Below are 288,358 nucleotides of genomic sequence, written 5' to 3' on the forward strand. Positions count from 1 at the left end.
TAATTGTCTTAATTCCTATGAATTACTTAGAACACTTAAATAGTATGTAGGCAGTAAAGGTGTTCTGCTATCACAGGTACTGTTTTTTTGAGACTTACCTATAAGCTGGGTAACTTTAATAGTCACTTTGCATAGATTTCCTATTTTCATCCTTTCAGTAACTTTGAATGGAGAAGGAAATGGCAACTCACTCCAGTATTCTTGGTTAGAGAATTCTGTGGACAGAGGGGCCTGGTGGGCTGCTGTCCATAGGGTCACATAGAGTTAGACACAACTGAAGCGACTTAGCATGCATGCATGCATTGGAGAAGGAAATGGCAACCCACTCCAGTGTTCTTGCCTGGAGAATCCCAGGGATGGAGGAGCCTGATGGGCTGCTGTCTATGGGGACTCCACAGAGTCAGACATGACTGAAGTGACTTAGCAGCAGCAGCAGCAACAGCAATAACTTTGAAAAGGCTAACATTATTTTCTCCTATTCATCAAGAAGAGACAGAAAATTAGAACTTCAATAGTCATGAAATCACACACATAGTAAGTTTTAGAAGCAATATTTTAATGTAGTTCTATTCATACCTAAAATGTTGTGTCTTATAATCCAGAGAAGGCTTTCCTGGTGGTTCAGGTGGTAAAGGATCTGCCTACAATACAGAAAACCCAGGTTCAATCCCTGGGTTCAGAAGATACCTTGGAGAAGGAAATGGCAACCCACTCCAGTAATTCTCACCTGGAGAATTTCATTGACAGAGAAATCTGTGGGTTACAGTCCATGGAGTCACAAAGAGTCAGACACAACTGAACAACTAACACTTTCACTTTCATAGTTCAGATGATCCACTAAAATTTTTGATTAAATTGTAATACATATGTATATTCCTTGTTCACAATTTCATGATTTTGCTGTATCATTCAATTTTTAGACAAATTCTACCACTTTACTAAACAATTGTTGTTTTATATGCTTAAGGCAAGTAACTATCAAATATATTGATAATTATAATGAAATAATTACTATAATTTATCCCTTTAAAATAATTAATGCTTTTCTTCATTTATGAAAAATAACTATTAAGGTGCACTGAAAGCCCCCAGGTAGAAAAATAGCTTGAAAAATAATCAGTTTGAGAGAGTGAGACCTGTTTGCATAATTTGATATTTCTGTTAACTGGATTATCATTGAAATATTATTTTAAAACTCTGAAGGCTTATTAAACTGAACACACAGAACTCCAGTTTCTATTTCTAGACTTAGATACCCCTCAACTGCTGTCATCATGCTGTTAATTGAATGTTTGTGTGAAGATGATAGCATTTCTAACAGCAAGAGCAAAAACATTGTTCTGAACTCTTTGATTTTGGTCTCTTCTTTTTTTTTTTTTTTTGGTTACATCTAAAGCTGGTTATAACTTTGTTTCTCAGTCTCTGCTTAATCTTGGCTTTTGACTTCCTATCTGACAACTTCACTTTGGTGTGTCACTGCTTGTCACTCTGCTTTAATATGTTTTTCTTCAATAACTTCAAACACTGCAGCGGGCTTTCTGGCATCATGAATAAGAGAATGCTTTTAAAATCTAAAGAAAGATGAACAGGGAAAATTAACTCTGAAGAACAGAATCCTCTTGATGTATATTCATCATTTCAAAATGCTGATACCATGCCAGAAAATAACTACAGTATAACAGGCAGAGTCAAATCTGTAAGACGTGAAAAGACTTAAGTGTAAATAATAAATAGAGGATTCTGAAAAAGGAGCAGAAAAGGAAACAGCAAGAATACTTCTCTCCACCTAGATGACAATACATCTGATGTAATTATATCAGAATTTGGAGTCTATAGATGGCATGAAGCTTCCAAAGGAGGCTTGGTCTTAAGTTCAATTAATTTCAGTCAGTTTTTTGACTGAACCTCTCAGAACACCTTGGACATCCAGACTCAGGTGCATTGACTTGGTTGGCATTACTTCACATGTTGTTGTTGTTTAGTTGCTAAGTCGTGTCTGACTCTTGAGGCCCATGGATTGTGGCCCAATAGACTCCTATGTCCATGGAGTTTCCCAGGCAAGAGTACTAGATTGGGGTGCCATTTCCTTCTCCAAGGGATCTTCATGATCGAGGGGATCAAATCCACATCTCTTGCATTGGCAGGTGGATTTCTTTACTGCTGAGCCACCAAGGAAGTCTACTTCATACATAGATGCTAGGAAAATTGAGCAATCTTTGTGAGTCTACTGAGAGAGAACACTGAAAGTTTGCCCCTGATTTCTGCTGGACTTCACACCAAGTACCTTTTCTTTTTGCTGGTTTTACTCTATGTTCTTTCATTGAAATAAACCATAAACATGATTACAACAACTTTTTTGAGTCTTATCAAGTTTATGGCTGATCTTAGGACTAGCAGGATTTGCATATTAACAAACTTTTTCTATAGCAGTATTAAAGTAACATAGACTCCCTATTCCATTTTAAATGCATAATTTTCCTCATGTGATTTCTCTCCTTCCTTTGTATTTTCCTTTATTTTTTTTTAAACTCATACAGTAAGTGAATCTAGAAAAATCTGACTAGTCTCATATTTTCCCCTTCTCCTTGATGTATCTGGGTAGGAGAGTTGATCTGGATCTGTTTTGTCACAAAGATAAATTTCCTTTTGTTGATAAACTTATCCCTTATAATTATATTTTGTATTGTGTAGGTAAAGAATCCACCACAATGCTGGAGCGGCAGGAGACTCAGGTTCAGTTTCTGGGTGAGGAAGTCCCCTGGAGGAGGGCATGATAACTCACTCCAGTATTCTTGCTTGGAGAATCCCATGGAGAGAGGAGCCTGGCAGGCTATCATCCATAGGGGTGCAAAGAGTCAGACATGATTGAAGCAACGGAGCATGAATGCATCCACACACATATGTAGACAAAAGTTTTACCTGAGCTTAAAGCATAAGCCATACACACCAGTCAGGTTTTTAATGGAGCTGTGTACTGAAATATATAGGTTCTTGGAAAGGAACTAGAAAAGTGGTATTTGGATTCCTTTCTACTATTTTCTATACTAGTATACCATATGTACAGCTCATTGGTAACCCCAAGAAAAGGAAGAATAATTTGCAGCAGAATATTTTGTCATGAGTTTCCTGGAAGCTATAACTTCTAACAATACTAAACACTACTTTTCTAACTGACAGGGATTCAAAAAAAGCTTTAAAGTTTGCAAAGTAGAATAGCGCTAATTAGTGCTAGTTAGTTGCAATAGATATGTTATATAGGAAAAGCACTCAGTAGTTTTCTTTTAATTTATTGATTGCAAGAAGCAGTGAGTTGGGTGAGCTTTCCTCTCTAGCTTGTGGCTTCATGTGTCATTAGACGATTAACCTCTTTGTACTGCAATTTTTCCATCTCCTTGGTAATAATGTTCACATCAGAGGAATACTATGACAAATAGTTTCATATTTGGGGAAATTATGCCTTCCTGTTGGTCTGGACTTAACTGTTGCTTCCTAGTCTGGTGATAAATTTCCTTAAAGGAAATAGGTAACAAAATCCAGAAGTAACAGGTATTAGTACACTTATTGGGGGGGCTATTGTAATGTTGTTTTCTAGGTCCTTATGTTGAGTAACAGGCTGAAATGGTCATATTTGTAGCAACAAACATAGTGGTTCATAAGTGGCAGTGCAGATATGACTGTTTCTTTCATGTGATGCCATACTCAGTCTGGAAGGGACTTGTCTCCAAGCAATGATCATCACAGTGATAACAGTGATAACTTGCTGTTGCTGGTGTTAAGTCGCCAAGTCATGTATGACTCTTTTGTGACCACATGGACTGTAGCCTGCCAGGCCTCTCTCTCCAAAGGAATCTTCCCAACACAGGGATTGAATCCATGTCCAACACTAAGCCACTAGGGAAGCTCAACGCTAATGCTACTTTTTTAATAATAAGAAATTATATCCAGAAAAACAAAGCTATTGTCACTATCCCTCAATAACTAAACTTGACAAACTCTAACCCACAACAATGTTTCCTACAAACTCTAAATCACCACCATGGTAATATAAACTTCTCCTAAATTCACAAATCCCAACCAACTATCTGTACCTATTTGTAGGGTTTACAGTCAGTTCATTATTAGTTTCTTTACTGTCACTTTGATTAAGTTACTGAATTATTCACCAGATGATTTTCCTAGTTTGCTTATTTTCAGACGTATGATGGATGATTCAAATTCACAGAATATATTCTATAGTAGTATTAAGCTTGCTGTACATTTTCATTTCCCCAAATTTCACCTTAGTCACATTTAACAAATTATGAAACAGCATGTTCTAATAAAAAATCATTCTTTTATATAACCATTTTGTAAGGATATACACTGAAGCCAAGTGGAATTTTATAAATATTATGTTAGTAGATAACACTAATGGCATTATATTCAAATCACATACTTAATATTATCAAATCAGTAAATTTGATAAAGTTATCAAATATTACAAGTAATATTATCAAATCAGAAAAATGTATTACTTTTTTTAAACAATCAATATCCAAGCAACAGTTAGAATTGGACATGGAACAACAAACTGGCTCCAAATAGGAAAAGGAGTACATCAAGGCTGTATATTGTCACTGTACTTATTTAAATTATATGCAGCGTACATCATGAGAAACACTGGGCTCAAGGAAGCACAAGCTGGCATCAAGATTGCTGGGAGAAATATAAATAACCTCAGATATGCAGATGATACCACCCTTATGGCAGAAAGTGAAGAAGAACTAAAGAGCTTGTTGATGAAAGTGAAAGAGGAGAGTGAAAAAGTTGGCTTAAAGCTCAACATTGAGAAAGTGAAGATCATGGCATCCGGTCCCATCACTTCATGGGAAATAGATGGGAAAACAGCAGAAACAGTGTCAGGCTTTATTTTGGGGGGCTCCAAAATCACTGCAGATGATGATTACAGCAATGAAATTAAAAGATACTACTTCTTGGAAGGAAAGTAATGAACAACCTAGACAGCATATTGAAAAGCAGAGACATTACTTTGCCAACAAAGGTCCCTCTAGTCAAGGCTATGGTTTTTCCAGTAGTCATGTATGGATGTGAGAGTTGGACTATAAAGAAAGCTGAGCGCCAAAGAATTGATGCTTTTGAACTGTGCAGTTGGAGAAGACTCTTGAGAGTCCCTTGGACTGCAAAGAGATCCAACCAGTCCATTCTAAAGGAGATCAGTCCTGGGTGTTCATTGGAAGGAGTGATGTTGAAGCTGAAACTCCAATACTTTGGCCACCTCATGCGACAAGTTGACTCATTGGAAAAGACCCTGATGCTGGGAAAGTTTGAGGGCAGGAAGAGAAGGGAACAACAGAGGCTGAGATGGTTGGATGGCCTCATCAACAAGATGGACATGGGTTTGGTGATGGACAGGGAGGCCTGGCGTGCTGTGGTTCATGGGGTTGCAAAGAGTTGGACACGAGTGAGCAACTGAAATTAACTGATCCAAACAAACATATCCATTATTCCAAATCATACCTCCTACTCTGTGTTTTTTGTTTTGTTTTCTCTTGTTTTCTTTTTGTGGTGAGAACTCATGAGAACAGAATTATTTTATCATCATTGCTTTGCATGCTCAGGCACTTCAGTCATGTCCGTCTCTTTGCGACCCTATGAACCATAAAACTCCAGGCTCCTCTTTCCTTGGGATTCTCCAGGAAAAAGTACTGGAGTGTGTTTCCCTGCCCTCCTCCAGGTAATCTTCTTTATGGTCCAACTCTTACATCCATATATGACTACTGGAAAAACCATAGCTTTGTCTATATAGACCTTTGTTGTTAAAGTAATGTCTCTGCTTTTTAATATGCTAAGTTTCTCATAACTTTTCTTCCAAGGAGCAAGCATCTTTTAACTTCATGGCTGCAGTCACCATCTGCAGTGATTTCAAAGCTCAAGAAAATAGTCTGTCACTGTTTCCATTGTTTCCCCATCTATTTGCCATGAAGTGATGGGACTAGATGCCATAATCTTTGCTTTTTGAATGTTGAGTTTAAGCCAGCTTTTTCACTCTCCTCTTTCACTTTCATCAAGAGGCCCTTTAGTTCCAGTTTCCTTTCTGCCATAAGGGTGGTGTCATCTGTGTATCTAAGATTATTGAAATTTCTCCCAGCAATTTTGATTCCAGCTTGTGCTTCATCCAGTCTGGTATTTGGCATGATGTACCCTGTACATAAGTTAAATAAGCAGGGTGACAATATACAGCTTTGATGTACTCCATTCCCAATTTTGAACGGCCCATTTTTCCATGTCTGGTTCTAACTGTTGCTTCTTGAATTGCATACCGATTTCTTGGGAGACAGGTCAGGTGGTCTGGTATTGCCATTTCTTTAAGAATTTTCCACAGTTTTCTGTGATACACACAATCAAAGGCTTTAGAGTAGTCAATGAAGTAGAAGTAGATGTTATTCTGTAATCCTCTTGCTTTTTCTATGATCCAACAGATGCTGGCAATTAGATCACTGGTTCCTCTGCCGTTTCTAAATCCAGCTTGAACATTTGGAAGTTCTCAGTTCACATAATGTTGAAGCCTGGCTTGGAGAATTTTGAGCATCACTTTACTAGTATGTTGCATGAGTGCAATTTTGTGGCAGTTTGAAAATTCTTTGGCATTGCCTTTCTTTAGGATTGGAATGAAAACTGACCTTTTCCAATCCTGTGGCCACTGCTAAGATTTCCAAATTTCCTGTATTGACAGGCAGGTTCTTTACCACTAGTGCCACCTGTGTTCAGTTCAGTTCAGTTCAGTCGCTCAGTCGTGTCCGACTCTTTGCGACCCCATGAATCGCAGTACGCCAGGCCTCCCAGTCCATCACCAACTCCCGGAGTTCACTCAAACTCGCGTCCATCGAGTCGGTGATGCCATCCGGCCATCTCATCCTTGGTCGTCCCCTTCTCCTCCTACCCTCAATCTCTCCCAGCATCAGAGTCTTTTCCAATGAGTTAACGCTTTGCATGAGGTGGCCAAAGTACTGGAGTTTCAGCTTCAGCATCATTTCTTCCAAAGAAATCCCAGGGCTTATCTCCTTCAGAATGGACTGGTTGGATCTCCTTGCAGTTCAAGGGACTCTCAAGAATCTTCTCCAAAACTACAGTTAAAAAGCAACAATTCTTTGGCACTCAGCTTTCTTCACAGTCCAACTCTCACATGCATACATGACCACTGGAAAAAATATAGCCTTGACTAGATGGACCTTTGTTGGCAAAGTAATGTCTCTGCTTTTGAATATGCTATTAGGTTGGTCATAAATTTTCTTCCAAGGAGTGAGCGCCTTTTAATTTCATGGCTACACCATCTGCAGTGATTTTGGAGCCCCCCAAAATAAAGTCTGACACCATTCCCACTGTTTCCCCATCTATTTCCCATGAAGTGATGGGACCGGATGCCATGATCTTCGTTTTCTGAATGTTGAGCTTTAAGCCAATTTTTTCACTCTCCACTTTCAATTTCATCAAGAGGCTTTTAGTTCCTCTTCACTTTCTGCCATAAGGGTGGTGTCATCTGCTTATCTGAGGTAATCGATATTTCTCCCGGCAATCTTGATTCCAGCCTGTGATTCTTCCAGTCCAGAGTTTCTCATGATGTACTCTGCATATAAGTTAAATAAGCAGGGTGAAAATATACAGTCCTGATGTACTCCTTTTCCTATTTGGACCCAGTCTGTTGCTCCATGTCCAGTTCTAACTGTTGCTTCCTGACCTGCTGTAGGTTTCTCAAGAAGCAGGTCAGGTGCTCTGGTATTCCCATCTCTCTCAGAATTTTCCACAGTGTATTGTGATCCACACAGTCAAAGGCTTTGGTATAGTCAACAAAGCAGAAATAGATATTTTCTGGAACTTTCTTGCTTTGTCCATGATCCAGCGGATCTAGGCAATTTGATCTCTGGTTCCTCTGCCTTTTCTAAAACCAGCTTAAAGATCTGGAAGTTCACAGTTCACATATTGCTAAAGCCTGGATTGGAGAATTTTGAGCATTACTTTACTAGCATGTGAGGTGAGTGCAATTGTGTGGTAGTTGAGCATTCTTTGGCATTGCCTTTCTTTGGGATTGGAATGAAAACTGACCTTTCCCAGTCCTGTGGCCACACTGAGTTTTATGAATTTGCTGGCATATTGAGAGCAGCACTTTCACAGCATCATGTCTCAGGATTTGAAATAGCTCAACTGGAATTCCATCACCTCCACTAGCTTTGTTTGTAGTGATTATTTCTAAGGCCCACTTGACTTCACATTCCAGGATGTCTGGATCTAGGTGAGTGATCACACCTTCGTGATTATCCGCATCGTGAAGATCTCTTTTGTACAATTCTTCTGTGTATTCTTGCCATCTCTTCTTAATATCTTCTGCTTCTGATAGATCAATACCATTTCTGTCCTTTATTGAGCCCATCTTTGCATGATGTCTCTAATTTTCTTGAAGAGATTTCCAGTCTTTCCCATTCTGTTGTTTGCCTATATTTCTTTGCATTGATCGCTGAGGAAGGCTTTCTTATCTCTTCTTGCCATTCTATGGAACTCTGCATTCAGATGCTTATATCTTTCCTTTTCTCCTTTGTTTTGGCTTCTCTTCTTTTCACAGCTATTTGTAAGGCCTCCTCAGGCAGCCATTTTCCTTTTTTGCATTTCTTTTCCATGGGGATGGTCTTGATCCCTGTCTCCTGTACAATGTCACGAACCTCTGACCATACTTCATCAGGCACTCTATCTATCAGATCTAGTCCCTTAAATCTATTTCTCACTTCCACTGTACAATCATAAGGGATTTGATTTAGGTCATACCTGAATGGTCTAGTGGTTTTCGCTACTTTCTTCAATTTCAGTCTGAATTTGGCAAGAAGGAGTTCATGATCTGAGCCACAGTCAGCTCCTGGTCTTGTTTTTGCTGACTCTATAGATCTTCTCCATCTTTGGCTGCAAAGAATATAATCAATCTGATTTTGGTGTTGACCATCTGGTGATGTCCATGTGTAGAGTCTTTTCTTGTGTTGTTGGAAGAGGGTGTTTGCCCTGACCAGTGCATTTTCTTGGCAAAACTCTATAAGTCTTTGCCCTCCTTCATTCTGTATTCCAAGGCCTAATTTACCTGTTACTCCAGGTGTTTCTTGACTTCCTACTTTTGCATTCCAGTCCCCTATAATGAAAAGGATATCTTTTTTGGGTGTTAGTTCTAAAAGGTCTTGTAGGTCTTCATAGAACCGTTCAACTTCAGCTTCTTCAGCATTACTGGTCAGGGCATAGACTTGGATTACTGTGATATTGAGTGGTTTTCCTTGGAAACGAACAGAGATCATTCTGTCATTTTTGAGACTGCATCCAAGTAATGCATTTCAGACTCTTGTTGACCATGATGGCTACTGCATTTCTTCTAAGGGATTCCTGCCCTCAGTAGTAGATATAATGGTCATCTGAGTTAAATTCACCCATTCCATTCCATTTTAGTTTGCTGATTCCTAGAATGTCAACATTCACTCTTGCCATCTCATGTTTGACCATTTCCAATTTGCCTTGATTCATGGACCTGACATTCCAGGTTCCTATGCAGTATTGCTGCTTACAGCATCAGACCTTGCTTCTATCACCAGTCACACCCACAGCTAGGTATTGTTTTTGCTTTGGCTCCATCCCTTCATTCTTTCTGGAGTTATTTCTCCACTGATCTCCAGTAGAATACTGGGCACCTACTGACCTGGGGAGTTCCTCTTTCAGTATCCTATCATTTTGCCTTTTCATACTGTTCATGGGGTTCTCAAGGCAAGAATACTGAAGTGGTTTGCCATTCCCTTCTCCAGTGGACCACATTGTGTCAGACCTCTCCACCATGACCTTGAGTAGCTCCAGTGATTTCTTTAGCTATTTATATTAAGTAGATTAACTCTAGAATTTGAAAGACTCTTCAACTAAGAAATCAAACCCATTATATGTTGTTGGTCTATTGTGGTGATGCCCAGCTTGTGGTTTTTATCATTAGTATATCAATCAAAGTAGTAACAGTGAGCATTTATTTTGACCTAGTGTAAAAACATACTTTCTTAACAAAAACATATTAAATAGTAACTCCGGTTATTCAGAGTTCACAGGTCATTAAACAGAGGTCAAGAGCATATAGTTAGCAAGTGACAGAAGTGAGATACTTACCTGAAGTACTCAATTCCTGAAGTAGCACTCTGAACCACTTTCACATGCTATCTTCTGTTTATTGACAATTCTATACCTCCTTCCTGGAGAAGGCAATGGCACCCCACTCCAGTACTCTTGCCTGGAAAATCCCATGAATGGAGGAGCCTGGTAGGCTGCAGTCCATGGGGTCTCTAAGTTGGACTCAACTGAGCGACTTCACTTTCAATTTTCACTTTCATACATTGCAGAAGGAAATCGCAACCCACTCCAGTGTTCTTGCCTGGAGAATCCCAGGGACAGTGGAGCCTGGTGGGCTGTCATCTTTGTTCGCACAGAGTCGAACATGACTGAAATGACTTAGCAGTAGCATACCTCCTTCCTGTTCACTACCAAATAAACAGTAGGCTTCATAAGAATGGTATTAAAAATAGAATATTCGAAGTAGTTTTAGATTAAAACAATACTTATTCATATTTTATAAGATATTAATGCTACTATTCAAATTCACTGGCTATACAGTTATTATTTTTATACCTAACATAGAATGGGTATCCAATACTAAGCAAAAACCTAACCTTGTGTATCTGTCCCTTATTTAACAAAATGAAGGGGAAAGTTTTGAATTCGGCAGAGTCTACCTTTTGTAGCTTACTTAGTTAAAAAACAAATAAACCTTGAAGATATAATATTCAGCATAAGGAATATGGTTAATAATATTGTAATAATTTAGTATGGCAATCCACTCCAGTGTTCTTACCTGGAGAATTCCATGGACAGAGAAGCCTGGCGTGCTACAGTCTGTGGGATCTCAAAGAGTTGGACACGACTGAGTGACTAACACACAGTATGAAGACAACTGGTTATTAAACATTGTAGTGATCATTTTTTAATAATGTAAATGTCAAATCACTATGTAATACACTTGAAACTAACATAATATCCTATATCAACTACATTTCAACTTTTTAAAAAGATCAAGGTACTAGTAAAAAAGAGCTGAATAAAACAAGCACATATTGAAAATAAATTTCAAAACATTTTGCTTGAAAGATAAAGTACACAGTAATAGGATAAAATGCTTTTAGATTTTTAAAGAAATTCTTCTGGTATCTTTTGGAAAATGTTCATTTTTTTTTAAATTTCTTAATGCTTTATTTCAAAGTGATTACTCCTTTGGTCTAATAACTCATTGAAAAAAATAAAGTTTTGTTTTCATGAAATGATATATGAAGACGATTTTCAAAATAATTTAGCATACAAATTTCTTTTGAAATGCCTAATATGCATGAATAATTATCAAAATCTTTATATGAAAGGCATCTAGGAGTCTTTTCATGTCTTGTATTATTTCTCAAAATTTTAATTATAACTCTCATGTAAAAGTATCATAGTTATGGGCATCAACTTTCTTACTACTCTTACAACTCTTCAATTTTGTAATGGATGTATTAAATTTTAATACTTAAATTTGGGCATAACGGAACTTATTATCTAACACTGACAATTGATTTGCCAATTGTGTTACCTCTGTGTATTTTATTTGATACCAGTGAGGAACAGAAGCTAAGTAATAAAGATATTTCAAAGGAGTTTATATTTCAATTAAGTACTTATTGTCTGTCAGAGAATAGGATATGATTTAAAATTTTGATCTCTTATTTGCATGATAAAGAAAGTAAAAATAAGTTCTTATTAGTTCTTTCATATTTCAGTGATTTTTTCCTTTACCCAGATTTTTGATGAAGAAATCTGTAATTATGAATGTTCTGGAGTGTCTTTTAAATGGCACAGCTGTATAAGACTTCATACTCATGTTTACAACTAAAGCTGTCTTGCTTTATTATAGAAATTAAAAAATGTTCCATAAATATAACACAATTATACATTAGCTAAGAAAAATACAATTTCTAATTTTTATTCAGGTAATAATATAAAAACAAAACTGATGAATTTTATGTTGTTTATGCTATTTCAAATTGTAAAGATAAGAAGTTGGTAAGTCCACAGAGTTGGGGCTTATTGAATATTTGTGTGCTAAAGAAACACACACACACACTGCTATAGGTTTATTTAAACACACACCCAAGTTCAAATGTACACATTCATCGTTTTACATATACATAGAAAATTTTAATCTATAAATTTGCTAACTCTCATGGCGTGTGATAGGAGGTATAGTGAACAAAGGAGCATATTCTATATTTTATTTGAGGAATGTTCATAAAGAAAACTGCACCGATAAATGGAAAACTGCAAATCTAGTAACTGTTTTAGTCTCAGTGGTAGGTGCAATCATAGATTCAGATTAAAAGCTTTCTTGGAAAAAGTGACATTTGAAGCTGAGACATTAAGGTAAGTGAAGAGGAAGAAGAGTTCTCCATGCAGAGTAAGCCCAATAATATCCAATGGTTAAGTACTTAGGACTATATTATAAGAAAAATAGTAAACCACTGAAGTACTGTTATAGTGACAAGATAAGAAAATTAATTTCTACTATGAAATGGGTATGAGCTGCAGGCAGGAGGTATGTTTTCCAGTGTCTCTTAATCAGTTGCAGTCGTTTAAAAGAATGATGAGGATAATTCTGATGAAAATAATGTTAGTGGATAAGGATGAAAATGGAAGATCCGAGAGTTATCAAAAAGAAAATTGTCAGAGATGGGTCAGAAATTTGTCCCTCTCATACAAGGAGAGTAAAGAATGATACCCAGTTTTTAGACAGAAGAAATAGATAACTAAGGTGCCGATTCCTAGTAGAAAGAACATGAGAAGACAAGGTAGGATGAATGGATGGAAAATTGTGTGTTAAGTTGAAGTAGCCATCCATGCAAGGACTATTAAAGTAGCTGGAAGCTGATATATATGGAAATCTCTGGATCAATTTAGTACCTTAGTAAAGTAATGATAAATTATTAACTTCTCCAAATAATATGCATTTACTTTGAAGCAATATGCTGCAAATCAAATCAATCAAATCAGCTTTTTAGTTATATTTATAAAATCCTCTACACAGAGGGTAAATAGAAGTATATTGTAACTAATGATAACAATGTTTAGATGTACTATTAGCAACAGTAAAATATACCAATTTTAAAAATAACAGGTATAAATATTTTATAAAATAAAAATAGGAAACAAAATCATCTAATTTTCATAACATTTTTATGAAATCTGCAAAGTTGATTGTATATTAAATCAGTGGGTAACATAAATGAAGATTGATACATTTTGCTGAAGCTAAGCTTCCCTTTGGAGTAAAGTTAATTTGTGATTATAAGTTGCTCTGAATGTTTCTAGTAAATGATACCTACCTAAAATATACTTAATTTTCTGAAGCACCATTTGATGTATTATTGCTATTCAGTCTTTAAGTCATGTCCAGCTCTTTGTGTCCCCATGGACTGCAGCAGGTGTACTCAAACTCATGTCCATTGAGTTGGTGATGGTATCTAATAATCTCATCCTCTGCCGCCCTCTTCTCCTTTTGCTTTCCATCTTTTCCAGCTTTGGGGCCATTTCCAATAAGTAGGCTCTTTGCATCAGGTATCAAAAGTATTGAAGAATCATCTTCAGCAGCAGTTCTCTGATGAATATTCAGGGTGGTTCCTTCAGGATTGATGGGTTTGATCTTGCTCTCCAAGGGAATTTCAAGAGTCTTCTCCAGCACCACAATTTGAAAGCATCAATTCTTCAGTGCTCAGCTTTCTTTTTGGACCAACTCTCACATCTGTACATGGCTACTGGAAAAACCATAGCTTTGACTATGTAGATCTTTGTCAGCAAAATGATGTCTCTGCTTTTTAATATGCTTTCTAGGTTTGCCATAGCTTTCCTTCCCAGGAGCATGGATCTTTTAATTTCATGGCTGCAGTCGTTATCCACACTTGATTTTGGAGCCCAGGAAAATAAAATCTGTCACTGCTTCTGCTTTTTTTCCCTTTTTATTTGCCATTAAGTAATGGGTCTGTGGAAACCCAGTCCAGTGTTCTTGCCTGGAGAATCCCAGGGATGGGGGAGCTTGGTGGGCTGCCATCTGGGGGGTTGCACAGAGTCAGACACGACTGAAGCGACTTAGCAGCAGTAACAGCAATGGAGCTGGATGCCATGATCTTAGTGTTTTAATGTTGAATTTCAAGCCAGTCTTTTCACTCTCCTCTTTTACCCTCCTCAAGAGGCTCTTTAGCTTCTCTTCACTCTTTGTCATTAGAGTGGTATCATTTGCATATTGAGGCTGTTGATATTTCTACCTGTAGTCTTGATTCCAGCTTGATTTGATATATATGTGTGATTTTCAAAGGGGCTTCTCTAGTGGCTCAGCAGTAAAGAATCCAGCTGCAACACAGGAGGTGTGGGTACAATCCCCGTGTTGGGAAAATCTAGAGGATAATATGGCAACCCACTCTAGGATTCTTACCTGGATAATCCCATTGATAGAGGAGCCTGGTGGGCTACAGTCAATAGGGTCACAAAGAATTGGATGTGACTGAAGCAACTGAGCATGCATGCCTTCATGTAATGTTAATAAATATTTGGAAACATTATGTTCTTTTATCATTTTATTGAATCTTCAGAGAAATTTTATTTGAAAATTTATGATAGATTATTTTCTGAACTGTGGCTCATGAACTTTATCATGGTGGTATTCATTTGTTTAATTTGAATATCTCAATTAATATTTTCCCCAGAGAATCACCCTTATTTGCTCTTTCCTTTTCTTGCCTCTCCTTTTCCGAAAGATCACCCTTAGTCTGCCAAAACTCCCCAAGCCTCTCCCATTATTTCATGTTTCTCATTCATCCCCATTTCCCAGATGGAACAGTGTATCATCTACCAGTTGGTTGAACAAGATTATAGGCAAAGGAAGCAGTGAAATACAGAAAGAGTAATCCTTCAGTAAACCTTTATTATACATTTATTTCAGTACTGTAAAAGTTCTGAAATAGAAATCATATATTCTGACACCAATATCAATAAGTCAATTATTCAATTTTTGCTGAAAATGCTTACCGAACAGATTTTTTTCTACACCTAGATGGCCTTATGCTATTTCAAATTTTTAAAAAACTTTATTTTATGTATGTATAATTCTCAAGATGGGAAAGAAAACAATAAACCAAAGCTTCTATTTCAATAATTCTCAGTATAGTTCAAAGACTATCTAAGATGGTGGAATATGAATATAATGATATTGAAATCAGTGATTTTTGCAATGAAATCACCACCTAAATAAAAGAATGTAAGAAGATAAAAACAGAGAAAATTTTTCTTTGAAACTAAAACTTTGAGTATCAAAAATATTGCAGTTGCTGCAAAAAATAAAATAAAATTAAGCAAGCAATTCCTCAAAAAAAAAAATCTCAAAGTATAAATTAAAGAAGTTTCTTTGAAGATAGGGTGAGATAAAAATATATGGGAAACCATAAAAAAAAAAGACTATATAATGGGAGAAAATAATTTGCAATGATGCAACTGACAAGGAATTAATCTCTAAAATATACAAACAGCTCACACAGCTCAATATAAAAAAAAGTAAAAAGTGGACAGAAGACCTAAATATCTTATTTCTCCAAAGAAGATATACAATGGCCAAAAAGCACATGAAAAATGCTCAACTTCACTAAATACTAGAGAAATAAAAATCAAAATTACAAGAAGATATTACCTCATATCAGTCAGAATGAACGTAATCAAAAAGTCTGCAAATAATAAATGCTAGAGAGGGTGTGGAAAAAGAAGCCTCCCACACAGTTGGTGGGAATATAAATTGATACAGCCACTCTGGAGAACAGGGAGGTTCCTTAAAATACTAAAAATAGGGCTACCATATGATCTCACTCAGAGAAGGCAATGGCAACCCACTCCAGTACTCTTGCCTGGAAAATCCCATGGATGGAGCAGCCTGGTAGGCTGCAGTCCATGGGGTCACCAAGTTGGACATGAGGAGCGACTTCACTTTTACTTTTCGCTTTCACGCATTGGAAAAGGAAATGGCAATCCACTCCAGTGTTCTTGCCTGGAGAATCCCCGGGACGGGGGAGCCTGGTGGGCTGCCATCTATGGGGTCACACAGAGTCGGACATGACTGAAGTGACTTAGCAACTTAGCAAGCAATGATCTCACAGTCTTTCTCCTTGGCATACATCTGGAAGAAACAATAATTCTAAAAGATACATGCACCTCAATGCTCATTATAGCATTATTTATAATAGCTAAGATATGGAGACAAACTAAATGTTCATTGACAGATGAATGGATAAATAAAATGGGTTATATATTCATAGAATATGAATATTACTCAGCCCTAAAAAGAATAAAACAATGCCATTTGCAGCAAGATGGATGGACTTAGACATTATCTTACTAAGTGAAGTAAGTCAGACAAAGAGAATTACCATATGATATAATTTGCATGTGGAATATAAAAAATTATACAAATGGAGTTATTTACAAAACAGAAATAAGCTCACAGACATAGAAAACAAACTTATGGCTATCAGAGTTTAGAGGGTGGAGGGAAGGGATAAATCAGAAATTTGGAAGTAACAGATATATACTACTATATATAAAACAGATTAACAGCAAGGACTTACTCTACACCACAGGGAACTATACTCAATCTTTGAACTAGCCTATATGAAAAAATCATCTGATTATATATACATATATATATGTGTGTGTGTATATATATATATATATATATATATATATACATATATATATAAATCACTTTGCTGTACACCTGAAAGTAACACAATGTCATTGTCAACTATACTTCAAAAAAAAAATTTAATTTAAAAACCCTGGTATAGTTTGTAGCTATCTCCTAACAAATCTTGAGAGTAATATTGAATCAAAGACTTTTCAACACAAAGCAAGGGAGGAAATACTTACAGATAATATACCTGATAAGAAATTTTTATTGTTGATATATAAAAAACTTACAGCTGATTAATAAAAAGACAAATATCCAAATTTAAAAATAGGCAGAGACTCTGAATAGACATTTCTTCAAAGTAGAATTAGAATGGCAAAGAAACACATGATAAGACAGTCAATATGATTAGCTATCAGAGAATTTAAAATTAAAATCACAATAAATCACATTTTATACCCTCTAGAATGGCTATAGTAAAAAAGCCAGACAGTAAAAAGACTTTTTGGGCACACAGAGAAACTGGAACACTTGTACATTGCTAGAATATAATATGCTGCAGTCACTCTGGTAAAAACTTCAATTTTTGAAGTGGTGACTTTTATGTGGTGACTATAGTCACCACATAAACCAGTAATTTCATTTCTATGCATAGTTGAAGAATTAAAAAGTCATGTTCAGGCCAAACGTTATCCATGAATATTCACCACACAATTACTTATAATAGCCCAAAGTGGAAAAAACTCATATATTCATCAGAGAATGGATTAATATTTGATATAGCCATACAAACATGAAAAAAACATGAAAACATAATACTAAGGGTAAGCAGTCAGTTACAACTATATGCTGCTGCTGCTAAGTCACTTCAGTTGTGTCCAGCTCTGTGCAACCCCATAGATGGCAGCCCACTAGGCTCCCCTGTCCCTGGGATTCTCCAGGCAAGAACACTGGAGTGGGTTGCCATTTCCTTCTCCAATGCATGAAAGTGAAAAGTGAAAGTGAAGTCGCTCAGAAGTGTCCGACTAGTGCAAGCAAATCAGTTATATACCAACATATATTGCCTGATTACATTGATATGAGATGTCCATAACAGACATATTTCTAGAGACAGAAAATAAATTAATGGTTGCCATAGACTAGTGATTCCCTGGTGGCTCAGATGGTAAAGAATCATAATAGCCCATTCTGCTTCATTGACTATCCTAAAACCTTTGACTGTGTGGATCACAGCAAACAGTGGAAAATTCTTAAAGAGATGGGAACAAAGACCACCTGACCCAGATCCTGAGAAATCTGTACACAAGTCAAAATAACAATTTAAACCAGACATGGAACAACAGATTGGTCCAAAACAGGGCAAGGAGTATGACAAGGCTGTATAATGTCACCCTGCTTTTTAACTTATATGCAGATTATATTATGCAGAATGCCTGGCTAGATGAATCACAAGCTGGAATCAAGATTGTGAGGAGAATTATCAACAACCTCAGATATGCAGATAATACCACTCTAATGGCAGAAAGTGAAGAACCTCTTAATAAGAGAGAAAGAGGAGAGTGAAAAAGCTGTCTTAAATCTTAACATTCAAAAAACAAATATCATGGCATCCAGTCCCATCACTTCATGGCAAATAGAACAGGAAAAGTAGAAGCAGTAATAGATCTTATTTTCTTGGGCTCCAAAATCACTAAACAGTGTGACTGCTGCCATGAAATTACAAGACACTTTGCTGCTTGGAAGGAAAGCTATCAGAAACCTGGAGAATGTATGAAAAAGCAAAGACATCACTTTGATGACAAAGGTCCATATAGTCAGAGCTATAGTTTTTCCAGTAGTCATGTACAGATGAGAGAGTTAGACCATTAAGAAGGCCGGACACTGAAGAATTGATGCTTTTGAATTGTGGGGCTGGAAAAGACTCTTGAGAATCCCTTGGACAGCAAGGAGATCAAATCTGTCAATCCTGAAGGAAATCGACCCTGAATATTCACTGGAAAGACTGATGCTGAAGCTGAAGCTCAAGCTCCAATACTTTAGCTAGCTGATTCAAAGAGCTGACTCACTGGAAAAGACTCTGATACTGGGAAAGACTGTGGACAGGAGAAGGAAGTGACAAAGGATGAAATGGTTGGATAGCATCAGCCACTTAATGGACAGGAATTTGAGCAAATTCCTGGAGATAGTGAAGGACAGGGAAGCTTGGTGTGCTGCAATCCATGGGGTTGCAATGAGTCAGACATGACTTAGCAACTGAACAACAGCAACAGCTCAGGGTCAAAATATATGAGTGTTTCTGTTGTATTTTTACTTATTATTTCACTTTTGTTTTCTCTCTGTTATTTTTTTCCCAATATAATTATATTTTTTTCAACACTGAAGCTGGATATTTAAAAACAGTACTTTAACAGTGCCATCTAACACCATTGTTTGGAAGTGTGACACATTAATGTGATTTTTTTTTTCAGTTTAGTCACATTAATTATATGCTGTGAAGACTAAAGTGGAGTGAGATTTCATACGGTATAATACACAGCATTAGAATGAAAATATCTGTCTGTCATGTTACTTGAAGATAAAAATGATTGACTGCAAGTTGTTTGTGTTTTATGTTACCTAATGATATTAATTTATAAAACTGTTAAAGTATCTTAAAAATAATCCTACCTCAAATTAATTGCTCAAAACATGTACATCTTGATCACTTTGTGAAAATTTCTATGTTAAATATATTTTGTTCAGGCACTTTTTAAAAAATCTTTGTTCCTCATACACTTCCCTTGACTTCCTGACCAAGGGTGTGCAGAATGATGGCTTGTCTCTCAACTTGCATTCCACTTTGAAGATGAAGGAAAGCAGACAATTCTTACTTCCCACACATCCTTGTTACTAGGGTTCTGGAAGTGAACTCTTTCGTATCTTTCAGGTACTTGCATGAGATTATGAAGACTCTATCTTAGATATATTAGCAGATTCTGGCAGAACAGAATGCTAGCAGTGGCTGACTTCTTGCTCTCTAGCTTTGTGTGAATGGTACCATGTGATTGCTTAATGATGATGGCCAAAGCCCTAAATCTGTATTTCAGCTGCAGTGGTGTTCCTGTTGTCCCATTTCTTTCTTGTTCCCCAGCAATACAATTCTAGAGATTGGATTTCCTACAAAGAATGCATAGGATGACTGAAGAAGCAAAGGAGCTATAAGACAATAAGGGGAGTATTGGAAGCCAGACATTTGTCAATGGCAATTCCAAGTGCTGATAACTAATTCTGGCAAACAGAGGAAGCAATATTAAATACAATAAATATTTTTTCCAGGATACACAGAATTAATTAATATTTTAAAATAGTTCCTCAAATTTAAACTCTTTATTCATAAATTGATTATGCATTTTCTCATCTAACAGACCTTTTCTTTCTTATTTTACAATGATTAGCCTTTATTTTTTTCTATGCATGTGTGTATTACTCACTCTTTGTGTCTGACTCTTTGCGATCCCATGAACTGTGGCCCAACAGGCTCCTCTGTCCACAGAATTCTCCAGGCAAAAATACTGGAGGGGTTGCCATGCCCTTCTCCAGGGGAATCTTCTTGACTGAAGGGATCAAACCCAAGTCTCCTGCATTAGCACGCAGATTCTTTACCATCTGAGACACGGGGGAAGCTGTGGCAATATGAAAATTTTATTAAAGTCTGGGCATTTTTGATAACCATTCAGTGCTCATGAGATGAACTGCATCTCTTAGAATATTAAAACTTTCTAAGTATAAGTCAGTAAGCTCAAGGAATTCCTTGGCAATTGAGTGGTTAGGACTCTGTGTTTACATTGCATGCAGAACAGGTTTGATTCCAGGTCAAGGAACTAAGATCCTGCATACCAAGTGGTACAGCCAGAAAAAAAAAAAAATGATAAGCTAAAATTGATGATAGAAGTCATTTTTTTGGCTTGCTGACCTTCTTACTTAACTTATATGCAGAGTACATCATGAGAAATGCTGGGCTGGAGGAAGTATAAGCTGGAATCAAGATTGCCAGGAAAAATATCAATAACCTCAGATATGCAGATGACACCACCCTTATGGCAGAAAGTGAAGAAGAACTAAAGAGCCTCTTGATGAAAGTGAAAGAGGAGAGTGAAAAAGTTGGCTTAAACCTCAAAATTCAGAAAACTAAGATCATGGCATCTGGTCCCATTGCTTCATGGGAAATAGATGGGGAGACAGTGGAAACAGTGACAGACTTTATTTTTTGGGGCTCCAAAATCACTGCAGATGGTGATTGTAGCCATGAAGTTAAAAGACACTTACTCTTTGGAAGGAAAGTTGTGACCAACCTGGATAGCATATTAAAAAGCAGAGACACTACTTTGCCAACAAAGGTCCGTCCAGTCAAGGATATGGTTTTTCCAGTGGTCATGTATGGATGTCAGAGTTAAACTATAAAGAAAGCTGAGCACCAAAGACTTGATCCTTTGAAATGTAGTGTTGAAGAAGACTCTTGAGAGTCCCTTGGATTGCAAGGAGATCCAACCAGTCCATCCTAAAGGAGATGAGTCCTGGGTGTTCATTGGAAAGACTGATGCTGATTCTGAAACTCCAATACTTTGGAAACCTCATGAGAAGAGTTGACTCATTGGAAAAGACCCTGATGCTGGGAGGGATTGGGGGCAGGAGGAGAAGTGGATGACAGAGGATGAAATGGCTGGATGGCATCACCAATTCGATGGACATGAGTTTGGGTAAACTCCGGGAGTTGGTGATGGACAGGTAGGCCTGGCGTTCTGTGATTCTTGTGGTCAAAAAGAGTTGGACATGACTAAGCAACTGAACTGAACTGAACTGAACATTGTTTTCTGATATTTTTACCTAAAATTTTACAAATGTAGAGTAGATGACAGCAGAATATTTAAACTAGGAATAGCTTTAAAAATCTGGGAGTAGGAGAAAAAGTTTTTGCCTTATCATATTTTATCCATACTCTTCATTTTTAGTTAGGGTACAGATGGTGTATATCCTGTTCCCTTAATTCCTGCAGGTCTCATGGTATCAATCACAACTTCTATGAATGTGTGAACCATTGTGTTTCCTAATCTTGATTACCTTAAGTCACCATAGGATGTGACAGCTACTAAATGAGAGTTAGGAAGAGGGTTGCCCAAGTAACTATTAGTGGAACCATACATGCTAATGTATATAAATACTCTGCATTCTTCAAATAATATATTCAAATCATCATTTTCAATTAAGTCATTAAGAGCCATACAAATATTCCAGTCTCCTAGAAAATCTAAAGAATTTAATAATGCAAAGACTGAAGTAAAATGAAGCAAGCCTAAATTTCCATGTGTGCCCCTTTACATAAGCATTGCATTGAAATTATCAGCATAGAAACAAGCTGTATTAGTTTGCGGTCTCCAGAAAAACAGAACCAGTAGGAGATCTCTATGTATCTATCCATCTATCTATTAAGGATGCTGAGAAATCTCACAACCTGTAGTTGGTAGGTATAGTTTCAGTTCAAGTTCAAAGACCTGAAAGCTGTTTCACCAAGTGCCAGGATAATTCTGAATCCAAAGGCAGGAGAAGTCCAAGCTTGATGGCCAAGCTTGAAGACAGGAAGAAAGTAAAATTTCCCATACTCAACTGTTTTTGTTCTATACAGGCCTCCAATAGATAGGATGAGGTCCTTACATTAGGGAAGGCAACCTGCTTTACTCAGTCTTCTGAATCAAATGTTAAACTCATCTAGAAACAGTCATATAGCCACAGTCAGAATCACCTTTGGCCAAGTATCAGGACACACTGTGATCCAGTCAAATTGACAGATACAATTAACATGTCCTAATAATACCTCTAACAGTTAATTAAGCATTTTGTTACTAACTTATCACTATCCATTTTGTAGGCTTCCCTGGTGGCTCAGTGGTAACGAATCGGCCTGCAGTGCAAGAGATGTAGGAGACGTGGGTTTTTTCCTTGGGTCCAGAATATCCCCTGGAGGAGGGCCTGACAACCCACTCCAGTATTCTTGCCTGAGAATTTTATGGACAGAGGAGCCCAATAGGGTCACACAGAGTCAGAAACAACTGAAGCAATTTAGCATCCACACACACACATCCATTTCACAGATTATAACTCTATTGATATCAATGTAATTCTACTCTGTCTCGATTCCTTTCCTTTATTGATGGGTAAATATCCCCTTCCAACAGCAGATTTTACAGTCAGAAATTTAAGCAAAAAAAGGGGAAATCTATCATGATTTAGCTCCTTTCTCCCTTTATATTCCCATTTTAAAGCTTAAGTGAACTCCAGATGGGGAATGCCTTTCATTGCATTCAAATAGACTTGCATTGGGTTTGTACTCTGTATGGTCCCTTGTATCTAAAAGAGGTGAACGAAGCCTAGGACTGCTATGAAAGTATTGTCTTTGATGTTCCAAAAAGAAGAGCCCTGGTCAAGCCTGGCAAACAGGCAACATTTATCTTGGAGGCACTGATCATTCTGTCATCCAAAATAGAGCCATGGAGACAGTATATACATTTTAAAGCCAAAAGACTTGGCTTCAGATGATAGTTTTTTTCAATTTTTAGCTTGCTCAAGTAACATAACCTCTCTGAACTGCATTTTTTTTCCTTCTAAAAACACTTGCACGATTATTGTGAAATTAAGTGTGTGAAATGCCAAGTTATCCCAACCTCATTCTCAAACAGAATCAAGTTGAATGTTCATGAAACATATATTTAGAGAGAACAGTGTTGAACTGACTAAGATGAGAAGATTTGCAATTGGTTTCCTCTACTCTTTCCTTTTTGCCTTCCCAGAATTAATCTCTCTAATGGTTTTCCCTCCTTAATTTTCCAATGTAAGATTTTTTGATACTGTTTTCTGGAATTCAGAGAATGACCTCACATCTCTATGATTATACACAGAGTAAATAAGTTACTAAACACAGGAAACAGAGAAAAAAATATTTTGAATAAAACTCTGAAAATACAAATTTTAAAGTATTTCTATCTTCCAACTTACAAGAAAATATTTATTTTCATAATGTTGAGAGAGTCAAACCAGGAAACTATTTAGAAATAATGCAATTCATAATATACAGCATTGTTATTATAATAGGATGTCAGAAATGTGGAGTTTTAGACCACACCCCAGCTTTCTGAATCAGAATCTTTGTTTTAATAAGATCCTCTAAGTGATTAATATTCACATAGTGTGAGAAGCCCTGCAGTAGAAGATTTTATAAAATGTGAAGATGCTTATGTTGAAATGTGGAAATTTCTTTCCCTGAGAATACTTTGTCCTGAGATGTGGCATTGCTTACCCCTCTAGTCTCTAACATTATGAATTCAACAGAATATGTGGTGATTCTTTAGTAGGCTGATTTCTGTTATAACCACTTAAACACAGAGTTTTCTGAAGTAGTTACAGCTATAACATAGAAATGAAGGGGTCCTGGGGTAATGGCTCCACCAAGACAAGATGACTTTCTTTGACCTGTTAACAATTTTCTCTTTCACATCCACCATATGTTAGAACATAACATACTAATAATGTTCTAATTTATGCTACTATTTCTGATACTTTATCTCTTACTGAATACTTGTAATAAGTAAATTTAAGTTATGGGATATTCTTATTTCATTGTTATAATTATAGTTGGGTAAAATGATTCTTCATGCAAAAAGGCAAATTGGTTGCCTAAGGAGGCCTTACAAAGCTGAGGAAAGAAGAGAAGTGAAAGGCAAAGGAAAGATATACCCATCTGAATGCAGAGTTCCAAAGAATAGCAAGGAGAGGTAAAAAAGTTCAGTGCAAAGAAATAGAGGAAAACAATAGAATGAGAAAGAGACCTCTTCAAGAAAATTAGAGATACCAAGGGAACATTTCATGCAAAGATGAACACAATAAGGGACAGAAATGCTATGGACCTAAGAAGCAGAAGATCAGCAAATCTGTAAAACTCAGCAGTGGCCACAGGACTGGAAAGGTGAGTTTTCATTCCAATCCCAAAGAAAGGCAATGCCAAAGAATGTTCAAACTACTGCATGATTGCACTCATCTCACAAACTAGCAAAGTAATGCTCAAAATTCTGTAAATGATGCTTCAACAGTATGTGAACCGAGAACTTCCAAATATTCAAGCTGGGTTAAGAATAGACAGAGGAAGCAGAGATCAAATTGCCAGAATCCATTGGATCATAGAAAAAGCAAGTCTGAAAGTGAGAGTCACTCAGTCGTGTCTAACTCTTTGTCACCCCATGGATTATACAGTCCATGGAATTCTCCAGGCGAGAATTCTGGAGTTGATAGCCTTTCCCTTCTCCAGTGGATCTTCCCATACCAGGATTAAACCCAGGTCTCTGGCATTGAGGCAGATTCTTTACCAGCTGAGCCACAAGGGAAGCCCAGAAAAAGCATGAGAATTGCAGAAAAATATTTACTTCTGCTTCACTGACTATGCCAAAGCCTTGACTGTGTGGATCACAACAAACTGTGAAAAATTCTTTTCTTTTTTTTTTTTTTTATGTTATAGACTTTTTTTTATTTATTTAAAACTTTTTAAAAAAAATTGCAGCTGTATGTTAATGTCTCATCTTGAAGAACCAAAAGTAACAGAGATGAAGAACAAAGTGATGGGAATACCAGACTACCTAATCTGCCCCCTGAGAAATCTGTATGCAGGTCAAGAAGCAACAGTTAGAACTGGACATGAAACAATGACTGGTTCCAATTTGGGAAAGGAGTATGTCAAGATTTATATTGTCACCCTTTTAACTTTTATGTAGAGTACATCATATGAAATGCTGGGCTGGATGAAGTACAAGCTGCAATCAAGATTATTAGGAGATATAAATAACCTCAGTTATGCAGATAACACCACCCTTATGGCAGAAAGCAAAGAGGAACTGAAGAGCCTCTTGATGAAATTGAAAGAGGAGGGTGAAAAAGCTAGTTTAAAACTCAACATTCAAAAATTGAAGATCATGGCATATGGTCCCATCACTTCATAGAAAATAGATGGGGAAACAATGGAAATGGTGACAGACTTTATTTTCTTGGGCTTCAAAATCACTGCAGATGGTGACTGCAACCATGAAATTACAAGACCTTTGCTGCTGCTGCTGTTGCTGCTGCTGCTGCTAAGTCACTTCAATTGTGTCTGACTCTGTGCAATCCCATAGACAACAGTCCACCAGGCTCTCCCGTCCTTGGGATTCTCCAGGCAAGAACACTGGAATGGGTTGCCATTTCCTTCTCCACTGCATGAAAGTGACAAGTGAAAGTGAAGTCGCTCAGTCATGTCCGACTCATAGCGACCCCAAGGACTGCAGCCTACCAGGCTCCTCCGTCCATTGGATTTTCCAGGCAAGAGTACTGGAGTGGGGTGCCATTGCCTTCTACCTGGAAGAAGAGCTATGATCAACCTAGACAGCATATTAAAAAGCACAGACATTACTTTGCTGACAAAGTTCTGACTAGTCAAAGCTATGATGTTTCCAGTAGTCATGTATGGATGTGAGAGTTGGACCATAAAGAAAGCTGAGTGCTGAAGAATTTGTGCTTTTGAACTGTGGTGTTGCAGAAGACTCGAGAGCCCCCTGGGCAGCAAGGACATTGAATCTGTCCATCCTAAAGGAAATCAGTCCTGAATATTCATTGGAAGGACTGATGCTAAAGCTCAAATACTTTGGCCAACTGATGTGAAGAGCTGACTCATTAGAAGAATACCATTTAGCTGAGAAAGATTGAAGGCAGGAGAAGAAGGGGACAATAGAGGACAAGATGGTTGGATGGCATCACCAACTCAATGGATATGAGTTTGAGGAAGCTCCAGGAGATGGTGAAAGAAGCCTGGTGTGCTGCAGCCCATTGGTTTGCAAAGAGTTAGACATGCCTGAGCTATTGAACAAAAACAATAATGATTCTTCATTAAAATAATACCATAAACAAGCAAGCAAATTTGGGAAATATTTGAGAATTAGTCATATATTTGTATATCTAAAAAGATATCACATAAATTCTGTCAACTGTACATTCAAACATACAATGAAAAATAACTTTATGTTCTTAGTTTCATGGTCAAGTACAAAGTTATTTTATATATATATATATATATATTTAACCTTATTCTTGACTCTGCTTCTAGAACTAATTTTCACTGAAAGAAATTATCTGAGTGATGAGTAGAGGTTAAACAGAGCACTCTGGATGAATACTGATTACTGTTTAGAACTGAAGATGTCAGGATGTGGTGCCTATATTTTTTCTCTAGCTATCATTTTAAAATAATTGAAGAATGACAAAAAGCAAATTAAAATATTTGGAGTACTACACGGTATGAGAAATAAATAAGGATGCCTGAAATGACTTTAATAATATGTAACTTCTGATATTCTTACTAGTTTAATTGGGTTCTTTTGTAATTTTCTATAAGATTATAGCTATCTATCAATTTTAATTTTCATTTTAAAAATTATATATATTTAACCTTAACTAGTAAAGCTAGAACATAAGAGGAAAATTATAAAATAAATTTGTGCATATTTTTTTCAAGTGAATGTTTTTTAATTGATACATTTTTTGGAAAATTACCAAAGTATGAGCATTTTTTCCTTCCCACTGGGAAAATGTTCATATTAAAACACATTCTATTTTATCCCATATATACATCACATATGAAATTTAACAAGAGAAGATGAAAGGTCACTTAGAGATATTCATGACACATCAATTAGAGTATTAATATTCAAAGAAGCTTTCCATTTTAGAAATCTGAAGAAACTTCTGATCAATGTTTGAATATTATAGGTCTTATTTAGCCCATTATATCAAAAAGACTCTGGTACACTGGGTTATCAGAATTACTTATACTAGTGAATAGTTCACTGGTAAAATAAACTAAAATGCAGTATTTAAAGTGAATTTTTTCTTTCAAAAAATAACTTGAATAGTATAATAAAAGTCTACAGAAGAATAAAATTACCAATTTCAAATTGAAATTAAAGGTGAATCTGATAATTCTCACCATGTTATTATATATCCTTTTTTAAATCTATCCATTTACATATCAATAAGGAGAAATACATATAAAGAGTTATAGCTTTTAAACAATTTACACAAATGCTATAAAATGTCTGTATTGTTTTATATTTTATCATTATTATGTAATTAATTCCTGTATGTGCACACACACACACACACACAAGTAACCCTAAACAGATTGGAAATTTGGAGTATGTGTTAGTTTAAAACTTGTCAACAAAAAAAAAACAAACGTTAACATACTAAGTCTGAGTCATTCCTAAGTGTATATTTATATTACATATATTTAGAAAAAAGAAAATATTTTGGTTCAAAGAAATAAGGAATCATATATTCAATAATTTAATACAAAGTCAATTAAATATTTTGTTTTTAATATGTTATTTTCCATTTTATGCTGTCAGATAATGTTTTATTAATGGGCTATTTGAAGGACCATTGTTTGCCCAAGGAAAATTAAATATAAAGTAGTATTCTTGATTTTTATTTTCCTTCACCATGTAATACTATCCAACATAATTATGTTACTGTCTATTCTGTATATACATATCTTCCCTCCCCTTAGGACTTATGCCATAATTTATAGGATTTAATTTTATTTTATTTTACTCTTATGGAACCCAGCAGGAACTCTTGGGTTATTTTAATAGATTAATAAAAGAATTCTTCATCAACCTATCATCTGTTAGCTTGTCAATTTCATCTTACCTACGCACAGTGAAGTACTACAGGGCTTATAAAATCTTCTTAACAGCAGAGTCAATTTTGGCACACAATAATCATGATTCTTTTCTTCCTTTTTCTAATCATTGTCTACAGAAGTGATAAAATTCCCTCCTAGGGACCTGAAAATAAAACACACTGAAGCATGAGTGTTGACAGACCACAACCACAGAAAAATCCCCCTTCTTTTATGTGATCTAGAAGAACTGTATATATATAGAGAGATCTTTAAAATAGACTAATTCTGTATGGTATTTTAAGTTTCATAAGCAAATCTGGTTGCTCCTCTAATAATCTGAAAAATCTACATTGTAAAAATTCTTTAACATGGTTAACATTTCTGTTAACAAATGTTTTATTTGACTGACAGCCATTTTGCTTTAAATATGTGTGAATATTGATAAATAAGTATAACATAGTTTATCAGTTCTTTCTCCATACAAATAGGACTTATAAAATAATCATTAGCAAATTACAAAAATAAACAAACTTATTGAAAAAATCATATAATGGAGATTTTGTGTTATTGATTTAATATCTTTATTTTTGCTTATTTTTATGTCTTGTTCTAAGATATATATAGATTTTATTTTTTCTTTTTGAATAACAACATTTTCTAAGTAAGATATTATTTTTGAGAAAAATGATGTTAGTTGTCTACATCAAGGCAGAAGTACAAATATTTTCCAAATTAGACAGAAAAAAGAAGTCAGACATGCAAAAATACATGTAAAAAGTTGCTATATTCATACACAAAATTGTATTTACACACTAATATTTTAGCCTATTCATAAAATTTATAATTATGTTATATAGAATGTTTCTTATAGTAACTTTAGCTTTAAATTTAAAAACAGATATACTGGGTTTGTCAAAAAATTCTTTCTTGTTTTCCATAACATCTAATTGAAAAATCCAAACAAACTATTTGGCCAAGAAATACAAAGTAGTTTCTACTCATTATTCAAAAATTAAATAAAAATCATTAAAATCTGAAATTGTATTATGTGTCTGTTTTCTATTATATCTTTGGCACTATTTTGACAGAATACATTTAGATCATATCTCTGTTTTTATAGAAATAAATTTTTAATCAAAATATTTATGAATTTTATTAAAATTTGTGATATATCTATTGTATGTGTGATGAAAAATAAGTAAGGCTTAAAACCTGAAATAATACTTATTTGTCAAAAAAAGTCTATAACTCCATCACAAAGCAATAAATAGCTATACTTAAAATGTAAAATGCTTCTACATATATATGGGATTCAAAAGGGAATGTTTATGAAATAGTTTGGTGATACACTTGAAAATAAATGTTATTTTTTAACTAGTGTTTTGATCAGTTGTTATCAAATATATTCTCTTATTATTTCAAGTAAAAAATAAGTAGATAACATCTAATTGACCTTTTACTACAACAGCCTTTATTCTTTGTAAAGATAGTCTTTTTGAATACTTCCCACTTGAAACAAGTACCTATTTCAACAGCTCAGTTCAGTTCAGTTCAGTCGCTCAGTCCTGCCCAACTCTTTGTGACCCCATGAATCACAGCATACCAGGCCTCCCTGTCCATCACCAACTCCTGGAGTTCACTCAGACTCGCGTCCATCGAGTCAGTGATGCCATCCAACCATCTCATCCTCCGTCATCCCCTTCTCCTCCTGCCCCCAATCCCTCCCAGCATCAGAGTCTTTTCCAATGAGTCAACTCTTTGCATGAGGTGCCCAAAGTACTGGAGTTTCAGCTTCAGCATCATTCCCTCCAAAGAAATCCCAGGGCTGATTTCCTTCAGAATGGACTAGTCGGATCTCCTTGCAGACCAAGGGGCTCTCGAGAGTCTTCTCCAACACCACAGTTCAAACGCATCAGTTCTTCAGTGCTCAGCTTTCTTCACAGTCCACTCTCACATCCATACATGAACACTGGAAAAACCATAGCCTTGACTAGACGGACTTTTGTTGGCAAGTAATGTCTCTGCTTTTAATATGCTATTTAGGTTGGTCATAAGTTTTCTTCCAAGGAGTAACCGTCTTTTAATTTCAAGGCTGCAGTCACCATCTGCAGTGATTTTGGAGCCCAAAAAAACAAAGTCTGACACTGTTTCCACTGTTTTCCCATCTATTTCCCATGAAGTGATGGGACCGGATGCCATGATCTTCGTTTCTGAATGTTGAGCTTTAAGTCAGCTTTTTCACTCTCCTCTTTTACCTTCATCAAGAGGCTTTTTAGTTCCTCTTCACTTTCTGCCATACAGGTGGTATCATATGCATATCTGAGTTTATTGATATTTCTCCCAGCAATCTTGATTCCAGCTTGTGCTTCTTGCAGCCCAGCGTTTCTCATGATGTACTCTGCAGATAAGTTAAATAAGCAGGGTGACAATATACAGCCTTTACATACTCCTTTTCCTATTTGGAACCAGTCTGTTGTTCCATGCCCAGTTCTAACTGTTGCTTCCTGACCTGCATGTAGGTTTCTCAAGAGGCAGGTCAGGTGGTCAGGTATTCCCATCTCTTTCAGAATTGTCCACAGTTTATAGTGAGTCACACAGTCAAAGGCTTTGGCATAGTCAATTAAGCAGAAATAGATGTTTTTCTGGAACTCTCTTGCTTTTTCCATGATCCAGTGGATGTTGGCAATTTGATCTTTGGTTCCTTTTATATCTACATTGAGATATCTTCTGTATATCTTAAATTTTTTTCCAAATAAATCACAAACCTGTTCTAGGAAGTCACTGATATTGTGAACATGTATTCTAAGAAAGTGGTATAGTGTTGTGTGGCAATGTTATTGTTCCTTTTATTTTCATTGCAAATAGTGGTCAGATAACAGATCACCTAGGATATCGGGAGGCACTCCAACTTTCAAAATGCCATCCAATCCCACAGGAAAAGAGGGTAAAACATAATGAGCCCTGTTCATCTGGATGCCATCTTCAATATTAAATTGAAGTACTTTGATTTAGAGGTGGATAAGGATCTGATTGCTTCCCTGGTGGCTCAGAGGTTAAAGCGTCTGCCTGCAAGGCATGAGACTCCAGTTCAATTGCTAGGTCGGGAAGATCCCCTGGAGAAGGAAATGGCACCCCACTCCAGTATTCTTGCCTGGAGAATCCCATGGATGGAGGAGCCTGGTAGGTTACAGTCCGTGGGGTCACAAAGAGTCGGACATGACTGAACGACTTCACTTTCACTTCACAAGGATCTGATTATGCAGGTGAAGGTCAAGGAGTTTACTTCTCTTTTCCTATACACCTGCTGAGTGGTAGTGGGATATTATAGTTATTTTAATAGGTATTTTAGTATCATGAGTTTAGGATTAAAATCTAAATTTGGCTTTAAATCATGATTCTCTAATCATTAACTGTGTGATATTACTGCTCTAATTTTCATGTTTCTTCTTTTGAAAATAGCACACATTTTTGTGTGCTGCAAATCAGATGGTATATGTGAAGCCATCTAATAGAAAATGCATTGAGTTCACTACTTATGCTACATTTTCCTAAACTGATTTTTTGTAGATCGCAGCAAACATATACTGGAATTTGTATCACAAATGTTTCACCAGCAGTTTGATATTTTTCTACATACTCATTTTACTCTGTAATATATATGATTGAGTTAATATTTAAATGAAGTTCCAACTTCTCTCCTTGGAGTATGACAATTTCTTCTGGAATATGTATACATCCTTGGTGATTACCATAAAATGTCTCATTTAATTTACTCAATGTAAGCTAAGTGTGTGTGTGTGTGTGTTTCTTTTTTCTTTTTCTGGATTTTCTTATGAGGAAGCTGACAGTAGAGATGAAATAATGTGCCCAAGTTCACACAGAGAATAAGTGATGGAGACCAGATCTGAAGAGAGGTGGAACACAAAAAACATCCTTACAGTTATTGTGGAATTACAAAATATCATGAGGATTTTCTGTCTATGCCTCCCAGAAAAATTTACTTCCTTTTGACCAGTTTCCATCTGCCAATTATAGTCACTCATTCTAGTATTGTTCCTAGTTAAGTGATGGCCATACTAGTCTTTGAGCCAGGGAAAACCACATCTGCTACTGATGTTCTCCTAGGCAAGAATAGATGGAATTCCATCTACTATGAATTCTTCATTTTTACTGGAGACTTTGGTGTCGACCCTGCTTTGTCCACCTGCCCCTGCTATTACTCTCTAGTTAATTCTTTTTTAGTTTTAATTATGAATATTCTACATGCTTTTGTCCTATGCGTACAACTCACAAGTTAAACTGATCTGATGAATATAAAATAAAAATGAAAATCTATGGCTCACCACCTCCCATTTCATTTCCCAGAAATAACTGCTGCTGTATCTGTTGTTTATAGTGATTACAGCCACTCTTTCCATGGGTAATGCATTTCTCTCCTTGCTGATAATTTAAAAATGGAATATAAAGTGTATGAAACACCCTGCAGACAACTCTCATATATTTCATATGGCCATTTTCAGTGACACCCCTATCCTCTAGTGTCAGAATCCCTCAAAAGTCATCAAACTGCAAAAGAAAAGAACTCTCCTGTCTCGTTTCTCACTCCCTCTCTCTCTCTCCATCTTACAGCATGCTGAGACTAGAAGGGATTAGCTTGATACATGGAGTTTTGAGGAACAGTGTTCAAGAAGCAAGGAAAGAGATCAATGTCAATAGCTCAACAATTGGTGTCAAAATGTACCAGACCAAAGGAACAATGTAGACAAATATTAGAGGAAAAATTAAGATGAATGGCCAGACAAATGATCAGAATTCAAGCTCTCTTTTAGAATTATAAACTAATAATTTTTAAAGTATGTGTCCATAAATTAAAAAAAGATAAATGGAGTACTGTCTAATCCCCCTTATTGAGTTTGTTGATGTAGAATTGCCATGAAAAAAACAGGATGACAGTGGAGTCAGGAAGAGGAAGAAGGGAAAAGATAGCTGAGCAATACAGCTGGGTGGCAAACAAGAGATCAGCCTAGTTTCCCACTGAAATGAGTTTGATATGGTAGTGTATCAAGGCAGATAGATACACAAGACAAACTGATACAGAGGCAGATTTCCACGCTTCATGAGGTACTAAGATATCTTGTCTGCTGATGACTTGTGGCTTCTATTCTCCTTTCTATAACAGACTTACTCCAGTGTTTTGTTGTTTGCCCCTCTGATTCTCCCACAGGTTAAGATTTGAAGAGGAAAAGTAGACACATTAGGTAGATCTACTATTTTGATGAGCTTGCTTACTTCCTTAGTCGTTCAGTCGCGTCGGACTCTGTGCGACATTTTGGACTGTCGCTCACCAGGCTCCTTTGTCCATGGGATTTTTTCAATCAAGAAGACTGGAGTGGGTTGCAATTTCCTCCTCCAGAAGATCTTTTCAACCCAGGGCTCCAACCCGCCTCTTCTGTGTCTCCTGCATTGCAGGGAGATTCTTTACTTGCTGATCCATCAGGGAAGCCCATCTTGATGAGAGACCCTGGTTTCTGGTTATTTCCTTGTGCTTTAATCATACACCTAGTGTTGTTATATAACGTTCTTTTTTTGTGTCTTTGTTTTCCTACTAGTTGCTGAAATATCAGAATTATTCTTTGACCAGTTTAATATGTTTATAATTATTTGCTATTATTCTACTTCTTTCTTAACCCTAACTTCTCATTTCTTCCATGGTCCAAATTGTTGAATTTCTTGGATTTCTGTCAAGGAGGTCTCTCATTTATTCTGATGACATATCTTACTGTTACTGTTAAAACAATGCTAAATCTCATAATCCAAGGGTGGACAAATAGCACAACAAAAGGAGAAACATAATCATCTGTGAGATGAAAATAATTACTGCTCCAAATTAAAATTTCTCATATTATGGAGATATTTTTAATTAATATATAGTTTTAGTAATTTTCCAGTAATAGGGAGTTTATTAACTGCCTGGTCACATGATCAACTGTAATGCAGTCATTCCGTAATTGAAGAAAATTATTACAGAGCATGACATACATGAATCACTTTCTTACAATAAGACTTGGAATGTAGCCTATAGTTGAAGACACACTCAGACTTATTTTTAAAATCATAAATTGAAATCACATTAATAAGTGGCTTCTTAAACCATTTAGCAGTGACCTGATCAGAATAAATAGGTCACTTTCTGGGAAATAATATTACATTGTTCATTGAACACATTCTAAACTTCATTGGATTAAATGAAACAATACCAACATTTCACTCCTTAATGTATCTGTAATTAAAATTATATATTCAAAACATACTACATAATAAATATTTTATTCTGAATCCACCAGTATGGGCCAAGCCCTACTCTAGGTACTAGCTTTGATACAATGAAGGATAAAATACCGCCTTGTCCGCCATGAAAGGGACTTAGTCTTGTAGGAGATAAACACACATAAGTGATCACAATATAACAGGTCATGATAAATAGTGCAATCAGTTCAGTTCAGTTCAGTCTCTCAGTCATGTCTGACTCTTTGAGACCCCATGAATCGCAGCATGCCAGGCCTCCCTGTCCATCACCAATAGACTCCATTATAAGAAATGAGATTTTTTTTTTCACTAAAACACATAGCAAACAAGGAAGGGAAATTTATTTCAACCTGACATGAGATCCAAATTGTACCCAGAAACAAACAAACAAAAAAACAAAAACAAAAACAAAAAAATAGTCTAGAAATATAACTCAGGGAATACCTAAAGAGCATGTAATAGTTAACATTTTTCTGAATGTAAGTAACAAAGTTAGTTGGGCTACTCTCAGTTTAAAAAATAATTTGTTGTAACATACAGGGGGATCTCACAGAGCTCAATGACAGGAGTCATGCTAGATCTCAGAAAAAGTTGGAGTCAGGGGTTCATATGTCAACAGATTTCTCATCTCCTCCCTGGTTTCTGCTTGCATTTGTGAGAATGCTCAATTCCATTCTCTTTTAAAACCTTAAGTTTTCTTTTCTGTTTCACTTGGTCTAATCTGGTCTATCTGTCTATATATATACTGACAGTTTCTTATTTTTGTATGTAGGGTTTTAGCTACCATGAGAGATACTGGACTTATTTTCTAGTTCTATTTTCCAACGTTTCCAGGAAAACACTAATTTGCACAACCTGGCTATCTCAGGTCCTGTGAACTGGAGCAAGGTTTTAGGTATTACTCCAATGTATTAATAGAAATGAATGAAATCAAGTAGGCAAAAAGAAGATGGGCACTTGCTAGAGCTGGAACACTTAAGGCATTCCTGTAGGTGTCCATGAGAAAATAGATAAGTCTGATTAATACATCTGGAAATGCTTTAGCTCTGAGATTTTAATCCAATCATTATTCAGGAGTCGGTTATTATTAGACAGATTCACAGCCTATGAATATTAATATCCATGAATTTTTGCTAGTTTGTGGGACTAAGCCTAATGTTCAGTGATGATAGACTTAGCCAAAATAAATGAACATAACGGGATCCGAACACTGTATAATATTCAAAGCCACATTCAACCACTGGAGTAGGAAATAGGGAACCAGGCAAAGGATGACTCCCAAGCTTTTGGCTTGAAGAAGTGAAGAAATGGTGGTACTAATTTCAGAACAAGGAACACTGGCAGATTAATAAGCATAGGTGGAGGAAATAATTTGTTCCACTGAGGTTATGTTCAATTTTAAATGACAAATAGACATAAAATAAGCATTTAGAAGAGTTTTAAAGTCTGGATGGCAAGAGGACTGTTTGGACTTTAAGGAGAGCTGAAATAATCCTCCCATTTAACAGGAAGGACATAACTACAGACAGACGCTGTCTCTGAGATTTAGATTAAAAAATTTGAGAGAGTTCCTCCCAAATTCTTTTATTTTCTCAAGCAATCTGAGATGAAGCCTTTAGGTAAGGAGAGGAGGTATAGCCACTGGATATTGAAGAAAGAGCTAAAGATATAAAGCAATCTCAGGAGTGGAAAATGATTATACTAGAGAAATATAAGATTTCTCTGCAGCATCAAGTTCCTATTTGAGATCTACAGTCATGAATTTTAAGCTAAACCAATATGGAATAAAATCAAACTTTGCCGTGGGTTTGAATTTTCTCTATTAGAGACTAGTTTTTTTTTTTTTTTTTTTAATACAGTCCTAGGAAAGAGGCAAAATAGTCTCTATTCAGATGAGAACCTACACAAGTCTGATGAACTAATTTGCAGATTAACTGAGAAAATTCCCATACCAAATATTTTATACTCAAGTGAAAAAAACAGATACAATTTCTCATGACAGATGAAGATTCTGTTCCACGGTCACCACAATCTCATGGTTAAACATTATACTCTGAAGCTATTAAGCATGAATTCTACACTTAAAATTGTGCTTTGGAACCTTGAATTGTAGACTTTAATTTCTTTGATTTAAATTTGGAAATATAAGTTACAGCTCTATTTGATGAGGAGCCTGGAGAGGAATATAATCTTGTTAGTATAATTATCCTGGTGTTATTACAAAATTGTTCTTCTCAGCATTGTAAAGAAGAGAAGGTTATAAAAAGTTTACAATTTCAATAATAGTATAAGTGATCATCAGAGTGCCCTAATGTCTTTTTTTAAGCTTAATTCATGCTCTATTTCATGGACTGCTAGGGTCAATTTTGTCAAGATGGAAACTACGTTTCTCAGATTTTCTCCACCTCTATGATTCCAAGTTACAAATGATCATAAAAAGTCTTTGCATGAGATTTGGAAGGCAAAACTGAAGTTGTATCCATTTTTTCTACCAAGGTCACTGTACTCAGATATGGTGACTGGCACAAAGCTGGACCTCAGCCATCCTCTATTCTGCATTCAGACTGTCTTACCAACTTCTGGTCCTGTTAACCAATAAGACCTAAGTCACCCCAAATGCTTGGCTGTGGAGCTGCAGGGGTGTTAGCTGCACAGAGTCCCTCTTCTTGAGCTTACCCCTTGTGAGGAAGATGGACACGTATTATTTTCTCCATTATCTCCTCAAATGTCCATGTAACCACTTTTCAGTCATTCAAGCATAATCTTTAGTGGCTCTGATTCACCCTTTCTGATTGCCCCTTCCACCTACATATAATCACTTCCACTTCCCAGCACCTCCATTTTTGTATAAGGTTACATTCTTTTACCAAACTCTTAATACTGAAGTACTCATCATGATAATGGTTTTCTCACTAAACCAGACCATTGCATTATTTCTGATTACTGTGTTTCTCTTTAATATTCAAGGTTAAATTTCTATGTTATAGATGTTAAATATTGACATATGTTGTAAATTATATGCCAAGAAGCTACCTTTAAGAGTTGAGATTGATATTGTACCCAGAAGAAAAAAATGCTTGGTTTGTATGTAGCAGCTCTTTGGTGGAGGCGGATATTTGATTTTAAAAAAAGATACATTAAAACAATTTTTGACTAAGACTTAATTCAAATCAGGCACGTGAAGAATTTATGGTCACCTGTATGAAAAATACACTTATTTACCTGTACTTCAGATTTCAATATCATTTTGAATGTTCTATGAGGGGCAACCACTAGTTTTATGGGTTTAATGCCTTTTTTTTTTTTTTTGGGGGGGGAGATCAAAGTTTTATTTTATTTTTTTTTAATTTTAAAATCTTTAATTCTTACATGCGTTCCCAAACATGAACCCCCCCTCCCACCTCCCTCCCCATAACATCTCTCTGGGTCATCCCCATGCACCAGCCCCAAGCATGCTGTATCCTGCATCAGACATAGACTGGCGATTTGATTCTTACATGATTGTATACATGTTACAATGCCATTCTCCCAAATCATCCCACCCTCTCCCTCTCCCTCTGAGTCCAAAAGTCCATTATACACATCTGTGTCTTTTTTCCTGTCTTGCATACAGGGTCGTCATTGCTATCTTTCTAAATTCCATATATATGTGTTAGTATACTGTACTCGTGTTTTTCTTTCTGGCTTACTTCACTCTGTATAATCGGCTCCAGTTTCATCCATCTCATCAGAACTGATTCAAATGTATTCTTTTTAACGGCTGAGTAATACTCCATTGTGTACATGTACCACTGCTTTCTTATCCATTCATCTGCTGATGGACATCTAGGTTGTTTCCATGTCCTGGCTATTATAAACAGTGCTGCGATGAACATTGGGGTACATGTGTCTCTTTCAATTCTGGTTTCCTCGGTATGTATGCCCAGCAGTGGGATTGCTGGGTCATCAGGTAGTTCTATTTGCAATTTTTTAAGGAATCTCCACACTGTTCTCCATACTGGCTGTACTAGTTTGCATTCCCACCAACAGTGTAGGAGGGTTCCCTTTTCTCCACACCCTCTCCAGCATTTATTGCTTGAAGATTTTTGGATCGCAGCCATTCTGACTGGTGTGAAGTGGTACCTCATTGTGGTTTTGATTTGCATTTCTCTAATAATGAGTGATGTTGAGCATCTTTTCATGAGTTTGTTAGCCATCCGTATGTCTTCTTTGGAGAAATGTCTATTTAGTTCTTTGGCCCATTTTTTGATTGGGTCGTTTATTTTTCTGGAATTGAGCTGCATAAGTTGCTTGTATATTTTTGAGATTAGTTGTTTGTCAGTTGCTTCATTTGCTATTATTTTCTCCCATTCCGAAGGCTGTCTTTTCACCTTGCTTATATTTTCCTTTGTTGTGCAGAAGCTTTTAATTTTAATTAGATCCCATTTGTTTATTTTTGCTTTTATTTCCAGAATTCTGGGGGGTGGATCATAGAGGATCCTGCTGTGGTTTATGTTGGAGAGTGTTTTGCCTATGTTCTCCTCTAGGAGTTTTATAGTTTCTGGTCTTACATTTAGATCTTTAATCCATTTTGAGTTTATTTTCATGTGCGGTGTTAGAAAGTGATCTAGTTTCATTCTTTTACAAGTGGTTGACCAGTTTTCCCAGCACCACTTGTTAAAGAGATTGTCTTTCCTCCATTGTGTATTCTTGCCTCCTTTGTCAAAACTAAGGTGATATTAGGTACAAGTTGGTAACCCTTGGATAGCTGCTTCATATTTTCTTCCTAAACTCATTTTAAACTGTTTCAAGTTTCAAAAATGAACTGACTTAGGATGGCCACAGCTAATTATTTTAACTATTGTGCCTTGTCTTTGGAATTCTGATCATACCCTTGACCCTAGTGCTACTACTTGACATATTTCTGTATTTTTCATTGTACATATTTTAAACAATGTTTGTAAGATAACTGGAAACCCTTCTGATATCAAACAGTGGACAACTGATGGTATCAGTGAAAAGAAAAAGATGATTGAAGTAAACAGTCAGTGTTTTTCACTTTTTTTTTATTTTCCTTCTGGAGTCTGATAGCAATGTACATTTTTTAAAAAGAGGTTTTCATTCAGCAGGCCAAAAATAAACAATAAAAAATGGAAAAAAAATACATAAATAAAGGAGGGAAGATAGGAGAATAAAATGGGTTCTTAGAGGAAAATCTAGTATTACATGAAAGAAAAATAGAATCAAGTATCTATCTAAGTAGGGTAATTCTAGGGAATTAGTTTTCATTAATTGTTACTGGAATGAGAAAGGATCTTGGCTCTAAAAACTGAAGTAGAGAATTATCAGAAAGTTAATGGGTTTGTCCTGCCTAGGTGTAGCCAAGGTATACAAAATAGATGCTTCCTAAAACTACAGACATGAGTAAAATAATCTGCATAATTGGGTAATCATAACTTGAGAAACCAGTATGCAGTTCAGGAAGCAACAGTTAGAACTGGGCATGGAACAACAGACTGGTTCCAAATAGGAAAAGGAATAAGTTAAGGGTGTATTGTCACCCTGCTTATTTAACTTATATGCAAAGTACATCGTGAAAAACATTGGGTTGGAGGAAACACAATGTGGAATCAAGATTGCTGGGGAAAATATCAATAATCTCAGATGTGCAGATGACATCAACTTTATGACAGAAAGTGAAGAACTAAAAAGCCTCTTGATGAAAGTGAAAGAGGAGAGTGAAAAAGTTGGCTTAAAACTCAACATTCAGAAAACGAATATCATGGCATCTGGTCCCATCACTTCATGGGAAATAGATGGGGAAACAGTGGAAACAGTGGCTGACTTTATTTTTCTGGGCTCCAAAATCACTGCAGATGGTGATTGCAGCCATGAAATTAAAAGACGGTTACTCCTTGGAAGAAAAGTTATGACCAACCTAGACAGCATATTCAAAAGCAGAGACATTACTTTGTCAACAAAGGACCGTCTAGTCAAGACTATGGTTTTTCCAGTAGTCATGTATGGATGTGAGAGTTGGACTATAAACAAAGCTGAGTGCAAAAGAACTGATGCTTTTGAACTGTGGTGTTAGAGAAGACTCTTGAGAGTTCCTTGGACTGCAAGGAGGTCCAACCAGTCCATCCTAAAAGAGATCGGTCCTAGGTATTCATTGGAAGGACTGATGTTGAAGCTGAAACTCCAATACTTTGGCCACCTGATGTGAAGAGCTGACTCGTTCGAAAAGACCCTGATGCTGGGAAAGATTGAGGGCAGGAGGAGAAGGGGACGACAGAGGATGAGATGGTTGGAAGGCATCACCGACTCAATGGGCATGGGTTTGTATGGACTCCAGGAGTTAGTGATGGACAAGGAGGCTTGGCTTGCTGTGGTTCATGGGGTTGCAAAGAGTTGGACACGACTGAACTGAACTGAACTGAGAGATTCCAAAAAACAGAGAACTAAGTCAAAAAGAAGTATGGCCACTATGTACAGAACATATATAAGGTGAGCGGGGAATAGTGATACCCAGTAAGGTCAGGGAGAGATTCTAGTTGCTTGTAAAAAATACAGATATGACCCATCACAAGATATATGTGAATACCTAGAAAGCAAGGTGAGGAATAAAAGGTGAAGATACATCTCTAAGAATAACTAATACATAAGCAGCATGTGATTGCATAGATAAAAAGTACTAGCAGAGACAAATGGTGATATTGAGAAGGAACCATCACAGAAAGTAGAACCAGAGGCTAAAGATATCAAGTATCAGTTCAATTCAGTTCAGTCGCTCAGCCGTGTCCGACTCTTTGCAACTCCATGAATTGCAGCACGCTAGGCCTCCCTGTCCATCACCACTCCTGGAGTTCACTCAGACTCACATCCATCCAGTCAGTGATGCCATCCAGCCATCTCATCCTCTGTCATCCCCTTCTCCTCCTGCCCTCAATCCCTCCCAGGATCAGAGTCTTTTCCTATGAGTCAACACTTTGTGTGAGGTGGCCAAAGTACTGGAGTTTCAGCTTCAGCATCATTCCCTCCAAAGAAATCCCAGGGCTGATCTCCTTCAGAATGGACTGGTTGGACCTCCTTGCAGTCAAAGGGACTCTCAAGAGTCTTCTCCAACACCACAGTTCAAAAGCGTTAATTCTTTGACACTCAGTTTTCTTCACAGTCCAACTCTCACATCCATACATGATCACTGGAAAAACCATAGCCTTGACTAGACGGACCTTTGTTGGCAAAGTAATGTCTCTGCTTTTGAATATGCTGTCTAGGTTGGTCATAACTTTTCTTCCAAGGAGTAAGCGTCTTTTAATTTCATGGCTGCAATCACCATCTGCAGTGATTTTGGAGTCCAAAAGAATAAAGTCTGACACTGTTTCCACTCTTTTCCCATTTATTTCCCACGAAGTGATGGGACTGGATTCTATGCTCTTCGTTTTCTGAATGTTGAGCTTTAAGCCAATTTTTTTTCACTCTCCACTTTCAATTTCATCAAGAGGAATGAGTATTGTGACATTTTACAGGGGACAGGGATCAAAACCATCCCCATGGAAAAGAAATGCAAAAAAGCAAAATGGTTGTCTGGAGAGGCCTTACAAATAGCTGTGAAAAGAAGAGAAGCAAAAAGCAAAGGAGAAAAGGAATGATATAAGCATCTGAATGCAGAGTTCCAGAGAATAGCAAGAAGAGATAGGAAAGCCTTCTTCAGCAATCAATGCAAAGATATAGAGGAAAAGAAAAGAATGGGAAAGACTAGAGATCTTGTCAACAAAATTGGAGATACCAAGGGAACATTTCATGCAAAGATGGGCTCGATAAAGGAGAGAAATGGTATGAATCTAACAGAAGCAGAAGATATTAAGAAGAGGTGGCAAACATACACAGAAGAACTGTACAAAAAAATCATCATGACCCAGATAATCACGATGGAGTGATCACTCCTCTAGAGCCAGACATCCTGGAATGTGAAGTCAAGTGGGCCTTAGAAAGCATCACTATGAACAAAGCTAGTGGAGGTGATGGAATTCCAGTGGAGCTATTTCAAATCCTGAAAGATGATGTTGTGAAAATGCTGCACTCAATATGCCAGAAAATTTGGAAAACTTAGCAGTGACCACAGGACTGGAAAAGGTCAGTTTTCATTCCAATCCCAAGGAAAGGCAATGCCAAAGAATGCTCAAACTACCACACAATTGCACTTATCTCACATGCTAGTAAAGTAATGCTCAAAATTGTCCAAGCCAGGCTTCAGCAATACGTAAACCATGAACTTCCTGATGTTCAAGCTGGTTTTAGAAAAGGCAGAGGAACCAAAGATCAAATTGCCAACATCCGCTGGATCATGGAAAAAGCAAGAGAGTTCCAGAAAAACATCTATTTCTGCTTTATTGAATATACCAAAGCCTTTGACTTTGTGGATCACAGTAAACTGTGGAAAATTCTGAGAGAGATGGGAATACCAGACCACCTGACCTGCCTCTTGAGAAATCTGTATGGAGGTCAGGAAGCAACAGTCAGAACTGGACATGGAACAACAGACCGGTTCCAAATAGGAAAAGGAATACGTCAAGGCTATATATTGTCACCCTGCTTATTTAACTTATATGCAGAGTACACCATGAGAAACGCTGGATTGGAAGAAACACAAGCTGGAATCAAGATTGCTGGAAGAAATATCAATAACCTCAGATATCAAGCATAAAGAAGCATTATATAAAGTGTATTATGAAGCTACCTCAGCAAAGAGATAGGGTATGATCAATTCAGCAAAGGTTAGCTGAATTTGGCAATTAGAAAATTACTGATACTTTGTATAAAGAATTCTGAATTTGCAGTAAAGAAAAAGTAAGTTGTTTGTCACAGTGAACTACCTCAGGGCTTTCCATATGCCAGGACCCTTATCTTCCCTTGCTGGGTCAGGTATGGTGGCTGTGAAAATCCTAAACCCCAAGGCCGAGGTGGCCTGAGCCCAGGCAGCATTAGTGGTCAATATCAGTGCAGTGCAGGGGTTCAAGGGATGTAGGACGTGCTGAGGACCAACTTGGAACCTAAGGGCACCGTGAAAATGCTTACTTCTGGTGCTGGAGACATCAAGCCACTAAAGATGGAAATATGCTTCTTCATAAATTACAAATTCAATACCTGACAACCTCCTTAACAGCCAAAGTAGCAACATCCCAGGATGACAAAACTGTAGATGGTATACTTCCAGTGTCCTAATCATTAGAGAGCTCCTAAAGCACATGGCAGAAAGTGAAGAAGAACTAAAAAGCCTCTTGTTGAAAGTGAAAGAGGAGAGTGAAAAAGTTGGCTTAAACCTCAACATTCAGAAAACTAAGATCATGGCATCTGGTCCCATCACTTCATGGCAAATAGATGGGGAAACAGGAGAAACAGTGTCAGACTTTATTTCTTGGGGCTCCAAAATCACTACAGATGGTGATGGCAGCCATGAAATTAAAAGACACTTACTCCTTGGAAGGAAAGTTACGACCAACCTAGATAGCATATTCAAAAGCAGAGATATTACTTTGACAACAAAGATCCATCTAGTCAAGGCTGTGGTTTTTCCAGTGGTCATGTATGGATGTGAGAGTTGCAATGTGAAGAAAGCTGAGCACTGAAGAATTGATGCTTTTGAACTGTGGTGTTGGAGAAGACTCTTGAGAGTTCCTTGGACTACAAGGAGATCCAACCAGTCTATTCTAAAGGAGATCAGTCCTGGGTGTTTATTGGAAAGACTGATGTTGAAGCTGAAACTCCAGTACTTTGGCCACTTCATGCGAAGAGTTGACTCATTGGAAAAAACCCTGATGCTGGGAGGGATTGGGGGCAGGAGGAGAAGGGGATGACAGAGGATGAGATGGCTGGATGGCATCACCAACTCGATGGACATGAGTTTGAGTGAACTGCAGGAGTTGGTGATAGACAGGCAGGCCTTGCATGCTGCGATTCATGGGGTCACAGAGATGGACATGACTGATTGAACTGAACTGATGGCTACTATAAATGGATTCAATTTATAGAAGAATTTGAAGGGGAGCAGTGGGGCCTGAGACTCATGTCATCCTGGTTCACACTGAGGCAATCCAGGTGGTATTGTCAGCTTCACTCTGCCCCAGCTTCAGAATGGGGCTTGGGACTTTTTGACAAAAATTTTCCAAAATTTTGGTCCACTGAGGGATAAAACCTGGGCGGGAACCCATTTGCCAGGGTCTGAGGGAATTACTACTTATGGGGACCTCCTCTGATATCCATTTACTTGTACAAATTTCCTTAAGAAAATCTCTTACAAGATTTTGGTAGCACTCTTTTCAGTCACAAGCTTGCATTTGTTGCTTTTTTTTTTTTTTTTTTTAGCTATACCATTGCAGAGCTTGTGGGATCCTAGTCAATCCTCATTCTTCAACTAAGGATGGAACCTGGGCACTTAGCAGTGAAAGGATGTAGTCCTAACCTCTGGACTCACAGGGAATTCCTTGTTGCTATCATTATTAAATTAAAAATTTTCTGTGCCAATAAGTTTCATGATGGCAAGGATGATACATCTTCTGTCTTATTTCTTTGTCATCTAGTTCAGACTAACTCATTTTGAAATAACAAATCCAAATATCATTAGCTTATAAGAATCAAAAATGTATTTTTCATTTATGTTAATGTCTTTTATTGGTCAAGTGTGGCTGTGTTCCAAGTCTTTGTCATTTCTAAATCCAAGCTAAAGAAACAGCCTCAGCCTATAAATATTCAGACTCCTAACAAACAGGAAAATAGAGACAGCAGAATCTTGTGATGGCTCTTAAAGCTCTTGTCCAGAAGTAGCACATGTCATCCACACTCACATTTCATTGGTAAAAGCAAATAGCACAACCAGTCTGAGTTCCAGGGAAATGCAATCCTCCCACAAAAACAGGGGTGATACGAAGGCAAATCTTTGTTGATAACATCTAAAAGAACCTGTCTTCTTAGTCAAATAGTTTCCCTCCTCTAAGCACACAGAGAAATACTCATCCTACCTCTAGGCAAACCACTTAAAAGGCCCATTCATTCATGGCAAAGAGCCAAAGTTCAGGATCTTGTGATGGTCCTTATATCTGATTTGAATGTGATTCCTCTTGATTAAGATTTATTTATATTCTTACCTATATTTATATCTCAATATGTTTGGTTTGTAGTAGTTGCACGATAAATGCTAAGTGACTAAACAATTCACCAAACAAGGCAGAGTATAAAGTGTTATATAAGCATTATAGAAACTCAAATGATGGGATCAGTTAGGATTGTTATTTCAGGGCAGCTTGGAGTAGTAGGGTATGAGATGGAAAGAAGGTGGCATTTCCAGAAAATGATAAAGATGAGGAAAGCCATCAAAGAATGTAATATGTATGACCCAAGCTTGATGAGAAATCTGAAGGAAAATGATGCCTTTGTACAAAAACATCTACGATTTATAATGGTAGATATGTTAAATTATACATACGAAAATCTATTTCTAAGTATTCTAAAAAGTAAATTGAAATATTCTTTATCTAATACATATGATTTTTTGTATAAAATAATTTAGTTAAAACTAAGGTTTCTCATATTTCCCTCAGAATTTTTGTTTTCATATCAGACACACTGATGAACCTTCTCATTAAAAATGACACTGGCAACAGCAAACTCACAAACAAAATGTTCTGGCTTCACCCTCCTCACCATGATTTATGATCATGTACATAAAGTGTCTACCCAAAGCATTAACATGATTAAGGGTTCCAAGATCACAAAACAACGCCAGGGAGAAGTTAAAGGAATGATGGGAGAATTGTAAGAGGGAAATAACAGAATTTTATGATGACACTGACCTTCTCTAAATTTCTGCTCAATTCTTTCTCATCAGTTCTGATACATTTGTCACATACCTAAATTAAACACCTGTCTGTTAACTACATTCATTCCCATACGAGGAGGAAAAAAAAAAAAAAAAACAACTGTTGAGTTCACCATATGCGAATTTGTTCACAAGCTTTTAAACTTTAACTCTCGATGCCTCTCCTGTGAACAGTAATTAAGCAGACATGATGAAGCAACTTCAGTAAGTACTTAAATGACATATCTTGGGTGTATTTCCTCCATCTCTTTCAACATTCAGCAAATGTATATTAGGCATCAGCTATGAGTAATTCCCTGAGCCGGCTGCTGAGATTTTTTTATTGAGGAATATGAAAATGGAATAAAATCCATTCATGCAGTGCTCTGCTTCTGCCATGTAGCAGACATGAAACCTTGTGCAAGTTGTTTAACCATTTCTGTGCTTCAGTTTCCTTATTTGTAATACCAGGATGTTAACAAACCTCTCTCTCAAAGTTATTATTAAGAAAAATTAATAAATAAATGTTTGCCTGGAATAGCATCCAAACATTAGTTTTTAATAATTTTATCAGAAAAATTAAAATCACAATGTGATAAACAGATATAATATTGATAGATAGCAATCCCTGTAGACTCTGAAGGAGAGATTACCTCTCATTTAGTACAAGGTTGCCTGGGAAAAATAATTCTTGCACTGACTATTGAGGTCAAAATAAGAATTAACCTGATTGGAATAGAAGAAGAAGGGCAGTCCAGGAAGAGGACAGTGCATGCTACAAAATAAATGTGCAAGAGCATAACAGCTTTTGAAAAATTGCAAATCATTGTGCATAGCTGGAACCAAAGTTTCTAAAGGAAAGCTTCTGTAAATGGTGTTAGAAAATATTTCTCAAGGCTAGATCACAAAAAGAACTATTTCAGGTTATGCTTTCTATCACAGTTTTTGTTATCTTACCTATAAATACACAATATCATATCACTAGTGTAAAAAGTTGTGTATGAAATGCGGAAAGTGCATATCAAGGATAAAAGTATTGTTAATGATTTAGAATGTTATTATAAGATTCATATACAATGATTATGTGGAAAAGCATACTGGTAAAAAAGGTTTCAGAAATAGGATGATTAGCAGGAGGGATTATGGAGCAAAACACTAGCTTATCAAGAAATGGTAGAAGAGCAGTCTTTTTGTTTGTTTTGTACAATCTCCAGAACAAGCAAAGAAGCAAGAAAGGAATGAGAAAAGAGTGGCATCATGCAAACCATGGACAGTAGAGAGTATCAAGAAGGAGTTATTAACTGTGCAAAGTTCTACTGTGTATCAGAAAAAAAAAAAAAAAAAACAAAAAAACGGATAAAGCCAAGTGACTCTGGTCCATATAATCTTGAAAGTGTGACAATGTTAACAACCTCTGTTAGGGCATTCCAGTGTGATCATAACCAAAATGATATTTTGTTATTCTGAAGTATGAATAAGAGATAACATTAAACACAAAAGCAAACAACAAAAATGCAGCTACTTAGAGCAAGAAAGAGAGAAATTGGAGCCAATAAGTATTTTAAATAAGTATTTAAACAAAATATTCCTATATTCTTCCTCAGTCATTAATAGAGTGATACCTCAAAGCTATAAAAAGAAATGTGATGCTGCAGAATAAAGATGAGAAGGAATATACATATATAGGTGAGTGTGGGGCAAGGAATGTGATTATATCTGTTTCTCTATTTTTTTCTTTTTAAATATGAAGAAAATATAATGAGCAGAAAGTCATAGAGGGAGATTAGTGACCCAGGGAAGGTTTCAGAACTTTAAGGTGGTAGAAATGTTTGGAAATAGCTTAACTTTAGTTAATCTAAGTCAACACTTATCAGGAAAAAATGATATATTCAGTTGGCACTTAAAATTTCAGAGATTCCTCAAAACCACAAAATCGAGCTGGTTCAAGGAGTTGGTTTACTGATTGTTTAATTCATCTTTTCAGGCAATAATCTGTTGGGTAGAGTAAGTATAGAGGTGGAAAAGGAATATAAATTATATTGATTAACAACTGGAATTTTTAGGTCCCAAATACTGGAAAGAAATAAGAGGTTGACAATATTTTCAAGAACATCATGAGGCCTTGAAATGGGAGTGATGGCAAGAGGAAATTGATAGCCTAGCATAAAAATAACAAAGTTAAAGATCTCAGTGAGGATAAGGATCAACTTGACATCATAAATAATACAGGTTTTATTCAGAAGTTCAGAAGGTGGGATATTTGAGTTTACACTTTCAGAAGTGGATCAGTCTGACCAGATCTATCAAAAACATTCATGGGAATAGGTGAGTGCAATGAAAATGAAGGTGAAAGCTACTGTCACAGCATGGTGAATTAACTATATCTTCAGTCTTCTCATTTTAACCAAAGAGGATGAGATGGTTGGCTGGCATCATCGACTCAATGGACACGAATTTGAGCAAACTCTGGGAGATAGTGAAGGAGAGGGAAGTGTGGCATGCTGCAGTTGATGGGGTTGCAAAGAGTCAGACATGCCTGAGTGACTAAACAACAGCAACTTTCAGTAAATATCAGGTCACATGATCTTCTGTTGCAAAATCCTCCCAGAACTAGGACAAGTGTAAATAATAGTCTAACTTTAAAATTGGAATCAATTTAGAATAATGAGCATATGAAATCTGACTCAACATATTAACTATGGATGGAGGAAATGCTAGGCTATCAATTTTCTCTTGCCATCACTCCCATTTCAAGGCCTCATGACATTCTTGAAAATATCGTCAACCTCTTATTTCTTTTTGGTATTTGGGACCTAAAAATTGCAGTTGCTAATCAGTATTATGAGAATCCCAAGCACAGAGAAGCCTGGTAGAATCAGTCCACAGGGTCGCAAAAGTCGGAAACAACTGAAGCGACTTAGAGTGCATACAAGCAGTGAGTCATTAACTTCTCTTACCCTTGATTTCTCTAATTGTAAAATTGTAGTAATAAATATTTTATCAAATTAAGTTTTATAAGAGTAAAGTTATATAACATGTCAAAACACTGTATCCTATATGAATGCTCATAAATATTACTTAAAAGTGTGATTTTACTTATTATCATCATCAGTATTACTCAAATTTGAATTATCTGTACAAAATAAACACAGATGTTCAAAATACAGACCGAGTCTAATCAGCTATGATTGATCTCTTCTCCACCCAGGAAATATGAATTTGCCAAAAGTTGTTGACATAATTTTGGGATAAAACTTGAATGGCTTCCTTTTGAAAGCAACCCTGCATGCTAAGGAATGCTGACTTTTTCCTTATAAAAGACCAAAATGAATACATGTAAAATTTTATTCCTTCTAGTGAATAATAATTGACTGTTGGTCTTATTCTTGACAAGTACAGTAAAAACCAGTTCATTACCACAATTTAGAACAGTTTGAGATTGTGTTTAACTTCAGTTATACAATGTGACTACCAGTGACTCCTTACATTAGGAAATGTGCAAAGGCAGGCAGCCCAGGGTTGGAACAGAGCCTCTAGTGTACCAGGAATGTTCCAGGCTCCTCATTTCTACTTCACCATCTTTAGCAAACGGCATCTATTTTCATAGTCGTATATGGTTGCAAGGTAGTGCTTTACCTACGGTTTCACTTGTGAAATCCATGTCAGAATAAATATAGTAATAAATAAACAACAACAAAAATAAGTGATGCTTGTATCAAGAAAGCAAATTTTCCCAGAAACCCCAGCAGAAGATTCATTGGCAGTAACTGTGTCTCAAGACAGGACTAAATTGCAAAGGGGGTTGGGAAATGTAATTTTCTCAACTGGGCACTTTGAAACTTTAAACAAATTGGGGATTTTGGTAATAAGGATGTAAAAAAGACTAGGCATTAAGTAGACAACCAACAGTCAGCCACATGAATATGCATGCATTATGAATTCCTGATTAAGAGCCTTCAATTATTAATTAACTGCCTCTCTATTATGTATTCCTAATTAAGGTCCTACAAATATTATCCCAAGAGTGTGTGTTACTATTAATTCACACACACACACACACACACCCTCTATACTGGGGTAAATTTCAGACATAACCAATAAATGCATTTGATCACAAAGGTTAACATGACCATTGCACTGCACAGCAACTAGAGAAGGGGTAGAGGATTTCACAAATGTTTAAAGGGGATCTGTAGCACTAGCTAAAGGCCATGGCAGATGAAGTGAGCTGAAGAATGCCTGAAAATGAAAGCCATAACACATTGAGAATGAACAAGCTATGGGACAGCTCAGACCAACCACTTTGCCTGAGACCACTCAGCATCCCAAGATTTCACTGTGACTGAGAATCCTGTCACCTCTCAAGTCTTTGAATTTTAAAGTATTTTGTTTGCTGCTTGCAATCTAAAGTACTGTGAACTGGCAATTAGATGCCTCCCTAATCCTCTTTCAGGGCTTCCCTGCTAGCTCAGCTGGTAAAGAATCTGCCTGCAATGCAGGACACCCTAGTGCAATTCCTGGCTCAGGAAGATCCACTTGAGAAGGGATAGGCTACCCATTCCAGTATCCTTGCCTGAAGAATTCCATGGACAGAGGAGCCTGACAGGATACAGTCCATGGGGTTGAAAAAGTCTGACATGACTGAACAGCTTTCACTTCACTTCAATTCTCTTTCAAGCTTTACGCTGTTTATCCGATATGCTTCATAATTTGTGGTTTTCTCTCATGAACATTTTCATGTTTCATGTGTGATTTCTAGGCTTTCAATTCCATTGTGTTCTGCAACACACATTTAGGAGTATAATAAAGCATGTTTGTTAAAAATTTTACTGACTTTCTCATTTTGAATTGTTTAGTCAATATAGTTTCTCTATATTCATACCTGCATGTTAAAATGTTCCTATTTGGAACTTGCTATAGCAATAAATTTGAACTTGGCAGTACTAGTATTTAAATATACCACAAACCATGAGAAAAAACAAGCAATATATAAATTTTACGTGACTATTTCAGTTGTTTTACCATATGCGTCCTCAATAAAAATATAATTGGTTGCCTAGAAAATTACTTATGGTATGCCATAAACTGACACTATAAAAACTATTTTCACTCAGTTAAAAGCTTGCTGTGTGTTGCATTGTAATTTTCACGGACAATGAGAAATCAACATATTTTATAATAATTACTTACTTCATTAAAATTCAAATCAAAACATTTAGCATACTTAAATCAGATTGTTGCAGCTACCATCTCCAATGAGCTCGAATTAGGGTTAAGATATTAAAAATAAAATCTCTAAAAATACCTAACATTTTTTAATATTCAAAGTGTTTATAAACTCTCAGAATGATAATAATGTTACTTATCAGGTATTTTACCTTATATATTTTCTACCTTGTATATTATATTATACTCTACCTTATATATATATCATATATTATATCCTCTAGCTGTTAAAATATTTCTTTGGATCAAAATTATAGAAACAAACATTTTTAAAATATATTACTCAAATTGATGCCCACCTCGCTAGCAGGTGATAGCTCTTCCTTAGATACTGTTTCACTGTGGCCTCATTACTAACCCAGTTAGTTGACTGAAACTCAAGTCCTACTCAGTTGACTCAAGGTAACAAGACAGATGCTTAGGAGTTTTATTCTGTAATTATTTGTTTATATTTGGTCATTTGACTTTATTCCCTTAGGATACACACTTCACCAGAATAGTTTAGGAGGGGCACAGTCAGTTATCTTAAATTGTAACCAGTGGTTGTAGTAGAAGCAGTGTGCTCTTCTGCTCTCAGACTAGCTAAATAGCATCTCTTTCTAGATAAATAGCTCAATACTTTCTTGCTTCAGATGGATTGCTTCCCTGAGCCCAGAATCTACCCTTGTGATGTGACTCAAAAGCGTATCCTCTACATGTGCCTGCCTGAAATTCTTTTCCATATATGAATACTAGTAGAAAGAGTAAAGATGCTATTAGGATTTACCCTTCATCCAAAGATCTCTCGAAAACAGAATGAATTCTTCACCTATCTACCAGGAAACTCCGTAACTTCTTATTTTGGAAATGTTTTAAATTTATCAGTTTGCCTCAGATGGTAAAGTATCTGCCTGTATTGCAGGGGACCTGGGTTCAATTCCTAGGTCGGGAAGATCTCCTGAAAAAGGGAATGGCTACTCATTACAGTATTCTTGTCAGGAAAATTCCAAGGACAGAGGAACCTGGTAGGCTATAGTCCACGGGGTCACAAGGAGTTGGCCATTACTGATCACCTAATACTACTTTCAATACCAGGGATTGTATGTTATGCCAAGAAACTAAATGAGACTGCCCTTCCCACTCAGCCATTAAAAAGAATACATTTGAATCAGTTCTAATGAGGTGGATGAAACTGGAGCCTATTATACCGAGTGAAGTAAGCCAGAAAGAAAAACACCAATACAGTATACTAATGCATATATATGGAATTTAAAAAGATGGTACCAATAACTCTATATGTGAGACAGCAAAAGAGACACTGATGTATAGAACAGTCTTTTGGACTCTGTCAGAGGGCAACAGTGGGATGATTTGGGAGAATGGCATTGAAACATGTAATATTATTGTATGTGAAACAAATCACCAGTCCAAGTTCGATGCATGAGACAGGGTGCTCAGGGCTGGTGCACTGGAAAGACCCAGAAGGATGGGATGGGGAGGGAGGTGGGAGGGGGGTTCAGGATGGGGAACATATGTACACCCGTGGCAGATTCATGTCAATGTATGGCAAAACAAACACAATATTGTAAAGTAATTAGCCTCCAATTAAAATAAATAAATTTATATTAAAAAATATTTTAAAAGTGTTATTTTTGGAGTTCAACAACATGACTCAGTGACTAAACAACAACAACAGACAAGGAACCAGCAAAGATTTCTCCAAGATTTCAGAACATGTCACCCTGTCACATGCATCCTTATTACCAGAGACAGGGAATTTAGGGCTAAGAAGGCGATATAAACAAATATTTCTACTTCTTCACTAACTTACTCCCCTAAGCCCAAACCCCTTTGTCTTGTTAATTTTGCACAAATGTATTGCTTTTTTGTCCAAAAGATATAAAGACCTCCTGCTTTGGTCACTTTCTTGAGTCTCATATTTTATAGGAATCCTCTCCGCATGAAATTATTTTTCCCCTGTAATCTGTTTATGTCAATTTACCTATTAGACAAATCAATGAACCAGTAGTGAAAAATGGAAATTTTTTTCTGCCTATGCTTCAATAGAGAATAGTGCATATTCGATATGCAGGTATAAGAAACTACTGTAGAAATAAAAGATCCTATTGTCTGGTACAATCAAGAAAGTATTCATAGACATGAGCACCTAAAGTTAGATGCTCCTGAAGTAATACAATATGCTAGTAAAAAGAATACATGGAGCATGGAATGCACAGCCAATTAGAGGAAAAACATTCACAAAATTATATTGCTGTGCAAAGGCAATATTGATGGCATAGAACATGTCAGAGTATCTGAGCAAGTTTCAGTAGCAGGTGAAACTTAGAAAAACTGGTTGAGAGGGAAGAGCATATTTTTGTCTTCTTACCATGATAAATGATTGTCATACTTGTAGAATAGAATATGATATTTCTCTTTTCCATTTCAAGCAGAAATCCTATTTTCCTAAATTGTGATCTAGGAAAACTCCTCTTTCTTCTCTGACATCATACAACCTGTGTAGTTTAGAAAAGAATATTTTATTCAGCAGCAATTTTATTTTTAGGAAAGTGTCTTTGGGTTCTAGCTTACAACTTTTGGAGAGAAGCTTGCGGGGTTTCTTTCTTTATGGAGGTGAACCAGTGAACCAGTGAAGTTGTTCAGTCGTGTCTGACTCTTTGAGATTCCAGGACTGTAGCCTACCAGGCTCCTAAATCTAAGGAATTTTCCAGGCAAGAGTACTGGAGTGGGTTGCCATTTCCTTCTCCAGGGGATCTTCCCAACCCAGGGACTGAACCCAGGTCTCCTGCATTGCAGGCAGGTGCTTTACTGTCTAAGCCACCTGGGAAGCCCTCTATGGATGTAGGTCAACTTAAATATCTAGTTTGCTCTAGGCTGCGGCATCAGGTATCCTACAAAGTGTTGCCCTGTCACTCTCTTATTCTACTTCTTCTGAGGATGGATAAATATATGTACCACAACTATTTCCATTTTATTTCTTCTTGTTGCAAGTTTATTTATATACATTGTTAGAATAGGCCAAGTTACATGACCAATGTTTCACCAAAATTTATCAAAAAATTCACTAAAGCCACAGAAGAATCTGAAGTTATTAACTGAAGAAAAAAATGGAAGCTGACATTTTAGCTGGGACATTGATTATCTGTTTAATGTTGGGCAAAACCCCTAGAGTTTCTGAGGCAGTTTATCTTCATCTGAAATGGTGGATAGTGATATCTGCTGTACAAGATTGCTCTCAAGAACTTAATCAGATTATGTAGTTGGAAATTAGGCTATGCATAAATGCTGTAGATGATGGAAAAAATCCCATGCTTAGTGCTAACAACTGTGGAAAAAATTCAATTTAAACAAACTTACTTAAATAGAATAAGAAATTGTGATTAAATACCTTGCCACGGTGACTAAGAATTTGGCACATGGGTCAGAACATATTGTCAATATGATTGCAGAGGATGATGCTATTGGTGGGACTTTGCAAAATTTTGCTCATCCATCAAAGCCACAATGTCATCATTTATATAAAGTGGATATCAAGAGGATTTATTTCATAGCTTTTCTTTGGGGTAAATAACAATATATGTAAAGCATGTATTTAGAATCTGTTAGTGTCTGATATACAATAATGTTAGCTATTAATGAGAATGTGGATGGGGTAGTTATTTCAAAACATTTGTTCACTTAAAGAGGTTTATTTGTGAAATGAGATAACAAGTTTAGTATATGACAGTACATAAGTCAAGGATGCAGAAATGTTGGTGAGAGACCATATATAAAGTTTTTGAGAGCTGAGTTTTTTTATGTTCTCCTTTTCATCCATAATACCTTTTCATTAATCAAAGCACATAGTAGGCTATTTTTGTTTAAATGGTTCATCTTACATGGATGGAAACAAACTGAGGTGACCTAACAATCAATTCCTTTGCAAAGCAGAATCATTCATTGTGATAAAGTCTCACTCACATCCAAACCAAACTAGTCACCTTCCAAACTGAGCGATGTTCAAGGAGAAAAGAACAGAAGTGTAAGATGATAAAAAATAAATGTGGTGATAAGTGAAAACAATAGGCAGCTTTTCTTGTGATTCATGCTTCTACGGCTGCACACATATGCTTAAGGATGTGAGGCAGGAACCTGGATTATATATAAAAAATAAACTTTTACATAATTAATATACTAGGTACTATCACGGAATCAAATTCATAATTGTCTCTCTTTCCTTCTCTGCGAAAGTGTTTTTGACATACAGTAAAAACAAGGGTGATTCGTAGCACTAACCTTGCACATATATAAATAACTTGCAAGTATGATTTATTACAGACTAAACTCTAAATGAACTATTTGCTTTAATTGCAAAAGGGTCAGTCTTACTGATTACACAAACCGAGTTCAACCCAAGATTTATGAATAATGAATGAGCCCCCAAAGGGTCATTTACAAAATCTTTGAAAAATTACATTTCTAAAATCAAAATGATTATATCAAATTCGTTTGAAGATATGAAAACTTATTTTCAAAAACTGAGCTTTTAGAAATAGATAGATAACATTTTAAGGGAAAGATATTAAGTTCATTATTAGGTCATTTCATAACTGTGTTAATGTTTTAAAACTGCATTGATAATATTACATGAAAAGGCATGAAACAATATATTTATTTGTGATTACCACACATAGCATATATGAAGTAAAATTGCTGAATAAAATACACAATTATTTTTAGAAGATTAAATTTAGCGCAGTATTAGTGGTAATGCTTACTGTGGTAAGCATTGTTGTGGGAAATGGAAGAAAACATGGTGCTGTAAAGGACTAGAGCTCTCATGTACTCAAAACACATGCTATATTCTTCTTTATATGTGTGTGTGTGTATATATATATATGTATGTATATACATGCTGTGCTGTGCTTAATGACTCAGTCATGTCTAAGTCTGTGGACCCATAGGCTGTAGACCTCTAGTCAAGAATACTGGAATGAGTTAACATGTTCTCCTTCAGGGGATCTTCCCAACCCAGGGATCAAACCCAGGTCACCCACATTGTAGGTGGATTCTTTACTCTCTGAGCCACCATGGAAGCCCAAGAATATTGGAGTGGGTAGTCTATCCCTTCTCCAGGGATATAGAGCCAGACATCCTGCAATGTAAAGTCAAGTGGGCCTTATGAAGCATCACTATGAACAAAGCTTGTGGAGGTGATGAAATTCCAGTTGAGCTATTTCAAATCCTAAAAGATGATGCTGTGAAAGTGCTGCTTTCAATATGCCAGCAAATTTGGAAAACTCCGCAGTGGCCACAGGACTGGAAAAGTTCAGTTTTCATTCCAATTCAAAAGAAAGGCAATGCCAAAGAATGCTCAGATTACTGCATAATTGCACTCATCTCACAGGCTAGCAAAGTAATGCTCAAAATTCTCCAAGCCAGGCTTCAACAATACATGAACCATGAACTTCCAGCTGGTTTTAGAAAAGTCAGAGGAACCAGAGATCAAATTGTCAACCTCTGTTGGATCACCGAAAAAGCAAGAGAGTTTCAGAAAAACATCTACTTCTGCTTAATTGACTATGACTTAATTGCCTTTGACTGTGTGGACCACAACAAACTCTGGAAAATTCTTCAGGAGATGAAAATACCAGACCACCTATCTGCCTCCTGAGAAATCTGTATGCAGTTCAGGAAGCAACAGACCTGGCCATGGAACGACAGACTGGTTCCAAATAGGGAAAGGAGTACATCAAGGCTGTATAATGTCACCCTGTTTATTTAACTTATATGCAGAGTACATCATGAAAACCATTGGGCTGGAGGAAGCACAAGCTGGAATCAAGATTGCCGGGAGAAATATCAATAACCCCAGATATGCAGATGACCCCACTCTTACGGCAGAAAGTGAAGAACTAAAGATCCTCTTGATGAAAGTGAAAGAGGAGAGTGAAAAAGTTGACTTAAAACTCAACATTCAGAAAACTAAGATCATGGCATCTGGTCCCATCACTTCATGGCAAATAGATGGGGAAATAGTGGAAACAGTGGCAGACTTCATTTTTGGGGCTCCAAAATCACTGAAGATGGTGATTGCAGCCATGAAAAGATGCTTGCTCCTTGGAAGAAAAGTTATGACCAACTTAGATAGCATATTAAAAAGCAAAGACATTATTGCCAGAAAAGGTCCATCTAGTCAAAGCTGTGGTTTTTCCAATAGTGATGTATGGATGTGAGAGTTGGACTATAAAGATAGCTGAGCACTGACAAATTGATGCTTTTGAACTGCGGCGTTGGAGGAGACTCTTGAGAGTCCCTTGCACTGCAAGGGGATCCAACCAATCCATCCTAAGGGAAATAAGTCCTGAATATTCATTGGAAGGACTGATGCTGAAGCTTCAATACTTTGGTCACATGATGCCAAGGGCTGACTTATTAGAAAAGACCTTGATGCTGGGAAAGACTGAAGGCAGGAGGAAAAGGGTATGACAGAATGAAATGGTTTGATGGCATCACCGACTTGATGGACATGAGTTTGAGCAAGCTCTGGGAGTTGGTGAAGGACAGTGAAGCCTGGTGTGCTGCAGTCCATGAGGATGCAAAGAGTCAGATACGACTGAGCAACTGAACTATATATATATATATATATATATATATATATATATATGCTGCTACTGCTAAGTCACTTCAGTCGTGTCCGACTCTGTGAGACCCCATAGATGGCAGTCCACCAGGCTCCCCCATCTCTGGGATTCTCCAGGCAAGAACACTGGAGTGGGTTGACATTTCCTTCTCCAATGCATGAAAGTGAAAAGTGAAAGTGAAGTTGCTCAGTCATGTCTGACTCTTAGCGACCCCGTGGACTGCAGCCTACCGGGCTCCTCCATCCATGGGATTTTCCAGGCAAGAGTACTGGAGTGGGTTGCCATTGCCTTCTCCAATATATATATGTGTATAATTTTATGTCTATTTGGTTTATTTGGTTATAATTCTGTTCTTCTTAAACTGAAAAGCAGGAAATACAACTTTATTAGCTAAAGTAATAATTAAAATGAATACACTAAAAATTTGTATTATTCATTATAAGAAAGTGAACAATGTTGTAAAAGATTAATCTTTAAATGGTAAATATTATTTGGGGATATAGATAAATAGAAGATATGCAACAGTATGTGTAATTTATTATCCTACATTTTAGCTTAGAAAAAATGTGGATCTAGAAATGTAATTTAACTTTCTATAAAAATTCTCCACAGAAAGTAATTGCTTAAAGAAGAAAAATCATCTGAATGTAAATCTAAAATTCTAGGGATTTAAAACTTATCTCATGCCTTTCAAAAAGCAAACACACAGCTGAATGCATTTGGTATTAAACTTGCACTCTAAATACAACCAATTGAAACAAGTTGTAATATAAAGCTAGTCTGATATTGAACTGTTCAAAATAGTCTCTCTGTAAGTGAGGAAGTTAAGTATTTCTTGAATTAACATATGTTGGAATATAGGAAACTGTAAGACAGAACAAGAGAAAAGAATGTGATATTAGAAAAGAATTAGGCCCTGGTGCTAGATTCTGAGTCTGAGAACCAGTAGTTAAAATTTCACCTTTCAGTGAAGGTGAAGTTCAAAGACAGTGATCTCCCATGGTATTCTATCACAGAAGTGTGTTAATGATTATGGAATAGAATATACTCTACTCTGTTCCTTTCTAAAAAGGATGTCTCTGAAAATTTTCATTTCAAGAAATTTACAGAATTTTACTCCAGTGGTTGCCAAAGTGAACTGCCTGTAGACAAAAAGTATATAAGAATACTGATACTGGTAGGTTAAAAAAACAAAACAAAACTATTCAACTTCTATTTATATGCAACTTTATCAAAAATGATATACATATTTATTCTCCCTTGCTAAGGGCCAACTCCAATAAGTGCAGTATCCTGAGGGATTAAGGGAAGTTTTGCAATATACAGAGACTGAAGACAGTGCCATTAACATCTATTCATTCTCAGTGGATTGTACTATGTAAAGAGCATTGCTGAATCAAAGCTTTGGAAAAGTTGACATACTTGTATGATTTTGTTACAGATTGCCTGTACAAGCTCTCACATTAATTACCTGCATGAAAAATTTAGAAACTTTTTTCTTGTTTCAAATTTTTGAAATGAAAGTTTCCATTGGTTTAAACCATAACATAATTTTTAAATGGCATCTTCCAATTAGTTTTAAAAGGAATAGATATCCACAGGGAACTATATTCAATACCTTATAGTAAACAATAGTCAAACAGGATATGAAAAATAATATACATGTATATATGCTCATTTATAAGTTGCTTAGTCTCTAAGTCATGTGCAACTCTTTTTTGATCTCATGGACTATAGCCTGCCAGCTCCTTCTGTTCATGAGATTTCATGGGCAAGAATACTAGAGTGTGTTACCATTTCCTTCTCCAGGGGATCTTCCTGATCCAGGGATCAAAACTGCATCTGATGCATTGGCAGCAGGATTCTTTACCATGAACCTCCAGGAAAATGTATGTATGTGTGTGTGTGTGTGTGTGTGTGTATATATATATATATATATAGGAATCACTTTACTGTCACCAGAAACTAACAAAACATTGTAAATCAACTAGAGTTCAATAGATATAAAATAAAGCAAAAGAATAGCTATCAAGCAGGATGACAATTTTCCTTCCAGAGTTCATGCAACTTGTCTTATTTTTCTTTCTTTTTTTTCTGCTGAAAAATGATTTTACTGGAGTTATTTCTAATTATTTTTAGTGGATGACAAAGTTCTGACCATATTTAGAGTGATAATCAAAAATAAAGATGAAAAAACTTTGGCATAAATGTTAATTATTTTCATATTTTTATCACTGTAACAGCATAATTGGGTCAAATATTCAGGTACTATTTAAAATACAAACACACAAGGTATTTCAAATCCCTCTCCTTAATGTCTTCTTTAAGTATGCTGTTCATTACCTGAGTCTCTTAGGGAAATATATTTTCTGATATAAATTTATTGATTTTTTTTCTTTTCCTCATTAGTGACAACAACTTTAAGCTATGATGGTCAAACCAGAAACAGTGCAGTGTTTAGACAAGAGTCATTTAGTGCTCCTTTCTCATTTCCTTCTGTCTACTACTGCAGACTGAGGCAAAATATTTTCCAAGACTAATGTGTAGCTTAGGGTTGACTTGTGACCCATTTCTAGGCATTGAAATACAAGCAGTGGTTGTGTTAGAGAAGAAGCTTATAACATGCCTGTTCGTTCTTTTGACTCTTATGCCCCATAGTCTAATTTCACGTCTTACCTGAATAACAAATATAATGAGAAAGATACAGCAGCCATTGTGTGAACATGAAGATGAAAGTCATATAATAGAAAAGACTGAATTGGAAGACAGAGGGATGGTAATCACTCAAAATACTTTGAACAGATTCAATACCTGCAGATTTGGTATTTTTTTAATTCTCAAAGGAATTCCTATTGTTTAACTCATTTTAAAAATCTTATTCCTTAAAAATCTAACATATTTCTTAAAGATATTTTTAGCACTGATGGGCTTCAAAATCACTGCAGATGATGATTTCAGCCATGAAATTAAAAGACACTTACTCCTTGGAAGGAAAGTTATGACCAACCTATATACCATATTAAAAAGCAGAGACATTACTTTGCCAACAAAGATCTGTCTAGTCAAGGCTATGGTTTTCCAGTGGTGATGTATGGATGTGAGAGTTGGACTATAAAGAAAGCTGAGTGCAGAAGAATTGGTGCTTTTGAACTGTGGTGTTGGAGAAAACTCTTGAGAGTCCCTTGGACTCCAAGGAGATCCAACCAGTCCATTCTGAAGGAGATCAGTCCTGAGTGTTCACTGGAAGGACTGATGCTAAAGCTGAAACTCCAATACTTTGGCCACTTCATGTGAAGAGCTGACTCATTGGAAAAGACTCTGTTGCTGGGAGGGATTGGGGGTAGGAGGAGAAGGGGATGACAGAGGATGAGATGGCTGGATGGCATCACCAACTCGATGGACATGAGTTTGGGTAAACTCCGGGAGTTGGTGATGGACAGGGAGGCCTGGTGTGCTGTGATTCATGGGGTCACAAAGAGTCAGAAAAGACTGAGTGACTGAACTGAACTGATGCTAAAATAATAGCTAGAGTTTTAAATTGATATTAAATATTTATAAAATATTATGTAAATGTTATTTTATTAACTAATGCCTAATTTATATTGTAATTAACTTCACTTATTTTTCACTCCTTTTTATATTTGGCATATTTTAAAGCCACTGGATATATTAGTATAGGTCAGTTCATTTCAGTCACTCAGTCATGTCTGATTCTTCGCGACCCCATGAATCACAGCACGTCAGGCCTCCCTGTCCATCACCAACACCCAGAGTTCACCCAAACTCATGTCCATAGAGTCGGTGATGCCATCCAGCCATCTCATCCTCTGTTGTCCCCTTCTCCTTCTGCCCCCAATCCCTCCTAGCATCAGTCTTTTTCAATGAGTCAACTCTTTGCATGAGGTGTCCAAATTATTGGAGTTTCAGCCTCAGCAGTAGGAAACATAATTTAAACTATATATATTCAAAAATAATTATCAGAATGTAAAAGTTTGTACGGTAATAATCTAGGGCATTTTTTCAACTATTTTTTTCAATTTATTATCTATTGAGAACTTGTTGTATGCTAGGCCCTATGGTGTGTGTTAGCAACGTAATTTAGTCAAGTAGTTAAAATTTGATATGTTATTGGTTGAAAGGTGACAGGGGCAGTTATAAGACTAGTATTGTAAAAGTGCTTTCATCTTTCCTTTTCTAAACATGTAAAATATTATACATAGTACAATACTGTGGGACATATTTGGCTTCCTAGCATATAAAGACACAAAATTATGTTTACCCTTAAAATTTTACAAAGCAAGGATACTGTATACAGTTCATTGCCTTTCATCATAATTACTTTACTTTAAAGGTATGTCTTCCTTACTATTATTTGAATTCTTCAGAACAATGAGTAACACTATCCACTCACCATGAGTACTTGGCTCTATTACTATGCCTGGTATGCAATAGATATTTTTTAAAAAATCTGATGTGTGGCTGAATACATTAATTCATTTGTTTGTATAAAAGGTAATTACTGAAAACACTTTATGACAGAATGAATTTCAGTGCAATTGGGGTAGCAAAGATGAGAAGAAAGAGTCCTAGCTTCTGAAAGAATACAGTTTAGTTAGAGGAATAAATCAATGCATGATGTCTTAAGTAACATACAGATAATGTTGACAAGTAAATTATAAGTAAAAATGAAGGAACTCTCATACCTTTTTGAGAGGGTCAGTAAAGATTGAATTTGGACTGAACTTGATGAAGAGTGGGAATTTGCCAAGTGGGCAAGATGAAACAGTATGTCCCAGGAAGGGAGAACAGCCTGTGAAAATACAGAGGGCTTGAGCCCTTGCAAGTACTTAATAAAGACTGTTGCACTGAACTGAATGAGTGATTCCTACCAGAATAGATTTGCTGGTCTCAGGTTAATTCTTGGATCAGGAAGCAAGATATATATTTGTATCTTGCAAAGTATAAATCCAAAATAACATTGCTCCTATGTCAAGGTTTTAGGTTTGGGGATAGGTTTTTCAAAACAGTTTACAGGAGTTTTGATACTTTTGCTAATATAGTTGAATTGCTCTTGGTGCTAGAGTACAAATATTAGATTGGTGAGAAAGTAATTGCCATTTTGTATTGTTAATTGCAATGTGGTTACATTGTACATCATTTTAATGTGCATTTCTTGCTTTATGTTTTTCTTTGGCTAATGATATTACTTGCTGTTTATTCTATATTTATTTTTGACTAGGGAAATGATATTTGTTAGACAAAAGGAAAATTCAAGTGATTTTCTTATTTGAGTTCAAAATGCATCATAAGGCAGCAAGATAAGTTGCAACATCAACAACTCATTTGGCTTACAAATTTCTAATGAACATACATAAGCAGAGGTGGTTCAAGAAGTTTTGCAGAGATGAGTTTTGAAGATGAGGAATTATGGCTGGCTATCAAAAGTTGTTGTTCAGTCGCTAAGTCATGTCCGACTCTTTGCAACACCATGGACCACAGCACACCAGGCTTCCCTGTTTTTCACTGTCTCTTGGAGTTTGCTCAAACTCATGTCCATTGAGTTGGTGATTGGAAGTTGATAATGACCAACTGAGAGGATCATTAAAGCTGATCCTCTTACAACTACATGAGAAGGTGCAGAAGAACTCAGCGTCGATCATTCTATAATCATTCAGCATCTGACGTAATTGGAGAGGTGAAAAAGCTAGGTAAGTTGGTGCCTCATTAGCTGACCACAAAAAAAAAAAAAATCGTCATTTTGGAGTGTCATCTTCTCTTATTCTATGCAACAACAACGAACCATTTCTCGATCGGATTGTGACATGTGACAAAAAGTGGATTTTATACAACTGGTGATGACCAGCTCAGCAGTTGGATGGAGAAGAAGCTTCAAAGCACTTCCCAAAGCCAAATCTGCACCCCAAAACAAGGTCATGGTCACTGTTTGGTGGTGTGCTGCTGGTCTGCTCTATAACAGCTTTCTGAATCCTGGCAAAATAATTGCATTTGAGAAGTAATGCTCAGCAAATTGATGAAATGCCCTGAAAACTACAATACATGCAGCTGGCATTGGTTAACAAAATGGGCCTAATTCTTCTGCAAGACAACTCCCAACCACATGTTGCACAGCCAACATTTTAAAAATTGAACGAACTGGGCTATGAAGTTTTGCCTCATCTGTCATATTCACCTGACCTCTTGCCAACTGACTACCACTTCTTCAAGCATCTCAGTAACTTTTTACAGGGGAAGCACTTCCACAACCAGGAGGCAGAAAATCTTTTCCAAGATTTGTCAAATCTCAAGGCAATGATTTTTATGCTACAGGAATGAACAAACATTTCTCATTGGCAAAAATGTGTTGATAGTAATGGTTCCTATTTTGATTAATAAAGATATGTTTGAGCCTAGGTATAATGCCTTAAACAGCACGGTCCAAAACCACAATTACTTCTGTACCAACCTAATATAACCAAAGTTAAATTAAATGTAAAGACAAGGAGCTTCATGATAAAAATGTTAGATCATTTTGTATAGTGCCTCAGGTCCCTGAGTTTCTATTCATAATTTTTTTCCTGTCTTTTTTTTTTCTCTTTCATTCAGATTGTGATATTTCTATTGTTCCATTTAAAATTCCCTGATAATTTTCTCTCTTTTGTTCTGCTACTGATCCCATTCACAGAGGTTTCTGTTGTTTTGTTTTAATTTTGGCTATTGTATTATTTTCCATTTATTTCATCTCTGCATCTTCTATTTCTTAGTCTGGTCTTTTATTTTTACATTTGCTTCAAGTGCATTCATAATTGCTTATTGAAGCACTTTTGTCATGGATGCTTTGAAATATGTATCACATAATTCCAACGTTCTGCTAGCTCAGTAAATCTCAGTAATGACATCTATTGACTTTATATATATATACAGTTTTTCATTTAGTTTGAGAATTTCCTTATTCCTGGTATGACAAAGAGTTATTGATTGCAACCTGAATATTTTTGTGTTGTAATATTTTTCTGTTTTGATATAACAAGGGGTTATTGATTGACATAGGAATATTTTTTGGTGTTATGTGAGTCTCAGGATCTTATTTAAACTTTTTGCTTTAACTTACTTTCTCTGGCAAAGGAAGGCATGGCACCCTGTCTCATTACTAATAGGTGGAGGTAAAGATCCAGGTGCCTCACTTGGGGAAGCCAAGATGGGAACCCCCATTTACACCCCAGATAGGGATTGCTCCTGTTTAATGCTAGCAGGGGTGGGCACTCTCGCTTTCCATGCATTTTCCAGTGACACTGCAGATGCGGTGACCTTTCTATCACTGGGTATGGTAATGGTCCTGATTCACCATCTCTGACACCACCTCAGTGTGGAGGAAAGGCATGTCTGTTGCTGCCAGTGAAGGGTGATCCAATCTTCCTATATGAGGTCTCCCCTATCACCACAGTGTCAAGGATGAAATGCCACTTGAGATGCCACTTGCTTCCTTGGCCATCGCCCTGGTAGGATGTTGGGAGACCTTGTCACAGCCTAGGAGGTCTACATCTCCATTCAAACTTTGCTGGTATAGCTGGACAATGAGACACAATATTGACTTGATTTTTGTTCTTATTTTTACCAAGGCTTTTGGCTGTAAAGAATAGTTACTTCCTAAAGGTTTTCTATTTTGCTAGATTGCTCTTTATCCTGGTCTTCTGTCTGGAGATAGCAGGCATTATTGGGGCTTTTATTGTGTCTGCACATTGGCATTTCTGGGTCATTTATTTCTTCAGCTCCATGTCTAGAATGAAGTAAAAGAAGTCAGAGAAAGACAACACACACAATTTGTTGCACCAAGGAAAATACTTTTTCTCTTAGGAAAGGAGAGGGAGGGAATCATTTAATTCCCTGGATTTTGAGGTCCCCAAATACTTTACTTTTCTCCCTCTACTTTTCAGAATCTTATGTTTTACATATAATTTCCAAGGATTTTAGTTAACACTTAGTGTAACAATAGAGAAAAAGACATCTATATTCTCTAACACATGAATGATATTTAAGTCTTAAGGATAGGTTTCTTTTCACTTAGCATAATTTTAAAAATGCATGTGTGTGTGTGCTCAGTCACTTTAGTAGTGTCTTTACTATCAGCACCAGGCTCCCCTGTCTATGGGATTCTCCAGGCAAGAATACTGGAATGGGTTGCCGTGCCTTTCTCCAGGGGATCTTCCTGACCCAGTGATTGAACCTGAGCCTCCTGCAATGGCAGGCAGATTCTTTACCATTGAGCCACCAGGGAAGACCAATAGTACTTGTTCAGTTCAGTTCAGTTTAGTCGCTCAGTCATGTCCGACTCTTTGCGACCCCATGACCCCAGCCCCCGAGGCCTCCCTGTCCATCACCAACGTCCGGAGTCCATCCAAACCCATGTCCATTGAGTCGGTGATGCCATCCAACCATCTCATCCTCTGTCATCCCCTTCTCCTCCCGCCCTCAACCTTTCCCAGCATCAGGGTCTTTTCAAATGAGTCAGCTGTTTGCATCAGGTGGACAAAGTATTGGAGGTTCAGCTTTAGCATCAGTCCTTCCAATGAACAACCAGGACTGATCTCCTTTAGGATGGACTGGTTGGACCTCCTTACAGTCCAAGGGACTCTCAAGAGTCTTCTCCAACACCACAGTTCAAAAGAATCATTTCTTCAGCGTTCAGCTTTCTTTATAGTCTAACTCTCACATCCATACATGACCACTGGAAAAACCATAGCCTTGACTAAAAGGACCTTTGCTGGCAAAGTAATGTCTCTGCTTTTTAATGTGCTGTCTAGGTTGGTCATAACTTTCCTTCCAAGGAGTAAATGTCTTTTAATTTTGTGGCTGCAATCACCATTTGCAGTGATTTTGGAGCCCAGAAAAATAAAGTCAGACATTGTTTCCACTATTTCCCCATCTATTTGCCATGAAGTGATGGGGCTGGATGCCATGATCTTAGTTTTCTGAATGTTGAGATTTAAAGCCAACTTTTTCACTCTCCTCTTTCACTTTCATCAAGAGGCTCTTTAGTAAATATTATCAAATACAGTTTCTATATTTAATAAATCAAACAGCCCTCTGGCTTTATTAGTTAGCTCTGGAAAACTTTTGAGATGATGTCAAATTCAATTTCTACAATGGTTAAATTGTAATTAATACTACTTACAATATATTCCAATCATTTACATTTGATTTTTAGTAGCCTTATGAAGAATGAAGGTCAAAAAACTATTCCCTAAATGAAATGTATGTAAAATAGTGCTAGATAAATAGTGTTTATTGCTGAGATTTGTTAAATGTAATTTACTAATATAAATGTTTTGTATTCAATGAAATACTGTTGTAGTAGTTCACCATTAAAAATGAATACAACTGTCAACTTTCTTCCTCAAAAAATTAGAAAATACAAGTGTTCCGCATCCTGAACCCTCCTCCCTCCTTCCTCCCCAGACTCATGCTGATATATGGCAAAACCAATATAATATTGTAAAATAATTAACCTCCAATTAAAATAAATAAATTTATATTTTAAAAAATTAGAAAATAAATAAAAGGAAGATTACTTATTATTATTTTACTATTCTTGTACTTTTTAATATAGTTTCAGATCAGTCTTGAATACTTTGGCTCCACTGCAGTGACACTTCAATTGCCTATCACTTTTCTAGAACTTGAAGAGGAAAGTTAATTGTAAAATTTATTTTACATAAAGGCATGATTCAAAATTGTGACTTTATTTAATCAGGAGTATATCCAGAGATTTATATATATATATATATATATATATATATATATATATATATGAAATGCAAGAAACACAACTAACATTCTGAAGGGAAAAAAAAAAAAAAACAACATTTTTTTCCCCCTGAGGAAAGGAAGATGTTTTCATTCTTCATGTTTTTTTTTTTTTTGGGGGGGGGGCATTTTAATTGCTTTAATGGAAGGATTTAAGTTGCTTGACTATAAAGAAACTTTTATTTTCATCCAAAGCCAAAGTTACCTGATGTATATTTTTAGATATTGTAAATTTATATTTGCCATTGATTTTGGGGAGTTTTTTGTTATTTATTTATTCATTTTTATTTATTTATTTATCTCAGTTTTATTGATTTATTTACTTTACAATATTATATTGGTTTTGCCATACATTGACATTCTTAATTCAAAATTGTTACTTTATTTAATTGGCAGCATATCCAGAGATTTATAGTGTTTTTTTTTTTAATAGCAGAAATAAGAGAAATGCAACATACATAACTGACACACTGAGGGAAAAAAAATTCTCCCTTAAGGAAAGTAAGATATTTTCATTCTTTTAATTCCTAAATAATTAAGCATTTATTATCTAAGTAGATTGATAGACATATAAAAATGGTTTGTCATGACAGAAACTCGAGCAGCAAGCACATTAACTTGAAAGGTCTTTGCATCCATCACCTACTTTTATGTCAGGGCTTCAGAAGCATTGAAATAGAGGAAGGGAATTGCCTTCCAGGGTTGTCTTTACAGTTGTCAAGCCTGGAAATAATATGTTAGGTATTAGAGTACTCTCAGACATTGTGATTAATTGAAGGTTGGCTTACTGACAAAAGACTTCACAGAGTCATGTGCTGGGAATTCATGAAATAGCTTAGCTTCTCCTGTCTTTTGTAAAAACTGCTAGCACATTTCAAATGTTCCGCAAAAGACAGAATAGAATGAAAGAGAAACTCAGTCCTCAGCATAAAATGTATTTTACAGTTTTATAAACCATATATATATATATATATGTATATAGTTACATAGCATATATTTAGCTATATATATGTGTGTGTGTGCACTCAGGCATACGCACACACATACATACTCAACCTTTAATAATAGTTTCCCATGGTTAGGGTTCCAAAGAAAATCAAGCTTTCTTGTACCTCCAGAGAGCTTAATGATGTCCAAGTTGTAATTAATTAAGCCAACAAACCTAAGAGATATTTGCTGCGATAAAGGTTGTAAGAGAATGGAGTTGAAATAGCTGCCTTCCAACTGTTTCTAAATGGAGTTTAATCATGCAGAAGTATTAGATGAGCAAAAAGAAATTCATTTCTTTTAGAAACTTCTCCATTAGCCTCTGAAATACCATCATATTGACAGTAAAAATGACAAATGACAATATGAAAGGAATGGGACGCAAATACTATTTATGAAATGGAAGGAAATTCTGTGTATCAACTACAGAAATGAAGCTGCTTGAAGTAGGTCAACAGGGTCTCTCCTGCTTCAGTTCAGTTCAGTTGCTCAGTCGTGTCTGACTCTTTGCCACCCCATAAATCGCAGCACGCCAAGCCTCCCTGTCCATCACCAACTCCTAGAGTTCACTCAGACTCATATCCATCGAGTTGGTGATGCCATCCAGCCATCTCATCCTCTGTCGTCCCCTTCTCCTCCTGCCCCCAATCCCTCCCAGCATCAGGGTCTTTTCCAATGAGTCAGCTCTTCGCATGAGGTGGCAAAAGTATTGGAGTTTCAGCTTCAGCATCAGTCCTTCCAGTGAACACCCAGGACTGATCTCCTTTAGGATGGACTGGTTGGATCTCCTTGCAGTCCAAGGGACTCTCAAGGGTCTTCTCCAACACCACAGTTCAAAAGCATCAATTCTTCGGTGCTCAGCTTTCTTCACAGTCCAGAGGAGCTACCCCATGCCCGAGGTCAGGGCAGTGGTCGAGAAGAGCTGCCACATGCAGGAGGTCAAGAAGGGCAGCCCTGAGGAAATATCACTCGTCCAAGGTAAGGAGCAGTGGCTGCACTTTGCTGGAGCAGCCATGAAGAGATACCCCATGTCCAAGGTAAGAGAAACCCAAGTAAGATGGTAGGTGTTGCGAGAGGGCATCAGAGGGCAGACACACTGAAATCATAATCACAGAAAACTAGCAATCTGATCACATGGACCACAGCCTCTCCTGCTTACTACTTCCCTTAACCAAACACCAAAAGTGTCAGTGAATTGTATTTATTTAAAATAAACCCTGTCTTTTGTGAAATATTTACATCTGACAGAGTGCTTTTAATGTGTATATGTTAGTATATTAAAGTACATCAAGAATAATTATTAATTTTGAGTACATATGGATAGCCTAGATCATCTCAAACTCCCATCCCAATGTCACAAGACTGAAGTTAGGACTGAATTTCTTTATTTAAAAATATGTTTTATCCATATGTATAATTTGCATTAAGGTAGGCTTCCCAGGTAGAGAAGGCAATGGCACCCCACTCCAGTACTCTTGCCTGGAAAATCCCATGGATGGAGGAGCCTGGTAGACTACAGTCCATGGGGTCGCTAAGAGTCGGACATGACTGAGCGACTTCACTCACTTTTCACTTTCATGCATTGGAGAAGGAAATGGCAACCCACTCCACTGTTCTTGCCTGGAGAATCCCAGGGACGGGGGAGCCTGGTGGGCTGCTGTCTATGGAGTCGCACAAAGTTGGACATGACTGAAGGGGACATAGCAGCAGCAGCGGCAGCAGCAGGCTTCCCAGAAGGTACTAATGGTCAAGAACTTGCCTGCCAATGCAGCAGACATAAAAAACGTGTTTGATCCCTGGGTGGAGAAGATCCCCTGGAAGAGAGCATGGCAACCCACTCCACTATTCTTGCTTGGAGAATCCCATGGACAGAGGAGCCTGGCGGGCTACAGTCCATAGGGTAGCAAAGAGTCAGACACAACAAAACTGAAGTGACTTAGCACACACACACGCACACACACAGAAATTTCTTAAATACATCAAATGTAATTTATGTTTGTTAATAATTTTTTGACTGTAGAGAAACACACAACCTAAAAGTTGGAGTTATGTTTTATTTGTGGATTTTACTGAAAACTATAGCCTGGGAGACAGTCTCTCTGAAATCTCTGAGGAACTGTCCCAAAGAGGTAAGGGAGGAGATAAATAAATATAAAGGATATAAAGGAATTTTTTGCCAAAAAGAAAAAAATATGTAGTAGTTGAACACCAAGTGATTACTGCTAAGCACAAAAACAGACATCTCCAGTTAATGATATTAACTACTTTTCTACATATGGGAAGACTCAACAGTCTGGAATTATTGAGTCCAGATTATTCCTTAGATACATACTTTAGCTTCTAGGGCCAGTATTCTGTTTTCCTTTATCCGTAATTGTCCTCTTGGGCACACATTCTGGGGTATGGCAATAGCTGATGGCTTAATGGCAGACAACATTTGTTGTTTATTGGAATGGCACGTGACATTCTATGCTTACTCAAATGTTCAGTTCAGTGTTTCAGTTCAGTCACTCAGTCATGTCCAACTCTTTGCAAACCCACAGACTGCAGCATGTCAGGCTTCCCTGTCCATCACCAACCCCGGGAGCTTGCTCAACCTCATGTTCATCGAGTAGGTGATGTCATCCAACCATTTCATCCTCTGTCGTCCCCTACTCCTTCTGCTTTCACTCTTTCCCAGCATCAGGGTCTTTTTCAATGAGTCAGTTCTTATCAGGTGGCTGAAGTATCGGAGTTTCAGCTTCAGCATCAGTCCTTCCAACGAATATTCAGGACTGATTGATTTCCTTTAGGGTTGACTGGTTTGATCTCCTTGCAGTCCAAGGGACTCTCAAGAGTCTTCTCCAGCACCACAGTTCAAAAGTATCAGTTCTTCAGTGCTCAGCTTTCTTTATGGTTCAACTTTCACATACATACATGGCAGCAGTGGTAGTTTAGTCGCTAAGTTGTGTCCAGTTCTTTGTGACCCCATGGACTGTACCCTGCCATGTTCCTCTGTCCATGGGATTTTCCAGGCAAGATTTTTGGAGTGGGTCACCATTTCCTTCTCCAAGGGATTTTTCCAACACAGTAATTGAATCCAGGTCTCCTGCATTGCAGGCAGATTCTTATTTGAGCTTTGATGGAAGCCCACATCCATACATAACTACTGGAAAAACCATAGTTTTGACTAGATGGACCTTTATTGGCAAAGTAATGTCTCTGCTTTTTAATGTCCTGTCTAGGGTGGTCAGAGCTTTTCTTCCAGGGAGCAAACGTCTTTTAATTTCATGGCTGCAGTCATCATCTTCAGTGATTTTTGGAACCCAAGAAAATAAAGCCTTGCACAATTTCCATCAGTTCCCCCTCTACGTGCCACGAAGGGATGGGACCGAATGCCATGATCTTAGTTTTTTAAATGTTGAGTTTTAAGATAACTTTTCACTCTCCTCTTTCACTTTCATCAAGAGGATTTTATTTATTTTTAAATTTATTTAATGGAATAGTTTTGTCCACAGAGGCATGACTCCATCAGTGCATTAGGACAGGAAAGGGAGAGACACTGGAAACAAATATCCCATCACCGACTTTTTGAGTACTCCTCTTGATCTTTACTGTTAGGGTCTCTGGTCAATATTGACTCTCTTCTGTATCACACATATTCTTAATATGCTGAAAGTAATTTAGAATGTGTGTGTGTGTGTTTTTCTTAAAATTACATGGCACCTCAATCACATACTATGGAAGATCTCACTGTTGCTCAATTTCTCAAACACTCCATCCCAGTGTTATGATCTTGCCCCTTAAAACAGTCCTCATTTTCCCATTGTATGTTTTCATTGGTGTTCTTTCATCAGTTCCCTTCCCTGGACTCTTGGGGAAAACACATGTGTTAAATTTAAATATACACATGCTATTTTAAGTTTTTAATATGCTGATGGCTTTACTAAACATTTATTAAAAGAAAACTTTCTAATTTAAAGCTAAGACGTGGTACCAAAAAAAAAAAGAAGAATGTGAAAGGAGGTTTAGATTGGTGATGAAAAGGAATTTCAAAGAAATGCTTTTATATTTAATATTTTAAATTTAATATCTAAAATGACCATTTTTACCATCTAGCATAATATTCCCTTCTTTACATTAAATAATTTGCCTACTCATGGTATTTATGAAAATTACCTCATCAATGCAAGTTTCTCATTTCATTTTTACATAATAAATTGTATTTTCCATTTTTTTTGGTTCCAAAAACACTGTACAGAAGTCCATAACTCTTTTCAATTAAGATTGGTATCTTAGCAATTGTTTTAAAAATAAAAAGAAAATTTTGATATACGATATGTTAACTTTACTCTATGACTGGCACTTTTAAGGACAATGTTCCCCATACATCGCAACAATCTAATGTAGTTATGATTGCTTTAGAATACATATTAATAGAATATCTTGATCCTGATTTTTTGCCCAGACTAATTTTAATTGTAACAATCTATGAAAAATATTATGAGAGAAACCTTATAAAGACTAAGTATTTTCAAGTTGTTTTTCTATTATTCTGTGAGGGTGTTGTAATTATAAGTGGGATATTTTACAACCCCAAATTGCAAACAATTAGAAAATTACATGTGGCAGTGCGTCTGAAGCAAAACATGCATGTCCAGGTCTCTGACATTACACTGCATTCTCAAGGTGACTAAAGGGAAATGTGACTACAGGACGGCTATTTGAGTCATGCCAAATACAGCATATTGTCTAGCCTTCTTTTTTTTCTGTTTATCTTCTGTGGGTGCTCCAGAAACAAAGTTTTGGGTTGAAGGATTAGCCTCAGCAGATTCACTTATTTGATTAGTGTCCTGCCTCCTCTGCTTTTACTCAGGTTCATTGATCAAGATGATTGCATTTTCTGTCCTTTGCTGGACAAGTCAGGCAGAGGAAAGGGATCATTTGCTGAAATGTGAGTCCTTAGGGCAGGTCTATGTCTTTGAACACACAGTCAACTGGCTACTTCACTATGGTGTTCAGTAATAAAAATAATAAAACGAGTCAAATGGCCCCTCTGTTATAAGGAAATTCCACTCTACTCTGATTTTCAGTCAGGAAAGTTGGACTTTGACATAGCTAGTGAACTGTATTAGATGGTAGAATAGTCTCCCCAAAGAGGAGATAGATGATCCATAGCTTGGAGGATTTTAAAGAGAAAAGCACACAGCCTGACAAAGGACAAAAAAAGAAAAACTCGTGCTGTCAAAGGATAGCCAAATGTGAGTTTTTTCACTTGGCTTTTACTGTCTCTAAATTAACTCTGTTGTATTTAAACTCTAAAGGGAAAACAGTTTTGTACTTTTTCAGGATTTTGGAAGAAACATATGAGCTTCAATTACAGTAGAGTCATATAGGAAAATTTACATATTGCACACTGAAATATTAATATATTAGTCAAATTCTCATCAGGTTTAAATATGTTGTTAAAATAAGAACTCAGCACATTTGATAGAGAATGTTGAAATAAGAGAGACATTTTCCCAATGGAAACTAAAGGCATATTCAAAGCTTGTGGAGACATGTCAGTGCCTAAGGCACAGAGTAGGCAAGACTTTTTTGGCAGAGATTTTGTGAGAGTTTTCAGTATAACAAAATGAATAAGTCACTAATTCATTTTGGTTGCTATAAGTGAAAATTTGCATTTAATTGACCAGCTAATGAAATCAGTAAAATTAAATTAAGGCATACTATATGCTAACAAGAATAATAATTAGCTCTATTACAATTTATTAACTTTTCTTTTCCACATTTTTGTAGTAAAATGTATCATCCTAAAAATATTCCTGAACCTGTAGCATTAACATTTCCCTAGGAGGCCTGATTTAAAACACTCTTAATGTGCCTGCCTCAATCTTCTACTTTATATGGTAAAACTAATATATAATTAGAGCCACAAATGTGTAATTCATGGTAATGTAATGAAATTTATGTTTCAGTATATAAATGCTTCCCTAGCACATTAATGGTATAAATGACAATTATATGAGATCTGATTTGAAAGAAAGCAGTATTTTTGAGGTCTTTATTACATATGAACAAAATGTATTTTAACTACAAATATTCCTTTGTCTATTAATTCCAGCAGGATCTCTACTTGATTGCATCTTATTTACCAAATAGTTTTTCAGGACAAAAATAAACTACATTTATTTTTTAAATAAAATTCCTTCATATTCTCTTATTTAAAACTGATCTCCCCCTCAACCTTGAATTCATTCACATTGGTCATATTGTATGTGTATGTGACTATTTCTTCTCTAAGAACATGATACTCTTCAAAAACATGAATGTAACTATTGTATATTTTATTATTATACCCTATCAATGATACAGAAAGTCTTTAGAATTATCAATATGCTTTGGAATCTGCCTGTTTTCATTGGACATATGAAATTAATAGATTTTCGTATATGGAAGTTTTCTAATATTTGTAGGCATATTTTCCCAAGTCATTCTCATGTTTTTTCAGTTTCCTACTAATTCCCCAAACCTCAGCTTCCTCCCTGTTACAGAGAGCCTACTTGAGCCAACCTCTTTCTAAAAATGGATATGACTAAAATACTTATTCTTTTTTTAAGATTTTTATTTTATGTTGGAGAATTTAATTCACTTAGATTTTATCTAAAGTACTAAATAAGACACAGAGTAAAATGTTTTCTTATAGAGTAATTTTAGGTTCCTGAAAAACTGAGAGGAAGGTACAGAGATTTCCCATATACTCCCTGTTCCTGAACATACATAGCTTCCTCTCTCATTATTAACACCTCCCACTGGAATGATACATATATTATACTTGATGACCCTGCATTAACATATCATAATCATTCAGAGTTCATAGTTTACATTAGGGTTCACTCTTGGTGCTGTACAGTCTATTGGTTTGGGCAAACATATAATGATATGAACCCACCATTGTGGTATCATATAGGGTAATTTTGTTTCCCTAAAAAAATTCTCCTTACTCCACTTAGCTATCCTGCAATTTAATTAACCCCTGGAAACCACTGATCTTTTTGCTGTCTCTATGGTTTTGCCTTCTTCAGAATATCATACAATGGGAATCATACAGTATGTTGCCTTTTCAGATTGACTTCTTTTATTCAATATTATGTATTTAAGTTTCCTCTGTATTATTTCATGGCTTGATAGCTCATTTGTTTTTATCACTGCATGGATGTGAGAGTTGGACTGTGAAGAAGGCTGAGCGCCGAAGAATTGATGGTTTTGAGCTGTGGTGGTGGAGAAGACTCTTGAGAGTCCCTTGGACTGCAAGAAGATCCAACCAGTCCATTCTGAAGGAGATCAGCCCTGGGATTTCTTTGGAAGGAATGATGCTAAAGCTGAAACTCCAGTACTTTGGCCACCTCATGCGAAGAGTTGACTCATTGGAAAAGACTCTGATGCTGGCAGGGATTGGGGGCAGGAGGAGAAGGGGATGACAGAGGATGAGATGGCTGGATGGCATCACTGACTCGATGGATGTGGCAGGTCTGAGTGAACTCCGGGAGTTGGTGATGGACAGAGAGGCCTGGCGTGCTGCAGTTCATGGGGTAGCAAAGAGTCGGACACAACTGAGTGACTGAACTGAACTGATAAGATACACCACAGCTTATTTACTCATTCAGCTACTAAAGAAGACCTTAGTTTCTTCTAAGATTTGGCAGTAAAGTTTCTATTAATATCCATGATTTATTTTTTGTGTGTATGGTCATAAGTTTTCTACTCCTTTAAGCAAATACCAAGGAGCACAATGCTGGATCATACAGTTATACCACAAATAGTTTTGTAATAAACAATCTTCCAAAATGATTGTATAATTTTCCATTTTCACTGCTGGTGGAATTATTTTTAATATCTTCTTTGATTAAGTGCTTTATGGCCTATTTTAATTGTACCTGTGATTTCATTGTCTTATATAAGAAGCCATTACTGAATGCAATATATTTCTATGTTTTCTTCTAAGAGTTTTATAGTTTGACTTCTTATATTTAGGCCTGTGATCCCTTCTGAATTATTTATGTACTTATTTGTTTGTTTTTGTATAAGGTAGAAGGTAGGGGATCTATCTCATTTCTTGTATGGATATCTAATTTTTTCCATATCATTTTATTGAAATAACTATGTTTCTTCTTTCAGTTGTCTTAGAAACTTTGTCAAAATTAATTGATCATGAAGAGATTATTTCTGAACTACCAATTTTATTCTGTTGATCTATATGCCAATTTGTATGTTAGCACCACACTGTCTTGATTACTATTGCTTTGTAGTAAGCTTTGAAGTCAGGAAATGTAAGTCTCACAGTTTTATCCTTTTTTTGAATATTGTTTTGGCTATTCTGGATCCTTTGGTTTTCCACGTGAACTTCAACTTCCATTTAGAAATTTATGTGGGATTATGATAGGGACTGCATTGAATCCATAGATTAATTTGAGTAGTGTGTCACTGTAACAATATTAAATATTTCAGTCTATGACTTTGTCTTAACATTGATTTAGTTCTTTTCTATTTTTGTTCAAATATGCTTTGAAATTTTTGTTGTATAAATGGAAGGGAAGTGAAATTGTCATCCCCAAATGTCTCTTTTAGCATGTTGATTATTTCAAGCTAAAAAGAATCAAGGGCCAAAAGCCCGGAAAGAAATTTGACCTTCTTTCTAACTACCTAAGGAGCTTCCCTGATAGCTCAGTTGGTAAAGAATCCACCTTCAATGCAGTAGACCCCTGTTCGATTCCTGGGTTGGGAAGATCCAATGGAGAAGGAAAAGGCTACCCGCTCCAGTATTCTTAGGCTTTCCTTGTGGCTCAGCTGATAAAGAATCTGCCTGCAATGCAGGAGACCTGTGTTTGATCCCTGAGTTGGGAAGATCCCCTGGAGAAGGGAAAGGGTACCCACTCCAGTATTCTGGCCTGGATTCCAAGAACTGTATGGGATCACAAAGAGTTGGACACAACTGAGCAACTTTCACTTTCACCCACTCCAGTGTTCTTGGGCTTCCTTTCTGGCTCAGCTGGTAAAGAATCTGCCTGCAATGCAGGAGACCTGGGTTCATTCCCTGGGTTGGGAAGATCCACTGAAGAAGCAAAAGGCTTCCCACTCCAGTATTCTGTCCTGGGGAATTCCATGAACTGTATGGGGTCACAAAGAGTTGGACACAACTGAGAGACTTTCACTTTTACTACCTACCTAAAATAATTTATATAGAGAGCCTATTCCTCAAATAGAGCTCTCACAAGAGATATCTGCAAAGAATACAAGCTAGATGTGGTGGGGATAAGAAGACCTAGAGATCAGAGTCCATTCTGTGTCCCATTGTCTCTGTATGGCCCAGCAAACTTTTTTTTTCCTCCCACAAAATATGTGCTTGTCCATCTCCTTGTGAGCTTTCTTCCTTTTCTTTGAAGTCCCAAAAAACTACCCCATCATCCACTTTTGCTTTTAGCCAAAGATGTTATTTAAGCTATGGTCATCAGCCACTTTGGTGAGTTACTCAGTTTTCCTAGGTCTCCCCCAGGGATACACGTTATTAAGCTTTTGTTTGACTCTAATCTGTGTCATGTCAATTTAATCCTAGACAAATCAGAAGAAGCTAGAAGGGTAAAGGATAATTTCTTCCTCTCCAAAAGTTTCTCATACATTTTTTGTCAAATTGGTTAAGTACTTTTTAGTTTTTGATGCTTGTAATTTGAATTGTTGTCTTTAGTTCAGTTTCAGGTTGTTTACTATTACTATACAGAAATGTACTTCCGCTCTTTGAATGAATCTTTTATCTAGGAATTAACCCATATTATAAGTTCTAAGAATTATTTTGTGGATTTTGTAGGATTTTCTATATTTCAGATTCTATCATCTACAAATACAGAGTTTCACTTTTTTATTTACAATCTGGATGCCCCTAATTTATTAATCTTGCCTAATTATTCAGGATAGAACTTTCAGAAAAATGATTAATAAAAGTAGTAAGGATGGATATTTTTGTCTTTCTGATTTGAGGAAAAATCTTTCAGTCTTTCACCATTAAATATGATGTTAGCTACAGGTTTTTGTACTGATGGATGCTCTTTTTTAGTTTGAGCAAATGTCATTCTATTCCTTGTTTGTTGAGTTTTCTTTACCACAAAATTTACTGGACTTTGCTAAGTACATATTCTATGTTTATTGAGATGACTATATGAATTTTGCTCTCTACTGTCTATTCTGTTAATATGATGTGTTCTATCCATTCATAAATTATGATCACTGAGTGGTTTTTCTTTCTGACACTCTGTGCTGACTGGATTGTGCTATAGACCAAGATCAAGTTTAGAGGTGACTGATTCTATTCATCACCTCTACAGTCTTCATATGCTGCCCACAGAGTCTACACTTTGCTGTTCTTTAGTTGGTAAGTAATTTCTGACTCTTTGTGACCCCAGGGACTGTAGCCCTTCCAGGCTCCTCTGTCCACTGGATTTCTCAGGCAAGAATATTGACCAGGGTTACCATTTCCTTCTGCAGAGGATCTTTCTAACCCAGGAATTGAACCTGCATCTTCTATGCTGACAGGCAGATTCTTTACCACTGAGTCACCAGGGAAATCCAATGTCTACACTTACAGGGATGTAATATCAGTAAATTTGCATATTTGGCCTCAGGTTCAATCCATGGTCTCAAACTTTCATTTACTGGTAATAAAGAGGGTATTTGTAGCTCTTGCTGACTATTCTATTCCTTTTTTGCTTAAAATTTGAGGTAAAAAATGTGACTAATTGGTAATTCTTAAAAACTGTAAATCAGATTTTTTAGTGGCTACTAAACTAGAATTTAGGTATAACTTTTTTTTTTTTCCATTTTCACCAATAATTGCATTAACCTACCATTTGGGTAAAAATATTGCCACAACTTAAATATATTCCTTGCTGCTGCTACTAAGTTGCTTCAGTGGTATCCGATTCTATGCAACCCCATAGACGGCAGCCCACCAGGCTCCTCTGTCCCTGGGATTGTCCAGGCAAGAATACTGGAGTGGGTTGCCATTTTCTTCTCCAATGCATACATGCATGCATGCAAAGTTGCTTCAGTTGTTTCTGACTCTGTGCGACCCTATGGACAGCAGCCCACCATGCTCCTCTCTCCACAGGATTCTCTTGAGAAGAATACTGGAGTGGGTTGCCATTTCCCTCTCCCAAATATATCCTTTAAATATGCCTATTTAAATTTGGCATTCAAGTAAGGTTCACACAGACATAAATTTGATTAAGATGAAGAACTGCTTATCCTGATTTAGCCAAAAACAAATCTTGAAGTTATTCCACACATTACAGTTTTTAGAGAGCAAACATTTTCTGTTAGTAAAATCAAAGTTAAAACCCTTTAACGCAGAGCATGGGACTATATTAAATGTAATTTTACTCCTATTAATTTTATATTTTTTATTAAATACAATTTATAAACTTGTATTCATTTTATAATTTCATTATATGTTTATGTATAAGGTATTTTAAAGTGATGTCCTATAACTATAAATATTAGGTAATATTAGTAATCCAATTTGGAATAAAATAATATGGAAACTGTATAAGATTTATTTTTCTGTTTATGCTAGTTTTTTACATTAGTCAAATTTGAGAGTCTTTACTTTGAGTAATCTAAATTGCTTGCAAATCCCTGGTCTGATCTGACCCTTAGTTAGTGTTTTTTTTACTCTCCCTGTTATCCCTTTCTGATTCCTTCCTGGTGAATTCCTCGTTCTCATTTTGGGTACAGAACAAAAGCAACAGTATTTCTCCAACTCCCTGTTAATCATTCACCAGCTATGTCTGTCCCTGTGCATGTATGTATACATATGCACACAGCGTGCACAAGCGCACACACACACACACACACTTTTATTTTCTACTCTGTATTCCTAGAGTGTTTTACTTCTGTATCATTTTGCTATCTTATTTACTCTGTTAACTTACCTCTCTTCTTATGTTAAAATTTCCTTGAGAAAAAGATCTATTTTTTACTCTGCTCTATGTCTTCTCTTTCCAGCATTCTACTTAGTTCACAGTACCTTTCATTGATTCTGAGTTGAATTGAGTAAACACATAACCTGTATGTGTTAGAAGCTGCCTGCAATGCAAAAGACCCAGGTTCAGTCTGTGGGTTTGAAAGATCCCCTGGAGAAGGAAATGACTACCCACAGAGACTTCCATGGACAGAGGAGCCTGATAGGCTACAGTTCATGGAGTCACTAAGAGTCACACAAGACTAAGTGACTAACACACACACATAACCTGTATTATAATATTTTAAAAAGAAGTGATGGATAATAACCTGAATTTATGCTTTTCATATGTTAAAATGTTTAAAAACTCCTCTTTTAAAAACATATGAAAAGTATATCCCATTTTTAGGATATTAACACATTTTATATTAAATACTTAGGTTTCTAAGAAAAAGTTAATGCCTTTTGATGTTAGAAAATGCAATGAGAAAGAAATATGTATTTAAACTCTTTATAGTATGCATTTTAATTTTGGAATGGTTTGCTATTAATACCCACTGTAATAATAGTAAATCCAATTTCTATTTTACTGGTGACTTAGTGATTTCAGCTTTCTCATTGCAATTTAGCTTATTTCCCAAGTGACAGTACAATATTTTAAAGTAAATTACTATTCCCACTAATCATGACAACTCTATTCACACAATAATGCAATCAATAAATACATGTTGATCTCCTACTAAGTGTCAAGCAATCAGATGACTACCAGATACAGAAATTAAAGTTATATTTTTGTGTCTCATAAAGAAAAAATAAACAAATATTGAAATACAGGGTTATCATGTGCAAGAACATGTCCAGGGATCAAGAACCATAGCTGAGTCCTGGCATGGCTTGAGTAAGGAGGATTTTATTGTTGTTTTGGCTTGGTTTTTGTTTATTTTAACCTAAAATAGAATATGAAGGAATCAAGTAAATCATATTAAATAAAATGCACTAGATAAAGACAAATATCATGTGACATCACTTATATGTAGAAACTTTAAAAAAAGGTAAAAAAAAAGGCACAAATGAACTTATTTCCTAAACAGAGATAAAGTCACAGACAGAGAGAAAAAAAAAAAAAAAGTATTGTTACCAAAGGTGAAGGGTGGGTGGAAGGAGGTTGGGATTAATATGTATGCACTACAGTGTATAAAATAGATAACCAACAAGGACCTACTGTATACCTCAGGGAACTATACTCAATAAAATTTAATAACGTATAAGGGAAAATAATCTGAAAAAGAATATGTGTGTATGTTAGTAGCTTAGTTGCCCGGGTCCAGCCCCGGTGGATCCACAGTGATTCAAAGGGGAGATGGAGTAGGCGAGGAAAAAACTTATTTATAAATATAAAATTAGATTAGCAAGAAATAGTGTAGTAGGAAAATTAAATGGAGAAAAGAAGCTGAATACCTTGGTTTACGTGGAAAGCCAATAAATTTCCAGACAAGGAGCTTGCACCATCTATGTTAGGCCACCAGCGTCCATTTGAATATCGGAGAGTGCCCCGCCTTGGACTCTCTCTCTTAGGGATCTTAGAAGCCGGGACAAGTAAGTAGACATGGCGAGCCTCCATGCCCCAGATGGGAATACAGCCTGAGTAAAGAGGAGACACTGGGGAAACCAGTCCTTCCAATGACTAGCCCGGCCTCTATTGTCTAGAAAGGCCTTTTATACCTTTTTGATTGTACATAGAGATCAATGGGTAATACAAAGTTATGCGGCTTTAGCAGCCCAGACTCTTATCAAAACCAGGCTTTCTCTCTGCATACCTAATTGTATACACAAGCCTTAGGTGATTTACATAATCTTCCGGCCAGAGGGCCAATTAACATTTTACAGCCTTTTTTATGATAAGGTTTGTCAACCAGAAGACTAATTTGTGTTGATCTTCCCAAAGTCTGGTGCCACCCTCAGAAAACACTAAATAAAGTTACATTCTTACATAGCAAGGACACAAGAGGAGTGCAGTGATATATAACAAAAGAAAAGTAATTAACTCAAAAGTCTAGTGTTGCTAACATCAAAATTACTATATACCCTAAATTTTGCATAATGGAAGATACAGAGTCATGCAGGGGCAGCAGTCCTGACCCTTTCTGTTTATCTTTTTGTATACAAAAGGTCTCAGGTGATTTATATTATCTTCTGGCCAGGAGGCTTGCTAACACTTTTTGGCTGCCTTCCTTAATGAATGTTAATCTCATTTCCCCTGAAGTGTTTTTCTTTAATCTGCATCTCCTTAAAGCACTAAAGTTACATCTCTATAGAACAAAGGTGCAGTGGGTTATAACAAAGAAGGTACTTAACTCAAAGATCTAATGTTGCTACTTGTTTTTTCTATATACCAACTATATCAACAAATAAAAGATATGAAAATTTGGCAGCAAGTATTGGCTCAACAATAAAACGCTTAATCAGTTTTATTCTAATGATCTTGACACCTCGGAAGCTCCTGCAACCCTAGGATGTTTTAAGCTTCCTGTGCCTCTCGAGGTTGGGAGACTGTAAACAATTCACAAGCTGTAAAAAGTCCGGGGGAATCTGTTAGGCAAGTTAGAGAGCTATCAGAGGGGGTTTTAAGCCGAGACATTCTTTTGCAGGAGACTGAAGCCCTGAATTAACTTTTTCCAGAGAGTGTCAGAAAAGTAGAAAAATACAATAAGGCAGGCATATTTTTTTTTTTTTTCTTTTTGGAGTACATGGTCAGGAAATACCAGGGGGAAAACTGATTTGCCTTGCCCATCCAGCTTCTTGCCACATGACCTTGCCATGGGTGGGATTTCTCACGCTGGCTCCCAGCACTTAGTCTTGTCCAACTCTTTGTGACCCCACGGATTGCAGTCCACCAAGTTCCTCTGTCCATGTAATTCTCCAGGTAAGAATACTGGAGTGGGTTGTCATCTCATTCTCCAGGGGATTTTCTAGACCCAGGGATTGAACCTGGATCTTCTTTACCAACTGAGCCACCAGAATATAGATGTATAACTGAATCGCTGTGGTATGCACTTGAAAATTACATGATAATGTACATCAAATATACTTCCATAAAAATTCTTCAACTTAAAAAAAAAAAAAAAAGAGTCTGAAGGAAGTGCATTGAAGACACAAGGTAGAGAAAGTAGAAAGGAACTGAAAGGGAAAAATTACAAAGGAAAAACTGTAAGTGGTTTTCTCTTCATAGCTGAGCTGTAAAGCACTCTTGGTGAGAAAGCAAACACTAAAAAAGGAGAGTTAGTACAGTAGGTTCAATAACGACTACCCCAAAATACAGGGCTTCCCAAATGGCACCTGTGGTAAGGAACTCACCTGCCAATGCTGGAGACATAAAAGAGGCAGGTTCAATCCCTAGGTCAGAAATATCCTCTGGAGGAGGCATGGCAACCCATTCCAGTATTCTTGCCTGGAGAATACCATGGACAGAGGAGCCTGGTGGGCTACAGTACATTGGGTCAGAAAGAATCTGAAACAATTGAAGTGACTTAGTATGCACACAAACCCCTCAAAATATGCATGCCCTAGTCCTTGTAAACAGTTAATGTTTTTGCACAAAAGATTAAGTTAGTAATCTTTAGATGGGAAGATTTTAATAGATTAGGTGCAATCATATATATCCTTATATTATAAGAGAATTGTGTGAGTCGCTCAGTCGTGTCTGACTCTTTTGTGACTCCATGGACCATAACCCACCAGGCTCCTCTGTCCATGAAATTCTCCAGGCATGAATACTGGAGTGGGTTGCCAATTCCTTCTCCAAGAGAAAGGCACAGGGAAATTTGACATACAAAGAGAAGAGGAGAGAGACTGAAGTGACGCACTGATGAAAGACTGAGATGATGAAACCAAAGAATGGCAGTAGCTACCAGGAGCTGAAAGAGGCATGGAATAGATTCTGTAGAGCTTTGGGAGGGAATCCAGCCCTGCAGCCACCCTGATTTTAGCAACAAGTGCTGCTGATTTTGAATTTCTTGCTTCTAGGACTGTAAGTGGGGCTTAGGAAGCATCACTATGAACAAAGCTAGTGGAGGAGATAGAATTCAGCTGAGCTATTTCAAGTCCTAAAATGTTTCATTGTTAAAGTGCTGCACTCAATATGCCAGCAAATTTGGAACACTCAGCAGTGGTCACAGGACTGAAAGTCAGTTTTCATTCCAATGCCAAAGAAGGGCAATGCTAAAGAATGTTCAAGCTACTGCACAGTTGCACCCATCTCACAAGCTAGCAAAGTAATGCTCAAAATTCTCCAAGCAAGTCTTCAACTATGCATAAACTGAGAACTTTCACATGTTCAAGCTGGATTTAGAAAAGGCAAAGAAACCAGAGGTCAAATTGCCAACATCTGGTGGATCATAGAAAAAGCAAGAGTTCCAGAAAAACATCTATTTCTGCTTTATTGACTGTGCCTTTGATTTTAACGATCTCAACAACTGTGGAGAATTTTTAAAGAGATAGGAATACCAGACCACCTTATCTGCCTCCTGAGAAATATGTATGCATATCAAGAGACAATAGTTAGAATTGAACGTGGAACAATGGAATAGTTCAAAATTGGAAAAGGTGTACATAAAGGCTGTATATTGTCACCTTGCTTATTTAACTTCTATGCAGAGGACAACATGCAAAATGCAAGGCTGGATGAAGCACAAGCTGGAATCAAGATTGCTGGAAGAAATATCAATAACTTCTAATATGTAGATGACACCACCCTTATGGCAGAAAATGAAGATGAACTGAAGGACCTCTTGATGAAAGTGAAAGAGCTGGAGTTGAAAAGCTGGCTTAAAACTCAACATTCAAAAAACAAAGATCACGGCATCTGGTCCCATCACTTCATGGCAAATATATGGGGAAACAATGGAAACAGTGACAGACTTTATTTTCTTGGGCTCCAAAATCACTGCAGATGGTGACTGCAGCTATAAAATTAAAAAACCCTTGCTCCTTGGAAGAAAATCTATGACAAAGCTAGACAGCATATTAAAAAGCAGAGACATTACTTGGCCAACAAAGGTCCATCTAGTCAAAGCTATGGTTTTTCCAGTATTCATGTATGGATGTGAGAGTTGAACCATAAAGAAAACTTAGCACTGAAGAATTGATGGTTTTAAGCTCTGGTGATGGAGAAGATTCTTGAAAGTCCCTTGGACTGCAAGGAGATTCAACCAGTCCATCCTGAAGGAAATCAGTCCTGAATATTCATTGAAAGGACTGATGATGAAGTTGAATCTCCAATACTTTGTCTACATGATGCGAAGAACTTACTCATTGGAAAAGACTCTGATGCTGGGAAGGACTAAAGACAGAAGAAGAAGGAGACGGCAGAGAATGAGATGGTTGGATGGCATTACTGACTAGATGGACTTGAGTTTGAGCAAGCTCTGGTAGTTGTTGATGGACAGCGAAGCCTGGAGTGCTGCAGTGCATGGTTTTGCAATGAGTCAGCCATGACTGAGCGACTGAACTGAACTGAACTGGGAACTGTAAGGCAATACATTTCTGTTATTTTAAGCCATAAAGTTGGTACTGATGCATTAAATTATCCCCAAGAAATAAACATTGAAAAGGGCATATTAAGCAGGGTGGGTGATTGCATGGTAAGCTAAACAATTTGCACTCTGATTAATGAAGACAGTCTTAAAAATAAGAAAGTAGTAATCAAAAAGATTGAATAGGTAATGAACAATATATCTTCAACTACAATGCAAGTGTATAATCTTACCATGTATGCATTTTCTAAAATAAGGGATTTTTTTAAATATTAATCATTCAGTCTACATATATATCAGTTATGTCTGTATGCTCTATTTTCCTGAAAAGACTATGAATCCTAAACTTACAGGTCATTTTTTCCTTTTGATAATTTTATCAAATTTATCCATATGCCATAGGAAATTCTGCAAATATATAAAATACTGCAAATGTATGGTGGTGGTGGTTTATTTGCTAAGTCACGTCCAACTCATTGCAGCCCCACAGACTGTAGCCTACAAGGCTCCTCTGTGCCTTTCCAGGCAAAAATACTGCAGTAGGTTGCAGTTTTCTTCTCCAGGGGATTTTCCAGACCTAGGGACCAAACCCAGGTCTCCTGTATTCAGGTGGATTTTTTACCAATTGAAACACTTGGGAAACCCAATACAATGTATAGCCCTTACAAACCTCTGAAACAGAATCATTCATTCCACAGAAGGTAATAGAACTTTGAAAAGGATAGACTGTAAAATGATTGACTGATCCCCATTATATGTGCATTCTAATTTTTAGCCAGATTGAAAAATGGGCAGAGAGAGAACTAGCCTACTGGATCATTTGCTGATAGTGAGTTAAAGTGAAATGCAATTTGGTTTTACTCTTTTTCCGTGTAACCAGCAGCATGACTTTGGAAAAGTTACTTTGAGGTTTTCTGTTTCAAATTCCCATTTACACATTTCTACAGGTATTCTCTAAGGCCTGTTCCAGCTGTTCTATTCCTCTTCTCTTCTGGTGATAATGTTCTACTTCTCTATGGTAGAGAAGTAAGACCAGATAATAATTTTAAAATAATTTAACTATTCAAGAAATGTTGACAAGAATAATTCAAAATTAGAGCAGCCAAGAAAGAAGTGAACTGTGAAACAGTTGGCATTGCTATTCTTTTCTATCAATTGTGAGAAGACTGTTAGATTTTGATATGTAAACTTGCTTCCTAGAATATGTAGACATTCTGAATCATACTATAAATTACTTGATTCTTGCTAATCAGGCAGATGGAGGCTTCCCTGGTGGTTCAGATAATAAAGAATCTGCCTGCAATGCAGGAGATCCAGGTTTGATCCCTGGGTTGAGAAGATCCCCTGAAGAAGGGAATAGCTACCCACTCGAGTATTCTTGCCTGGACATTCCCATGGACAAAAGAGCCTGATGGGGTCGCAAAGAATCAGACACGATTGAGTGACTAAAACACATGCACATAATCAGGCAGATGTCTATTTCTATCTTAGGGTGGTTAGTCACTGAAAGTTTGTTTCATGGACATGATCTCTACCACTGTGACAAGAGTCGATCTTGAAAGTAACCTCTCTTGAAAATAGAAATAAATACACAAACATGTATGGCTGAACTGTGCACAGACTTCAATACTATCTATCAGTGTATTTAATTAAAATAGCTCAGTAAACAAGTAACCTACAAATGGTATACCTGGGGATTCAAAAGAGAAGAGTATGCATTTATTGATAATACTGATTATATGTCTGCATTCTCACATTTTCCTATATGCTATGGTTATCTAACTATGAAGGATAACTAGAAACTGTAGATTGCATTGACTATACTTGTTCTGCAGTGTTTAAGACATGCAGTGGATAATACGACATTTAGTATATGTTTTGATCATGTTTGACCATTTTGAATTATCCTTGTTCTTCACTCCATCCCAACTATAACAAAGCTGAAATTGCAATAGTCTTTATGAATCTGGAATGTTTATTTCTATACCAAGAAGTAAGATTTTAGTATATTTGTAAACTCATTACCCTTCATTAAATTTTACATTCCTCATATAAACATTGGTGTTACTTAGGCTGTTGCAATCAACTACAATACATTTTTACAATTATTTATAGAATTAAAGAATTGCCATTATGCATATGACACTGTCTGTATTTCATTTATGTTTGCATATAAAGATCCTAGGCAATTATACACTATATATCCTAAATTAAAGCTTATTAGAATAATAAAATTTCTACGTTGCCTAATGTTTCAATAAGCTATGCCAAATTATGCAAATTAAATTAATATAATGCATATTACTTCTAAATATTAATGATGTCAGTGCCTATTTTGATTAAATAAATGTTCATACTTTATACAAATTTGGTTTTGCAAACTAATATCCTAAATGCACTAACCAAACATAATAGCTAAGTAATAATATAGCTACTTATGTAGTAAGCAGGTAATCACCTGCCATTAATATTTTGAGTGTCATTTTGTAAATCCAAATTTTTACTTTTGGAGTGAATGCATTTAAACATACAATTACATAGCTTTAATCATACTGTGAAATCATTGTGAAAATGAACTAAATCCTTAGATATGGTTGGATTGATTCAAAATTTTGTGCCTGTCACATTAAAAAGTTTTCTTTAGTATTAATATTATTACTTCACCATTTGACAAACTGTAAATCCAGGTAAAGAGAAGTAATGTGATTTGGCTATTACCTAAGAAACCATTTGGATTCAACCATTACTAGTAGTGCTGAAGACTCCAATTGCTGGGATTAATTTCAATTCTGATAGGTAAAATAAGAATGCTAATTTCTGATGTCACATTTACAGAAAAAGTGAACAATGTAGAATGTGAATAAAAGACACATTGTAACAGACATGTACATTTATGAGTCAAGATGTCTGATACAAGTATATCCTGAAGCACCTACAGGGTCAATCAAAATAATTTACTCAAGGGTATTGACCATTCTGATTCTGTGGATAAGAATGGACTGCTTACACAGTAGACACCAATCACCTGTTTGAACCAAGCAAGGATATAAATCATCAAGCAAAAGAAAGTTTTCGAAGTATTCCAAACAGAACTTCAGCACCCAATGAAGCTGTAACAAGCAAAAACATTACACGGATCAGCCTGCTGTTTGGAAAATAGAGGAGGTAGCTTTGTTCAATGCAGGCTCTGAGCTGACCTGGGGCTTAATAGGCAATCACAGCACCAAACTCTGCAAGCCACAACACTGGCCACAAATCAAAACACAGGCTCCTTCAGCATCCATGTTTTTTCACAGAGCTGAACTCATAGGCTATTAAAAAAGACAGTGTCATACAGGTAAGAAAGGCACATCATCTAGACATATGTGCATATAAATATTTATGTAATTTTCCCAAAAATAATAATATACATATTCATTTAAAATAATTTTCAATTTATATAATGTGTTGCATTTGTTATTTCAACTTTTTAAAATGAATGTGAACTATTTCTCAAGGCAATAGCATCCCATTTTCAAAGTTCAAAAGCAATATTTCAAAGTAATTGAGATTGACATAATGGCATTACATGTATACATATAGCATGGATTTGAAGTCAGTTTACTAACTTAACCACCATCCACATTGATTTTGGAGGCCAAGAAGGTAAAATCTATAAGCATTACCAATTTTTCCCCTTCTATTGGCCATGAGGAGATGGGACCAGATGCCATGATCTTAGTTTTATGAATGTTCAATTTTAAGCCAGCTTTTTTTTTTTTTTTTACTATCCTCTTCTACCCCCAACAAGAGCCTCTTAATTACTCTTCACTTTCTGCCATTAGAGTGGCATCATCTGCCTATCTAAGGTTATTGATATTTCTCCCAGAAATCTTGATTCCAGCTTGTGTTTTATCCAGCCTGGCATTTCACATGATGTACTCTGCATATAAAGTAAACGAACAGGTGACAATACAGTCTTGTACGCCTTCTCCAATTTGTAACCAGTCAGTTGTTCCATGACCAGTTCTAACTGTTGCTTCTTGACCTGCATACAGGTTTCTCAGGAGACAGATAAGGTGGTTTGTTATTCCCATCTCTACGAATTTTCCAGTTTGTTTTCATTCATACAACCAAAAGCTTTTGCATACTCAATGAAGCAGAAGTAGATTTTTTTTTTCTGGAATTCCCTTGCTTTATTATGATCCAATGAATGTTGGCAGTTTGATCTCTGGTTCCTCTGTCTCTTCTAAATCCAGCTTATATATCTGGAAGTTCTTGGTTCATGTACTGTTGAAGCCTAGCATGAAGAATTTTGAGCATTATCTTACTAGCATGTGAAATGAGTGCAACTATCCAGTAGTTTGAACATTTTTAGCACTGCCTTCCTTCGGGACTGGAATGAAAACTAACATTTTCAAGTCCTGTGGAGACTGCTGAATTTTCTAAATTTGCTGACAAATTGAGTGCAACACTTTATCAGTATCATCTTTTAGGATTTTAAATAGTTCAGTTGGAATTCTATCACTTCTATTGGCTTTGTTTCTAGTAATGCTTACTAAGGGCTACTTGACTTCACACTCCAGAATGTCTGGCTTTAGGTGAATGATGACACCAATAGTGGTTATCTGGATCATTAATACCTTTCCTGTATAGTTCTTCTGTACATTCTTGCCACCTCTTCTTAATCTCTTCTGATTCTGTCAGGTCCTTACATTTTCTGTCCTTGATTGTGCCCATCTTTGCATGAAATGTTCCCTTGATGTCTCCAATTTTTTGGAAGCAATCTCTAGCCTTTCCCATTCTATTGTTTTCCTCTATTTCTTTCATTGTTAACTTAAGAAGGCCTTCTTATCTCTCCTTGCTATTGTCTGGAACTCTGCATTCAGTTGAGTATATCTTTGCCTTTCTCTCTTGCTCTTCATTTTGCTTTTTCCTCAGCTAATAGTAAAGTCTCCTCAGACTTTGACTTTGCATTTCTTTTTCTTGTGGATGGTTTTGGTCACTACTTCCTGCACAATGGGTTGAACCTCCATTCATAGTTCTCCAGGCATTCTGTCTACCCGATCTAATCCTTTGAATCTATTCATCACCTCCACTGTATAATCACAAGGGATTTGATTTAGGTCATACCTGAATGATCTAGTGATTTTTCCATACTTTTTCAATTTAAGTCTGAATTTCATGATAAGGAGCAGATGATCTAAGCAAAAGTCAGCTCCATGTTTTGCTTTTGCTGACTGTGTATAATGTCTCCATCTTTGGCTGAAGAGAATATAATCAGGCTTCAGTTTTGACCACTTGGTGATTTTCATGTGTAGAGTCATCTATTGTATTGTTGGATTAGGATGTTTGCTATGACCAGTGTGTTTTCTTGACAAAACTCTGTTAGACTTTGCCTTGTTGCAATTTGTGCTCCAAGATCATACTTGCCTATTACTCCAAGTATCTCTTGACTTCCTCCTTTACATTCCAATTCACTTTGATGAAAAAGACATTGTTTTGGGGGGGTGTTAATTCTAGAAGGTCTTGCAGTTCTTCATGTGCACGCATGCTCAGTCACCTTAGTCATGTCTGACTCTTTGGGCACCTATGGACTGTAACTTGCCAGCCTCCTTAGTCCACTGAATTCTCCAGGCAAGAATACTGGAGTGGCTTGCTATACCCTCATCCAGGAGATCTTCCAACCCAGGGTTCAAATCTGCTTATCCTGTGTCAAGGCTTCCCTGGTAGCTCAGTCGGTAAAGAATCCACCTGAAATGCAGGAGACCCTAGTTTAATTCCTGGGTCAGGAAGATCCACTGGAGAAGTGATAGGCTATCCACTCCAGTATTCTTGGGCTTCCCTAGTATCTCAGCTGGTAAAGAATCTGCCTGCAATGTGCGAGACCTAGGTTCTATCCTGTGTCTCCTGTACGTCTTCATAGAACTGGTTAACTTCAGCTTCTTTGCCTTCAGTGGTTGGGGCATAACTTGGATTACTGTGATGTTGAATCCTTTGCCTTGGTAATGAACCAAGATCATTTTGTTGTTTTTGAGATTGCACACAAGTACTTCATTTTGTATTAAAAAATTTTTTTGCTACGTGTGCTATTCCACTTTATAGTGTTCTTCTGATTTAAATTATCTTATTTCCATCCATTTTACTTCACTGAATCCTAAGATGTCGATTTTCACTCTTGCCATCTCCTGCTTGACCATGTCCAATTTACCTTGATTCATGGACTTAACCTTCCAGATTCCTATGCAATATTGTTCTCTACAGCATCACATTTCACATTCACCAGAAGACTCATCCACAACTGAGCACCATTTCTGCCGTGTCCAAGTTGCTTCATTCTTTCTGTGCTGCTGCTAAGTCACTTCAGTCGTGTCCTACTCTGTGCGACCCCATAGACAGCAGCCCACCAGGCTCCCCCGTCCCTGGGATCCTCCAGGCAAGAACACTGGAGTGGGTTGCCATTTCCTTCTCCAATGCATGAAAGTGAAAAGTGAAAGCGAAGTCACTCAGTCTTGTCCGACCCTCAGTGACCGCATGGACTGCAGCCTTTCAGGCTTCTCCGTCCATGGGATTTTCCAGGCAAGAGTACTGGAGTGGGGTGCCATTGCCTTCTCCATTATTCTTTCTGTAGCTATTAGTAATTGCAGCATAGCGGACACCTCCTAACCTGGAGGACTCATCTGCCAGTATCATATCTTTTTTACCTTTCTGTGCAGTTCATGGGATTCTCAGGACAAGTTTAACTGGAGCAGGTTGCCATTCCGTCTTCTAGGGGACCGCTAGAATTCTGTCAGAACTCTCCACCATGACCCAGTCATCTCGGGTGACCCTTCATAGCATGGTTCATAGCTTCACTGAGTTACACAAGACCCTTTACTACAACAAGGCTGTGATCCATGAAAGTGAATATATATATATATATATATATATATATATATATATATATATATATATATGTTTTCACAAGACTGAAGATACAGGTAAAAGGAGTAGGAGTCAGTTTGAGTTCTTGCTAAAGTTTGTGATAAATTTTCTGGTTTTGAAACTAAAGGCAATCATAGGAAAGAGAAATTCACATATCAGAATTTGATTTATGACAATATAAGATGGTATTAATATAGAATCACAAGAATGGAAATCTATTTTCCTTATGTTTTACAACCCACATTTCTAATTTTTTAGAAAAATTTCTGCCTCAGCAGTATTTAAATTGATATTGTTTTTGATTATAGTCTCCCTACTGAAACCATCAATTAAATTGCCAGATAAAGACTTATTCTAGTTTGCCATATTTACAATTTTGATTACTAAAGTAACATTACACTGCATTTATCCTGAAGGGTCACTGCATCAAAATAAATAAATAACAGACTATAATGCAGATTAGATTGTTAAAAGTTTCTAAATATAAAAAATGTTAATGATTTATTAAATTGTGAATACAGTTTGAGATGGTAGACCAAAAAACTAATTATTTTAATGTTTGCAGATATTATTTGGAACTTTAATATATGAAAGAAAATCTCCACTCAGAGTGATGACTAGGATGTTTGTGAGATAATGTTAGATGAACTGGCTTCAAATTTGCTCTGTCTATATGCATGCACTGCTATTATGTGAATCACAATTACTTTGAAATAGTTCTTCCAAGTTCTGAAAGTGAGCTATTGTTGCCTTGAGAAATATTCAGTCTCCAACATTCTGTCCTTTTCATAAAATTCACATTTATTTCAAGTGTTTAAATTAATAATGTATCAAATTATATGTCTGTAATTGTTTAAATGAATTGATTGCCTTAAAAGTTGGAATGATGCAGTAATCAAAGTGTTCCATCTGGTAGATGAAATCAGAATTCCAATTCTAGCAATAGCTATCTGTGACCTTTTTAAAGACATTATTTACTCTCTCTGTAACTCAGAAAACGAAATAATCACATTCTATTCAGCAATGTATAAAATATCTAAAATTTGCCTGTGCCATTGTTTAAAATGTATTTACCAGAAGCAAAAATTTTCACCCACTAGAATTGATTATATTAAACAATAAAAAGCTGTACTAAAGAGCTACATGGGTTGATTTATCTCATAATAAGAATACAGAAGTCATTTTTTTCAAGTAAAATTGGCAGTTGGCCTTTTGAAAACCTCTAGAGAATAGGAAATACAGGCTCATTTATGAGAAAAGATTTTCTTTACTTATCCAAATGTAGCAAAGAAAGTATCTTTAAATGGCTTTGTTTATGAATTTTACTGAGTGTTGAAATACTATTTTGTGACACTCAGAAGCAGTATTACCAAAGGTATGACATTTTTAAATATATACCAAGAGATTGTGACTTAAGTTTTATGAAAAAAGTATGTCATGTGCTTAATTCTCATTACTGCTGGTAGTAGAAAAGAGAACTCCTTTTAAGTAAAACTGTATTTAAATATTTCTTCTCACTCTGTGAATAAAGCATTTCTTTATGTGAAATTTAATAATAGAATTGATGCAAAAATGGGAAATATTTATGATATAGAGAAAAATTAATACCTATGTTAAAGTCAGCTATTTGATTTGACTGCTATCTGTGCCAGAAAAACTAACTCAAAAGTAGATTAAAAATTTATATGAGGAAAGCATAATGCTAAGCAATTTATTAAAGTAGATTTGAATATCTTCAGGAAGTCATGGTAGCATGTTATTTCTTAGCAAGACTCAAAAAACATAAAGCGCAAAGTGAAAACTGTTAGTTTGGCCACACTGTTGCTATTCAGTTGCTAAATTGTATCTGACTCTTTCCAACCCCATGAACTACAGGACGTCAGTTTCTCTGCCTTTCACTATGTCTCACAGTTTCCTCTAACTCATGTCCATTGACCCAGTGATGCCATCCAACCATCTTATCCTCTGTCAACCCCTTCCCCTGCCTTCAATCTTTCCCAGCATCAAGGTCTTTTCCAATGAATCGATTCTTCACATCAGGTGGACAAAAAACCCATAGTTTTGACTATATGAACTTTGATTAAGCAGACCTTTCAGAAAAACCTCTACTTCTGCTTTTATTGACTACAGTAAAGTCTTGATTGTGTGGATCACAACAAACCGTGGAAAATTCTAAATGGATAGGAATATCAGACCACCTTACCTGCCTCCTGAGAAACCTGTATGCAGGTCAAGAAGCTACAGTTAGAATGGGACATGGAACAACTGACTGGTTCAAAATTGGGAAAGGTATACATCAATGCCGTAAATTGTGATCCTGCTTATTTAATTTATATGCAGAGTATATCATGTGAGATGCCAGCCTAAATGAATCACAAGCTGGAACCAAGGTTGTCAGGAGAAACGTTGTCACTCTAACAGCAGAAAGTAAAGAGGAACAAAGAAGTCTCTTGATGAGGATGAAATAAAGTGAAAAGTTTGGCTTAAAATTCAGCATTCAAAACACTGAGATAATGGCATCTGGTCCCATCACTTCATGGCAAATCAGTTCAGTCGCTCAGTTGTGTCCTACTCTTTGCAGCCTCATGGACTGCAGCACACCAGCCCTCCCTGTCCATCACCAACTCCCAGAGTTTACTCAGACTCATGTCCATTGAGTTGGTGATGCCATCCAACTATCTCATCCTCTCCTGTTCCCTTCTCTTCCCACCTTCAATCTTTCCCAGTATCAGGGTCTTTTCAAATGAGTCAGTTCTTCACATCAGGTGTCCAAAGTCTTGGAGTTTCAGCCTCAGCATCAGTCCCTCCAATGAATATTCAGGACTGATTTCCTTTAGGAAATATTCATGGCAAATAGATGGGGAAAAAATGGAAATAGTGACAGATTTTATTTTCTTGGGCTCTCAAACCACTGTGGATGGTGACTGCAGCCATGAAATTAAGAGGCTTGCTCTTTGAAAGGAAGGCTATGACAAACACAGACAGCATATTAAAAATCAAAGATATGTCTTTGCTGAGAAAGGTTCTTATAGTGAAAGCTGTGGTTCTTCCAGTTTGACCACATTAAAATAAATAAACTTTGTAAGAGTTTAAACAAAGTTTAAAGACAAGTCACACTGTTGGAGGGGGGGGGGGGGCAAAGGGAAAGGCATTTATAACCCATATAATTGACAAAGAAATCTAGATCTCTTAAAGTTTGTAAGTAACTCTTAAATATTACAAGCCATAGAAAAGATACAGAACTTCTCTAATGAGGAAAATGTGAATTAAAAATGGTTTGATGAAATTGCTCACCCAATATTTTGGCAAACATTTAAAATCTGAAAATATTTTCAATCTTATGGAGTTTTTTAAAACATATTTTCCAAGGCAAAGGTATAATTTTGCTTATATCTAACTGTATATCCATTTGTACAGGTGACATTTATTTATAATCATTATTTTGATTGTATATAGTAATCATACTTCTATCATATCCCTGGGTATCACTCACTCATACACACATAAGCACACACATGCACAGACATGCACATACACACAAATAACTTTTTATATTTTCTAATCCATTGATACTTTGTTGCTATTCTCTCAGCTCTATCATGTGTCCATTTTGCATTATTTTGGTGGCATTTTTTTTTAATTTCTCCCAGGGTCAGCTTCATAATCTTCAAAATTATTCAAAATTTTGCCTTTGCAAAAGAGTACTATAACCAAATCTCTGAGAATAGTAAATGATCCTATGAGAATTGTGATGAAAACTGCATGGACATTGTTTCAGCATTTTCCTCATTATCTACAACCTCATTAAGATATAACTTATTTACTCAAAAATAAATAAAAACACATCAATATCAGAGTGTCTTTAGCAGTTAAGCTAATTCTCTTTAATTCTTTTTCCCTTTAAAGAGAAATCCATAAATATTTTGTTTTTTGTTCTTTTTCTCTCTGGAATCACTCCAATAAGTTACTTATAAAAAGAAGTCCATTAAATGAGATCTTATCAAAGGTAACAATCACCTGGAAATTATTACATCTCATAGTTAATTCTTGCTCCCTGTATAATTTCACCTATGAGCAGTATCTGATGCAGCATTTGACCATTCTTTCCTATGTTTTTTCCTAGTTTCCAGGACATTATGTTGTATTTTTCTACCGCATTTGGTTACTTCTGTTTCCTTCACTAGCATCTCCTCATATCGATAACCTTAAGATATTAAGTTATCTTTGAGCACAGTTCCAGGATGTCTCCTTTTGTCTGTCTTATCCAATCTCAAGGCTTTAAACACCATCCATAAATTACCAATTCCTTACTTTATATTTCCACTAAATTTTTCCTCTGAACAAAAGACTCATTTATCAAAGTGCTGACTAAAATCTGCATTTGGATGTCTAATAAACATCTCAGCTTAAATCCCTTTAAATTCTGATACAATGCTACCCTGTACCAAACAGCTTCTCCTTCAATTTTATTCAGCTCAATAAATGGCAAATTAATATTTCTAGCTGCATACATCTAGTTTATTTCTCTTCACCTCCACTGCAAAGAGTAACATTGAAAAGTTCATTTCTATGGTCACTTGGTTTGTATCAGATAGTAGAAGACACCAATCTTTGATGCAGTGGAAGTCAGGAAATCTGATTATCTTTATATATGTTTGCTTTTCTTGAAGATTCTCTTATCTCCAAGCAGTTGGAACACTAGAGGATTATTTTATATTTTTACCAATTATTTAAAATAGACAGCACCTTTTATCTTATATTTTTCATTCAGTTTTATTGATCTTTTCCACCTGATGTTGTAAATTAAAATTTTAAAAAATCTGCTTATAAGAGGAAAGTACTTAGCCCTATTTATAGCTTTCTTTTGTATCTATGGAAACAATTTTTAAACATAAGGAGTTTATTGGAAATGGACATTTACCATTTGTGTGCACTATGGAAATATAAAGTATAAACCAATACTGATATTGGAGTAATCACAAAGAACTCTAATTGCTTTTTACAATAATTGTATGGTAGACATAAATGTTGAAATGTGGATGCAGATAGGATGAGAAATGATGATTTCTGGCTTGCCTGTACCTTTGTGTGCTCAGTGACTCAGTTGTGTCCAAATTTTTACAACCCTATGGACTATATCCCACTAGGCTCCTCTGTGCATGGGATTTTCCTGGCAAGAATACTGGGGTCGGTTGCCATTTCCTGTTTCAGGGGATCATCTGGACACAGGGATCAAACTCACAACTCCTGAGTCTCTTGAATTGGCAGGCGGAGTCTTTACCACTGACTCACCTGAGAAGACCTATCTGTAGCTGTATGCCTCCATAAGATCCTGACATGAGTTCTCAGAAATAAGTTTTTCCTTGCTCTTTGGAATTTTCAAAAAATGTACACAAGGGAGAGCAAGGCTATAGTGAAGAAGATCTTCATATGTTGACCACAGGGGATACTAAATGTTAAAGTCAATCCTAATGCAACCCACAATAACTCTGAAAATGTATTGAGAAAATATCACATAATGAAGTAGAGAAAACTCATTTATAAGCTATTATAAGATTGCTTTGGTTGTTCGAAAGTTTAGTATTTCCTCTATTGTGTGAATACAAAATATTTGCAAATAAACACTTTAGTTATATTTTTGCTTATTTCTTGAGGGGAAAAAAGTAATTTCGATGATAAAGTCTCTGAAATTTAAAAGATCTATTTGCTTACAAAGAACTTAAATAAATCTAAATAAGGGAATTCATAAATAAATTTAGCTCTAAATGCTATAAACAAGTTATTACTTTAAAAAGTTTTACACATCTGAGCTGTAACCCTGAAAACAAATGTTTTAAAATTTTAACCACCAGATAAAAATCACTGTAATTTATAAAATATAAAAAAACAAAGAAAGTCAGATAGAAAGCTGGCAAGGAGTTGAAAAAATATAAAATGATTCTAATATATTTATACTACTTTTGAAAATTTTAAGTCATGCTAATTTGCATATGAATACAAATAAATCATGCATTAAGAAATATTTCTAATCAAGGCACATCTTTGTTTTTTGTTTAAAAACAATTTTCTCTCTGATTTCATTCCAATATAAAAATTAAATAATTGTATAAGCCTGGGTCTACTTCTTCACTATATTATAATGATCTATTTCTTTTTATTCTTATGCAAGTACTTCCCTGTCTTGATTATCATAACTTTACAATTAGGTACTGATGATGCAACTTTGTTCTTTTTCAAGTTGCATTGAATAATCTAGATCTTTTTCATTTCTGTATAAAGTTTATAATTTCTTTATCAATTTCCACAACAAAGCCAACAAATAGAATTATAATAATTTCTACTCTATAGACAAACTTGGAGAACTGTCATCTTAAGAATTTACTCATATTCTTATTTATTTTCTTTTATTTACATCTTTTAAAATTTTGTTTAGCAAAATTTCATAGATTTCAGTGTACCATATATATATATATTTATATATATATTTTGTTGAATTTATTCTTAATACATTTTGATGTTGTGGATGAATATAATTAAGTGATGTCTGGAAACAACTTTTGGCTGAACTGTTATGTATCTGTCAGATTAATAACAGCCAATATATGCTCCTCTGCATTCCCTGGGTGAGCTCAGCACAGCCCTTACACTATATATATTTTTACTGCTGGCCTCAAGCTATCACCATCACCTCCTTCTGAAGCTGTAAGAGCCTTTTTGCTCATGGGTCATGCCTCTTTCTCAGGAATGACCTTGGTTTGCTTATGCCTGAGTGAAAAATAAGCATGCACCATTTTTTTTTTTTTTTCAATAAATGCTGCTGTGATGTTGTGTGTCTTGACATCTGGTCTTATAAAGGGGAGGAGGTGGCACTCTAAGCCACAGTCCCAGCAAAGGGTTGGGTGATACTATAACAGACATTATTGTAAATAAAATTCTTCTTTTAAATTTAATTTCCATTTGTTTACCAAATGTATAAAAAATTAGAATCAGCTTTTGTGTTGAACCCCTTAAATTTACTAAATTCATATAATGTTCTAGTTGTTTTGTAGATCCCTTAAGATTTTCTCTATAAACAATCATGTCCCTTGAGAATAAATATAATTTAGTTCCTCCTTTCCAAATGGCTTCCCTGGAGGCTCAGATGGTAAAGAATCTGCCTGCAGTGCAAGAGACTTGGGTTCAGTCCCTGAGTCAGGAAGATCCCTTAGAGAAGGGAATGGTACTTATTCTAGTATTCTTGCCTGGAGAATTCCATGGACAGAGAAACCTGTTGGGTTAAAGACCATGGAGTCAAAAAGAATCTGACATGACTGAGTGACTAACATATTCATTCACTTTTCACTTTCACTTTCACATGTTATATATATACATATACATATATATATATATTTCCTTTCTTAAATCTGTGTTTTTGGTTTGTTTGGTTTTCATTTTTTGACATGCCACATGGCAAGTGGGATCTTAGTCCCCCAAATAAGGATCTAACCAGAGCCCCCTGTATTGGAAGGTATCCAATACTATGTAGAAATGGGAACAACAGAAATCCTGGTGTTGTTCTTAATTCTAAGGGTAAATCTTTCAATATTTTTACTACTAATTAAGTATGCTATTAGCTGTAGACTTTTATTTTCTGTTTTCTTCTCTTCCTCCCTCTTTTTTTTTTCCCATAGATTTCCTTTTCTGTTAGACAAGACTGTCTTCTACTGCAAAATTTGCTGAGAGTTTTTGTCATTATATTGACTGTTGACCTTTTTCATTTTTCTTTGCATCCATGAAAATAATTTTGGGGTTGGAAAAAAGGTTCTTTTTTTTTTTCCCCCGTAACATCTTATGAAAGCCCCAACAAACTTTTTGGCCAATCAAATACATTTTTTCTCTTTCATTCAATGAATTATGTCGATTGATTTTTCAAGTGTTAAATCACCCTTGGATTTTTGGAATAGAACCATATTGGTCATTATTTTATATATTAATTTTATGTCATCACTGATATTCATTTAATTTATTGCTAGATTGTATTCACTAATATTTTGTTAAGTTTTGTTCTTATATATTATTTCATAATTTTGGTTAGGTTTTTAACAGCAATTTTATAAAGTGATCTTTATAACTTACTGAATTTATAAATTTTTAAATTGCTGAACACATGAAGCAGCTTAGGAATATTTTCCGTGTCTGCCTACAATGTGGGAGACCTGGGTTCAATCCCTGGGTTGGGAAGATCTCCTGGAGAAGGAAATGGCAACCCACTCCAGTATTCTTCCCTGGAAAATTCCATGGACAGAGAAGCCTGGTAGTCTACAGTCCATGGAGTCGCGGAGTCGCAGTGTCGGACGTGACTGAGCAACTTCACTTTCAACTTTACTTTTATGTTGTAAAAGTAAGATTGTTATCTTTTCTTCTTTAACTGAGTGATTGAAATTAGAATTTACCAATAAAATCATCGCTATCTTGAATTTCTTTATGGGAAGATTTTAAGAATAAATTCAGTGTATTTTACAGATATAAGCCTCTTTGCTGCTGCTAAATCGATTCAGTCATGTCTGACTCTGTGCAACCACATAGATGGCTGCCCACCAGGCTTTCTCGTCCCTGGGATTCTCCAGGCAAGAATATTGGAGTGGGTTGCCATTTCCTTCTCCAATGCATGAAAGTGAAAAGTGAAAGTGAAGTCGCTCAGTCATGTACAACTCTTAGCTACCCCATGGACTGCAGCCTACCGGACTCCTCCGCCATGGAATTTACCAGGCAAGAGTACTGGAGTGGGTTGCCATTGCCTTCTCCATAAGCCCCTTTAGATTTGTATTAATCATGTACTAGTTTGGGTTGGTTTTAATTTTCAAGAAATTTATCCATTTCATATAAACTAACTTATTGTCACAATGCTATTCACAATATTCTTGTGACATTTTCTTTCTCTGTCTGAAGAATATGTAGAAAATCTTTTTTCCCTTCATGTCTGGTTTTGATATGCATATTCTCTGTTTCCTTGATAACTCTCAAACTTTTCACTGTTTGGAACATTCTAAAATGTGCTATAAACTTGTATTAGTTTTCTTGGGCTGCCATATCAAATTATCACAAACTCAATGGCTTAAGAAACAGAAATTCCTGAATAAATTTTTTCTTTCACAGTTTTGGAGTCCAGAAGTCTGATCAAGGTGTGGGCAGGACTATATACTCTCAGGAATAGAATTATAATATAAAATCCAAAATCATCAGAGTCTGAGAAGAATGAAAATGTCTAGAAAACACATCTAGTCTACCTATCTTGGGATTGTTTGTCTTAGATTCTGTAGGGCAGAATGTACTTCATCCTGTAAGCACCACCTTGGCCTTAGAACTTATACTTTACACTTCAAGCCTTTACATAAGACAGAATATAATAGTTTAGTCACTAAGCAAAGAGAAGGAGATTTTTAGTTATTCCTCAAGGTCCATAGGTAATATACAGAGCCATATCCTGTAAGCTATTTTACAGACACTGAAGTTCTCAGCAGGTAGAAGAAGATGACTACATGGTGATCAAATTGAAGCCATGACATAAGCTGCTCCACTTCACACAGTTCCAAGAACCGGCCTCAAAGAAATTGGAGCAAATTCTGGAACTCAAGATTAAGTGTATTTACAACAGCCAAGATGACGCTGGTCAGACCACCACGTTACTGATTTTGAAATGACGGTCAGAACTGACTGTGCCATTCTGCTCCCTCCATCTGCCTATACAACTCTGAAACTCCCCTTTCAAAGTTCCTGTCTCCTGAGTAGCAATAGGGACTTACTTCTTAGACAGAAGTCCACCTTCTCCTCCAGTTTCCTACCTCTGAAGTAAAGCAATCTTTCCTTTATTATCAACACTGGTCTCTCATAAATTGGCTTTCAAGCAGTGAGCATCTGGACTTGGGTTTGGTAACAATGCTTATAGGCTTCCCTGGCAGCTAACTGGTAAAGTCTCCACCAATGCTTACCAATGCAGGAGATGCATGTTCAATATCAGGGTTAGGAAGATACCCTGGAAAAGGAAATGGCAAGCCACTCCAGTATTCTTGCCTGGAGAATCCCATGGACAGAGGATCCTGGTGGGTCACTGTCCCTAGGGTCACAAAAAGTAGGACATGTCTTAGCAAAGAAACAACAGCAATGCATATAGCTTCTGGTGATAACTGACCTTCTTTTACTTAAGGCCATATCATTCCAATTTTCCTTTCATCTTACATCAATGTCTTTTCTGTTATCTGTCAAGGCTCTCCCTGTCTTATTCTTATAAAGACTTGTCATTGGGTTGGGCCCTCTTAGTAATCTAGGATGAACTAGGTTACAGGCTTTACATAATTAAACAAACAAACAAAAAAAAAAACAAAAAAAACTTCTGAAACCTTTTTCCCAAATAATATAATGGTCACAGGTTCTGTGAATTCAAATGTGGACATAACTTTGGGAGATAACATTCAACCCACTATAATTTTTTTCCATGTCCCAGTTCATGGGGTCACAGAGGGCTGGACATGACTTAGTGACTGAAAAACAAAAATCCTTTTCATTGCTTAAAATTATAACAAGTACATGATAAATGTATTATTCAGGATTCTCTGAAGATATAGAAGGAGAAAAATTGTTATAGGAGCAGATAAAGACAGAGATAGAGAGGTGATTATACAGTTATAGGAACTGGCAAGAGTGCAATCTATGGGGCAGGAACACACAGGGAAGAACTTAGGCTGTGCAATTCAAGTTCAAAGACAGTCTGGAGGTATAATTCAGGAGATCTCAGTATTTTCTTTGAAGGCCTTCAATCAGCATTACTCAAAGTCTACTAATTTAAACATTAACTTAAAATATATATTCACAGGCCATCTAGATGGTGGTTTGACCAAATATCTGGTTACTGTGGTCTAGCCAAGTTGACACATACATTAACCATCAAAATTTATTTCCATAATTTTGTTTTTGTTCTTGGTTAAAAGTCTCTCAGCTTTCTTTGCTTAGTCCTTTTATCTGTTACTTCTTTTCTTTATAATATTTTATAGATTTTCTGGATTCTCTGTGCTCAAAGAATTTTTTGTAGCTTTTTAAATTTTATCATCTAGGACTACCTAATTTATATTATTTCCTTATAGTTTTTTTTTCTTTTAATTATGCTCTTAACATTAACTATAAGTGTTTCCTTTTTGTGAGAATCTCATTTGCTTGCTGACAATTTTACCTGGTGTTTTACACTTTGCTGAGATTCTTATACATAGAAGATACTATAAATCTAAGCTTCATATCCACTAGCATAGATTTCCCAATTTTTTTTTTCTTTTTTAATATAAGGTAAGAGCAGTCCTTGCTCAAGGACAGTTCTTTATTAGAATTTTTGATAATCTGAAATAGAAAGTTCTTGCTCATCAGACACACCTTGCTTCTTAAGACTAGTCTTCCATTAGAGAAGTAATTTGCCCCTTCTCATTCATCTTTCTGGACCAATCTCTTCTACTCAATTTTTAAGGAAAAATTATTATCCTGCTTGAAATTTTTTGAAAATCTATATAAAGAGCTCACCTTTGTAGTTTTCTTTAAATCTTATTTTTGCATTTATTTGTTTCATTCAGACTGGAAAGAGAAAAATAATCCTTTGGCACACATTCTAGGAAAGATAGGAATGGAAGTATATTGAAAACAATCAAATTAACATTTCATGATATATCCCTACTTACCTTGACATGCAAAATTTGCAACCTATAACCTAAATCAGGGATAGAAAAATAACCCAATGGCCAAATCATTTTACTGCCCATTTTTTTAAGGTTTGGGAACAAATGCTCATTTGTCTATGTATTTATTTCAAGCTACAAATGTGAAGCAGTGAAAGCAAAGACATATGACTGATACAACTTAAAATATTTACATTTTTTCCTTTAACAATGACAAAAATAAAATTGGCCAGCCCTGCTTAAAAGGCCTGCTGGAGAAGGGATCGAGGTGTCTTTGAAGGGAGAAGAGGAAATGGTCTTATTTTTTCAGCCTAGGAATTGATCTCTAAAAATGGCTTTCCTTGCTCACCGCTGTTTTCACATAGAGTGTCCCAGGAACTGCTAGTGACTGAGGTGGTGCTATGTTCTAAGACTTTCTTTCTTCCAGGCTACCATCCCTAGACAGAATCTTGACAAAATTTACATCTTATTTATTTACTTTTTTACTTAGCTTACTGGGATAAAATCCCAATGCATCAAAGTCTGAGGAGAATTTTATATGTCTGGTATGTCATATCTAGTTATCTCATCAGAATTAATTCTACAAATCAGTATCTCTTGGCCAAAATATTTGAGCATCCCTATATAGATATTTCATCTCACAGTCTTTGGCACAGTGTTCCAGGTGACTCTTTAATTTCCCTTGTTTCTATTGGCAAACAGTTAATCCTAGCATTTCTAAAGCATGTTAGATTTCAGTCCCACAGAAAAACTAATTCCTCAGAGAAGAGGGTCCTTTGGTAGAATTCAGTAAAACGTGGAATAATTTCAATTTCATATATCCAGAAAGACCTCAAATTTCTTAATATAGGAGATATTTATGGAAGTTGGCCTAACAGTAAATTTACAGATTGTGAGTTCAGTTTGGTTTGTGTCCTACTTTATGAGTTTAGTAGACTTTCCTGGAAATATCAAAACTTCATTCTCATTGCAGCATAGCCATCACACTTATCAGATTCTCTCCAAAATCACAATTGTGCTTTACTACTTTCCCATAATTTTAGTGCGTAAGTCTGATCAATAACAGCCTTGTAACCAAGATGTTTACTAATTGTAGCACAGTCAGATAGGGAGACAATTTCAAGTTAGGGTAACAATTTGTTCCAAGGTGCAACTGGGAATGTATTGTACTTCAAAGCAAAAATATCAAAAAAAGTCTCAAAATGCATTCTATAAAAATTGGACTTCCCTAGAACAGTATCACAGTAAGAAAAAAGTCATATCTGGTGCTAAATATTTTTTTTTAAAAGCAGGAAATGATGAGTTTATGGGTGAATGAACAAATCTGTAAGATTCCTCTCAAAATATTTCATTTTGCCCCTTTCATGCAATGCTGCTGCTAAAATACATCTCATCTGTCACCTAGTTTTCCATCTTCCTCCACTGCTACCTTTTTCTCTTTCTCTCCCTCCTCATTTTTCCCACTTCCTCATTCTGCCCTTCCTCCATTCATCATTGTTAGAGGTATTTTCCAAACACTAACACTCATCACTATTGCACATTCTCACTACAAACAGCCCCTTGGGAATTACTAACTTTTCTTTTTTTTATTCAAGGTGGGTCCTACTGGAATTTCAGTAATTAAGTCATTTATTATCTTTCACAAATAAATACCACAATCCTAGTTTTTGATTCTTTTTTTTTTTTTTTTGGGGGGGGGGGGTTGCCAGTAGTATGCCTTCTTCATGCTGCACAAAGTTTTTTGCTCCATAAGCCATCATTAGAAGTCTCCTAACTATTTAAGAAAATGCTGTGCATCAGGAAAATTTCCAGGGAATAGTAGCAGGTTATTTATAACAATGTAAGCATGATACAAGTTATAGGGGGTCTACAGTGCTTGCATGCTTCATAGTGATTTTAATTGTTGAATGGGAATACAGCATTTTGTGCTCAAGATATTATATTCATTCTGTGCTTTATATCAATGATTTTATAGAATTTTTAAAATTTACTTAAAAAATTTTAGAGTATTTTTAATTTACAGCAAAACTGAGGGGCAGATAGAGAATTTCCCTTATAATTCCTGCCCCACACATGCATAGCTTCCTCTGTTATCAGTATCCATCAGTATAGTGGTATTGATACATTTGCTATAATCAATGAAACTACATTCACACAACATAAGCATCCAAAGGTCATAATTTTCATTAGGGTTCACTCTTGGTGTTGTATACTCTATTGCTTTGTACAAATGTATTCACCATTATGGGCTTTCCTGGTGGCTCAGTGGTAAACAATCCACTTGCTGATGCAGGAGACGCAGATTTGATCCCTTGGTTGGAAAGACTCCCTGGAGAAGAAAAGGAAAATCCACCCCAGTATTTTTGCCTGGGAAATCCAATGGACAGAGGAGCCTGGTGGGCTACAGTCCATGGGGTCATAAAAAAGAGTCGGACACAGCTGAACAACTAAACATATCACCATTATGGTATCATACACAGTATTGTTACTGCCATAAATTTTCTCCATACATCAGTTATTTATCTACCACCCTTCACTCAATTCTTTGCAAACATTAATGTTTATACTGTCTCCATTTGCCTTTTTTCAGAATAAGCAGACTTCTCAGATTGGCTTCTTTCAATTAGTTATAAACATTTAAATTTGTGTATGTCTTTTTATTGCTTGATATCTCACTTCCTTTCAGCCCTTACTAATATTCTATTGTCTGGATGTATCATAGTTTATTCAATTTCTTTATCCATTCAATAACTGAAGGACATATGGTAGAATTTTTGTAGTCATATATATTTTTAAACACAGTCACTGCTTATAATGTTTCCAGCTTACAGATCTGTCTTTAAAACCAAAGGACATTTCCAAATTGTATAAATCTATTATTTTTATAGAAATTGGACCATTAAAGATGTATGAACCTAATGATACTATGGTTTTATTTATAATATTACTATTCTTTTCAATGTAAAATGTCAAAAATAATGTTTTGAAATAATTTTCTTTTTAGAATAGTCAAATTTTAACTGTGCAATTAAACAATTATATAATGTCATGATATATATTTGTATTTTATCATTGACAGGTAATTTTTTCACATTTATTGGCTTTCTATAGACTATTTTATGACTATTCCAAATATGAGTTACATTAAAATCTTCTGAAAACTTACTTCAAAAAATATACTAAAATGTATGTCGCTGTGTTCCCTTACATTTTAGATCTGCTGAGGGAAGAACATTCAGTCTTTAAAAACAGAACTTGTTTTCACAAATCAGTATTACTCTGTTTTGATTTATCTCTAATAAAACTATACACAAACATTTCACATATAGCATGTTTACATAATATTATTATTACTAATGTCAAAATTGTCTACAAAGATGCTATTCTGAGAAGTATACACAATGAAAAGTTTAGATTTCCTCACTGAAACTTTGTTGCAGCTACATAAAAAATACCCTGCCAAGTTCATAGTTAACATTTTATTGTAGTTATTTTGCACCTTGTTGGTCTGGAAACTGATATTTCAGCATTCTAGAGCAGTGTTACTGTACAGTTTATAATGCAATCTAATACTTATCACATTATATAACTACATCATTTCTATTTCTACAAAAACAGTGTTTATTACTGAACAGTAAAGCTTTTCAAGTGTAGAGAATATCATGAGATTTGCTGGATAAATTAACTGCCTTGCAAATGGTGTAAGAAATGTCACATTTTATGAATCAGAGTTAACAAGATCTAAAAAATGGTATGCCACAATTTTCACAGTGCATTACTGTAATATTCTATCTGAGTATACTGCAGGCATTTACGATTACATTTCAAAGCATCAGCAAAGAATCTTTCCCTAGCAAGTTTTAGAAGTACCTTCAATAAGATTACTCTAAATATTATAAATATACACTAGATTTCTATATAATATACATGAAGGCATATGGAGAAAATATAGAGGTGTGCATTTTGTCTGGAGTATACCAATTTCTTAATATTTAAAATTTTCTTATCTTTCATTTTCCAATGAAGTATTTATTGTACGTTGCTATTTATTCTAAAAGGTGGTGACAATTGCCTGGCATGTTTCAAATATATTTCTGTATATGGAAAATTTTATGCATTTTCAATATTCCTTCCATAATGTGAGGCAAATAAAGCCTATTAGGATTCTGTTTATACAAACTAACTTTTTTAAAGAAGGTTTTTACATTGTTTTTGATGATTTTTTTTTGAAAGACCAAGTCAGAATGTAAAAATGTATCAGTCTCAACACAAAATCATTTTTTCTTTAATTTTAATTTATTCAATTAAAGGAAATTAATAGGGATAGAAACTGAATTGTATACAGTTATTCCCTACATGATAAAAGTTAATTTATATTAGAACTTTAGTAACAGTTATATAAAAATGTGGACCCAAACCCATAAACGATAATATTTTTTACAAAACTATCAATGTTTTTAGAAGAGAAGGTAATAGAAGTAAGAAAGCAGCTGATAATATAAATTAATCTCAAAGAAGCTTAAGGGAAGTATAATTTATGTAGCTAATACTTACCTTAGCTAATTAATTTGCTATTTTCTGTCTCTGTAACTACTATAGTTACTTTATAACGTATCCTAGATTACTGAGATGGTCATACTCCATTTTTGCTGAAGACAGAACAAGATAATCAAATCTGTGTATGCTTGGTAGCTAATAATTTGTTACAGTGATAAAAGTGCTACACTGATAAAAATAATGAAATAATTATTATAACATCCCATACACATGCAAAAGACATCTTTATCTTTACATTTTAAAATTATGACCTGCTTCATTATAACTTATTAAAAATCTCCTTAGAAATGGAAATGCATTGTCTCATTATTAAAGCTAAACATAACCCATCAGTAATAGGCTAGCAAGTTATAATACAGTCCATGGGGTCGCAAAAAGTCAGTCACGACTGAGTGACTAATACTTTTACTTTTTTAAGTTGTAGTAAATCTTTATTCAAAATGGAAATCATTAAAGATTATTGCTCTGATTTTAGATGCCATCAGATAATGGTTATACATGTTCACTAAGAAATTGTATACATTGATTAAATAATCCAGACTATGAAGTGCCTATTCACAGTTCCCTACATGCATAATTTAGGGAGCATTGTGAATACTGCTTTTAACAGTAACAAAAAGCATTCCTATCTGTGTTCTTTGTTTTAAGATCTTTCTTAATGTTTGCAATTTAGCTTCACCCATGCCTCTTCCTAGTACAGGGTGGAGAGAATAAACATTAATACAATTACCAAAATTTCCTAGATCTTATAGGACAGATGATAGAACAACCATGACTCTACAAAATCTTACTGAGTAAGGTCTGGGGTCTTTTGTGGAGTGTCTCATGTTCTGTGATCCACATCTCTTTCTTTAGCTGAACTCATCTCTGTCATGTACCGTGTCACTGTTTACAAATGTCACCAAGATAGGTGAACACCTTGATATAGATGTTGATAACTAAATGATATTGTTGCTTCAAAACTTAGAATTATATATTGTGACTTAGTGAGGTGAAAACCCATATTTCCCATCCCTAAACACCCTGTACCATGATAAAAGTAGATTTCTGGTTTATGCTGTAGAATAAATTAGAGTATCAGGAAATGCCCTAATAATTAGTAACTCTCATTATTTCCTTTTCTCACCTTTCCACTTTCCTGTCTTTCTCTCCTTCCCTCCCTTTCCCTTTTTTCCTTCCATCCTTTCTTCCTTTCTTTCTTTTTACTATTATGTATTGCTGCTTCTCTGTATGCTGAGATCAGAAAGTCATGCTCCCTCTGGCTTCAACACTTCTCAATTTTCTTTCCTAAACTGAAGAAATTTTCCTGAAAAGGCATATTTTGAACTATATGGTTTATGATGTCACATTTTGGTAACATCAAAGGATAGAATGTTGTCATGAAAACCATATCCATTTATGTGAAGCTGTGCTTAGTCGCTCAGTCGTGTCCAACTCTTTGCAACCCTATAGACTGTAACCTGCCAGGCTCCACTGTCCATGGAGATTCTACAGGCAAGAATACTGGAGTGGGCTGCCATGCCCTCCTCCAAGGGATCATCCCAACTCAGGAACTGAACTGGGGTCTCCTGCATTCCAGGTGGGATTTTTTTACCAGCTGAGCTAAGAATAGAAGTCAAATTAGAAAAAAAGAAAAATAATCACTGAAGAAAAAATGTGGTAATCTAGTGTTCAGATGAAATGAAGGCTAAGAATCTACCTTTGAGTTCAGCCATGTTCAGATTATTATCAACACAATGTGTGTGGTAGGTGGGTGTGTGTGTGTGAGACAGAAAGAAAGAGACAGAGTTTTAACATAAAAGAAATAACTTCAGAAGAGGGGAAAGAGAGAGAAAGATTGATTTTGCCATTGAAATCCCAGAGTGATATGAGCAGACAAAGAAAGGGTTATGTCAATATGTTAGAATGACATTAGTAAAAAGAGAGATGATTTATCTTTATTTATAAGAAGAAAGAGAAAGTGATTAATGATGCTGACAGATTAGTGGATTATTTTTTCTAAATAAAAAGAGAATGATAGTGAAAGACAAAATGTGACGACCTAAAGCAGTAAAGAATGTGGGAGGTATTTAACTAACTTGGGAAGAGAAGAGATGGTATACATATTCTAGAAGAATTGAGTAATAAACAGACCATGAGACAGCAATATATTCTCAGAATATATTCTAGGGCCTACTTGAGATGAGTGGGATGGATCTGAAGAGAGACCAGTTAATCATTTTATATCTTCTATCCCTATTCAGAGACATCCTGTAAAGTAAATTATTTCTAGTAAATGTAAAGGGCACTGGAGAATAACAACTAGGTTTTTCTGTGCAGAACAGAAGACATAGGAAGGCTATGAATTACCTTTGAGGATGTGTGTCTAAAACTCATATGATTTCTCTAGTTGATGCATTTAAGAAAGAAGATGCAAAAGAAAAACTATAAAAATAGCCATCCTTAGGTTCTTCATGTGCTTATAGAGGTCAAACCAGTCTTCTTGCCTATGGAGTTAAAGAATATTTCAGGTGTCCTTGAGCTTGTAGATGGTCAGTGTATACAATGATTATCTAGATTTTTGCCTCCATGAAATGAGAAAATATGTTCTGTGATAGTTGCTTTTGTTGTGAATTTTTTGTGAAATTTCTACCTTACTAGCAACATTTTTCATATGTGTAGAATATAGATAGGTGAAAAAACCCAAGGCTTAAAATGTACATACTTTTATTTCACTATAAACTGTTATATTTTTTATATTCTCCTGTTTCACATTTGAGACTGTCATCTTTTCTGCCCTCTGCTGATGGGATTTGCTTACATAAGTTTCAAGGCCTGCTCTATTTTGGGAACCAGTTAAGTTAGGAAATAATTTTTAGTTTACATTAAAACTAAATCATGTGACTTTTTCTTGTATCCCTATTTAGTTTTTAATATAAAATTGAGACTAGAGTGTCACAATTATAAGGAAAACCATAATTGGGTTAAGTATATTTTTCTGCTTTTCTCTCATATATCAAAATCACTATGAGTGAGTTTACACTGATGTTTCTAACCTATTTTCATTATTTTGTTATCAGACATATGATTTAAAATCAGGATACAATAATAAAAGAAAAAATAGATTAAAAGAACAGTCAGGTTCTTGTCGTGTGGGCTGAATAAATTATAATCAATTTTTTAAAATATATTTCTAACCTTGAACTAAGTAAAGAAGCAAAGTGAAAAATGAAGAATGATATGTGCATTCTTTTTTTCCAAAGAGCAGACACCTTCAGTGATTTGTACAACAGGAGGTGTTTTATGCACTTTATGTTTGCTCATTTGTTTTCAGTTATGTTTCAGTTCTGTATCTTATTTAGGTCTTAATTTTTTTTTTTTTTGAGGAAACTTACTAGAATATTATTTTATTCCATAAAAAATTTTAAAAAAAAGAAAAGAAAAAAAACTTTTACTCTATTAAAAAAAAAAATCACAGTTTTCTTACAAAGATAATGCCTCTGGCAATAAACTAGGTATATTTTGAAACTAAAAAACTGTAATTCTGAGAAGTCTTTGTTTCAGGATGCTCAAATATTTTAAGTGACATAAATTTTTTCTAAAGCTGAAAATAAAACTAAATGTATACTAAATTCCTATCAAGGTTACAGTAATTGTCCTTTAACTAATGGATATGGTTTTAAATCCCAGTTCTACAAGTATCTAAGTCTTTATTCTTTGGCAAGTTATTTTTTTTTTTCTCTGTCCCTTAATGTTCTCAATGATAAACAGAGGTGATATTTTCTACCCCAGTGAGTTAACATAAAGATTAAACTAAATAATATAGGTAAATTATGTGATAGATTTTGATGCATAATGAGTATTTTGGATATGCAGATGACACCACCCTTATAAGAAGAACTAAAGAGACTCTTAAAAGTGAAAAAGGGAGTGAAAAATTTGTCAAAAACTCAACATTCAGGAAACAAAGATCATGGCATCTGGTCCCTTTCACTTCGTGACAAACTGATGGGGAAACAGTGACTAGATCTGCCACTGTTTCCCCATCAGTTTGTCACGAAGTGAAAGGGACCAGATGCCATGATCTTTGTTTCCTGAATGTTGAGTTTTTGACAAATTTTTCACTCCCTTTTTCACTGGGTGTTGGTGAGGGACAGGGAGGCCTGGCGTGCTGCAATCCTTCAGGTCACAAAGAGTTGGCCACAACTAAGTGACTGAACAAACAGTATTTTAAAAATATATTCACTGTAATAACAAAAATAAATGCTAAACTAGATAATCTTAAGAAAGCAACACATAATTAGACATACAACATATGGCTTAAAATTCATACACATATTGTAGTTGCTGTTCATTTTCCCAGTTGTGTCTGAGTCTGTGACCCCATGGACTGCAGCACGCCAGGCCTTCCTGTCCTTCACCATCTCCCAAAGTTTTCCCAGGTCATCTCCATTGCATCAATGATGCCATCCAACTATCTCATCCACTGTCATCCTCTTCTCCTGCCTTCAGTCTTTCCCAGTATAAGGGCCTTTTCTAATAAGTCAGCTCTTTGCATTAGGTGGCCAAAGTATTGGAGCTTCAGCTTCAGCATCAGTCCTCCCAATGAGTTTGCAGGGTTGATTTCCATTAAGATTGACTGGCTTGATCTCCTTGCTGTACAAGAGACTCTGAGAAGTCTTATCCAGTACCACAATTGGAAGGCATAAATTCTTTGGTGCTCTACCTTCTTTACAGTCCAGCTCTCACAATCATTCACGACCAATGGGAAAACCACAACCTTGACCTTCATTGGCAGAGTAATGTCTCCGTTTTTCAACACACTATCTAGGTTTGTCATAGTTTTCCTGCCAAGAAGCAAATGTCTTATGATGTCATGGCTGCAGTCACAATCTGCAGTGATTTTAGATACCAAGGAGAGGAAATTTGTCACTACTTCCACTTTTCCCACTCTATTTGCCTTGAAGTAATGGGACCAGATGCCATGATCTTTTTTTTTTTTTTTTTTTTTTTTTTTACTTTTAAGCCAGACCTTTCACTCTCCTTCTTCACCCTTAATCAAGAAGCTCTATCGTTCTGCTTTGCTTTCTGTGGTTATAGTGGTATCATCCACATATCTGACATTGTTGAACTTTCTCCTGCCTATCTTGATTCCAGCTTGTAACTCATCCAGCCCTGCCTTTCTATTGATGTGCTCAGCATATACATTAAACAAGCAGGGTGACAGCAGATAGCTCTGCTATACTCCTTTCTCAATTTTGACCCAATCAGTTGTCAAAAACATGATTCTAACTGTTGCTCCTTGACCTGCATACAGGTTTCTCAGGAGACAAGTAAGACTTTCTGGTATTCCCATCTCTTTAAGAGCTTTCCAAAGTTATTTTGATCCACACAATCAAAGGATTTGGCATAATCAAAGAAACAGAGGTAGATTTTTTTTCTGGAATTCCCTAGCTTTCTCTATGATCCAGTGAGTGTTGCCATTTATCTCTGGTTTCTCTTCCTTTTCTAAACCCCAGCTTGGACATCTGGAAGTTCTTGGTTCACATAATGCTCAGGCCTAGCATGTAAGATTTTAAGCATGACCTTACCAGCATGGGAGATGAGTGCAATCGTCCGATGACTAGCACATTCTTTGGTACTACCCTTCTTGGAAATTGGGATGAGGATTGACCTTTTCCAGTCCTGTGGTGACTGCTGGGTCTTTCAGATTTGCTGACATATAGAATGCAACATCTTGATGGCATCATCCTTTAGGGTTTTGAATAGTTCTACTGGAATTCCATCACATCCACTAGCTTTATTAACAGCAGTGCTTCCTAAGACCCACTTGAGTTTGCTCTCCAGAATGTCTGGCTCTTGATGGCTTACCACACCATCATAGTAATCAGATCATTTAGATCTTTTTATACAGTTCTTCCATGTATGCTTTCCATATCTTCTTGATCTCTCCAGTACTAGGTCTCTCCAGTTTCCACCCTTTATTGTGCCCATCTTTGGGTAAAATATTCCCTTGATATCTCCAATTTTCCTGAAGAGATCTCTAATCTTTCCCATATGTTGTTTTCTTCTAGTTTTATACACTGTTCATTGAAGAGGGCCTTCTTGTCTCTCTACGCTGTTCTTTGGAAATCTGCGTTTAATTGGATATATCTTTCTCTTTCTCCCATGCTTCATACACATATATCCTTACTGCAAATTCAGTTATATCTGAAAGGATTCCTATCTTAAATTAATGTTTAGGAGACTATTACAAAAAAACGATACCAGACAGAGTATTATCTTAACAAAATATTCAGCAAGTTCAGGATTAGCCATTCCTTGAGCAGAGAGGTTGACTTTGCAAGGCATCTAACTGAGAGAGATTGTTTTATAATGACACAGAAAATACAAAACACCACAAGTTTATTTAGTTAACAGATAATTAGAAAACTTTGTGTTAAGCACGATGTTATATAGTGGATATATACCAGTCAATAAAACAGAGATAGCCTGTCCACTCATAAGTTTACTTTGATGGAACTCAAGATGGAAAGACAAATAAAAATAAATAAGTCAACAAAACGAAAGTTGTTAAAGCTATTATAATTGCTTTGATTAAAAATGGCAAATTCTTAGATAAAGATTAATAGGATGAGCAAGAGCAAGGCTTATTAATGTAGTCACACTAGACAGAGATCAAGGAAAAATAGTATATTACAATGGGAATCAAATAACGAGGCAAAGCCAGACCTGTATAGAAAAATGGAAACAGTAAAAGCAAAAAGTCTAAAATGGATGGAGTGCCTTGGGAATTGAAAGTAAAGCAATTTTCTGAAACATATTAAAAAAGAGTCATTTGAAGTGATGTTGGAAAAAATGAAAGGAAATCATGATGGGTGTTATAGACCATGCTAAGAAATCTGCATTTTATTTTCAGGGCTATGGAAAGTCACTGATTAGTTTTAATCAACAAATAATAAAATCAGATTTATAACTAACAGAGATCACTTTGTTATATGAACACTTTTAAGTTTTGTAATATGCTTTGAAAATTCTTTGATATTGACAAAGTGGTTCGTGAGTGTGTGTGTGTGTATGTGTATGTGTGTGTGTCTGTGAGAGAGAGAGAGAGAGAGAGAGAGCTAACAATGAATTACAAACATGGGAAAGGTATGTTTAAAGCCAATAGTGCCTGAATCCATCATTTCCACTCCTAGAGTGGCAAATTAAGAATCCGAGGATAAAAAGAAGCCATAAAGATGTCAAGTTAAACATTGTGACCTTTAAGCTGATTGGCTAGAAATGACATAGTTAAAAGTAAGAACCAATCTAAGTGTACAATCAATACTAGTAAGGTATAAACTGCTGTAGGTCCCACCTTTTCAGGCACTTCACCCCCTCTCAGTGTCTATGTTGAGAGCTTTGTACTCAGCATACATATATTTCTCTCTGAAATAAATCCTGTGTGCTTGCTACCATGAACATTTGTATGTTTGCAAAGTCCATTCTTCAATTCTGAGAACAAGAACTTGGATTCCTGTTTCAACACACTACTAGACATAATGCTTTGCATATTAAATTGCATCAGTCGTGTCCAACTCTTTGTGATCCTATGACCTGTAGCCCTCCAGGCTCCTCTGTCCATAGGATTCTTCAGGCAAGGATACTAGAGTGAGTTGTCATGCTCTCCTCCAGAGGATCTTCCTGACCTAGGTAGGGATCAAGCTTGTATCTCTTATGCCTCCTCCATTGGCAGGCATGTTATTTACCACTAGAACTACCTGGGAAGCCCAACTAGACTTAATAGTACCACTTATTCCTTTTCTTCATTTGTCGACTACAAATTGGCACTTGCCAAGAGCATTTGTCAGTGACTGATCAACAACAAAGGCATTTGCCCTCTGTCTCTGTGGAGCCTGAGCCCTGTGCTGCTGCAGCTACTGACCTTCAAAACACCACCTAAGAGGAAATCAGGGTGGAGAGTGAGGCACTCTGCTCCAGGAAAACTGGTGAACAGGTCTTTAGATAGTCAGACATTTTCAAGAAATGATTTCAGGACCCCAATCTTTGCATCTCTTCATATCTAGAGAATCACTAAATCTGTTAGGGGAAGAACAATGACTGAAACTACCCACCCTAGCCAGGCACTAGAGTAATCACTTATGTGAGTTATTTTACAACAGGAGGTCCTAGTAAGGAATATGGAATTAATAAGCCACCACCAACCAGAAAAGTTTGGGAAAGGTTCAAATGAGACATCACATGTTGGACTACTTCCCAGAATCTTCTCACTGATATCCATCTTGGCTGAGCAATGGGTGTGCCACCAAGAAGGACTCTGAGTCAGAATGACTGGCTAAAGACAATCCAGAAACTAATCCCATCACCATAAAATCCAAGACTGCAAGTCACATGACACAGCAGTTCTCCTGAACTCCCTTACCCTTCCGTTCTCCATCCAGGTGCCCTTCCCAGTAAAATTTCTTGCTTTGTCAGCATCTGTGTCTCCTTGACAATTCATTTTTGAGTGTTAGACAAGAGCCCACTTTTTGGCCCTGGAAAGGGTCCCTCTTCCTGCAACAAATTCCTTCATGGTGAGTAGGAGAAAATCTTTGTAAAGCATGCTTGATTGCACTGAACATCTCCTTAACAAAAATCTTATATATTGACTTCCCTCCACTGCATCTTTGGAGTAATCTCTTGGAGCTATTTGTGGTGATGAATAGCAGGCTGCAGTCCTCATTTTGCCCCAAGTAAAACCTAACTCACACCTCTCACGTTATGCATCCTTTTAGTCGACAAAACAGTGGCAGACTTTCTTTTCTTGGGTTCCAAAATCACTGCAGACAGTGGTTGCTGCCATGAAATTAAAACATGCTTGCTCCTTAGTAGAAAAGCTATGACAAACCTAGAGAGGATACTAACAACCAAAGACATCACTTTGCTGACAAAGCTCCATATAGTCAAAGCTATGGCTTTTTCAGTAGTCATGTATGGGTGGGAGAATTGGACCATAAAGAAGGCTGAGTGTAGAGTTGATGCTTTTGAACTGTGGTACTGGGGAAGACTCTTGGGAGTCCCTTGGACTTGAAGGAGATCAAACCAGTTGATTCTAAAGGGAATCAACCCTAAATATTCATTGGAAGGACTGATGTTGAAGATGAAGCTCCAATACTTTGGCCACCTGATGCAAAGAGTCAACTCACTGGAAAAGACCCTGATGCTGGAAAGTTTGAGGGTAGGAGTAGAAAAGGGTGACAGAGAATGAGATGGTTGTATGGCATCATAGACTCAATGGACATGAGTTTGAGCAAACTCAAGGAGATAGTGAAGGCCAGGGAAGTCTGTCATGCTACAGTCCATGAGGTTGCAAAGAGTCAGACATGACTGAAAGACTGAACAAAACCACAATAGATCATTAGGTATTTTACTAGGCACTGAGAGAAGACCACTAAACACAATTCCAGTGAGTAAATAGAAAATGATAAAACACACAACCTAAATACAGAATGAAATGCCAGGTTTCAAAAGAGTTATAAACCAAGTAAAGAACTGTTCTGATGTTGTGATTTGTCTTAGAGAGTGCTGTTTGGACTCTCAGGACTCTCAGATAAACATTTGAAAAGAAATCTTAATGAAATAAAGTCATAAATGAATAGCATGAAATCCTAAATAAAGCATTTTAAGCAGTGGGACTAGATTTCTCTGAAATGGGAACGTGTTTAAAACACTGATGCGAAAATTGGGAGTTCAGAGTGGTTCAGTGTTGGTTGGAAGTGCAGAATAATCATAAGATGTCAGATCAGTCAGGCTGCTTGTGGGCAAAGTATATGTTATCTGTGTAGGATGAGATCTTGTTTTCCACTCCCAATGTCTTCTCTTTAGAAGACCTTAGTTCCCTACTGCCTTCTCTCTTCTATGTCTCGTGAGCCATAGAGGACTTAGAAAGAGTGTTCTGACTTTGTTTAGAAGATGAGTCTGCGCATGCACTAGTTATATTCTCTCTCTGTCCTTTTATTTCTTGGAAAAGAGTCCATCTTCAGTCATCCTGATTTTTCCATTTCTTTGTTCCATGAAAAAAGAAAGGGGACGGGATTTCTGCTCAAGTAGGTTTTGGATAGGGTAAGATGCTGTAGTCTTAGAGAGTGAGTTCAAATATCAGTGATAAGAATCTGATTACCTTTTTATCATAACTATGATGAGAAATAAATTCAGGTTTCAGTTTTAAATAATCAGCTATACCAAAATTATTGGAAGTCTAAAAAAAAAAAGAAAAGAAAAGAAAAGAAATCCAAGAAAGGAAATCAGTGTGCTGGGGGGAAAATCTCCAAATGTAAAAAGATGGCTAATTTTTGATTTGGCTACCACACAATATCTTGTTAAAGGTTTAAAAAGGTACTTTTTTGAGATGAGGCTATTATTACCTTTCTACCAGTGTGTTGGAGTGTTTCACAGTAACTCGGCTAAAACAAGTATAAGTAGTGACTTTCTCTTCTTTAGAGCTATAGAGCAAGAGATCTTTTTAGAGAAAGACATCAAAAATTCAGAGGCATAAAATACCCTCTTCAGGCTATATAAGAGACTATCTCTTTGAGTTACTTAAAAGAAAAGATGTTGAACATAGGTCCAAACTGTGAAGTAGTTCATTATCACATGAACTTGACTCTGTAGTTTCACCACTTATCCATCTCAGCCAACATTCTAAGCAAGGGGGAGAGCTGTCTCTTGTCTTATTATGTTTTCAACAATGAGTCCGGAATCTAGTACAATGTCTGGAATATTTAACACACTGTCACTAGATGAATCAATATTATTGTGTGTTTGTGTGAACAGAAAATCTGGTCTAGCATCTGCTTCATTGTCCTAGTCTGTACACGTATAATGATTTGCATACGGAAATAAGTGGCTATTGTGCTTTGCTTCCTAAGTTTTATGTCTAAATTGTAAATTTTCTATATAATATTAATATTTTTATATATTTTAGAGGGATCTATGGGTATATTAATTTTAGACAAACAGCAATCTCCAAACACATTTAGAACATAAATTTCAGAAGAATGGCTCCCTTGGCGTTTCCTGAAAACATCTCACTTGTTGGTAATAGAAAACTATTTCCCAAAGCACCTTTAACCCAGACTCCCTATCTAAAAACACAAAAGCACATATGCATTCACAGTAATTCACAAAAAGTCAATTAAGCTGTTTTAGAAGAAGAAGGAAATGAAATGTCTTAGCAATAAAAAAAATATGTAAATCAGGTTTGAAAGCAACAGACTGTGTTGCAAATTGTAGTCTATTTCAGCCAGACTTCTTGTAGTAGCAAATTCAACACACTAACACTATCCAATACTTTCAACTTTAGTTTCTACATGTTATCCTTAGGTTATCAATACATAAAGCCTCTTTTTCAAGACCTAGAAGAAATGTAACTTCTTTCCTGCAGTTTTCCTGCTTCCCCATTTCTTCATATCATTTTTATGCTCCTTGCTTCTATATATTTGTTCATGCTTTGATTATTACAACTTTAAAAATTTAACCCACAATATAATGAATCATTTTTCTCCTTAAACTCTCCCATTTCCATATCATACTCTAAGCTTGCACAGATACTTGTCAGAGTCCTACTCACATTGCTATTCTATTTATCTATCATAAGCCCAGAATTTTATAAAAGCCAAAATAAGTTGACTGCATTTAATGATCTGTGAAAAAGAGAAAACAAGAAAAAAATTAGACAATGCTAATGTTAATAAAAGTAATAACTAAACATTTACATGATTGTTAAGAGTTTCAATCAGATTTGTAATTTTAATCAGCTTCCCTGGTGGCTTGGGTAAAGAATCTGCCTGCAATTCAGAGGACCTGGGTTTGATCCCTGCGTTGGGAAGATCCCCTGGGGAAGGGAATAGCAACCAACTCCAGTATTCTTGCAGAGAGAATTTCATGGACAGAGGAACCTGGAGGGCTAAAGTCCATGAAGTCGCAAAGAGTCCGACAGGACTGACCCACTAACACCCTCATTTTTTTGTAATGTTAACAAATTCAAAATAATTAATTGTTTACGTGTTAGCCATAATACTGCACATTTACATAATTATTTTAGATCCAGATACTCAGTATAAATCTATCAGGGATTTAGTCACATGATAACGTTTATACTGGTTTGGCAAAAGACAGCTATGCACTTTACTGCAATGATTTTGGTTCAGGTTCTGACACTAAAATACAATTCTCTTTGTCTTGTTTTCTTTTTCTATTGCCTCCTTTCATGTATTCTCTTTGCTTTTTCCTCTTTCCAAACCCTATCACTGAAAAATATCTCAGGAAGAGTCAAATTACTGAATTTGATTTTTCATAGTAAAATAAGAAGCCTACATTTTAATGCTTAAAGCATATAGTAAGATGTAAAACTGACTAGTAAACATAACCTGTTACCAAAAGTTGTTAATGATGACTGATCAGACAAAAAATTGAAATCTATTACATTTTTTTTTTTCTAATAGGAGAGTTCATAATATATGAGTTACTCACTGGATACCTCAAAATAGTCACAAAATTATATATTAAAATCATAATAATTATTTAATCCTGCATTTTGTTAAAGAAGAAAGAGATACTGAAGATATCTTTGGGTTGTCAACTTATAGATTTTTAGAATTTTAAACATTATATAGAATTTCAATATAGTCCTTTTACTCCATAGAGAAGGAAACTGGATTCTGGATGCATTAAACATTTCATGCATTTTTCACAAGTAGTGTATGTGCTGGCTTAGAACCTTCAGTCTGTTCTTCTGGCTTCTGGGTCCTGGCTCTTCTTATTACAATGGAATTGTTTTGAGAACAATTATTTTATTGTATTTTTTAGAAAAACAAATACATGCTATATATTTTTTTTTCAAAATCAGAAAATAAGTACATAGAATTTTTGAAAACTTTCCATTCACATATTATATACTCTATGCTTAAGGTTCTTTCCAGCAGTATTTTGTTTTGATAAGATAAACTACATTTTTCTGTCACTTTGGAAAGAAAATTTTGACACTTCTATCAGATTAGGTCCATGAAATACAGGAAACTTTCTATGTTGGCTTATTTGAATATAGAATTCACATCTTGCTCTGTTTTACCCTGAATTTATGTTACCACATCTGTCCATTCTCAGGCTGGTAGTAAGGAAGATATGCAGGATGTGGAATATTTGAAAATGGTTTGTAAAAAGCCATTAATTTAACTAGGAAAAGAGCACAATTTGTGTTATTATTAGGTTGATACAAAAATAATTGCATTTTGTATTGTTGAAATTTGCCATTTGATATTGAATGCTATTTAAATAAATGTGGTTATGTCATACATTATTTTAATGTACGTTTCTTGCTTTATGTTTTGTTTGCTAATAATTTGTTACTTGTGTATATTTATGTTAGACTAGGGAAATAATGTTAGACAAAAAGCAAAGTCAAAGGATTTTATTATTCAAGTTAAAGATGGGTCATAAAGCAGAGGAGACAACTCACATCAGCAACACATTTGGCCCAAGAACTGGTAATAAACGTACAGCACAGTGGTGGTTCAAGAAGTATTGTGATGAGATGAGAGCCTTGAAGATGAGGAGTGCAGTGGCTGGCCATTGGAAGTTGACTATGATCTGTTAAGAGGATCATTGAAGCTGATTTTCTTACAGCTATAGTCGAAGTTGCTGAAGTACTCAACATCAACCATTCTACAATCATTCACATTTGGAGCAAATTAGAAAGTTGAAAAAGCTTGATAAGTGGGTACGTCATGAGCTCACTGCAAATAAAAAAACAAAACAAAACAAAAACCCTCATCTTAAAGTGTTGGTTTCTCTTATTTTATGCCACAGTTCAGTTCAATTCAGTTCAGTCGCTCAGTCGTGCCCGACTCTTTGTGACCTCATGAAACGCAGCACATCAGGCCTCCCTGTCCATCACCAACTCCCGGAGTTCACTCAGACTCATGTCCATCCAGTCAGTGATGCCATCCAGCCATCTCATCCTCTGTCGTCCCCTTCTCCTCCTGCCCCCAATCCTTCCCAACATCAGAGTGTTTTCCAATGAGTCAGCTCTTCGCGTGAGGTGGCCAAAGTGCTGGAGTTTCAGCTTTAGCATCATTCCTTCCAAAGAAACCCCAGGGTTGATCTCCTTCAGAATGGACTGCTTGGATCTCCTTGCAGTCCAAGGGACTCTCGAGAGTCTTCTCCAACACCACAGTTTAAAAGCATCAATTCTTTGGCGCTCAGCTTTCTTCATAACTCATAACCTTGACTAGATGGAATTTTGTTGGCAAAGTAATGTCTTTGCTTTTCAATATGCTATCTAGGTTGGTCATAACTTTTCTTCCAAGGAGTAAGCGTCTTTTAGTTTCATGGCTGCAATCACCATCTGCAGTGATTTTGGAGCCCAAATAAATAAAGTCTGACACTGTTTCCACTGTTTCCCCATCTATTTCCCATGAAGTGATGGGACCAGATGCCATGATCTTTGTTTTCTGAATGTTGACCTTTAAGCCAACTTTTTCACCCTCTCTTTCACTTTCATCAGGAGGCTTTTTATTTCATCAGGAGGCTTTTTAGTTCCTCTTCACTTTCTGCCTAAGGGGGGTGTCATCTGCATATCTGAGGTTATTGATATTTCTCCTGGCAATCTTGATTCCAGTTTGTGTTTCTTCCAGCCCAGCGTTTCTCATGATGTACTCTACATATAAGTTAAATAAGCAGGGTGACAATATATAGCCTTGATGTACAACAATGAACTATTTCTTGATTGGATTGTGATGTGTGACAAAAAGTGGATTTTACATGACAACTGGAGTTGACCAGCTCAGCGGTTGTACTGAGAAGCTCCAAATTCTTCCCAAAGCCACACTTGCACCCAAAAAACATCATGGTCATTGTTTGATGGTCTGCTGCTGCTCTGATTCACTACTGCTTTCTGAATCCCAGTGAAACCATTACAGAAGTACGCTCAGCAGATCAATGAAATTCACTGTAAAATGCAAGTCCTGCAGCCAGCACTGATCAAGAGAAAGTGTCCAATTCTTCTCCATGGCAACACCCAACTACATGTTGCACAACTAATTATTCAAAAGTTGAACAAATTGGACTATGAAATTTGGCTTCATTGGCCCTATTCTCTTGACCTCTTGTCAATGCTACCATTTCTTCAAGCATCTTGACAACTTTTTGTAGGGAAAATGCTTCCATAACCACAAGAGGAAGAAAATGCTTTCCAAGTTTGTTGAATTCTGAAACATAGATTTTTATCTTACAGGAATAAACAAACTTATTTCTCCTTGGCAAAAATGTGTTGATTGTAATGGTTCCTATTTGATTATTGAAGATGTGTTTGAGCCTAGTTATAGTGATTTAAAATTCACAGTCCCAAACTGCAATTACATTTGCACCATTATGGATATGAGTTGGACTGTGAAGAAAGCCAAATGCCGAAGAATTGATGCTTTTGAACTGTGGTGTTGGAGAAGACTCTTGAGAGTCCCTTGGACTGCAAGGAGATCCAACCAGTCCATCCTAATGGAGACCAGTCCTGGGTGTTCATTGGAAGGACTGATGATGAGGCTGAAACTCCAACACTTTGGCCACCTCATGTGAAGAGTTGACTCACTGGAAAAGACCCTGATGCTGGGAGGGATTGGGGGCAGGAAGAGAAGGGGATGACAGAGGATGAGATGGTTGGGTGGCATCACCGACTCGATACACATGGGTTTGGGTGAACTCTGGGAATTGGTGATGGACAGGGAGGCCTGGTGTGCTGCGATTCATGGGGTTGCAAAGAATTGAACATGACTGAGCGACTGAACTGAACTGACTGAATGTAAGTAAATAAAATATAAAATGCTTTATTTTAAGGAAGTTTGATGTAAGTAGTTCCAAAACAAATGATTATTTTAAATTTTTTTAAACAACCTAGCTAACATCATTAAAAGCAGTCTGTGTGCTAAGGTGATAGTTTTTTAAAAAATATTTATGTGTCCTTATTTTGGGAATATCAATTTTTTTTTTTTTAAATTTCAAGCAAGAATAAGGATCAGATATAAAGGCAAATGTGTAAAGGGCTGCTCATATTTATAGAAATACTGACATGTGATTGATGTTATACCCCACAAACATGATGACATAAATTATTTGGAGGTAATGACATAAGCATAATAAATCATGCTATAAATCACCATTTTCCACATTGCATTTGAAACATTGTTACTGTGGAGGAAAATTCATGATGCATCTTATTTTATGATTGATATCTAATAAATAAAGGAATGATTAAAAATGCTTAAACTTAAGAGTCTCTAAAATCAACACTTAATTTACTCATAAAAATTTAAATCTTGTACCATCAACCAAAAACTTCAGAAAGTTCCTTAAGTGTTTACTCAGTTAAAATGAATGAATCTCTAATTCCCCATCTGAGAATATGGTATGCTATGCTATGATTTTTTGGATAATCACACACACTCTTACCAAATAAATCTAACTTAAGGGAGATGGACTCACTTAAATTTTTGGAACACCCACCTCAACAAAAATTACTCTATGGCCACAAAAGTACTGGAAAACATCATATGCTGTCTTTCCTGCCTTCTTTGGACTTTACTACAGAGAAAGTTGTCTCAGTAGTATCTGAAAAACTATCAACCTAGACCTTCTCCAAAATGCTTCTTTTAATTAAATTGTCTATTTTTCTGTAGTGTGATTATCTAAGCAGTTGAACTTGACATATTCCTATTATTAAATTTATTAACATATTTGTGATGTTTATTATTGTTCTTTGCATATCTTTAGGGAAATTTCTAAAATTCTAGTAGGAAGAGAGTCAATAAACTCCAAGATTTTTTACAGAAGGTGATTTATAATAAGGGGAGTTTTTAGTCCTTTGCAATAACAAAATAGAATACTGCTGCCACTTTTGGAAATGAAGAAGCTAAACAACTACTAGGGTTTCTGTAACATAGGGAAAAGAAAGGAATAGTAGAAGGATCACATTAAACCAAGATGACATATAGCCTCTTACATATGGGGCTCAGAAGACCCGTTTTGATATGATAAAGGGAAAGACTTTATGGACCCAGATAGTACCAATATTTAAACCCAGGTACAGAGACAAACATTTGTAATCGGCAAAAAGTAAGAAAAAATATCTTTTTTTTTAGCCTAGTTAAACTAATATATCAGTATGGCCTATAATTTTAAGATGTTTGTGTGTTAGACACTTAGTTGAGTCTGACTCTTTGTGACCCCATAGTCTGTAGCACACCAGGTCTCTCTATCCATGGGATTCTCCAGACAAGAATACCAGAGTGGGTTGCCATTTCCTTCCCCAAGGAAATAATTCTAAGATTTATGGATTACTAGAGTTGAAAGATACTAATACAGATAATTGAGATTTGACAGGAAAATATTTTTTGTTTTTTTTAATATAAGGAAAACCTTTAACCCATAATCTCACATGTCACTTCAAGGGATCATAGATAATGTCAGCCATCATAATCAAAGGCCTCTGCATTCTCTCAGTACCACTTTGCTGCTAAGTTACTAAAATAAGTAGATCTATGAGAAAGGAAAGTTGCATTTGTTAACACAAATAGTTATTGGAGATTTATGCAAATGGAGAGGGCATTAGGGTCATTTTCTTTAAGTATTCTGAAAGAAATTGCTTATTAAAAAGTTTAAATAAAAAGTTAAAGAAGCTTTCCTTCTTTTTCTTTCTCACTGTTTTTATTTTCTTCTTCTGGGAATAGGATCCCAAAATCCATTGAAGGAAACTCAGAGAAAAGACTCAGACAGCCTTGTTTCTCAGATTCACACATATCAACAATATAATTTTCTTATCAGATTACAAAATAGACACTAGGTAACATATATAGTACTTTGGGAAAATATTCTATGGCTTGAAATACACAAAACAGAGCCACAAAACGTGAAACTGATATAGCATAATAAACAAAATTAATTATTATAGAATAAATACTGCTTCAATCTGATTCAGTTAGGAAATATAAAGGTAATAGGTTAGCATTTATTAATTTAATTGGTAATTTTAATCATAGGATAGGATAATCAACTTGGTGAATTTTAATCATATACTTTTTGCTATTTCAATTTTTAGTAATTAACCATAATAGCAATGGATAAATTATATAGTTTAGATTTTTCTTCCTTCTAAAATGATAGAAAATTATGACACAAAGATCTTATGGCCAAGTTTCCCAATGGGACTCTCAGACAAAATAACGGACATTCAGTTAAATTTGAAATTCAGATAAACAACAGTGACATTTTTAGTACAAGTGTGTCCTAAATATCACATGGAATACTTAAATAGAAAACCTGTTTGACATTCATTTCAAAATTAAATTTAACTGTGCACCCTGTGTCTTCATTTACTATGCCCTGGCATCCTTATCTTATAAATTCTATGACCTTATTTTATATTTCAAATGTATGTTTTTCTATTTACAGCAAGCTGAAATAAATAAACTGGTTCAGAACTTATAAGTATGCCTTCATAGCTAAATATTTCACTATCCCTAAATGTCAAGTTAAAAATATGAGAAGAAGGAAACAAAGATTTTATCCTTAACATGAAGAAGGGGGTGAAATTGTGTGCGAGATGTACTGGGAAAAGTGGGAGCACAAACAATATAGTGAAGCATCATCAGATAAAGAAATAAATGATGTGGTATGCTTTGTACATAGAACCTATGACATCTTTTGTGCAATCTTAATCAACATAAAAAATATTTCCTACATCCAGCCATTTTCTCTTAAAATAATCACAAATTCTTTATAATGAAATCACATTGGCCCAAAGTCCTAAAGCAAGAAAATGAAAATGCCATCAATGTGGCTATTAAGTAAAGGATTTTACTCTCAGTGGAATTCATTTTGGTTTTTTGTTTGTTTGTTTGTTATGAATGAACAAATAGGCCTTTGTGAACTGAATTGGCAGTCAGAGATTACTGCTAAACCTTTTTTTGTGTTTGCAGTATGTCCATTGTGAAGACTGGAAGCTACAATTTGTTTGCATGTCTTTTTCAATTTGATTTTTTCCCCCTCTTTTCAGGTTACTTCACCACTAACAAGAACAATAATGCCAGAGGAAAAGATAGCTTGAATGAGACTGTATGATTGCTTTTCCAATGAAAATGAGTAGAAAATGAAAACACTTTAAATGAAGTGTCTCAAATAAACATTTAATTTAGGATAAGACAGCAACCGCATACATACCACCATATCAAATATTGAAAGAGCATTTATTGAAGAGTTGAAAGATGCATTTGTGGGAAAATAAATGTAGCTCTAAAAGTGAGCTGCTGAGAGTAAATATGTAAAACCATATTTAAGCAGCATGCAATTAACATGAATATACTAAAAAAAAAAAACGAAGACCATGTTGAGATTTTGGGGAATTACATATTTGAACAAGAAACTGTTTCCTTTTTCATCAAGCATGAGTCTAGCTGTGCACTGGATGCTCTTTAACAAGCTGTAAATTTCAAATAAACTAGAAGGTTTTTCATTCATACATTAGGAAAAGTGGATGCATTGTTTTCTCAGACCCCTCTGTCTTTTTTAAAATATCTTTTCCTTATCTCCTCTACATGTTTAAATATCAGTGTCTCCAACCTTCGTGTCTTTATCTTTCTTAATTCTCTTTTCTTAATAATTCTGCTTTTTATTCCCCCTAAGTCCTCACGTTTTCTGGCATTAATATTTGCTCTGTTCCTTGTTCTTTATAACCGTCTCACCTTGCTCCATCCCTTTATTTATTTCTAGCCACATAATTTATCTTTACATATATCTAGGCAATGGCACCCCACTCCAGTACTCTTGCCTGGAGAATCCCATGGGTGGAGGAGCCTGGTAGGCAGCAGTCCATGGGGTCGCAAAGAGTTGGACACTACTGAGCGACTTGACTTTCACTTTTCACTTTCATGCATTGGAGAAGGAAATGGCAACCCACTCCAGTGTTCTCACCTGGAGAATCCCAGGGACAGGGGAGCCTGGTTGGCTGCCGTCTATGGGGTCGCACAGAGTCGGACTCGACTGAAGCGACTTAGCAGCAGCAGCAGCAGCAGCAGGCATTGTAAATATTTGTGTAGTTACTAAAGCTATAACCCTAACAGGGAGATAGAAAATTACATGTTTTTAATACATACAGAATTGGTATTGTTATTAGAGTACTTTGTAAACCATAAAGTACTTAATAAAATTATAATAGTTGCTTTTGTTACAAGTATTATTGGAAATGCTGAGCTCATATCACATGACTAGAATAATAATCTAATGGTTACACTATATAATGAACTATATTTACAAAATCATAGATAATATATAACTATAGCTGTATGTAAAATTATTTTAATTATACAAGCATAGATCAATCAAATTAAACTATATTCCAGTTCAAAATAGAGTAATTAGCAAATGCACTGATAAATGATTAGAACGTCAGAACGTTAGGCAAGTTCTTCTTCTCTTAATATTACCACTTTTATCAAATAGGTAGGTAGGGATTGTCAATGAATATACTTTTAGAATAAAAGTAGATGCTGTCCTGATTGCTTTTACAGCCAAAGACATTAAAAAATGGAACTTCCAAATGGTTTGTATCCACCATCAAATGTTTTCCTGTCCAATATCAGTTATATTATTTTCTTCTAGTTCAGCATCCAAAAAATCAATTTAATTTAAAGAAATGGAATTAAAAATGATAAAGTAGTTTTAGTTTTCTGATTCAATGTTAAAAAGAGAGAACTTTAGTTACTTTATGCCTAGTTTAATCCTCAGTCAGGCTATGGTTTATTTCATTCTTGCATTTGCATACACTAATTTTGAATATTTTGCACCTATATATGATCATAGTTTTTAAATCTTTTACATTGTCTTTAGATTTATGGTCTATTTTTCTAAGGGTTTTCAGTGGAATGGAAATTTCTCATTAAAATTTTTTTTTATTCCTAGTGATAAAATACAAATAAAACTCTAATTATAAAGACTAGATGAAATGACTATTCTGTTACTTAACTCATTTTTTTGTTTGTTTTCATTCTTCCTGAACTTTAATCAGCTCTATATCAAGAAATAAAAGTGTAAGCAAGTCTGATGGCCTGAAAGATATAATGGTAATGGTAAGAATTATCAAAATACCATATTGCACTTTAAATTGCACCTCATTTCAAACCATTATGTGATTTTTCAGCTCTATTTACGTGATTTTTAGCTCTATTTACATAATTTTTGCATGATAAATTTTGTTATTAAATTGGAACATATTTCATTTCATTTAAATTAATTTTTAAAAATCTCCTGATTCATATAAAATTCCAGTTAGTGGACAGAACATCATTTTCCCCATTACAAATGTTTGGAAGTTGTGTTGGGTTTCTTAAATATTTCCTTGTATTCCGTTTGGACTTGCTTTAACATGCATGCACAGTTGCTGTGTTGTGTCCAACTCTCCATGACCCCACGGACTGTAGCCTGCTGGTTCCTATGTCCGTGGGATTTTCCTGGTGAGAATACTGGGGAGGGTTACCATTTATTTCTTCCTCCAGGATATCTTCCCAACCCAGGGATTGAACCCATATCTCCTGCTTTGCAGGAAGATGCTTTACCACTGAGCTACTGAAGAAGACCCTTGTTTTTCCTCAAAATTAAAGCAGTCATATATTTTTAAAGTGCTTGTTTTAACAGCACATTTAAATATATAACCACATTAATTTAAACAAAAATATTTTCTTTGAAAGGTATTTTTACACATTCAAGATGTGCTCCCTGACTACATTAACAAACCAATGTGATTTTCAACAAAGAATGTTTAGTTGCCATTAAGGGGAAAATCCATACTCTATATTAGGAATATTATGCCACTGACTTCTAGTGTTGAAGTAAATCTATGTCAGAGATACTTATAGTCATTAGTTATTTGATTTGAAGATATTAGTATGGAGAGATGAAGAATCAAAGATATTCTTCAGATCAGTCTTTAGTCTATTCAGATCTTCCATCTTTAGCTAATAGCATCAATAATCATATTTTGGAAGTATTGTGATTATTCTGGCCTGAATGTTTGTGACCCCCCAAAATTCATATGTTGAAATTCTAACTCCCAAAGATGATGGCATAAAGAAGCAAGGTCTTTGGCAGGGGATATTTAGGTCATGAGGACGGAGCCTTCATGAATAAGATTAGTTTTCTTAAATGGTACAAAAAACCTATTTACAAAACTGAAGTTGAGTCACAGATGTAGAAAGCAAACACAGTTATCGGGAAGAAAAGAGATTGGGATTGGGCGATTGCAATTGACATACACACATTACTATATATATAGAATAGATAACTAAGAAGATCCTATACTGTATAGCACAGGAAACTCTATTCAGTACTCTACAGTGACCTATATGGGAACAGAATCTAAAAAAAGAGTGGATATATGTGCATGTATATATGTATATACATATACATATATAAAAAAGTGGATATATATACATGTATATATGTCTGACTCATTTTGCTGTACAGCAGAAACTAACACAATACTGTAGATCAGTTATACTCCAAGAAAAATTAATTTAAAAAGTATCAGTCTTATAAAAGAGACCCCAGAGATCGTTTACCCCTTCCACCATGTGAGGTACAGTGAGAAGACTCTAGTTATGACCTAGCAAGAGGCCTCTTATGAGAAGGTGACCATGTTGGCACCTTGATTTTGGACTTCACGGCTCCAAAACTTTAAGAAATAAATATCTGGGTTTATAAGCTACTCAGTCTGGTATATTGTCACAACAGCCAAATGGACAAAGAGTGATCAAGTCACAGCCTTCATTTCGAAAATGCTTGCTCTGGAATAGAAAATTTGAACAGGCTCACTTCTCAGAGAGTGTATATACACTCTATGGCTTTATCCTTCCTTGCTCTTTCTGCACTTCCTAATACAGATATGAAAGATAAAATATCTGACCTCATCACTGATATAAATTGAAAAATACCACTTTACAATGTAAAATGGCAGATATGCTTCTAGCCTTGGGTCTTATTTTTCCAACCAGTATCATCTATGCCAGGATCTCTGGCCAGTTGGGAGACCTGCCCACTATGTGCACATTTTCCCTGCTCCACTCCTGTGCTAAGTCGCTAAGTCTCTACCGCTCTCTATCTAAGCATTTCGATACTTCCTGTGGTGTTGGAACTCTCAGTAGCACTTTCATTACCCATGACACTGACAAGAGATCTGATCTAAAACAAGCTTCTCTGCTTGAAGGCAGACAAGAAAACAGCTCAGGCAAAGTGTGGGAACATAATAATCTATAAATTGAAGCAGAAGAATTTTAGAGTCACATTCTAAGTTCTGTCCTCAGAGCTATCTTGTTAAAGGATATTCCCGGGCCTGTGTTTCCCATATGGATCAAGTTTAGAGAAATAAACAGCTGGGACCCAAGGCATCTGCATGGCAAGACAAAACATTTATCTTTCTCACAGCAAAGAGTTTCAAGACCCCAGCCAGGTTGGCACAGCTCTATAAACTAGAGAAGAGACTTTCCTTATTCATTTACTTACAGAAATCATGCTTTGATATTTTATATATGACTTTTCATACAAAAAAACCCCACAAAATTACCCCTACATTTTTAAACCTGAAAAAATATGCAGTGAATTTTATTTTAGGGTACATGTATTATACTGCATTTGTCACAGATAATAACTAGAAACAAGATCTAAACCCTCATATGCTGGTAAATATGGGCCAAGACAATTAGCCTGCATCACTTTAGGGTGGTGTATTATACCTTCAATGAAAACCAAATATCAGAACTAAAGGTTGAACTTCCAAAAGCTTCTAGAAGGTAAAATCTGTATTTCTCAGGGACCTCATAGCTCTTAGGCTGTTAATGTCTAAACTGGGAAGGATACAGACATTCCTTGAATGTAATGGCAAATTTCATCAAATTCAACCTCAAAATATAAACATAGAAATTGATTAGAAACCAAGAGCATATAAGGAGATTAGACTCGGGTGAGTAGACTCTTATGATTGCTGTAGTGCCATCCTGAAACATTATTTTGGCCAAAAGTGAGACTCTATCCAGGACTAACATTCTCTTGGTATGCCTTCAGACGGAGTCTTGAGCCCAAACAACCAATGGGCCTTGATAGCTTTCATTTTAAGGCACTTTGCCAACAGAACTGTATAATCCCAAGGGATCAATTTAGGTCATACCCAAACGGTCTAGTGGTTTCCCTACTTCATTCAAATTAAATCTGAATTTGGCAATAAGGAGTTCATGGTCTGAGCCACAGTCAGCTCTCGGTCTTTTTTTCTTTTTTCTTTTTTTTTTTTTTTTTTACTGACTATATAGAACTTCTCCATCTTTGATTGCAAAGAATATAATAAATCTGATTTTGGTATCCACTATCTGGTGATGTCCATGTGTAGAGTCTTATCTTGTGTTGTTGGAAAATGGTGTTTGCTATGACCAGTGTGTTCTCTTGGCAAAACTGTAATAGCCTTTCTCTTACTTCGTTCTGACCTCCAAGGCCATATTTACCTGTTACTCCAGGTATTTCTTGACTTTCTACTTTTGCATTCTGGTCGCCTATATTGAAAAATGACATCTTTTTTGGGTGATAGTTCTAAAAGGTCTTGTAGGTCTTCATAAAACCATTAAACTTCAGCTTCTTGGGCATTACTGGTCAGGGCATAGACTTGGATTAATGTGACAAATAGATTCAAGGGATTAGATCTGATTGACAGAATGCTTGAAGAACTAAACATACAAGGCCAAATGGTTGTCTGAAGAGGCCTTACAAATAGTTGTGAATAGAAAAGAAGTGAAATATAAATGAGAAAATAAAAGATATACCCATTGGAAAGCACAGTTCCAAAGAATAGCAGAGAGAGATAAGAAGGCCTTCCTCAATGATCAGTGCAAAAAAATAGAAGAAAACAATAGAATGGGAAAGACTAGCGATTTCTTCAAGAAAATTAGGGATACCAAGGGAAAGCTTCATGCAAATAAGGGCACAATAAAGGACAGAAATGGTATGGATCTACCAGAAGCAGAAGATATTAAGAAGAGGTGGCAAGAATACACAGAAGAACTATACAAAAAAGATCTTCATGACCCAGATAATCACAATGGTGTGACCACTCACTTAGATCGAGACATCCTGGAATGTGAAGTCAGTGGGCCTTAGGAAGCATCATGAACAAAGCTAGTGGAGGTGATGGAATTCCAGTGGAGCTATTTCAAATCCTGAAAGATGATTCTGTGAAAATGCTGCACTCATTATGCCAGCAAATTTGGAAAACTCAGCAGTGGTCACAGGACTGGAAAAGGTCAGTTTTCATTCCAATCCCAAAGAAAGGTAATGGAAAGAATGCTCAAACTACCATTCAATTTCATTAATCTCACATGCTAGTAAAGTAATGCTCAAAATTCTGCTAGCCAGGTTTCAACAGTACATGAACCATGAACTTCCTGATGTTCAAGCTGGTTTTAGAAAAGGCAGAGGAACCAGAGATCAAATTGCAAACATCCTTTGGATCATCAAAAAAGCAACAGAGTTCCAGATAAATCTCTACTTCTGCTTTATTGACTATGTCAAAGCCTTTGACTGTGTGGACCACAACAAACTCTGGAAAATTCTTAAAGAGATGGGAATACCAGACCTCCTGAGCTGCCTCTTGAGAAATCTGTATTCAGGTCAGGAAGCAACAGTTAGAACTGGACATGGAACAACAGACTGGTTCCAAATAGGAAAAGGAGTAGGTCAAGGCTGTATATTGTCACCCTGCTTATTTAACTTCTATGCAGAGTACATCGTGAGAAATGCTGGGCTGGAAGAAGCACAAGCTGGAATCAAGATTGCTGGGAGAAATATCAATCACCTCAGATATGCAGATGACATCACCCTTATAGCAGAAAGTGAAGAGGAACTAAAAAGCCTCTTGATGAAAGTGAAAGAGGAGAGTGAAAAAGTTGGCTTAAAGCTCAACAGAAAACTAAGATCATGCCATGCAGTCCCACCACTTCATGGCAAATGATGGGGAAACAGTGGAAACAGTGACAAGCTTTATTTATTTGGGCTCCAAAATCATTGCAGATGGTGACTGCAGCCATGAAATTACAAGATGTTTGCCCCTTGGAAGAAAATTTATGACAACCCTAGACAGCATATTAAAAAGCAGAGACATTACTTTGCCAAAAAAGGTCTATCTAGTCAAAGCTATGGTTTTTCCAAGAGTCATGTATAGATATGTGAGCTGGACTATAAAGAAAGCTGAGGGCTGAAGAATTGATGGTTTTGAGCTGTGGTGTTGGAGAAGACTCTTGAGAGTCCCTTGGACTGCAAGGAGATCAAATCAGTCAATTCTATAGGAAATTAGTCCTGAATATTCATTGGAAGGACTGATGCTGAAGCTTAGACTCCAATACTGTGGCCACCTGATGTGAAGAACTGACTTATTTTAAAAGACTCTTATACTGGGAAAGATTGAAGGCAGGAGAAGGGGATGACAGAGGATGAGATGGTTGGGTGGCATCACCAACTCAATGGACATGAGTTTGAGTAAACTTCGAAAGTTGATGAACAGGGAGGGCTGGTGTGCTGCAGTCCATGGGATTGCAAAGAGTTTGACACAGCTGAACGACTTAACTAAACTGAACTGCCAACAGAACACCTCATGCTACTGTCTACAGATGACTGTATGTATTTCAAAACTAAGCTGTCAGTTCATCTTAGGAAATATAGAGCTAAATATATAAACTACCTACAAGATGAATAACCAGGCATTTGACCTACTTTAAAGTTATGTTTCCACTAGAGAACCAATGGAGTCTAACCCAGGAGATATGGTGAGCTAGTCTATGTTGAATTTACCCCAGTTTGCTTCATGGAAACATTTTTATATTCCAGAATATTTGGCTTTATAACTAGGTTTGTGACCTGCTGAAAGTTCTATTGCTTTTTGCAGCAGGAGATAGTGATCACAATATAATAACCTTAAACCAACTCTGTGTTTGAGCACTAAATTACCTGCACACAAACCATCAGTAATTTACTTTGAACACTACCTTCACAATATATTCAAGATCCCAATATTTACTTCAGGTTCTAGTGCTACCAGCCTTATCAGAAACACAGTTGCCTCTTGCCTATATTACCCTAACAGCCACTCAGCGGGTTTCTGGTTCCACTTTTGCCATCCTTCCTCTTTAGTTTTCAACACAGCAGCAGCATTCATTCTTGTAAATCTTAAACCAGATTTCAAATGCTTCAATGATTCTCATTTTCATTCACAGTTTAAGCCAAGAAGTTTACAACTAATTGCCTATGCAATTTTATGCAAGTTGGGTTTGGACTCATTTCCACTTCTTTCAATCTTTATTGTTTCTGCTTTAGCCACATTGTCTTCTTGCAGTTTTAAATATTCTCTCCTTCAACAAATTGACCTCGCAGTTCCCTTGCCTGGAATCTTCTTCTCTCAGATAGTTGTATGATTAATTGCCTAATATCCTTTGAATTTTCCCCAAATACTACTTTTTCTATAAGACATGCTGATATTCCGTTGTTATCCCTATTAAATTTCTCTATTCTATCCATAGAAGACTTCCATTTCTAACATGCTGTATAATACCCTTTTTATTTTGATTGTTTATTATTTATTGTCAATATTCACCTATTATTATGTAAACTACAACCAGACAGAAATTTCTCCCTCTTCCAATTAATTTTAAAAACTTGTAATAGAGTTTCATATGTATTAGGCTTTTAAATGATTATTTGCCAAATAATGAATAAATGTATAACATCAGGTTGTACATTATTTACAAACATAAGAATAAATGCCACAAGAAACTTTTTAACTTACAATTTCAGTAATAGAGAAATTTCATTGCAATATGTGTGGCTTCATCTGTGTGTGAGATATATATTCAGTCAGTCAGTTTAGTTCAGTCAATCAGTTGTGTCTGACTCTTTGCAACCCCATGAACTGCAGCACGCCAGGCCTCCCTGTCCATCACCAACTCCCAGAGTCCACCAAAACCCATGTCCATCAAGTTGATGATGCCATCCAACCATCTCACTCTCTGTCGTCCCCTTCTCTTCCTGCCCTCAATCTTTCCCAGCACTAGGGTCTTTTCCAATGAGTCAGCTCTTTGCATCAGGTGGCAAAAGTATTGGAGTTTCAGCTTCAGCATCAGTCCTTCCAATGAACACCCAGGACTGATCTCCGTTAGGATGGATTGGTTGGATCTCCTTGCAATCCAAGGGACTCTTCAAGAGTCTTATCCAACACCATAGTTCACAAGCATCAATTCTTCGGTGCTCAGCTTTCTTTATAGTCCAACTTCTCACATCCATACATGACCACTGGAAAAACCATAGCCTTGACTAGACGGACCTTTGTTGGCAAAGCAATGTCTCTGCTTTTTAATATGCTATCTAGGTTGATCATAACTTTCCTTCCAAGGAGTAAGCGTCTTTTAATTTCATGGCTGCAATCACCATCTGCTGTGATTTTGGAACCCAGAAAAATAAAGTCTGACATTATTTCCACTGTTTCTCCATATATCTGCCATGAAGTGATGGGACTGGATGCCATGATCTTAGTTTTCTGGATGTTGAGCTTTAAGCCAACTTTTTCACTCTCCTCTTTCATTTTCATCAAGAGGCTCTTTAGTTCTTCTTCACTTTCTGCCATAAGGGTGGTGTCATCTGCATATCTGAAGTTATTGATATTTCTCCTGGCAATATTGATTTCAGCTTGTGCTTCCTCCAGTCCAGCATTTCTCAAGATATAGTCTGCATATAAGTTAAATAAGCAGGGTGACAATATACAGCCTTGATGTGTTCCTTTTCCTATTTGAAACCAGTCTGTTGTTTCATGTCCAGTTCTAACTGTTGCTTCCTGACCTGTATACAGGTTTATCAAGGGGCAGGTCAGGTGGTCTGGTATTCTCATCTCTTTCAGAATTTTTCACACTTTATTGTGATCCACACAGTCAAACACTTTGGCATAGTCAATAAAAAGGAAATAGATGTTTTTCTGGAACTCTCTTGCTTTTTCAATGAACCAGCAGATGTTGGCAATTTGATCTCTAGTTCCTCTGCCTTTTTGAAAACCAGCTTGAACATCTGGAAGTTCATGGTTCACGTATTGCTGAAGCCTGGCTTGGAGAATTTTAAGCATTACTTTACTAGCGTGTGAGATGAGTGCAACTGTGCGGTAGTTTGAGCATTCTTTGGCATTGCCTTTCTTTGGGATTGAAATGAAAACTGACCTTTTCCAGTCCTGTGGCCACTGCTGAGTTTTCCATATTTGCTGGCATATTGAGTGCAGCACTTTCACAGTGTCATCTTAAAAAATGGGTGAATTTAACTCAGATACTATTATATTTACTGTGGGCAAGAATCCCTTAGAAGAAATGGAGTAGCCATCATAGTCAACAAAACAGTCCAAAATGCAGTACTTGGATGCAATCTCAAAAAGAACAGAATGATCTCTGTTCGTTTCCAAGGCAAACCATTCAATATCATGGTGTTTCAAGTATATGCCCCGACCAGTAACACTGAAGAAGCTGAAGTTGAACAGTTCTATGAAGACCTACAAGACCTTCTATAACTAAAACCCCCAAAAGATGCCCTTTTCATTATAAGGGACTGGAATGCAAAAGTAGGAAGTTAAGAAAAACCTGGAGTAACAGGCAAATTTGGCCTTGGAGTACAGAATGAAGCAGGACAAAGGTTAATAGAGTTCTGCCAAGAGAATGCACTGGTCATAGCAAACACCCTCTTCCGACAACACAAGAGAAGACTCTACACATGGGCATCACTAGATGGTCGATACCAAATCAGATTGATTATATTCTTTGCAGCCAAAGATGGAGAAGCTCTATACAGTCAGCAAAAGCAAGACTGGGAGCTGACTGTGGCTCCAATCATGAATTTCTTATTGCCAAATTCAGACTTAAATTGAAGAAAGTACGGAAAACCACTACACCATTCAGGTATGACCTAAATCAAATTCCTTATGACCATACAGTGGAAGTGAGAAATAGATTTAAGAGACTAGATATGATAAATAGAGTGCCTGATGAACTATGGAATGAGGTTCATGACATTGTACAGGAGACAGGGATCAAGACCATCCCCATGGAAAAGAAATGCAAAAAAGTGAAATGGCTGTCTGAGGAGTCCTTACAAATAGCTGTGAAAAGACAGGAAGCAAAAGGCAAAGGAGAAAAGGAAACATATACCCATTTGAATGCAGTGTTCCAAAGAAGAGAAAGAAGAGATAAGAAAGCCTTCTTCAGTGCTCAATGCAAAGAAATAGAGGAAAACAACAGAATGGGAAAGACTAGAGATCACTTCAAGAAAATTAGAGATACCAAGGGAACATTTCATGCAAAGATGGGCTCAATAAAGAACAGAAATGGTAGGGTCCTAAAAGAAGCAGAATATATTAAGAACAGATGGCAAGAATACACAGAAGAACTGTACAAAAAAGATCTTCGCAACCCAGATAATCACGATGGTGTGATCACTCACCTAGAGCCAGACATCCTGGAATGTGAAGTCAAGTGGGCCTTAGGAAGCATCACTATGAACAAAGTTAGTGGAGGTGATGGAATTCCAGTTGAGCTATTTCAAATCATTTGAGATATACATTGCTAGGTATGAATTGTGTAGTGCTCCATCCCCAACTGCTATCCATATGTTGAAACCCTAACCCCCAACATGACTGCATTTGGACATACAGCTTTTAGGAGGTAATGAAAATTAACAAGGTAATTAAAATTAACAAGAGCAGGCCCTAATCTGATAGGATTGGTGACCCTATGAGAAGAGGAAGATAAAAAGATACCTTTCCACCATGTGAGAACACAGAAAGAAGGCAGCCATCTCAAACTGTGATGAGAGCTCTCACTAGAAACTGAACTCTGTTAGACCTTGACCTTAAATTTTCCAGCCTTCAGGACTGGGAGAAAATAATTTTCTATTTTTTATACCATGTTATTTTGCTGTGTTATTTTGCTAAGGCAGTCTGAGTTATTTACACATACATGCATATTATGTGTTTTTGTGTGTGTTTGTCAATACTGAGGAATTTTCATCACCTTATCTTAATTTGGAAGCATTTTTGGTCTAGTGTTTAAATGTTTCCTAAGAGCATTGCTTGAGGACTTCTATTTGAGGTAGTGGAGTGTATCAAATTTAGTCTATCATAAGTTAATATTACATCATCATTTTTATTAGACTGTTTTGAGTCTGAAAACATCCATTATACTTCTCAATAGAAACTCATAAACTCTCCAAAGAAACTCACAGAAATGAACATAACACATTAGGGAGTATAGAATGGTTGCCTTGAGGAAAGAAGAGATGGAAGATATGATACTAAAAGGGAATAGATACATAAAATAAGAAAGGTCTCTGCACATACCAAGAACAGTAATATGTCATTAAACTTACTTTGAATATGTCAATCTTCTTCACCTGAGGTTAAACAATATATTTCCAGTCATCATGTTATTAAATTTAAAGGAATTGAATCAATTTAAGAAAATTTTAAAAATACTTATGGATGTTACCATAAGCAGTCATCTTGAGGAATACTGTGAGAATGGCTTAATTTGTATGGCTTAATTCCTATGCATTTCTTCACATAAGGTACCGATACTATGTATTTGTCCTTCCTTACCAATTGAGACTGACTGTCATAGAAATATTTTTTCATTGACTCCTCTTGGGACTCACTAACACCTGCAACTTTAATTCTGGTAGGTAACTGTGGAATAAAAAACAGAGGAAGGAAGACATAAAGAGAAAACTCATGTTATTATTATTTTTCACTGCATGCCTCATCCACCCTCCCCTCCAACTCCAGTCTCTCGTGCTAAATGTTGAAAATATATGCAAAAGTGAAAAGAGGAGTGAGTTTTGTTTTTATTTCTATTTTCTTAATGCTTTACACCCATCTTATTCTCTGTTGTGATCTTATCAAGCTTTTCTGTGCACCAATTTTTAAAGAGGGCAGAATGTAGAAAAACTGTGAAACATAAGAAGAGCAAAGAGCAGAGTAGGTTTTCTCCAGTCGTGCCCATCAGTCAACTCAATTCATATCCTCCCTGACCCCTCTATTAGCTTGAGCAATGTAGGATTTGCAATAAATGACTCAAAAATCTCAGTGGCTTAATCCAATAAAAGTTTATTTCAAATGTTTTTCATTGGGGAACTTGTGGCTTTACTCCAAAGACTGACTCAGGAATCCAGACTCCTTCCAACTTGTGATATCACCCTCTTTGACATGTGAGCCCCAGAGACACAAAGGAAAGTGAGAGACTGCAAGGGAGGTATACGGTGACCCACATCATAACTGAACTGATCTCACTCAGATGTAAAAACATGCTGTCTATTGACATTCCACGTGCAGGTCCACAAGTCTTAGGTGTCCCACAAATTATCTCTTTCTGCCACACACCTCATCAGTGATTAGGATTTCACTTTATTTCAATTGTCTATTTGTCCACTGTGTTCCCAGTGTCTTTCATCAACCTAGAATTTATGCCTAAGCTAATAGCTCCATGTAAAGCAGTCCGTGATCTTGAATGTTTGAATTGCATTGAAGAGATATATTGGTAGGGTTCTATGTTAGGCTCTGGACACACTTCTTCAAAGAATTATTGGTGAGTAGAATGGTTTGCTTTTATGTTTTTATGAGGACAATAAAATACATCAGGGACATTATGGACCAAATAGGATTTTGTGGAATGGAATTAGCACTAAATCACCTCATGTAACAATTATTATGGTATTATTGAAAATTTATATTTAATATTAAATAAAGTATATAAGTTTACGCCAACACATAATAATATTTTGGAGGAGGATCTAAATGGAAATATGTAGGGACATGATGATTTTTTATTACAGAAGCGGAGTGATGTCTGTGAGACCACAGAACTGCCACATATACATACATTCTTTCATAGAGTAATTTTTAAAGATAACTTTGTTTATTAATTTCTTGTGGGAAGAAAGCAGAGATTTTTTCCCCCTACGGATAACAGACTATTTTATCTTGATGATCTCAGATGATAGCACAGTGTTTAGCTTATCTGTGGAGTCCAAAAACTTGCTAATTTGAATGTAATGCTTGGAAAGGATTTTATTTGGGTTCCCACTGGCACTCGGGGTAAAAAATACACATGGCAATGCAAGAGATTTAAGAGACCTGGGTTTGATCCCTGGCTCAGGAAGATCCCTTGGAGGAGGGCATGGTAACCCTTTCCAGTATTCCGGCCTGACAAATCTCATAGAAAGAGAAGACTGGTGGGCTACAGTCCATGAGGTCACAGAGTCAGACAGGACTGAAGCAACTTAACACACACGTATGCAGAGAACAACTAAGAGCTACTGAAGAAAGCTCATTGATTTTCATAGGTATAATAGAAGAAGACATTCTGAATCCATTTCTCAGATAATGCAAACAACACATGAGACTAACTCTGTAACCAGTAAAACAACAACAAAAGTTATTTTAAAGACATTCCCTAAGGAAGCAAAGATAAATTTGATGGAATCATTTATTTAAGGGGTAAAGAGTTGGATGTAACTGGGCAACTAAACAACAACAACAAATCTATGAACTCTATGGCTTCTCTGGTAGCTCAGATGGTAAAGAGTCTGCCTTCAATGCAGAAGACACTGTAGACTCGGGTTCGATCCCTGGGTTGGGAAGATTCCCAGGAAGAGGAAATGGCAACCACTCTATAACTCTGCCAGGAGAATACAATGGACAGAGAAGCCTGGCAGGCTACAGTCCATGGGGTCACAAAGAGTCAGACACGACTGAGCAACTAAGCACAAGCACATGCTGGTTTTTTTTTTTTTTTAATATATTATGGATCTGGTATCTTTATGTGTTTTAAAAATGTTCTGATTATTCAATGATAATTGTATTTTGTGTTTGCTCTTTTTATAGAGTGTTTGGATTTCATGGTAATCCATACTTTGAAAGAATTCACTGCATTCATTATTATTCTTGAATAGCTTCTACTATATTGCTAATTTTTTAGAGATTGTTCTGTGCCAAGCATTGTAGGCTGAAAAGAAAATGCATATTATTCTCTTGCCTGCAGAATGCAGGAATCCATGATAAGAGAAGAAGAACAAAATTCACTATAAGGGCTTGATTATACATACAATAGTAGAATGCACATTATATTCAATATGAGAGAGATAGTGAATGCTTGACAGTGGGAGAGGAAGATGCAATAAATGGTGAAAAACACTTGAAAACAGAAGACATCACAAATGTAGCTAGCTGTGTTACATGGTACTTTTTATCACTGGTTTATTTTTTATGTTTAGAAAACTGAATTAATTAGGGGGTCAAAATTAGGATTTCAGATCAGTTCAGTTCAGTTCAGTTCATTCACTCAGTCATGTCTGACTCTTGGCGACCCCATGAATCGCAGCACACCAGGCCTCCCTGTCCATCACCAACTCCTGGAGTTCACTCAGACTCAAGTCCATCGAGTTGGGGATGCCATCCAGCCATCTCATCCTCTGTTGTCCCCTTCTCCTCCTGCCCCTAATCCCTCCCAGCATCAAAGTCTTTTCCAATGAGCCAACTCTTCGCATGAGGTGGCCAAAGTACTGGAGTTTCAGCTTTAGCATCATTCCTTCCAAAGAAATCCCAGGGCTGATCTCCTTTAGAATGGACTGGAGAAGTCCAAGAATGGACTAAACAGTCTTCTCCAACACCACAGTTCAAACGCATCAATTCTTTGGTGCTCAGCCTTCTTCACAGTCCAACTCTCACATCCATACAAGACTACTGGAAAAACCATAGCCTTGACTAGAAGGACCTTTGTTGGCAAAGTAATGTCTCTGCTTTTGAATATGCTATATAGGTTGGTTATAACTTTTTTCCAAGGAGTAAGTGTCTTTTAGTTTCATGGCTGCAATCACCATCTGCAGTGACTTTGGAGCCAAAAATATAAAGTCTGACACTGTTTCCACTGTTTCCCCATCTATTTGCCATGAAGTGATGGGACCAGATGTCATGATCTTTGTTTTCTGAATGGTGAGCTTTAAGCCAACTTTTTCACTCTCCTCTTTCACTTTCATCAAGAGGCTTTTTAGTTCCTCTTCACTTTCTGCCATAAGGATGGTGTCATCTGCATATCTGAGGTGATTGATATTTCTCCCAGCAATGTTGATTTCTGCTTGTGTTTCTTCCAGTCCAGCGTTTCTCATGATGTACTCTGCATATAAGTTAAATAAGCGAGGTGACAATATATAGCCTTGACGTACTCCTTTTCCTATTTGGAACCAGTCTGTTGTTCCATGTCTAACTGTTGCTTCCTGACCTGCATAATCATTTATAAAACCTTAGTGAAACAGCAGATAGCAAGAGTGAACATCGACATTCTAGGAATCAGCTAATTAAAAAGGACTGGAATGGGTGAAATTAACTCAGAAGATGATTATATCTGCTACTGCTGGAAAGAATCCCTCAGAAGAAATGGAGTAGTCATTATGTTCAACAAAAGAGTCCGAAATGCAGTACTTGGATGCAATCTCAAAAACGACAGAATGACCTCTGTTTGTTTCCAAGGCAAACCATTCAATATCACAGTAATCCAAGTCTATGCCCCAAACATTAATGCTGAAGAAGCTGAAGTTGAATGGTTCGATGAAGACCTACAAGACCTTTTAGAACTAACACCTTAAAAAGATGTCCTTTTCATTATAGGGGCCTGGAATGCAGAACTATGAAGTCAAGAAACACCTGGAGTAACAGGGAAATTTGGCCTTGGAATATGGAATGAAGCTGTGAAAAGGCTGATAGAGTTTTGCCAAGAGAACACACTGGTCATAGCAAACACCCTCTTCCAAAGAGACAAGAGAAGACTCTACACATGGACATCACCAGATGGTTGACACCGAAATCAGATTGATTATATTCTTTGCAGCCAAAGATGGAGAAGCTCTATACAGTCAGCAAAAAACAAGACCGGGAGCTGACTGTGGCTCAGACATGAACTAATTCTTGCCAAATTCAGACTTAAATTGAAGAAAATGGGGAAAACCATTAGACCATTCAGATATGACATAAATCAAATCCCTTATGATTGTACAATGGAAGTGAGAAGTAGCTTTAAGGGACTAGATCTGATAGATAGAGTGCCTGATGAACTATGGACTGAGGTTCCTGACATTGTACAAGAGACAGGGGTCAAGACCATCCCCATGGAAAAGAAATGCAAAAAAGCCAAATGGCTGTCTGGGGAGGCCTTACAAATAGCTGTGAAAAGAAGAGAAGTGAAAAGCAAAGGAGAAACAAAAAGATATAAACATCTGAATGCAGAGTTCCAAAGAATAGCAAGAAAAGATAAGAAAGCCTTTCTCAGTGATCAATGAAAAGAAATAGAGGAAAACAACAGAATGGGAAAGACTAGAGATCTCTTCAAGAAAATTAGGGATACCAAGGGAAAGCTTCATGCAAATAAGGGCACAATAAAGGACAGAAATGGTATGGATCTAATAGATGCAGAAGATATTAAGAAGAGATGGCAAGAATACACAGAAGGACTGTACAAAAAAAAAAAAGATCTTCATGACCAAGATAAACCTGATGGTGTGAACACTCACCTAGAGCCAGACATCCTGGAATGTGAAGTCAAGTGGGCCTTAGAAAGCATCACTCTGAACAAAGCTAGTGGAGGTGATGGAATTCCAGTGGAGCTATTTCAAATCCTGAAAGATGATGCTGTGAAAGTGCTGCACTCAATATGCCAGCAAATTTGGAAAACTCAGCAGTGGCCATAGGACTGGAAAACTCAATTTTCATTCCAGTGCCAAAGAATGCTCAAACTACCGCACAATTGCATTCATCTCACACACTAGTAAAGTAATGCTCAAAATTCTCCAAGCCAAGCTTCAGCAATATGTGAACCATGAAATTCCAGATGTTCAAGCTGATTTTCGAAAAGGCAGAAGAATCAGAGATCAAATTGCCAACATCTGCTGGATCATTGAAAAAGCAAGAGAGTTCCAGAAAAACATATATTTCTGCTTTACTGACTATGCCAAACCCTTTGACTGTGTGGATCACAATAAACTGTGGAAAATTCTTCAAGAGATGGGAACAGGTCAGAACACCTGACTTGCCTCTTGAGAAACTTATATGCAGGTCAGGAAGAAACAGTAAGAACTGGGCATGGAACAACAGACTGGTTCCAAATAGGAAAAGGAGTATGTCAAGGCTGTATATTGTCACCTTGCTTATTTAACTTATATGCAGAGTGCATCATGAGAAACAGTGGGCTGGAAGAAGCACAAGATGGACTCAATTTTCCGGGAGAAAAATCAATAACCTCACATATGCAGATGACACCACCCTTATGGCAGAAAGTGAAGAGAAACTAAAAGGCCTCTTGATGAAAATGAAAGAGGAGAGTGAAAAAGTTGGCTTAAAGCTCACAATTCAGAAAACGAAGATCATGGCATCTGGTCCCATCACTTCATGGAAAATAGATGGGGAAACATTGGAAACAGTGTCAGACTTGTTTCTGGGCTCCAAAATCACTACAAATGGTGACTGTAGCCATGAAATTAAAAGACACTTACTCTTTGGAAGGAAAACTATCACCAACCTAAATAGCATATTCAAAAGCAGAGACATTACTTTGCCAACAAAGGTCCTTCTAGTCAAGGCTATGGTTTTTCCAGCAGTCACATATGTACGTGAAAGTTGGACTGTGAAGAAAGCTAAGCCCCAAAGAATTGATGCTTTTGAACTGTGGTGTTGGAGAAGACTCTTGGGAGTCTCTTGGACTGCAAGGAGATCCAACCAGTCCATTCCAAGGGAGATCAGTCTTGGGATTTCTTTGGAAGGAATGATGCTAAAGCTGAAACTCCAGTACTTTGGCCACCTCATGCAAAGAGTTGACTCATTGGAAGTCTCTGATGCTGGGAGGGATTAGGGGCAGGAAGAGAAGGGGACGACAGAGGATGAGATGGCTGGATGGCATCCCCAACTCGATGGACTTGAGTCTGAGTGAACTCCAGGAGTTGGTGATGGACAGGGAGGCCTGGCATACTGCAGTCCATGAGGTCACAAAGAGTTAGACAAGACTGAGCAACTGAACTGAACTGAACTTAATGATTATGAATACAGTAAGGAATGCGAAAGACATTAAAAGAGAGTATCATAGAACTACTAAGACTGGGTGTACAAAAATACGGATATATCTACAGCTACATTCCTGTCTATATACACACTTTTCACGAAAGTTTTGGGGGGGATTTTCCTAAATCTTCTCTCCAATAGACTAGCTTTTTCTTCCTTTATATTCTTACATAGGAAAAAATTCTCACCATTTATGTATTCTAGAGTTTATACCACTTACAGAGCTTAATTTGCTTTCTGGTAATTCCATTTCAAATTCTCAAATTTGATATCCTCCTGATTAGATTATATGTAATTTCCAAGAACTTTCAGTCATCCCATCATTATGGAATAAAGGTCATGCAATGCAAATATTGCTGCTTAGGAAACAGCTTAGGAAATCTATGTGAGTGGATCCTATTGTGATTTAGTCATTATTGTGCAACCACATGAACTGTAGCCTGCCAGGCTCCTCTGTTCATAGTCTATGCCAGGCAAGAATACTGGAATGAGGTTGCCATTTCCTTCCCAAGCCAGGGATTAAACCCGAGTCTTCTGTGGCTCCTGAATAGGCAGGTGGGTTCTTTATCATTGAGCCATTAGGGAAGCAGCTCACAGAAAAATAGAACCTACTCCTAAGATAGATAGGTTTTCATGATATTACATCCCTTGATTTCTGGGTGCACACATCTTTTTTTATCTAAATATGCATCTCCACTGGTAAAAGATTTTATTAAAATATAATTATCTTCAGTAAAATCTCAAGAACATCTCCACTTTAACAAGGCATCTCAAATCTAACCAATCTATTGCTTTCATAAGCAGGCTTCTTTAGGCCCATGACACCTAGGTGACTTCCATATTTCTATTAGTGTACTCTCATTTTTATACAAGTATTATGTTTTTATTCTGCAGAATATGGATACTTCCAATACTCCTAACATAATCATTAACCTTATTGAAATGTAAGTTCCATTTAGAATCAAAAATGTGCAAAGAATAAATTTCATATTGTAAATTGGCCAATGGTCTAAAATGTGTAATATGTCCTGTTTTAAATGGAAAACTGTGTGCATGATAACATCAAGTATCAAGACCATCTATGAAGCTTCCCTGGATGTCATTCTGGCTGCCATAATATATTTCCTTGGGAAGATCCCCTGGAGAAGGAAATGGCAACCCACTCCAGCACTCTTGCCTGGAAAATTCTGTGAACTAAGGAGCCTGGTAGGTTACAGTTCATGGGGTCGCAAAGAGTCGGACATGACTAAGCAGCTTCACTTCACTTCACTTCATGAGAAAATAATTAGGAGTGTGTATGTGTATGTGCTTGTGTGTGTAGGGTATATAGAGTCGGATACAATTGTTGTGTTTTCCTTTGAATCTGCAAATCAGGTGTCTGAATGCTTTGATTTTTTTTTTTTTTTTTTTTTTTGGCTTGACAGTGATTTGTTTTCATTACCTTTTTTTGTTTGTTCAGTCACTTTTCCCCACTCTTGGCTAACTAAAACTGTGTTTAACTACAGGGCCAGTTTTGTTTAGAGGAAGGGGGCAAATTGTTAAAAGTCAATAAAATTTGTACATATGAAGACTACCATTAATGCACTCAAATTTGAAGATGCTAGAGAACAGAGTCTGACTGGCTTAACTCTGGTCATATGCCCATCATTTTTCTTTTCTATCAGCTATTGTTAGGAAGGCAGGTTAGGCATCAACTTTGTGGTTGTTAAGGACCTACTCTATGAACAAGCTGGATACTTATCACTGAAGTATGGATGGGAAGAAATTCAATATGTAAATTCACTCAAAATTCCAATACTCTATCCACTAAGACTGTATAACTATTGATTAAATATGCAAGTAAAAGAGGCCGCCCTGTGAATTTCCAATGAAGAATTTAGCAGAAAAACTACAGTTCCTCATTTGATGTTACTACATCAAATTTTTACTACAAATGAGCTCCTCATTTGTAGTAAAAAAAAGATTTACTACTTTTTCTTGAAAATAACAATAATTTCTGGGAAGTTATTGGGCACTCTTAGATATTACTGATAATCTAATGGGAACTTTCAATATTCTTTGTGGAACTGAAGTACAAATGGAGGAAGCAAACTGATGGAGATGCTAATATTAGGACTGAATTAGAAGAAATCATGGCTGTTTTGGGGTATCACAGGAGAAAAGGCATGGTAGAAGATTCTGAGAAAACTATCAAAAATAACAATGTGATATATTCCGTGTCCTAAGGACTTTCACAGTTCAATCTTTGAAGTAAGCAAAACAATTTATCTTCTTTCTTACTATTTTATCTATCATCTTCTCTCCTCTATATTTTTCCTCTTGTCAAAAAAGAAGTACTTTCCTTTATTGATGATATAGAATTTAAACTACCTGGACCCAAAGTGTCCATTGCGGAAAGCTTTATACCTGACAGCTGTATTTTAGCCAATGAAAGAACAATACAATACTGGCTTCACTCTTCCTTTGTTCCTACTTTCAAGGCAGTGCACACTACAGTTTGAGCAGTAACCCAGCACAATTGCTATCAGTCTGTGCTGTTACTTTGTGCCATCTTTCACTATCCTTTGGCTATCTTTCCATTTATACATTGGGAAAATAATGTTAATTATATGTAATCCCTTACCTAATAAATTATAGTGGAATGATATAATGGAATTGTATAGGACTAATAAAAACAATGAGAGAGTTCTAGAGACACTAAGAAGAAAAAAATCAGGGTATAATGTCCACTGGGGAAAAACTGTGTTGTAATTTTTGTATAAGTACATTTATAGTAAACTGTGCATATTAATTGGAGAAGGCAATGGCACCCCACTCTGGTACTCTTGCCTGGAAAATCCCATGGACGGAGGAGCCTGGGCTCCATGGGCTGCTGTCTATGGGGTTGCTCAGAGTCGGACACGACTGAGAGACTTCACTTTCACTTTTCACTTTCATGCATTGGAGAAGGAAATGGCAACCCACTCCAGTGTACTTGCCTGGAGAATCCCAGGCACGGGGGAGCCTGGTGGGCTGCTGTCTATGCGGTTGCACAGAGTCAGACATGACTGAAGCGACTTAGCAGAAGCAGCAGAAGTGCATATTAATATGTAAAATCATAGACCATATTTAAACACTATGTCTCTGGGTGATAAGATGTCATGACACTTTCATAGATCTGTGCTAAGTGATCCTCTCTGTGTATTTATATGTAAATGAATGTTTATAGTGTAGTGATTTTACTATGAGTGGGTTATACTTTTGAATCCATAAAGTCATTTTTAACAACCTAATTGGCTATAGCTTTCATAACAGTTGTTTAATCTTTTCTACAAAATACATTGATAACAATACAGAGTGATGTATGGGCAAGGAAAAAATATAAATAAATGTAGATTTTTTTACTGATTTGAAATTTTCATTATATTTTTATGCTCAAAGTTTAATATTATAGAATCATTTATAACTGAGTTTGAATGAAATTCTTAAAAACATAGCTTCATAATTAATTTACCACCATATGCTGAATTGCAACATAAAATGTTTTAAAGATATTGTGATAAAATACAACAGTGTGAAATAATCATAAAAACCATCTCTATGTGAATTGTGCTGCACTAATATTTTGATTCACCTTTCCAGAATAATAAACACTTTAGGCTGTCTATTTAGCTATTTCTCATTTTCCTTATTGACAACTCTATAATTTCACCCATTACCTTGTGACTTGGGAATATAGGCTGTGTCATTTGGAATAACACTGATGATTTATCTAGTCTGGCATTCTCTGTTCTAAAAATAAATCTTGAAGATCATTCTCCCCTCTGTGCTTAAGAAGACAACATGGTTTAGAATTTACAAAAAAGGGTAGAGATTAATCTTAGGCAAGAGAATGCCAATTGCATGTGACATTTATCCGCTTCAGCCAGATGGCGGTGGGATGGAATTTGGGTCTTTCTTTTTCCTTTATGTATTACTCACAAGCTAATTCAATGCTCAAATGATACAACCAACAGCAAGTCTGAGCAATTTCATTGGGTAATCAGCCAGATCTTTCACTGAAAAGAAATAAAGTTTCTAGTCTATATATTATTAGTAAAGTATATTTTATTTAATAGTTTTAATAGCATTAATAATCAGAAATATATATATATATATATAATGCTCTCTAGCAAACATTACATGAGCTGTTATATAAAATTAATGTTTGCTAAGGAACTTTGAATCTGCTGGTCAATTCTGTTACCTCTTCCCTATCTAGAAGAAAAAAATAACTTTTGTTTTCTAAATGTTTAGAAGTGTTCCAATAATGATGGAACTAATAGTAGAGGCTGTCTGACTTAGTAGTAATATCACTGAGAATGGAGAAACACAGATACAGTAAAGAAAGTGTCATCTTTATAAATTAAGTTGGCCCAGAATATATTAAAACAAGCGTGAGATAAGTTGTCAGCACAACTTTCCTGAGAAATGTATATTTTTGCTGTAATTATTTAGACAACTCAAAAGATTAGTTGCTGCAAAATATGTACTTAGGAAAACAAAAATGAAAAGCATTTCAAATGCTTCTTTTAAAAAATGGACATTTAGTAAAAATATAACACTTCAGAATAATGATAAATATCTGTGGAGTTGTTAATATTGAAAGGAATATATTAAATTTTTCAGTCTTCAGCAACTTCATGAAATAAATGCTGAATCTATTTTCCCATTTTAAAGGAAAGAAGAGTTTAAAAAGCTTCTTCAGAGATGCGTAAGTAGTTAGCTGAAGAGTCAGGTTTGAATCAAACATTCTTAGTCTAGGGCCTATGCTCTCACCAGTTTTCTTAAATAGCTTTTCAATGAAGACTGAGTGTTCTTTTAAAAGAAAATAACATTTCCAGAGGTGAAGGCATCATCATTAATCCATTGGACTTTTGAGGGAATAAGAGGACATGTGAGGGCTAAATGGATTCTTGGATGCTAAGGAAAAAGCATTTTGTTGTTTATACTAAATCAAGTTCTGAGGATGCTGACAGGTAGCATTGAGTCTATTGTGATATCTGGAATGAGGGAGCCACTTCATGACAAGTACATTCTAGAAAATTAGACAGATATGTTGGGGAAAGAGGAATAGAGATAAATGAAGGTGAACATGATCTAATTTACTGTATTAGGAGGGTCTCAGCTAAACTAGAGAATCTTCTACTGGTAATTATCTGCCTATAGATAGCTCAGCATTTTATATTGGCTATTTGGAAGAGGTCTTATTCCTTTGAGGAAGTAAGTCAAATGTTGGTATATGATGGAAAAAGAAATTCCATTCAAACTCCTTTCAAGTAGCAGTTAAGGCTTTGAATAGTGTGCTCTTTTTACTTGACTGAATACATTTTGCCAAGATAGGCTGTGGCCAGGTCAAAGATACTAAGCACCAAAGAAACTGGATGTATACCTGTACTGGTCTTCCCAGGTGGTACTAGCGGTAAACACTCACGCCAGTGCAGGAGATGTAAGAGAGGCGGGATCGATCCCTGGGTTGACAAGAGCCCCTGGGGAAGGGCATGGCAACCCACTCCAGTATTCTTGCCAGGAGAATCTCATGGAGACAGGAGCCTGGTGGGCTATAATCCATGGGGTTACACAGAGTGGGACCGGACTGAAGCGATTTAGCATGCTTGCCTATACTAAACTCGAAACTTCTCATGTTATGGGAAGTATACTTTTCCCTCCCTCGTTCTTCACCCAACATAAAACCTGCTCCTAATCCTTCTAATTGTTTCCCTTAATTTCACTTTCCCAACAGCATCAGCCTCCTAGATTGAGCAACTCTGTGTGTGCTCAGTAGCTTACTTGTGTCCGACTCTTTGCAATTCCCTGGACTACAGCTAACCAGGCTCCTCTGTCCATAGGATTTCCCAGACAAGTATTCTGAAGTGGGCTGCCATTTCCAACTCCAGGGAATCTTCCCTACAAAAGATAGAACCCAGGTCTCTTGCATCTTCTGCACCGCAGGTGGATTCTTTACCCCTGAGGCCAACTAGGAAGTCCAAGAACAACCTGAATATGTCCCAATTCTAAAAATGGCTTCCCCCATGCCTTGGTATGCATTCCTATTGGGAAAGATTAAGGAAACTATTGATAAGAAAACCTCTTCAGTTTCATTAGTTGTTACATTATGTTATGTCAGCCTTTCCCACATAATTTGTTTGTATACCTTTGAGGGGGCTTCCCAGGTATCAGTTATAAGGACCCTGCCTGCCAAGCAGGAGATGTGAGTTCGATCCCTGAGTCAGGAAAATCCTTTGGAGAAGAAATGGCAACACACTCCAGTATTTTTGGCTGGAGAATTCCATGGACAGAGGAACCTGGTTGGCTATAGTCCATGGAGTGGCAGAGTCAGACACTGTTTAGAGACTAAACAACAACAATCCTTTGGAAATCCTAAAAGCTCCTAAGTTAATGACAGACTATTTCAATGTCTTATATAGCTTCTGGATTCGATGCTTAAAGGTAATGAACAAAAACAGGGAATATAGTAGGATAAACATTAAAGAAGGTCTTTAATTTTAAATGTATCAAGACTGAGCTGCTTATTAGACATCTGTGTAGAGGGTGTCTCATAAGTACTTAGATAAATGCAGTTAGAACCCAGAACAGAGAGAATGGCAAGAAAAAAAATATAAATCAGAATAATCAGCCTAAAGATTCTGTCTCAAGCTAGAGGATTTACATGATTATCTAAAGCTCACATTTGTATTTCTTCTTCTTCTCTTTTTTTTTTTTTCTGAGTCCAGTAAATAACACTCATTGTTTCTATTCAAGTTACAGATAAATTGAGAAATAGACAGCAGATGCAGCAATAGACAAAGACCAAGAAAGATCATCTTTATGACTTATAAAGCTAGATTGGAAGACACATGCTTGATTTAAGTATTAGTGGACTTGAGATCTCCCTAATTATACCAGAGCCTACTCAGGATATCACATTCAAGCAGAAAGCAGTCTGTAAATTATACCTCTACTTTTTATCTGCTGATTTAGTTTGAGTAAGAAGAAAGGAATGACTGAAATTTCTGTGTCTAGGTATGTTCCTAAATTAATGGTAGTTAACAACTTTACATTAATATTAGCTGGGAAAATGAATGGCATAATGAACAAAGGAGGAAAACAGAAACTTGTGATAGAATACACACATTTTAGAACAAGAGTATAGATTTTATAACTAGAAATCTCTCTAATGGATCAGAGGTGTGACCTCTGATTAATTTAATTAATTTAATCTACTCCAAAATTCACACATTATTCAAGATTGAGTTTCTCAAATTATCTGAAAAATGTCCAATATGGCCTATTATAAGTTCTTCAGTAAAATCAAATGTCATTATGAGAAGTACTGAACTAAAAAAAAAAAAAGTTATTCACATAGTCACACTAAATATTAAGAAATTTCCTGGAGTAAAAGTAAATATCCAAAACCAAAACCTTTAACCATTGCAGGTTAAAGCTCAAAAATACTAAATGACAAGTATTTAAACCTGACCTAAACCTATCTTGAATTTGTCTGTCAAAAATACAGAAATTTGAAATCATACCAATTCCTTATACAGACTAGCTTTAGTTGAAAGGATTTTCAGATTTAGGCAGAGCAGGGGAATCATTTAATAGCTTTAGCCTTTGTGTTTTTCAGAGATCAAAGGGTTTATAGAACATAAAAGATTTTGTCCAGCACTAGCTCCTCTAAATGATTTAAATCAACCCCTAAATGATTTGCATTCTTTGGTTCCCTGACAGCTCAGACGGTAAAGCGTCTGCCTGCAATGCAGGAGACCCGGGTTCGATCCCTGGGTCGGGAAGATCCCCTGGAGAAGAAAATGGCAACCCACTCCAGGACTCTTGCCTGGAAAATACCATAGACTGAGGAGTGTGGTAGGCTACAGTCCATGGGGCCACTAAGAGTCAGACACGACTGAGCGACTTCACTTCATTTAAGTCATTTCAGTCATGTCAGACTCCTTGTGACCCTATGGACTGCAGCCCACCAGGATCCTCTGTCCGTGGAATTTTCCAGGCAATAATACTGCTGTGGGTTGCCAGTTCCTCCTCCAGGGGATCTTCCGGACGCAGGGATCAAAGCCATGTCTCATGTCTCCTGCATTGGCAAGTGGGTTCTTTACCACCGGCGCTACCTAGGAAGCCCCACTCATTTTCTCCAAGCAAAATTACAGCCTCTGAAAATGGTGTTAGAAAAGACCTATTTCATTTTGTTTCTAATGGAAAACTGGCCAGTTCTTTCCTGAGTCCATCTGTGTAACTGGTCAAAAACAGTCAACACACAACATTAGGTTTCAGTTTTCTAACCACTTCCCCCAGAGCTTCTGGTTAAGCAGATAGGTAATACACATTTTCAGTTACTACGAGTGAGAGTTTTACCAAAAATTTTGCCTCCTACTGGCAACTCCTCTTATTTTAGGCTTTTGTTATGACAGAAACCTGCTTTCAGTTGTTATCCCTATTAATTCCCCTGCAAGTTTGTTATTTCTACATCTTCCTGCTCAATTAAAAGTTTTAATAGGGAAATAGGGATTGCGTTGAATTTGTAAATTGCTTTGGGTAGTATACTCATATTCACTATATTGATTCTTCCAACCCATGAACATGGTATATTTCTCCATCTATTAGTGTCCTCTTTGATTTCTTTCATCAGTGTTTTATAGTTTTCTATATATAGGTCTTTAGTTTCTTTGGGTAGATATATTCCTAAGTATTTTATTCTTTTTGTTGCAATGGTGAATGGAATTGTTTCCTTAATTTCTTTTTCTACTTTCTCATTATTAGTGTATAGGAATGCAAGGGATTTCTGTGTGTTGATTTTATATCCTGCAACTTTACTATATTCATTGATGAGCTCTAGTAATTTTCTGGTGGAGTCTTTAGGGTTTTCCATGTAGAGGATCATGTCATCTGCAAACAGTGAGAGTTTTACTTCTTCTTTTCCAATTTGGATTCCTTTTATTTCTTTTTCTGCTCTGATTGCTGTGGCCAAAACTTCCAGAACTATGTTGAATAGTAGCGGTGAAAGTGGACACCCTTGTCTTGTTCCTGACTTTAGGGGAAATGCTTTCAATTTTTCACCATTAAGGATAATGTTTGCTGTGGGTTTGTCATATATAGCTTTTATTATGTTGAGGTATGTTCCTTCTATTCCTGCTTTCTGGAGAGTTTTTATCATAAATGGATGTTGAATTTTGTCAAAGGCCTTCTCTGCATCTATTGAGATAATCATATGGTTTTTATTTTTCAATTTGTTAATGTGGTGAATTACATTGATTGATTTGCGGATATTGAAGAATCCTTGCATCCCTGGGATAAAGCCCACTTGGTCATGGTGTATAATCTTTTTAATATGTTGTTGGATTCTGATTGCTAGAATTTTGTTGAGGATTTTTGCATCTATGTTCATCAGTGATATTGGCCTGTAGTTTTCTTTTTTTGTGACATCTTTGTCAGGTTTTGGTATTAGGGTGATGGTGGCCTCATAGAATGAGTTTGGAAGTTTACCTTCCTCTGCAATTTTCTGGAAGAGTTTGAGGAGGATAGGTGTTAGCTCTTCTCGAAATTTTTGGTAGAATTCAGCTGTGAAGCCGTCTGGACCTGGGCTTTTGTTTGCTGGAAGATTTCTGATTACAGTTTCAATTTCCGTGCTGGTGATGGGTCTGTTAAGATTTTCTATTTCTTCCTGGTTCAGTTTTGGAAAATTGTACTTTTCTAAGAATTTGTCCATTTCTTCCACATTGTCCATTTTATTGGCATACAACTGCTGATAGTAGTCTCTTATGATCCTTTGTATTTCTGTGTTGTCTGTTGTGATCGCTCCATTTTCATTTCTAATTTTATTGATTTGATTTTTCTCTCTTTGCTTCTTGATGAGTCTGGCTAGTGGTTTGTCAATTTTATTTATCCTTTCAAAGAACCAGCTTTTGGCCTTGTTGATTTTTGCTATGGTCTCTTTTGTTTCTTTAGCATTTATTTCTGCCCTAATTTTTAAGATTTCTTTCCTTCTACTAACTCTGGGGTTCTCCAATTCTTCCTTTTCTAGTTGCTTTAGTTGTAGAGTTAGGTTATTTATTTGACTTTTTTCTTGTTTCTTGAGGTATGCCTGTATTGCTATGAACTTTCCTCTTAGCACTGCTTTTATAGTGTCCCACAGGTTTTGGGTTGTTGTGTTTTCATTTTCATTAGTTTCTATGCATATTTTGATTTCTTTTTTGATTTATTCTGTGATTTGTTGGTTATTCAGAAGTGTGTTGTTCAACCTCCATATGTTGGAATTTTTAGTAGTTTTTCTCCTGTAATTGAGATCTAATCTTAATGCATTATGGTCAGAAAAGATGCTTGGAATGATTTCGATTTTTTTGAATTTATCAAGTTTAGATTTATGGCCCAGGATGTGATCTATCCTGGAGAAGGTTCCATGAGCACTTGAAAAAAAGGTGAAATTCATTGTTTTGGGGTGAAATGTCCTATAGATATCAATTAGGTCTAATTGATCTAATGTATCATTTAAAGTTTGCGTTTCTTTGTTAATTTTCTGTTTAGTTGATCTGTCCATAGGTGTGAGTGGGGTATTAAAGTCTCCCACTATTATTGTGTTATTGTTGATTTCCCCTTTCATACTTGTTAGCATTTGTCTTACATATTGCGGTGCTCCTATATTGGGTGCATATATATTTATAATTGTTATATCTTCTTCTTGGATTGATCCTTTGATCATTATGTAGTGGCCTTCTTTGTCTCTTTTCACAGCCTTTGTTTTAAAGTCTATTTTATCAGATATGAGTATTGCCACTCCTGCTTTCTTTTGGTCTCTATTTGCGTGGTATATCTTATTCCAGCCCTTCACTTTCAGTCTATATGTGTCCCTTGTTTTGAGGTGGGTCTCTTGTAAGCAGCATATAGAGGGGTCTTGTTTTTGTATCCATTCGGCCAGTCTTTGCCTTTTGGTTGGGGCGTTCAACCCATTTACGTTTAAGGTAATTATTGATAAGTATGATCCCGTTACCATTTACTTTATTGTTTTGGGTTCGGGTTTATACACCCTTTTTGTATTTCCTGTCTAGAGAATATCCTTTAGAATTTGTTGGAGAGCTGGTTTGGTGGTGCTGAATTCTCTCAGCTTTTGCTTGTCTGTAAAGCTTTTGATTTCTCCTTCGTATTTGAATGAGATCCTTGCTGGGTACAGTAATCTGGGCTGTAGGTTATTGTCTTTCATCACTTTAAGTATGTCTTGCCATTCCCTCCTGGCCTGAAGAGTTTCTATTGAAAGATCAGCTGTTATCCTTATGGGAATCCCCTTGTGTGTTATTTGTTGTTTTTCCCTTGCTGCTTTTAATATTTGTTCTTTGTGTTTGACCTTTGTTAATTTAATTAATATGTGTCTTGGGGTGTTTCGCCTTGGGTTTATCCTATTTGGAACTCTCTGTGTTTCTTGGACTTGGGTGATTATTTCCTTCCCCATTTTAGGGAAGTTTTCAACTATTATCTCCTCAAGGATTTTCTCATGATCTTTCTTTCTGTCTTCTTCTTCTGGGACTCCTATAATTCGAATGTTGGAGCGTTTCATATTGTCCTGGAGGTCTCTGAGATTGTCCTCGTTTCTTTTAATTCGTATTTCTTGTTTCCTCTCTGATTCATTTATTTCTACCATTCTATCTTCTATTTCACTAATCCTATCTTCTGCCTCCGTTATTCTACTATTCAACGCAATCCCTATCAAGCTACCAGCCATATTTTTCACAGAACTAGAACAAATAATTTCAAGATTTGTATGGAAATACAAAAAACCTCGAATAGCCAAAGCAATCTTGAGAAAGAAGACTGGAACTGGAGGAATCAACTTGCCTGACTTCAGGCTCTACTACAAAGCCACAGTCATCAAAACAGTATGGTACTGGCACAAAGACAGACATATAGATCAATGGAACAAAATAGAAAGCCCAGAGATAAATCCACACACATATGGACACCTTATCTTTGATAAAGGAGGCAAGAATATACAATGGAATAAAGACAATCTCTTTAACAAGTGGTGCTGGGAAAACTGTTCAACCACTTGTAAAAGAATGAAACTAGATCACTTTCTGACACCGCACACAAAAATAAACTCAAAATGGATTAAAGATCTAAATGTAAGACCAGAAACTATAAAACTCCTAGAGGAGAATATAGGCAAAACACTCTCAGACATAAATCACAGCAGGATCCTCTATGATCCACCTCCCAGAATTCTGGAAATAAAAGCAAAAATAAACAAATGGGATCTAATTAAAATTAAAAGCTTCTGCACAACAAAGGAAAATATACACAAGGTGAAAAGACAGCCTTCTGAATGGGAGAAAATAATAGCAAATGAAGCAACTGACAAACAACTAATCTCAAAAATATACAAGCAACTTATGCAGCTCAATTCCAGAAAAATAAACGACCCAATCAAAAAATGGGCCAAAGATCTAAATAGACATTTCTCCAAAGAAGACATACGGATGGCTAACAAACACATGAAAAGATGCTCAACATCACTCATTATCAGAGAAATGCAAATCAAAACCACAATGAGGTACCACTTCACACCAGTCAGAATGGCTGCGATCCAAAAATCTGCAAGCAATAAATGCTGGAGAGGGTGTGGAGAAAAGGGAACCCTCCTACACTGTTGGTGGGAATGCAAACTAGTACAGCCACTATGGAGAACAGTGTGGAGATTCCTTAAAAAATTGCAAATAGAACTACCTTATGACCCAGCAATCCCACTGCTGGGTATACACACCGAGGAAACCAGAATTGAAAGAGACACATGTACCCCAATGTTCATCGCAGCACTGTTTATAATAGCCAGGACATGGAAACAACCTAGATGTCCATCCACAGATGAATGGATAAGAAAGCTGTGGTACATATACACAATGGAGTATTACTCAGCCGTTAAAAAGAATTCATTTGAATCAGTTCTGACGAGATGGATGAAACTGGAGCCGATTATACAGAGTGAAGTAAGCCAGAAAGAAAAACACCAATACAGTATACTAACACATATATATGGAATTTAGAAAGATGGCAATGACGACCCTCTATGCAAGACAGGAAAAAAGACACAGCTGTGTATAACGGACTTTTGGACTCAGAGAGAGAGGGAGAGGGCGGGATGATTTGGGAGAATGGCATTCTATCATGTATACTATCATGTAAGAATTGAATCGCCAATCTATGTCTGACGCAGGATACAGCATGCTTGGGGCTGGTGCATGGGGATGACCCACAGAGATGTTATGGGGAGGGAGGTGGGAGGGGGTTTCATGTTTGGGAACACATGTAAGAATTAAAGATTTTGAAATTAAAAAAATAAAAAATTAAAATTAAAAAAAAAATAAAAAAAAATAAAAGTTTTAATAGGGAAATAGTGACTATCTCCAGTAATGTCATTTTAAAGATTATTTATTATTAAATTACATGTATCAACTTCTCTTTGGTTTGTATCAGGATTTTCATCATATAACTATTTTCTTTGTTTTTTAACTGTTCAGCTCTATATGTTCTTATAATGTAAGTAGCTGTGCTATAGAAAAGATATAACTTTGGTTTTGAATTCAACTGATATCATCTTTCAAGAATTGGCTATGTTTATATTGATTTACAGCTCTGTGATTATGTTTTGTGTTTTCTGTTTGCCCACATTGCTCTATGTGTCTTTTTTCATGGTAGACCCAAATAACAAACTTTAAGGGGAGCTAATCTTATTCTTAAACTGAAACTAAAAAGGGCAGGCACTGAGAAAAAAAAAGGCATCAGCATCTGCCTGTTTTCAAGAGAGAATTGAGAAGCTATAATGTTCTCCTCTTCAACATAAACAATTTCAGAGAACAATGACCTTCTATAAAGTCGCTGTGATTATGATGGCATAGGATAAAAGACGACTTTATAATAATGTCTGAGCACACACAGAACTGAAAAGAATTCCTAACAGCAAGGTGTTCGTTTCTTCATGACTTAGGAAATACTTGGCAAAATCTTTTCTCAGTGTCTTTAAAGATTTAGTTTTTTAGATTCCACATGTAAGTGGTACAAGGGGACAGGGAGGTGGAGGGACAGGCTGGCTGCTGTTCAAGGGAAAAAACTTGCAAAAAGTAGTACAACAATTACAGATCTCATGCACAGAATAGCAAGTATGGATAACAGCACCATATTACAATAATCAAATTTTTTAAAAGTCTAGAACTTTCCAACACTAAAAATAAATAATAACTGTGTTACACGCTAGATATCCTAATTATTGCTATGACAATTATATTACAATATAAAAATGTATCAAATTAATATGTTGTACAGCTTAAATTTACACACTGTTATACGTCAAATATATTTCAATTTAAAAAAAAACAGCATCTTTTTTTTTCAACATCACTCATTATTAGAGAAATGCAAATCAAAACCACAATGAGGTACCACTGCACACCAGTCAGAATGGCTGCAATCCAAAAATCTTCAAGCAATAAATGCTGGAGAGGGTGTGGAGAAAAGGGAACCCTCCTACACTGTTGGTGGGAATGCAAACTAGTACAGCCACTATGGAGAACAGTGTGGAGATTCCTTAAAAAATTGCAAATAGAACTACCTTATGACCCAGCAATCCCACTGCTGGGAAGCCAGAATTGAAGGAGACACATGTACCCCAATGTTCATCGCAGCACTGTTTATAATAGCCAAGACATGGAAACAACCTAGATGTCCATCAGCAGATGAATGGATAAGAAAGCGGTGGTACATATACACAATGGAGTATTACTCAGCCGTTAAAAAGAATTCATTTGAATCAGTTCTGATGAGATGGATGAAACTGGAGCCAATTATACAGAGTGAAGTAAGCCAGAAAGAAAAACACCAATTCAGTATACTGACACATATATATGGAATTTAGAAAGATGGCAATGATGACCCTGTATGCAAGACAGCAAAAAAGACACAGCTGTGTATAACGGACTTTTGGACTCAGAGGGAGAGGGAGAGGGTGGGATGATTTGGGAGAATGGCATTCTAACATGTATACTATCATGTAAGAATTGAATTGCCAGTCTATGTCTGACGCAGGATACAGCATGCTTGGGGCTGGTGCATGGGGATGACCCACAGAGATGTTATCGGGAGGGAGGTGGGAGGGAGGTTCATGTTTGGGAACACATGTAAGAATTAAAGATTTTAAAATTAAAAAAAATAAAAAACTAAAAAAAAAAAACACCAGCATCTTTTTTGTTCAATGAATCATTGGCTTTGGATGGAAGCCTCTAGGCTACTTTTATAGCTCATTTTTGACATTATTTATTTTACTTTTCCTGTCATCTTTTGATTAATTTGGAATTTATGTTTCTACCCTGTTAATGATCCTTCCAGAAATTTGGATAAGTTTGTGCTTAAAAGTCTAACTTGATGCTAAATTTGTCTTACAATTAGCATTTTATTAAATATGTATTTCATAAAGTGTTCAGCATATTAGGGCTAATTCATTTTAATCTTATTTAGATATTTGCTGTAATGTTTTAAGTATTAAACAGATATACCTATTAGTGTAATTTTCTTTGTGTATTTGTTACATCACAGAACTTCATTTGAAATTATATTCCTTCTCTGAGAATCATAACTTTATGCTTTATTTTAATATGTAGCTTTTGGTAGCAAAGTCAGCTTGTATTAATTTCAAAATATCTTACTTTTACCCTTATTTTTTATCTGAGTATTAAGCTGTAGGTTGAAAGTGATTTTATCTGTACAGATTTGTACGAAATGTCTTCTGGCTTCCTCATTTTTTTAAAAAAAAAGTAATGTTACTTTTTAATTTAATTGATATTTCATTCTTATTTGTTCTTTCTTTCTGAGGGCTTATATGATTTCCTAATCATATAGGTGTTAGGTGTTCAACAGATTTACATAAATATGTCTAGGAGTTGACTTATTTTTATGGATTCTGCCTGTTTTTTTTGTTTGTTTGTTTGTACTTTCTGAATATGAAGATGATTCTTGTTTACCATTTGAGGAAATATCTCAGATACTATCTCTGGAATGCCAGCTAAACACATGTTAACATTTTCACTTTGCCCACCTTGGCCTTTACTCTGCTAAATAACTATTTTTATTTCTTTTTTTTTTTTTAATGATCTATCTTCTACTTAATATTCTCCTCAGCAGTGTCTATTTCACTTTTAATAATTCGCTATGCTGTTCATTTATAGTATCAATACTTTTTGGTTCTTTATTAGTCAATTTTGGTAATCTCTTATTTTGTCAAAATTTCAAACTCCATTGACAGGGCTGATATACCTTTTTGCTTGGCATTAATTTTGGACTGGCTTGACTAGCTGACACCTGAACTTCATGTAAACTTCCTGCACTGTGGCTCTGTTGCTCCATCTCATGCTCAGTCCTCAGTCCTACCAACCAATCGTACCCTTCCCTGTCACTGCAATATTTGATGCAGTTTGTTGCTTAATGAATCTCCCAGTGGTTTTTACTGTCCACCTGCCATCCTTCCCCAATTGTATCAACCACTGCTTTCCCAAGGTCTCATCTAATAAAATCTTTGCTGACAAGAAAGAGGTATGATTCACGATGGATATTTTTTTCTTAAGCATTTAGTAACTCTTAATGGAGAATATTATTTCCTTACAGGGCTTCCCAGGTGTCGCTAGTGGTAAAGAAAACTGAAAGTGAAAGTGAAGTCACTCAGTCCTGTCCGACTCGACTTTGTGTGACCCCATGGACTGTAGCCCACCAGGCTCCTCTGTCCGTGGGATTCTCCAAGCAAGAATACTAGAGTGGGTTGCTATGCCCTTCTCCAGGGGATCCTCCCAACCCAGGGATGGAACCCGCCTCTTATATATCTCATGCATTTGCAGGCGGGTTCTTTACCACTGATTTCCCTGGTGGCTCAGATGGTAAAGCGCCTGTCTACAATGCAGGAGACCCTGGTTGGATCCCTGGTTGGATCACATGACTGAAGTGATTTAGCACATTATTTTCCTTGTCACCATTCTTTTAAAAATAATTTGATACATGTTATATGAAAGCAAATTCTGTTAGAGGGTTTTTGGTTTTAGGTTACTTATGCCTGGGCTCTGTGTGATCCAGACTTTAATTTTTTTTATTGGAATTTCTCAGGCAACACAGAAAATATAAATTTTGGGTTCCATCCTTAAATGATGATGTCTGGTTATTCTCCAGAACATTAGCACATGTTCTCATATGTTCTGCCTCATACAGAGTACAAATTTAAACATACCAGTCTTTTTTTCTGCAATTCTGCAGGACTTTTAAAAATCCCCTCCCTTTGAGAACACAGCCTAATGGAGACCCAGATTTTAGGTCTGAGTGACCACAGGACTCTTCACATTGCCCCTGTCACCAAAGTGAATTATGATCCCTAGCTTCCAAGTCTTCAAAGATTGACCATTACCATGTTGTAGGATGTGGCTATTCTTCAACCCATCTTACTCCACTAAAAGAGCAAGCACACTGTAAAATAATGTTTTAAAATCTATCAGTGTTTTTAGAGAAAGATTGCTAAAGAAGTTTTCTCTATTTTCACCCAGAAGCACAATTCTAGAGTTGACTGAAATGAGGAAGCTATTTTCTGTATCCGTCTGATGCCCTCATCCTTTTAAGTATATTACTAACTTCTTATATTTAATTAGATGCTAGAATTTTCAGTGACTAATGGATCTAGTTAGATATTTTTCAGAGAAGGAAAATTTATCAAAATATCTCTTCTAATAATAAACTTCCTAAAAATATCTCTCTTACTTTGCATTTTAGTATGCTGAGTTACACTAAGATTAAAATTATTCTAAGGATATCTTCTGTATGAAATATTTATAAAAAGTCACAAGGTATAAAAACTGATAGGCAAAATTTTAGTTATCTGATATAGTATAAGTTTATCTCTTTGAACTTAAATTATTAGTGCTACAATTGAAGATATATAATAATCTAGTTTAGGTATGTTGGATTTTCTTCATGAATTATTTTTACAATATTATATGTTCTTTTCATGACTTTCCAGGTGGCATCAGTGGTAAAGAATCTGCTTGCCAATGCAGGTGATGTAAGAGATATAGGTTCAAACCCTGGGAAAGGAAGATCCCTTGGAGTAGGAAATGGTAACCAAGTCCACTTTTCCAGCTAGGGAAATTCCATGGACAGAGGATTCTAGTAGGCTACAGGCTACAGTCCATGGGGTTGCAGAGAGTCAGACATGACTGAGCATGTATACACATCTTTATCTTCATGAGAGGCTTTCAAATTGCAATGCCATCTATTATACTAAAGTTCTGCTAATTTATCAAGTTAAGTAGAATTGTTTAAACACTTCCAAAATCATGATCATGTATGTGAGACAACATATGTGTGCATAAGTACTAAGTAACTTCAGTTGTATCTGACTCTTTGTGACCCCATGGACTGTCGCCTGCCAGGCTACTCTGTCCATGAGATTTTCCAGGTAAGAATACTAGATTGGAAATAAAACTGAAAACCAGAAACAGGAGGCTTAAGTCCAAATCCTAAGAACATCAGAGAAATCCTGAATCCAGGGAACATTAATCAATAGGAGCTCATCAAACGCCTCCATACCTACACTGAAACCAAGCACCACCCAAGGGCCAACAAGTTCCAGAGCAAGACATACCATGAAAATTTTCCAGCAACACAGGAACACACCCCTTATCTTCATTATACAGGCAGCTCAAAACTACTCCAAAACCATTGACATCTCACAATCCATTACTGGACAATTCATAGCACTCCAGAGAGAAGAAATCCAGCTCCACCCACCAGAACTCCAACACAAGCCTCCCTAACCAAGAAACCTTGACAAGCCACTGATACAACCCCACCCACAGAGAGGAAACTCCATAATAAAGAGAACTCCACAAATTCCCAGAATATAGAAAGGCCACCCCAAACGCAGCAATATAACCAAGATGAAGAGACAGAGGAATACCCAGCAGGTAAAGGAACAGGAGAAATGCTTACCAAACCAAACCAAAGAGGAGGAGATAGGGAATCTACCTGAGAAAGAATTCCAAATATTCATAGTGAAAATGATCCAAAATCTTGAAATCAAAATGAAATCACAGATAAATAGCCTGGAGACAAGGATTGAGAAGATGCAAGAAAGGTCTAGCAAGGACCTAGAAGAAATAAAAAAGAGTCAATATATAATGAATAATGCAATAAATGAGATCAGAAACACTCTGGAGGCAACAAATAGTAGAATATCGGAGGCAGAAGATAGGATTAGTGAAATAGAAGATAGAATGGTAGAAATAAATGAATCAGAGAGGAAAAAAGAAAAAAAGAATTAAAAGAAATGAGGGCAACCTCAGAGACCTCCAGGACAATATGAAATGCTCCAACATTCAAATTATAGGAGTCCCAGAAGAAGAAGACAAAAAGAAAGACCATGAGAAAATACTTGAGGAGATAATAGTTGAAAACTTCCCTAAAATGGGGAAGGAAATAATCACCCAAGTCCAAGAAACACAGAGAGTTCCAAACAGGATAAACCCAAGGCGAAACACCCCAAGACATATATTAATCAAATTAACAAAGACCAAACACAAAGAACAAATATTAAAAGCAGCAAGGGAAAAACAACAAGTAACACACAAGGGGATTCCCATAAGGATAACTGCAGATCTTTTAATAGAAACACTTTAGGCCAGGAGGGAATGGCGACATACTTAAACTGATGAAAGAAAATAACCTACAGCCAAGATTACTGTACCCAGCAAGGATCTCATTCAAATACGAAGGAGAAATCAAAAGCTTTACAGACAAGCAAAAGCTGAGAGAATTCAGCACCACCAAACCAGCTCTCCAACAAATACTAAAGGATATTCTCTAGACAGGAAACAGAAAAAGGGTGTATAAACCCGAATCCAAAACAATAAAGTAAATGGCAATGGGATCACACTTATCAATAATTACCTTAAACATAAATGGGTTGAATGCTCCAACCAAAAGGCAAAGACTGGCTGAATGGATACAAAAACAAGATCCCTGTATATGCTGCCTACAAAAGACCCACCTCAAAACAACGGACACATACAGACTGAAAGTGAAGGGCTGGAAAAAGATATTCCATGCAAATAGAGACCAAAAGAAAGCAGGAGTAGCAATACTCATATCCAATAAAATAGACTTTCAAACAAAGGCTGTGAAAAGAAACAAAGAAGGCCACTACATAATGATCAAAGGAACAATCCAAGAAAAAGATATAACAATTATAAATATATATGCACCCAATATAGGAGCACTGCAATATGTAAGAAAAATGCTAACAAGCATGAAAGGGGAAATTAACAATAACACAATAATAGTGGGAGATTTTAATACCCCACTCACACCTATGGACAGATCAACTAAACAGAAAATTAACAAAGAAACACAAACTTTAAATGATACAATAGACCAGTTAGACCTAATTGATATCTATAGGACATTTCACACCAAAACAATGAATTTCACCTTTTTCTCAAGTGCTTACGGAATCTTGTCCAAGATAGACTACATCCTGGGCCATAAATCTAACCCTGATAAATTTAAAAAAATCAAAATCATTCCAAGCATCTTTTCTGACCATAATGCTCTAAGATTAGATCTCAATTACAGGAGAAAAACTATTAAAAATCCCAACATATGGAGGCTGAACAACACACTTCTGAATAACCAACAAATCACAAGAAATCAAAAAAGAAATCAAATTATGCATAGAAACTAATGAAAATGAAAACACAACAACCCAAAACCTGTGGGACACTATAAAAGCAGCACTTAGAGTAAAGTTCATAGCAATACAGGCATACCTCAAGAAACAAGAAAAAAGTCAAATAAATAACCTAACTCCACACCTAAAGCAACTAGAAAAGGAGGAAATGGAGAACCCCAGAGTTAGTAGAAGGAAAGAAATCTTTAAAATTAGGGCAGAAATAAATGCAAAAGAAACAAAAGAGACCATAACAAAAATCAACAAAGCCAAAAGCTGGTTCTTTGAAAAGATAAATAAAATTGACAAACCATTAGCCAGACTCATCAAGAAACAAAGGGAGAAAAATCAAATCAATAAAATTAGAAATGAAAATGGAGAGACCACAACAGACAACACAGAAATACAAAGGATCATAAGAGACTACTATCAGCAGTTATATGCCAATATAATGGACAACGTGGAAGAAATGGACAAATTCTTAGAAAAGTACAACTTTCCAAAACTGAACCAGGAAGAAATAGAAAATCTTTACAGACCCATCACAAACATGGAAATTGAAACTGTAATCAGAAATCTTCCAGCAAACAAAAACCCAGGTCCAGACGGCTTCACAGCTGAATTCTACCAAAAATTTCGAGACGAGCTAACACCTATCCTACTTAAACTCTTCCAGAAAATTGCAGAGGAAGGTAAACTTCCAAACTCATTGTATGAGGCCACCACCACCCTAATACCAAAACCTGACAAAGATGCCAAAATAAAGAAAACTACAGGCCAATATCACTGATGAACATAGATGCAAAAATCCTCAACAAAATTCTAGCAATCAGAATCCAGCAACACATTGAAAAGATCATACACCATGACCAAGTGGGCTTTATCCCAGGGATGCAAGGATTCTTCAATATCTGCAAATCAATCAATGTAATTCACCACATTAACAAATTGAAAAGTAAAAGCCATATGATTATCTCAGTAGATGCAGAGAAGGCCTTTGACAAAATTCAACATCCATTTATGATAAAAACTCTCCAGAAAGCAGGAATAGAAGGAACATACCTCAACATAATAAAAGCTATATATGACAAACCCATAGCAAACATTATCTTCAAAGGTGAAAAATTGAAAGCATTTCTCCTAACGTCAGGAACAAGACAAGGATGCCCACTTTCACTGATACTATTCAACATAGTTCTGGAAGTTTTGGCCACAGCAATCAGAGCAGAAAAAGAAATAAACGGAATGCAAATTGGAAAAGAAGAAGTAAAACTCTCACTGTTTGCAGATGACATGATCCTCTACATAGAAAACCTTACAGACTCCACCAGAAAATTACTAGAGCTAATCAATGAATATAGTAAAGTTGCAGGATATAAAATCAACACACAGAAATCCCTTGCATTCCTATACACTAATAATGAGAAAGTAGAAAAAGAAATTAAGGAAACAATTCCATTCACCATTGCAACGAAAAGAATAAAATACTTAGGAATATACCTACCTAAAGAAACTAAAGACCTATATATCGAAAACTATATAACACTGATGAAAGAAATCAAAGAGGACACTAATATATGGAGTAATACCATGTTCATGGATGGAAGAATCAGTATAGTGAACATGAGTATACTATCCAAAGCAATTTACAGATTCAATGCAATCCCTATCAAGCTACCAGCCATATTTTTCACAGAACTAGAACAAATAATTTCAAGATTTGTATGGAAATACAAAAAACCTCGAATAGCCAAAGCAATCTTGAGAAAGAAGAATGGAACTGGAGGAATCAACTTGCCTGACTTCAGGCTCTACTACAAACCCACAGTCATTAAGACAGTATGGTACTGGCACAAAGACAGAAATATAGATCAATGGAACAAAATAGAAAGCCCAGAGATAAATCCACACACCTATGGACACCTTATCTTTGACAAAGGAGGCAAGAATATACAATGAGGTAAAGACAATCTCTTTAACAAGTGGTGCTGGGAAAACTGTTCAACCACTTGTAAAATAATGAAACTAGATCACTTTCTAACACCACACATGAAAATAAACTCAAAATGGATTAAAGATCTAAATGTAAGACCAGAAACTATAAAACTCCTAGAGGAGAACATAGGCAAAACACTCTCAGACATAAATCACACCAGGATCCTCTATGATCCACCCCTCAGAATTCTGGAAATAAAAGCAAAAATAAACAAATGGGATCTAATTAAAATTAAAAGCTTCTGCACAACAAAAGAAACTATAAGTAAGGTGAAAAGACAGCCTTCTAAATGGGAGAAAACAATAGCAAATGAAGCAACTGACAAACAACTAATCTCAAAAATATACAAGCAACTTATGCAGCTCAACTCCAGAAAAATAAACGACCCAATCAAAAAATGGGCCAAAGAACTAAATAGGCATTTCTTCAAAGAAGACATACGGATGGCTAACAAATACATGAAAAGATGCTCAACATCACTCATTATCAGAGAAATGCAAATCAAGACCACAATGAGGTATCATTTCACACCAGTCAGAATGGCTGCAATCCAAGTCTATAAGCAATAAATGCTGGAGAGGGTGTGGAGAAAAGGGAACCCTCTTACACTGTTGCTGGGAATGCAAACTAGTACAGCCACTATGGAAAACAGTGTGGAGATTCCTTAAAAAATTGCAAATAGAGCTGCCTTATGACCCATCAATCCCACTGCTGGGCATACACAACGAGGAAACCAGAATTGAAAGAGACACATGTACCCCAATGTTCACTGCAGCACTGTTTATAATAGCCAGGACATGGAAACAACCTAGATGTCCATCAGCAGATGAATGGATAAGAAAGCAGTGGTACATATACACAATGGAGTATTACTCAGCCATTAAAAAGAATACATTTGAATCAGTTCTGATGAGATGGATTAAACTGGAGCCGATTATACAGAGTGAAGTAAGCCAGAGAGAAAAACACCAATACAGTATACTGACACATATATACAGAATTTAGAAAGAGGGTAATGATGACCCTGTATGCAAGAGAGCAAAAAAGACACAGATGTATTGAACAGACTTTTGGACTCTGAGGTAGAGGGAGAGGAAGAGGGTGGGATGATTTGGGAGAATGGCATTGAAACATGTATACTATCATGTAAGAAACAAAGTGCCAGTCTATGTTCGATACAGGATACACGATGCTTGGGGCTGGTGCATGGGGATGATCCAGAGAGATGATATGGGGTGGGAGGTGGGAGGGGGATTCAGGATTGGGAGCTTGTATACACCCATGGTGGATTCATGTCAATGTATGGGAAAACCAATACAGTATTGTAAAGTAAAATAAAGTAAAATTTAAAAAAAAAAAAAAAAAGAGAGAGAGAGAGAGAGAAGAGAAAGTGGAAGCAACTCTAGCAAAGGATTTGAGAAGTGGGATGAGAACTGAAAGGGGTTGGAGGCACAGGAGGGCCTTTTTTTTTTTTTTTTTTTTTTTTGTAGGTGATGGGAACAATTAAGGAGAGGGGGAAAATTCAGTGATGTAGGGAAAGAAGATTGTGGTGACCCAAACAGAAAAGAGCAGATAAAACCAAGGACGGTCTTGGAATGCAGGAACGGAAAAACCAGATCCTTATGGTTCTTTCCTCCCCCATGTTGTAACTATTAATTGATTTCACATCCTCTTGAGCAGAATAACCTGTCTCTCCTCCTGCCCCATAGGGAGAAGTTATTTGCCTTACTCTTCCCCACACCCAGTGTACGTGCCTCATCCAATCAGCAAATACCTGCAAGACTCCTATCCCACTCCTTGTACCCTGGCTATAAATGTGGAGTAATAAAAAAAAAGTGGACTAAAGACTCCCTGTTCAACATCTGTTCTTCCTTGAGCACTGTTCTTACATGTCTCCTACTCTAATAAACTTTATTCTCCTCTCAAAAAAAAAAAAAAAAAAAGAATACTAGATTGGGTTTCTGTGCCCACTTCCAGGGCATCTTACTGGCCCAGGTACTGAACCCTCCTTTCTTGCATCTCCTGCATTGGCAGGTTGGTTCTTTACCACTAACACCACCTGGGAAGCCCAAGACTATATGTAACTCTCACAAATGCATGTATATGAATGCATAAAGGCAAGGCTTTTAGTTGTTGAAAATATAGAAGTGACATTTCACAAAAGCTATGCTATTAAACTATTTATATTTTACCAAGATCTTAATGCCTTTAAGCTGGTCAGAATGCTCATGGATGACTCATAAATGCAGATGATACTGCACAGAGCGTTTCCTAATTCATTTTTACTTCAAGTCTCTAAACAATTAATTGAGGAAAATGTGGGCACCAGATATTTTAAATTGTGTTATTGCTTCTATTAATAAAGATTTCATACTAATTGACAAAAGAAATTGCATCATTGCTGAGAAAAACAAAAAATCACATATCAAGTAAGTATAAGAGCAATGTTAACATTAATATGAACAAAAAAGAGGCAAAATGTGAAATGTTAAAAAAATTGAGATTATTCACCTATCAAATTTTGGCCATTTTTTAAAATGAAAAAATTCAGGGATAACCAGGAAAACACTGTCTTATATTTCAGAAAAAGATATCAATTGCTGCAACATTTAAAAAGTAAGTTAGGTAGTTTCTATTGAGAACTATTAAAGATTGTGTTACCAAACCAGGTTTCCTTGCTGACAAGTAGCAAGCCAAACACAGAAACACTGAGGTTTGTAGCACAGGAAGGGTTTATTTACAAGGCAACCAACAGAGTACAGTGAGAATAAGTCTCAAACTCATCTCCTTGAAGGTGAGGTACTCTGGAAACTTACAAGTGAAGAGTATAGCGTGACTGGAACTGTGGTGGAAGGTAAAATGCTTCTTCATGGATACATGTTTAGAAAACGGTGGCATGAGTATGATCTGAGGGTAAAGTTTTGGCCTCAAATGACAAAAGGTCATCTTTCAGACAAGCAAGTCTATTCTGCACAACTCCAGTTAACCACATCATTGTTGTTTGGTTGCTAAGGAGTGTCTGACTCTTTAGGACCCCATGAACTGCTGTACGCCAGGCTTCCCATCTCCCAGAGTTTGCTCAAGTTCATGTTCATTGACTTGGTGATACTATCTAACCACCTCATCCTCAGCTGCCCTCTTCTTTTGCCTTCTATCTTTTCCAGCATCAGTGTCTTTTTAAATGAATCAGCTTTTCACATCAGTTGACCAAATTATTGGAGCTTCAGCTTCAGCATCAGTCCTTCCAGTGAATATTCAGGCTTGATTTCCTTTAAGATTGACTGGCTTGATCTCCTTGCAGCCCAAGAGTTTCTTGAGAGTCTTCTCCAACACCACAGTTTGAAAGCATCAGTTCTTCGGCCCATAGCTTTTTTTATGGTCCAACTCTCTTTAAAAATTAAATCACGTTAGTTCCACCCAGTTTCAACCATTTTGCTGTGCTACAAGGGAGTGTTTTTAACTAGCTGTTCTCTTATCTGTGTTCTATAAGACAAGCTTGAGAATTTCTGTTAATCATCGATTTCTCTTAACATCTGAAGTGTGGTTTCAGGATTTTTTTTTAACCTTATGGGGTATGGTTTCAATGTCATATATGCTGACATAACTGAAGGTTTATATAATATTTTTTATAATGGTTATTTTAAATTAAAAATTTTAAAAACTATTTAAATATCCAATAGCATAGTAAAACAAATAAATCCATATATATATATTTATTGTGATATTATTGTTAAATTTCCTCAGTCACATATGATTATTGAGTAGCAGTACTAACTTTAAAAATTCATGGGAGATAGTATTAAATGAATAAATTGGGATAAAAATATATGTTACAGGAGTTAATTATATAATTATCACACACATACACATACAATGGGTAAGGCTAGGAGAAAATATAGCATTATATGCCATTATAGCTCAGTTGGTAAAGAATTCACCTGCAATGCAGGAGACCCTGATTTGATACCTGGGTTGGAAAGATTCCCTGGAAAAGGGAATGGCTACCCACTCCAGTATTCTGGCCTGGAGAATTCCATGGACTGTATATTCCATGAGGTGGCAAACAGTCGGACAGGACGGAGTGACTTTCACTTCACTATGGCTATTTTTAGGTGAAGTGTTGAAAGGTACTCTTTTATTCGCTTTTGTAATTTTTTATTTAGAATGTGCTAAACACATGAAGTAAATAAAATAGTTCTTGTCATGTACAATGATGCAAGAATATTACCTTTTTTCTTACCATGCTGATAAAGTCCTTAAATTGTTAGGAAACACATTTAATTCATGGACCAAGATCAGTATCGATTACAAAATAACTAAGAGTCTTAAAAATGAAAGCCTTTGTATATAATATAATATGATATCAACAAACTCAAACTAAGGCATAGTAAAAGAAAAATAACTTATTTTAGTAAGACAAATATTTATATTTCATTTAATATGACACTGAATTGGGGCTATCAAGAATACAAACTCATAATCATCCCAGATATAACTAAAAATTGAGATTGCTCAAGCACAGAAATAAGTATCCCACATGAATTAATAGCTTGTATTCATAAAAGGGCAAAGGTTAATACAGGCATTCAAGTGAGAGGTGCTATGTTGGATTGGTGAAATATAGATGGGACACAGAAATAATCACTTTAAACAATTTTCAAACAATTTATTGCTTCTGGTAATATTTTAAAACAAGTAGAGAAAAATTAAAACTTCTCCAAATGTGACTAATGAATGCTCATAGTGGAGGAGTTATGACTGAGCATTGATAGTAGGATTTCTGACTTCTAAAATTACTGCAAATAACTTCATATCATTAAATAGCTGTTTTTAAATCAACTTATGCCTACTTAGGGCTTCCCCAGTGGCTCGGCAGTAAAGAATTTGCATGCAGTACAGGAGACCCAGGGGATGTGGGTTCAATCTGGGTGGGGAAGACATCCTGGAGGAGGGAATGGCAACCCCTCCAGTATTCTTGCCTGAAGAATCCAATGGACAGAAAAGCACGGTGGGCTACAGTCCATAGGTTTGCAAAGAATTAGACATTATTGAAGCAACCAAGAGGAACAACCGCACATCCAAGGAGCAGTGGCTGCGCAGGCGCAGGAGGGCTGAGAGGAGCTACTCCACGTTCAAGGTCAGGAGGGGTGGCCATGAGGAGATACCCCTCACCCAAGGTAAGGAGCAGCAGCTGTGCTTTGCTGGAGCAGCCCTGAAGAGACACTCCAGGTACAAGGTAATAGAAACCCAAGTAAGATGGTAGTTGTTACGACAGGGCACCAGAGGGTAGACACACTGAAACCATACTCACAGAAAACTAGCCAATCTGATCACACAGACCACAGCCTTGTCTAACTCAATGAAACTAAGCCAAGCCATGTGGGGCCACCCAAGATGGACTGGTCATGGTGGAGAAGTCTGACAGAACGTGGTCCACTGGAGAAGGGAATGGCAAACCACTTCAGTATTCTTTCCTTGAGAACCCCATGAACGGTATGAAAAGGCAAAATGATAGGATACTGAAAGGGGAACTTCCTGGGTCAGTAGGTGCCCAATATGCTACTTGACAAACAGTTGTGGATGTGACTGGTGATAGAAGCAAAGTCCAATGCTGTAAAGCGCAAAATTGCATAGGAAACTGGAATGTCAGGTCCATGAATCAAGGCAAATGGGAAGTGGTCAAACAGGAGATGGCAAGAGTGAACGTCGACATTCTAGGAATCAGCGAACTAAAATGGACTGGAATGGGTTAATTTAATTCAGATGACTATTATGTCTACTACTGTGGGCAGGAATCTCCTAGAAGAAAAGGAGTAGCCATCATGGTCAACGAAAGAGTCCAAAATGCAGTACTTGGATGCAATCTCAAAAACGACAGAATTATCTCTGTTCATTTCCAAAGCAAACCATTTAATACCATGGTAATCCAAGCCTATGCCCCAACCAGTAATGCTGAAGAAGCTGAAGTTAAACGGTTCTATGAAGACTTATAAGACCTTTTAGAACTAACACCCAAAAAAGATGTCCTTTTCATTATAGGGGACTGGAATGCAAAAGTCGGAGTAACAGGAGTAAAAGGCAAATTTCAAATTTGATCTTAGAGTACGGAATGAAGCAGGGCAAAGGCTAATAGAGATTTGTCAAGAGAACACACTGCTCATAGCAAACACCCTCTTCTAATAACACAAGAGAAGACTCTACACATGGACATCACCAGATGGTCAACACCAAAATCAGACTGATGATATTTTTTGCAGCCAAAGATGGAGAAACTCTATGTGGTCAGCAAAAAACAAGACTGGGAGCTGACTGTGGCTCAGATCATGAACTTCTTATTGCCAAATTCAGACTTAAATTGAAGAAAGTGGGGGAAACCACTAGACCATTCACATATGACCTAAATCAAATCCCTTATGATTATACAGTGGAAGTGATAAATAGATTTAAGGGACTAGACCTGATAGACAGAGTACCTGATGAACTATGGATGGAGATTCATGACATTGTAGAGGAGACAGGGATCAAGAAAATCCCCATGGAAAAGAAATGCAAAAAAGCAAAATGGCTGTCTGGGGAGACCTTACAAACAGCTGTGAAAAGAAGAGAAGTGAAAAGCAAAGGAGAAAAGGAAAGACATAAGAATCTGAATGGAGAATTCCAAAGAATAGCAAGAAGAGATAAGAAAGCCTTCCTCAGCAATCAATGCAAAGAAATAGAGGAAAGCAACAGAATGGGAAAGACTAGAGATCTCTTCAAGAAAATTAGAGATACCAAGGGAACATTTAAGATGGGCTTGATAAAGGACAGAAATGGTATGGACCTAAGATATTAAGAAAAGCTGGCAAGAATTCACAGAAGAACTGTACAAAAAAGAGCTTCATGACCCGGATAACCACAGTGGTGTGCTCACTCACCTAGAGCAAGACATCCTGGAATGTGAAGTCAAGTGGGACTTAGAAAGCCTCACTATGAACAAAGCTAGTGGAGGTGATGGAATTCCAGTGGAGCTATTTCAAATCCTGAAAGATGATGCTGTGAAAGTGCTGCACTCAATATGCCAGCAAATTTGGAAAACTCAGCAGTGGCCACAGGACTAGAAAAGGTCAGTTTTCATTCCAATTCCCAAAGAAAGGCAATGTCAAAGAATGCTTAAACTACCACACAATTGCACTCATCTCACATGCTAGTGAAATAATGTTCGAAATCCTCAAGCCAAGCTTCAGCAATGCATGAACCATGAACTTCCAGATATTCAAGCTGGTTTTAAAAAAGGCAGAGAAACCAGAAATCAGATTGCCAACATCCTCTGGATCATGGAAAAAGCAAACGAGTTCCAGAAAAACATCTATTTCTGCTTTATTGACTATGCCAAAGCCTTTGACTGTGTGGATCACAATAAACTGTGGAAAAATCTGAAAGAAATGAGAATACCAGCCCACCTGACCTGTCTCTTGAGAAACTTATATGCAGGTCAGGAAGCAACAGTTAGAACTGGACATGGAACAACAGACTGGTTTCAAATAGGAAAAGGAGTATGTTGAGGCTGTATATTGTCACCCTGCTTATTTAACTTACATGCAGAGTACATTATGAGAAATGTTGAGCTGGAAGAAGCACAATCTAGAATCAAGATTGCCAGGAGAAAAATCAATAACCTCAGATATGCAGATGACACCACCCTTATGGCAGAAAGTGAAGAAGAACTAAAGAGCCTCTTGAAAAAAAGTGAAAGAGGAGAGTGGAAAAGTTGGCTTAAAGCTGAACATTCAGAAAATGAAGATCATGGCATCTGGTCCCATCACTTCATGGCAAATAGATGGGGAAACAGTGGAAACAGTGTCAGACTTTATTTTTGGGGGCTCCAAAGTCACTGCAGATGGTGATTGCAGCCATGAAATTAAAAGACGCTTACTCCTTGGAAGGAAAGTTATGACCAACCTAGATAGCATATTCAAAAGTAGAGACATTACTTAGCCAAAAAAGGTCCATCTAGTCAAGGCTATGGTTTTTCCAGTGGTCATGTATGGATGTGAGATTTGCACTGTGAAGAAAGCTGAGCACTGAAGAATTGATGCTTTTGAATGGTGATGGAGAAGACTCTTGAGAGTCCCTTGGACTGCAAGGAGATCCAAGCAGTCCATCCTAAAGGAGATCTGTCTTGAGTGTTCATTGGAAGGACTAATGCTGAATCTGAAATTCCAATACTTTGGCCACCTCATGCAAAGAGTTGACTCATTGAAAAAGACCCTGATGCTGGGAGCGATTGGGGGCAGGAGGAGAAGGGGACAACAGAGGATGAGATGGCTGGATGGCATCACAGACTCGATGGACGTGAGTTTGAGTGAACTCTCGGAGTTGGTGATGGACAGGGAGGCCTGGCGTGCTGTGATTCATTGGGTCGCAAAGAGTCAGACACAACCGAGCAACTGAACTGAACTCTACTGAAGCAACCAACCATGCACGCGTGTCTAGTTTAACAACGAATTTAAAACTTTCTCTTCTGTACCGCTTCTACTTTTTAATTTGCTGCTCAGAGGAACTTTTAATTCATTCCTCTTTTATCTAGTTTTCTTTTTTTTTTTTTTTTTACATTTTATTTATATGTCACATGTTACAACTGTTCATTAATATCTGTTTCAATTCATGTCACATTTTTTTACTAACTTCATGGGAATAAGTGGCTTAACCTTTTCAAAACCTACCCCTTCAACATCCATTCAAATAGTCCTGATATGATTTTGATATTTTGAGACAGATGAGCAATTAGGGCTTACTATATTTGGAATATAAATATAATTAATAGTTGAGCCTTATTTGACTGATTTTTTTCTTTGATAAACTATCTCATATATTTATGTGAGATTATATATATTTATTGATGCTTTTGAACTGTGGTGTTGGAGAAGACTCTTGAGAGTCCCTTGGACTGCAAGGAGATCCAACCAGTCCATTCTGAAGGAGATCAACCCTGGGATTTCTTTGGAAGGTATGATGCTAAAGCTGAAACTCCAATACTTTGGCCACCTCATGAGAAGAGGTGACTCACTGGAAAAGACTCTGATGCTAGGAGGGATTGGGGGCAGGAGGAGAAGGGGATGACAGAGGATGAGATGGCTGGATGGCATCACGGACTCGATGGACATGAGTCTGTGTGAACTCCGGGAGATGGTGATGAACAGGGAGGCCTGGCGTGCTGGGACTCATGGGGTTGCAAAGAGTCGGACACGACTGAGCGACTGAACTGAACTGAACTGAATATATATTTATATATGTATAATATTTAATGTGGTTGGTTTCTTTGTGTTTATTAGTATTTTTTCATTCAACTCGGCTAGAAGTGATATTAACTACTGAAATATTTTAATGCCTTAAGTAAGTAAAAATTACACATTGTCTGTGTGTGGCTGTATTCCTTCCTGGGGCTATGCCTCACCCAGCTCCCCAGTTGTTGGACATTTAGGCAGAGCTGATATTCTGAGATATACCTTAAAATTTCCTCTGCTACTGCTCTCACCTGTATTTTATCTTCATATGCTCAGCCTTGTTTAATTCCTTCATTGTAGTAAAACATATCCAGTGGGATTTTCTGCTAAAATAGGCCAAATAAGAATAATTTTTTTGATTCTCAAATGTCTGGAAAAGTCTTCCTTCTTCTCTCTGACTCTCCTTCATATCTATTTTATACTTTATTTTCTCCTTAAATTGCCCTAACCTTACTCTCAGATGATGATAATCTTGATCCATACATCACTAAGAGAACTGAAACAATCAAAAGGAACCTTCAGTCTATCAGCTTCCATCTATCAGCTTGAATCTCAGCTGACAAACTGTTTCATCTCTCCTGTTACTAATGATGCATTGTCCTTATTCCAAGCAAAGGTAAGCTCTCCATAATTGCCTGGCATGTCTTAGACTCAATTTCATCTCAAGTTCATAAAGATATCACTCTATCAATTTTCCCATATTTTTATCATCATCATGATGTCTCTCTCTCTCTCTTCTGGGTCATTTTCATCAGCATACAACCATGCTATTATTTTTCCCAGAAAGAAAAATTGCCCTGATTTCTCTCTTCTTTCAACTACTATCTCATTTTTCTTCTCTTCTATGGAACAAAACATCGTATGTTTTTTAACATATCATATCTTGTTTATGTCAGCCTATTCTCTCTTAAACTGACTACAGTTAGATTTCTGCCCCATCACTTCAAAATTACAAGATAAATTTCCTTTATCAAATCAGCAATGATTTTTTTGTTGTGAAATACAATGAACTTACTTCAGCCTTCTTTTGTTGAAAATCAGTGGCATTTGACACTATCCATTAAAACTTGTTCTGAAACACCTTCTTCACTTGGTTTTTGTGATATTCTTCTAATCTAATTTTCCTTTTACCTTTCTGGTTATTTTCTTTAGCTGGTCAGTCTCTTGAGCTGGTTCATCTCACCAATGTAAAAATGTGCTTCTAGGCTTGGTTCTTTATTTTATCTCCTTGCTCACACCCTAGGCAATCTTAATGTACTTCCCTTATCTTCAGGTACCATGTACATGAAGATAGGAAAACTGATGGAGTGATATTTTTGATAATGGAATGTGATACAAAACATACTAGGCAGTCATGCAGAGTTTACCTTTTTCTTGGAATAAGGACAACACATTTTTTATATGCTCACTATCTATGCGATCATATGCATTTTTCTTGTCTTTAACTACCATGTACATTATGATGAGTATAATCAGAACTTCTCTTCTGTCTTTCCATATCTACATTTATAACGACCTTCTTGACATAGCCTCTTCAATGATAATCAGGCATTTCACATATACTTTTTCTAAATGGAGATAATGATGGCTCAACAAACATGTGTATACTGTGATCATGTCTATTCCACTAAAGGGCAACCCTATTATTTCAATTGTTCAAATTAAATATCTTGACATTATTTTTAACAGCTTTCTTGTTTTCACACTCTAAATCTAGTCCATCAGCAAATTCTAAGAGCTTAACCTTCAAAACCTGGCACTCTTCTAAAATAGCCAGGATTCACCCATGTTTCCTCACTCTTCTTGCCACAACTCAGTCTAAGCCACCTTTGCCCCTTCCTGAACCATTGCAGTACCCTCATAACTGATGTTCTTCATTCTGTCCCTGCATCATATTTGTGCTAAAATTAAAGTCTAAAATGTTCAAACTCTTTTCCAGCTTTCCATTTCACTCAGAGTTTACCCAAAGTCTTTAATATGATCTTCAATATTTGACAAATAACCCCAGTTCTATCCTTAGTTTACTGATCTCTTGTCTTGATCTTCTTTTCTCTCATAGCTTAAAGCATACTAACTTCTTCCTATAATTTGGATATGCTATATCATATGTACAGTTCAAGTTCAAGCCTTTTGTTTCCTTTAGAACTCTTTGGAATACAATTATCCAAATTCTATTACTAGGTTACTTCTTTCGTTTATTCAAAAACCCATTTTCAATGAAGACTTTATTTATTGTACTCAGCGCTTATCAAGGTCTAAAATTCTCTATTTTTACCTATTTATTTAGATCCTACTATTAAAACATAAACTACGCTAAAGGACTTTAGAACATATTTTTCTCCTTAGTACCTATAACAATGACTGAGGATAATTCTGTTATTGTTGTTCAGTCATTAAGTTGTGTCCGATTCTTTGAAACCCCATGGATTGAGGCACACCAGGCTCCTCAGTCCTCCACTATCTCAATGACTGAAGCATTACAAGTACTCAAAAATGCCTGGATAATAGGATAAGTACATGAGTAAACTGGGTTGCTAGTCTATATAATCAATTAAAGATTGTGCATTTGATGGATCAAAATTTTGAAGAAAGTGCTTCACTATTTCTAACTTATGGTATTGATGTGATGAAATAAAATGTGTCATTTCTCCCCCTATTCTTAGATGACTTAAGGGCTTTCTTCTAAAATTTGAATGACATTAGGGCTTTAATCCTAATGTTCTAAAGTTTACATCAGTGTGGGCTTTTCTTTGTTTATCCACACCCACCACTTAGTGGTGGGCAATTTTAAACAAGAAACAATCAAAATATCTTTTCTGGCATTTCCTGTACTCCCTGTTTTGGAACCTTTTAATAATCACATAGAAAGTTTCAGCACTGATTCTCTAATTTTCTTATCTCTTCTCTGTTATTTTCAGTAGCTTTGTTCTCTAATATGACTTATTTTTTTCTATTTTGTATCCTGATACATATCTTGATTATTTTCATTACTGTCATTATATATATATATATATATATATATATATATATATATATAATTATCAAAGATTTATTTACATGTCCTTGGAATATTTTACTTTATACAGACTTTAGAGTAGATGGATAGAATACCATTGAAATATATATATATATATATAATGTCTTTTTTTAGGATATTGAGTATAGATTTTTTTTTAAATCTTTTCTACTCCATATGTTGTCTGTTTCTACCTTAGTCCTTCATTGTGTTAGTATTCTTTCATATTAGAAGATTTCCTCAGTTGTCTAGTGATTCCTGCTTCTTTGTCCATAGTTGATAGTTAAGAACTCTAAAATCTACCAGAATCTCTGTGAGGGTAGCAGGGCTTTGGATGGGAACATTTCTGTCCTTTCTGTGCTCAAGGATACAAGCTTCTACTCTTTTCTCTGCTTTTCAGCATGTGTTATTACCATCAGCTCCTTCTGATTCTTCAACATGATGCCTGTTGAAACTCTCGAGAGAGTAAACCTCTAGCCTGGATGCACCACACAAGGAAATTTTAGCTCCAGAGATATCTGTACTTTCAAGAGTACCAGTGTGAAAATTCCTGTGGATTTCTGGGATACTGCCCTGAAAATGGGTTTGTCCCTAGGCATTTTTTCCTGCCAGCTTAAGTCTCAGTTTTTTCTTATCTGATAAGTCAGTTGTCACTAGTGCACTTATTACCAGCTTCCAGCATTTTGCTTATGTTGCTTTTTCTCCTGTATCTTTGACCTTGTGAATTTTGCTCCCTATCTCCCTCTGCCTCTGCTTTTTAACCTTCTTTTTCTTGTATTATTGGAATTTCAGGAAGCAATAGATAAAAATCTACATATTTACTGGCTACCTTTTACCAAGTTTGACTCACTTACAATCAGGAAACAAAATGCTTATTTCCCATCCCCATACCCAAAAGAAAGCAGTGGTCATACACAAGAAAATTAGAGAAGCTGAAAATTATATTTTAAGTCTGAGTTGAAAGAGTTAAAATTTCATACTAGCATATGTTTATTCCTGAACAAGTGACCCTGTCCTCTTTTTCAGGCATTGTGATAAAGTTGAATAAAATTTTATACTATATTTAGTCAAGGTAAAACAACAGTAATACACAAAACATATTTAAAAAAACCAATAATGTAGGTTAGTGTCGATAACATATTATGAAAAGAGAAACAGAGGCTGATAGTTATAAAAAATAATTCTATAAAATAAAAGTCACAGCACCAGACAGAACCAAGGAGAATACACTCTCCTGACAATAATTGTTTTATTTGTTGCCCAAATAGTAAACATGGGCCTTTATTATAGATTCTCAAGTGACCATCTTCCTCCCTCTAAAGAGATTGAAATAAAAGTCTACTTCATAGCATACTGTTATGATATTACCTTAGTGTGACTTTTTGTAAACTGACCTTAATTTTGGGAATCTATCCCATTAATACATTAATGACTAGGCAGAATTCAAAATGTTAATTCAGTGCCAAATGTTCTGACTGTGTTAAATCTAAGTTGGCAAATTATTTTCTTTATAAAGTGGAAACAATTTCTAAAATTAAATATGAAGGTCCTTTGGTAACCATGAAAGTGTTCTTACCCTAAACAAAATTTGAATATTGTTACCAATTGTAAGCACTTGCCTTTCAATGGCATCATCAGAAAACATTATGTTCTTTTACTTCAATATCATGTAAGTACCAAATTGAATTTTCTGATGTAATAATACAACTTAGTATATGTGGCTTTATGCTACATTTAATGTTATTATGACCAAGTAAACTAATGAAAAAATAAAGAAGAAAGGAAAAAAATAAAAGCTCCAATTTCATATTTTCTTTGCATTTTTACACTTCCTAAAGATAGGGCAGCTCTTTTAAAGTGCATTTGGCATGACATCATTTTATTTTGTCTTTAAACAAGACTCTAGAGTTGACAGAATAATTAGACTGCATCCTAGCTTATAGAAAGATATATTAAAAAACACAATAATATATAAGGAAAATATGGCTAAATTTGTATTAGTTACAAACTTTTAGAAAATTAACTAGTCCAAGGTTCTTTTCAATAATGTATCCACATTCTTTACTACATATTTTAATGTGGACATTCTATAATTCTTAGAATTTTATACACAATGGGTAAATATGCTTTCAAAACCTTAAGTATTTCCCAGTTTTCTAAATATCCACATTTCTATCCTTTGTGGTTTGGTGTTTAATTATAGCAACTTTAGTCACCAGAATATCAAGCATTTAAAAGAGGAGAGATTCTGACACTCCAAAAAAGGCAGAATTTTAATCATGTTTCTTTTTTTTTTTTCTTTTTTTTTTAAATTTCACTGAACCAAGTAAGGTAAATTTCATTCTCCTCCTTAGATCCTCTGTGTTACTGTCATTCTAGGATAGCTTAAAACATAAGGTGAAAATAGTTTCCCACTGGTCTATTGAAAATTTATTTGAATTCCTTTTTATTTCTATTTTTTTAGTACCTATGGTAACAGTGACATACCTAGGCTCCAATAGAGGCTGCTACCCTTGGGTCAGTCATGTCTTTTGATGTGGAAACCACCTCCTTAGGATCAAAAGGAAGCAGCACAGCCTTGGGTTCGGATTTCTGTGCATTTCTCCTATTGAGAAGTCCCTTTATGAAATACCTATGGTTCAGAAGGGATTTGTTTTAGCTCAAGTGCTTAGCCTGCCACACTAGACTAGCTCTGAGGGACTGAAGAGTCACTAAATGGGGAAGCATCACAATATGAGTTATTTGGGGCGGCTTAGAAAAGAACACAGAAGACAGAACCCATTTGGGCTTTCTGCTTAGTCCAAAATACCTTCTATCATCTGCATGAAAAATATTTCAGAGTGAGTCAAGGAGAGGATAGTAAATAAACAAACGCAGAGTAAAAGGCTCAGGAAAGCATACGTGAGATAGGCTAAGATAGAAAACCCAATCTGGGTGCCATAGTAGCTCTCTGAGTCTCAGTGAAAGGATATTTAACTTAGGTCAGCAATTCCATTGGTACTTTCTATTTTTCTCTGGCCGCAGGCTACCTGACATAGGTGCAGTGGAGTCCATAAAACATTTCTAAAGAGGTAAACCTTCAAAAGAGAACTGACGAACATTTTATGAAACTTCCTTTTGCAGGTGGATTTTAAAGGCTGAACAGAGAGTGGAGGTAATCCTCCCAGGCTGCATCAGAAAGCTTGAACAGATGAAGTGAAAACACATCAATTTGAGATTAAAACGAAATCATTGCTACTGTCTTGGTTATTTAATATTTTCTCCAATGAAAATCATTTTAATCAATTCAAATTTGGTTACTCCTGAAATTCACTTTTTTGAAACATAAAGAGACAGAGAGTAACCACTGGCTTTGCATTACTTCTGTCACTTTTTTGTTGTTATTTTTGGCATTCCTCATATATATGATATGTGAAATTGTTAGTTTTCAGTTTTCCAAAACTCCTGACTTCCCCACTGTTTTTAGATTAATGATAAAAATTATTGATGCCAATCTTTTTGCCCTAAGTTGATCAAAACAATTGCCATTAATTTCTATTTATTTAAATGAAGGACTGAAATCAAGAATCAATTAAAAGAGCCCTCATTCCTATTTTTAAAGGCTACAACACAAATGTTTCTATTATACATATTTGCAACATTATAGACAATAACATAATTAGACACCTATAAAATTCTGATTTATTGATGTTGCAAAATTAAAACACGCCTTACATTCTTGTTAAGGTAATACAGTTTATATTTTCAATTCAGTTCAATCAATCAGTCAAGTGCCACTCTTTGCAACCCCATGGACGGCAGCATGCCAGGTTTCCCTGTCCATGACCAACTCCTGAAGTTTGCTCAAACTCATATCTATTCAGTTGGTGATGTCATCTAACCATCTCATCTTCTGTCATCCTCTCCTCCTCTCTTCAATCTTTTCCAGCATTGAAGTCTTTTCCAATGAGTCAGTTCTTCACATCAGATGGCCAAAGTATTGGAGTTACAGCCTCAGAATGAGTCCTCCCAATGAATATTCAGGACTGATTTCCTTTAGGATGGACTGGGTGGATCTCCTTGCAGTCCAAGGGACTTTCAAGAGTCTTCTTCAACACCAAAAGTCCGTTATACACCGCTGTGTCTTTTTTCCTGTCTTGCATACAGGGTCGTCATTGCTATCTTTCTAAATTCCATATATATATGTGTTGTGTATACTGTATTGGTGTTTTTCTTTCTGGCTTACTTCACTCTGTATAATCGGCTCCAGTTTCATCCATCTCATCAGAACTGATTCAAATGAATTCTTTTTAACGGCTGAGTAATACTCCATTGTGTACATGTACCACTGCTTTCTTATCCATTCATCTGCTGATGGACATCTAGTTTGTTTCCATGTCCTGGCTATTATAAACAGTGCTGTGATGAACATTGGGGTACATGTGTCTCTTTCAATTCTGGTTTCCTCGGTGTGTATACCCAGCAGTGGGATTGCTGGGTCATAAGGTAGTTCTATTTGCAATTTTTTAAGGAATCTCCACACTGTTCTCCATAGTGGCTGTACTAGTTTGCATTCCCACCAACAGTGTAGGAGGGTTCCCTTTTCTCCACACCCTCTCCAGCATTTATTGCTTGCAGATTTTTGGATCGCAGCCATTCTGACTGGTGTGAAGTGTCAACTTTCTTTATAATCCAACTCCCACATCTACACATGACTACTGGAAAAATCATAGCTTTGACTAGATGGACTTTGTTGGGAAAGTAATGTCTCTTCTTTCTAATATACTGTCTAGGTTGGTCATAGCCTCTCTTCCAAGGAGTGTCTTTTAATTTCATGGCTCCAGTCACCATCTGCAGTGATTTTGGAATCCAAAAAAAATAACAAGTTGGTCACTGTTTCCTTTGTTTCCCCATCTATTTGCCGTGAAGTAATGGGACTAGATGCCATGATCTTGTTTTTCTGAATGTTGAGTTTTAAGCCAACGTTCTCACTGTCTTCTTTCACTTTCATCTAGAAGCTCTTGAGTTCTTTTCACTTTCTGCCATTTAAGAGTGGTGTCATCTGTGTATCTGAGGTTATTGATATTTCTTCCAGCAATCTTGATTCTAGCTTGTGCTTCATCCAGCCCAGCATTTCACATGATATACTCTGCATATAAATTGAATAAGCAAGGTGACAATATAAAACCTTGTACTCCTTTCCCTATTTGGAACCAGCCTGTTGTTCCATGTCCAGTTCTAACTGTTGCTTCCTGACCTGCATACAGGTTTCTCAGGAGACAGGTCCGGTGGACTGGTATTCCCATCTCTTTTAGAATTTTCCACAGTTTATCATGATCCACACAGTCAAAGGCCTTGGCATACTCAACAAAGCAGATGTTTTTCTGGAACTCTCTTGCATTTTCTATGATCCAACAAATGTTGGCAATCTGATATCTGGTTCCTCTGCCTTTTCTAAATCCAGCTTGAACATCTGGAACTTCACGGTTCATGTACCTTTGAAGCCTGCCTTGGAGAATTTTGAGCATTACTTTGCTAGTATGTGAGATAAGTGCAGTTGTGCGATTTACTAGCATGTGAGACGAGTGCTTATATTTTCAAAACCTCTTAAATTAGGGGAGTATTTGTTCCAGATGATTAAAATACACTAGGCTAGAATTATTGTAAATGCCAGTTATATTTCCTTTTGAGAGATTAGAAAATAACATTCACCATTTTTAATCAATCAGTCACTACTTATCCTCTGCTAACATGTATCTATTTTATAATGCATTGCAATGTCTTTTAAAAGCTCATTTCAAATATTATTATCAGAAAAAACTCAGAAGTACTTTAAGTCTCTTAGTTCTTTGGTTATCATCAGATAAAAGGGGAAAAAAATGCCATCTATTGACTTGGCTTTTTCCTTTTTTGTTGTTGCTTTTTTTTTTTTTTTTCTTAAATGGCTTTAGGCATGGTGAACTTTGTTAATTTCAAGAAGTACTCCTTGGTGAGTTAGGTGGCTCAAATGAAATAAGTCAAGAAAGTGAAAAATGTTCATGTTGTGTTTGATGCTTTTGAAATTTTCTGTGTCAAGATAGTTTGCCTACGGACATATTTTCCCACTTTCTCTAAGTTGTTTTGCCATACCTGCCAACTAATTCCTTAGACACATTTCTCTTTATGGTGCTTTTTCAAAATGCATTGCTTAGTTCAGTTGAAACTTGTAAAACCTCTTACATTTTTTTTAAGAAATTGCCCTTTAACTTTATTTTAAGGTAAAAAACGGATATATCACTTCATATATTTCACATGTTATCAAGCTGTTTTGTGCTTCCCTCATGACCATATGAGCTCAGTCATCTAATCATTGCATTTGGAAAAACAAGTGGTTATAATGAGATTTTTTTAGTTCTTCCTTTATTCTTTTTTTGCTTTTTAATTTACCCTTAAGAGATATAAGTTAATTACCTTTTGTGTTTTTAACCTTAAGCAAAGTATACTTTATTTTCTATGGTAAGACAGCATTTTCTGTATTGTGCCTTTCATATATATCATATATTTTTACTGTATAGGGGAAAGTATAGCATACTGCCTACTCTGTGACAAGCACCATGAATGATTTGAAATGTATATTTTCATTAAATACTAAATATATTATATATTAAGCTTATTTAAGAATTAGAAATCTAAGTTACTGAATATGTAAAGCAATTTTCCAAAATCATAGAATTAATAACTGTCAGGGATAAATCTTTAAGGTAACATAATTGCCAAAAATATATCATTTTTTCTCAACTTTATAGTATTACTGACATGGTTCAACCTGTATAATACTAAGCATGAAGTGACTATGTAAGAATATCTCTTGAGCTCCAAGAACCAAACGAAGTAGATGCTTAATGGTGATACAGAGAAGTGATGTGCTTTAGTGAAATAACTCTTAGCTTAGACAAAAACAAAAAAACTGACTCTTCTCATTAGAATCTCATTTAAGCCTATCCTTCTTATGTCAAATCACCAAAAAGAAGACACACATAGACAGCAAGAAAGCACAGAAAAGAAAGCACTGAATAGAGCAGAATTCAATTTTTAAGTAAACAGTCATTCTAAGTGAAATAAGTAAAACCAAGTACAGTGGATCCTCATTGTTCATCGATTCTATGTTTGAGAATCTCTTTTCACCAAAACTTCTGTATGACCCTCACAGAACAATAGTCACGGGATTAACATATGCAAACAACTATACATAAAGTGGATAACCAACAAGGACCTACTGTATAGCACAGGGAGCCATACACAATTTATGTAATACCTATAAGGGAAAATAATTAGAAAATGAATATATATATACATATGCACACACATATATACAAAATACACTTATAGGTATTATATAAATTATGTGTGTATATATATGTGTGTGTGTGTGTGTATAGCTAAACCACTGTGTTGTATACTTAACACAATATTGTAAATCAAATATACTCCAATTAAAAAAAAAAAGTAAAACAGAAACAACCACAAAACACCTGTGGTGTTTTCTGGTCATGTGGGGATATACACAGAATGACAAATGTTCAAATTACTCAACACACATTTCCAGCTGATGTCAAATAAGACGACAGCTTACCTTCTTGTCTCAGTCCTCATACTGTAAACAGTTGTTATTTTTGTAGTCTATTTAAGTGCCACAGTTCTTCTGTTTTTTGTGTTTTTTTGTTGATTATTTCACGTTTCTAAATTGCCCTCAAGAGTAATATCAAAGTGCTGTCTATCTACTAAAAGTGCAGGAAAGCTCTGATGTACCATCTAAAGAGAATAGAGATGTTAGGACTATAGCCAGCCAGGCTCCTCTGTTCATGGGATTTTCCAGGCAAGAATACTGGAGTGGGTTGCCATTTCCTCCTCCAGGGGATCTTCCCAACACAGGGATTGAACTGGTGTCTCCTGTGTCTCCTTCATTGGCAGGCAGATTCTTTACCACTGAGCCACTGGGAAGGCCACTGACTGTGAGTTCAATTTTAATAAAGCAACACTGTATTAAATTAGGTGTCTTTAAAATGAGCATATATAAAACAAAGCTATGTTTTGATTTGTTGACAAAAAATGTTAGGACTAGAAGCTTGCAGGAAACGAATTTTGTATTTCTCCTAGGAACAATGGTTTGTGCTAAGTCACTTCAGTTGTGTCTGACTCTTTGAGACCCCATGGCCTGAAGCCCACCAGGCTCCTCTGTCCATGGAATTCTCCAGGCAAGAATACTAGAGCGAGTGGCCATCTCCTCCTATAGGGGATCTTCCTGACCCAGCGATCAAACCCTTGTCTCTTACATCTCCTGTATTGGCAGACGGATTCTTTACCACTAGCACCATCTGAGAGGGCCCTAGGAAAAATGGATCAGTATTCACTGAATAGTGAATGATTCAGTTTTTGCAGAGACTTTATAGAACATAATTACTGGGAATAACAAAAATTGAATATAGTTAGCATTCTTCCAAAACATCAGAGTGGGTAAATCTAAGTTTGCAAGATAGTTTAAAATCATCAGCACTTTATAGTCTTTATAAATGCTAGACTATAATACTTCAGTCAGTATCAAGAGATATTATCACAATAAAATATTATCTCTCATTTACTAGAAACAAAGTCATTCTGAATTTCCAATTGTACTTAATGCTAACATCTAAAATCATTTCCTGAATATTTAACAATTGGTTTTGTAAAGGCAGTAGTATACTATTGTACTAAAAAATGAATTTTTATTCAGTCACTCCTCTTTGGAAGATTTTCTTATACTAGAAAAAGCAAGCAATCCTAAATATAATTTTTTTGTGAATGCATAATAAGGTAGGTGATCATCTTTAAGTACCTTTGAAATTTTTCTTCAAATTTATCTATAACTTATTTCTCACTTAGGTGATGTTCCTGTGTGAAATCATTTTATATATACTTTTATGATAATAAAACTTTAAATAACAATAGTAAGTTAACATAAGCACTGATGCATAAAAAGGTAATTGTGCATCCATGAGAGAAACTATTAATGATTTTTTTGCAGATTGTAGTTGAATCAGATAATAAAAATTAATAACACATTTCCTTCTAGCTCTACTGGTGAAACAAAGTATTTAAGACAAATCTACTGTGATGCATTAAACGCACAGGAATGGTGCTATTTTAGATGTTAGTCTAGGTCTATTTTGGTAATTATTTTAAAATAAACATCTATTTATTCTTGGTTCTTATCATAGCATTACACATATTTGACTCAAGAGAAGACCAGTCCACAGCTTGCAGATAAACTGTTGTTTGGAAGAAACTTGAATCATGAAAGGAAACATATTTGGACAAAAAATAAATGCATATATGGATTTTTGCAAAATTTATGTAGCTGATTCATTTATCTAATAATTCAATACACACTTATTTATTTATAAAAATTCCAAGCCAATATATTTTGAAGCAAAGCCTTTGAACAGTCACAAATAGTTGTTTCAAATTCTATATGTTTAAGCCCTGAAGAAAATATAGAAAGAAACATATTTTTTCCTTTTAAGATGGGAATTCTCGTTAAGGCATAGTAATACAAAATTATTAGCAATTTTTTTTTTAAGTTAGGAAGATCTATAAAGAGTCAAGTTTTGGGAAAGTCACATCACTTCTCTGAATTTTTGTTTCCTCATCTATAAAATGGGGATAATAACCATAACCATTATGATTATTGGTTATGGGAAGCTAATATGGGAAGCTATAGGAAGCTAATTGATAATCATTATGACTAATATTTAATAATTACTTAAAGACTGTTTTATATTATAAGCCATTGTTATTATCAACACTGGATGCTCTGCAATACAAAATGAGTTTAAATGTAATATAACAATACAATTTTTTCTAAAAGAGACAGAGGAGATGGCTACCAAATGAAACTTTTGAAGAAATGAAACATTTTAAGATATTATTCTCTTTATTCATTATGGTTCCTTGACAATGGGGTATATATTTTCATGTTTGAGGATATAAAGAAAACAAAAAAATGGTTGAAAAGGCAGTGAGTAAAGATGATTGTTCTCATGTTCTTTTTGTTGAACAGTCGCTAAGTCATATCCGACTCTTACACTCTAAGTGTAATAATTACACTAAGTCCATCACACCAGGTTTCCTCAGCCTTCACTATCTCCTGGAGTTTGTTCAAATTCATGTCCACTGAGTCAGTAATGCTATCGAATTCTTTCATCCTCTGTGGCTTTCTTCTCCTTTTGCCTTCGATCTTTCCCAGCTTCCAGGCCTTTTCTAATGTTTCACCCTTCACATCAGGTGGCTAAAGTATTGGAGCTTCAGCTTTAGCATCAGTCCTTCCAGTAAATATCCAGGGTTGATTTCCTTTAGGATTAATTGGTTTGATCTCCTAGCAGTCCAAGGGACTCTCTTCAAGAGTCTTTTCCAGAACCACAATTCAAAAGCATCAATTCTTTGGCTCTCAGTCTTCTTTATGGTCCAACTCTCACACCCATACATGACTACTGGAAAACCACAGCTTTGACTATATGGATCTTTGTCAGCAAAGGGATGAGTTTGGTTTTTGTAAAATACTCTGTCTAGGTTTGTCATAGCTCTCGTTCCAAGGAACAAGCATCTTTTAATTTAATGGCTGCAGTCACCAACAGCAGTGATTTTGGAACCCAAAAAAAGAAAATCTGTCACTGTTTCCAAAATTTCCCCATGTATTGGCCATGAAGTGATGGGGCAAGATGCCATGATTTTAGTTTTTTGAATGTTGAGTTAAAAGTGAGTTTTTCACTCTCCTCTTTCACCTTTAGCAAGAGGCTTTTTAGTTCCTCTTCACTTTCTGCTATAGAGTGTATCACCTTCATATCTGAGGTTGTTGATATTTCTTACTGTAATCTTGATTCCAACTTGGATTCATCCAGCTTGGCATTTCACATGATGTACTGTGCATATAAGTTAAATAAACAAGCAACAATACATAGCCTTGTCATACTCCTTTCCCAATTTTGAATCAGTCAGTTCTCCTGTTCTAACTGTTGTCTCTTGACCCGTAAACAGATTTTCTCAGAAGACAGGTAAGGTGTTCAGGTATTCTCATCTCTTTAAGAATTTCCCAGTTTGTCGTGATCCACACAGTCAACTGCTTTAGTGCAGTCAATTGAGCAGAAATAGTTGTTTTTCTGGAATTCCTTTGGTTTTTTCTATGATCTTGTGAATGTTGGCAATTTAATCTATGCTTCCTCTCCCTTTTCTAAACTTAGCTTGTACATTTTGAAGTTCTAGGTTCAGATATTGCTGATGCCTAGTTGGAGAAGGAAATGGCAACCCACTCCAGTATTCTTGCCTAGAGAATCCCAGAGAGAGAGGAGCCTGGTGGGCTGCTGTCTATGGGGTCGCACAGAGTCGGACATGACTGAAGTGACTTAGCATGCATGCATGCATTGGAGAAGGAAATGGCAACCCACTCCAGTATTCTTGTCTGGAGAATCCCGGGGATGGAGGATCCTGGTGGGCTGCCGTCTATGTGGACGCACAGAGTCAGACACGACTGAAGTGACTTAGCAACAGCAGCAGTTAAAGGATTTTGAGCATTACCTTACTAGCATGTGAAATAAGTATAATTGTATGATAGTTTGAGCATTCTTTGGCATTGACTTTCTTTGAGATTGGAATGAAAACTGACCTTTTCCTTCCTGTGGCCACTACTGAATTTTCCAAATTTGCTGACATATTGAGTGCACCACTTTAAACATCATCTTTTGGGATTTTAAATTACTCAACTGGAATCCCATCAACTCTAGTAGCTTTGCTTATAGTTAACATTTCCTATGGCCCACTTGACTTCATGTTCCAGGATATCTGGCTCTAGGTGAGTGACCACACCATTGTGTGTTCATATATATATATACTGAAATCACTGTTTCAGAAAGAAACAGACGGATACACAGAGATGTAAGTCATATATATTCAGTGATTTTTCATTTCAGGAAAATCAGTAGTTAAATGAATGGTTTCTTTTGCTCTCTGTATGGAAAGGAATTTTTCAACTTGTCCAGTTGATTAACATCCTGTATATAATGGAAACACATAAGTTCCAACTTTCTATTTCTGTAGAAATGTTGGTTAAAGCTACTCTGGCATAAACAGTTTTGCCTGACAGATTATTGTACTCCACGGGTCCTTTGAAATAATGAAATGATGACAAAGATGTAATTAATACAATAGGTCATTTAGTTTGTGAACCTACATAAATTACATGAACAGCAATGCTTCTCAAAACTTATAAACCAAATGCTGCTGCTGCTGCTGCTGCTAAGTCACTTCAGTTGTGTCCAACTCTGTGCAACCCCATAAACATAAGCCCACCAGGCCCCCCGTCCCTGGGATTTTCCAGGCAAGAACACTGGAGTGGGTTGCTATTTACTTCTCCAATGCATGAAAGTGAAGGGTGAAAGGGAAGTCGCTCAGTCGTGTCCGACTCTTAGCAACCCCATGGACTACAGCCTACCAGGCTCCTCCATCCATGGGATTTCCCAGGCAAGAGTACTGGAGTGGGGTGCCATTGCCTGCAGATTTTGCTAAACTGAAGTGGGTATGGTTTGGGAACTGAAAGTGTATATTTGTTACAAGTTCCCAGTTGGTGTGGATGCTACAGTTCTGTGAACTAATACTTTGATCAACAAAAGCTTAGAAAATATCATCAAGTAGTAGAATCAGATTGGTCTGACCCCAGCCTGAGCTCCAGAATCCTATTTATGTTCAATAAATTAGAATAAATAATTGTTGTTGTTGTTCAGTCACTCAGTCATGTCCAACTCTTTCCAACTCCGTTACTGCAGCATGTCAGGCTTCCCTGACCTTCACTATCACCCAGAGTTTGCTCAGACTTATATGCATTGAGTCGATGATGCCATCCAACAATCTAATCCTCTGTCACCCCCCCCTTCTCTTTCTGCCTTCAGTCTTTCTGAGCATTATGTTATTTTCCAATGAGTCAGCTCTTTGCATCAGGTGGCCAAGATATTAGAGCTGCTTTAGCAGTCCTTTCAAAGATTATTCAGGGTTGATTTTCTTTAGCATTGACTGGTTTGCTCTCCTTGCTGTCCAAGGGACTCACAAGAGAAAAAAATACATACTCACTGTATTTTCATATTCCTTTTTAATAATTTATATAAATTTTAGTGTTTTAAAATTTTAATTTATTTTGGCTATGCTGAGTCTTACTGCATATGGGCTTTTTCTATTTGCAGGGACTAGAGGCTACTCTCTAGTTGTGGTACATGGGCTTCTCACTGCAGTTCAGTTCAGTTACTCAGTTATGTCCAACTCTTTGTGACCCCATGGACTGCAGCATGCCAGGCTTCTCTGTCCATCCCCAACTCCCAGAGCTTGCTCAAACTCATGTCCATTGAGTCAGTGATACCATCCAACCATCTCACCTCTGTCATCCCCTTCTCCTCCTGTCTTCAATCTTTCCTAGCATCAGGGTCTTTTCCAATAAGTCAGTCTTTGCATCAGGTGGCCAAAGTATTGGAGTTCCAGCTTCAGCATCAGTCCTTTCAATGAATATTCAGGACTGATTTCCTTTAGGATTGACTGGTTTGATCTTCTTGCAGTCCAAGAGACTCTCAAGAGTCTTCTCCAACACCATGGTTCAAAAGCATCAATTTTTGATTCTCAGCTTTTTAGTCCAACTTGTGACTCAGCTGATAAAGAATCTGCCTGCAATGCAGGAGACCTGGGTTTGATTCCTGAGTTGGGAAGATCCTCTGGGAAAAGGAAAAGCTAATCACTCCAGCATGCTGGCCTAGAGAATTCCATAGACTGTATAGTCCATGGGATCACAAGGAGTTGGACACGACTGAGTGTTCTTCTCACATCCCTACATGACGACTGGAATAACCATAGCTTTGACTAGACAGAGCTTTGTCGGCAAAGCTATGTCTCTGCTTTTAATATGCTGTCTATGTTGGTCATAGCTTTTCTTCCAAGGAACAAGCATCTTTTAATTTCATGGCTGCAGTCATCACCTGCAGTGATTTTGGGGCCCAAGAAAATAGTCTCTCACTGTTTCCATTGTTTCCCTATCTATTTCCCATGAACTGATGGGGCAGCATGCCATGATGTTAGTTTTTTGAATGTTGAGTTTTAAACAGTGGCTTCTCTTATTGCAGAGTACAGACTCTAGTGTTCACAGGCTTCGTTACTGCAGCATATAGGCTCAATAGTTATGGTTCCTATGCTCTAGAACACAGATTCAATAGTTGTGGTGCATGGGCTTAGGTTCTCTGCAGCTTGTGGGATCCTCCCAGACAAGGGATCAAACTGGTGTCTTCTACATTGCTACATGGATTCTTTCCCAAGGAAGTATCTTTTTTTAGTTTTTATATTGATTGGTTAAAAAAAAAATAACAACAACAACAAAAAACCCTGTAGCCTAAATCTGGTAACCTCTTGGGTGCTAAAGATAATGGTAAGTGATCCAAGTTACAAAACATATTAACCAGGTATATTTTAGAGTAAATGATATATGTATCTGCTTCAAATACATTTTGGAATATATAGAACATTATGTAATAAATAGAGTTACTTGCTGCATTTTAAAATAATTCAAATATATGTTTCTACTTTATTCTAAGAAAATCTGGGGTGTGTTTTAAATCTTACTAATTGACAGAATTTGGAACAATGATACAGCTGAGCTGGAATTTGAGGAAGGGCCATAAAAATAAGCAGTTATATCCCTGAAGAAGCTAAAGTTAATCTATAAAATGAATGCTTGGTCATGTTTTCCAGACATTTCAATTATAGGTCATCAGCTAAATAAGCAGTTGATGATAGGATTGTTTAGGTGCTATGTTTTATTATTTTAGGACAAGAGATGCCTAGGCTTAAGTAGATTAAATCATTTGTCCAAATTCCAAAAGCTAGCAAGAACAAAGTTAGGAATCAAATCCAGGTTGTCTAATTCCAAGTCCCTCATTCTTTTGACAAATATCCTTGTGGTTATTAGAAAGACTTCTGATACACTGATGCATTGGACTTGGCATTGGTATCTTCCAATTTGATCTCTGAGAAAAATTTTGGGCCAAATGTTGTGCTTGTTTTACGTATCTTTATTAAAGTTTATTTTCTGAAACAATTCTTTATTTCCCTTTACTTATGACAATTTGAATAACATAATTTATTTTTTAACAAAGCATTTTAATTTTATAGCCCTTTTATTGCATCCAACACCAAATCTCAGTAAATTTAACATTGGTAAGTGAATATTTGTTTGAAATTTTTTCTTCATAAGCAATTATAATAATACATTTCCCTGAATTCTTGATCTTCTACTATCACTATACCAGATCAGTATTGACAAAGATAACGTTTAGCTTCAAATGAAGTCAGAATTTAAAATAAGTTCATTTTGTATTTCATAGTGCACTGGAACATTTTTGGATTATTTAAAGAAAATAACAATTCTAAGAATATTTTTCCCCTTTATGGGTTTTGTATGGATTTCATATATCCCAAAGTAACATAATAGTTTGCCATCTCCTTTTATGTCACAGTAACTGTAATTGAATCAGAAATATGAATACTAAAATTCTACCCATTTATCAGTGTTAACAGTGATGGATTTTTCCCTTCCTCTCACAATATAGAGACTTAGTGAAAAAGAAACTTTGCTGCAGTGGAACAGAGCTCCACATTTTTTTTTTTTTCATTTGTTCAGAAGGGATTTTATTCAAAGATCTCATTCTTTACTGTGGAAGGGAAGAATATAATAGTTATTTCCCACATATCTGACCCAGACAATTAAAAAGTTGATCTTTAGTGTGCAGTCAGGAAAAGAAAAAAAAAAAAAATCTGTGGTCTTCAGCAAAGGAAAACCATTCAGAATTCATGCGTTTTTACATTGTAATTGGAGTCATGACCTTAGCATAGAGTAAGAGATAAACACATTGACTTCCATCCATGGAGAAGTTGGTTTCTAATGTAGAATATTTCTAAGTACTGGCTATCTTCAGATGCCCGCCTTTCTCTAGCAGAGGCATTAACCCTGCTAAAAATGTTCCTTAATGCAGTCTAATTGACAGCCTCAATGTGAGGCCGAGCCACCTCATCGCCCCTTCTGCTAACCATCCAGGGCCTTGTTCCTGGACAGAGAATAGCTGACGACTTCAATTATGCTGGGGTCATAATATCATCGGCTGGTTACTTTTCAAATGATCACGATAACAGTTCCAAAGGTTCAGTCGTATCACTTTATATGGGAAGCAATCACTTACATAGGAAAGTAAGACAAGCATGAACTTAGTCTTTTCATGAAACTAAAAATACTCTAGAGAAATTAAGAATTTGATGAACTTACATCTGAGAAAACAATCACATAAGTTATCATTGTCTATTTGGGGAAACTCCTAATTATATTTGATTAGGAAAACATTTTAATAGTAGTACTTTCATTTTTATTGTATCCACTCTATTCGTATATCTACTTGTAAATTAAAAAAGAAGTTTTTAAGAAGCTAGGCAGCTTTTTAAACAGTAAGTCATCTTTTTTTTACAGAAATCAATATACTTTATTTCTATATTACTAGATATATACATATAAATTAAGCCTTAAAATTAACAAAAATAAGGTTTGAAAAATTTATGAGAAACATTTAAAAGTTACCTGCATATCTTCTTTTTAGTTTAGTCTTTCATCATATACTTTGGCATTGTAAAATTGTTTTAATTAAGTACTGTAGGTTTTCTTAGTCATCACCAGTAAGTAGTAGAGGAAATCTCAGCTTTGTTTATAGGGAGGAAGGTAGATCATGTGTTTATTTCATATGATGAATTCTTTTTTATAAACCACAAATAATGTACTTCTGGTTGAAAAACATTTATCACAGTCTAAATGTAGAGTGCCATCTAGTGATGTATAAGAGTTACATCAGGTATAGGATTCAGGAAATATTACTACTTTTATAATGTTAACTTCAGTACAGATTTATCTTAATCTAGGCAATATGACTTATATTCAATATTAATCTAGTGTACACCATAATTTAATAAAATTTAAATTTTAATACATTTTTAACTTGAAAAATATTGAAAACTCAATGAAAATGTTTATCCTTAGCAACAGAGAAATTATTTTCGTGTAGATTAAGAATCAAATAGATTGCACTGGTCTTTACATTTAAACATTTGCATTTAATTAACACTAAATGACCATATTCAGGGTTACAAACACTCCCCAACAAATCTTTGTTGATGGGTTAAATCAGAGAACACATAAAGAATACATGTTTTAAAACATATTGTTTCTCTGATAATGAGTGATGTTGAGCATCTTTTCATGTGTTTGTTAGCCATCAGTATGTCTTCTTTGGAGAAATGTCTATTTAGTTCTTTGGCCCATTTTTTGATTGGGTCGTTTATTTTTCTGGAATTGAGCTGCATAAGTTGCTTGTATATTTTTGAGATTAGTTGTTTGTCAGTTGCTTCATTTGCTATTATTTTCTCCCATTCAGAAGGCTGTCTTTTCACCTTGCGTATATTTTCCTTTGTTGTGCAGAAGCTTTTAATTTTAATTAGATCCCAATCAAAACCACAATGAGGTACCACTTCACACCAGTCAGAATGGCTGCGATCCAAAAATCTGCAAGCAATAAATGCTGGAGAGGGTGTGGAGAAAAGGGAACCCTCCTACACTGTTGGTGGGAATGCAAACTAGTACAGCCACTATGGAGAACAGTGTGGAGATTCCTTAAAAAATTGCAAATAGAACTACCTTATGACCCAGCAATCCCACTGCTGGGTATACACACCGAGGAAACCAGAATTGAAAGAGACACATGTACCCCAATGTTCATCGCAGCACTGTTTATAATAGCCAGGACATGGAAACAACCTAGATGTCCATCAGCAGATGAATGGATAAGAAAGCTTTGGTACATGTACACAATGGAGTATTACTCAGCCGTTAAAAAGAATTCATTTGAATCAGTTCTGATGAGATGGATGAAACTGGAGCCGATTATACAGAGTGAAGTAAGCCAGAAAGAAAAACACCAATACAGTATACTAACACATATATATGGAATTTAGAAAGATGGCAATGACGACCCTGTATGCAAGACAGGAAAAAAGACACAGCTGTGTATAACGGACTTTTGGACTCAGAGAGAGGGAGAGGGCGGGATGATTTGGGAGAATGGCATTCTATAATGTATACTATCATGTAAGAATTGAATCGCCAGTCTATGTCTTACGCAGGATACAGCATGCTTGGGGCTGGTGCATGGGGATCACCCACAGAGATGTTATGGGGAGGGAGGTGGGAGGGGGTTTCATGTTTGGGAACACATGTAAGAATTAAAGATTTTAAAATTTAATAAAAAAAAAAAGAAAAAAAAAAGAAAACATATTGTTTCAAATGTCAATATAAAGCAGTAACAGCAACAGCTTTAGAAATAAAACTATTTTTAAAGATTTTGTCAGTTTTGAGTATTTTTCTCTTATAGGTGTTTGATTTTTTCTAAATTATTAAACTATACATTGTCTTTAAAATTAAACATAATGAAACCCAAGGAACATAAAGTTTGGCAAAGGAAAGGAAGAAAGGGGAAATGAGAATAAAATAAAGATCAAGGAAGAGAAAGCAGGAAAAGGCAGGGAGGAGAAGATAACTTTACTGAAGATCTCTGTGCCAGCTCCTGTAACAGATGCTATAACAGAGGTAACTTCATTTCTTTGTACCCCATTTGAGTAGGAGGGCAACCAAGACTTGGTTAGGCCAAGTAACCTACTCAAGTTTTTTTTATACTAATTTTATTGTTTTTTGCAAGTGTTAAACATTGTTTATCATCAAATTATATATCATAACTGTTTCAATGAAGCAGTTGTAACAATGATAAATAAGTTAATAAACAATAACAATACAACTAAATAAGTATAACTTATTTAGAAGTCTAGATTACATACCAAAAAGATCTATATTCGGATCATAAATTTATTACCTATTTACTTTTCATGGGATCTTGGAAATTTACTAAAGCATTTGGGAAAAATAGCAAAGGTGACAATGTTCAATCATGTGTCTACTTCAGATCTAGTTTATCATATTAAATTAGTATTTAAGCTCATTCATGGTGATCTAGTTATCCTCATGTTGCTTGATTATGATATTTGTCCACAAACAAAATGATTCTTTTGCTATAGATTAAAATCAATGAGCTAACCAAAGAAACATCAAAAAAAAAAAGCACATAAATCATCCTGAAAGAGTCAGGATGGTTCCCCTTTAAGTATAGGATCCTCCAATAACTAGTGTCTTCCCCTAATAATCACTCAAGTTATTATGGGGAAAGGGCAGAGGTTTCAGGGGATTTCTATAGATCTAAGAAATTTTGTGGCCCCTTGATTCCACTTGACACAGTAGCTGTATGCTAAAGCAGTATTCTGTCATAATCACTGATTTTAACACTCTCTATTTGTATTCATTTGTGGATTCAGTGTAGAAGGCAGTTTTCTTAACCAAAGTCACATGTTTTTAATAAATGACATGGATTCACATTATGTCCTAAAATAAAGAATACACTTCTCTTTTATTTTTAGAGTTCTTATATCTGACCAAGTTTCTGAAAGAACAGCATAGTTAATGCTTTTATGGAGTTTCTTGAAGGGTACTGATACAAGATCTATTATATGCCAGAAACATGGCTTCAACTCTCATCAAGCCAAACAGCATTGTTCTAATTTAGTATCAACTTCAATGTGATGATGTTTCTGTGAAGATTTGCCAGTTACCTGCTGTCATCATAGGAAGTGACTTTGGCTCAGGTATTTAGTCAGGGAGCAAGTCACGGGGGACATTCCAAAATGAGCAAGGCAATCTCTGTCATCAAGGATATGGAGAATTTTTGTAGACTATGAGTTTGTGTATTTCACCTTGAGAAAAAGAAGGTCATGCTAAATATGTTTTGCCTTAGATTGCACTGTTTTCAATAAATAAATCAGGGATAACTTGTAAGTAAAAACTGGCCTTGAGCAAATTTTATTCCCTAACATTAGTTGTTATTTGCTGTTTTACAGTTCTCATTTCTAACTCCAATTTCCTTTTGGAGAATCACTGCACCTCAATTTGTGTAACCTTGATAGAGTTGTAAATCTCAGTGCGTATTCTCACAGTGGAGAATCCTAGGGGAGTTCCCAGAGGGTCCCTCTATTGGATCAACCTTTTTCCCAATGCTTTCCTCCACTTCCAGGTGATAATTAGCACTTAGTCAATCAGATGCTCTAGCTGAGCATCTTAAATATTTACCCCATAACCATGAACACACAAAAAAGAAATGGCTTTGAGTTCATTATTTGCAACTAAGAAACTCTGACCGAGCTTCCCCTCTCAAGTGCATGATCATGACTCCTTACTGATTATACAGTTTTAACATGAGCATTGAGACTTGGGAATGAATTATTTAATCAGAAAATTACTCACTAGAATCCACGGAACCTCACTTTGAATAATTTGTAGAGTTCCTGGAAGTAGGCAATACACCTTCTAAGGGACAAGAATGGATATTAACAATAAAGTTATTTTCAGAGAGTTAGTTTTAACAATTGTCTGCCAAATAGTTCTGACTTACTTACAGACTCCAGTAATATTATATGGTTATACTATTTGGCCCCTCTAGAGTTGATGGGGCCTCATGAGTAAGTGTGAGTGAGTGTGTTCAGAAGAAATAAGTGCCATATCTGGGTCACAGTTATTAATTGCTAATGCAAGATCCTCCAGGACATACTTTTCCTGTCACTTAGTAACCAGTAAAGCTAAGATGGTAGCTCTTCTGTCAATTCAGGTCCGCCAGGGACTGTTTTGAGCAATAATCTGATGCCCCATGAAGGATGTGTCAACTGGGTGAAGAGTAATCTTCTGTTGCTTCGGCTACTGAGATTTAGAGGCTGATATTTCAATATAAAACATCATAACACAGCATACCCTGACAAAAACAATCAGCTATCTCACTAATAACATATGTCAGGGGCTCAGCTGAGTTGGAGAGAAAGACCTGAGTTGTCAGCTGTCAGTGAAAACAACAAGTCAAACTGAAAGTAACAGTTAAGCCTTTAATCACTAACCATGATATTTTAAGCTGGTGGTTAAACCAGAGAACACACGTACACCTCCTCTTCCAATTTCCCCCTATTGAAGGTCCATTGGATCAGTCCAGTCATGGGCATGGTATCACTGAAGAGAGAGCCTGGAACAAAAGTTTCCTATAGTTTGATGAACTCAGGTGCCAAGGGCAAGGGCAAGGGAATGTCTAGGAGTGGGAACGGAGAAGGCGATGGCAACCCACTCCAGTACTCTTGCCTGGAAAATCCCATGGACGGAGGAGCCTGGTAGGCTGCCGTCCATGGGGTCGCTAAGAGTCAGATATGACTGAGCGACTTCACTTTGACTTTTCACTTTCATGCATTGGAGAAGGAAATGGCAACCCACTCCAGTGTTTTTGCCTGGAGAATCCCAAGGATGGCGGAGCCTGGTGGGCTGCCGTCTATGGGGTCGCACAGAGTCAGACACGACTGAAGTGACTTAGCAGCAGCAGCAGCAGCAGCAGTGGGAAAGTACTGAGAACTGAGCCAGAGTCAAGAAAAGTGTCTTCAAGTTTTCCCTCCCCTCTCCCCTGTTAGAAGGCCTCAGCAGAGACATCTGAGGAAGGTCTTGGCCAAAGACCCCAGATAAAAAGGATTCTGAGTAAGGAAACTGGGCTAGGAGTTGCAGATGCAAACCAGAGTATGGCCAGCAAGGAGGTCTGAGTTCTTGACTGCAACTCCCTTCAGAGAATGCAGTGGATTGACTCTGCACTAAGCCAATGTGGGGAGGGCAGCTTTCTTTTATGATGCTCTTGGTAAAGACTTGAAATTATCTATAATCAGGTCTGAAAAATCACTCCTTGGATTTTTAGCCCGGAGCCAAACTTCTGAATATATACTTACAAAACCAGAAATGTATGTGCTTTGACACTAGAAGTAGGGAATTGATCATCATCATTATTTTTAATGACCAGAATTTTTTAGCCAATTAACTTATTTAAGTTATAAGTTATCTAAGGTTTATTTAAGTTATCTAAGGTTTTGTAAGTCTTCTCCATAAATGGTGGCTCAGATGATAAAGAATCTGCCTGTAGTGCAGGAAACTTGGGTTTAATTCCTGGATAGGGAAGATCCCCTGGAGAAGGGAATGGCTACCCACTCCAGTATTCTTGCATGGAAAATTCCATGGAGAGAGGATCCTGGTAGGCTATAGTCTATGGTGTCGCAAAGGGCTGGGCCTGACTTAGCAACTAACATACAGTTGGCTGTGTAAAAAAGTGCTCCAAATCTTAGTGGCATAAACAGTCATTTTAATTTGCTCACAGTTTGAGGGTAAGGAATTTGGAAAGGACTAACCTGAATAGTTTATCTGTGATCCTTCTGGTATCAGCTGGGCTAGTAGTGTCTGAATGATGACATTCTTAGATATCCTCTCCATTCACATATCTGTTGCCATGGTGTTTGTTAGTCTCTGTGTGTGTGTGTGTGTGTGTGTGTATGTCTCTCTCTGCAAATTAGTTATGATGGTTTATCTTCCAGGGTCTTCCATGTACTGAGATTTCTATGATTTCTCACAACTTGGTAATTCCAGGGTAGTTAGATTTCTTTTATGGTGGCTGGCTTCCAAGAGGGAGAAAGAGAATCTAACAGGAGGATATCTAGACTAACACAGAAACATGTCTGCCCTTTATTTATTTATATTTTCTTATTAATGTAGTCACAAAGCCCACTCAGTTTTAAAGTGGTTAGAAAATTAAACTCTACCTTTGGCTGGAGGAATGGTAAATCACCATATGCAGCACATATGGAATGGGAGACATTGTTGTGGTTACCTTTGGAAAACAAATCTGCTGTGCATCCCATGTTGGTGAATTTAGGAAGACTGGAATACTAACTAGTTCAAGAACATCTGTAACAAAGCATTTATATGTCCTAAGAGCAAAAATATATACAAATTACCATAATCAACATATACATATAACATGTTGTGGAAGAATAAATAGGATGAAATGTTTATTTTAAAACGTAATGCTTATTTCTAAGGGAGACTAGTTTTTTACTGCTTCTATAAAATTTCCCACAGACTCAGGGCCAATGGCATCTTCTATTTTGTATCTCACAGTTCTATGGCTCACAGGTCTTAGCTGGTTTCTCTGCTCTAGGTCTTATAAGGCCAAAATCAAATTAACCACAGCTCTAGGTTTCCTACTAGAGATTGAGGAAGGATGCATTTTTTAGCTCATTCAAGTTGTTGACTGAATTCAGTTTTTTAGGTTTTTTTTTGGTAGTTATCAGATTGAAGTCCCTGTTGTACTGCCGGCTGTTAGTTCAGACAAGTTCCTTATACTTTCTCTGTGGACCCTCCAGCAACAAAGACTTGAGTCATTGCTGTGCTTTCAGTCCCATTAGCTTATTCATGGGCCACGTCTCTTCAAGTCCAGGTGAAGATGTGCTTGTCTTTTAAGGGCTCATGTGATGATAATGCACCTACTCAAGTAATCGATAATAATCTCACTACTTTAAAGTCTGTAAATGTTAACCCTTTTGCCATGTCACATAACACATTCTTAGGTTATAAGTGTTAGGGCATGGATATAATTATGGGGATATTCTGTCTATCACAGAAACAACAAAACACATTTACCTGGTCAAGACAGATGAAGAGGATACTTTAGTGCTGTGACAGAACTAAAGAAGATGTGACAGAACGTGGACTATCTTGAATTTATGCAGAGAATTTTGAACTAAATCTGGGTTGACTAGAGTTATAAGAATGTAATTAGAACAGAAAATAATATGATCTTCTTTGTATTTTTAACAGATAAATTTACTGCAGATGTGGAAAAGTATTTAATGAGAGGAAATTGATTCAAGGTTTAAATATCAGGAAGAAATAATAATTGTATATATTGTGGCTTAATCATAAGCTTGAAAATAGAAAAAGAAAACAATTTCAAGGGGGTAGGAATGAAAGTGTTTGGTGATCAACTTTTTTTAAGTTATGAAAGGATCTCAGTTGACATACACTTTGTAAGTGTATCTAAAAAGATGAGAAGGGCATGGAAAAATGATACTTTTTGTTAAAAGCATTGATAATGATTTTGAGATGTGGTTAGGCTATCCTTAAAGAGATATCATTGAGATAACCAGACTTATTAATAGATCATGAGTTCAAGAAAAATATAAAATATGTGGAGGTATTTATGGTTTTGTATTGCCTTTAGATAATAAAAATTATTATATTTAGAATATATTTATAATATCATATTTATTCTTATATATATATTCTTATATTTAGAATACTTATGCCTTCTAGAAGTCTATAAGGACACTTTGGAAAGTGTTTTCCATCTTCTCTTAGTCCATTTGTGTTTCTATATAGAAATATCACAGACTGGGTAGCTTATAAACAACAGGAATTATTTTTTCACAGTTGTAGAGGCCAGAAAATCCAAGGTCAAGATAGCAGCCTGGCAGGGCAAGGGCCCTCTTCCTACCTCATGCCAGCAGCTTCCCACTGTGTCCTCACAAGGTGGAAGAGGCAAGAGAAATCAGAGGATCTTTTTATTTAATGCACAAGTCCCATTTATGAGGGCTCCATCATCATGAGCTAAGAGCTTCCCAAAGATCTCATCTACCACTAACATCACCTTTGGGGCTTCACTGTATGATTTCATTGTATGAATTTTGAGGAACCATGAATATTCAGACCATAGCACTCCTTTTCACAGAACATTTCCTCAATGACATATTACGTACTTTTCCTTACTAAAATTATTGTGTTTTCTTCTAACTGGCTGGTTTTAATAATGTTTGAGCAAAAGCATGTCTTCAGGTTTTTATAATTTATCTTTTTGGCATTTAAATCTCCTTAATTGGTAACTATGATTTTAGTTACAAAATCAGTGGTGTCTCTAGAAATTTTATTTTGCAACATAAATGGAACTTGTCTATTGGAATTTATGCAAAAATGGAAATAGCACTGCCAAGTGGGATTAGGCTAGATCTGAAATAAAGTGTATATCTATACACAGGAACATACACATACCCATATACCTCATGAGTTAAAATTGTGAAAAGGTAATAAAAAGAAGTCACATAATGAAAAGCCAAACAGACTTATGTGGTCAATAGAATTTTGTAGCAGGAAATTATTTTAACCTTTTTAGCCTATTTAAACTGTCCTCAGATCAGAGTTATCCTGACAAAGATGCTCAACAGATAGGTCCTAAGGAAGGCTGTTGCACTTTTATAACTAATACTTTTGTTTCCATATCCCATTATTCTGCTTGCCTGTTTCCACATTTGTAGAGCAGTTATTTTAGGACTTTGTTAAACTTTTCCACAAGAGTTTCTTTTTCAAGAGTATACTGAATAGAAAAATGGTCTATGTTGTAAGATCTGATTTGTATGTATGTATATATACATATATATCAAAATATATATAAAGATTTGAGCCATTATTGGACAATTTTGTCTTAGATAAAATGAGTTATTATGGGAATTATTTTTATAGTAGATGCATTTGATTTCTTCTTATCCTTGTTTAATTCTGGTGAATTATAGTTTCATTTGGATTTGTTTTCTTGCTGGTTTCTGTATTTTTTTTTTTTTGAGAATTACTATTTTACAATGTGAAGAATTTCAGAAAGACCACTATGAAGTTTATAAGCAACAAGAAATAACTTGAATTAATATCCAAATTAATACAATAATTTAAAATTGGAACTTAATAGGTAAGGTCTCTAATGGCTAAAACAACAACAACAACAACAATAAGGGTATCATTTACTGACAAACTCACTATTGTTGACTTTGCTATTTGCTAAATGTCTCCAAGTCCTAGGAACACATGAAGCAGACCCTGGCCTTGGTACACACTCAGTTATTTGCATGAGGACTATTGTAAAATGCTTATATTGATTAATAACAATTATTTAACATAAAACAATATCAATTTTGGACACACTGCCTGCCCACCTATGTTTGGTTTTCACATAATGCCATCTAATTTTTATTGCAGATTTGCAATTATTGATCAAATGTTGACTGATTCTATATCCACTTCCAAAATTTTCTTATATTTTTTCTATAATAGCGGGATTCATTTTTGCATTTTTGCTCCCAATTTCCTAATTACAAACTGGTGCTTTATTTCTTCTACTCACTCAGGTAATTCTGCTTCACATTCTCATTCTTTGAATGGACTCCATTTATTTACTGAAGTAGTTTCTTAATCTCCTGCAAAAAAGAGAACAGAGACAGAACTTGATTTGGACTATATTGATGTAGTAATGTCACACTTGACATATGACAGTTTATTTGGTTTACAAATGGATACAAACAATAACATCAAAATGCAGGGCAAAAAAATTATTGGCAATATTGGCTATTATTTCTACTGAACAACAGTTTTATTTAGACGTTAGGAAGAAATCAATATATTACTTGAAATTCAGTAGAATACATTAAATCTCTTTTTGTTTATTTTGGCAATAAAAGTAAATTGCAGAATAAAGAAAAAAAAAAGCTCTGCAGTCAAACACTAATCCACTTTCTATCTAAACTTATACATATGCATTTATACAGCCACACAAATCAGTCACACATGTAAGATATCTAATGATTTTCTGTTGCTTAAAATCTAGAATCCTATTTAATTCACAGAACATTAGAGCTAGGAGAGCCTTAAACATTACATCATCTGAGCCTGTCTTTTCATTGCCAAGGTCACAGAATGAAAATGATTTAAAGTGGAGTCAATTCATCTTCCAAGCTCAGTTTCCATTGTACTAGAACAGTTTGTCCCATCTATATAGAAGACTAAAAAACAATATAATAAAATCACATTTCTAAAATCCTAAGATCATTTTAAGGGATAATGTTTTCTCCCAAGTTCCGGAAACTTGTTATCTGACTTTTGATCCTCAACATATTAGAGGCTTTGCTAACATCTCTTCTGGTGCTAAATCATCCAACACAAGCAAGTTTTTCCCTTTAGTATGTGAAGTACCTAGAATGAGTTCAGAAAATTAAATGCATTTGGTGAAAGTGATACTTATCTAATATTTTTAATATAGACATATATATATATATAATATCCACATTTAATTTAGAGGAATATAATTAGAAGAAAAACATCTTTATTCTATCTATACTCCTAGAATGGAAACCACCAGTATAAGTTGCTGACTCATGAAATACTATAGGAAAACAAATGTTGAATGAACTGAGGCTCCATTTAAGAGTACTATACTTAAAACAAGTCTAAGTCCATAAGACTTTTAAATTTGTTTATATTTTCAAGTTAAGAAACTTTGTCAGATGAGCTCTATTTTCAACCACTCTACAAAATATTCCTTAATTTATTAGTTTGTTGAATACTTCTTTAGTGCATTCTATGTTCCTGACACTTTTATACATTATTTTTTCGGACAAAACAACTAAACTCTCTCCCGTTGAGAATTCTGTTCCTATGTCTTAGAAAGTCAAACCTATAGTCTTTTTAAATTGAGCAAGAGCTAGGTAAATCTGTAAATAAAATATCTTTTTAGTCAATTTACCTTTTTTTTTTTTTTTCAAAAGAGTATTCCATCTGGTGTAGACAGGGTGTTAAATAACTGTGATTTACAAGTCAATATATAGTTGACAGGATTTACCATGAAGCAATCAGAAATGAAGACTCTAGAGCCAGTCGACTTGGGTTCAGATTTGAGGACTGCCAAAGGTGCCAAAGGAAATAAACCCTGATTATTCATTGGAAGGGCTGAGGCTGAAGTTTCAGTACTTTGGCCATCTGATGCGAAGAGCCAACCCATTAGAAAAGACCCAGATGCTGGGAAAGATTGAAGGTAAAAGAAGAAGAGAGTGGCAGAGGATGAGATGGTTAGATAGCATCACTGACTCAATGGACATAGATTTGAACAAACTCTGGGAGACAGTGAAAGACAGGCGAACCTGGTGTGCTTCAGCCAGTGTGGTCACAAAGAGTCAGAATGACTTACCAAGTGAACAATAACAACAACAAAATTCCAGCTGTGGGAACAGATGATGCTGGGCATGAAGAGGCTAAATGACTTAGTATGAATCATAAAGTTATCAGACTATTAGACAAATGAAAAATTTTAATTTATAGCTTTTAGAAGAGAACGTGCTTTAGTCAGATAAGCTAGTCAGGAATTTGTAATAGCCTAAAATAAAATTTAGGTAATTTTATCTTCTCCTTTTACCTACCAGTGGGCTTCCCTGATAGCTCAGTTGGTAAAGAATCTGCCTGCAGTGTAGGAGATCCTGGTTCAATTCTTGGGTTGAAAAGATCTGCTGGGGAGCCTTCTGCTGGAAGGCTACCCACTCCAGTGTTCTTGGGCTTCTTTTGTGGCTCAGCTGGTAAAGAATCTGCCTGCAATGCAGGAGGCCTGGGTTTGATCCCTGATTGGGAAGAACCCCAGGAGTAAGGAAAAGGCTACCCACTCCAGTATTCTTTCCTAGAGAATTCCATGGACTGTAGGCCATGGAATCACAAAGAGTTGGACACAACTGCACATTCAGATTTAAAGATAAAATTTACAAGACTTTAAATAGAAATCTTAAAATAAAATTTTTAATTTGAAAACACTAACAATTTTTGAGCCGCAAATTATTATTATTCCCCATTGGAAAAAGACAAAGTGCAGTTTGGAGGCTGTATTAGTCAAGGTTCACCAGAGAAACAGAACTAATGGAGGGTCGTCTGTATCTGTCTATCTATCACCTATTTTATTATCATATACCTAGTGACCTATCTTGCTATCTATCTACCTAAAGAGTTTAAGGAATTAGCATATGTGATTATGGAGGTTGACGAGTCCCAAGATCTTCAGGAGGCTGAAGATCCAGAAGAACTGATGATGTAGTTCCAGTGTGAAAGTCAGTAAGCTTAAAACTCATCAAGAGGCAATGATTCAGTTAAACTTCAAAGATAAGAACAAAAATATTGTCTTCACTCAAAGCCAGGGAAGCAGAAGAAATTCTCTCTTGATGTTTTTGTTCTGTTTAGGCTTTCAACTATTTGGACTTCAACTTCAAATAGAAAATGCTTTGCTCCAAAACACAGACATTTTACAGAATAATATTTGTAAAATGAATTTCTCTCTCTCTTTTTATACTGCAACATCTCCTGTGCTTTGACTGACATTTTGGGCTCACAAATGTAAAACGGTTGTTTAGCAATATTGAAAGATTTTGGAAAATTAGGAATTCAGTAATAGCTACTAGAAATAATAGTTTCTGCAGTACAAAAATATTTACAAAAATTTTTACTAGTTCTACTGAAGCTCTTTTTTTAATTTTTTACTATAAATTTATTTATTTTAATTGGAGGCTAATTACTTTACAATATTGTATTGGTTTTGCCATACATCAACATTAATCCATCACAGGTGTACACGTGTTCCCCATCCTGAACCCCCCTCCCACCTCCCTCCCCATACCATCCCTCTGGGTCATCCCAATGCACCAGCCCCGAGCATCCTGGATCATGCATCGAACCTGTACTGGTGATTCGTTTCACATATGATATTATACGTTTCAATGCCATTCTCACAAATCATCCTACCCTCACCCTCTCCCACAGAGTCCAAAAGACTGTTATATATATCTGTGTCTCTTTTGCTATCTCTCATACAGGGTTATCATTACCATCTTTCTAAATTCCATATATATGCATTAGTATACTGTATTGGTGTTTTTCTTTCTGGCTTACTTCACTCGGTATAATCAGCTCCAGTTTCATCCACCTCATTAGAACTGATTCAAATGTATTGTTTTTAATGGCTGAGTAATATTCTGTTGTGTATATGTATCACAACTTTCTTAACCATTTGTCTGCTGATGGACATCTAGGTTGCTTCCATGTCCTGGGTATTAGGAACAGTGCTGCAATGAACTTTGAGGTACACGTGTCTCTTTCAATTCTGGTTTCCTCAGTGTGTATGCCCAGCAGTGGGATTGCTGGGTCGTATGGCAGTTCTATTTCCAGTTTTTTTAAGAAGTCTCCACACTGTTCTCCATAGTGGCTGTACTAGTCTACATTCCCACCAAAGTGTAAGAGGGTTCCCTTTTCTCCACACCCTCTCCAGCATTTATTGCTTATAGAATTTTGGATCGCAACCATTCTGACTAGTGTGAAATGGTACCTCATTGTGGTTTTGATTTGCATTTCTCTGATAATGAGTGATGTTGAGCATCTTTTCATGTGTTTGTTAGCCATCCATATGTTTTCTCTGGAGAAATGTCTATTTAGTTCTTTGGCCCATTTTTTTGATTGGGTCATTTATTTTTCTCGAATTGAGCTGCATAAGTTGCTTGTATATTTTTGAGATTAGTTCTTTGTTCAGTTGCTTCATTTGCTATTATTTTCTCCCATTCTGAAGGCTGTCTTTTCACCTTGCTTATAGTTTCCTTTGTAGTGCAGAAGCTTTTAATTTTAATTAGGTCCCATTTGTTTATTTTTGTTTTTATTTCCAATATTCTGGGAGATGGGTCATAGAGGATCCTGCTGTGATTTATGTCAGAGAGTGTTTTGCCTATGTTCTCCTCTTAGGAGTTTTATAGTTTCTGGTCTTACGTTTAGATCTTTAGTCCATTTTGAGTTTATTTTTGTGTGGGGTGTTAGAAAGTGTTCTAGTTTCATTCTTTTACAAGTGGTTGACCAGTTTCTCAGCACCACTTGTTAAAGAGATTGTCTTTTCTCCATTGTATATTCTTGCCTCCTTTGTCAAAGATAAGGTGTCCATAGGTGCGTGGGTTTATATCTGGGCTTTCTATTTTGTTCCATTGATCTATATTTCTGTCTTTGTGCCAATACCATACTGTCTTGATGACTGTGGGTTTGTAGTAGAGCCGGAAGTCAGGCAAGTTGATTCCTCCAGTTCCATTCTTTTTCAAGATTGCTTTGGCTATTCGAGGTTTTTTGTATTTCCATACAAATTGTGAAATTATTTGTTCTAGCTCTGTGAAAAATACCATTCTGGATGTTCATATAACTTTTATGCAGAGGGAAAGAAAATTTTACTTTGATATTTTAAGGTACATCAGATTTGGGATATGATATAAACACAACAGAATTACTATAAGAAAATAAAACTAGGCCAAAATTTTTGACTTGGACCTGAAGGTATCTGTCACAGGAACACATCTGAAAGAATCAGGGCCATGACAATATTAGCATATTTATTGATCCTTCTCCAGGGATCAAACCCACATCTGCTATATTGGCAAACAGTTTCTTTACCCCTGAGCCACCAGGGAATCTCCTGAATCTCCTAAGCTAGCTACCCACATATATGTGTGTGTGTTCAGTCACTCAGTCATGTTCAACTCTTTGCAACCCCATGGAGTATAGCCTACCAGGCTCCTCTGTCCATGGGATTTTCCAGGGAAGAAAGGAGTGTGTTGCCTTTTTCTAGTCCAGGGGATCTTCCCAACCAAGGGAATGAAACTGCATCTCTTGTGGCTCCTGCATTGGCAGGCAAATTCTTTACTGCAGTGCCACCTGGGATACCAGCTACACACACACTCTGTACTTTGACTCGTTTTACCTTTCTTTTGGAAATACAGAAATGGAAGCAAGATGAGTTTGTAATTTCTTCATATCAAAGTCACTGAGATAATAAATGTTCGAAACTGGATTAAAATCCAATTTCCAAAGTACATATTCTGCAGTGGTTGCCTTTTAATACGACTGTGAGGACCGACCATAGATACAGTATTGGCTAGTTTGAAGATGATACTATCTTCTTTGTATTTCTTTTCCCAGTCCCTACTTCCTGTTTTTATCCTGTTTTCCCAATTCACTCTGGGTAGACCAGCAATTAAAAAAATAGTGTAGGGACAGCATCTTCAGGGTTCTGTTTTCACAGTAACTAGAATTGTGAAAGTTACCATTCCAGTGAATACTTTGGTAGAAGTCAGATGAAAAGAAATGAAAAGCAAAAGTTCTAAAGATATGGATTTCTCCAATGAACATAAACTGTGACAAGAAATAACAGGACATTCCCATTCTCTATATTGTCAATATCTAAATGGGAAGGAGTGTTTAAAACCAAGGCCAGTCGTTGTCAGATCTTCAATGTGGCAAACTGCCAGTACTTTTAGGATCTTAAAGTTCAGACATTTAACAACCTGCTCTCCATTTAGGTAATTTAGTCCTTGTGAAAGGAAGATTGGCAGGAAGGAAAGAAAGTAAAGCACTCTGTTTATCTGAAGAAAAATAGATCCTGGGCACTAAGTGCACAATCCTCTATCATGTTATCCTGACAAGACACTTTTCTTTACTCATGGAAAGAATCATTTACAAGACAAAGGGTAATTGAGATATTGACCTTAACCATTCCTGGATCTTAGAAACCTGTCCACTTGCTATTTAGAGCCCATGAGTGCTGTACCTACTTTATTATTCTTTCAAAAAGAAGTCCCCTCTGATTGTCAAAGATGGAGTGTCTACACAATATGAAAATCACAAACACATACTTAAGATAAATTCTGAACTAGTGATGACAGGCATTTAACACTTTTAGTAAGTGTTAGAAATAAAGTAAAAGCAACATGGAGTTGCTGCTTGTGAAGAAGTTACTTAAATCATTATCAACTGATCACTTACCAATCCTTTTACTCATGTTTTTGATCATAAGTAAGAAATTAAGTGCAACTCTAGTCTTAGGTTCTTAAGAGTAAGTTAAACATCATGGGCCACTATAAAACCATATAACATTTCATTTTCAACCCTGAGTTGAGGAAGAAATAATCTACAGTATTTAAAATGGCTCTCTTCATTGTTAAGTATCCATTAAGTTAGAAGGAAAAAAAAAATGTGTTTATTCTTAAACTAGTAGACAGCATATCCATTGCTAAAAGAGACATGGATTTAAGTGTGAAAGTTTTTAAGCTTGAAAGTTTTCTTTAAAAAAAATTAGAAGAGAAAGCTTTTTATAGCAAAGATGGAAATCACAGACCTCAATTATTTGTGCAATATTTTTAAAAGATTAAATGATGTGTTCATGTGCATGCTTGGGTGGGACTGGAAAAAATGGCTAATATCTATGTGGCTGTAGTTAATATAAATACAATGGCAATGGAAAACTGTTGATTGAGATTTTGTATCACGTGCTAAGAACTTGAATGGAATTTTGCATAGCTTTTTCTCATTAAATCCTCACAAAAGACCTCTGGTGTACTGTGTATTAACTGATTTTTATTAATGAGAGAAAAGGAGCCTGAATGATTAAATGTATTTTTACACATCACAGTTCACTGAAATTCAGAACAAGAGTCTCTCACTTTAAAGCCTGTATTTTTTCTCTAGATCATGTATTGTTATCTGTATTATGTATCTTTCACACCACTGCTTCAGTCATATCCTACACCATTGTTTAGCAAGTGCAAATCTTTGAAATGATATGCTAAAAAAATCAAATTGTACTTTAATCTCACCATTTTTCCTATTGTAAATTGGAAGTAATTATCCACAACCTGTCAACATTATGTATCTTTATACAGCAATTATGATAATAGTATGAAAAAGTATGAGCATTTTACAGATTCTAAGAAGATGGGAAGTGAAAGATGTTGTCATACTTAAATTATTTGTTTTCCCTTGTTGTCATATTTGGAACTGTTTCTATTCTTTAAAAGAATTATACATATGATGTCTGACCTGTGTTCTTGCTAAGATTCATAAAAGTCTTCTTTGGGTAAGATATTTCTCACAACACAATAATCATAACAAATAAGGCAATAAAGGAGAACTGGTTTTCTGGTATTATCAGCACTCTAAATATTTTATTTGGAATATACATCTTTAACTTGGGCTTCCCAGGTGGTTCAGTGGTAAGGGAACTGCTTACAATGCAGGAGAAGCAGGTTCAATCCCTGGGTCGGGAAGATCCCCTGGAGAAGGAAATGGCAACCCACTCCAGTATTCTTGCCTGGGAAATCCCATGGACAGAGGAGCCTGGAGGGCTACAGTCCATGGGGTTGCAAAAGAGTCAGACATGACTTAGTGACTAAATACAACACTTGTCTTTAATTTACACTCTTACATGTCATAATGAGGCTAAAGATGATGAATTTTTCTGCCTTTTCATAGTTTATTCCATAGCTTCTATTTTTGTTGCTATTATTTTATTATTAGTTTAGCTGTTGCTTGCTTAGACTAGCCGCTATTGGTTGATATTTAAGAAACAATATTTCATACATCATTGGTGAGAAGATAATGTGGAATAAGCTTTGTCAATTTGAGAATTTGGCAGTATGTACCAAAATCTCAAATTATTTGCCAGGAGATATCATCTCCATGGGGACAGAGACTTTGGCAGTATCTGCAAGGGAACTGAGATGGATACCAGCCACTATACACTTGGCCCTCCATATCCATGGGTCACACTTCTGAAGATCTATTGAACCATGGGTTGAATTTATTTTTTTAAATTCCAGAAAGCTTGAATTTGCTACATACTGGTAACCATTTACATAGCATTTTTATTGCATTGGCAACTATTTTTATAGCATGTAAAGTGTATTAAGCATTATAAGTAATCTGCCTGCCTGCTAAGTTGCTTCAGTCACATCTGACTCTTGGCAACCCTATATACTATAGCCCACCACACTCCTCTGTCCATGGGATTCTCCAGGCAAGAATACTGGAGTGGGTTGCCATGCCTTCCTCCAGGGAATCTTCCTGACTCAGAGATCGAACTCATGTCTCTTATGTACTCTGCATTGGCAGGGGGGGTTCTTTAACACTAATGCCACCTGGGCTAATCTAAAGATGACAAAATACATGGAAAGAGAACAAAGGTTATAATCACTATTTTATATAAGGGACTTGAACATGCATGGATTTTGGTATCTGAGAAGGTCCTAGAATCAATCCACCTCATGGCTTTGAGGGATGACTGTACACACATGCACTAAATAAATGTTCTTTGAATAAATGAGTTTGAATATCCCAAATTCTAGTAATCCCAACAGTAGAAAAGCATTTTAAGAAATTAAACTGCCTTGAATAAGTTATGTGTAAAAGAGTGCTAAATTTGGCCTTTCCAAAACTGAGAATGGAAACAACATATATATTCCAAAATATCATACTATTGATTAGATTATATTTTCTTCATACAATGGAGATAGTATTTACCAAAAACAGTGATATTGAGAAATATAGGGAAATGATCATGCTAGAAGAAAGAGCAGTTTTCAAATACTATACCTAATATGAGTTTAAAGTGGTAAAAACACTCTATTTTTCTATTGCTAAGATAAAGTCAGTGCCTACTGAGCATTAAGTAGTACTCTGAGGTTAATTTCATCCTCACAACTGATTAACTAATTTAATTTTAGACAACTTCAAGCTTATGAGGTCACTATTACTAATAAAGTTTTAATTAATTATTTTAAATCTCACACCAGGCCTATGAGGTCAGAACTATTTGATTCCTCTGGAGGCTGAATCAGTGAAAGCTTAATTACCTTGCTTTAAAATGCACATTAAAGGCTCGCAGAGACAGGGTTTGAACCCAAGGAATCAAGCTCCAGATTCATTCATCTTAAACTTTCTGCTCTATGCTGAAATTTTATGTGTTATAATCTATTTGGGTTTCACCTTGTATGTTGAACTACAGTAATATTTATTTTTAATGAGCTTCCATTACTTTCATAATAGGAAAATCAGAGCAATATTTTTAGAGAGTTCTAGATAAATGTTTGCTTAAATAAAAAGGAGGTGAAAAAGAAAAAAAAAAGGTTTAAGGTAATATAGAGACTTTGGTTTCAAAGGTGAATAGTTTGCAAAACAGATTACAACTGTTGAGGAATCACCATGGTTAGTAACATTATTATAGTCTGAGGTTAACAGTGGCATAGTGTCTGGGGGTATTATGTCAAGGAACAGAGTGAGAGGAAGCACTGCTATTTTTATGAGCTCTTTATTCTTGTGCCTAATGTTTCAAGCTGCAGCTGACACTTTGTGTTCTCTCCACTCCATGTCTAATAAATGCCAACCAACATACGAATAGGAATTTAAAGTAACAGGATCAAACAATATATTAGTTTGATTTTAATATAACTTTTAAAGTAAGGGCATAAATCATTTGTGGGTAAAAATATGAAAAGTCACAGAGCACCGGATTTCAGCTCCATGTGTCATACAGCAAATTTCCACTGGCTAATTTTACATATGGTAAGGTATATGTTTCAATGCTATTCTCTCAATCCATCCCACCCTCTCCTGTAGTCCATACTACTAAGACAGCCAGTATACTACTTTGAAAATAAAATCAAGTCATTTTTCTGCTCAAAAAAAAAAAAAAGAACAGATAGAAAGAAAAAAGCCTTCTTGATTTAAAAAAAATTGAATTAAAAGTGGAGAAACATTTATTATATCAGATGAAATTTTATTTAGAAATGGAGTTACTAGAATGCAAAAACCACATGATTGAGCATTCTTAACATCCATTACATTCAATAAAAAGTGAGATTAAATGATCTTTATATATCCTTCCAACATTCAGGACTCATTCAGTTCAGTTCAGTTCAGTTCAGTTGCTCAGTCATGTCCTACTCTTTGTGACCCTATGATTTGCAGCACACCAGGCCTCCCTGTCCATCACCAACTCCTGGAATTCACCCAAATTAATGTCCATCAAGTCGGTGATGCCATCCAGCTATCTCATCCTCTGTTGGACCCTTCTCCTCCTGCCCCCAATCCCTCCAGCATCAGATTCTTTTCCAGTGAGTCAACTCTTCGCATGACGTGGCCAAAGTATTGGAGTTTCAGCTTTAGCATCAGTCTTTCCAATGAACACCCAGGACTGATCTCCTTTAGGATGGACTGGTTGGATCTCCTTGCAGTCCAAGGAACTCTCAAGAGTCTTCTCCAACATCACTGTTCAAAAGCATCAATTCTTCTGCGCTCAGCTTTCTTCACAGTCCAACTCAGACATCCATACATGACCACTGGAAAAACCACAGCCTTGACTAGACAGACCTTAGTAGGCAAAGTAATGTCTCTGCTTTTGAATATGCTGACTAGGTTGGTCATAACTTTCCTTCCAAGAAGTAAGTGTCTTTTAATTTTATGGCTGCAATCCCCATCTGCAGTGATTTTGGAGCCCAGAAATTAAAGTCAGCCAATGTTACCACTGTTTCCCCATCTATTTGCCATGAAGTGATGGGACCGGATGCCATGATCTTTATTTCCTGAATGTAGAGCTTTACGCCAACTTTTTCACTCTCCACTTTCACTTTCAAGAGGCTTTTTAGTTCCTCTTCACTTTCTGCCATAAGGGTGGTGTCATCTGCATATCTGAGGTTATTGATATTTCTCCCGGCAATCTTGATTCCAGCTTGTGCTTCTTCCAGTCTAGCATTTCTCATGATGTACTCTGCATAAAAGTTAAATAAGCAGGGTGACAATAAAGTAACTGCAAAGAGTGCTTTGCCCAGATCTCAGCAGGGCAGTGTGAGATTCTTTAATACCTAGATTCGCAACAGTAGAGCTCTATCAAATCTTGACAATAGTAACTGAGAACATAATAGAGGGTGTCTGTGAACTCTAAAATTTATCACCTTCAAACAGAAAGATGGAAAGTTAAAGAGTGAATTTTCATTCTTATGAGGAGACAGAGCATAACCTAGAACAACTGAAACAGAAGGGCTTCTCAGGTGGTGCTAGTGGAAAAGATCTTGACTGCTAAAGGAGGAGATATAAGAGATGCGGGTTTGATCCCTGGGTCAGGATGATCCTCTGGCAAAGGGCATGATGATCCGCTCCAGTACTCTTGCCTGGAGAATCCCATGGACAGAGAAGCCTGGTAGGCCACAATCCACAGGGTCCCAAAGAGTCAGACAGGATGGAAGCAACTTAGCAAGCACACATGCACTCTAACAGAAATGAGCAGACTTTAAGAAGTAGGAAACAAACAAACAAACATGGAGCTCTTTCCTGCACCCATATAGAACTAAAATTTTTATGAAAAGGTATTGTTAGAGGATTTGCAGTGTGACTAAAATCATCACATTTTCTTAAATTGAAGTTTTGCTAAAAATTAAGATCTTTCATAATATTTGCTTATTAATATTTTTAAAATAATTATAACCCTTGCCCACTATGCCAAAACATTTTACTGAAAATTACACATTATTTGAAACATTTATTGAGAAGAATACCATTGTTTTATACCTTACTAGAAAAAGAGCTTGATTCTCATTTTCATTCCTGCTTTCACTCTGCTGCAATAAGTTTTTCATTTTTTTCTGCTTGAAGATTACAAAAAAAGTTAGAAAAAATGTAGAAAAAATGAGAATTATTTTCATAGCCTTTTCAGATAATTGTGGCTATTTTTGATTCTATACTCCAGCTTGACAAGTTTTTTAAAGATTAGTGATTCAAATTTAAAATCTCTAAAGATTTTAAAGATTCAGTGATTTATATTCAGTATAAATCTGAAACCATATTGATAAATCTTTCATACTTGAGCAAAAGTCATTACTATCTTTGAATGTGTCTTTTGCCCATATATGAATTTGTATCATCAAATATTGTTCATTTGGAAAATACTTCTTCCATGAATTATACAAATCTTCCTAATATTGAAATAATTTACTATTCATAAATATATCCATTAACTTATCAACAAAACCCTAAATTACTGAGAGGATATAAACTCATGGAGATGGACACAGGTTTCTACATTTTCAATACTTCCTTGAAGTATCATTTATTTCTTTAACTGTAAGTTTGTCATGGTGAAGTAAAGTGACTATTGCCATAATTTGGTGTCTCTACCTTGACTTGTAGTGGCACAAAATGTTTCACTCACTATTATTTCTGCACCACAAATGCAAATGTCAGTACAATTATTGTAGGATAAAAAGGGACCATTCAAAGAGTTATTTAGCACTTTGTATATTTCAGCATTAGTTGTGTTTATTGCCAAGCATTTCATACATTTTTTTCTGTGATGGCTAGCTTACACTTATTTTGTAAACTAGATAGCATATTGAAAAGCAGAGACAGTACTTTGCCAACAAAGGACTATCTAGTCAAAGCTATGGTTTTTCCAGTAGTCATGTATGGATGTGAGAGTGGGATTGTGAAGAAGGCTGAGCGCAGAAGAATTGATGCTTTTGAACTGTGGTGTTGGAGAAGCCTCTTGAGAGTCCCTTGGACTGCAAGGAGATCCAACCAGTCCATCCTAAAGGAAATTAGTTCTGAATATTCATTGGAAAGACTGATGCTGAAGCTGAAACTCCAATACTTTGGCCACCTGATGTGAAGAACTGACTAATTGGAAAAGACTCTGATGCTGGGCAAGATTGAAGACAAGAGGAGAAGGGGACGACAGAGGATGAGATGGTTGGATGGCATCACCAACTCCATGGACATGACTTTGAGTAAGCTCCGGGAGTTATTGATGAACAGGGAATCCTGGAGTGCTGCAGTCCATGGGGTTGCAAGCAGTGGGACACGACTGAGTGACTGAATTGAACTGAACTTACACTTATTTTGGACCAGTGGAAACAAACAAGTACAGCCACATCTGTATTAGTCAATACATAAGTCAAAAGTACAATCCTAAAGACAAAATGCTGACTTCATGTTTTCAGCTAAATTATTAATTTGAAGATCAACTCCCTCATTGAAAAGTACATGGACGTATTTCTTTTATATTTTTTAATAGGAGGAAAATCGTTTTACCACATTGTGTTGGCTTCTGTCATACAACAATGCAAATCAGTCATAATCATGCATATGTCACCTCCCTCTTCAATCTCCCTTCCTTCCCTCCAGCCTACTCCTCTAGATATCACAAAGCCTCAGGCTGGGCTCCCTATGTTATATAGCAACTTCTCACCACCTATCTATTTTACATATGGTAGTGTATATATGTCGATGCTACTTTCTGCATTTGTCCCACTCTCTCCTTTCAGTACTAACTTTTCAACAGATTAGCATTTACCAGTGTCAACTGTTCAAGACTTTTTCAATCTCTCAGCCTTCATGTATATTTATCCAACCAGTGAATTATGAAAATTTACCCCAGAAGAAACTGTATGACTTTTTCAAATGACTTTCATCTTTCAGTTCATTTCAGTTGTTCAGTCTGATTCTCTACAACTCCATGGACTGCAGCACACCAGGCCTCCCTGTCCATCACCAACTCCCAGAGTTTACTCAAACTCAGGTCCATTGAGTCAGTGATGCCATCCAACCATCTCATCCTCTGTTGTCCACTTCTCCTCCTGCCTTCAATCTTTCCCTGCATCAGGGTCTCATCAAATGAGTCACCTCTTTAAAAGAGCTCAAAAAATTTCAAAATTTTTTTTGAACTTAGAATGTCGGTTTACTTGACACATTATACTATTCAAAAAAAAAAAATCTGTGCTATAAGACAAGCATCATATGATTAACATCTTATAAAGCTGAGAGAAAAATGGTCTTTGTCATATTTTTCTTTTCTTAGTTACAGTTGGCCCAGTTTATTTGGACCAGTTTCCTTTTCCAATGAGTCAGAATACTCACTGAAATGTCAAATTCATCTTTTTCAGTACCTGGAATCATAAATGGTGAAGCTGTAGGTTGAGAAAACAGGCTGTTGAATCTCCTTTTTTTTGGGGGGGGGGGTCAACCTTCCAGCATCAACTATAAGAAAAATACATTTTAAGTAAACTTTCTTTTATTTTGGAGACAAAGTGTTTTTATTCTAAAATATCTATTTCATATGAAATCTAAGTATTTGGAAAAGTTCTGGAGTAACATTTTCAAAGAGATAAAATGCAAAGCAAGAATCCATAGTATACGTAGTTATGTTTCCACATATTTATATTTACCAGTGATTGCTCAAGTATTTGGAGGACTTTCTAGCATCTTACTTTTTATATTCTCTGTCTTATACTTTTTCTGATTTTGTTTTACTGCTTCCACATTGCCTTTGTTTGAATGAGATATTTTGTTGTCTTATCTTCACTCTTTCAATAAGCTTATTATTAACTCATAGATGCTGCAAACATTTCTTTCCTTTAGATACTTGAAAAGACTTGAGTTCACAGAATACACTCACATTAGGTTTCTTTTTTAAGGCAAAGCGGCCAATTAGCAAGAGGAATACAATGCAGGCAAGCATTGGTAGACCAAGTCTAGGAGATGCTGAGGCTCCCAGGGAAGTCTAAGACCCTTGGCCATTTACCACTGAGTGAGTGAGTGAGTGAAGTCGCTCAGTCATGTCCGACTCTTTGCGACCCCATGGACTGTAACCTATCAGGCTCCTCTAGGCTTATTAAATCAGTTAAGCCAGGGCCAAACCAGCAGTAACAAAACTGATCACCAGTGGATGTCTGGACCTTAAACAAAACATCATAGATTTATGGTCCTTATCTTGACCAACAGTTAAGAACTGAACATTCAGATATCCTCAGAGAGGAAGACAGAACATCCGTTCATTTGCCAGCCAACTTTTATCCCTCCCATCTAATTTAATAATATCTAAACTTAATATTATTCTCTTCTTGACTTCAATGAAAATAAATAAATTAACAAATATTCTCTTCCTCTTGAAAAAAGATTTTCTTTATATTCAGCCTTTCCCTGACTCCAATGGATAAGTCACTATTATTGTTCTTTTGATTGATCACAATAATTATACTTGTATTTAATATTAGTTACATATTTTTACAGTGCATTTTCTATATTATGCAGTTAACAGTTTTCAATAAATCATTCTTATTGAAATTAATTATGCTTTTAACTAAAAATATTCTTCAGAAAATGCTAAAAGTAGAACCTAAATAAAATCCCACTCTAAAGTTGAATTCAAGTTACTATTATAAGAATAACACAATTTTAAAAATATTTCTAGAGCAGGATGGCTGAATAAGATGTTTTTTTACACTATCATAGCATATATTATATATTATCTTTATTAAAGTATGGATATTAAAAACTGCAAATGCCCTCTGACATTTCTTCTGTGTGCATGTGTGTTGCCTTCTGATTTGTAAAGAAAACTATTCACTTTTTGCTTGATGTCAATGAACATCATTAACTAGCATTTAAAAACTGTTACTTTCTATTTTGCTATTTGTTAATTTAAACATCTACATTTACGTGTAATCTTAAAATTCCAATTATTTTCCAAAGTTATTAACTTTCACTATGCTAATTTAGATTAATGTATTGCATCTTAATATAAAAGTCTTGGATTCAATTATTCACCACGCATCATACATGCACCAAACTTGATTATTTTTATTTACCTTAGTCAACTGGTTACTACTTATGACTTCATATTGGTTATTTATTTTTCAGGTGATGGTATAATTAAAACCACTTAGAAATCTGCATGTGAAATCTTGTTTATCATATAAAGATAATAAATAATTCAAAATCCTATGATTTTCCATGACCAACCTTAGACATAGCAAAACCATCAAGTGCCACAAATATGTGTTATTTATGAAGTGCAAACAAATATTTATTTTTCTCTATATTATAATGACATTAATAAACCATGGATCATGCCATTACAATGGCGTCACCAACTCAATATACATGAGTTTGAGAAACTCCAGGAGACAGTGAAAGATAGGGAAGCCTGGTGAGCTGCAGTTCATAGGGTCTTGCTCTTATCTCTTTTGTATGGCAAACATATTCATCTTGGCACCCTTCAAAGTTTAATTTTTGGTTCTTTAAAATAGAAGACCCTTGAAAATGAAAAACATTTCATTTTGAGATTATTGTCCCTGCTTTAAATATTTAAAAAATCTAATCTGGAACACAAAGCAACTTATTTATTCTGTTCTTTCTGAATTCATTTTGGACTTCTTTTAATAGCATGTTCTTCAAAGCAATGAATGTTTCTGATTCAACTGCAGAAAGACAGAAGATGAAGGGAAAGAAATAGATATATAAGTAAAAACTTGGCTTATAGGTCTAAATTTTATTACAACATGCATCTATTTTCACAAATTTTCTTATTTTTTTCAACTTCAGCATAACATATATGCAGAGATTTTTGCATATTTTAAGTGTACTTATACCATCCAAGTAAGGAAAGGGTACATAACAGTATGTTAGAGCAGCCTGTATGCCAAAAGTTAACAACTATAATGATTTCTAACAGATTAATTCACATTATGGTTTTAAATATGTTTAAAATGAGTACAAATTAACTGTATACAGCTTTTCAGGTTTTGCCTCTTTTGCTTAAAATTATGCATGTGAGATTCATTCATTCATATCACTGACTGAGGCTCTAGCTATGCCAATGTAATTTTTGTACATTATTCTGTTGAGTAGATATATTCAAATTGATAATTTGGGATTGATACTTCAGTTTTCCAGTCTGGAACTTTTATACATCATTTTGCCATCAATATTGTTATATGTATCTTTTGTTAAGCATGTGCATACAATTCGATTTGAAAGTTGTTTGCTTCCAGCATCACTAGATGATTTCAAAGTATTTTCCAAGGTTATAAAAATTGATTCCTCCTCAAGAAATGTGTGAGCACTACATCCTTGCCAACATATAGAATAGTCAGATATTTTATTTGGTTTTATTTTGTTTTAAAAGTTATTCTTAAAAAAAGGTGGGCTTCTCTCACAACTCAGTTGCTAAAGAATCTGCCTGCAATGTAGGAGACCCTGGTTCAATTCCTGGGTCATGAAGATCCACTGGAGAAAGGATAGGCTACCCACTCCAGTAACCTTGTGCTTCCCTTGTGGCTCAGCTGGTAAAGAATCCACCTTCAATGCTGGAGACCTGGGTGTGATCCCTGGGTTGGGAAGATTCCCTGGAGAAAGGAAAAGCTACCCACTCCAGTATTCTGACCTGGAGAATCTCATGGACTGTATAGTCCATGGGGTCACAAAGAGTCAGACATGAATGAATGACTTTCACTTCACTTCATTAGAAGAAAACGTCTTCATATTGATATAAGACAACTGTGAAAATCTCACAGTTAACGTTATTTTCCACTTAAAATCAGGGAATAGGCAAGGATGATGATCTACTATTTCTCTTCAAAATTTTACTGTAAGTTTTAGCCAGAATAATAAGAAAATAAATGAAATAAAAGCCATTACAATCTACTGGGATCTATTTTATTTGCAAACAAAGTGATTTTCTATCTTATTTTAGAACATGCTACAAAATTTACATAAAAGCTACCTGAATTAATGAGTTTAACAAGTTTGCAGGAAACTCATTGAGTGCATGCTAAGTTGCTTCAGTTGTTTCCAACTCTGTTTTGTCCATGAGACTTTCCAGGCAATAATACTGGATTGGGTAACTATGCCCTCCTCCAGTGGATATTTCCAATCCAAGAATCAAACCCATGTCTCTTAAGTCTCCTGTACTGGCAGGCAGGCAGATTCTTTACCACTAGAGCCATCTGGGAAGTCCACACGAAACACGGCCAATATACAAAAATGCCTAGATGTTAACTTTTGTTCTTTAAGAGAAATTTTACAGAGTATACAATTCTAAATTGACAGTTTTCAGCACTAATTTTTTAAACAGTGAGGAGAATACAAATAATCAACCAAGGCAAGAAGGTATATTTTACCAATAACAATGTTTAGAAATTCCACTGCTTTATGATATAAAGAGCAAAGTAGTTTCTATTCAGATCTACTATATATTTAAATTTGTTACAGACAGTGAACATACTTACTGCCTGTACAACCTCTTTGTACATTGTTGTTGTTCAGTTGCTAAATCTTGTCTGACTGAGACCCCATGGACTGCAGCATGTTAGGCCTGCCTGTCCTTCAGTATCCTGGAGTTTGTTCAGACTCATGTCCATTGTGTTGGTGATGCCATCCAACCATCTAATCCTCTGTCATCTCCTTCTTCTCTTGCTCTTAATCTTTCCAAGTATCAGGGTCTTTTCCAGTGAGTTGGCTCTTCACATCAAGTGGCCAAAGTACTGGAGCTTCAGCTTCAGCATTAGTCTTTCCAATGAATATTCAGGACTAACTTCCTTTAGGATTGACTGGTTTGATCTCCTTGCAGTCCAAGGGACTCTCAAGAGTCTTCTCCATTAATATAAAGCTGTCATTCAATGACATCCAGCTTCCAAAAGTTTTCTTAAAAGCAACTGCTATTTTTAATAATAAATATAAATGCAGGTAAAATACTCCCTTTTCCCATCTTATTGGTGCTTTATAGATATCTCTGTGTTTTTGGTTTTAATATGTGTGCATTTCATTTTGTATTTGTATTTTTCCTCAAGTATTTGTTATAGCAGCACTTTGATCATTTTACTAAAATCTATATTAGCTCTGGGCTGTTATAAAGTGACTGACTTAAAGCAACAAAAATGAATTCTGTCATAGTTTAGAAGGCTAAAATTCTGCTATAACAAACACCTAAGAAAATGTGAAAGTGGGTTTGGAAATGGGTAATGGGTAGAGGTTGGAAATTTTTTGAAACTCTTAATAGAAAAAGCTAGATTGCCTTGAAGAGACTGTTGATAGAAATATGGCCATCAAAGAAAATTCTGAGAAAGAATAAGAGGTAAGAGGAGTTGCATACAAAGCTTCTATTTCTTAGACAATACATACGTTGTCATGAAGAATGCTACTAGAGATATAAACATCAAGGGTACTTCTGATGATGTCTCAGATGGAAATGAAGAATATGTTACTGGAACATGGAGGAAAAGTGATACTTTTTTTTTTTAAAGCGGCAGAGAACTTGATGGATTTATGCTCCACTATTTTGTGGAAAGTAGAACTTGTAAGTGACAATCATGGATTTTAACTGAGAATAACTTGCCATAAAGTGTGAAATGTGTGACCTGGATTATCTTGCTTCTTGTAATAAAATGCAAAAGGTAAGAGAAAAGTTGAGGAATGAACTCTTACACACACAAAAAACAAAACATCAGTTAATGATTTGGAAAATTCAAATCCAATCCAGACAGTATATTCTGGAACCTAAGAATGTGGCTGGACAAACATTTGCTAATGAGACAGTTTACGTGAATTGTGGATCCAGTCAACTCTGAGAAGACCTGGGAATATAGATGTCAATAATCAGGAATGATATATTGAGTACCTTTCTGTTTGACGGTTTGGATTCCCACGAATTGTTCAGAAGACTGACAAGATTTTGATAATTATGCAAGAAGAAACATTGCCAGCCTGGCTTGAGAGGGTCAGAGAGAGGATACAATAAAGGACTCTGAGGGTAGAACCATGGATGAAGCAGCCAGAGATGACAGTTTTTCCCAGGGCAGAGGATAAGGCTGCACTCCAGTGGGCCAAGAGAGCTGACAGAACAGGGAACTGAGCCACATGGTGTTATTCTCAACCCTTGATATCTAATAGAATCTGCCCTGCTTGTTTTCAAACTTACTTGGAACCTGAGACCTTTTTCCTCCAATCTCTACCTTATGGAATGAAAATATCTATCCAATAAGTGCCCCAGTATTTTATTTTAAAAGATATAACTTGTTTTGTAATTTCACAAGTCTATAGATGACAAAAAATATTTTCTCTAGATGGACCATACCCAGTGCCTCTCATGTAACTAATTTAAGTGAATTTGAGCTAATTGTTTTTATGTGAATTTTGGACATTGAGTTAAACTGGAATGGACTAAAACTTTGGGAATGTTGAGATGAAGTGAATGTATTTCACACATAGGAAAGACATGAATTTCAGAGAGGGTAAACAGTGGACCCTTGTGGTTTGAACTGTGTTTCCCCAAAAAGATATGTTGAAGTCTTCAGATTAAAATATACTCATGTACAAGCCAGGGGCTTCCTAGGTGGCACTAGTGGTAAAGAACCTGCCTGCCAATGCAGGGGACATAGGGGAAATGGGTTCAGTCCCGGGCATGGGGAGATCCCCTGGAGGAGGGCGTGGCAACCCACTCCAGTATTCTTGACTGGAGAATTCCTTGGACAGAGGAACCTGGTGGGCTATAGTCCAGAGACTCGGAAAGAGTCACACATGACTAAAGAGACTGAGCACATACACACACATGGACAAGCAGAAAGGCAGGCATAACAGCTATCTACAAAATGACATTTATTCTAAAATCCAATGTGCATGATCATCAGTACAATCAATAGCAACCAGTTTGGTTTTTAATGTAAATAAAATTGCCACAGAGGCTTGTCCATCTCCATACAGTATATAATATATTCTAATTCCCAGGATCAATTTTATTATAATAAGTATTAACATATTCAATCAAATAACATAATTTATTAACATAACTATTCAGTTTGATCACCATAGCAAAGATAAATTGCCTGGCAGCTTAATATCACTATAGCTAGAATAATTTTACTCAAAATTTTAGGATGTTTCAGGCACACACACACGTGCCAAATTTGTAATCCAGGACAACCTCAAAGCAGTAACCAAGAACAAAGCCTCAAAGTTTATTTTGAAATTTTAAAATAGTATTTTGCAATTGCTTCCCTCAAACTGACATGAATACAGTTTTAGTATGTATTTTCAAGATGGCCATAAGGTTTTATCTGCCAAAGGCAACTACATTAACAACTAGAAAACAAATAAGGTAAAAACAAATGAATAATAACTATCGGCCTTCTAGACTTTGTATTTTCAACTTGGTCCCTTATGAACCTATTTTTTCAGAGATAGAAGAGATTATTTCACAATAACTGTATATGATACCTTTCATTATTTAGAAACTCCCTTGTCTTTATCATGCTCTATCAGTAGTGAAAGACAAAAGAACAAATAATGCTTGGAAAATTATCTGAAGCATTCACTGCCATGACCTAAAGTATCATCCTTAACTTCCATGTCTATCAAAAATTCACTGACTGGAAATCATAGGTCATCATTCTTTTAACTCTAAACCAGTGGTATTAGCAATTATATTTCCAATAACTGTCATTTTTCTAAAGGTTTATTGCAATATACAAAAGTTTATCAACAAGAGATCTAGGTAGCTTTACTTCCAGATATTCAAGCTGTTTTTAGAAAAGGCAGAGGAACCGGAGATCAAATTGCCAACATTTGCTGGATCATCGAAAAAGCAAGAGAGTTCCAGAAAAACATCTAATTCTACTTTGACTATGCCAAAGCCTTTGACTGTGTGGGTCACAATAAACTGTGGGAAATTCTGAAAGAGATGGGAATACCAGACCACCTGACCTGTCTCTTGAGAAACCTGTATGCAGGTCAGGAATTAACAGTTAGAACTGGACATGGAACAACAGACTGGTTCCAAATAAGAAAAGGAGTACCTCAAGGCTGTATATTGTCACCCTACTTATTTAGCTTATATGCAGAGTACATCATGAGAAACGCTGGGCTGGAGGAAACACAATCTGGAATCAAGGTTGTTGGGAGAAATATCAATAACCTCAGATATGCAGATGACACCACCCTTATGGCAGAAAGTGAAGAAGAACTAAAGAGCCTCTTGATGAAAGTGAAAGAGGAGAGTGAAAATGTTGGCTTAAAGCTCAACATTCAGAAAATTAAGCTCATGGCTTCCAGTCCCATCACTTCATGGCAAATAGACAGGGAAACAGTGGAAACAGTGGCCGACTTTATTTTGGGGGGCTCCAAAATCACTGCAGATGGTGATTACAGCCATGAAATTAAAAGACACTTACTCCTTGGAAGGAAAGTTATGACTAACCTAAACAGCATATTCAAAAGCACAGACATAACTTTGCCAACAAAGATCCGTCCAGTCAAGGCTATCATTTTTCCAGCAGTCATGTATGGATGTGAGAGTTGGACTATAAAGAAAGCTGAGTGCCGAGGAATTGATGTTTTTGAACTGTGGTGTTGGAGAAGACTCTTGAGAGTTCCTTGAACTGCAAGGAGATCCAACCAGTCCATTCTAAAGGAGATCAGTCCTGGGTGTTCATTGGAAGGACTTATTTTGAAGCTGAAACTTCAATATTTTGGCCACCTGATGAGAAGAGCTGACTCATTTGAAAAGACCCTGATGTTGGGAAAGATTGAAGGCAGGAGTTGAAGGGGATGACAGAGGATGAGATGGTTAGATGGCATCACCGACTCAACAGACATGAGTTTGGGTAAATTCCAGGAGCTGGTGATGGACAGAGAGGCCTAGCGTGCTGTGGTTCATGATGTTGTAAAGAGTCCGACACGACCGAGCGACTGAACTGAACTGAACTAAAGGAAAACCTCAGAAAATGTAAAAATACTCTTGAACCTCTTTGGAAAAGATCCTACCTGGTCTTACTAACCCAGCAATTATCTTGGAAAGTCCTGGATTTACATTTCCAAAGTCACAATGCATCATACGCCCATGACCCAGCTGTCCTCAATGATTGGAAATGTAAAACTGAAACTCTTTAGAGATTCTCTAAAAGCAGATAGCATCATAAAGAATTCAGTTTTTCCAAAAATTTTGAGCCACATTTCTGACTCCTAAGACTTTCAGACACCAATTCTGAATACAAGGGAATCCTAATTGCTGTCTCTTTCTCCATTTTTTTTTTAATAATTATCCTTCATGATCAAAAAGTCTACACACAATAAATGCTCTAGAGGGTGTGGAGAAAAGAGAATGCTCTTGCATTGTTGGTGGGAATGTAAATTGATATAGCTACTATGGAACATGATATGGTGATTCCTTAAGAAACTAGGAATAAAACCACCATATGACCAGCAATCCCACTCCTAGGCATAAACGCCGAGGAAACCAAAATTGAAAAAGACACATATATCCCATTGTTTACTGCAGCACTATTTACAACAGCTAGAACATGGAAGCAACCTAGATGTCCATCAACAAATGGATAAAGAAGTTGTGGTGCATATACACAATGGAATATTATTCAGCCATACAAAGGATCACATTTGAATCAGTTCTAATGAGGTGGATGAATCTAGAGCCTATTATACAGAGTGAAATAAGTCAGAAAGAGAAAGATAAATATTGTATTCTAACACATATATATGGAATCTTAAAAAATGGTACTGAAGAATTTATTTACAGAGCAGCAATGGAGAAACAGACATAGAGAATAGACTTATGGACATGGGGAGGGGGGAGGAGAGGGTGAGATGTGTGGAAAGAGTAATATGGAAACTTACATTACCGTATGTAAAATAGATAGCCAACAGGAATTTGCTGTATGGCTCAGGAAACTCAAACAGGGACTCTGTATCAACCTAGAGGAGTGGGGTGATGAGGGAGACAGGAGGGAGGTTCAAAAGGGAGAGGATATATGTATACCTATGGCTGATTCATGTTAAGGTTTGACAGAAAACAACAAAATTCTGTAAAGCTATTAACCTTCAATTAAAAATAAACATATTTCTTAAAAAGCTAAAAAAATAACTATCTTTAAACCATCTGTTGTGGTTTAAAACTATAAAATTTAATAAGCATCAAGGATGAAAATTTTTAAGATTTTTTCCCTTTATTATAAAACTTTATCTAGTTGCTACATACTTGGGATTTGACATTTGACGGATAGAATAAAGAACTAAAGAGAAAGAAATGAAACCTTGGAAATCTGGCCACTGTGGCTTTTCTAAACTGAAAAGGATTTTTTTTTTTCCTTTGGTGAGCATTAAGAAAAGTTAGTATTTCAAAAGAAAGCACTTCAATTTGTATTGATGGTCCACTTCTTGTATTCCTTAGCACTGCAATTCTGTATTGTATCTTACCCAGAACCATAAGTGCTTTTATCTGAGAACTAGCCATATCTGATGAGTGAATTCACTAGGGAAAAAAAAAAAAATTACACTTGAAACTCTAACATTTCTTATGCTCATGGGCTTCACTTGTTCTTCAGACTTGGATACCTAGTTAGAGGTAAGAAACTGGACTCTGACATTCAGCATAAAAATGTTTCCTCTGAGGCAAATGCTGGTAAAGAATAACAGCAAAAGTCTCTAAAAGACTTAAAACTGTTTCACTATGACCCCTGAAAAACCTGTCTTCAACTATTCCTTCCCATCAAAACTTTGCTAAATTCAAGATGACCTAAATTCAATAGCTGATAAATTGCAACCACAGCTTTGCCGCTCTGCCCTCCTGTCCTATAATTAATGATACTTTAATTTTCCCAAATATTGAGAATTTCCATATTGGACTTAGAACAAAACTAAATTTTGACTTATCTCCTTCTCTCTGTCATACAATATATTTAAGCATCTTGCTTACCTCCCTCACATTCATAACAAAGTTGATCTCATTTAGGAATATTTAGTATCAGTTCAGTTCAGTCACTCAGTCATGTCCAACTCTTTGTGACCCCATGAACTGCAGCACGCCAGGCCTCCCTGTCCACCACCAGCTCCTGGAGTTCACTCAAACCCACGTCCATTGAGTTGGTGATGCCATCCAGCCATCTCGTCTTCTGTCGTCCCCTTCTCCTCCTGCCCCCAATCTCTCCCAGCATCAGAGACTTTTCCAATGAGTTAACTCTTCGCATGAAGTGGCCAAAGTACTGGAGTTTCAGCTTTAGCATCATTCCTTCCAAAGAACACCCAGGGCTGATATCCTTTAGAATAGACTGGTTGGATCTCCTTGCAGTCCAAGGGACTTGCAAGAGTCTTCTCCAACACCACAATTCAAAAGCATCAATTCTTTGGCGCTCAGCCTTCTTCAGAGTCCAACATTCACATCCATACATGACTACTGGAAAAACCATAGCCTTGATTAGAAGGACCTTTGTTGGCAAAGTAATGTCTCTGCTTTTCAACTTGACCTAATGATTTGGCTTGTTTTTCTCCTTTCACAATAGATAATGGCCATTTGGGTTGGTCACCAGGAAGAATAGCAGAAAAATGAACAAGCAACAAAGAATTTCAGTTATACAGCAAGGCAAAATATTCCATTACCAATTCTCCAAAGTAGATAGCCTAAAGAAAGTTCAGAAAGTACATTCTAAACAGAAATCCAGTGTACATTGTGTGGTTTTGAGTTTATCATAGCTAACAGGCTAGGACATTGGGATTGGGTGGGTTTTGTCTTAATGCAGGTTTGTAGATCAAAACAAGGAGAGAATGTACTGGTGGATAAAAGTTTTATTGTAGATTTCTGTAGAACCATTCTTATAAGAAATTGAAAACACTGAGCTATTTACAGAGATAAAATTTAATTAACTTGTGTTATACGGATGACTTTGGAAACAGTGAATGATGGCCTGAAAATATATTGGAAGAAGACAGTGTAGGGGAAGATGGTGTACACGCTCATGGTAGTGTTTCAGTGAACTGACACCTTCCTATACTCTAAGTCTGAGAGCTAGCAAATATCAGGGGAAAAAAATAACCCAGAATCATGATCTGTCCTCTTTGCAAAGGGGCTGAGACTTTTTTGAGGAACAACAGTTGTATCAAGGCAAACTAATCCTATTTCAGATAAGTGTTTGTTGGCATCCTGTGGTAAGCTGCAAATCCAGCCGTCATCTTCATACCATACTGAGTGTGGGGAACTTCTACACATTTGCTTCATTTTTTCAAGTTCAAGGGCCTTAGGCAATGCCTCTTTAGCCAATATCTGCTGTGTAGAGCTGTTCCAATTCCTTTTTCCCCCCTTGAAAATAAATCCTGCTTGCTAACTTATTTCATAAGTTATCATATATTATTATTTAAGGCATCATATATTATTTAAGGCAGTATGTCATTTATCTGGGAAAATAAGTTGACTTGTTAACATACTTTTAGAAAACAGTCGGCCTTTATATCAAAGCAGTACTTCTTGATCATGTCTTAATTATATAACAATCCACCTGAAACTTTACTGTAAGATTGCATGTACTGGTTTTAGGATCATAATCAGTGACTGGATAATTTATCAAATCAATTTCATCATTATACAGGAATAATTTGATATGCAGGTATGCATATATATGGGCTTCCCAGGTGGCTCAGTGGTAGAGAATCTGCCCACCAATTCAAGAGACTCAAGAGACACTGGTTTAATTTTTGAGTCGGGAAGATCCCCTTAAGTAGGAAATAGCAACTGACTCCAGTATTCTTGCCTGGAATATTTAATGGACTGAGGAGCCTGGCAGGCTACAGTCCATGTGGTCAAAAAGAATAGGATACAACTGATCACATGAGCATGCATGTATTCTATATTTATATACATAGCTGTTTATAAAACTATTTTGGTAATGAATGCCAAAGAAATGTTTAAGTGGTTTATAAAAAATATCATGGTAATGGGTGCTAAAGAAATACTTAAAAGGTTTACCAAAAAATTTTTTTTTTCCATATGCTTTTTTTTTATTGCAATAAGCTTTTGCAAACTAAATAGAAAAATACCATGGTCTCTAAGCTGAGAAAAATCCATACATTCAGCTTTAAGGGTATATTCCATTATATACTACAAGTAGAATTATGAATAACCAGTTGATCATATTTATAAAAAATAATTATATATATATTTGCTCAAACTACTCCTGAAATATAAACCTAAAATGAATTTGTGTTTGTAGGCTTTTTTTTGCTAATTTAGAATATGTTTTACCTTTATATGCACAATTTTTAACAGTATCACTTGTGTACATATGTATTCAAATCTCTATTTTTCTCAGTTCTTAAAATATTACAGACATATGTCTCAAAGTCACTATTTTCAAGACTACTTGGGAATTTAGATCATGCTGCTTCTTTCTGCCATTGGGTGTTATTTTATACACAAAATTTTCACTAAAAAAATTTGGTTTCAGTGCTCTCTAAAGGTACTGTAAAAATTTCATGTTGTGATAATTTTTCAAAATTACAGGTAAAACTCTATTAAAGACCCTGAATGTAATGACACATTTACTTATTTGAGATGTATCAGTAATTAAAAAGAATAGGAAGAGTAATGGAAAGAAAATATTTACTTGGATCATATTTAATAACATTTGATACACATAATAAAATAATAAATTATACTGTTTAATGAATAAATAATAAACACCACCCTGAGTCAAGAAATAAAATATCAACAGTAACTCACAGTCCTCTTCCTTCACCTTCTGACTTTTTCCAAGCACAAACTTCGCTACTCTTAGAAGTTACCATTACATTGATTCTTGTGATACTTGTTTTCTTACTTGCCTCTATGGTTTTCCTGTGTATTATCCTTAAAACTTTAGAGTTTAATATTGCCTATTACTGAACATTTTACATATAGATTCCATACTTCAGGCAGTCATTTTTCTTTGTCCTTTCAACTGACAATATGTTTTTAAAACTCTTTCAGTTGTTTTATGTAACGAGTTTATTCTCACTGAAATGCAGTCTTGTTTCGTTTTTAATTATCTTGATATTCATGAATTAATAACAACTTATATATTCATTCTATTTACAAAATGTACCCTATTTGAGAATCTTCCTCTAATTATTCTTGTACATACATCCTGGTACTCTAAATTCTGCTAACTTTATTATGCTGCTTTATTATGCTGGTGTTTAGTCGTTAAATCGTGTCCAACATCTTGCTACTCCATGGAATGTAGCCCATCAGATTGCTCTGTCCATGGGAATTTCCAGACAATAATACTGGAGTGGGCTGCCATTTCTTTATTATGAGGAGTGGAATAGCTTGGTTTGAGGAAATTCACATGTTCACCATTCCTGTATAAAGCCAAAACGTTTCCAATTTAAGTTTCTACTATTAGTGCATACATGTTGTGCTTGTCAGTATTTTTAAATCATTAGCACATCAACATACATGAAAAGGAATCTTAACAGTTTTTATCACAGGAATTGCATTTAACATCCTAAAGCTGTAAAATTCTAATTTGAATTTATACCTGCTTAACTTCAATCATATATAAAACTCTGCCTCTTCATTACTCTTACACTTTACTTTCAGTCACCAATGCCACATCTTGGATCATTTTCCTTTTCTCCCCCTTAGTATTAATCAACCAGTGATAAATGTCTCTCCTCTTAAAAGATAATTGTGTGTAGTACAAATGTCCAATTTAGGAATGATTTTCTTTCAATATACTAAATATATTATTCCATTCTCTTTTCTTCTTCTTTTACTGTAGAGGAGTCAATGTAGCTGGTACTTCTAATTTTTTTTTTTTTTTATTCTTTGGCTTTAAGATTTATTTTCTTTTCTCTTTTAGGGTTTTCAGACCACTTGCACTCTGGAAATAGTATGCAATTTATTTGAAAAGTCATTCAACAATGAGCTTACAGTCAACCTATTTGATGGAAATTCCATGCTTCCCATTATCTGCAGGCATCTGCTACTGTTAAATTTTGGAATAGTTTCCTTACCAATTAGTTTAAACAGATTTCTACTTCACTTCTTCTTAATTGACCTCATTAGAGTAACTTATTCATTGAATCCAGCTCTTTTCAGAAAGTGACCATCCCATCTCAGTTAGAGACACATGAGTGGATTCTATCCCACCCATTTCATTCCTGGAGATGATACATCTTTCTACTAACACCAACCTCCGACCAGCCTGGTTGACACGCTGTTCATATGAAAATATAGTCAAAAGAAGGCAAATGGACTCAAAATTACTTCCAATTATGCTTTATGAAAATGATGTTTTCTTCCATCTGACCCTTTTTTGTTAAAAGTTTAGCTGTGAGCAATTTATTGGAGAAAAAATTAGTTATAGATACTGGAATGAGACACATGAATAATACCTAGTATCTGTCTTAGATAAAGAGGACAGATTGCACTCAATGCCCTCAGGCAGTCCCTCCAAATACAAGAACTAGGTTCAGTTACACAAATTGAGTAACTGGTTATTACAAAGTTTACCATTTGGCTGGGAGACTATGTTGACCGCACTATCAACCTGTAACCTGCAGCTGATTAAATCCCAACAAAATAAACATCTTCACAAAGTACCATATGCACCTTTTGAATCATACTTCTTTTGGGAAAGCTGGTCATTAATCACCTTTCTTCCCTAAACACAACTGTTTCCAACTTAGAGATGATCTTAAGAGACCTCAAATATCTAAGAAATTCCCCCAGGTAGATCAATTACCCCTCAGTTGGCTGGGAAAATCTATAGAGAATATGATTTTGTTTGTTTACTTGGGGAAAATTCCTAGAAGGATAACAGATTCATAATTTGTGTACCCACTATGACCATTATTCTTTACAGTAGTGGTAGTTTAGTTGTTAAGTCGTGTTCAACTCTTGCGACCCCATGGACTGTATAGCCTGCCAGGTTCCTCTGCCCAAAGGATTCTCAGGGCAAAAATACTGGAGTTGATTTTTTCCTTCTCCAATTCTCTACAGCAGAGTCATCCAATCAGAAATGATGGTATAAAATCTATCCCTTACTATAACTTAACAAGAGTTGGGTCATTGAAGGCATTCAGGTTAACTTCAAATAATTGGCTAGGATTCTGATGAATGATAGAATTGTGCTATACTTCCTCCTCGGAAGCCAAAGTAGAGTTTGAACCATTACAAATGTGTTTTACTGCATCTTGAGAAATGGCCCAGGCCAAGTGGAAAGATCAATACAGAACTTTAAGGAAAAAGATACCTGAATTTCCAAAGTAGATGCTGATGATTTATGGTCATTCAGCTGGCTGTGAGTTGTTATGCCTTTTTCTAATATAATATTTCTGGAAAATCCTTATTGTCTTTTCTAATATTGTCTCTGTCCCCTGTCTTTTTTGCCTATAGCTCTCATTAAACAATATAGACTTCATTCTGTCCTGCACATTTTCATTACTGCTATCCCATACTTTTATTGTTTTGAGTCTGAATGCTCTACCTAGATGATTTATTTTGACCTAATGTCAAATATTTTTTTAGTCTGCTAAAATATATATATATTTTTTGGCTGCACTGCACAGAATGCAAGATCTTAGTTCCCTGACCAGGGATTGAACCCATGCCCCTTGCAGAAGAAGCACAGATTCTTAATCACTTAATATCCAGGGAAATTCCAGTCTGCTGTCAAAATTAATCACTGAGTTTTGATTTGGTCATATATTTTAAAAAAATAATTCTACAAGTTTTATTTGAATATTTTTCAAATCATCGAATTCTTGTTCGATGCAGATATGGCCAAGTTTTGTCTTTTTAACATCATAAAAATTATTTTTTTAACAATCTGTTTCTGATAGTTCCAGTAGGCACAATGATGATTTAGACACCTCCTTGACCAGATTCAATATCTGATTTCCCTTGGTTCTCCCAGAATGTGTCCTTAGGGTGTTAAATCATATGGAAGTCTGTATTTGTCTTTAAGTTTCTGAGGTTTGGGATGGGGTATATTTCTGGTTCAAGTTTACCCTAGGAGTGCAACCTTAATTTAGAGAATTTTCACTTGGCTTAGTAACCTTACAAGGCTTTATGCTTATACTTCAATCTCCCTTGCCCTATTAGATTCTTAAAAGCTCAATTACTGCAAGATTGGCATATGAGCTCAGGCTCTATGTATACTTAAGAGTGAATTCTTGCTTTCTGTTATATTTTGCCTGATGATTTCTTATTATTTTATCAGTCTTTGATTTATCAGTAAGATTTGTAAAGATATTTTAATCCAATATCTTTAGTTGTTTTCAAAGGATAAATTAGTCTGAATAATGCTGAATGCCATTAGAGGAACAGTTTGCTAGAAAATGATTTACCTTAGTATTTGATTATTGATTTTAGTTTACCATTAACTGGGTACTTATCATACACCAGACATTGTGCAAAGCAGGTTTCTGTTCTTAATTGTTGCAAAAATTCTATGGTATAAAATTTTAAAAAGAGCCTTTACCCAATGTCGGTATATGCATAAAGAAAAAAAACCTACAAGAAAAAAACACATATAAAGTATGGAAACATGCTTTATTTAGATTTCTCAGTTACTTAGTTATCAAAAAGATACATATATATGTATGCATACATTCAGTTCAGTCACTCAGTCATGTCGGACTCTTTGCGACCCCATGGACTGCAGCACAACAGGTTTCCCTGTCCCTCACCAACACACAGACCTTACTCAAACTCATGTCCATCGAGTCAGTGATGCCATCCAACCATCTCATCATCTGTGGTCCTTTTCTCCTTGCGCCTTCAATGTTTCCCAACATCAGGGTCTTTTCCAATGAGAAGGTTCTTCACATCAGGTGGCCAAAGTATTGGAATTTCAGCTTCAGCAACCGTCTTTCCGATTAATATTCTGGACTGATTTCATTTAGGATTGACGAGTTTGATCTCCTTGCAGGCCAAGAACTCTCAAGAGTCTTCTGCAACACCACAGTTCAAAAGCATCAAGTTTTTGGTGCTCAGTCTTCTTTATAGTCCAACTCTCACATCCATACCTTACTACTGGAGAAACCATTGCTTTGACTAGACAGACCATTGTTGGCAAAGTAATGTCTCTGTTTTTTAATATGCTGTCTAGGTTGTCATTGCTTTTCTTCCAGGGAGCAAGTGTCTTTTAATTTCATGGCTGCAGTTACCATCTGCAATGATTTTGGAGTCCAAGAAAATAAAGTTTCTCATTGTTTCCACTGTTTGCCCATCTAGTTGCCATGAAGTGATGGAACCGGATGCCATGATCTTCATTTTCTGAATGTTGAGTTTTAAGCCAACTTTTTCATTCTCTTCTTTCTCTTTCATTGAGAGACTCTTTAGTTCCTCTGCACTTTCTGCCATAAGGGTGGTGTCATCTGCATGGTTAATGATATTTCTCCCAGGAATCTTGATTCCTGCTTGTGCTTCATCCAGCCCAGTGTTTCTCATGATGTACTCTGCATATAAGGCAAACAAGCAGGGTGACAATATACAGCCTTGGTATACTTCTTGCCTGATTTGTAACCAGTCTGTAGTTCCATGTCCAGTTCTAACTGTTGCTTCCTGAGCTGCATACAGATTTCTCAGGAGGTCTGGGATTCTCATCTCTTGAAGAATTTTCCACAGTTTTGAGACCTACAGAGTCAAAGGCTTTGGCATAGTCAATAAAGCAGAAGTAGAAGATTTTCTGGAACTCTTGCTTTTTTGACGATCCAGTGGATGTTGGCAGTTTGATCTCTCATTCCTCTGCCTTTTCTAAAACCAGCATGAACCTCTGAAAGTTCATGGTTCATTTTCTGTTGAAGCCTGGGTTGGAAAATTTTGAGCCTTATTTTGCCAGTGTGTGAAATGAGGGCAATTATGCAGTTATTTGAACATTCTTTGACATTGCCTTTCTTTAGGACTGGAATGAAAACTGACCTTTTCCAGTCCTGTGGCCACTGCTGAGTTTTCTAAATTTGCTGGCATATTGGGAGAAGCATCACTTTCACAGCATCATCTTTTAGGATTTGAAATAGCTCAACTGGAATTCCGTCACCTTCACTAGCTTTGTCTGTAATGATGCTTCCTAAGGCCCACTTGACTTCGCATTCCAGGATGTCTGGCTCTAGGTGAGTAATCACACTCTTGTGGTTATCTGATTCATGAAGATCTTTTTTGTATAGTTCTTCTGTTTATTCTTGTATATATGTATGCATATATATTCATATATACCCACATATTGATATACATATATATCCATATATATATATGGATATACATACATATATATATGAATAAATATATATCCATATATATGTATGTATGTATGTATACATATATATATATATATATATCCTCATATATAAAAAAATACTATAAAGGGTACACCCTTATGATGAGTCCTTTCATTGGTCTGGAAAAACTAATATTTGAAACTTTACCTATTAAAACAAGTGAAAGATATTAAAATATATTCAAGATATTAAAATACATTTAAAAGATATTAAAACATATTGACATAACAGTGGCAATAAGTAACAGCAAAGTGCAATATACAGATAGAGCATGAAATTAGGAGACCCATCATACTAAATTGAATACTTAGTTATGGAGCTTCATTCAAAGTGACTATGTGTAGCCACTTTGCACCAATTTTAATATTGGTTTTAGGCATCATTATATAGATAAAATAGTCATATGGTAAATGCCAATATAAAAGAGATTTTGCCATACTATAGTCATAAATCTAGTTATTAATATTGTTACAGTGCTACTTTATTATTTATGAAATACAAATGAGTTCAGATTCATTTGTTTCAGATAATGTTTTGGTTTATAATGACTCTTTCTGAAGTGGTGCCAGCCAGGGAACTCTCTTAACTGATTGCCATCAGCTTACTACTACTAAAATATTCTTAAAAACTGTGATACTCATACTGACTCAATCATAAACCAGCAAAAATTATAATTTACATAAACTTAAGGTGGGGGACCTGTATGAACAAGCATAACAGATAGCTTCTTTTGAAATGAAACTAATGGAAAAAGTCCTGAAATTACAATAACTATCAAATGAATGAAATTCAAACACCAAACCACTTTGTACAACTGAAAAAACATTATTTCATTAAAAATATATAGACAAGTTGAAAAAGAATGGTCCCTACTATGAAATGAATTAGTGTTCAAGAAAAAACAAGAGGAAGAAACAGTTGTCAAAATAATTAAACAAATTGACAGTAAGAACAACCACACAACCCCAAAGCATGAGATCAAAGAAATGGAAATCATGAGAAAAACAAAAATCACATAAAAAGTAGATCCAAGGAATGAATCATATGTATAAAAGGAATTTCACAAGACAGGCAGGTAGGTATAAGTGGAGTGATACTCTACAGAAAGGCTTAAGTCCAGTAACTGAATGGATAAACCAAGTTTCTAGCGAAACTAATGACAGTAAAATAGAGATACATACTCATTTCCTTTTAAATTCCTAAATATACAGGTTAAAGTAGGAGAAAATAAAAAGCATCTCCTGTGTTTTTAAAAATCTTGGTTCAGAAAGAAAATCAGTCTTTTCTATTCAGAATTCACACTGGTAACCAGAGAAAAGGGAAATCAATGAAACAGTGTTTTGAAGATAAAGGTACCTGATTTTCAAGTTATTATTTTTCATGTTTAATGATACAATAAAATCTTGACAAAAATGCAAGATTTGCTCATTTGTCTAATCTGTGAATTGTCGTTGGCATGTTGTGACACACAAAGATCTTGAAGAGCAGACATTTTAAGAAGGAGAAGATAAAACTCCCTGGAGCAGGAAATAACCGTGAGTATTGACTGTAGGTCATTGTTTTAATGAATGAAAACACACACACACACATACAAATGACATTATCTACATAGAAAAACATTTAAAAAAAATTATTGACCTAAAATTAAGGCTTAAACACCATGACAGCATGAGTTAGGGTATGAATAGGGGTTAGAGTTGGAAAGTAAATGCATTCTAGACTCTCTAACCTAGCAATAGACTCATAGAAGATGCCAAATAAATTACAGCTATTAAAAAAAAAAAAAGCCACAATTGTAACAGAAAGTTTCTGTGCGGCAGAAAGAGAGAGATCATTTCCTGGTAAAGCAGATGACTGGAGAATATATTTTCTCTTGCTTTATGAGCAGTGGTCTCTACTGCTACATACTTGATGTTTGCTATGAAGAATGTCTGACCTTTTAGCTAACTTTGACAGGGTTCCTAAAGTTCCTTTTAATATCAGCATTGATTTTGATGACATCAAGTTCGAACATCCATCAGGGTCAACAAGAGATGTATCAGTAGAAATTGAGGAGTCTGGATTGCAAATATTCAATTTCAAGTTGTTTTTGTGTGAATTCACAAAGATGTTTTAGTAAGCCAAAACTAGCTAAACATTGCACTGACCAAACCCATGTCATATATTATTTGTAAATTTTGTAAGGTACATTTTTATGTATGTACACACGTGTCAGTTTACCACAAACACACAAATATATATATGTATATTTTGCATACAATGTATAAATGATTAATCTAAATATATGTGTGTATATATAGACCTTAAATATATGTTCAATTATACTAAACAACTTACACTTTACTTCCTCAGTAAGAGTTTAGTTACTCTAAACTCATATTTTACACTTGAAATTTAGAAGACTCCTGTTAAATACATCTATATGTACACGATATAGACCCATGTCAAGATTATTAGGTAAACAAATGCCATCCCAAATAATAACTTATTCCCACTGGGTGTTTCATTTTCAAATAATAATGTCAACAAGCAAACATTACAGAGTAAGTATGGGTGCATGCACGCTAAGTTGCTTCAGTCATGTCAAACTCAGTGCATGGAATTTTCAGGCAAGGATACTGGGTTGTCATTTCCTCCTCCATAGGATCTTCCCGACCCAGGGATCGAACCCATGTACCTTATGTCTCCCGCACTGGCAGATAGGTTCTTTACCACTACTCCACCTGGGAAGTCCCACATAGTAAGAACAATGCAGAACAAAAAGGGCAGAAAACAAAGCCAATCTTTGTATGATTCCACTGAGAGCTAGAAATTCAATAACAAATGCTAAAACTTATTCCCATATAGCTACAATTCAAATACATTGCCACTAAATATAATTCAGCCCCATCTTTATATTCTAATGTCTAGATTAAAGTCTAATTTCCCCTTGTAGCCACTTTAGAGAAAGACAGAAGAATCTAGTAACATCAGGATTTCTTAAAAAGTCAGGATGCTTAATTAGCTGGTTTAATTTTTTTGTAGGATAACTTTGAATCCATGTTAACTTATCTGAATACAAAGAAATTATGGTAGTAAAAGGATTCAGCTTTACTCCAAATAGAAGTCTTATATTAATGGGGGAATGGTTGGAGCTGTCAATTAAAGATAGTTTGACAAGTGTGCTTTAAAGGATCTTGGAAGTCAACATGAATAATCATTGTATTTGCTTCCAATGACCATAAGAGAAGAACCCAAATGATTCGCAGGGTAGCATTTTTGAAGACCAGTATCAATTGACAGAAGTTGTCCATGAGATTAAACATATTCACCATCTTGATTAAAGGTGTTAATGCTTCCTTGATTTGGCAAAAATTTTAAATCAATGCCATTGGTTTTCATTTTTCTTTGCCTTTAAATTTTAGAAGTAGTAAGGGTTTGAAAGTAATGCAAGTACTTATTTAAATATTCCACATGATACTAGTTAGTCTCAGCTCTTGTTTATTATTATATTATTATTATTCCTCATTTCAACATGTCAGATGGCAAAAACTCAATCAAGACTTACTTTTATCAATAGAATGGATCCCTACTCTTTTCTGTTACAATAGTATTGCCTAGCCGTTGAAACTGAAAAGTAACCTACACCTGTGTGTTCCCACAGTATACCTGTACTTTCTTTCTGAGGCATGATTTATATATATGTACACATCTATGTATGTATGTATTTGTCACAAATGATACATCTGACCTCACAGACAAAACATTTTGAGGACAAATTTTATTTTAAAAAATTTACATATTATCAAGTGACTCTTGATATATATCCTTCATTTATCAAGTGACCATATCAGTGAAAGAAGTGTCTCCTATTGGCATATGATATATTTAGCCCCTATCTGAAAAACTCACCAACAACTCCTACCTAATGAACCTAGACAGTGAAGAATATTTTAGGTTAAAGCACTTCAAATTTAAGCATTCAAACATTTTCTGTAAAAGAATAGCTTTGAAATTTTGAAAGTTATCTCACATTAAAATTGAAAGAGTTATACTAAAACTCAACCCAAAACATTAGTTATTAAAAGATTACTTAGAGTCAATAATTATTGGAGAAGGAAATAGCAACCCACTCCAGTCTTCTTGCCTGGAGAATCACAGAGACGGTGGAGCCTGGTGGGCTGCCCTCTATGGTGTTGCAGAGTCGGACAGGACTGAAGCGACTTAGAAACAGCAGCAGCAGAGTCAATAATTAAAACATCTGAGCAGTTTTGGAAAGAACTACTATTTGTTTTAAAAATGTTTTTAGATGTTGGTCATTTTAAAAGTCTTTATTAAATTTGTTACAATATTGCTTCTGTTTCATATTTTGATGTTTTGTCCACAAGGCATGTGGGATCCTAGTTCTTTAACCAGGTACCAAACCAGCACCACTTGCATTGGAAGGTGAAGTCTTAACCACTGGAAGGCCAGGAAACTCCCAGGAAAGAACTTATTGAAAAATACTTTGCATAAAGAAATTGCAAGTATCTCTTCATTGCTACACGAGTATACTGCCTCATTCCCTTCCTTTGTTTCTCTTTTTCTTTCTTGTGGTATGTATCTGTGATTTTGTTTCTGACAAATTTTCACATTTTTAACAAGCAAGATGATTTGCCTATGGAAATCTTATATTATGCATTTTCATTCTGTGTACAGCATATACTATATTAAAAGGGAAATTATTTAGAAAGAATAAAGTTTTCATAATTGTTACTTCTCTTATAGATATAAAACCTGGGTGACACCAAGAAAATTGTACTGCAAGCATTATTATAGACATATAGGAGGTAGAGTTCTCTGGTTTCTAAATCAGTCTCATCCCATCTGACCCCATTAAAACACAGTGCAACAGATCTAAGCATAAAAAACTGAGACATTTGCATTGGTTTGGAAAGAATATATACCCACAAGGGGACAGACAAGTGAGGTTTTTATAGTTCCAAATACATTTTCTTATTGAATTTGTACCTGCTTAAAGCCGAGCCAAATTGTGGTACATGGGCCAGTTCTATTTTCCATTTTCTTTGTGAATTAAAAGTAAAATAAATGCACAATTGAGCCTAGACAGCAGATGGTCCACAAAAGGTATCAACATATTGTACCATATGTCTGAATGGCACTTTCAGAAGTACTTGGCACTGCTAGAATATTTCATTTACAATAGACATATGAATATACATACACTACTACAATTAAAGATAAAGTGACTGATTCACATCTTACCATTTGGGAGAAGAGTGGCTTAGGAATAGGTTGGGTGCTCTCTCTGGGAAACAGCAGTTTCCTATGTTGATCCCTGATGGGACAGAGAAAAGCAAAGCCACATAGGGTGGTAAGCTTGTGGAGAATTCTGTACCTTTAACAAGCCATGACCAAGTAAGTATATGCAAATGAGTCTCCCTCTGGTTTCAGAACTGTCTCTAGGGTAGCTGGTTTTCCTGGGGAAAAAGCAGAAGGTACCTGAAGCCCTTCTTTTTAACTCATTTGATAATCATTATCTTTGTCCTATTCCCATATACTTTACTTTCTTCACTGCCTAATGAAAAAAAAAAAAAAAAAAGGAGCTTTTAACGTGACCAAGTAGATAATTTTACAGAGGGTGAAAACTAAAGTTCAGAAATGTTACCTGCCTTGACTAATAGGACCTATTATGGCAGCCAAAATCACTGCAGATGGTGACTGCAGCCATGAAATTAAAAGATGCTTACTCATTGGAAGAAAAGTTATGACCAACCTAGATAGCATATTCAAAAGCAGAGACACTACTTTGCCAACAAAGGTCTGTCTAGTCAAGGCTATGATTTTTCCAGTGGTCATGTATGGATGTGAGAGTTGGATTGTGAATAAAGCTGAGCACCGAAGAACTGATGCTTTTGAACTGTGGTGTTGGAGAAGACTCTTGAGAGTCCCTTGGACTGCAAGGAGATCCATCCAGTCTATTCTAAAGGAGATCAGCCCTGGGTGTTCTTTGGAAGGACTGATGCTAAAGCTGAAACTCCAGTACTTTGGCCACCTCATGCGAAGAGATAACTCATTGGAAAAGACTCTGATGCTGGGAGGGATTGAGGGCAGGAGGAGAAGGGGATGACAGAGTATGAGATGGCTGGATGGCATCACTGACTCGATGGACATGAGTTTGAGTGAACTCTGGGAGTTGGTGATGGACAGGGAGGCCTGGCGAGCTGCAATTCATTGGGTCGCAAAGAGTACTACACGACTGAGCGACTGAACTGAACTGAACTGAACTGAACTGAACTGATGGCAGCCAACTGCTGATCCAGGCTTTTAAGCCCATAATCAAAATGTTACATATGCTTTACCTGAACTTTCTAAAGATACATAATATATACTTACCTCTATACTAAGCAATGTGTTAATTTCTCTTCTTTTAGATGATAAGTGAATGTATAGGTATGGATTTTTCACTTTTTTTTTTTCTTGTAATTTTACCCCTGGGTGAGTTTAACCAGAGATATGGCTTCAGATATTACTTCCATGAAATCATTACTCATTTATGATCTAGACCTAAATATACAGCTAACAGTTATACATTCACTATGACTGTTCCATTAACAGATGTCACTAAACTAACAGGAAAACGGTGCATTTTATTACCACAATGTCCTGGTGAGCCTTATTCAATCTAGACTCCCATGGTATAGATTTTGGCCCTAATATGCACACAAATCATGAATAAACCTTTAGTCATCTTTGTCACTTACCTCATTTCCAGCTGCCAATTTAATTTATGGATAGTTCTGTCACTGGCAAAGCTGACTGGTGTCCACGGGTGAAAAAATAAGATGTAATCCAGGTGATGAGGTCTATCCTCTTCTTTTTGGTGTAGTCTAGTTTCATTTGGGCTTCCCTGGTGGCTCAGTAAAGAATCTGCCCGCCAGTGCAGGAGATGTGGGTTTGATTCCTGGATCTGGAATATTCCCTGGAGAAGGGAATGACAACTCACTCTGATATTCCTGCCTGGGAAATCCCATGTACAGAGGAGCCTGGCGGGCTGCAATCCATGGGGGTTACAAAAGAGTAGGACATGACTTAGCGACTAAACAGTAATAACTGTTTTTTCTTACCTATAGTGGGTTGCGTGCAGAGGCCTTGCAAGTAACAAGTCGAGTTAGAGTTTCTATAGAGGAACTGCTGCACATAACACACCAGCGCGGTGTGCCCAAAGGAGAAGCGCTGTGCACAGTGCCTCAATTCAAGATGGCGATGGCCCTGTGCAGAGAAGCTGGGCCAGGCACCTGGGTCTGGGGCGGTAAGCAACACGCCTGTACCTCATAGGCAAGAACCCCGCCCCCTCCTCTCTGAAAGAAACCTGCAAACAGTCCCACCCGCAGCCTCTTGAGGACAGCGTGTCTTCTGGAGCAGGAATCCCCAACCTCCAGGCTGACTGGTTCATGCTACCAGATCAGTGGTGGCATTAGATTAGAAATAAAGTGCACGATAAATGTAACATGCTTGATCATCTCCCAACCATCCTCTGGAACCCTTGGTCCCTGACACTGCTCTAGAGCAGGAGTTTGCATTTTTCCATTGTTTGATAAAAATTTCCTTTGCCTCTGAACTGAGCTCAATCTCATTCCATAGGCTCAAAAGACACCTGGCAGAAGGACCTTTGCTGGGGGTGGACTCACAGAGGTGGACGACAGTTCCTTCCATGCTAATGGCTCTCTAATGTGCATTTTCCATAGCACATCCAGTTCTAGTTCCCAGTCTGCTTCTAGACTTTCTACTCTATAACATTAAATAGCTAATTAACCTTCTAAATGTTCAATGCTTTTTTTACATATGTCTTGTGCTGTTTGCAATTGTGAATTTGCTGATTCAAATGTTCTTTCCGAATCACCTAACACAAATTTTAAAATATGCTTTAAAATGTGGAAAGTGAGAGAGAACATAAGTAAATGCCTACTGTACATTTCTTTAGACATTTTAAAATATTTTTTTGGAGGGAGTTCAGTACCAGGGGTTACTTAGGAGGATCCTGGACTCACCTCTTTTCAGAGACTCAACAAATATCTCTTAAAAAAAAAAAAAAAAAAGGTCCCTCTCTCTAAAAAAAGAAAAATTCTGAGCAACTTCTAGTTGAGGAGCCAATGAGAGAAAGCTCATATCTATTGAGGAGGCTGGGACACAATCTCTCCATAAGCCCCATCCCTGGCACTGAGACCCATAATCGGGAGGGAATTCCACACTGAAAAGTGAAAGCTTTGAACCATACACTGGACACCTGTATTGCTGATCCTGCTGGTGATGTCAATTGTCTTGCTGTAGCCACTGCCCGCACTGTTCTCTGAACCGAGGGTAGGCAAGGCGCGAGCTAAGAGGCTGGAAGGAGACTCCAGGAGCCCCAGCAATCGCAGACACACTTATTCTGTTCTGGCCAGCATGGCAGCCATACCACAATTCTCTCCTCTCATGGCTAACTCTGCAGACACAGTCATGACGCAGCAGTCCACTGCTTTACCACAACACAGTTCAGTTCACTTCAGTCACTCAGTCGTGTCCGACTCTTTGTGACCCCATGAATTGAATCGCAGCATCAGGCCTCCCTGTCCATCACCAGCTCCCGGAGTTCACTCAGACTCACGTCCAACGAGTCCGTGATGCCATCCAGCCATCTCATCCTCGGTCTTCCACTTCTCCTCCTGTTCCCAATCCCTCCCAGCATCAGAGTCTTTTCCAAAGAGTCAACTCTTCGCATGAAGTGGCCAAAGTACTGGAGTTTCAGCTTTAGCATCATTTCTTCCAAAGAAATCCTAGGGCTGATCTCCTTCAGAATGGACTGGCTGGATCTCCTTGCAGTCCAAGGGACTCTCAAGAGTCTTCTCCAACACCACAGTTCAAAAGCATCAATTCTTCAGTGCTCAGCTTTCTTCACAGTCCAACGCTCACATCCATACATGATCACTGGAAAAACCATAGCCTTGACTAGATGGACCTTTGTTGGCAAAGTAATGTCTCTGCTTTTCAATATGCTATCTAGGTTGGTCATAACTTTTCTTCCAAGGAGTAAGTGTATTTTAATTTCATGGCTGCAGTCACCATCTGCAGTGATTTTGGCTGCTAAGTTGCTAAGTTGCTTCAATCATGTCCAACTCTGTGCAATCCCATAGACAGCAGCCCACCAGGCTCCGCCATCCCTGGGATTCTCCAAGCAAGAGCACTGGAGTGGGTTGCCATTTCCTTCTCCAATGCATGAAAGTGAAAAATGAAAGTTAAGTCACTGAGTCATGTCCAACTCTCAGCGACCCCATGGACTGCAGCCCACCAGGCTCCTCCATCCATGGGATTTTCCAGGCAAGAGTACTAGAGTGGGGTGCCATTGCCTTCTCCTGTGATTTTGGAGCCCCCCAAAATAAAGTCTGACACTGTTTCCCCATCTATTTCCCATGAAGTGATGGGACCAGATGCCATGATCTTTGTTTTCTGAATGCTGAGCTTTCAGCCAACTTTTTCACTCTCCACTTTCACTTTCATCAAGAGGCTTTTTAGTTCCTCTTCACTTTCTGCCATAAGGGTGGTGTCATCTGCATATCTGAAGTTGTTGATATTTCTCCCAGCAATCTTGATTCCAGATTGTGTTTCTTCCAGCCCAGCATTTCTTATTATACACTCTGCATATAAGTTAAATAAGGAAGGTGACAATATACAGCCTTGACGTACTCCTTTTCCTATTTGGAACCAGTCTGTTGTTTCATGTCCAGTTCTAACTGTTGCTTCCTGACCTGCATATAAGTTTCTCAAGAGGCAGGTCTGGTGGTCTGACCTGTTGCCATCTCTCTCAGAATTTTCCACAGTTTATTGTGATCCACACAGTCAAAGGATTTGGCATAGTCAATAAAGCAGAAATAGGTGTGTTTCTGGAACTCTTGCTTTTTCCATGATCCAGCGGATGTTGGCAATTTGATCTCTCGTTCCTCTGCCTTTTCTAAAACCAGCTTGAACATCTGGAAGCTCTCGGTTCACAAATTGCTGAAGCCTGGCTTGGAGAATTCTGAACATTACTTTATTAGCGTGCAAGATGCGTGCAGTAATGTGGTAGTTTGAGCATTTTTTGGCATTGCCTTTCTTTGGGATTGCAATGAAAACTGACCTTTTCCATTCCTGTGGCCACTGCGAAGTTTTCCAAATTTGCTGGCATATTGAGTGCATCACTTTCACAGCATCATCTTTCAGGATTTGAAATGCTCAACTGGAATTCCATCACCTCACAACAACACAACCTGTGACAAAATAAGTACCTCCTGAGGGTCATGCACAATCCTAGAGGTGATCTCAGTTGTTACATAAACCTCTTGATATGCATGCACAGTGCTATAAGTGATCTCAGTTGTTACATATCATTATTTACAAAATGTGGGGCAAAAGTGAGAGGCCATGGGGCAAGAGAGCCTGATCAAGCCATCTTCACTAATTTGCTCTTTCTCTACAACACCTCAGCTTCTCAAACCTGCTTGTAAAAGATGAACCCCTGATACATATAGCTTTGAAATCCAAAGAGGCAGACTCAAGTCTCCAAAACCCCAAGGCTATAATAATAGTGTGAGACAGGAGCTAAATGGTTTGCAGGATCAGTCTCCATAGCCTTAGGTCACAGCATGGAGACAGTAGATGGAGAGGCTTATTTGCTAATCTTAAAGCATTAACCTGCGATGGAGGCATCAAATTTTCTGGCATATTGGATCTAGTTCCCAGACCAAGGGATCGAGCAGGGTCAAACCTGCTCCCCTGCTGTGGAAGCATCAATTATTAACCACTGGTGGTCAAGGCTATGGTTTTTCCTGTGGTCATGTATGGATGTGAGCATTGGACTGGGAAGAAGGCTGAGCACTGAAGAATTAATGCTTTTGAACTGTGGTGTTGGAGAAGACTCTTGAGAGTCGCTTGGACTGCAAGGAGATCTAGCCAGTCCATTCTGAAGGAGATCAACCCTGGGATCTCTTTGGAAGGAATGACATTAAAGCTGAAACTCCAGTACTTTGGCCACCTCATGCGAAGAGTTGACTCACTGGAAAAGACTCTGATGCTGGGAGGGATTGGGGGCAGGAGGAGAAGGGGACGACCGAGGATGAGATGGCTGGATGGCATCACGGACTCGATGGACATGAGTCTGAGTGAACTCTGGGAGTTGGTGATGGACAGGGAGGCCTGGCGTGCTGCAACTCATGGGGTCACAAAGAGTCGGACATGACTAAGCGACTGAACTGAACTGAACTGGACCACTAGGGAAGTCCTGGAAGGTATTAATATCTAATTTAATACACATTAGAGGCTGGAAGTCACCATCATCATAGTGTTCCTCTGCCTCACTACAGCATACTTATATTAATAACTCCCAGAAAGAAACTTACACAGTCATCTGGAGTCATAGTTTTTGCAACTGATACGTGGGATCACCTCCAGACCACCCAGTTGCCCAGTTTTGGAGGTCAGCATGGCTTATGCTTGTAGTCCCACAGGACTGTATACATTTGTATACTTGAAAAGCTTCTGTCTGAATATGTGTTCCCAATCAGGCTGAATCTAGATACAGACTGAGATCCTCTCTTCTGGGAAAATGAAAGATCTTGGCACACCCTCAACTACTGGGGGCCATTAAAAATAAAATAGGCTGCTTGGCCAATCACAGACGTTTGAAGGACAACCTAGAGCTAGGCCAGGATTAAATGATAAAGATTATCTCCTGCATGAGGCCACTCCTTCAAGACTAGGAGAGGTGGCTCATTTATCTAATATATAAGAACTAACAGAAAGTCAAGCAAACTGAAGAAGCAATGTTCTAACACAAGAACACAGAAAAACCTTGAACTATTGTTTTGGTACAACTCAAAAATATCATGCAATAAATATATATTCTCTGACCTTCATTCAATTAAGATTATATCTTTAGAGATATTTACATTATATAGCATTAACCACGTAGTTTAGAACTATTGAAAAAATGAAGGTAGGTCACAGGTACATGTAGGTACAGGTAGGTCACAAAGGTATAAATTATATGTCTATACCATCTATCCTTATATAGGCATTCAGTGAGTAATATTTCATATAAAAATAACAATGTTTTATTTTCTTACTGTTGTTTTACTTTGCTTACAAAGAATTGCATTACCTTAGGTTATACCTCTCTCTCTCATAATTGAAGAAACTGCATGTCAGCCTATTATCACAGATAAACATTTTTTTTTAATGAACTGTACAAAAAATATCTTCATGACCAAGATAAACACGATGGTGTGATCACTCACCTAGAGCCAGATATCCTGGAATGTGAAGTCAAGTGGGCCTTAGAAAGCATCACTACGAACAAACCTAGTCGAGGTGATGGAATTACAGTTGACCTATTTCAAATCCTGAAAGATGATGCTGTGAAAGTGTTGTACTCAATATGCCAGCAAATTTGGAAAACTCAGCAGTGGCCACCGGACTGGAAAAGGTCAGTTTCCATTCCAATCCCAAAGAAAGGCAATGCCAAAGAATGCTTAAACTACCGCACAATTGCACTCATCTCACACGCTAGTAAAGTAACACTCAAAATTCTCCAAGCCAGGCTTCAACAATACGTGAACTGTGAACTTCCAGATGTTCAAGCTGGTTTTAGAAAAGGCAGAGGAACTAGAGATCAAACTGCCAACATCTGCTGGATCATGGAAAAAGCAAGAGAGTTCCAGAAACACATCTATTTCTGCTTTATTGACTGTGCCAAAGCCTTTGACTGTGTGGATCACAATAAACTGTGGAAAATTCTCAAAGAGATAGGCATACCAGACCACCTGACCTGCCTCTTGAGAAACCTTTATGCAGGTCAAGAAGCAACAGTTAGAACTGGACATGGAGCAACAGACTGGTTCCAAATAGGAAAAGGAGCGTGTCAAGGCTGTATATTGTCACCCTGCTTATTTAACTTATATGCAGAGTATATCATTAGAAACACTGAGCTGGAAGAAGCACAAGCTGGAATCAAGAATTTTTAATATAACAATGTTCCGAATACTGTTTCATGAAAATGACTGTCATACTTTATACCGTAGGAATGTTATAGTGATTCATTCATTAGTGTATGGGCTAGGCCTCATAAAGAAATCATATAGATTATCCTAGGCTACAATAAAGCAATCCTGTTGTTGCTTCTTCATCAACAATGTATGAATTGTTATACCTGTAAAAGATATTTCTTTTTTAAAAAATTTAAATTGGTAATGTATGTATCTGGAGAAGGGAATGGCTCCCACTCCAATATTCCTGCCTGGAAAATTCCATGGACAGAGGAATTTGGCAGGCTACAGTCCTTGGGGTCTCAAAGAGTCAGACATGACTGAGTGACTAACACATACACACAATATATGTATATTATCTACAGGGTTTTATATCATAAAAACAATATTTTAGGTATCAACAGACAATTCATCTTATAAATAGATGATGTAAACTTATGATATTGACAGAGTACAGGCCTATAAACAATTTTTCTTCTTTATAATTTTCTTAATTTTTCTTTTCTTTAGCTTACATTATTGTAAGAATAAAATACAAAATATATGTTAACTGCTTATAAGTAAATTTTCCAGTCAACAGTAGTCTATTAGTAGTTAAGATCTGGGGGAGTCAAAATTGTGCATGGATTTTTGACTGGGCAGGGGGAGAGGTCAATGGTCCAACCCCGGTCTTGTTCAAGTGTAAAATGTACCTGAGAGATAAAATAGTAGTAGTCTTCTCCTTTGTACATAAACATACTTCACTAGGGCCATGGCTGAATGTCTTCTATCAGACCACTCTTCCAATAGATAAAACCTATAAATTTTGGTAAACAAAAATAAACCTGACATCACAAACATAATCAAAAGCACTCAGATACTAGTTATTGAAAGTTAAACTGAGAATAAAAAATAGCACTAAGTAGAGTTCCTTCTTTCACAGAGAGTTTCTTGATATTCAACCTTAGTCATATCCAAAAGGAATAATTCAAATTCTATTAAAGAATTAAACAGACTTAAACAATTGGAGAACTAGAAGAAAGTTTGTACTACCAGAGTCAAAGAATACTGAAAGGGAATATTTCTCAGTTAGAGAGGGAAATTAGAGGACCAGAAAGAGACCCACACCTAAATATAGAATTTGCCAGATTCTGACTTACCCCTGAAGTCTGAATTACTGAGGTATAGTATAATAACTGCAGAAAAGGCTAAAAATATTGAGATTTGAGCTTCTGTAGCCGCAAGAGTGACAAAATTGTGGTTTGGGAAAATTGAATGCTTGCTTAAAAAGCAAAATCAATATTCATAGGAGGAACAGAAAGAACTTAAAGTAGAAATTCTAAAAATATATAAAATAAAATACCACTCAATGTCACAGAGTCAGATACAACTGAGCAACTGAACAAAAATGTCAAAGATAGAAGTCAAAATTACTCAACAAATAAATACATAGGAATATATGGCTGATTGTCTAGAAAGTAAGACAACCAATAAAGACTAACATGAGATAACCCAGTCTGGAAATTACAGCAGAGAAAAAAAAAAAATTATAAGAAAAAATAAAGTTATAATTCTAGAATGGAAAAGTAGAATATCTAAAAGAAAAAAAGAAAAGAAAAGAAAAACTTCACTGTATGGGCCTAGCAAACAAACAGAAATAACAAAATAAAGATCCAGTGAGCTAAGCTTGCTGCCTCTGCTGCTGCTTAGTCACTCAGTGGTATCCAACTCTTTGTGATCCCATGGACTGTAGCCTGCCAAACTCCTCTGTCCATGGGGATTCTCCAGGCAAGAATACTGGAATGGGTTACAATGCCCTCCTCCAGGGGATCTTTGCAACCCAGGGATAGAAGCCAAGTCTCCCACACTGCAGGTGGATTCTTTCCCTCTGAGCCAACAGGGAAGCCCTAATATAAGCATAGCACTCAATGGAGTGCTATGACCAATGGAAATAATTTTTTCTGTAGAACAGAGGGGGAGAAAAAAAGAAAACAGCTTGAAAATCTAAAAGCTGAATAATGCCTTCTCAAGAAAACATGAGATCCAATGTTATAAACTGAATCATATTCCCCAAAACATGTATGTTGAAGTCCTAACAAATAGATCAGTGGAAAATAGTTAGAAATGGATCCACTTTTATGTAATGATACTTTGATTTTCTAAAAGATGCCAAAGTCATCATTGGGGAAAGAAAAATCTTCAAATCATTGGAGCTGGAATAACTGGAAACATTTTTTATAAAGAACAATTCTTTGATATTTTCTTCACATATTACAAATTTATAAAAATCAATATGAAATGGATTATATATATTATCACAAATTTGAAAACTATAACTTTTCAGAAGAAAATATTTGCACAGTTCTGGAGAAGAAAAGTTTTATTTGATAGATCCAGAAACAATAGCCTTAAAGAATATATTGTAAATCATAAAAATTCTGTTCATTAAAATAAAACATTAAGCAAATAAATTTTAAAAGAATTTTAAATTTAAATTTTAAAATTAAGTCCAAAAAAATTTGCAAAACATAAATTTGAAAGACGACTTGAACCCAGAATTATGCAACAAATTTCTACAAGTCAGTAATGAAATGACAAGAAATTCAATAAAAATGAGCAAAAGATTAGAACAGAAGCTTCACGAAGGAATATCTAAGAATTGCAAAATGCATACTAGGAAGGCACAAAAAAAATTTAAAAAAAAACACTCAAGACACATTATTCCTCAAGAAAATACAAACTAAAAATGAGATGCCAGGTATCTCTCACTAGATGGATAAAGAGACTGATAAAAACAAATGTTGCTGAAAATGTAGAGAATGCAATGCCTGTATATTATTATACATGGTATATTCACAACAGGGATAAAAATGTTACTCTCAATTTAGAAAAAAAAAAAAACCCTCAAATTTTCTAATAAAAATAAATTCCTGTCTACTCTATCACATAGAAATTTCATTTGTGGCTATTGATATATTATAAATACAAACATTGTCCATAAGAAGATTTCTTGAGAATTTCATATTTTATTAATAATAGCCAGTGTTGAAAGTAGCCCAAATATTCTTCAGTAAGCAAATGGATAAACAAATCTCTTGAATCCCCTACATGTTATTAATATTGCAAAATGGCTTTTCTCTTCTAAAAAAATGCAAAATTTAAAGCAATTATGAGTTCTAAACAGGAATTTTATGGAGCAGGACAAGATGATGTTTAATTCTGTTAAATAATATTAAATGCAGTTAGGAAAACAGAGTATGTCGAAAAATAGAGAATCCTGGCTTATCAGTTATTAAGGGATATAAACAACTATGAGTTTGATATTAGTGCAGGAATAAAGAATCATAGACAATTATAATAGAGTAACTAAACGGAAGAGACATAAAATGAAAAGCAATTAGGTTTTTTGTAAGGGCACTTCAAGTGGAGTTTATGTGGACAATTTAAGTAAATATTATTAGAGTAATTGTATATACATTTTCAAGGAAAATAAAATTTTATCTTCACAAGTTACTTGTGGTTCATATTCAGTTCTGACACTAAAATAAAATACCATAGGCTGGGAAGCTTATAAACAACAGAGGTTTACCTCTTACAGTTCTGGAGGCTGAAGAGTTCAAAAACAAAGTGCCAGGCATATTTAGTATGTTGTGAGAGCCCCCTTCCTGGTTCTCAGCCACTTTTTCCTGTGTCCTCACTTGGCAAGAGGTCTTGGCAACCCACTCCAGTACTCTTACCTGGAGAATCCCATGGACAGAAGAACCTGCAGGGCTATAGCCCATGGCGTCACAAAGAGTCAGACACAACTGAGTGACTAACCACAGCACAGTACTTGGTGAGAAGGGCAAGCCAGATCTCTGAGGTCTCTTTTATAAGGACACTAATTGGGCAAGAAGAGAAGAGGACAACAGGTGAGATGGTTTGGTGGCATCACTGACTCAATGGACATAAGTTCAAGCAAACTCTGGGAGATGGTGAAGGACAGGGAAGCCTGGCATGCTGCAATTCATGTGGTTGCAAAGTGTCAGACAAGACCCAGTCACTGAACAGTAACAATTCCATTTATGAGAACTCTGTCTTCATGATCTAATCACCTCCCTAAGGCCCTGCCTCCTCATAACCAAAACCCATTTTTCTTTTAATAAGAGGCATTATGAATTTTTTAAAAGTGACAAAAAAATTCAAAATTAATTCTTGTTACAGCAAAGGGTAAATGTCAGCACAAGACCATAGTGAAATGGCTCAGTCATGTCCGACTCTTTGTGACCCCATGGACTGTAGCCTACCAGGCTCCTTCGTCTGTCCATGGGATTTTCCAGGCAACAGTACTGGAGTGGGTTGCCATTTCCTTCTCCAGTACAAGACCATATGCTTACATTAATACCATAATATTAAATTAGCAGAGTACAATGAAATAATTATATTAATGATAATGAATAATTCACTTTGAAAGCCAGATAGGCTGACATCAACCTTAAAATCTGTACTAGTACTTTCTTGACTATTGGAATCTAAATTGTTAAGGCTTTTTTTGTGGAATGAATTTCATGTCATTATAAAAATAGATAAATTTTCCTTAGCAAGTACTCAAAAGGTAGACTTCATTATAAATCTTTTTACTTGCCATCAAAAATTACTTCATGAGTGAATTTTCTTCAGTATAAAATATTTTATGAATCCTCATTTTTATGCATCTGGAGAATATTTTCATAACTATCAAATGCATCACTTATCTTCAAAGAATAGAAGCTCTATTGGAAAAGTCTTAATATATTTCCTGAATCAGAGGGACCTAACTCTTTGTGCATCTGAATTTTCGTTGTTTCTCTCTGTAGGACAGATCCTAGTGTTTCTAGAAATGCCAGGGGTTATACAGCTTTTATAGCTTTTCCAAATAGACTGGCTCTTAGTTGTAGCTTTTACAAACTAGATGAAACAACATTTACTATTTTTACTAAGAATATAACACATGAAACATTTAAGGCTCTTAATATTTTTGTCAAAGCCCACAAGTGTCTATGTTTTGCAGACATATTCTAAATGACCAATGATAATAATAACCTGTGTCTTTTGAATAGTCTAATCTGGTTCAAACACAGGCTATTGACTTTATTAGGCTTCCACACATTGTTCATTTCTCCAAAACTTTTTTTCTAAATTATATTTGAAATTACCCTGAAATTTCTGAGCAGTGAATCTGGAAAGCAAGTCACATTTTATGCTTCTGCAGACACGCATTCAATTGCACTTGGCTATTTTAGGTAGCATTATTTATATATTAAGCAGTATATTTTTTAACACATGCTTTTGTCCATACACATTACTGGGACGTATTTCTTTCATGGGCATTTCCAATCCATACTACATTTTTGTAGGTTATCATCTGCTTTGATGAAAGTGACAGTATATTTTAATGTATTAAACTCAGCTACCAGAAGACTTAAGAGTACCTCTCAACATCTACTTGAAATAAGATATTGAGCATAACGTTCCACATCTCAATTGCTTCATATATATATATAATTATAAAAATATAATAATTATATCAATCTAATATATATTAAATAATATAATTAGTATTTATTTTATATTATAATAAATAAATATAAATTAATAATATATTAATTATACAATATAAATTTGTATATAATGTCATATATATTAGATAATATATTATATAAATTCAGTTCAGTTCAGTCACTCAGTCATGTCTGACTATTTCCAACCCCATGAACTGCAGCATGCCAGGTCTCCCTGTCCATCATCAACTCCCAGAACCTACCCAAACTCCTGCCTGTTGAGTCAGTGATGCCATCAAACCATCTCATCCTGTCTTCCCCTTCTCTCCTGTCTTCAATCTTTCCCAGCATCAGTGTCTTTTCAAATGAGTCACCTCTTCTCATCAGATGGCCAAAGTATTGGAGTTTCATCTTCAACATCAGTCTTTCCAGTGAACACCCAGGACTGATATCCTTTAGGATGGACTGGGTGGATCACCTTGTAGTCCAAGGGACTCTCAAGAGCCTTTTCCAACACCACAGTTCAAAAGCATCAATTCAGCTTTCTTTATAATCCAACACTCACATCCATACATGACCACTGGAAAGACCATAGCCTTGGCTAGACAGACCTTTGTTGGCAAAGTAATGTCTCTGCTTTTTAATATGCTCTCTAGGATGGTCATACCTTTCCTTCCAAGGAGTAAGTGTCTTTTAATATCATGGCTGCAGTCACCATCCGAAGAGATTTTTGGAGCCCAAAAGAATAAAGTCAGCCACTGTTTTCACTTTTTCCCCATCTATTTGCCACGAAATGATGGGACCGAATGACATGATCTTAATTTTTTGAATGTTGAGCTTAAATTAACTTTTTCACTCTCTTTCACTTTCATCAAGAGACTGTTTAGTTCTTCCTTACTTTCTGCCATAAGAGTAGTGTCATCTGCATATCTCAGGTTATTGATATTTCTTGTGGTAATCTTGATTCCAGCTTGTGCTTCATCCAGCCCAGTGTTTCTCATGATGTACTCTGCATAGAAGTTAAATAAGCCGGGTGACAATATATAGCCTTGATGTACTCCTTTTCCTATTTGGAACCAGTCTGTTGTTCCCTGTCCAGTTTTAACGGTTGCTTTCTGAACTGCATATAGATTTCTCAAGGGGCTGGTCAGGTGGTCTGGTATTCCCATCTCTTTCAGAATTTTTCAGTTTATTGTGATCCACACAGTCAAATGCTTTGGCATAGTTAATAAAGCAGAAATAGATGTTTTTTCTGGAACTCTGTTGCTATTTTGATGATCTAGCGGATATTGGCAATTTGATCTCTGGGTCCTCTGCCTTTACTAAAAACAGCTTGAACATCTGGAAGTTCATGGTTCATGTATTTCTGAACCCTTGCTTGCAGAATTTTGAGCATTACTTTACTAGCGTGTGAGATGAGTGTGATTGTGTGGTAGTTTGAGCATTCTTTGGCATTGCCTTTCTTTGGGATTGGAATGAAAACTGATCTTTTCTAGTCCTGTGGCCACTGCTGAGTTTTCCAAACTTGCTGGCATATTGAGTGCAGCACTTTCACAGCATCATCTTTTAGAATTTGAACTAGCTCAACTAGAATTCCACCACCTCCACTTGCTTTCATCATAGTGATGCTTTCTAAGACCCACTTGACTTCATGTCCCAGGATCTGGCTCTATGTGAGTGATCACAACATTGTGATTAACTGGGTCTTGAAGATCTTTTTTGTACAGTTCTGTGTGCTTTTGCCGCCTCTTCTTAATATATCTGCTTCTGTTAGGTCCATACCATTTTTGTCCTTTATTGAGCCCATCTTTGCATGAAATGTTCCCTCAGTATCTCTAATTTTCTTGAAGTGATCTCTAGCCTTTCTCATTCTATTGTTTTCCTCTATTTCTTTACATTGATCACCGAGGAAGGCTTTCTTATTTCTCCTTGCTATTCTTTGGAACTTTGCATTCAAATGGTTTTATCTTTCCTTTTCTCTTTTGCTTTTCGCTTCTCTTCTTTTCACAGCTATTTGTAAGGCCTCCTCAGACAGCCATTTTGCTTTTTCCCATTTCTTTTTCTTGAGGATGGTCTTGATCCCTGTCTCTTGTGCAATGCCACGAACATCCATCCATAGTTCATCAGGCACTGTTTATCAGATCTAGACCCTTAAGTCTATTATATAAATATATATTTAATATATATAAAATATTTGTATGTATAAATATATATATATATGAACTTTCAACTCTAACTTAAACTAGTAGTAAGTCTTATGTGTGACTGATTAAGCAGATCTACTCTATATAGATTAAAGAAATATTTCTGTTAGTCCTAGGATAAAATTTATTTCAACTTGTGTTAAAGGGAAGATTTCAGCATTTTTGTATCAAGCACTATAAGGGAATGCATATTCGAAGTGAGTTGTAGGCAAGAATACTGGAGTGGGTAGCCATTCACTTCTCCAAGGGATCTTTCCTACCCAGGGATCAACTCAGGTCTCCTGAATTGCAGGCAGAGTTTTCATCATCTCTGCTGCCAGGAAGCCCTCAATACAAAATACATCTGTATTAATATAACCATAATTTTCAGTAAAGACTAATCCTCTGTTTCAAGCATAAGCTATTCAGTTATGATTTTCCTACCTCTGTAGTATCTTTTGTCTTGTAAGTAAATCTATATTCTAGGTATTGGTAAATAAGTAGCATGTTTTATTATTTTGGGTGTTGCTTTATTATTGTTGGTTCATGAAAGACACAAGGAGTAAAGGTTTCAGGAGAGGTAATTCAATAACTCAAAAATGTCCACAAAGTCATCAACCCCTCCCCACCAGATGCTGAAAGACTGAGCACCTTTCAGTCTCTGTCTGGACAACCATTATGCATACTGAACGTATCCACATGGTGCCTTCTCATTTAGATGCACGATGGCTGCCATTAGCACTTGGAGCTAGATGATAATTCATTGTTATTCAGCAAAACTGAGAGGTTGAGTTCTTATGGATTTCCTTTAAGAACTAAAATTTAACAAAACGGTATTCTTGGAAGCTCTTGTTACACATCGCTGTTTTGATTGTTGTTCAGTCACATCTGATGCTTTACAGCCCCATGGACAGCAGCACATCTCCCAAAGCTTGTTCAAACTCATGTCCATTGAGTAGGTGATGCCATCCAACCATCTCATCCTCTGTTGTCCCTTTACACTTCTGCCTTATATCTTGCCCAGCATCAGTCTCTTTTCCTATGAGTCAGCTCTTTGCAGGTGGCCAAAATATTGGAATTTTAAGTCCTTCTGATGAATATTCAGGACTGATTTCCTTTAGGAGGGACTAGAATCTCGTTGCAGTCCAAGGGACTCTCAAGAGTCTTCTCCAACACCACAGTTCAAAAGCATCAATTCTTCAGCACTCAGTCTTCTTTATGGTCCAACTCTCACATTCATACATGACTACTGGAAAAAATCATAGCTTTGACTATGACTATGACTATGGACTATGGACTTTTGTCAGCAAAGTAATGTCTCTGCTTTTTAAAATGCTGTCTAGGTTGGTTATAACTTTCCTCCAAGGAGCAAGCGTCTTTTAATTTCATGGCAGCAGTCACCATCTGCAGTGATTTTGGAGCCCAACTAGATAAGGTCTCTCACTGTTTCCACTGTTTACCCATCTATTTGCCATGAAGTGATGGGACCAGATGTCATGATCTTAGTTTTCTGAATGTTGAGTTTTAAGCCAGCTTTTGCACTCTCCTCTTATTTTTTACTGGCTAACACTTTTTTTACATGAAAAATCTCCAAATGATTATAATTATTTTAGACAAATTAAGTTAAGAAAATAGTCAGGATTTTTATTAATGTCATCCCAAAATATTTGTGCTAATAATTTTGCTTTCTTCTAGCAAAGCAGACATAGAATCATTACCTCTCTTGGTTTCTTTAAACACTAGTGTCTTAGTCATTGCACAAAACAACATACATTAATTTACTTTCAAAAATAATTGTAACATATTTTTGATAGTGAAAAAAGTCCTTTTTATAAAGTATCTAGTTATAATTTTTATCCAGCAAGAGTTTAGATCAAGTATTTACATAGTTTTGTACATCTCAAATGAAATGGAAATAGGCTATCAAATGTTATTTGAGTCTGAAATAAACTTGGGTAGTTGAACTGGGAGTAAAGAAAAAAAAATCTAGATTTTTTTCCCAAATCTGAGGTCAGTTAGCTCAACCTTAAATTTTGCTTGTTATTTAAACTTTGTAAGTCTGTTTCTTTATCTGATGTTTTTGGGGTTTCACAATAAATTTACCTCCAGCTATAAAATTCTATGACTCTCTAGACATCTGGCTATCTCCCTGGCTTCATATGGGTGCAGAAAATCAAATATCTTTTAGATATGAAATATCATTGTGAATTGAAGTACAGAGGTGTTTTCACCTGAGCCATGGATTGACAATATTGGCATTTAATTTTTTATGTTGCCTACTATGCCCAAAAGACTGGTAGGCTCATATGAAAAAACTTTCTGAGATAAGAGGTGCATGCTTTTTTTCAACTAACTGCAAATCCAAGTGTGAACATAAGCATCACAAAAAATTAAAACAAAAAAAAATGTAAGAGCTATACACTATTTATGGGCTTCCTTGGTGGCTCAGATGATAAAGGATCTGTCTTCAACAAGAGACTGGAGTTCAATCTCTGGGTCTGGAAGATCCCCTGGAGAAGGAAATGCCCAACCCACTCCAGTATTCTTGCCTGGAGAATCCTATGACTTAGTGACTAACACACACACACACACACACACACACACAACCTTTAGAGGTATGTGGACTATCTGTGTGCTAAGTGACTTCAGTCATGTCCGACTGTGATCCTATGGACTGTAGCCCACCAGGTTCCTCTTTCACTGGGATTCTCCAGGCAAGAATACTGAAGTGGGTTTCTATGCTGTCATCCAATATCTTCTCAAGCCAGGGATTTAACCTGTGTCTCTTACATTTCCCACATTGGCAGGCAGGTTCTTTACCACTAGTGCCACCTGGGAAGCCCCATACCATAATTTCGGATTATTGAGAGAGCATCTTCAATATTTCTATCATGTGAAAATTCTCTGCCCTTCATAAAGAACTTGCATATGCTTTATTTCATTTGCCACTGCTAACTTGACGATTTGTATGAGGCAAGTGTTACTTTATGTATATTTTTCTTTGTAAGAAATGATTTTCAGATTATGAGGTGAATGAATAAATATTCTAATTCTGTTGACTGATAGAATTAACATATTAACTGGTGCACACTTGTTTGTATAGTATAACAATTGACTGTTTTTACTGATTATGACAGTATAGTTATTGGCTTCTTTCTCTAATCATGCTGATAAAGTCTACAATGTTCTTATTCAGTGATAGAATATATGTCAATCTATGTAAGCAGAAATTTTGTAAAAAAAAAAAATACAACTAAACCCTAATGCAACCTTACATTCATATATAAAATATCTTCCTTATACTTTTGAGATGTGACTAAAAAAGCTTTGAGATTATGAAAAAAAAGAGCAGAATTAAAGATGAGTGAAGAAAACCAGAGAGTTATATTTTGATGAAATATTCAGTTATTAATAGATATTTTCATTAGCTTTCAAAATGGGATTGTGACAGTTGAGAAGACTATCTCACAAATTATTAAAGAGAGATGAGTACGTATATCTCAGTCCTATAAAACAGATTACCAAAGCCTGTTGCCTTGAGTGTCTGAACAAAATATCAATATTACCCAGGATTGGAGTAGGGGGAAAAGGTAGAGACAATACTTTTTGGCTGAGAATTAAGGAACAAAATAAATGTCATCATACCAAGTCCTGAATAGAATATTTACTTATTTGTGGGTGTGCAAAAGTAGTAAATAATTCTATTACATATTTAACCCAGATATCCCAGCTATTTACAAATCATCTGCCTTGATAGGTGAAATTAGAAGGCTCTTGCTCCTTGCAAGGAAAGCTTTGACTAACTCAGGTAATATATTCAAAAGAAGAGATATCACTTTGCCAACAAAAGTCCATAGAGTCAAAGCTATGGTTTTTCCAGTAGTCATGTACAGATCTGAGAATTGGACCATAAAGAAAGCTGAGCATTGAAGTAATGGTTATTTTGAATTGTGGTGCTGGAGAAGACTCCAGAGAGTCACCTGAACTGCAAGGAGATCAAACCAGTCACTCCTAAAGGAAATCAAACCTGAATATTCATTGGAAGCAGTGATGCTGAAGCTGAAGCTCCAATAACAGCTTTGAATCAGAAGACCACCTTCAAAATATATTGTGAAATTGTCATTGTTGTTCAGTTGCTAAGTCAAATTCAACTCTTTGTGATTGCATGGACTGCAGCATGCCAGGCTCCTCTGTCTTCCACTATCTCTTGGAGTTAGCTCAAATTCATGTCCATTGAGTTAGCGGTGCTATTAGATCATCTCATTCTTTGCCACCCTCTTCTCCTTTTGCTTGAAATCTTTCCCAGCATCAGGGCTTTTTCCAATAATTTGGCTCTTTACATCAGGTGGCCAAAGTATTGGAGCTTCAGCTTCAGCATCAGTCTTTCCCATGAATATTCAGGGTTTATTTCCTTTAGGATCAACCGATTTGATCTCCTTGCAGTCCAAGGGACTCTCAAGAGTCTTCTCCAGCAATACAGTTTGAAAGCAACTATCACACCTGTACATAACTACTGGACAAAGCATAGTTTTGACTACAATGGATCTTTGTTGACAAAGTGATGTCTCTGCTTTTTAATATGATGCTAGGTTTGTCATAGCTTTCCTTCCAAGGACCAAGCATCTTCTAATATCATAGCTTCAGTCACTGTTTGCAGATTTTTGGAGCCCCCAAAAGAAAGTCTGTTTCTACTTTTCCCCCTTCTATTTGCCATGAAGTGATGGAACTGGATGTCATAATCTCAGTTTTTTAATGATGACTTTCAAGCCAGATTTTTACTCTCCTCTTTCACCCTCATCAAGAGGCTCTTTAGTTATTCTTCATTTTCTGCCATTACAGTGGAATTATTTGCATATCTGAGGTTGTTGATATTTCTCCCCACAATCTTGATTCCAATTTGTGATTCATCCAGCCAAGCATTTAACCTGACATACTCTGTATAGGAGTTAAATAAGCAGGGTGACAGTATACAGCCTTTTTGTACACCTTTCCCAATTTGGAATCAGTCAATTGTTCCACATTCGGTTCTAACTGTTGTTTTTTGACCCACACACAGGTTTGTCAGGAGGTAGGTCAAGTTATCTGGTATTCCCATCACTTTAAGAATATTCCTCAGTTCATTGTGATCTGCATAGTCAAAGGCTTTCTTGTAGCCAACGATAAAGAAGCAGGTATTTTCTAGAATTCCCTTGCTTTCTTTATGATCCAGTGAGTATTGTCAATATGATTTCTGGTTCCTCTGCCTTTTTAAACCCAGGTTTTACATCGATTCAAGCTCTGCTGCAGCCTAGCTTGTAGGATTTTGAGCATAGTATTACTAGAATTGGAAGTAAGGGCAATTGTCCAGTAGCTTGAACATTCTTTAGCACTGCCCTTCTTTGGAATTGGGGTGAAAACTGACCTTATCCAGTCTTGTGCCCACTGCTGGGTTTTCCAGATCTGCTGAACTATTGAGTACACCACTTTAGCAGCATCATCTTTTAGGGTTTTAATTAGCATAGGTGGAATTTCATCATCTCTACTAGCTTTGTTTCTAGTAACGCTTCCTAAGGTCCACTTGACTTTACACTCCAGGATATCTGGCTTTAAGTGAATGACCACACCACTGTGGTTATCTGGGTCATTAAGTTCTTTTTTGGTACTGTTCTGTATATTCTTGCCACCTCTTTTTATCTCTTCTGCTTCTGTTAAGTCTTTACCTTTTCTATCCTTTATTATGTCCATCCTTGCATGAACTGTTCCCTTGATATCTCAAATTTTCTTAAAGAGATCTCTAGTCTTTCCTATTCTTTTGTTTTCCCCTGTTTCTTTGCATTGTTCATTAAAGAAGGCCTTCTTCTCTCTCCTTGCTATTCTCTGGAACTCTGTATTTAGTTTGGTATATCGTTTTCTTCTCCCTTGCCTTTCGCATCTGTTCTTTCCTCAGCTATTTGTAAAGCCTCCTCAGACAATGATCTTGCCTTCTTACATTTCTTTGTTTTTGGCATGGTTCTGGTCACTGCTTCATGTGCAATGTTACAAACCTCTGTTCATATTACTTCAAATATCCTGTCTACCAGATCTAATGCCTTGAATCTATTTTTCACCTCCAATATATAATCATAAGGAATTTGATTTAGCTCATACCTGGATGGTCTACTAGTTTTCCCTACTTTCTTCAATTTAAGCTTGAATTTTGCAATAAGGAGCTCAGGATCTGAGCCATAATCACCCCCCAAGTCTTGTTTTCACTAACTGCATAGAGTTTTCCACCTTTGGCTGCAAAGAATATAATCAGCCTGATTGTGGTACTGACCATCTGGTGATGTCTCTTGGGTTTCTGGAAAAAGGTGTTTGCTCTGATCAGTGAGCTTTCTTGACAAAACATTGTTAGCTTTTGCCCTGCTTCATGTTTCACTCCAAGGCCAAACTTGCCTATTATTTGGAGTATCTCTTGACTTCTACTTTTGCCTTTCAATCCCCTATAGTGTACAGACTTTTTTGTTTTCTTTTGATGTTAGTATTCTAATGTATCACTGGTCAACTTCAGCTTCATAATCAATGGTTGGGGCTTAGACTTGGATTACTGTGATGATGTTGAATGGTTTGCCTTGGAAATGAATGGAGATCATTCTGTCATTTTTCAAGGTTGCAATGCATTTTGGACTCTTTTGTTGACTATGAGGGCTACTCCATTTCTGCTAAGGGATTCTTGCTGACAGTACTGCATATAATGTTCATCTGAATTAAATTTGCACTTTCTTGTCCATTTTAGTTCACTGATTCCTACGATATCATTGTTCATTCCTGCCTTATCCTGCTAGACCACATCCTGTTTACCTTGATTCATGGACCTACAATTCAGGTTCTTATACAGTATTGTTCTTTGTCACATCGGAATTTATTTTTACCACCAGTGCAAAAAGTGGAAGTCTTAGTCACTCAGTTGTGTCTGACTCTTTGCAACCCTGTGGGCTGTAGACTGCCAGGCTTCTCTGTCCATGGAATTCTCCAGGTAAGAATACTGGGATGGTTTGCATTCCTTTCTCCAGGGAATCTTCCAGACTCAGGGATTGAACCCAGGTTTCCCACCTTGCAAGCAGATTCTTTACTATCTTAGCCACTGGGACACATTCATTTCTGAGTGTCACTTCTGCTTTGGCCCAGTTGCTTCATTCTTTCTAGAGCTATGAGCAATTGTCTTCTGCTCTTCCCTGGTAGCATATTTGGACACCTTCCAACCTTGGGGGGGGGGTCATCTTCTAGTGTCATATCTTTTTGCCTTCTCATATTGTTCATGGGGTTCTCTCAGCAAGAATATTGGAGTGGGTTGTCATTCCTTTCTCCAGTGAACCACATTTTGCCAGAACTTTCTACTATGATCAATCCATTTTCCATGGCCCTGCATGACATGGCTCATAACTCCATTGGATTATGCAGCCCCTTCATGATGACAAGGCTGTGCTGTATGAAGGGGATATTGTGAAATGGGCAGTACTATAATGACTTTTACTTCACTTTTTCGGTAGCTATTACTTTGTCCTTAATTTTTGCTTCATCTTTACTGTGATGGCAATAGTTTTATAGGTAGAGATAGATAAATTGCTAACGGAGAAAGAAATTGCTATCATCAACAAGATTTAGTATATGTTGTTGACTACCAGACCACCTGACCTGCCTCTTGAGAAATCTGTATGCAGATCAGGAAGCAACAGTTAGAACTGGACTTGGAACAACTGACTGGTTCCAAATAGGAAAAGGAGTATGTCAAGGCTGTATATTGTCACCCTGGTTATTTAACTTATATGAAGAGTACATCATGAGAAACGCTGGACTGGAAGAAACACAAGGTGGAATCAAGATTGCCAAGAGAAATATCAACAACCTCAGATATGCAGATGACACCACCCTTATAGCAGAAAGTGAAGAGGAACTGAAAAGCCTCTTGATGAAAGTGAAAGTGGAGAGTGAAAAAGTTGGCATAAAGCTCAACATTCAGAAAATGAAGATCATGGCATCTGGTCCCATCATTTCATGGGAAATAGATGGGGAAACAGTGGAAACAGTGTCAGAATTTATTTTTGGGGGGCTCCAAAATCACTGCAGATGGTGACTGCAGCCATGAAATTAAAAGACGCTTACTCCTTGGAAGAAAAGTTATGACCAGCCTAGATAGCATATTCAAAAGAAGAGACATTACTTTGCCGACACAGGTCCATCTAGTCAAAGCTATGGTTTTTCCAGTAGTCATGTATGGATGTGAGAGTTGGACTGTGAAGAAAGCTGAGCACTGAAGAATTGATGCTTTTGGACTATGGTGTTGGAGAAGACTCTTGAGAGTCCCTTGGACTGCAAGGAGATACAACCAGTCCATTCTGAAGGAGATCAGCCCTGGAATTTCTTTGGAAGGAATGATGCTAAAGCTGAAACTCCAGTACTTTGGCCACCTCATGAGAAGAGTTGACTCATTGGAAAAGACTTTGATGCTGGGAGGGATTGGGGGCAGGAGGAGAAGGGGACGACAGAGGATGAGATAGCTGGAAGGCATCACAGACTCAATGGACCTGAATCTGAGTGAACTCCGGGAGTTGGTGGTGGACAGGGAGGCCTGGCGTGCTGCGATTCATGGGGTTGCAAAGAGTCGAACAGGACTGAGAGACTGAACTGAACTGAACTGAACTGTAGAATGTTGGGATATGTTCACCTATTTATTGAATAAATATATATATATATTATATTATAGATATATTTTATACATGAAATAAAATATATAATTATATAAACATACATGTGTCTGCGTATAAGCATATATTTATGTGATGTGTATGTTTTATATAGAAACATATATATACATATATATTCATTCATACTTTGTTGCTTAGTCGTGCTTGACTCTTTGTGACTCTTTGGACACTAGTCCCTCAGACTTCTCTGAAAATGGAATTTCGTAGGCAAGAATAATAGAGGGGGTTGCCATTTCCTTCTCCAAGATTTCTTCCCAATCCAGGGATTGAATCCACACCTCCTGTGTCTCTTGCACTACAGGCAGGTTCTTTACCCACTGAGCCATTGAAGAAACCCTTACATATACCTATATATATATAGATAGATAGAAAGCACAAGAAAAAAGGAAAGAGAGAAAGACAGACAGAGAGAAATGTATTGACCATCTCCCACTTGCCAGGATCTATGTTAAGGCTTATAAAAGAATATATATATTGCCTACTATATACACATATATATATAATATATATATAGTATGTATGTGTAACTGAATCACTTTGTTGTGCACTTGAAACTAACAAAACATTCTAAATTAACTATATTTCAAATTAAAAAAATGAAAATAAAAAATGTGAATGTGTGCACATTGAAATAGTTTTTCAGTATCCCCTGGAGAAGGAAATGGCAACCCCCTCTATTATTCTTGCCTCAGTTCAGTTCAGTCGCTCAGTCATGTCCAACTCTTTGCAACCCCATGAATCACAGTACGCCAGGCCTCCCTGTCCATTACCAACCCCGGGAGTTCACTCAGGCTCATGTCCATCGAGTCGGTGATGCCATCCAGCCATCTCATCCTCTGTCGTCCCCTTCTCCTCCTGCCCCCAATCCTTCCCAGAATCAGAGTCTTTTCCAATGAGTCAACTCTTCACATGAGGTGGCCAAAGTACTGGAGCTTCAGCTTTAGCATCATTTTTCCAAAGAAATCCCAGGGCTGATCTCCTTCAGAATGGACTGGTTGGATCTTCTTGCTTAGGAAATTCCATTTTCAAAGAAGTCTGAGGGACTAGTGTCCAAAGAGTCACAAAGAGTCAAGCACGACTAAGCAACAAAGTATGAATGAATACATATGTATATATATGTTTCTATATAAAACATACACATCACATAGATATATGCTTATAGGCAGGCACATGTATGTTTATATAATTATATATTTTATTTCATGTATAAAATATATCTATAATATAAAAGAAGAAAGTTAAAAAACAACCTACTTAGTTTCAATAGAGATGTCATACACTGAACACTATAGTATTTGAATGTTGATATATTTTATTTTAATGCTTCATATTTACTTTTATATTTATATCTCATAACTAATGATATTCATATGATATAATGTATATTATAATGTTTTTTATCCTATTGTGCCTAAATTAATTCCAGGGATCATTTTTAAATTGCATACAAAATTACTTCCCTATCCAATATATTTGATCTTTTGTTTGATAAAAAAGGAACAAGCAGAGGAATACTATACAATGGAGGGATACTATTACTGTCTATTGTTGAGACAGGGTAAAATAATAATGACAATGGTAATGATGAAAATAATGATAAAAACTTTGAACAGTTTCTCTTTGAAGAAATTAATTGAATTGTCTCTGGTTATCTTTAGAAGAGATCTACCGAGTACCTTTGTGCAGGAGCACATAAGAATAGCTTATTGCCTTCCTGATTGTTCATTTCCTCTTCAAATAGACAGGATAATGTTATCAATATAGAACTCAGTCTTTGAAGATAATTTTAATCGCCAATCACACATATAGTTTGTAAATTACCCTGAAGTACAATTCCACAGTACATAAGAATTTAATAGAACTCACAAAGGCAGGTCCTTAGTATCAGCTACAATACAATACATTCAGATGAAATTACTTTCTAAGCCAGAGCTGAGGAAAGGGTAAGTAATTTCCTACAATTATTATTAACTACTCTGATGGTAGCATGCTGTTAAAAAGAAATTTATTACTCTATTTTAGGTTACTGAATTTTCAGTTTATAGGCTAACACCATGCCTATATCTGTTTTCTATTACACTGGGAGATGAAAGAGATTGTATGTTCTCAGAGTCATTAAATAGTAGTTTATATTTGTTGTTAATTCAGGCTTGATATATTACAATACTATATTAAGAAAGACTATTTAGAATGTTTATTGCATTTTTCTGTCTTGTTTTTAATTTGGGGGGACTATGTTTTTTTCTATTATTCATCTGATGTAATTATATAGTTCTCATGTTGATTAAATGATTACTATAATACCACAAATAACTAGATGTCAAGTCTATCATACAGAATTTTGAAATTTTTTGAAGTTTGAACCTGATCTACAAATGTGTTACAGTTTATTATGAGCTGTCTTTTACAAATATAGCTTTTATTTGCAAGGTATGTGACTAAATGTAATAATGACCAGCAATAATACTAAGAAACAAATAGATGAGTAGCTTTTGTTTATCGCTTATAATGTGTGAGGCACTGCTATAGTTTTTTCATAAGCAGTTTACTCATTTTGTAGAAAAGAAATCTCAGGCTTGCGTGAGGTTACATAACTAGATTTAGTGAGGCTGAGCTTCAAAAATGATCTATCAACATGATAAATATTACTCAATACATAGTTGTTTAGCATTGAATAAGTACATGAATAGTTTTATATGATATAGCTATTGCTCAGAAAAGTACTTTTAATTTGTTTCATTTATGTTTTCCTAGATAGATATTGCATTTCTAAAATTCTTTATTTCACTCACAAGAATCTATTTTGATTAACTATATAGATTGGTTATCTGTTGCTGTTATGAAATACTATCATAAAATTAGTGGCTTAAAATAATGCAAATGTACTAACACTTTCTTTCATCTTTATCTTATAGTTCTGTAGGACAAAAATCTTCAATGGTTTTCACTGGGCTAAAATCTAAGGATTCCTTAGAAAGGCTTTAGGAGAGAGTCTATTCCCTTGATTTTTACAGCTTTTAGAGGCTGACTGTAATCCTTAACTGGTGGTCACTTCTGTCTACAAGCCAGCAATTATGACATTTGGATTTCTGCTTCCTGTGCTTTCATTGCCCCATCTTCCCTGACATTGGCTCTCCTGCTTCCGCTTTGTTAAGCTCATGTAATTACGCTGAACTCATCTGAATTATTCAGTACAATCTCTCTGTTTCAAAATTCTCAATTTATCTGCAATGTCTTTCACTTGTTATAGTAAGAGGGCAACAAGTAATAGCACTGCAATGTGTCAACTAAAAGTACATGACACAAATGCATACAATGGAGTTGATATACTTTCTAAATATTCAAAGAGCACATTTAAAAATGTGAGTCATACAAATAAATCATAGAAAATATATTCTTTACCAAAAAATCACAGAAAAATAATTTTATTCTGTTGAATTTAAGTTTGTCCTTTTAGAACTTAGTAATAAAATTCTCTTCTGATGAAAAAATGAAGGTTTTGAGAATTACCACAACAGGTGTCAAATTCCCCATAGAACACAGAACCAATGATTCAAGAAAGAATGTGAGGAGAGATAATTGTTGAAGGATGATTTAGTGTGAAAAACACAAAAGAAGCCCTGCATTTTATGTTCTGTATCCTATTCAGATAAATCAGATGACTGAAGATTTTTTTTTGGTGATAAGTATGTATCTATTGAGGAGAAGGGTGCATATAGCTAATCTGCACACATAGAGACCTATAATAAAGTCTGATAGATAAGGGTATCATATAATCATAGTAATTACATTTCTCATTGTGAATGGTTAAACTTGAATTCTGGTTTATAGGTAAATTACTTCTGAGGCTTTTGTATGAAGTTATGCATAGGGATTATAGTCATTCTCAGTGTATTTTGAAATTAACTTTTTTAAGCCTACAACCTTTAAAGCTAGACTTTACGAATTTGTAAGTTCATGATGTTAACACTTGGAATGTTAGTTAGAAGATGGCTTCTTCTAACATCATATGTATTTTACCATATGCATTTTAATCAAAAATATATATTCTTTACTTTAACATTCATATCAAATAATGAAATTCTGTTCATATTATTCTAGATAATCTCTCTGATTTTCTTTTTGTTGTTGTAGTTCAAAAGTCCATACTGTCAAGAGTTGATGTTCAGAGTTGAGGAAAGAGAATGTAGGAAATAGAAGTCTTTCAACTTTATATTTTCTGTTTCAATTATTTGGGCTTTTTAGACCCAGTACTTTTTATTAATAATATATGTTTTTATAATCTCTCCATATTACAACTAGCTTTACAAGTAGTGTCATTCTAGACTATAAATTGCATGGTATAGGTAATATGTCTGTATTTTGTGCACCATTGTGTGTTTACAAGTGAGTAGTAACTGTTCAATTCAGTTGAATTCAGTTCAGTCGCTCAGTCCTGTCCAACTCTTTGCGACCCCATGAATCGCAGCACGCCAGGCCTCCCTGTCCATCACCAACTCCCGGAGTTCACTCAGATTCACGTCCATTGAGTCCGTGATGCCTTCCAGCCATCTCATCCTCGGTCGTCCCCTTCTCCTCCTGCCCCCAATCCCTCCCAGCATCAGAGTCTTTTCCAATGAGTCAACTCTTCTCATGAGATGGCCAAAGTACTGGAGTTTCAGCTTTAGCATCATTCCTTCCAAAGAAATCCCAGGGCTGATCTCCTTCAGAATGGACTGGTTGGATCTCCTTGCAGTCCAAGGGACTCTCAAGAGTTTTCTCCAACACCATAGTTCAAAAGCATAAATTCTTCAGCACTCAGCCTTCTTCACAATCCAACTCTCACATACATACATGACCACTGTTCAATTAGTAAGTACTACATAATTATATATATATATATATATAATTCATATATATATATATATATAATATATTGTTGTTGCTAAGTCGCTTCTGTCATGTCCGACTCTGTGCGATCCCATAGACAGCAGCCCACCAGGCTCCCTGTCCCTGAGATTCTCCAGGCAAGAACACTGGAGTGGGTTGCCATTTCCTTCTCCAATGCATGAAAGTTAAAAGTGAAAGTGAAGTCTCTCAGTCATATCCGACTCTTCGCGACCCCATGGACTGCAGCCCACCAGGCTCCTCTGCCCATGGGATTTTCCAGGCAAGAGTACTGGAGTGGCGTGCCATTGCCTTCTCCTATATAATATATTATGTATATGTAATTAGATGCATATTTTATTTTATACTTTATTTGATATATATTAGATAATATATATAGGCTTACCTGGTGGCTCAGTGGTAAAGAATCTGCCAACAATTCAGGAGACCAGGGTTCTATCTCTGGGTTGCAAAGATCCACTGGAGGAAGACATGGCAATCCACTCCAATACTCTTGCCTGGAGAATTCCATTGACGGAGGGAGCCTGGCTGGCTATCGTCCACAGTGCTGGACAGAGTCAGACACGACTGAAGTGACTAAGCAGCAGCAGCAGCAGATAAAATAATATACACAAAAAGTTAATATTCAATGCCAATTTATTATATACTAATTCATATATCAATAACTCATTATCCATTAATTTATATACATATATGTGTATATATAATACATATGGATAAAAATTATTGAAAGAGAGTGTTTTCAATTGCAGACAATTTATCAGGGAAAGTCATCCTTTGGAACAGAAAGGACTTGCCGTGAATTCGTTTGCAAATTCATATCAATCTCTTTTTCTCTGCATCTGTTCAAAAATCCACCTAAATCTTCAATTTTATGTTCCATATTAATTTAAGGCATTTATATTGATTTTAGGGTTACATGTTAATGTAAGGTATGTACATTGATTTGAGGGTCCTCAGTTCACTGACCACAACATTTGATTCAAAGGCTAATAGCAGTTTTGCTTTGCATTTATCAAAATAAGAAATTGATTTATTTTTAGGTTTCTACTATGTGTCCTTGAAATAAAAGACTTTAAAATGTTTAGCCGTCCACATTACTAATCAGTTCCACTTTTTTGGTAGGATAATTTTATGAAGTGCATTTTGTAGCTTATTCTTAAGAATGCTGGCATTTTTGTGCAATTTATTTGACAACAAAGATTTCAACTTTATTATCACTTGTATACTGATCCTTTAGGGTGTATCTCAAGTGGAAGTCAGAACACACAGCAGAAATAAAACAAAATAGACACATTAAATTGTTTTTACTTTAGCTGCATTTATCAAAAAAAAAAAAAAACCTTAGTGGTGGAAAGATGCTCACATGGTGAAAGGGATACTTTTGTGTACCTGATTTCCATTCCCATCTTACATACTGAAAACTAGATCTGCTTGTATCTTTGCTTCTTGGATATATTCTTCATATCTCAAGTAAAGATTTTCCTGAAGTTCAGATGTTTTAATATCTTATAACTAAGCCTGATACCTTGCCAGAATACTGCCTACAAGTTGTCAATAATGCAGGACATTTACAGTATTCAGATATCACAGGTACTAGAAAACCACTGAACTCCATTTATTATGTTATCCTCAGGGATAGTGTTATTACAAAGTGATGCAATCTAATGTTCTCTTTAAAATGTGTGTGTTTCATATGTTTTTTTTCTAAATGCAATTATTAGCTTAATATGAAATTTATTCACTACAAGTAACATTAATCTTAATATTTTCACAGGTAAACAAAATATTTTAAAGCAATGGTTAATATGTTTATAAAGAATTATAAATTAATATTATTATTAAAGTAAATGCTTTTAAGCATTTCTGTAATTTGAAGTTTGATATAAAAATACTTGTCCTAAACTTCCAGAGAAAGCTTGACATTAAAGTATTTCATTATTTGCCTAACAAACAGAAACTATTAAGGTACACATTTATTTGTTAAATTATGTTTAATGAACAAATTTTATGGAAACTGAATACACTAGGAAAATCAGTTATGTTGATCGCATGTAGTAATATATTGCATCCCAGATATGCTCATAAAACTATAATTCTCGAAAGTTATGTAAAACACAACTGACAAAACATGCTATAATGGCACACTTTCAGTTAATACTTATGAAAAATCATAATTTTTCACTTCCATTAGAATATAATCACAAAGTTTAGGAACATTGATATATTTATATTAAAGGGCAACCCTCCACATTTAGATAAATAAATAATTTTTATAGTAGTTCTAAAATTCCTTCAAACATAGGCAATTTGAAAATAGAACAGTAAAGCATTTCAAGGAAACAAAAATGGCAAAGAATTACCAGTGTTTTTTTTTTAAAAAAAAAAACCCTAAGGTACTTATACATGCCATTATTTTGAAAACAGAATACATGAGTCATTGAAAAAAGACACACACACACAAATTCCATCTACTTGATCATCAATCAATAAAGCACCAGGAAATCTAGCTTTACTGTATGATGCTTCCACCAACAAAAGCAATTTGTAGGCTGTGAGTGAGTTGTGGTGCATTGGCTGCCTAAACAAACTGCAGAGGCAATAATCCGAAGTTAACTTTTGAAGATGTCAGTGTTTTTTTTCTGAAGTTAAATGCAATGAAGCCTATTACAGTTGTGTCTTATTAACCAGCTTCAAATAGAGCTACAAAGCACTTTGTTCTCACTTTAAGGGAAGCCCTAGAGACATTCTTTTGCTGTGAAAGGATTTGTCTTTGCCACATTGTTTGATAAATTTCCACATACTGCAATGAATGAAATAAGGGGAATTTCGGCATGTATTTAAAAGGAAAAGATACATTTGTATAGGGTATTTTTCTCCCTAATTGGACAGTAAGAAATGGATCAAAATATAAATGCTATGGGTCTATTTGCCCCTGAGAGGCTTGGGATTTAGAATGGACAATTGGGATTAAAATCAAATGCAAAATAATGAATTTGCTTCACATTTGGTAAACAGAAGTTAAAATATGAAATGGTCTATATAACTGACGATTATCTATAATACAAGGTAGAGATAATAATATCTTTACAATTGTGCCATTTTAAAATAACCTTTGATTGAATATTTTCTGAATCAGCAATGAAAGCACTCATTCCATTACCCACAAAACAAGATACCTCATTGCAAGAATTGACTTTGATTTCTAAGAAAACTAATAAAATGAGTTTAGAAAACAAACAAACAAACAAACAAACAACTCATCAGTTGTTTTAGGCTTTATGAGATTTCAATAAAATACTAAAAGCATGAGAGTAAATTCCAATCCACAGGAGCACATAAATGTATTTAAGAAATTGGTGAAATTTTAGATCAGAATTGTCTGGCAAAAATTTCAATCTCAGCAGCTTCTTGAACACAGTTCAGTTCAGTTCAGTCACTCAGTCATGTCCGACTCTTCACGACCCCATGAACTGTAGCACGCTAGGCCTCCCTGTCCATCACCCAAACCAATGTCCATCAAGTCGGTGATGACAACCATCTCATCCTCCGTTGTCTCCTTCTCTTCCTGCCCTCAATCTTTCACAGAATCAGGGTATTTTCAAATGAGTCAGCTCTTTGCATGAGGTGGCCAAAGTATTAGAGTCTCAACTTCAATATCAGTCCTTCCAATGAACACCCAGGACTGATCTCCTTTAGAATAGATAGGTTGGATCTCCTTGCAGTCCAAGGGACTCTCAAGAGTCTTGTCTAACACCACAGTTCAAAAGCATCAATTCTTTGGGGCTCAGCTTTCTTTACAGTCCAACTCTCACATCCATACATGACCACTGGAAAAACCCATAGCCTTGACTAGATGGACCTTTCCTGGCAAAGTAATGTCTCTGCTTTTGAATATGCTGTCTAGGTTGGTCATAACTTTCCTTCCAAGGAGTAAGCGTCTTTTATTTTCATGGCTGCAGTCACCATCTGCAGTGATTTTGGAGCCCAAAAAAATAAAGTCTGACACTGTTTCCCCATCTATTTCCCATGAAGTGATGGGACCAGATGCCATGATCTTCATTTCCTGAATGTTGAGCTGTAAGCCAACATTTCACTCTCCTTTTTTACTTTCATCAAGAGGCTTTTTAGTTCCTCTTCACTTTCTGCCACAAGGGTGGTGTCATCTGCATATCTGAGGTTATTGATATTTCTCCCGGCAATCTTGATTCCAGCTTGTGCTTCCTCCAGCCCAGCGTTTCTTATGATGTACGCTGCATATAATTTAAATAATCAGGTTGACAATATACAGCCTTGATGTACTCCTTTTCCTATTTGGAACCAGTCTGTTGTTCCATGTCCACTTCTAACTGAGAGTCACAGAAATTCTTATGGGTTAAATAAATATATTCCTTGTTTAGAGAGCTTGTATATTATATATATATATATATAAAATTACATATATATTTAATATAGTACATTATATATTTCATTTCAACCTGTATCTTCAGAGAAGTTATTCAAGTGCATCATTCTCTCCTTCTATGCACTATAAAGTATCTTCACTGATAATATTTCCAGGGTATTATGAATTTGGGATCCATGCTTTATTCCTTTTTATTTCATTCATATTGCAAATTGTACTGCAAGAAGATAAAACCAGTCAATCTTAAAGGAAATCAGTCCTGAATATTCTTTGGAAGGACTGATGCTGAAGCTGAACCTCTAATACTTTAGCCAACTGACGTGAATAATTGATTCATTGGAAAACACCTTTTTGCTGGGAAAGATCAAAGGCAGGAGAAGAAGGGGATAACAGAGGATGAGAGGGTTTTATGGCCTCACCGACTCGATGGACATGAGTTTGAGCAAGCTCCGGGAGTTGGTAATGGACAGGGAGGCTTGGCATGCTGCAGTCCACAGGATCGCAGAGTCAGATACAACAGAGCAACTGAACTGAACTGAACGGAATGTTAGAAAATATATTTTCATTAATTATACATTGAATGAATAAGTAAATGAATACATTGAATGAATGACTAAAATTAAAATTTTATTACTCTTTAGAATACAATGTAAAATACCTTAGGAATAATTGACGTAGTAATTAGTACAAATACATTTGCTTCCATTAATCCTTCAAACAGCAAGAATGACAAAAATCCAACTAGGATCTGGTGTCATAAAAAGTACTGTTTGTGATGCACAAGTTTTTATTTCTGTAAACATTCAATAACACTAACTTAAAAAATGCTAACTCCAATTCTGTATTACTTCTATGTTTCAAGAACTGCAAACCACTGACTTAAACAAGCCATTTCATTTAGTAGCTGAAGCTATTTGGGTCCAGAGACTTTAAATCCCTTTTTTGCTCACACAGTTAATTAATGTCAGAGCCAGAAACTGGTCCAGTCTTCAGAATCTAATCTGGTTCATTATCTTTTAGAGTCTTCTACTTCCCTACTTGGACCATTCTTCTGAGTGAGAACAAATACAAAAATGAAGAATGAATGAGACTGGGTGAGTTGATTGTCAGAGTTTAGCGAATAGCCCAGAGGTTCAAAGATTTCAGAACAGTCCTGAAAGTTAATTCCCTGAAAGTTAATGACATGTTACTTTGTTGCCTTTTAAATTATTGAAATACCAGCACACAATAGTCAAGAGCTTAGTCACAAAAGTATAATGTAGACATAGTTATAATAAGACAATACAATTATTACTAAGAAGGCTCAGTGAAGCCAGTGTGTATTAAAAAGTAATACACAATAAAAGTGGTGATGCTGAGTTTCTATTTTTAAGCTTCTGAGTATTATTAAAGAGGAGAATAAATGATTTTAGATAAGGAAAGAGGAAGAAAATAAATACAATTTTGCAAGTAGAAGAGAATATTTCAAAGATCAAATGGTAAAAACAACAAAACAAGAGATTTTGATAGAATTTACATTCTTTACTGTAAAAAAACTAATTAAAAATTTATTGAAGTCCTCAACATGTTCACTATTCAAAGGGGAGAATAAATATATGATAATATTTAGCACATTGTCAAATATTATTATATGGTAATGATCTAAGTGTTTTGTAAATTTTATATCTTTTACTCCTTAAAACAGCCCAATGAGGTAGCTATTATTATTGACCACATTTGTTCTTGAGAAACCTGATTGAAATACTCTTAATACATCGTCCACAGTATCATAAGTAATTGTCAACCTTGATAAGGTTCGAAGTGGTTATTCTGAGCTCAGGTTGGTAGTCCCTGAACATTATACGCCACTGCCTCTGAACAACTATGCTATATTCTGTCAAGAGGTAATTCTAGCATAATAGAAACTATAAGATAAATCAAATAAAAATAAAATAATAAAGAATACAAGAAAGAATGTTATTTAAAACTAGGATTAGTGAAAGCTTAACTAAATTAATCACACTCTAAATTGGCTTAGGAGGTCCACAGATAGAAAAGAGAGAGAGAGAAAAAAAAATAAAAAGGCTCCATGAACAAGTACACAAAAAAGTGATTATTCATCAACTCCCTCAGTCCACACTGTAGCCATAATACCTTGCAACAGAATCTTTCCTAGACTTAATATTTGGATTTTTTCTCTTCTAACTCTTCTTTTCTACACCCTCAAGAATCAATAACACTAACTAATTATTCATTTATATACTCAGCCCAAATGTGGACAATTTATATATAGTATCTTCCAAGTACCTTTCCTAAGTGAATAGCAAACAGAAATTAACATGTAATCCTTACCAACACAGAGTATGCAGTACTGTGTGGGATGCAGAAAAAAAATTTTTTTAAGCTATTTAGGGCTTCTCTGGTAGTTTAGCTAGTAAAGAATCCACCTGCAATGCAGGAGACCCCAGTTCAATTCCTGGGTAGGGAAGATCTGCTGGAGAAAGGATAGGCTACCCACTCCAGTAATTCTTGTGCTTCCCTGGTGGCTCAGTTGGTAAAGAATCCCCCTGCAATGCAGAAGACCTGGGTTCAATCCCTGGGTTGGGAAGATCCCCTGGAGACAGGAACAGGGAATATTCCCTGGAAAAGGAATAGCTAGTTACACACTCCAGTATTCTTGCTTGGAGAATTCCATGGACAGAGGAGCCTGGTGGGCTATATAATACTTGCAATCATATGGATATTAATTTAGTACATTAAAATATTACATACGAATACATTTTCTGTGGTTTTTATTTTGTTAATACTTTATCATATTCCAGTAAAATTATCTAAGATGGCAGATTCTAGTTTATATTATCACTTTGCATATGTATCAAGGCATTTCTCTAGAGCAAGTTACTCAACAAATAAGTTACTGAGGTCCTTCAATTGAGAGTCCCAGTATTCTAGGAATATAAACTAAACTGACAAAGCTTCACTATAGACAATGTATATTCTAATTCAAAATTGTATCAGTAATTGAACTCTTCAGTTCAGTTCAGTTCAGTTCAATGGCTCACTCATGTCCGACTCTTTGTGACCCCATGAATTGCAGCATGCCAGGCCTCTCTGTCCATCACCATCTCCCAGAGTTCACTCAGACTCACGTCCATCGAGTCAGTGATGCCATCCAGCCATCTCATCCTTGGTCGTCCCCTTCTCCTCCCGCCCCCAATCCCTCCCAGCATCAGAGTCTTTTCCAATGAGTCAACTCTTCACATGAGGTGGCCAAAGTACTGGAGTTTCAGCTTTAGTATCATTCCTTCCAAAGAAATCCCAGGGCTGATCTCCTTCAGAATGGACTGGTTGGATCTCCTTGCAGTCCAAGGGACTCTCAAGAGTCTTCTCCAACACCACGGTTCAAAAGCATCAATTCTTTGGCACTCAGCTTTGTTCACAGTCCAACTCTCACATCCACACATGATCACTGGAAAAACCATAGCCTTGACTAGATGGACCTTTGTTGGCAAAGTAATGTCTCTGCTTTTGAATATGCTGTCTAGGTTGGTCATAACTTTTCTTCCAAGGAGTAAGCATCTTTTAATTTCATGGCTGCAGTCACCATCTGCAGTGATTTTGGAGCCCCCCAAAATAAAGTCTGACACTGTTTCCACTGTTTCCCCATCTATTTGCCATGAAGTGATGGGACCAGAAGCCATGATCCTCATTTTCTGAATGTTGAGCTTTATGCCAACTTTTTCACTCTCCACTTTCACTTTCATCAAGAGGCTTTTTAGCTCCTCTTCACTTTCTGCCACAAGGGTGGTGTCATCTACATATCTGAGGTTGTTGATATTTCTCCTGGCAATCTTGATTCCAGCTTGTGCTTCTTCCAGCCCAGTGTTTCTCATGATGTACTCTGCATAGAAGTTCAATAATAGGGTGACAATATACAGCATTGACGTACTCCTTTTCCTATTGGAACCAGTCTGTTGTTCCATGTCCAGTTCTAACTGTTGCTTCCTGACCTGCATACAAATTTCTTGGAGGCAGGTCAGGTGGTCTGATCTTAGTGCAGGTGGCTGCAACTGGAGCAATTAGTGCGGCCGAGAGGAGCTACCCCACGTCCGAGGTCAGGGGCAGAAGCTGGGAGGACTCCATGCCCGAGGGCAGCAGCCAAGAAGAGTTACCCCACGTCTGAGGTCAGGGGCGGCAGCCGAGACTGCCAGGCTGTGATGGTGCAGGAAGGGCCTAGAGGAGCTATCACAGTCCGAGGTCAGGGGCAGCATCCAGGAGGAGTAACCCCACATCAAAGGAGTGGTGGCTGAGCGGGAGGGCCTGGAGGAGCTCTTCCACATTCAAAATCAGGAGGGGCAGTAGTGAGGAGATACCCCTCATCCAAGTAAGGAGCAGCGGCTGCACTTTGCTGGAGCAGCTGTGAAGAGATACCCCACGTCCAAGGTAAGAGAAACCCAAGTAAGACGGTAGGTGTTGCAAGAGGGCATCAGAGGGCAGACACACTGAAACCATACTCACCGCAAACTAGTCAATCTAATCACACTAGGACCGCAGCCTTGTCTACCTCAGTGAAACTAAGCCATGCCCCTGAGGCCACCCAAGACAGGCAGGTCATGCTGGAGAGGTCTGACGGAATGTGGTCCACTGGAGAAGGGAATGGCAAACCACTTCAGTATTCTTGCCTTGAGAACCCCATGAACAGTATGAAAAGGCAAAATGATAGGATACTGAAAGATGAACTGCCCAGGTCAGTAGGTGCCCAATATGCTGCTGGAGATCAGTGGAGAAATAACTCCAGAAAGAATGAAAGGATGGAGCCAAAGCAAAAACAACACCCAGTTGTGGATGTGACTGGTGATAGAAGCAAGGTCTGATGCTATAAAGAGCAATATTGCATAGGAACCTGGAATGTCAGATCCATGCATCAAGGCAAATTGGAAGTGGTCAAACAAGAGATGGCAAGAATGAATGTCGACATTCTAGGAATCAGCGAACTAAAATGGACTGGAATGTGTGAATTTGTCTCAGATGATCATTATATCTACTACTGCAGGCAGGAATTCCTCAGAAGAAATGGAGTAGCCATCATGGTCAACAAAAGAATCCTAAATGTGGTACTTGGATGCAGTCTCACAAACAACACAATGATCTCTGTTCCTGCCCAAGGCAAACCATTCAGTATCACAGTAATCCAAGTCTATGCCCCAAAGAGTAATGCTGAAGAAGCTGAAGTTGAATGGTTCTATGAAGACCTACAAGACCTTTTAGAACTAACACCCTTAAAAGATTTCCTTTTCATTATAGGGGATTGGAATGCGAAAGTAGGAAGTCAAGAAACTCCTGGAGTAACAGGCAAATTTGGAATACGGAATAAAGCAGAGCAAAAACTAATAGTTTTGCTAAGAAAATGCACTGGTCATAGCAAACACCCTCTTCCAACAACACAAGAGAAGATTCTACACATGGACATCACCAGATGGTCAACATTGAAATCAGATTGATTATATTCTTTGAAGCCAAAGATGAAGAAGCTTTATACAGTTAACAAAAACAAGACCAGGAGCAGACTGTGGCTCAAATCATGAACTCCTTATTGCCAAATTCAGACTTAAATTGAAGAAAGTGGGGAAAACCACTAGACCATTCAAGTATGACCTAAATCAAATCCCTTATGATTATACAGTGGAAGTGAGAAATAGATTTAAGGGACTAGATCTGATAGATAGAGTGCCTGGACTGAGGTTCATGATATTGCACAGGTGATAGGGATCAAGACCATCCCCATGGAAAAGCAGTGCAAAAAAGCAAAACGACTGTCTGGGGAGGCCTTACAAATAACTGTGAAAAGAAGAGAAGCAAAAAGCAAAGGAGAAAAGGAAAGATATAAGCATCTGAATGCACAGTTCCAAAGAATAGCAAAGAGATAAGAAAGCCTTCCTCAGTGATCAATGCAAAGAAATAGAGAAAAACAACAGAATGGGAAAGACTAGAGATATCTTCAAGAAAATTAGAGATACCAAGGGAACATTTCATACGAAGATGGGCTCGATAGAGGACAGAAATGGTATGGACCTAACAGAAGCAGAAGATATTAAGAAGAGGTGCAAGAATACACAGAAGAACTGTACAAAAAAGATCTTCTTGACCAAGATAATCACGATGGTGTGATCACTCACCTAGAGCCAGACATCCTGGAATATGAAGTCAAGTGGGCCTTAGAAAGCATCAGTATGAACAAAGCTAGTGGAGGTGATGGAATTCCAGTTGAGCTATTTCAAATCCTGAAAAATAATGCTGTGAAAGTGCTGCACTCAATATGCCAGCAAGTTTGGAAAACTCACCAGTGGCCACAGGACTGGAAAAGGTCAGTTTCCATTCCAATTCCAAAGAAAGACAATGCCAAGGAATGCTCAAACTACTGCATAATCACACTCATCTCACATGCTAATAAAGTAATGCTCAAAATTCTCCAAGCCAGGCTTCAGCAATACATGAACCATGAACTTCCTGATGTTCAAGCTGGTTTTCGAAAAGGCAGAGGAACCGGAGATCAAATTGCCAACATCTGTTGGATCATGGAAAAAGCAAGAGAGTTCCAGATAAACATATATTTCTGCTTTATTGACTATACCAAAGCCTTCGACTGTGTGGATCACAATAAACTGTGGAATTGAGCTCTTTCAGCTTCTAATCAACCTTTTGTATTCTACTTTGCAATAATTGGACTAAGATTTTTCAAACCAAACTCTTTTTCTCATCATCTGACCTCTTTTATTTTTTACCAAATGAACGAACTACAAGCAGGTAGAAAGGAAAAAGATGGGTTTCTTTCTGTTTGATTGCTGTTC

The sequence above is a fragment of the Capricornis sumatraensis genome, chromosome 12 (assembly GCF_032405125.1).
Source record: "Capricornis sumatraensis isolate serow.1 chromosome 12, serow.2, whole genome shotgun sequence".
Taxonomy (NCBI): Eukaryota; Metazoa; Chordata; class Mammalia; order Artiodactyla; family Bovidae; genus Capricornis; species Capricornis sumatraensis.